Source organism: Pelecanus crispus, chromosome 2, assembly GCF_030463565.1.
Source record: "Pelecanus crispus isolate bPelCri1 chromosome 2, bPelCri1.pri, whole genome shotgun sequence".
NCBI classification, from domain to species: Eukaryota; Metazoa; Chordata; class Aves; order Pelecaniformes; family Pelecanidae; genus Pelecanus; species Pelecanus crispus.
In genome coordinates, this window is record NC_134644.1 from 33,772,445 (window position 1) to 34,060,802 (window position 288,358).

The following is a 288,358-nucleotide window of genomic DNA, read 5'->3' on the forward strand; positions in this document are numbered from 1 at the left end:
TGCTAACCAGCAAGAGATGGACATTGTATTCTTGTAGATGAGCTAACAGATTCTTCCTATTTCTCCATTACCTACAGATTGGGTTGTGAAACGTTTTTTTTCGGTCTTAACTCTTCCTTTAAGCATGCATACACACATACACGCACATACGTACACACACGTGCAAACACAAAGAGTATGTGTAGTACAGTACTCAGAGGAGCTATTGGAGCTACTTCAAAATGATGGCACATGGGTACTGGAAGAAGCATAGCACTAAGGAGTGCTACAGCCAGAGCATTCTGCATCTGGAAAACTGGGGTTTAGCACCTTGTTGCCCCCATGCACATCTTGTCTTTGTTTCAAGGTTACCTTCGTTGCATGGAGGACGGGGACCTGACCCTTCAAACACTGCCTGCAACGTGCACTTCTGTTGATGTCAGGAAGGCTACAAGGTATAATGAACTCTACATTCACTAATAGGTATAGCAGCAATTTTAAAATAATTTCATATAAAGAACAAGAGTTGTGCTCTAGGATTATTTTATCTTAAACCCAATTTCATTCATGCAGTCCTAGAGTATAATACACATGCACGGTTAACGACTGAATGCTTTGGTGTCCTCTGTGCGCCTTTTTAAATGATCAGTACCTCAACAACAACAGTTCAGTATCATTCCTCACAGTATGTACCCAGTGTATCTCAGAATTATTTGCATTTCATTTTACACTTTATACATAATATCAGACTTGCATTTTAGGTATCAAAAATATGTTGTTAAAAGATTTTAATAGTAAGTGTCATAAATCCAGAGTGTTCATCAAAGGGTAAAATGATTCAAGACCTCTGGTGAATGGACGATGAAAAAGAAACACTTCCAAAAGCTACACATGATTTATGGTCTTATGCTACCAACAGCTGCCCAATCAGCTCTGGGTTTCTGTCCTTTATAAATGCCATGATAAGAGCAGCAGCAGAATTTACTGTCTCCTGAAGCAGCAAATGGTCCTGAGGAAAAAAAAAAGGAGCAGGGGAAACAATATATTAACAAAAGTGGAAAAAATAAATATTTAAAATCAATTTTCAAGTATGCATAATTACCACATGATTGTTGGAAAAAATAAAAATATTTATTCACACTTACTAGAAGAACTTCTAAAACTTATATTTTAAGGAAACACAGTTTCATAATAATATCCATTTTCCAATTTCCATGATGATTTAAAAAGCAAAATTATTTTTTAAAAAGGAATATATTTTAACTGCTAGAATTAATGCCATCTATCCAGAGACCACCAAAACAGAAGCTTGATTCTGTCACTTGCTTCCTAAATGATTTTTAAAATTTAAAAGGTAGTCAAAATTTTGGGTTTGAAAACATTGGAACAAAATTGAGGATTTAATTGAGTAGTATAGTTAAAGACCTATAACTTAAGCACCTAGTGAATCCCATCTGTAGTCTACAAACTACTTTTAAACTCACAAAGGCACTGGGACTTCAGTGGTTTAGGCTGATCTTTGTAGCAAATAACTTTAAAAAGTAGTCTGGTTTTGACAGGCAAGTATGAGACCAACACAGGAAGAAGTAATAAAATAAGACTTTGATTCTGTGCTTCTAGCTGAGCATTCCAGCTCACAGTTGAAAGAGTCCTTTGTCTAATTTCCAAGTTTTCTTAATTGTATTGACTATAAAAGGTTGGCCTCTTGCTACCAGTAACATTTTCATTTGCGCACTGGGAAAATATCAACAGGTGTAACCAAGCATAGACACATCCCCGGAGAGAGAAATAGGAGGGAACAGTTTCTGTGAAGCAACAGATAAAAAGAAAGGTCTACAAAACTCTCGGGAGAGTCTAGAAGAGTTTCAAATACAGAAGGGGAGCTACAAAGAGAAAGCAAGAGCTGTTCTCCGTATCCACAATGGATAAAACTGGAAGGAATAGGCTTGAGGGAACTTAAGCTGGGATATAAGAAGTCAGGAAAGTGTTTTAACAGTAAGGATTGGTATACAATGGAACAGATTATTGGACGGATCAAGGAAACTCCATCATTAGGGTCATGTAACATGAGACCTGCATACATGTAAAATAAGATGCAGGTACAGCTTCCTGCCTGGGGCAGGCAGATGGAGCAGTTTGATTCTGTATCTTTTCACTACTACTTTTCTAAGATGCTCCATCAAGGAATAATTTGTAGATGACACATAATTTGTAAGACACTTGTATTAATGGAGAAAGAGGAAATGGTTTCAACAACTTACACAAAAACACAATGGTAATCACTGCTTTTTAAGGAATAAGGCTACTGCTGAGGGGACCTACCTGTTCAACTGGTACACAGTGGAACTGGAGACTAAGAAGTTGGGGTTGAAAGAAAAATTGATAGGGGAAAGGTATCCCTGGAACACTCTAAAATATGTAGCATTATGTTTTATAATGTTCTTATTAACTTTTTGCTTTATGTAAATGACAGGAAAAATGCTAGAGAGGTAAATGAATAGAATTAGAAATAGCTAGTTTATACCTGATTCTTTTATCATTCCTGGGAAAATGATATTTGCATGTGACTAGATTTTTGTCCTAAAAATGATCAAATAAGTAAGCTGTTACAATTTGTAAACCCCAAAAGATTACACTCCTCACAAATTCATGTTATATATTCCAATATGCAGTAAAATTATTTCCTAGTGGTCTAAAAAATTGTCTTAGAGTAAAAATGTTCACCACAGCTGTGTCTTACTGTTTACTGAGTGACACCTCCCATTCAGTTAAGCAAAGAGTGCAGACGTGTACTCAGGTCCTGCTCCTCCAGTACCTTTTTTCATGGACCAAGGGTGCAAAGAGGAACTCAGAATCCACTACTCCAATGTAGTAGGGGTTTCACTCCCTCATTTCCCATGGGTATAAATTGCTGTATAATGTACAAGGAGAGCGGAAGTCATGTGCATACACCCACTCAGATGGCAAACACTGCAGTCGCTTTCAAGATCTAGCAACACATTTCTTGATATTGAGCAGTGCCAATCTCTTTGCACCCCTCATCACTTTTTGTTCAGTTTGTCTCCAGAAGCACTTCACAATTACAGACACTGTTTTCCAGTTGGGCTTCCAGCCATATCTGAAGTTGGCTGGAGGTGTATTTTTTTTTTTTCCTATTTCACAAAACAAGAAAAAAATACACCTGGCCAGGAATGCTCTTAACATTTCTCCCAATAAATCTTTCCACATCCTCTGTTGGTTACTGGATTCAGTACACATTCCTTTGCAGTAATAAATTATTTCAGTTTTTGAACATAAAAGGAAGCAAGAGAAAGAAATTTAACTTTCACAGGAGAGATTGAAAGTGACACCGTAAGATTCCTTTAGACTGAAAAAAGCTTTTTCTAAAGCTAAACCTAAGGCTTTAATGCTAATTTCCACGTTCCGAACGGAAGACATGCAAAAAATTATGAGTAGAATTTGTAACGCAGGCAATGTGGCACAGTAATGTGTACAGAAACCTGCATGCAGAAGTGCTCTATAAACCACACTGAAATTGACTGATGAATTGCAATTTGTTCAAAAAGAGGAACACAAAAAGTAAGCAGCACAAGTTAAAATGCATTTGCAAGTTTTACAGTTACTTCACTTGCAATAATCTGATTATTAATACTATTATTACAACTATTCAGAAAACCTACTGGTTACTGTCTTTCTTTGAATCGATCAATACAACGGCAGGAACAATGAATTGTCAGACAGGATCGGCCCCTGTGCAGGACTGGTCCCTGTAAGTCTGTTTTTTGGAAATAACCAGAAGTGTATTCTTTAATGAATACACATTATCTTATTTAACATAACAAACGTAATAGAAAAGATATTCTTAACTTTATGCAGTTACAGTTGATGGTTAAATGACATCATGAAGCATGTACTGAAGCTTTCAACAACATGAAGCATGTACTGAAGCTTTCAACGAGGCAATCCTTTAAAGTACTTATCATTAGGGGTTACTGATTTTTAGATTTATGCTGTGCTCCTTCCCGGTAACTCTGTCCGAGTCTGATCTCAGGGTCACCCATTCACTGAACAGTGTCCAGCACCTTGGCCTACGAGCCAGCCTCTGAGTGCAGGAGAAATCAGTGCCATGAAGGTCAAGTATGTGCCAATTTTAACTTGCTTTATTCTCACAGCCACAGTCTTACTGGAAAGAGGTAGTAAATAATGCAAAAAAACTGGACTCTTCCGGGAATTTCAAAATCGTTGTATATCCTGTATCTTTCTGAGAATCAAAACTCGCTCTCATGCTAGGAATCATTATTGTAGCATCTGACGGTCATAGCCTCTGCATAATGTATAACTTTTGTTGACCATTTCTAGTCCTTATTATCAAGAAAAAGAGAACAGAAATTTTAGCAACTGAATGAGAACACCTTGTTCCAACTGTAGGCATAATGCTGACTGACGGAATAGTTAAGTTATATATTAAGTATTCTTTCCTCTTCTCTGAATCCTGTTGGGAATTTATTTCATTTTAGGCCATTACTGTGCATGTAAGCGGATATTTTCAATGTGCCACAATGATACTTCGCTTTTTCCTAAGTAGTTATAGGTAATTTGGATGCCAGCAGTGTTTATGAAGAATACTAGAAAGAATTTAAATAACAGAATTCAACAACAACCCCAGAAAGAAAAAGAATCTTGCGGGTCTTTATTAATTTAAAGTTAAACAAATAAGTGACCACATCAAGTCCCCTGGCGATACCCTTAAAACACCCATGTTTCTGACACTGCAATGTTATTTCTGGCAACAGTGCTGATTACAGCTGATAGTGCCTACAGGGAGTCTTCAATAAGGATGCCAGGACAAATTTAATCTACCACACCTAACTCCACTGCACATACAGGCCTCCGATCTTCTTTTATATTCAACAGCATAGCACTAAATCTTTCAAAAATCTCATTATTAGTTGCAGGAAGTCAAATAATCAAGCAGAACCAGGTCTTCACATGTCTAATTGCCTGATGTGTTTGCATATATTGTAACCATGATAAAAAACAGGATGTAAGAACAGAACGATCAATACAAATCCTCATGTAGCCCACAGGAGCTCCCGCACGTTATTGCCCACCCACTGCTCAGCGTTGCAGATTCCAAGCAGAGAACACACTTCAGCACGCTAGTCAGTGAGCGCACATCCGTGCACACGCTGGAGGGACCAAACACGAATAGCTCTTTCCCTCATCAACAAAATCCTTAAAAAAGACTGTGACCTTTAAATAAGACTCGGAGGCAGTAACGACTTTAATGGATTAATGACTGAAGTTCCACATGATCAACTGGTGTGCCATGATTCCCTCTAAACCATTGTGATATTCACTGTCTATTCATTTCATCCAGTTCACTTAAATGAGTCTCTTGTAAAAAATAAAACCCAAAACCCCCTAACATTTCTTGGCCATTAATAAATAGAATTTTTTATTGTTTGAACAGATGATTAACTACATTTATAAGCTAAAAACAAAACTTTTACCACTTTATATTTATGTACTTTGGAAAAGAAAGTACTCAGAAACACTGCCAACCTTATAAACCATAAATCCACATAACAGCACTTTGATTCCAAAATAAAATATCCACTTTGTCTGTTATTAAATAGTAAAAATATTCCAACATAACCATATTGTGTGATGGTTGTAACTCATACTCAGAATTTATTTGATGTAGAGTTACTGACTGTAGGGGTTTTCTGGTCTGCAGAATAAGACTGGGAATGGATACAGGGACAGAGTTAAAAGTTGTGTTTGGAATATGCAATCTGATATTTTACAAATGTGCATTTATTTAAGAAACTGTGAGGATATCTGAATATTTACTGAAATTCCCCTAACAATTCATTTCCTTGCTTCAATTGGTTTAGGATTTTTTTTTTCCCCCCCTCAGCTGGAACTTCACATACATACATTTCAATTTACATATGTACTACTTCAGTTTAAGTATAGCTTGAAAAACACATACTACCCTTTTTAGCTCAAAAAAAAAAAAAAAAAAAAAAAAAAAAGTGCCTCTGCAGGTATTACCTCTGCCTTTTACTGCATCCCTCCAAAAGAATAAAACAGCTGCGTTCCATTATTTGCACTCTGTTTTGCTGTAATATTATTTGACTTTCCATTTAATAGTTTTTAAAAATGAATAGAACTGTAATGTTAGCCCAGATTATACAGCTGATGAGAAACCTGAAAACATGATTTAAAGACACTGATAAACTTAAGGAACATCAATATGAATACGGTTACGTTTGCACCAGGAACGGAAAGAGGGTCAGGGCACGCGCTGGCATGCCCCCGTCCTTGCTGTTCCATTGTAAGCCCGCTCCCTGGCACAGTTTTGGCTCCTGCCAGCTAACATGTTCCCAGACAATGGCTGGGCATGGTTCAGGGGACAGCGCAGGCCAGAGACTGCTCCCAAGGGACAGTCTGAATGAGGCCACCCTCTTTTGGGAAAACAAGAACTTAGCCATATGGACAATGTGGCATGCTGTGCCTTTTAGCCCTAGGACAACAGAACATTCCCTGGCCTGTTTTACTTACCAGTATAGATGTAGCCTAAGTGTCCCTGGGAAGTGACAGTTGTGCCTTTCTCTCCCTACCCAAACACATCAAGAATACATAGAACAACAATCAAATAATGCCCCCAGCATGTGGCACAAATCCCATGGAGCTACCACATAAACGCAGTTAGTTAAAAAAAGATTAAGTGCTCTGCGGACACCTTTCCCATCAAAACAGAGGAGAGAGGGACGAACCACAGCGCGAGGCAGTACTTGTGCTGTACCGCGCGTTCCGGCCGCCTTACAGACAAAGGCTGGAGCCAGCAGAAGGCCCGCGTGATGCAGCGTGCCCACTGCTCCCTTTCGCAGGGTGGGCTTGGGCGCGCACCAGGCACACTGCAAGGCATGAGCGGAAGAGAAAAGGGCTGAAATAGTCTGTGTCCTGGCAAGCACCTTGCAAAAGACTACGCTGGCAGTGCAAGAGGAGCTGCTGTTAATTTAAAACTCCACGGGATGCTGCAGTTTATACTAAGGCTATACCAGGTGCCTCCAAAACTCACCTGATGTCCATACTGACAGTGTTTTATTTGCACTCAGAGAAACTGAGTAGAGAATCTAGCCTCAAAGACCTCAATACTTGACATTTTCTTCTTCAATTAATATTTTTCATTTACAAAGATGATCTGAAGAGGGGCTGAGGTTCTTCCACTACCAGAAAGCAATCGTATAACATGGTTTGGTGTTTAATCTCACCGGGAGGAATTCTCTGGTAGATTCACGAAGAAGCATTTTTTCCTACTCGAGATATGTAGCGGTATGCATCTACATATTAAAGCAACCTCCATTTCTGTAACAGTAGAAATTAATCTGAAGTCTCCTTTCTTCTTAAAATGCTTCCACATCACGTTTTTGAATCCATGTGCCAAAGAATCTATTGATAAGTGACATCTCATACATAATATCAATGCAGCAATTTACCTCAATAAGAAGATAGCTATGCAGATCATTCTAGAAGATAAGAAAACTATTTCTCTGAGTATTTTTAGGTTTCCCTTCAAGTAATTCAGAAATAATTAAGGTAGCATTTGAGTTCAGATAGGTAGCTGGGTTCAAAATTACTCCAGCAGGTTCACAATTAAACCTCTGTATACACAGCCTTGCTTCCTTTCTGAATTAAGAAAACACAATCAATTCTTCATTAGTGGATGCTCCTCAAAATAGAAATAATTTAGAAATGTAGATACTTAGGATGCAATGAGGATTGACAAAAGAGATGAGCGGCACTGGAAGAACCAAATTGTCACTGAGCTAACGGTGCCTCGCAGACCTCTTAGTTAATGAACTCTGATAGATCTGAGTTAATTCACTGCAGTTAAACAGTTGTGCATCCATGCTACATTCAACCCAAACTTGTATAAATTGTGCATAAATATGTGACACTACTGTATCTCTCTCTCCTGTACCATTGCTCAACAATGCCTCATAGTCTGTCATAAGAAAACGGAGAGCCATCAACATGTAAAATGACTGCGTGGATACACTCTGGACAGACAACTATTTTAAATCTCCTGGAGTCTGTAAGGATTATGTCCCTAATGCTACTGCATGTATCTTTTCACCTAAGATTTACAGATTTTAAACTGAAGGCAAAGATTGCTCTTTTGTTAAAAAAAACCTAAACAATAATACAGCACAAACAAACAAACAAAAACCCAAACAGGATTACTTCCTGTCTCTAGTATGAATGGAATAGACAGAACTCTCCTAAATCAGCAGTTTTAAAACAGCTCCATGATCTACGTGTTCTGCAACATGTAGGTGACCAGGGTTCAGTTCCCTTCTTTGTGTGAGGTGGTTAAGCCATTCCAGAGCTCACACTTTTTTTGGATTGCGGTTAAATTTCCTGTGAGGGAATACCCATTCTACATACAGTCACTGTATCACGACAGAAAGATGACATGACTCCAGACTAGACGCTAGTCCAGACACCTGGGGAGCAAGTAAAAGCTCCATTCTAACTTTTACTCCAAAAGTTTGTTCTTTTGATGTAAAATAGACAAACGGTGTTTGGAACAGACATGAGCTCGGTGCCAATGCCTCTGTCATCTACAGACCTAAGATTTATATTTCCTTGTTCTTGTCCTCTCCAAGTCTTTTTTTCTTTTCCCCTGCAAGAAAAATTGTTAGCATGATCATACTGAATAATCAATAAAAATTCCTGGACCAAAAAAATTGTCTGAAGAGTTTGTTATAAAGAGCATTTTCAGCGCATTCAGTCATTGCAGCTTAAGCAAGAGTTTCATTCAGCACTTACCACTATCTGATCTAAGCTCTTGGCAAGAATGAGTATGCCAGTAGTGATAGCACAACTGTCTGTCAACCATTTTCCCTTTAAGTTGTTCAAAAGCTACCTAATGCTTGAGCTAGCAGCCAATTCTGCCACCTGTATGGGACTAGTACAAAAATACTGGCAGAAATAAGCCATTTAACAGATGTGGTTGTCTGAAAAAAAAAAAAAAAATTATGTGTTTGAGGTTTCTTAGAGGTGGTCTCTTAATACAGTATGTTACCAAAGAAGACTATAATATGAAATGTATTCACGTTAATATATGTTACTGTACTACCTACAGGCCCTAAGAGGTATCACTCTGGTAACCTTGTAAAGCACACCATAAGGGTTTTTATGGGGAAGGGAAAAATGTTTCTCACTATCAATATAGGAAAAGTGAAATGCTCCTGAGGCATGGAAGACTTGCTTTCTCCTTTGACAACCAGCTCTGCAAGCTGCTGAAAGTCTAAGATTGGCCTGAAGACGAGTGAAGCTGTGGCAAGTCTTTCCTCTGGTTTCAGAAAGCTTTGGATCAATCTGATAGCACTGACAAATTCAGGCGGGAGTAGGATTTAAGCCTTCCACACAGCAGCAGCATATAATAGTGTTTCCCTCAGTGTGTATGTGTGGTGGATCCTCTGCTGCCTGTCCCACTGTGAGAGTCTATAAATACTTTGATGGGCTGCAGCGTTAAGTTTTGCAGGCAGCCAGGAATACATAGCAGACCCACCACACACACGCACAGAGAAAAAACAGGTTAAGTAGTGCTGGCCTCCTGCAAAACTTAACACCCCAATCACGCAAATCATTTACAGACTGTTGCAATACACCAGGCACCGAGCGAAGACGGAGCAGCTACAGATCACGTATCAATGCATTTGACACATGGGGCTAGTAGAAGAGCAAGAGCAGTTCAGCATAGTTTAGCTGTTTTTCTCCTATTATAAGCTGAGAAATACAGCGCTTTCAAGCTCACTTTCACTCGATGACTAACATTTTAGCCCTAGTCAGCAGTAAGTAGGAAGGCAAAAATGTGTATGTAGGGAAGAGGGAGAAAAGTGGTGGGGGAACAAGTTAGGAGAAAGGGGAAAAGAAGAAATGACAGAGGTAAAAGATTAAGTACACAACTATCACAATCCTCAAAATATAAAAAGACACGCCACTGCTAAAGATCAGGAGAGATTACTATCAATGCCAGAGGCTCTATCTGATAGGCAAACTGTGTCATATACTGCAGGCCAAAAAAAAAAAGTCTTCAAAGAACAGTGGAGGCTGTTTCTACCCAGTGAGATCTGAGGTCATCAGTGTGATTGTAAAATTGTAAGTAGGTAAGTATCACATATCCGAATGTTTCTCTCTACTTTTAGAGCACTGTGGCATTGTTACTCAGGATCTGACAAAACCTACCCAATGGGGACAGAGAAAACAATACAGCATTTCTTCATATAAACTTCCAGCAAAACCAAAAAAGTATATATTTTATGGTAAATTTAACACAGCATATTTCGATATTACAGCTTTTTCCTTTCTGTCCCATATTATATTGACAACATAGATCGGTTGTTGCACTTTTCAAGAGAAAAAATGAACATGGTAGTCTGCAAACATCTAAGTTGCTGATATGCAGAACAAGACATGAAATGCTTTAGCTATCACAGGTTACAGAATTTTGCATACAAATGTGCAGGAGCAGATTCATATAACCTGTGACGTACAATTTTTGTGTTATACAGAAAGACTGGGCAACTTTTAATCAGTGACTGTAACACAATGGGGAGGTCTTTGGAAAGAATGAGTGGTGCATTTAAATCTCCCGGGGGATGCTGAAAATCAGTGCAGAGGAAATGTGAGCATTTTTTCCATTCTCTCAGTCTAAAGCACGCTTTTCTCCCATCTTTTAGGTGATAACTTCGTATGGAATATTATGCATAATAGACATCTAGCCCTCCAAAAAAAGAAGAGGCATGCTTGCATCCATTTCAATGTAAGTGTTCTCTTCAGTCATTAAAACCTTCATTATACAACTCCTACAGACTGTGAATAATTTGAAATACAAGCACACGGCTGCAGTAACTAATTGATTGGAAACATTCCTCTTGATTACAGTAATTTATTTGAGACGGTTCAGAAGAAAAACTGTATAGCCTACTAAAAATCAAAATTAAAACTTCTCCTTTGGGGAAAGAAACAAACAAAACCCAAAAGATTCTGAGGGGCAAAGTATGTGTACACATGTGCTGGGCTATTGTTCACATCCCAGTCTTGTGGCTTCCAAACTTTTAGGATGATAGTATCAATTCAGTGGGGTAAAGGCCACATTCCAATCTTGGTTACAGAAATACAAACCAAAATAACTACAGTATTACGAGCCCAGTTACTTTGCAGTTGCAGAGACTGAAATTCCACTTTAAACTCTGTATTCTTCTACCGAAGACCTAGTACTTAACTGTTTTTAAACTGTTCTCTCAAAAGTTCAAAAGCAGCTTTAAAGTAACTCAAATGTCTGGTTTGAGCAGTGAGACACAGTGGGAGGGAGTGGCTGTTCAGAAGCTCATTGTTAAGCATTTGATATCACAGATTTCCCTAATTTGATACTCTTAATTGAATCTAGCTAGTTGCTTGCAAGTGGCTCTTGAGTTGCATCACCTCATCATTCTGTGAGGAGGGACTGATTGCAGAATAAATCATAAAAACTTCATTTTTAAGTTACACGTTGAAATTTGAAAACATCCTTCAATCACACCTTAATATTTAAAATTAAATATCCATCCTACATCTTTCATGTCATCACTCAAATTCTACTCCTCTGACCAATTTTGTGTGATTTTTAGGCATAGTTTACGTCTCATCTCTGGCTTTTCCCGTCTACAGCTGAGGGTCTACAGCCTACTGGAACGCAAAAAAATATACATTCCTTATAATTCAAGACTGTTATATAAGGCCAAGCTAGTCTATTTTCCCCCAAAAATAAAAATACCAGACTGATGAAGAAGTGTCCGAAATGAGAGAAAAAGTTACAAGAATAGAGGTGACATCTCCCCTTGGAGAGTAAGAGGAAAGGAGTCAGCAGGGGAAAAACAAGTTATAACACAAATTATTAATAAAGATTCATTCCCTTTGTCTCTCACACCAATATGACATTTTAATACATTAATTTTGCAGTAATTCTGATTGTTCTCAGCATCCCTTTGTGCAGAACACGGACTTGTTCCCTGCTCCAAAGCAGTCTTCATGCAGTGGATGTAATAAGCAGGAAAGGAAGTTGCATTTCTTGCAAGCATGAATAATTCTAAGAACAAAGGAGCTCTAAACACACTCAAGTACTCTCAAATATACTCAAATACACTCAAACCTGCTGTGAATGGAGAAAGTGTATTTGCCTCTATCTTTTGTTTTCTTTCAGGGGTGTTGCCTCCACAATGTTCCTACACACTTAAGACTGGACAGTTTATCTGAGCAGCACCCCTAGGCCATGAACTGAATGAATCCCTGCCCAGTATGCACGAGGAAATAATAATAACTTCTAAAAACATTGATCCAAACTCTCAATTTCTCTATTTCTTTGTCCTCCTTAGTTCATAGCCTAAAGCCAGTGCAAATAGAACCCTTGCCCATGTTGAAGTTTTCAGCTAAGCAATGGAGGGAGCATATAAATTTTGAAAAATTAATCGTAGAGGAAGGATGGTCCTTGAAGTCTGGTGTGAGCAGAGGCGCTGGGTTTGGCAAGCAGCAGCAAGCAGCCTGTGTCCAATCCAACAGACAGAGAAGAGAAGCATCATAAAAACACACTAGGAAACCACTGTGGCAAAGCGCTGTTTTCACCGAGTGGCTGAGAGGAACGGCGAGCCCCTGACACACCGTACCTTTCCGTGGCAGCGTGGATGGTAGTAACGGAGGGACAGGGCTCAGTGGTATAGCGCAATTTTTAAAGGTACAATCGAAGTATCCTCAAGCCAGCTAACTTGCTAGCAGTATGACTGGAGCAGTACAAAATGTCAACACAGACTAATCACACATGCACTTATCTTCTCAACTGGTTTTTGCCGCCCCTAGGTAGCTCATGCTGTGATGGCTGTTCCGAGTCTGGGCCCCCACCTGACCATCCCTCCGTAGCTTGAATCGCAAAGAGGAATCTCTCCTGCCACTACCTGCTGATTAAACCGTCACATAGCCAGAAGGCAAATACTTTCCAAAAAACCCCCTTGGAGTATAAGCCTAGTGATAGGAAGGCAGAAGAGGGCCCATAACTTGCCTTGTAGCTAAAACACAGCAAACAGATAAAGCAGTTGCTACCGTTCCTCAGGGTTCACCAGTAGATCCTTATCCGTAAAGTCAAAACGCATAATCCTTACAATTTTAAGGGGACAAATGTGCTTGCTTTTAGATTCTAATTCTCTTTTAGGCTATAAGAGTCCAGCTACACCACAAAGATAGAGCTCACAGATGTTCTCTTACATAAAAATCAGTGTTTGCCAAGACAGGCTTCTCTTTCTTTCTGCCAGCTAATATCAGCCCAAACCACGTAACACAATAGCCTGTCTATATACAAACAAAGGCACTCGAAAATATATCCAAGTGATAAAACTCTTTTAAAAAACCAAAAAATTAGTTTTGTGCTTTTAGAAAAATGGCTACTGTAAAACTTTAGAAAGAAATAGAATAAAAAGAAGCAGAAAGAAAAAGAATAAAGAAATAAAGGAACAAGTCTTGCTTTAGCAGATGGATTAATTGTACTCCACAATTAGGACACTTTATTAAAACTAAAACAGATGAAATATTTCATTAGCTATGAACACATCTCCTTTTATGAGATTAGCATTCAGTGTTAAGCTTATCCTTCAGGTATGTTGTATCTTGAGTTGCATAACAGAAGAGTCTATGTTTCACAGCCTTTAACACTTTCAATTAAATTGTTACCAAAGTTTCCTATCAAAACATCCTAAAACCATCTTGTGCCTACTTGCAACTTTAAATATGTCTGTGACTGTCGGCAAAGATAAGCTCAATTCTCCCTAGTATCTCCTTGTAATAGGCATTTGATTAAGAAACTATTTATGACCGTTTCCAAGGGCATGACTAAACATGATGTGTAAGACTTTACCACATCCCTTACTCCTCACTTTAAAATTTGGGTCGTCCAAAGCTAATTGAAACAACAGGCTGAGAACAAGTGACCAGTGCTATTTTCACAGTGATGGGCACTAGTCTTTTTCATAAGAAAGGGGACTGCCATTCTTCCAAGACAGTAAGATAAAAGAGGCATTATTAGTGTCTTGTAGACTGCCTGCATGTAAGGTGTTTTTGTTTTTCAGCTTCCTCTACAAAAGCTGAATATTCAGCTAAATATTACTACTGCCAATATTTAGAAGTGATGCAAGAATCATGATATTGGATATTAAGTAAATACCTACATAACTCACTTGCAGAATCTCTAAAGTATTTTAAAATGTCAATTGGTAATAATATTTAAAATAAACTCAAGAATAATTTAGAGGGTTTAACAAAATTGTTGGATTATTTTCTGAATATAACTGTCAAAAATTAAAGCAAGCAGAACACTAAGTAGTTTTCAATCTGATAGTAATTTTGACAGCAGTTAATCATTACAGATCCCGGACATGAAACTACAGAGGCATTTTAAATTGATTTTAAAAACTCATTACTTTTTTGTAAGAACTGTATTGCAATAACATTTATGTTTAGGGAAAACATAGTAGCTTCATTTTGTTGGGTTCTGGTCTTAATATCCACAACTACCGAGGTAATAAGTCCCATGTAATGGTACAGTTACTTAAGTGAGAACACTGGATGGCACAGATATGAATCTGAGCACCCACTGTGTGAGCCCAGCTATTACAGCCTGCAGAGCTCTTATGTCATAGATTTGTTTGGTTAAAAAGAAAAGGAATATAGCTCTGTTTAAGCCTACCCAAAATTAAAAACTAGTTTAGCTGCTCAAATAAGTTAGGTGTTGGTTCAGAACGAATCTCCTGGTGCTTCAACTAGAAAGCACAGCTTTTACTCTTTCTCTGACTTCTACTCACTTTTTTTCCCTCCCATCTTCAGTATTTGCTTCCAAGTTCTCAGCTGCATGTAGAACTGTATGTATCTTTTCACATGGGCAATGATTTCACATTGTTCATCTCCTCAGCCTGTATTGATTAGATGAATGTGTGGTTTGGCTATTCATGGCCATGTTTTAAAAGTTTCCTCTGGACAAAAGAAGTAATCTCAAACTCCATTTCCACTAATTTCTGTCTTGACTCAATATCTCTTTTGTCTTCAATAAACTGTATTCCCTTGTGCCTGCTCTTGGCCTCAGCTTTTACCCTGTATGCTCTACTTTCATAAATCTGCTGTCTGTTCAGTAAGCAGAACTATGTCTGCAGCACTATGCATGTGCCACAACCTCGTCTCTTAAGGAAGAGAAGTAAGGAAGTAGGAACTTAAGTAGGAACTTGTCCTCAGTCACAATGTCTCCTTCACATTAACTACCAAGATTAACTTTCTATTCGTTTCTTGACGCTCATGCATTAGGAACTTTTGCATTAACGTTTGCTGCTGAATACCCTTTTATATGCAGAGAGATTCCATTCTCCCAGTCAAACAAATCTACTAAGAAACAGAGCTATGTGTTCCCTTCAAGGTCCATTAACAAAGCACAGGCTGTCTTGTGCTTGAGACTGTCTATGGACCTGCTCCAGTCCAAAGATGGAACTTAAAAATCCTCATTCTCTCAGTCACTGATTTCTGATTATTTCCTACTGATTTCCACTGTCCTCTCCTTTAACCAGATCTGACACTAGCAGAAAGGGTTTCCTGACTTGTTTAGCATAACCTTCATCTGATGCAACATTGATGTTGCAGCACATATTTTTACATAAACTGCATATTATAATAGAAACATGTATTAGAAAACAAACTTCTCATCTTCCACTCCCCTTAAATTTTTGAAATATTTTTCAAATCTTTGCTCTCTTTACCAATACCCTGGACAATGTAAGCAAATAGTTCAGTTTTTCTCAAGAATCCAAACCCTACACTTTCAAGATGCAGACCTTGCTTTTATACAGAGACTCATTAGGTCCAAACCCACTAGTGAAATCTTTCATAGTGGTAATGCATACACACTATACCAAGTGTTATTCTGACTGGCACTAGAATATCTGACTTATTTTTCCTTTTTTTTTTTTTTAATATTTTCAATACAATTTATAGGCTTTTCTTAGTAGGATGGAAATTTGAAGTGTCAATTTTAATTTTTGTGTATTTGTTTATGACCAATCTCAAAGCTGTATGAATATATACTAGAATTAATTTGTTCAAACAAACTCAAAAGAAAAAAAATGTGATTGTATAAGATGGTAATAAGTATCAGTTAGGGGCATTATTAATAATTTTGCAATGACATTTAAAATTATTAAATCAGGAAGTTTTGTCTCTCTAAATTTCAACCCAAGTATCAGAAAGAACATATTTTAAAATGCAGAGCTATTTATAAAACAAAATGTAATTAGGCCAAAATCATCTTTCCCAAAACACTTCTAGATTCACTCCATGTCATTAGGATACATTTAGAGAAATAATGAATTTAAAGAGCTTTGTATAGGAATCCTTGTTTCTGCAGCTATCATCATATTGAGTAAATGTATGTGGCAATCAAATTCATATTCTGCAGTCAGTAAATACCAGGAGCTCTAAAGCCTAATCAGTCAATAGAAGCAATCCTTTAATGCGCTTAACTGATAATGTTTTGAGAAAGCTGCCATGAACCCTATAATTTTCTAAGTCCTAGAGTTGGTGACTGTGATGTTACTTTCTACTGTGACTTTAGTATGTGTTTAAAGGAACCAATATTGTGTTTACACAATAGATAATACATAAACTGTAATAAGTTATGACAGGCATTGTATTTCAAGACAATTATAATTTGCCTCTAGTAGCTTTATAAGGCATGAGACTAAATACCTATTGAGTTTTACCACCCAAGAAGTACTGGTTTGGACTGGAATGCCTGGATTATATTACTGATATAAAATAGAAAATAAACTTCAAAATAAGGAAGACAGGCTAGATATTTACTTGAGAATGATCTCATTGCACACCAGCTCCAGAACATTAATTTTATCAAGAACCCTGAAGCTATTTGTAATGGCAATTGCTATCAGTTCATTTTCAATTTCTTAACCTGTTAGGCAAAGAAAAACACAGTTCAGATTAAAAGAACTAGCAAACATTCTCATAAACAGCATTACAAAGCAGAAATACTACATGATTCTGCCAGCACCTACTGTTTTTAGATTATGCACTAATATGCTCTGACTTGTTAACTTAGAATCTGAAAATAACATTTTTAAAAGTTCAAATTTACAAAACAGTGCTAATTCATGACCAAAGGGTCAAAATTCAAGAAGCATATTCACATGAGTTCATTAAAAAAAACCAGTCCACCAATCCTTGTATCTAAGTAAGACTTTACAAGGTAATTCAAACTGCTATGTAATTTGCAATTGCAGTTAAGGTTTGTTACTTGTGAAATCTTCTAAAGTTTATTTTGGATTCAGTTCCTTCTCTTGCAAGAACCGTAAAAACATGAAAAGCATCACAAGTCACTGAAATAGATGATTTAGTTACTGCCCAGGTTTTCAGTCCAACCTTATGTAGAGACACACATCCAAGATTCAACATCAACAGAACATCAAAACTTTTGGATGAAACAAACTACCAGCAAAGACTTGGTAATAATGAACTCGGTCAACCTTACAGTAGGTAGATACATACTTTCTGAAGTCACACATAATGAAGGTTGCAGTCATGTACACTTCAGGTGCAGTAACTTAGGACGGCTTTTGCCAAGTGCATTGCAAGGCTCTGACGGCATCCCCTAAACATCAGCTTTCTTGGACAAGTATAAATATTTCTGATGTGAATTGCTCATTTGACACAAACATGTCCATACTGTACTTAAGCTAGGATTCTAAATCTCTTACTGGCTTTAAGACACAAAGCATTATTGATAAGTATCTGTATGTCAAAAGTATTTTAAATTAGTCTTGATAAAACTTGTAAAATGCGTATCTTTGTTTCTACTATAAACAATTTCTATTGCATCTTCAAATGCTAGATCGTCAAAAGGAGACATCAGAATGAACGATGTCGCGCTCACCCAAAGTACATTTTGTTCACCACTTGCACTAGTTGTCTGCTCTGTTCTCTCTCCTTTGCAAATTCTGCTTTGCAACTGTGGCTTGAGACATCATATGAAAAGTAAAGAATGAAAAACAGAAGGTAGAATAGTACTGTGCAGCTTAAACAGGTGAACTGCATAATCCAATTGCATAAATAAAAGCAGGACTCAGATTCCAAAGGCAACATAAAGTGAGAAATCTGGCTTGTATACCAGTCAGAGGTACTCTTTCATATTTATTTAACATGAAAGGAGTTGAAAGTAACAGTGAACTACAGCCTCCTGGAGTACATGTATAAACAGTGATTGAATGACAGCAGAATTTACTGATAAGGATAATATATCCATCCATGCATATATGCTTATATATAAAACAGGTTAATAGGTGAATTACAGTAAGAATAAAGTCAACTTTTGAATACAAGACTGCCATAATTTCATAAGGATTCCTTTGTTAATATTTATTTTATGTCCAAGATCCAAATTGTTTGTGATAGTATTTGAGGGAGAAGGTAAACAACTGGACAGTTACAGATAAAGGATTAACACTGAGTTGATACAACCTCACAGATAATCCCTGACAAACCCTGTGTAATAATTTGATCTGACATATATGGAAAAATGCTTTAAAATAAGGGTTTTTAAAATATCCTTCTGTATAACTTCAGGAGTTCTCAGTGTCTATTGTGATGAAAGAGATACGTGGCTTCAAAAGCTTTATTTAAAATCAGGCAAACAGATTGACACAAAAAGTCAGAATTACAAAACCAGGCAATGGGAAAACAGCTCTTAACATAGTTACTAAAATTCACTCCTACATCAGATGACAGGATCCAAAAACATATCAGATTTAGACACAGATTCACAGAAGGGCTTTATGACTCTCAGTAGATCTTGGACAGGAAAAGGGTGCTCAGGTCCAGAACTTTCAAAATCCAAGGATACCTGCAAGTCAAGTAGTTCACACTTTTTTGACACTATGCTCCCAAGACAGTCTGGTTTAGAAGCACCAAACTGCTAAAAAGCAGAATTGCTAAACCTAAAATCTGCTAAATCTCTATACCCTTTTTCTAAGTTGTTTGACTTACTCTACTCCAACATTACATGCAAAAAAATGGATAACTAAATCAGGAAGTCTGCTTCCCCTAGACCTCCTTTACTGGTATAAATGAACCTCTTCTTCCCTATGAAGTGATTCAGATCAGGAGCCTAATGCCTACAACTTGTTTAGATATCTTAGCTGGATGTCCTAATCAAGTGATTGTAATATGGAAAAGAATGATTTTTTTTTTCCACATTCCATACAGAATTTTGCATTTGTTACAAAATCTTATTTAGCTGAGAAAAGTTCCTGTGTGGGAGAAGGACATTTAAAAAAAAAAATCTATTCTAAAGGCAAACATAACCTGAGATAGTTATATATATGTAGATAGATAGATAGATATAAGCAGCAAAACACGAAACCACGTCCCACAGATTCTTATTTTTCATAAAAACTGCACTTAATCTGTCTGTTGTAATAAAAGATAACTTATGAAATTATTAGTTGAATTGTCACTGAAAATAAAAGCAATATATTACAAAAAATGTTGTTCCATTAGAAAACTATATGTAATTCTGTGCCTGCATTAGTCATCTCCCATGCACAGAAGATTACAATAGAACTTGAGAGATTTAAATTGCTATAAATAATACCTAAGGAGAGGGGTTTTTTTTAATTTTACTTCTGAGCAGTTGTAATAGCTCCTCACTAAAATAAGTTTGTATTTTCTGCCTGCCTTTCTTGCACATTTGTTTTCCGTTTCCCATTTACTTAGTGTCTGGGTAAAAGTGCTACAGGTTAAGTAACATATTTTCTTAAAGACCTGCAATGAATTATTTGTCTTCAATTTAATTTTTTGCTTAGAAGCTTTGTATACTATGCAAACATAAGGAAATCTGAATGCCAGGCTACCTGGTTCCGAACATATTTCAGCGTACCAAAGTTAGTTCTGCACTGCAAAGTGATAAATTCAAATATACAGTGGTTTAGTATATCAAAAAATGAGAATTCTTAGAGGCAATTTTATATTTTTACTATTATATTCTATTGTGTTATTTTTACAACTTCCATAGTCTATGAATATGTAGAAAAATTTTTAATTGAAAACACAGAACTGAGTATTTACATCTAGTAAGAATTAAACAGAATTTGAGATACTCCAGCAATAGGATGCAGATAAAACAAATTAAGAATCTTGAAACTGGAAGAAGTTTCCTTTCCATTCTTCTTTGTGGTCAGTAACAAGGGTGGCACTGCACATTAGAAGTCTCCATTTGCAATATTTACTACAACAATCCCCTGAGATAAACCAATTAAACATGAACGTTTAAGAGTCCTAACAACTAATTGAGCATAATTGAGATGAAAAGAGAAGTTCCATAAGCTTCAGCGATTGTCAACACAATATTAATCTGATTTGTATTTGTTAAATGCCCAGATTTAATAAATGGAGGACAGAGCATATCAGAAAAATGAAACATGCCTGCCAGATATTGTTGCTTAATTAATTGGAAGGTATACAGCAAAGCAACAGATGAATGACACATACTGTATGTGGTTCACAGATACTGCCAGTTCACTTAAAAGTTCATTTTAACAAATGAACAAAAGACCTCTAAAAATGTCAGCTGCATTATCTATAACTGCATGAGTTTATTGAGTCTATTGAGTCTATTCCCAAGCCGTACCTATCACACCCACTCACTTAGGCAAAGACGATAGTTAACCAAGAAATATTTTCTAGTTCAATCCCTGCTACAAATCCGTATTCAACAGAGAACTTTCAATTTGCCTGAAGTCAGGTTTTCAAACCGCATGCATACATGCTGGAGGAAAGAAACTCCACTCTTCCTGTGCCATACCGTGGTTCCCCATACTTCAAAGTCTGAATCATTTCTCAGTGAAGTTTTCTGAGTACCACCACCTTCCTATACTCCACTCTTAAATTGCTTTGGTTTAAAAAGTGATTTTTGTTTGACCACTCACACCAGGCAGCTGCTGTTATTATTTTTTTTTCTAGGAGGAGTATTTTCCCCAAAGGTCTAGAAAAATTTTTAAGCAAGCAAGTGCTACAAAGCCTACCGTTCCTTACAGTATAGTATTGCTGAAGAAATACCTTCTTGCTTAAAGTTGTGTATGTGTATCCATATGATTCCACTCACCCACAGATTACTGAGACTACTGAACAATATCAGTATATAAAATATACTGTACAAATATTTAATACAAAACATGTCTGTATACTGACCATAATGTGGAGTAAAGTCCAAGTATCAAATTCTTGATTTCTTGGATATAAAACCACACCCAATGTTAATAAACATATTGATCATAGTTTGTAAATGCACACATATTTATAAAAAGGGATGCTTTAAGCAAATTGCTTGAACTAATAAATTTTTTTCTCTTTCACTGAAGAAACCTGTTGAGCGTAAGACCTAAATGTGTATAAAATTCTCCTCTTTGTTTTGTAGCATCTCTGCTTTTGAGCAATTCAAATATGAGAATAGCAACAAATTAATTTTTAGATGCAAATAACTATGTGAGGAAGCCCATCACCCATCAGAGAACAGGCTTTCGCACCATCTCTTTCTTGGTAATAATTATGGAAAGAACACATCTACTGATTTTTCTGTGAATTCATACGCTGTTTCAAATTGTAAACCTGCATGCCCTAACATGTTCAGATGGTGGGACAAGAACAGACGCATCTCTCTTATCATACCCAAGAGTTTCTTGTGGGTTTTCACTCTCTAATTTTGATTGTGGAAATTATTTAAAAAGCACCTTTTAAAAATAACTCTCCTACTTTCTACTCTCTTCCTATGATTTATTTAGAACACAGTGGGACTTGGTTGTGCTGCCATTCAGAGGGACCTGGACAGGGTGGAGAACTGGCCCAAGAGGAAGCTCATGAAGTTCACAACAAGGGGAAATGCAAAGTCCTGCCCCCGGGGAGGAACAGCCCCATGCAGCAGTACAGGCTGGGGACTGACTGGCTGGAAAGCAGCTTTGCAGAGAAGGATACTGGGGTCCCTGTGGACAACAATTTGAACAAGAGGCAGCAACGTGCCCTCACAGCGAAGAAGGATAAACAGCCCCCCTCAGCTGAATTAGGCAGAGCATCACCAGCAGGTCGAGGGAGGTGATCACTCCCTGTGGTCGGCACTGGTGAGTCCCCATCTGGAGTGCTGTGTCCAGTTCTGGGCTCCCCAGTACAACAAAGATATGGACTTACTGGAATGAGCATACAGGGATACAAAGATGATTCAGAGAATGGAGCATCTTTCAGATGAGGAGAGGCTGAGCGAGCTGGGACTCTTCAACCTGAAGAAAAGAAAGCTCAGGGGGGTCTTAGCATAGAAATAACTGATGGATGAGAATGAAGAAGATGTAGGAGTCAGAATCCTCTCAGCAGTGACCACTGAAAGGACAAGAGGCAGTGGGCACAAATTTAAGAAAAAGCAGGAAACTCAGTTTGAACATAAGAAACCACTTTTTTTTTTTTTTTTTTTTTTTACTGTGAAGGTGGTCAAACACTGGAACGAACAGTCTGGCCAGGGAGCCTGTGAAGTCTCCATCCTTGGAGATATTAAAAACCTGACTGGACAGGATCCTGTACAAGCCCACTGTAGCTGATTTCACTTGTGCAGGGCAGTTAGACTTAAAGATCTCAAGAGGTCCCTTCCAACCTGAACAATTCTGTGATTCTGTGACTTGGAACTACAGGAGAATCATTCCTGACAGTGCCGTAACAGGCACCAACCTGCGGGTATGACTGTCAACATTTACCAGAATATGAAGCAGAACTGGGGGCAAAAAGCCAGCACAAAAACACAATGTACGTTATTATCATACCTTCTAAGCAGCATCACTCCCAGCTGCATAAGATGTCTCAGTGCACTAGTGAAATCACTGCACATACATCCTCACTGTTCTCTTAACAGACTTCTTGCGATTACCTACCTCTTTTTTAATCTTTAGAACACTATTTGCATACAGGTGTTAACTGTGACATTTCATACCAAACTCAGTCCTGCTTGTTTAAGTTGGAGTGTACGCGTGTTTCAAAAATGTGGTATTTGCAGTGCAAGTAAGGGTATCGGTGGAGGTACTGTATGTTGCTGAACAATCAGTCTTCAGAAATTTCATCCTATATTACCACACAAAGATGTTAAAGTTTTAGCTTTCCTGAAATAGAACCATAGAATGCTTTGGGTTGGAAGGGACCGTTAGAGGTCATCTAGCCCAACCCCCCTGCAGTGAGCAGGGACAGCTTTAACCAGATCAGGGTGCTCAGAGCCCCGTCCAACCTGACCTTGAATGTTGCCAGGGATGGGGCCTCCACCACCTCTCTGGGCAACCTGTTCCAGTGCTTCACCACACTCATTGTAAAAAATTTCTTTCTAATGTCTAGTCTAAGTCTATTCTTCTTTAGTTTAAATCCATTATTCCTTGTCCTGTCACAACAGGCCTTGCTAAAAAGATTCTCCCCATCCTTCCTGTAGGCCCCCTTTAAGTATTGGAAGACCGCAATAAGGTCTCCTCGCAGCCTTCTCTTCTCCAGGCTGAACAATCCCAACTCTCTCAGCCTGGCCTCATAGGAGAGGTGCTCCAGCCCTCGGATCATTTTGGTGGCCCTCCTCTGGACCCGCTCCAGCAGGTCCATGTCCTTCTTGTGCTGAGGGCTCCAGAGCTGGATGCAGTGCTCCAGGTGAGGTCTCAAATAGTTGGGCACAGTAGTATTTTGTAAGGTATACGCACATTGCAGCACTAACTTCACATTCCAAAAGTAAATATTGGTCTGCCCAGATTTAAAACCAGTATTGTAACACTGTAACACAGTTTTCAGTCGATCACATACTGCTGCAAGAATAGAATCAAGCCCAAAGCCTCAAGTTTAGTGCTACAACTTGATGTGTTTTAAAGCTCTGAGCAGCACTCTCAAAACAGCAGCGTATGTAATGTTCAATTTGAATGGTAAAGTTAATGTAGCTACTGACATGTAGCTTCTGTTACAGCCTCACCTGCGGAGTGCAGTCCCCACCATCACGAGGTTTCAGCAAAACCTTCAACATGATAGACAGAAACAAAGTTTAAAGTGCATTTATGGAGAAGTTGTTTAACAAAAGTCTGATAGAACACATTATTCACAGATGAGGCTTATAAATGTTCATCAAATTGCTTGCCTTGTTTACATTGTGAGATAGGTATTTAAACTTAAAAGAAAAGCACATTATGAAGTCTGAGCATTAGAATCAATAAACAGACCGTATAAAACTGTACAAAATTGCTGTTAATACCAGTTGGCTTTAACTTTCAATGCATACTGTGATAAAATGCTTTTCTGCTAAGTGCATTCCCATCACTTCCAATTTTAAAACATTATCTATTTAATAACCAAAATACTACTTAGTAATTACAATGCTTATTGTTTCCACATTCTTTTCATCTTCAGTTTATCAGAATAAATTGTCATAAAAAACTCAGATGACGAAGTCTGTTCCTACCAAGAGAAGATCCTTATCTACATAAAATTTTTTAATGATGAATTGAACTTTGTGAAGCATTTCGCATCACAGTTTGCTTTGCACTCAATTTTAGGTACACAGAACCTTTACTACCTGCAGTGTTGTCCTCCTTGGAACTACACTAGCAAGCACAACCCCAGATATCCGCTAGGTAACCTGGGTCTGTGTAGGCTGCTTGTCTCACTGTAAAAGTATGTGAACAGCGCTGAAACAGAGCCACAAGCTCCACTTTGGATCATACTGCTCTTGGGTATGCCACAGAATGGCTCAAATTACCACACGTACTCAGTGGAGAATGCTTACTGCACTTTGGGATATGTCAGGAAGTATTTCTAATTATCAACATTTGAGCAACAATATCTGTTCAGGCCAGCCTGCTCAGGATATTTTCTTTTGACGAGGGACATGAACAAAATAACATCTGGAGGTCTTTTACAGCCCTCACCTGCTTTTTAAAAACAAATAAACAAACAAACAAAATAATTGTCTGACTTGATAATTCACTGTTGGAATTTTTCTAGTAACTGGCAACTTTCTGTTGCCAATTATTTAAATATCAAAATAATATATTTGCCTGAAGCAATAAAAATAAGAGTTGGCAGTGATTACTTACATTATAAAAATCTTGATCCAAAGAGTTCATCCAATTAGCAAAATAATACATTAGCTAAAAGGTACACTATGCAAAGTACTTAATGCTGTTTTCATTTAGATTATATTTGTGTTCAAGTCAAATAACAAGCAGTGAGAGTGACAGGGATCCATTTTGCAGATCCTGCCATCTGGCACAGGATGCCTTGGAAGAGTTGCAGAACAACTGTTTAAGCACCAGATGCTGTCGTTAAGGGAGACGGACTACCTCTGTGAGGGCCACGGAGGGTAAAAGAACAGCCAGATGGGGGGCTCACTGGGCTGGAAGATGTCTTCTCCCAAGCACAGCCTCTAGACTAGCAGCATCCAGGCTTTTTAGGTTTTACTTGTCCAACCCACTCATTCCAGATCTCCTCTGTTCCATACCAGTAGCCAGAGGCACAACAGCGGAGTGGAAACTTCTGGGCAGGGGTAAGAAAGTAAGGGAAATTAAGGTAATTTAGAGTAAACAATAAAGGTAACAGGTAATTCCATTGCTGAATGGAGTAAGGGAAAGGGACTATTTGCTAATAAAAGGGATGCCGCTGCTGCAGGTGAAAGTAAGGAAAAGATAATTACATGTACTGGAAAGATGAAAGGAGAGAGGAAGGTTGCCTGGCAAAGAAGAAAGTCGGGCAGCTGTTACAGGGAGAGGGGACAGTTGCCTGCTGCTTTCCAGTGCAGGAGGGACAGACAGCTGAAGTGCAGGCATAGAAAGGCTTGGGTTAATATTTTATAACCCAAGGAACCCAGGAAAAGAATAGCTCCTGGTGTTTCCTAAATTCAGACTTCTTCACCAAGTAGGACAGCACAGTAAGAGCAGATCAATACAATGGTGCAGTAGCTGCTAAGGACCTTGTAATTACACATTTTGGGGATTTTACTTCAGACTAGTTCAAATCTGAGCCCCAAATCAAGTGTTCCCACTTCAGCAGTTCAAAGGAAAGCTACCCCATAAATCTTTGGTTTCCAAAGAGCAGATATTTCAGCTGGGTACTCTGGGAAGCACTTCATCATCCTTTTGTCTGTCACACATGATAATGCTAGCTGGCAGGGGCAGTGACATGCATCTCCCTTAGAAGCCTCATATATGGAGTCAAGCCTTATTTCTGTTACTCTCCCTGTTCCTGCTCTGTGTCTTTCTGTCCTCGCTTACACAAAAGTGCCACCATAAAGCCATCAGGAGTTTCCTATCCATGCTGACCTTGCACCACTACTTTGTCAGTAACCAATACAGAAGGAAAGGTGGCCCTATGACTCCATCCATGGTAGTTACTCCATGAGGATACCCCAGATGAACTGACTTCAGTCCTCATGGAGGCACTTTAGTCTGAAAAGGGAATAATATCTTCTAGGAGTCTCTAGTACCACTGCTGCTTTGCCTCCAAGTCTGACACCACCTGGAGCTGCCAGAACCTCTGGGTGGGACTGCATCATCCTGGGACATGGGAGGAAGCACACAGTACGTGCAGAACTTTTGGATGCAGAGACACAGTCAAAGCCTTCTGCCATGAGCTGGCATCATGATTTCACCATACTCGCAATAAATTTCTGGTGCTTATAATTGTGTTCAGTTACAGTGGGCTAGCCCAGTGTGGGCAACGTCATAATCAAGATCTCTGAGGGCATTTTGCAAACCATGGGTTTGCATGCATATACTTAACATACATGCTGTTTAAACAGCATATACATAACTCTATATGGAGAATATCCTTTTCTTACATGAAGCAAAATGATATGATCAAGCCCTGAAACTGGAAACTTTCACATTACACATGAAATCTCCAGTGAAATTTCTACTTGATGGACAGTGATCACTGGCATTGAAATCAATGGCAAAGACTACAAGGTTTTATTAGTCTATGATGGTACGAGCACAACATCTTGGCAGTATATTCTATATACAGCAATACAATATATTATGATTCCGCAGAGGTTCCCTTTGTTATACTAATGTTAAAACTTAACAACAGCCAAAAAAAAAAAGAGGCAAAATACTGTTAATATATTTAACATTTGTCAGCTATGCTAAGGCACTACAACACTAACGACCAGTTGATTATTTTGGAATGACCCACCTGGGGCTCCACCCTCTATTCCACTCAAATGTGGAAATGGCTGGAAAACATTTATATTTTGCCAGACTAAAGCAGCAATGAATAACTAAAAAGCTTGTCCAAGCCCTGTTCTCGTGTACCACAGTATAAAACTAGAATTTTGCAGGAAAGATGTTCAGGAAACGCCATAGCAGGGAGAAGCTTCTTATTGCAAGTTTTAGTAAACCTGCATATTTATTTTAATGGACTTAGGTTTTATAATATTACTTTGCAATTTTAAAGAAGTAAATAGCCCTGCCATTGCTTTATTTCACCTTTATAATCTTGCATTAAAATGCTGTTAGCATTAATAATGAAGTCTCTATTTTCTTCCAAATTAAGAATTTTACTTTGTTAATCTCAATTTTTACAGTATTATCAACCAGTCTGCAAGCACAGCAAGTATTCTCTTTTGAATAGGATATACCAGCATCATTGCAGAACCTGGTTAATTGACACCGAAATTATTTTTCCCTCAGCATCTCAGACACTAATTGGGTCTCCGCTGAACATCTTCATCAGTCATAGAGAAATGCTTTTTAACATGTATATGCAGTGAAATATGATGAGTAGTCTGGCACAATCATTTTCATAATCAAGTAGCTGTTAGGAATTCCATTTTCTTAAAGAGGAGCATAAAACTGGAGGAAATCTCCACAGTCCTCTAGCCCAAAGTCTTACTCCTAAGCTATCCACAAACAAGATTGCTGAAAAATTGAAGTACCATTACTATGGCAACATGGACCGTAACACTAACTAAACCCTGCTTCTGCTTCTCACAACCAGACATGCAGACAAACCCTCCATTCTCCTAGAAGGACTCCTAGGGTCCAGGCTCCTACCCAGCCTACTTTAAATTCAGCTTTTTTGAATATAACTAGCCAAACCCCACATTGTTTATATACACACACACATACTAGAATAAAGTACCAAAGTAAGTTCTGAAATACTGCAGAATTAATTTGCATGCCACAAAGAGAATATATTTTAAAATAACAGTTTTTTCTTTAAAGACTATGATTGTGGGATATCAAAAGGATGGAATAAATCAAAATAATACACGGTAAAAAAAACCCAAACCTATTCAGCCTAAAAGCTCAGCATGAGGTAGAACCTTTCCTGTTTCAAGCTTAAGATGAAGAATTCCTCACCACTTTTTCTTTCTTTCAAATCTGATCCTGTACATTCACTCCCCCCAGATCTTCTTACAAAAGATGACAGAGACTAAGATCTGTATCTCCAGATCTGACCAGACACAGCATTCCCTAGAATGTGTTCCCCCACACAGAGCACAGCATCAGTGGTCCTGTCATCAACCACAGATGCAGGGAAAGGAATACAAATATGCTTATTTCTAAACCTGGTAGCTTGTTGATACTTGAAAAGAGATAAATCACTCTACGAGTATCTCATAAATAGTGTTCACTTACAATGAAAGCATTAATGATTCCAACAGTATATAGAAAGAGCTATGCAGAAGGCTATTTACCTATCCCAGTGTATGGGAAGGAAAAACTAATAGAATGAACAGTTCAAAAACTCTGAGAGGCACAATAAACTTAAAAGCTATAAAAGACTGTTGGAGAAAAATGCAGAATCACACTAAAATCTTGTGAACTAAAGCTGTGAATCCATACACATTCCACTCCTCCACAGATACTTGCCCCAGGCTACTATATTTCTGAAAGAGAGTGTCTGTGCAGAGATTTACAAATTAACTTCACTTGATTTTCAAAAAACTGCTATTCATCATTGCATCATGTTTTCAATGAGGGCAGTCAAAGAAGCTAAAATGCTTCAGCTGAAGCCACTAAGTATTTGCTAACTTGATACTGATGTCGATTCCAGGGTGGAGAAAAGCCCAGAAATTAAGGATCATGGTAGGCCAATTTCACAAGAATTCTGAAGAGAACACTGTTTTCTTTCTGACTTTTAAAACGCCTTTCTGCTACTAGAATTTTTACTAGAGCTCTTTCTTCCTCTTTGCTTATATTAAAAAAATTGCATCCTAGTTTATTCTCTACTGAAAGATGCTGATAATTTCTAGCAAGTGGGAAACATGGAATAACTAGAACATAATCCACATTGCTGGTACTTTTATTTATATCTGACAGTTTGAGCAAAAAAGAACAGTTTTGCAGTTGCTCCCACTTTACCCTTCAATATGCCATGCTGAACAGATACTGTTAAGAATAATAAAATATTTTATCCATCTAGAAAATAACTACAGTTTAGAAAGTGAGACATTCAATCCATTTAAAAAATAATATGAACACACCATGTTTCTTCGAAATAGTGTACACTTGTAACTCCTGGTAGGCCTTAAGTGTTCCTGCACGCATGAGCATGCGTAGGAATGTCTTGTTTCAAAATAAACATTAGAAACTTGGGTAATAAATATGTAATTATAATCCGGATAAAATCAGATGCCTAAAATCCTATTGCCTCTGAGTATAATTATAGTAATAAAAGTATTGCTGACTGATGAAGAAATGTACTATTTATGGTGCCGGGATTGCAAATCAACACTTTTTTATACTCAGCCAGGTAAAAAATCCAGTCTGCATTATAAAACTTCATTGGTATATAAATAATCCACCTCTGGACTGCAGTATTAATCCTTCTGGCTTTCTCCTCCTGTTTTATCTCTTTCCTATGATTTATATTATTGTCATGATAATAAATTCATCAATTCAAGATAATCCTTGGTCTTTACTGGATAAAACATGTTTATATAAAATGCACGTTCACTGTCCTAAATCACTTAAGATATCTTTCATATATAGTAAAACATTGTCTCAGTAGATTAGAGCAAATATTTCCAAACATATCTACAAAGCACAACCCTCAGAAACCTCCTATCTTATTTTAAAATCATATCTTTAATCTTATTTTACTCACTATATCCCTGGAGTGAATATTAAAAAGAAGGCCTATTTTACAGTTGCCAAGTGGGGATACATCATCTGAACTGCAAATTTAAATTTAAATGCTTCAGATCTTCTAGAAAGATTAAAAAACCTGAGTACTGTTTTCATCTATATTTATGAAGTACTTATTGATAGAGTTTCCCGACTCTGTCAGTAGGGGTGGAAGAGCCTTCTCTCATTCAGAGACGATGCAGATATTGCATTGTCTTTCCTCTTCTCAGAAGAGAACAGTGGGCAGTGGTCTACATTCAATTGAGCCAGATGATAATTAATTTTACATTAGATCACTTTTTGAGAAAATAGAGAGGAAATATACTGTTCACTATATCCATTTTCTATTTTAAAATACAAAGATTCACTCAAATGTCAGAACTGCAATAATTAAGGTTTCTCTGTGCAGCCTATTTCAGGATACTTTTGCATAAAGTCTTAATACCATATGATTACTCACTTTTTTGCCCCACAAGACCAATGGGGAACAGCACTGACAAGTGCTGTGGACTGTGAGAACTGGTAAAATGATCACGGACCCCATGGTCTACTCCACCCGTGTCATAAAAAGCTAAGTTCATTGCTGCTGCCCTGCTCCCAGCCTTTTTTCTTTCTGTCTCCTGAAATGTTCACTCCTGTCTTGCCTTTTTTCACCCCCTCCAATTAAAATGTCTTGCCTTTTTTCACCCCCTCCAATTAAAATGTCTCTTCTTGACACCAGGTGCCCAAGCAGAGAGGGATTGTGAACACATGAAAATCATTCTACCCCATCTCAACTATTACACATTGTACAACAGCACCAAATGGGCACAGTGAGCTGCAACATGTTCCCAGGGAAAAAAATGGGGAAAAACCCCAAAACAAAGCCTGTATGGGGTCTATTCAAAGGCTTTGTAGAAGTGACAGCCATAGGGAAAGATGGAACCCAGGAACAATAAACCATGATGAGCGCAGAGGAATGTCTGCAAATTTCAGGGCTGTAGCTTTCACTAGCATCAACAGTGTATGTACAAGAAGAGAATGTTTATAGAGCTGCATCACTTGGCTAAATCTGGATTACAGGAAAAGAGGAGAAGATATTCCTGATATTATGTTGACACTCCCTCCCAGGATGCAGCTTATCTTCCTCATTAAGGAAAAGTGGGAAAGAAGAACTTGAAATAAAATTTAATTAATTTACTGTATCTTCCAGTGCTGGGTGTTGGTATCTTCTCGCAAGTAGTTAGCAATAGGACAAGAGGAAATGGGCTCAAGCTGCGCCAGGGGAGGTTTAGACTGGATATTAGGAAAAATTTCTTCACCAAAAGGGTAGTCAAGCATTGGAACAGGCTGCCCAGAGAGGTGGTGGAGTCACCATCCCTGGAAGCATTCAAAAAATGGGTAGACGTGGCACTCTGGGACATGGTTTAGTCTAGTCTACCCTTGATTGGTTTAGTGTGGACTTGGTAGTGTAGGTTAATGGTTGGACTGGATGATCTTAAAGGTCTTTTCCAACCTAAATGATTCTATGAGTCTATGATTCCAATCCCAGCCTAGCTCATGGCTCAGACTGGAAGGAGTCTCCATCAGCACAGACTCTATCAAGGATCCCTATGAAGGGACAGAAGCTAGAAAGCTAGGACACTTCACAGTGGCTGCATAGGAGGTGGTGATAATTTGATACGTAAGAAAGTATGCCTAATGAATTTAAAAATAGGATTTTGCTCACTTTTCACAAAGTGCAATGTTAGGACAGGCTACAAATATTTGCTAAGGGAGTGAACAAACCACACAGCTCAAACCACACTGCACAGAGTAAATCTGCTTTCATCTGCTACAAGAACTATACAAATAAGAACATTCCTTTCTTAACTGGAGAACCATCTTTATGCATAGCCAAGAGTTTTTCCTAATCTTACCCAACAAAAGCATCCTATGTTTAAGTGAGAAAGCTTTTGGTCAGTTTTACATTCATCTTGTACTTATCTTAGTTACCAAATAAAGTCAAATGATAGAGATAACATAAACTTAGACTAAACACAATGTGTAAGGATATCAGCTTACTTATAGTGCTCACTAAAGCCTGTAGAAATAATAATCATGCTGCTACCAATGATAAAATCATAGTAACAAAATGAGCCTGTTGAACCAATACCATAGGAGTGTAGTAGCCAAGACTAACACCAAAGTACCCAATGATAAAGCTCATGCTATAAATTAGCACTCTCTGAGCTATTCTGCCCAATGTTCCCATCCCAAGTGGATCTGATCTTTCGCAACCCTAATTATCGTGGTAAGTACTATCTTAAACACAGATATACTGCTTCTAGGAAACACTTCTTATTTGCAGCTGTTGCATATTTATGGCATGCAGGTAACCACCTCCCACCCCCAGTTTGAGAAACACTTATACAAGCATTCTGGATAAGTCCTTGCACATTTTCTAGTATCTATATTAAATATGGAATATTGATAAAGAATCTCTGAAAAAACACTCTGAGGGTTTCATCAGTGCTACTACTTTTTTTAGGCAAAACTTCATTTTAAAATAAATTTCCTGTTCCATTTTTTCTGTGAAGAAAAAGCTATCTTAGGTCTGCCCTGTTGTAGCACTTTAGTCTGTGATGGACTTTGATCAGAGGCAAGAGTGAACATCATTTTCAAAAAGCAACATGAAGAAAGATCTTGACTTACGAAATAAGATGTAACTGAACATTAGTATGATTTGGGCAGACAATTGGAGCAGAAGAAAGGTTGCTTTTCCATAACAAGCCTGAACATTTCTATATGTCCATGTGTTTGAAAAGATATTGCTCATGTCCCACTTAACCAAGAATATGCAGGCAGTAATTAGGCACTGAGCCAGTGAGCCTCCAAGCAGTTTCTCTTAATGCTGTAATATTAATTAGTACAAAATATGCCCTTGCTGAATAGAAGGGGAGAATGGCCTAATTCGTACCAGAAAGAATTAGAAGTGGAAAAATATCCAGAGTTAATTACATAACATTTTTTTGCCAAGCAGTGAAGAGCTGAAATAGGTGGGTATACAAGACAAATACGCATTTCAGATGAGCTCTATCAAGTCACCTGTGCAAGATGGATAAAGGTACTAAAACCAACACAGAAGGAAGGCAAAGACAGTCATGTTCACTTAAAGGAATAATCTTGCATGTAGAGTGGAGGAGGCTGGATGATAATTTTTTCTGTCTCTAATTTCTAACTTTTTATGTATGGAGAAGAAATATTTTTAGCCACTGATTTTGTTCAGCACTGAACATTCAAATCTATCTCTTTTAGAAATAGACCAGTTCCAAGCTCTTACAGACAGCTACAAGGAACTGCTGGCACGTGAAATCATACCTGCTCTTCCACTAGATGTACAAGCCCTGTTAACAACAAAAGCATCACTACAGCTGACGGAGCTACCAACTTGCATGCCTTCACTATTGCCGTGTCTGACATACAACCTGACTATGAAAAGCTCTATTAGAATAATCAGAAACTTTCAGCAGCTACTTTCTTACACGACTGAATTTTATCCCCACTCTCATTCTTGGGATGAACTACTTTAGCAAAGAGATTATATTGTTTAGGAAAATGAATTTATCCAAGTGGTAGAAAGCCATGTTTTTCCAATACATGCCTGCAAAAGTGGGGTAGAAATGTACCTTGTAGCAAAACTTTGACCAGTCAGAGAGAGATGGAACTAAGGAAAATGAGAAAATCATCTTAGTTCACTAGGCCAATTGTTCATTAAGCTCTAGAAAACCCATAATTAACATTTGTTGGATGATTCTAGGTAGTAAAATGCACTTTTCTCAATCAGCAGGAGAAAATAACCAAACAAACATCAAGTCACCTAAGCTTTCAGTAGAATGTTAAAAAGCTAAGAGGCTGCACCTACAAAAAACTATAATTGCTATCTTTTCCAAATTTTGTATCTTTTGCAAAAGAAAAATTGAAAAATCTGAAAAATTTGCAAAACTACTGTGACATCTGCCTTCTCTTCCTGTGACATGCCAGTAAGAGTTACTAGTAAGTTAATCAGCAAACTCTTACATCAGCTGGATGTAATAAATGCATGGTTATCCGTTATTTAGTAACACAGGTAACTACTTAGAATTGGGTTTGGAGCAAACTTTAGTAAGTGGAATTTTGACATACAAACAAACATGTTTAATGGAACTTCAGAAGCTCCCAAAGAGTTTGAAGCTTTATAAACAAAGCAGACTCATCTCCTGTCCAAAAGATTTAGAAACAGGAAATGCAGAAGACATATTATTCCATAAAAAAATTAACTCTCCATGCTATTTCTTCTAGAGAAATCCTAGGTAAAATTATTTTCATAGGAAAAGTGTAGAGGGCATAGGAGCAGTACTGCCACTTCAATATAACTTTTAAACAAGGATTTGGTGTGGCTGTATGAGAATGGGCTTAAAATTTATTCTTGAGCTAAACTGTATCACAAGACACGTCAGGGCAAACTACCTTTAGAACACCTGAATCAGATATATAAGGCACTGACAAAATTCTCCTTTAAATCAGGCACATAACTAGTACCAAGCAGAGATTGCTGTTCAGAAGCAGGTTTTCACTCATAAACTCTTAGTAACAATTTAGCAGTTAAGATCTATTGCAGAAATGTTAGTTTTAAAGCTGTTTTAAAGCTGCTGAAGGTTTACTCTCAGTTCAAAACTAAGCAGGTATCAGTTACAGACTGCAATTCTTTAAGCATATTCATTAGTCAAAAAACAATTACTCTCACTGAAATATCAACTTTGCTCACTAAAAATAAAGTGCTTCTAAACTGCGCATCTATCACGGTACCAGAGTAATCATAAACTGATCTACTTCTTTTATGCACACAGAAGATGGCATGGTTTCTGTCAGACCAAAAGTGTCTGGCCAGAGACAAAGTGTGGAATCTTAGAAGCAATCCACGGCCTTATGTGGGTCTCCCATGATGACAGACCTAAAACCATGCTCTGTTTAGAGTTTCATTTACTTCACCCTCTCCTCTGGGATCAAACGCCTGTATACAAATTTACTAGATTATAGGTATAGCATTAATAATCTGCCTTACCTAACTTTGTGTTCGTGAAAATGTGCATGTGATAAAGTATTTGGCTGCTGCACTAAGCTTCTCCTTAGCAGGACAGTATAACAAAATGAACAAGTACTCTGGGAGAAAACACATCCCAAAATCCTTTCCTATCCTAAAGTATCTTCCCTCTTAGATCCCCATTCCCTAATGGGATTCTAATAACATCACGAATTTTTTCTTTCCTGATGGATAACATAATGTTTAAATAATGTTTTCAGCATAAAACATTTTATCTAGAACAAACATAGTATGCTCTGCTTACATAATTTGAAAATACTCTGAATTCAAACTTTTCACTGGAAACCATTTCCATTCAAATTTTCAGATAACTGGATCCTTCATACCAACCACTGTTCAACAGATTCTGAAAAATCAAACTCAGCAAGGTTTATCTGTAGTAGTACGCATTTATTTGAACCTCAATATTTCAATCTCTTTACAGGAATGTAATAATTTTAGGCTGTAACCATTTCAGTGAGTTAAGTATTCGTCAGGAAGCAAAATAACAGTTACATTCCTGTCTAACGCAAGCATCTGGAGCATTTTATGGATGGTTCTAAAAATCCAAGAAATAAATGCAAACTCTGAAACATCAATACATTTGCTTCAGTTTTTCTTCTGCCCAAATGCGAAGTACCAAGGGCAGAGTCCTTCTCAGATACTGCCACTACTTTTAGAAACAGAATTCAGGACATTTCATCTCTACTCTGGGTAACTGCACCAAGTTTTGCCCAGTTCTCCCGTACCTTACATAACAAGGACTTAAACCTCCAAAGGTTATGTCACTACGGAGCATATACATCTACTAGAGGAAGAGGGAAAATGTTTTAATTAAAATTTCTTAGTTATAGAATGAGGAAAAGGTGCACATGACCAGGAGCCAGCACAAGAATCGGAGTTGCACCCTGACCCAGACACGGTGGTCCTTGAAAGAAGTAATTTACCTTTTAGAGAAGGAACTAACACCCCCTCTCCCTGTAACAGCAGAATCAAAAGAGGGATGAAGGTTACTCTCAACTTCAGAGGAAAAGGCACATGCTGTCCCTTTTGACAATACCAACAATTTTGGTTCATAAACTCTATGAGCTCATAATGATAGTTATATCATAATGCCACAGACTGATCTTTGTGCCTTGAACACTGCAAGCACGGAGCACGCTTTGAGGACAAAAATCAAAAGCTGAACTGGTATCTGATCTAGTCAAAGGAAAGCTCTGAAGCCATTTTACCTCATTTTGGATAATGAAGGATCTCACAGGACAGGGAGAAGCTTCTAAAATTGCGGAGCTCAGGAAGTGAGTGGATGTAAAAATTTGTGTGTAGTCAGGCTTACAGAGCGTACTTCATTTTACTGCTCTTGTTTAAGTAGAGATTGTACATTATATCCCTGTCTCTCAGATGTTTTGCTAAAAATTTTGCCTACAAAATTCAACACCCGGTCTGATAAATTTAAGCACAGAACACTGGAATTAAATACACACGTGAGAGATACTTGAGCACGTATCTGCGTAAGAATGGAAAAACTGAGTCAGGGAAAAAGTTGAAGGCAGAGGCTCTGCCAAAAATGAGCATTCATGCTGCTGCCAGTACCACACAGGTTGAATCAAACTCAAATGTAAACAATCCCATTTTTTAAAAGATTCTGCTTGGTGGAAACTTCAGAGATCAAAACAGTTATAAATCAGGCAGATTTATTTAAGCATATTGTGAAGTAATGGGCTCTGCCTCTCCATAGAAAGTACGACTTTTCTGAGCTTACACTGTAAGACTTGGAATATAGTTAAAATATTATTTAGGAGGATGAATAAAAATTGGCTTAGGAAAACAACAGCTCAAAGAATGTTTTAAAATCAAATATAATTAGTTCAGACTGTGAATGCTGGAAATTCTATAATGGTGACATTTTCCACCTTTTTTTAATCCAAGCATATGAGAGGAAAATAACTTTCAGAAATTACTTCACAACAAAATTCAGATGAAAATCACTACCCATGGAGGTTTCCTATGATCTACATTTCTCTGAATGACAGTATTTTTTTAATAAAATATAAAAATATCTCATTCTACCTCTGTTAATCCTAAATTCATGCATTTCCATGTCTTAAGAGAATTTTCACAGTAGAGTTTAATCTAACTTCAAATGCTATGCATCTCACACTGTCTTGAGATATGAACATATCTTCATACCCAGATGTTCCAAAACATATTTAGATGAAAGCCAGCAGAAATGTTTAGAGACTTAACATTAGCGGGATGAAGTTGCCACAAGATTTGCTCCTGTTATCTTTAAATGTTAAAAAGTAAACAGCTCTTAGCAACCAGAAGCAAGCAGCAGAATGCACTCAGAGATTGTTCTAGCCTTATCCTTGGTGAAGAGAAACAACATGTACTTCTTGGCTGTAAGCGAATTTGTTTGCTTGTCTCTTGCTCGGTGGTTGCTTGGATTAGATGCTGCTTGCAGCAAAGTTTATGAGCTGCATGGTGCGAATACGGGTAAGTGATGCTGAAGGAGCAAGGGCATATTTGCACCTTTGCACGCAGTACCCAAACAGATAACATGAGGCAAATGGCTAGATGAGAAACCTAGATGACAAGGGCACGAGAGCATGCTAGGAGCTGTTCATGGACATCAGGGGAGCTTGCATGAGAATGTTCCTTTGTCATCTCTCTATACAGACAAAGATATGCATGAGATGAAAACAATACTCACATAGCAAAAAGAAACACACATTGAAGCTGAAACATAGTCAGTATGCATGAAATACATTGTGCTAGAAATCTCAGAAGGGAAGATTCAGCTAGCACGAGGTTGTGGCTAAAGAAAGAAGAAAAAAGCCTGTCTAGACAGGACAAAATTTGCTAACATCTGCTGAATAACAAACCCATGGTGACGGGCCACAATAGGAACAGGGAGATCTACAGAAGCATAGGACAACAAAGACAAAGCAGACAAAGAAAAAAAGATAATAGGAGAGAAACAGAACTGAAGGATAGATTTCATGTCCCAGTAAACAGAGAAGGAACAGGTCAAAATATAAGAAATCTTGCAATAAGAACCACGTAGTGCAGCTAGACCTACAAGAAGAATGAAGATCCTGGCTTCTGAAAGAGCCAGGATCAAAAGCCAAGAGGAGGGCAGCACTGCAGACAGAGGGAGAAAACAGACAGAACAAATTGCAGATGAGGGAGTGGGGAACAGAGAGTAAGGAAATCAAACCAACACAAGAAGAAACAATGTTTTGCATTATATTTTGAATTCAGAATACAGATCTGTCATTGAGTGGATCAAAGCTAAGGAAGACAGCCTGGATTACATATACTGAATATACAATGCCAAAGGGACAGAAATGGAAACTGCAAAATGAAAAATTGAGGAAACTTGTTAAAAAGAAGGTAAATGAGCAGCTAAGAGAATTAAATCCTCACAGGAAATATGGAAGCTACTAAGGGTGACCATATTGAAAACACAAAGCCAATGGATGCTGCCTGGGGGGGCCTGGGGGAAAGGCTCGAGTAAAGGCAGAAAGAGGGTGGTATAGTTAAACAGCAGGATAAGAGAGCTTGTAAGAAGGAGGCATCCTTCAAAAAGATGCAGACATGCCCAAATAGGAAAAATAGAGAGAATCGTAAATTTTTGCACAGTAAATATAAAAACACAGTAAGGCAAACAAACAAAAAACATTTTGAAGAGAACTGGCAAAAAGAATCAAAACCAATAATAAATCTTTCCTCATACACATCAGAAGCAGAAAGTCTGCCAGAGTCTGTTCGGCCAACTGATGATCAACGTGTACAGTGAGTGTTCAGGAAAGACTGCAGGGAAACTAAATTAATTCTCTGAACTGGTGTAGGGAAATTCACATGCTGGATCTCCTCTTTGTTAACAGCCAAATAACCTGTAAAATTGCAGTTAACTGTAGAAGAGGTACAGAAGAAATTAAAGATAGGCATGTAACAAATCCTCAGGACTATATGGCATTCAGCCAACAGTTCTTTAGCTCAGCTCCTAATGGTGGTGCATAATCTCTAATTTAAAAATTACCTTAGTAGGCACGACTGGGTGGTAGTAATTGCCAATTTAAAACAAGAAAAATATGGAAAGATAGAGAGAACTACAGAATAGAAAGCCTTAAGCCTGTGTCAGGCAGTTTAACAAAAAATGAAATACTGGATAGTAATAGCAGACAGCAAGTTAAAGATGATAGTAGAGTTAATGTGTCCTTCTTTTGAAGTTTTACTTTGCAATCTTACTGGATTTCTTCAAAGGAGTGGGTGACAGTTGATTAAATTTATTGCAATTTCCAAGACTTTCAACAAAATTCCTTGCCAAAGGTTTTTAAGAAAACTAAGGTGCCATGACGTAAGACAGAAGTCCTGACATGGATAAATACTTGCTCAAAAGACAGAGTGGAGAGGGTAGGAGTAAACTGTCAGTTCTCAGAACAGAACCTGCATAGTTCAGGTGGGATCTGTTATAGTATCTATGTTGTTCAACACATTCATAAACAAACTGGAAAAATGAGTAAGCAATAATAAGAGCTTCTTATGATACAAAGTTCATTAGGGTAGGGCTGACTGAAATGAAATGCAGAAAGACCATTATAAACTGAGTAACTAGACAATAAAATGATAAATGAAATTTAATATAGATGAATGTAAAATAATGCATGTGTATTTCACTTTTTAAATGACGGGATCTCAGCAGACCATTATTACTCAGAAGCAAGACCTTGTGATTAGGACGCTATTTTGTGAAGAAGCATCTGTACAGAAACCTCAGACACTGCTTCCAACCCTTGTAAAGAAATCCCCCAAAGTCAGCCTGTGGCTGGATTACTTGATTCCTGTTTGTAAATAGCAGGAGAGGGTGAAAGTGGAAATTAATACCCCCAATATAGTTTTGATGGTCGCTGTCTCTGCTGCAAAAATTTTAGGAGCTACCATGCCATGAGGACTGCAGCAAAAGCCGCAGAATGTTTCAGTTACTAACAATGTACAGCTTGATGGGGATTTCTTCTGGTGTTTAAATGGCTGAAGAACTTCCTAAGTTTTCCTGGTCAAATACAGTGATGAAAATGTTCTACAAACTGAGGAAGTTATGTGGTTGAAGGGGCAAGTTACATGGCACAGTCAAAAAAAAAAAAAGACAAAGCACAACTGATATCTTTATCATTGGAAACAAGTGCATGGAACAGAAATTACTGATCTTTGCCTTTAGAAACCCTAAATTCCACAGAAATGTTATATATCTTTGCTATATGATTAAATACAAAACCTATAAGGCAACAGAGAACACATCTTTCGGAGATGATGACTCTACAGTAAAATACTGATCAACATCTGTATTACCAGCCAAGCTAGCACTAACTCTATAAACTCCTATATTCAGAGTTGTTTAATACTTCAGCTATAAAACTAAACTTTGCATTGAAACTGGAAAAAGTTCTCTGAAAAATTTCAGCCATATTTTTTGCTAAAAAAAGTGCATCCAATATACAAAAGATCATTAGGAAACTAACACAACAGCCAGCTGGTAACATTTTCAAAATGCCTCTTAAGCACACATAACCATTTTAGTAAGCTTCTTTTTTATTGTTGTTTTATGTATTCAGACCGAAGCCAGAAAAAACAGGTGTACTCTGTACTACCTGTTAAATGATGCCTCTGGGGGATATAGCATGGAAGCAAGGCCAGAAGACTAGTTTTTGATGCCCAGCTTAGACAGGAAAAGAGTACAAGCATTGCTTTAATTTGAAAATTACAGCACTAACAATTTGAAAGTGCAACTGTCCGTAAACAGATACAATGGACTTCACAGGTTTCTGCTAGGCAAGCTAGCAATAGAAAAAAAAGTTAAAAGCAGTTTGTTCGCAAAGAAAATTTTGTGTCAAAATACTTTCATCTTAAATGTTTATATGTTTCCACTAAGAGATAGCAGGTCAACCTCAAAGCTTTCATAAGATGGAAGAAAAGTCAGAATAACTCATACTAACAGATTTGAAGATGAAACTTGCTTTGATGCTCATAGTATTTGTTTTTGCAAATGGTTCCAATTCAATGTTTATTTCCTATCACATTAAAGTATCTAGCATAATTAATACATACACACTTTTCTAAGTTGCTATATTGTATATTACATCTTTTCCTTTCCTCTAGAGAGCTCAGCATTTCACTTTTTGAATCCACTTGTTCCCCAAAATTCCACTCCATACTATTAAGCTATTTTAGAGTAATATATTTTATACAATTAAAATATCCACAAAAGAAACAGCTGGCAACCTTTATTGACTAACATTGCCAGAATGGCTGAACTGGGCTATAAAAGCAAGGAAGTTTAAAGACCGTTTTATGAAGACATGACTTTTAAGATAAGTCTACATGCCTTAATCATTTTGGCTGACAAGGTGATGGGAGAACTCTGATTTCTCCAATTATAAGTTCAACAGCTGAAATAAGTTTAAAAAGGTCATGTGTAAAAGGCATAAAACATTAATCTCATCATTTTCTGTGCAGCTTGTTAGACTCCTAGAAGCTGTAATAGCAGAGAAATTGAGCAACTTTCCAACCTTTCTCTGATAAAAACCTATACAGTTATTTAATGAAAACCCAAAAGTTTACCAATTATTTTTCTAAAAAGCTCATCTTCCTCAGACTGGGAATTTAGTACTGCACTGCGAAGTTAGTTTGTGGAATGCTTCATTGGAGTGTCTTTAGTAAAGTTGCAGTTGTAATAAATCTACTAATTTATTACCTGTTTTGGCTAGGAGAAGAGGAAGACTAGAGGGGAAACAAGGAAAGGCAAGGGAGAAAGAACAACAGAGAGAGAAAGATGGTGAGAGAAAATGAGCAAGCAAATATAAAAGCACATATGCATGCCTTCAAGGTAGACACACTAAAACCCTGGAAAAAAGAATAATAATCACAATTTATTGATCAATACGATTCAGTCTCAGGCTTCAGGATATCTACTAAAATCAGCAGCAGTACAGGCAAGCAGCTGTGCTTCCCGCACCAGTATGCGCCAGAGCGTTTCAAGCAAAAGTGAGATTTCCAGGTTTTGTGTTAAATAATTTAACACTCAAATATTTATGACCTTTCCTGACTCAGAGCCCAAAGTTTAACCAACATTTTGGTATGCTTGGAATTAATATATTTCTTAACTGACTAATGTTCCAGAGACATGACCTTTTTTAATTTCTTGGCATGCTTTGAATGGTACAAAACAGATGCAGAAGGCTGGTTTGGTCAAACAGATTTCAGTTCAAAAAAAATAAAAAGCCACCTAGCTGGTTTATTATTTCTGTATATATTACATAGTGGAAAAAAATATTCACACACAGAAGTATTTCTTTGGAACTACTCAGCTTTCTGTCTTTCAAACATTAAATTTAGAACTAATTTTCTGTAGTTAAGTAATATTTATATTTCCCTCAAAAATCTTGAGAACTCTCCAACAATTTTGATACTAACACATAAAAGTTATAGAAATATGTTGTGCTGAGGCTGTTGTTACAAACAGTATGATTAAATTTGTATTTAAAAACTGCTGTTTTCAGAAGTTCCTGTAAATGTACTCTCATGTGAGCAAGTCTGACAGACAAAAAATTCTGATGATCAAATCAACCAGATGGACCAATGTTTTTGATCATACGCTTATTGAACAAAGACTGTTAAGATTTCCACACATTCACACAGTAAAATATATGAATGAACGATGAGCTGTTGGAGACTTCAAAACAAAATCAGAGACAAAACTATCAAGGTGGGTCAGAAAGTTATCTGTAATTGTTTGTGTGTGTGAAAATACTGATGGAGCACAATGATTCTTCTCCGTGAAAGTATAATCTTTTTCACCAAAGCAAATGAATCTGCTTCAAATAATCTCCACCCAACTGCAAAATTCAAATATGAAGATAAGCTAAATATTACTGAAATTACTGAAGAGCTGAAAATTGATATATGCAAAATATCACCTATAAACATTTTATTCCATAAATTCTACTACCATCTTTTGGGGGCATTAAAAGAAGATATGGCCCATTCAGAATATTGTCCTTTATGAGTGATCTTACTGTTTTTGTGTGAGCCATTCCCAAGGGAAAAGGATAGTTTTACATTTGATTTCTTGAGTATCAAATTAATAGGGCCCCCAGTTCTGTGTCTTTTATTCACTGAAAATTCCATCAAGAGTTACTTGTAGTTTTATTTTAGAAGTCAGTGTTTGTAAACCTTTTCATCATGTCAGTTCTACCTATTGCAAAATATGCAGTCATGACTGATCACAGACAGTAGTAATAACTAAGGATAAAATAGTGCTCAGCCTCCAAAAATATCAATCTCTGTTTTTATTGGCGAATGACTTGCTAGGCCTTTGTATTAGTAAGCTGACAGATGCTGATTTCTATGAGGTTACTCATGTAGAAAGTTTCAAACTGGATTTGGTTTCCCTCTGTCCCACACTCTGTGCAAGCGAGATCACTCTGGCTCATCACTCATTTGCCCAATTTTCCTTGATGAAAGAGTGAAAAGTCCATCGGATCATGCTACTTAAAAGTTCAGTTTCTGGCTCTTGAAAATACTAAACAGTAATTACTTGACCTTAAGGACTTCTATGAATAGATGCAGGTTTCCAGATTCATTACAATCTATTATGTCATTGCAGCTGAAAAAAAAAAGTGTCCTCTTGAGAAGAGAGAGGTCTCCAGGCAGCATCCCAATCATTCTAATCAGATTGTAATCATCTGACCAATTCTATGCTGATTATTAAATGAACTAAGCAGCATGCAGGGGCCATGTAGGGCATGGCTCATTTGTTTTCAACAAATCAAGTTATCAAAGTTTTAGTTTGTGATTTTACTTCATTTGTCCTTCAGGCTCATTATCTCACTACTGGTTGCCAAACCACCTTCTGCTTTGCCACTTGCATGATCCCACTTGGGGCTGTGATCACTGTTTTGAGAACCACTGCCTTAATGTCTGCATATAACACTATTTTTAAGGGATCTTTGATGAAAAAGAAACCATAAATGTTTACCTTTTTAGTTTACCAAGTCAGACAGAAAACACATTTAGCACTCTAAGTATTTCGTGAGCCATCAAGCACACTGTAGATGGGCCTCTTGTCTTCAGAAAGTCTTAAAGACTACAATAAATGTCCAGTATGTTCGTATAAGAAATCACACACAGTTCAGTTGGCTTTTAGTTTCAAGCAGCTTCATAACAATTATTCTATTGCATCATTCGTCTCTTTTTAGTGTATGGACTGAGATGTTTCTGGCTGTCACTGAATAGTTCCTTTATCTTAATCAAACAGCAGTTTCAGAGGCAAAAGTATTTGGGGCCACCTTGCCCCAGGCAAGCCTTAGCACATATTTGCTCTTCTGACCTGATGTTCAGTCAGTGCCTCTCTGAAGTAAGATTATTTGAAATTAATGTAGTTCTATAACCAAGTTATATTAGTATTACTTTCATATTTTAAAGCTTTCTGTGGCTTCCTATGTCCATCCATGCATGCTTTATTTTGGATGATATCTGTTCCTTTTCATTCTCTGTGAAAAGTAACAAAGTTATTACTGAAACTTCTAGACCAAGATTTCATTACTGCAACCTTTACAAGCTTCTGAATTTGCACTCCCACATTAGGAAATTGTGCTTATATTTTCTTTTTATGTGTGTCAACTATTTTTTGTAATTCAGTTATAAGACATTATTATTTTAAAAGGGAGAATGGCAGTAAATAGAAAAAATAGTATTTTTTAAAAAAACATTGCTGTCATATTTAGGTATAAAACCATTAACTACCTGGGATTTGTTTAAAGATAATACTGCATGTGTTTGTGAGATCAAGGCCCAAGTTCAGTATTATTCCATTGCTCAGAAAACAGATCAACAAATAACTAACACATGCAGCTGAGGTTCCCTCCCAAATCCTGTAGTTTGAATGACATAAACCAATGCTTTTAGGATTAATGTATTTCCAGCCCTGCATGGATGCAATATCTTGACATTACCTTTTGTATTCTTTGGTTTCTTAGCAATTCTTACTATTCCTTTAAAGTAAAACTTTGTTTATTTAAGACTAAGTTGGCTTCTTTTTATAGCTTTTCCTCCTAACATTCATAATTGGCTGTTCTGCATTACACCCTACTAGACTAACTAATACTGAAAAAAAAATCTCATTCTGATATATAATACCACCACACCAGTCATTGCTATTTTCAAGGTAAAGTACTCATTAAATCAAAACAGTTGGAATTTTACTAACACTGTCATCAACATATGCCAGTTATATCTTCCATAAAAATGGGATTTTTGTCCCTGTTTTTAATTCACCTTGCTTATCAGCTATTTCCTTCAACTCATCTGAGAAACCATGAAAAGCTAATGCCACAAGCTCAGCCTCTGGAATTTATTGAATACTCTTTTCCCTTCTGTGTTTTGAATATGTAAACCATTTCTAACATTGTGGAACTGTTTTAGAAAAGAAGTGTCTTTAAAAATATTTTTGTAAGTGAAATTTAAATCAACAATATTTTCAGGATGCAAACTAGAGCTGTTATGTAATGGATCCAATCTTTGTATCAATATCGGTAATTTGGTATTCCATGCATCATGTTTATGAGAGAAATAACTATTTGTGTACAAGCCATGAATGGGCACTCATTTTGAGCAAATGGAAGGTACAAAGCAGGTCATTTATAAAGCACATTAAAGCCTTTTCCTTGAATTTTCTCGATTAGCTTCTTGGAGTATCAAATATTCATAGAAGTACTCAATATCTTTTTCTAAATACCAAATAAACACTGCATTTAAGAAATTAAAATTAAGACTTATACTTTTTCTTAGGGCTTCACATTTCCTCCAATACTGTCAAAAATGTACTCCTAGGTTCCAAAAGCATTTCACTTCCATTTCCAAAACATAAGAACTAATTATATATCTCAAAAAAATATTTATTTCAACAAATGTAGGTTTCTAATGCAGAATCGTAAAGAGTGCCCCCATATTCTTTTATATCTACATATCATCACACCCACTTAATCACATAACCCTTCTAAATATAAAATAATTTCACCTCAATATTACCATGGTCATGTGTCTCAATTAATTCCTTGTCCCTCACATTTTACCCCTGTTTTTGAATTAGTAAACGTGTGTATATCGACCATGTCAGGTATGTCAGGTAGTGATGACATAAACCTGTCAGCTAGAGGGAAGCTCCGTGACGTAATCCGTCATCACTCTTTTCCTGAAATAAACTATAGCTTTCAGGGACTTCTGGAAAGCAGATACTGACAGAAGTTATTGTGACAATAGGCTGAGTATCCTGCATTACAGCAGCAGGGGCTTTTTGTGTCTCCACTTCCTCTGGACACCCCATCATGCCTGTATGAAATTCACCTTTCCATCCTCAAGCATGGAATTCACCTATGGATTCATCTCTTGTCTAATGGGTTGTACTAAAAGTAAAATACCTTGGTGAGTCAAATCATGCGATGGAATTTAAAAAAAAAAAAAAAGTTTGGGTTACGTCATGTCTAGATTCATATGTCAGTCTTTCCATAGGTCTTCACCTAGAAATAATTATGTTTTTTGTAGAACTGCAGCCAAAAGAAAACTTGATACATATAACACATATATACACATGATCTGTAAAACCTATTTGTTAGTCATCTATCAAAACACTGAGAAGCAGGAACTCAGGACTATATCCCCATCTTTGTGAGCAGCTCATGTTTTAAAGCCATCTGAAAACAAGATAGCTAGAAGTAGTTTACTTTGCAAAATGTTTTACTCTATATAATACTTTTTCCATGCTAATAAATGATGACTCTGCCTGCAGTGATCCTACATAATCATTCTAGCTTTTTATTTTCAAAAAATGGAGGCAGCATTCTGCTGCAATTCTCTTACCACCAAGGATCAAGAATTTCCATTCAGATCTCATATTGTTGTTATATTGTTGTTATACATGCCTGTTACTGATAAAATGTTTTGGTGCCATGGTCACAAAAATCCACTGAAGATTATAGAAGTTTTTCCTTTTTTCCAGTCAGCTTTACTCACCGTTGTTATCCACATATGTATATTTGATCCACTTGCATATAAAATTATATATACACACAATGAAGTTTAAAAGTAAAAAAAAAAATGCACTTACACTAAAGCAATATTTGCAATGTTACCTTTTTACCATGATAAGGTGCCTCTTATAGCTATGATTCAACAGTTATTAAAATAATTTTTACAAAAGGAAGCCAGAATTCACCGTAGAAAAAATGGGGTTTGATAGTACCAGAAAGAAAATTGAAAATAGTTGCATGCCCTTGTATATTGTACGAGTAAGAGACAAACTAATGTCATATAATACCATTATTCATATTCTGTTGGCATCAGAAGTCTGTGAAAGCATAAACTGATAGGTATTGATACTCATAGCTCTTAATAAAGCCATAGAATTTGGAGGGAAAATCAAGTCTTTGATATACCAGAAAAAGATACATAACTATAGCCATGTTTAATGAATTTATATATAAACCTAAACACCTAACTCAACCTAAAAAAAATCAGTTGAGATTACATTTATTATTCTTTATTAAAATTTCCACTGGATATCTAACTAAATTCTTCCTTCACTGTTGACTAAGTTAAGAAGCTGCAAAGACTGTATCTGCACTGGAGGCAAGGCAGCCCACTTTTCTGGTTGGCAGAACAATTTTCCCAGGCAAAATGGTTTATTTTAAATAGCTTTTGTGAGTACAAAGGATGCTGGAGTGCTAACCCTTTCTGCCTCCAGCTGAGGCAATTTGCTGCTATTGCAGACATGGACACTGTGTGTTTCAACACCTATATGCCATACCCTTTCTGTCACCTGAATACCAAACACTGTTTTGATGAGGACTGTAAAATTCTGCAGAACCACTGATCAAATGTACTTTTACTATTTTTTACTTTTTTAATGCTGCAAAATGGAAGTTTCAAAACAGAAAAGCAAAAAGAAAAAGGGCCCTGACATTTTTGTGTGCTTCTATAAAATGTTTACCATTTATTCCTCTCTAATCAAAATACTTACATTTTTGCCTGTAACTACAGGCTCTTCTGAATTTTGAACAAGAACAGGCAAGAATCTTCCCAAAAAATCTCTTTCATGTCATATTTATTTCCCTTTGATTTTGTTTTAAATGAAGATTGTCTCATTAATCATATAAATCACAAAATAAGATAATTTGCCCGTAGAAAAAGAATTACATACCTTATATTGGATAAGGAGACCATAAACCAAAATATTTTTCTTTTTCACTTCCTTTGCAAATTTCTTGATCCTAGCTAGTTCTTCCATCCCAATACCAAAAGAAGTATTTTCTGAAATATCCAAGTGCACCTGCAAAGGAACGAATAACAAAAACCAAAACGATTCCACTTTTTCCATGGTCTGTCTGAAACAGACTGCCAGTTTTGAGTCTCTCATTTTTGTGTGCTAAGCACACATAAAAATACAGGCTAACAAAGGTTTTTCTTAGTTAGCTTCTATTACTATTGAATTGCACTACTTATCTATTTAGTGACATGAAAATTATTTCTTTTCAAAGCACAGCGAAAGCAATACGCCAGAACGCATCAGAACACAATGTTCTAAATGCATATCAAAAATATTTAATTAAATCAGAAAACAAACAACATTTTTTTCTAAGCTCTAACTTTCACAGTTTTTTTTTTTTTTACTATCAGAATACTAGAGAAATACAGGTGTTTTTTCTTAAGCATCTTAAAGGTTTTCAAAATGGAACTGCATTCTTTAAAGATTTCTTTTGAATTTACTACCTTTTCAGTATCGCATATTAGTTGCCTAAATTGGATTAATCTCAGGATAACACTTCAAGGTTAGAAAGCAGAAATTACTTCGAAAGAAGGTAGGGATATGACTATCCTGAGCTCTTGGGCAGGGAAAGGCAGGTCTCATATCCAGCGGGGATGCTGCACAAACGTGGAGGGTCTTACAGGACCTGAACTGATATCTCCAGGGAGGTATCAACTAGCTCAACCCTTTCCCAAGGCCTACATGTTCCACAGTTTAATCAGTTTACTTACAAAGTTTCTATTACCTGTAGAAATCAAAATTAAGGATGATGATTAGTACATATAAAGTTTCAGCATCTATTAGTAGCAGAAATACTTTTCCCCTTAAATAAAGAGAAAATATTTTCCTGGCTGAATGATTCCATTGACATAAAACTTACCTGTAAGTACCACAGAGAGGTAGGAATATAGAGGTAGCCCCAGAGATCTGTGCTTGGGAAAATTATTTCAAGTTCCCTTTGTACCTTATGTGCAATTTATCCTGACAGACAATAGGTTTTTACTCATTTTACCTTGCAACACTTTTTAAAAAGCTGTTTACTGTCTAAGTGCATATCCACCAGGAGCAAAGCTATTGTCTTCTATTACACAGGCAGAAGTTAATTTTCAAACACTCATTATTTTGTTATTTTTTACCCAAAACTAGCCTAAGTACTGTTCATTTACAGCTATTTACAAGAAATTTTAAAACCTATTATTTTGAGAGAACATGACCTACCACCTATTTACCATTATCCTGTTTTACAGCTTTAAAAAGAGATTTTTCTCAAACTTTTGTACTGAAATGCAAATACTGGCAACTACAGAGCTGAAGTACTAGCATTCCTTTCTTTCTATCCCTAAGTAATAACAACAAAATAAAAATCATATCCATTCATAGCATCTACAAACGTGATCATGTATTACTCAGAAGAGTAAAGTCAGTTTAAGAATATGATTCTTCTGGTTATAGCAGAGTTGGACAGGATACTGGTTTGATGTAGACAAATAATTGCATGAAGTTTACCTCTGTGCTTCCTATTTCTCCTGTAACATTAATCTTCCCTTTTCTGCTATGTCCACGTACAGTAGTCCAACTGCTGCTTCAGCTTACAGATGCTACAAAAATCTCCAGTCAGGCACCAGGATAAAGGACAGACTTTGCAATCTGTGGCAATTTATAGGAGGGAATACGGACAGAAGGTATCGTGTCCAGTGCAAGCTCATCCCTTTACTGGGATAATTCTCCCCAGACTGGTTACACAGACAATCTGGCACAATAATAACACCTGTCATTTTTACAACCAAAGCTGAACATTGGAAGGAAAACCAAAACCGATTCTCTTAATTATCAGATTGTTATGAAAAGTTACACGTGTCCTGAAATCAAAGAATAGACAAAAACTTTCCAATTATACAAAAGTCTACATTAGACTGGTCCTGATTATGAGGTTAGAATGGAAGCAGTTAGCTGCTTTCATCATTTATCCTTTCAATTCTTCACTACCAGAAACAGTTTTACTTTTGAGAGTAGAAAAGAATAATGTTTCCCATACAGCTAGTACCTAAAACCTATGCATTTAAATGTCATCATATTGCTTAAAATTCTAAGTCACATTTGCTTGAGAAATATTGATGTGCCCTTTTACATCAAAAGAAAGTGTCTTACGGGACTTTTCACTAACAACGCATTCAGGTTTTATGTTAAATGAAGTATATAGCAAAGAATAAAGCTGAAGAGAATCCCGCTCATAAGCCTTAGTGAAGAGGACACCCAACACTCAATTTAATTAAAGACTGCTGAAGGAAGATTCTATCCCCCAGCCATACCATCTGTAATGAGTTTTAGGGATCGGAAGTTTAAAGGACTTAAATAGTTCCCAGTGATGAATATGAGACAATGATTTGTTTAGCTAATTCTTTAGTCATTTAAAACATACTTTCCAGTCCTCCTATTTTTATCTTCCTGTATTTCTAAAAGATAGTGTGGTAACTCCATAAAAAATGCCTTTTTATAGTTAGGATACTTCATTTTTTAAAGATACTTTTAACAAATATACGTGTTTTTAAATGTTAGCAACTGCTTCCACCCAGTTATAAGACTTTTCTCCCACTGTCTAGTTTGGGGAAATTTCAAGTATTTGCCAGGAACAACTGATGGATCTGGAGTACAGTAAAAGGATTAAATGTATCATTTTCTCCTGAGGCTATTTTAAAAGGTGTCCACCTAAATAATTTGTGTATGCTGCAGACTGCTCAAGCAAGTACACTTTCATTAAAAATGATATTGGATTCTACAATGACTTCAAGATCTAGTATCTTAGGGGAAAACCTGAGCTTCATGGTGATCATGTGTAAACATTATTTGCATTTATACCTATTTCTCAGGAAATATTAAGTCCATAAATAATATTTACAGCTACAATTATTAAAACAAAGCTCTCACATGCCGTGTGTCACACTAAAAAAAGGACTTAATTCAAAGTCCAGAGTAGAGATTAGCTACGAATTGGGCACAAAATAAGCCTGCTTTTAACCCTGTAGTATTAGCTCGTTGATTAACAATTCCAAGTTTAACTGCACACCCCCAAAATCTAACACAGAAACAGGTTTTTGTATTCTTGATAAAGGACTAATGAAAACATTCTCAGTCCAGAAAAGAACATTCTACACATCCTGTAGCCTTGTAAATGGGCAACAGAATTGGAGGCATGTCATTGCTCTGATTATCAAAGGCCGAAATAATTTATCTTTGAAAATTCAGTAAAATTAAAGCTCTACCCTGAACTTCCTCAGAAATAAGGTCAAGAAAAAAAGATGGTCTAGAAAAAGTGCTAAATATTGATGTTCATAGAATCACAGTAGCTCACTCCAAGACAACAGCATACAAAGGTAAGGATATAACGTTTTTCATTTGTAAAAGTAATTGATCTTCATGATAACTCATTTATTTGTGAGATCAATAATGAAATGCCAACACTTAAATTTCAGATTAAGCCTAAAATTGAGAAGTAAATCCTCAAGTTTTACCTCCAGATCACTAGACTATGCACTTCAGAAACTATTCAGGCCCTGTGTAAAATAACTATATATTCCTTTTTCAAGAGCTTCATATATAGAATTATATTTTAAAATCACAACATATTATCTTGTGTTCTTGCTGGAGAGTATAATAAATGTAGTCCAGTGTGACACATGGCATTAATGACACTCATTCCACCCAATACTTCTCATCCCTACCTATTAAGCCAGAAAACATAATGACAGAATTAATTGGATCCGGTTACACTGCACGGAGACTTTCAAATCTACTCATATTTTCTCCTTTTTAACAGTCTGAGTAAAATAAAAGTCATGTACACCTTCAGCTGTCGTCCGCATGAACTGTTATTCTGGCAGCAATATTCAAATAATGAGAATTTCAGACAAAAATACACTTTAAAACTTTTGCCACATACCAGAATAGATTTTTCAGTCTTACAGCATCTCAGTAGGTAAAGTATGTATTAAAGTTATATTGCAAAGTACTTCAAAGTTAATTTTTAATAGTTGGACCAGAAAAGCAACAATAATTTTAGAACGTTGAATAAACCACACAGCACAGAAAAAAATAAAGCCACGTAATTCTCTTTCAACTGAGCATTCAAGCCAAGTACATCATTTGCAGCATCCCCAGCAGAGATGAAGCACAACAGCAAAGCAGGAGTTAACAGTACAATATGACTACCCACAATGAGTCTTTCACAGAAATACATAACTAATAAACCGTCATTTTCTGGTGATGGTTTATTTCCTGACAGCATGCAGTACATTTGCTGAAATGCAAATGATGCTCTTTACAGTCTAATTTATAGTTCAAATTTAAATTTTATTCAGAGCTAGCAGCGGTTTAAACCTAGTCTAACATTGAAAAATATTTCATTAGATACTTTCCACAGTAACTTACAGGAGTTACCTACCGAAATAAGGACAACTGGATATAAGAGAGGAATATTTGATTTTTCCAACATATCCACTAGTTGCTGGGTTTCTTGAATGGCATATTTTTTATCCTAAATGAAAATAAATTTTTAGAATTACTGAAAACATCAAACAATGATTTCATAAAAATGGAATTCAAAGATCTGTTATTTATCAAAAAAAGATACATCACTTTTTTTTTGTTGTTTTGGGTGGTTTTGGTTGGTTGGTTGGTTTTAATATATTTGTAATGCTTTTGTCTGGTAAAATTATAGCTGTTTTAAAAAAAATTGAGATTAATCATATTACCCTTAAGAAAGATATATATACACACACACATATAAAAAGCTTAAGGGTCTTGACTGGTCTCAGATATGATCATCTAAAACCCTCCTGTTCCCATACAGGGACCCAAATACAGATTGCATGGCATGCTTGTATCTAAAATGGTAAACACTAATTTAGACCATGGTAGCAATGCACAGTTAGATGACTACACATATGACATACCACTTCTTGAGACAATTCACTTCAATACAATATTTATGAAAGGAAATTTTAAACTACTTTCAGTTGCATCCCTCTTGTTCAAGAAGTCATAGCTGGTTTAACAAGATACTGAGGGTAGTGCAGAACCAGGAGAGAAAGAACAGACCGATATCTCAAAGGTCTAGTTTGGCGCACATCAGAAACACCAAACATCAGAATGCATACACCACGAGGATAGAAATAACAAACAACTTATTATTCAAATATGTAATTATGTAATTATTATTTACCATTACTTTTTTTTCAGTAATGGTAAATTACTAAAAACTATTTACCATTACTAAGTTTAAGTGCAAAACAAAAAGCATGCATCCTTACCACTTACATTTACGCAAACAAAATTGTAGCACTGTCCTGAAAAGACGTTTTGTAGATGGCTATCATTTTTGCTTAGAGATAGAGCTTCAACCTGATTAGAAAAAAAAAAAAATATTCCTATATCACCAATTTGACTTCAGCCTTAACAATCTGATAAAGCTTCCACCATTATGGCAGTTTGTTCATTCAAATGATTTTAAACTGGCAATTATTTCCACTACAAGAATCAAAAATTGCTCAGATTTTTAGGTGACTCAACAGTGAAGCATGGAGACCAACACCCTGCAGAGTTTTCTGCAAGTTTTTGCTGAAACATACTGCTAGGGGGAGCCATTCTGGAAACAGCCCTCGAAGTATCGGACACTAGCGCTGATGCCTGGAACATCAACTGTTCCCAGAGATGAAAACACTGTTCATAGGATCAAGACGATCTAATGATTGTAGACCTCTAATTTTGAGAAAATCTCTATAATATTCAAATACATACATATTTTGTCTCTGTGCAACTAAAAATAAAATAAATGAAGACATACGTATGAAAGACCAGGTGCAAAGGTATTCTAGGATTCTGCATACAACAAGACTCATTTATAATTTCTCCTGAAAAATAATTTCCTCAATGCATACTTTAAAATACTGCCTTAATCACAGACATACTTATTTTGCAACCTTTAAATATAACACCAGTTAAGAAATTATCTTATCCTAACTAAAATAAAAAGTAGATTCTACTACATTATCAACTTCAGGATTGCCTTAAGTAAAACAGCAAACCAGGCAGTAGAACGGGAATTTGTTCCCTAAGCGAAGATAACACTTTAAAGCCAATAAAAAAACCCGTTGAAAATAAGGCAAAAAAAAATCTTCATATTTCTTCTATGTCCTGGTTTCGGCTTAAACCAACAAACCTCACTGTTCCACTGCTCAAATGAGCTTTATTTCTGCCCAGAAGACATATTATATATAGCAGCAAACAACCGAAGAAATACACTGCTGTGTTCCCTTGAAATGTCACTTAATCCACAATCCAACAGAAGTACCAAATACAACATTTAAGAAGGCTTTGCGCTGTTATCTGAAGCTGTATTTATTTTTTTAATACTTGGGCAGCTAACTTGTTTGCAAAGGAAGGTGGTTTGAAACCCGAAAGTTGATATTTATGCACTAAAGAATTGAGAAACAATTTGGGCTGAAAACTTGATAACGCAGCCCCAAACAGTTGACATGTTAATATTTTAAAGAGATTTTAAAAAAAAAAAAAAATATCACAGAAGGCAAGAATTACTTAAAATACTTGAAAAATGTAATACTCCAGGGCTCTCCTGGCTTGAACTTCTGCAGAAGTAAAATCAGAAATCCCCAGTACCTTTACAACTTTGCACATACTTAGATGAACAGGAGCATACTGCATGCCAGAATCTTTTCAAAAGGTAAATGGAACATGACTCAAGGGAGAAGGCCTACTTTTTTTTTTTTTCTTGAGATATTACAATACATGATGCTTAAGTATTCCTGAACATTTAAAAATTAATTTAGTGTATCAGAGTTTTGATTTAACTTGAACAATTTGATAAAGCAGTACACTGAGCCTTTGTTTTGCAGCCATATTATCCAGCAAAAATTAAATCAGATTTCTCTCTTGGAAAAGTAAGTACAGTTGCCCAACTAGAAGCTTCAATATCTCATCAATTAACTAAAATTAATTCTTACTCTATTTGGCATGTTAGTATCCTACGCAAAATTTTTTTTTAATTAAAATTATTATTAATCAAAGTTATCAGCTACTTGAGAAAGCAAAAATTACATGAAAATACCACCTCAGTAAAAAGTGTTTGCCACATAATGTTTCAATGTTTAAATAGAAAAAAGTACACGGATTTGCTTAATCACTTCTGGTCATTGTAGCAATCGATATTCAGCTAGTGTAAAGAAGCAGGGATCTAAGTTTTTATGAACATGAAGATAGGAATAATAAATATGCTTTCTTTAATGTTTTTCTACTTATCAGATACCCTGTGCTGAAGTTTCAACTTTATTCAACATCTACTTTTGTAAAATCAAAAAATACCAGGACACTGGGAATCTGTAAAAGTTAGTTAAATTACATCAGAATTTAAAATCACAATGAATTCCAGTCCAGCAGATGGACAATACAATGATTAAGAAATTAGTGAATTTCTACTAGAGAAACACTAGTTCTCTTCCAAATTGAAAACAACCAGATATTTTGCTATACTGCTTGTGGATATTTATCCAGTCACAAAAATAACACACAACTTCATCCAGCTGATTACACTGCATGTGACAGGAGCACCTTGTCACTGAATAAGCAGGAGTATGTAATTTCCAGCCACAGAAGAAAACACCTTCAGCCCCCATTTAGGTTTGCCTGCTTCAAAAGAAAGGGCTAAATAACAAACTTAAGGAAAGACTCAACTAATGTTGTTCACAGTAAGAGAGCTGCAAAACATTCATTCATTAGTTATACAGTTTACAGTAACACTGATGAAAATACTTACTCTTAAACTACTTTGCAAGCAATAACTGTTGCCTTAATTTTTTTAGAAAAGCTTTTATTTTCATTTTCTTTATCTCATCAGTTCAATTTTTAGGTCTTTTCCCCCGTTATTGGCATTATCAAGTTATTGGAGTCTCTCTCAGAAATCCCTCTAACAAAATTTCTTTTGAATTGTTCTTTAAGGATTCTTTAAGGATGCATCTGGAAGTTAGCAAATATCTTAAAAGTAAATATGGCTGCTCCTAAGAACTAGAGTGTCAAAACTATCTGAAATGTTAAAATACTAGTTTAAATTTCAGATAACATGTACCCTACTGAATGATTCCCAATTCGTGTCTTATTTAGAACAATTATCCTCCAATTAGCCCTTTGAAAAGGCCCAACTTTCAGTGCGGTTCGTTTAACTTGCTTAAAATAATTATCACATTGTATATAGCCAAATCTCTCTCTCACAAGGTTACCGTGCTTCACTTGAGAAATCATAGGCCAATGGATATATTCTTTCCAAGGTGCTTCAAATATAGAAGATCTGTATATTGGTAAGCTTAAAAATTAACTCTTAGAGATTTTACTGTTTAAAAACAAGACATTCAATATATAAATATTAGTTTTTATAGATTTTCAATCTAAGGGTTCATCAAATGAATGACTAAGGATGTTTCAAGGAATAATACAAGAGAGGGATCTTGATGGAGTTCTTTGGTACATGTCAATTTGCAGGAACATTTTGAAAGTGTTGAAGAGAAATTTCTATCAACTTCATTATGAGGAAAGTCAACATGGAATCAAAAAGAGAACAGTGCTAGAAATCAACTAGATCAGTCCCATATCAGTAGAAATCCCTTCATTTTATGCCCTCATTACCTTGTTTGTGGTCATTTTACATGTGTTTTATTCAAATGCACCATAGGTTCAGGTGCCTGACCAACCCAACAATTAAATGGTTCTGCAATGACAATTTGGAAACATGTTGTAAATTTTAACTAGTTTTGCTGCCAGTCTGATTTGAGGTTGCTAAGTTTGGAGTCACAGTGTTGGCTCATCAAACATAACGCATTCTTTAACTTTTCTTACTGGCTTGGAAGTGTTTCTTATGGTATGATTAAAGTGGTTACATGCAATCATTATATATATATATATAGGTAAGTCAACACTTAAAGAAGTACTTTTTTTCTAATATGGGTAAGTGATGTCTTCCTAGTAACTGGAGAATAGTTTAAATGGAGAGGAAAAAGGAAAAATAGCAATGGATCTGGTATCAGTGAAATGGAAACATACTTATGCTCCATTATACAGCTATTCAGACAAGACAAGATCTTATTCAACTCTGCTAATGTTTTGCACTTTTAAATGTAGACATTTAATAGATATAAAGCATGATTTTCCATACTAAATACAATTCTTTCCAAACAAAAACTGTTAAGTACAATATCAAATGACATTTCTAGATATAACATAGCAATACAGTTTGCTACAGAAAAACATCCTACTATTAATTAAGCACACAATGCAAAAGATCAACAGACATGAATAAAACCATTACAGAAGTAACATTATGCAAACTGGGAAACCTGTATTTTTAAACAGCTATTCCCTGCCTGTTTCTCTGGGTAATAGAAAGATCTGATATCTTCACATACAATATAATTAAGAATCACCCCAAGATCAGTCCAGATTTAAGCAATTACCAAATGCTAATCACCTTTGGGAGAATGAAAATATGTGATAGTTCTATTAGTAGGAATAATGAAAAAGGAAAAGATAGTTAAATGCCAGGAGAAAATTCCATCAATATCCTACAGCAAAGGCTTCGATGAGCATTCGCTATGAGTGAAATGTACCCCTCTCTCTCTGCAAAAAGGCTGATTAATTTGACTTTGCATTCGTAGCTCTGCAGGAATACAACTTAATCTTTAATTGGTTCAGACTTTAATTCAGACTTCAAAGTAACAAAAGCATTTCCTCTGTAACATATTTGTAACAATTTGGGCTTACTGAATTCATAAAATCTAAAGAAAATGGCCTCTCTGTTGTCTGGATCCAATTTCTCCTCTAATCTAATATATATATTTTAAGAGGATCTGTAAGATCCCCCTCTACAGCGTAATTGGGCAGAAGATGCTTCTTTCTTGGTAACTTCTACACCTGGTGTTAATCCCTTGTAATAAATACTACAGTGACACAGGAGGTCTCCATTTCTGTATTCACATTATTTAGACCGTTTCTTACGAGTTGCGACAACCAGAAACATTAAATTAATCATACAGTTTACAGCCATAGAGTTGTACTTACTTTTATTTGGCTTTCCAGAGATTCATGAAGGAGAAAACCTACTTGTGCAACAGCTTCCTTCACATTCGTAATAACACAAACTTGTTGTGATAGGTTGTCTGTGATCAAGAAAAAAACCTTAGTATTTCATGCAAAGATAAATCAATCAAAATTGCTAATCTGCTAAACATCACCTTCAATCCATATACTGCTGTCTCTTGACAGAACCTTTTCAACAGCTGTAAATTTAACTTTAAGATTACTTATTTCAAGGCACAGTTAATATAACTGCATAATTTACGTAACATACATCTTAAATATAAAATCTGTATTATATTTTATAAGATTTTGTACAAGATGAAAACATCACATAAGGCCTGTCCCCAAAGCCCATTTAAATAAGGGACTTCTATGAAAAGGTATTTGCATGGGCCCATATTACTGACACTAGATGACAACCAAGAAAATAACATTTTTAAAACTTCACACCACTTATCCCTTCAACAGATCACTAAAGGCAGTGTCAGCAATATTGAGAAAAGCAAATAACCCCAGGAGATAGCACAAATTCTCTTCCCAACAATATATACCACATAATAGCCAAAAAAAAAGAAAAAATGTACTGAAGATACTGCTCAGGGAGACAGCAGATATAACTGTTCATCTCAATATCAACAAAGTTGCAGAGTCAGTGACAAGGATCTTGGTATGGTGAACTTCTCAGATCTTTTACTGGTGCAGGAAAAAATACAATATTTTGTTGATACCAAGAACAACAGTTTCAAGTTATTGCCTGATCTGCTCCATAAAGCAAGTATTTCAGAAAATTAGTATTTTCTCTTGATACTGACTATGGTTTCAAGATTCAGTGAGTGTTTTCCTTTCTTCAAGCAAACAAATCAAAATAAATCAAGTCTGGAACTCTCACTTCTAATTCAGGATTTTATTCTTTAGATGTTGAATTAATATGCAGACCAAAACGTAAGATTTCCAATGTCTTTGGGGTAGCTATTCCATAAGCAGCTAGAAATTTCATAAATGTAAAGTCTAATTATGTTTAAAGCAGACTTCAATGAAACTTCAGGGACAGAAATATACCAAACACCACCACAAAATCAATTAGTAGTGAAAGACATAAAAGAAATTGTAAAAATATGGCCTAACTGCTCTTCAAACAAGTCTGAATATACATATTTGTTGCATGTGGAAAGTTTTTTTTATAACTACATACCACACAATAAGTTCAATCAGATGCATTACTTAAGTAAACATCTCCCTTTCTATTGTAAACTCAAAGACTTCTTTACAAAAATAGACATACAGACCTGAAAGTTAATTTTAAAGCTGCTGCAGAGTTAACATTATTGGAAAGTGACTTGTGATTTTTAAACAGTTTTTTGTGAGCAGGAAAAGTGAATTAACCACTGAGGATCCCATAAGGTAATTACAATGACTTTATGAATCATGGGCATTTATTATGTCCAATATTTATAACGTGACAACAAAAATAGTGGTAGCAACTGGCTTTGTATTAAGTTAGCAAGAATGGGGAGGGGGGAAGAAAGAGAGAGAACAATAAACATCTGCTTATAAACCATCACAACCAGATGAAAGCGAGAATTAAAAAAATGCATGGCCAGTTCTCACAGGACTGGAAATCACAGGATACCACAACTCTGGGAGAAATTATCTTCCCATAGATTCACTGGGCAAAAAAATATACTGAACATGCATCAAAGTTGGCTTCTACTTAATACAGAATAACTTTACAGTCTAAAAAATGGGTCAATGGGAAACCATATTGAATTAATTTCTTATCAGCAGAAAGAAACCAGTGGGTAGATTGAAATCAGAGCAAGAGCCACTTGAATTTAGTACTGTACATGGAATGCAGATACACTGCAGATACAAGATAGATGTACATAATAAACCAGACTGGCATATCAGATTTCAAGAACTAACATTCTACTGAACTAAGTAATTTAATGAAGAAGGTCAGATTGGAGCTATTACAAAAATCCACATGTGGAAGAAGGCTGTGGAATCCAAAAAGGCACCATAACTTATGCTCAGACAGTTCTTTTTGAAAAGAAGGCAGTTATCAACAGCAAGTGTCAAAAGTAACCTCACAAGAGGCTGCTCAAAGACTGCAACTGTAAAAGCCAACCTCACTCCTCTCCCCAGCCCCCTTAAACCTATAACTTCCTGTAATGTAAATGAGACAGAAGAGACAACTACCAAAAAAGTGACTAAGATTCACAGGTTGAATTTAATAAAGAAGAAAGCAAAATTAAATGAAGTGTGAAAAAATGTATTTTTAATCTGGAGGAGGAATGTAATGTTATAGGGGGAAAGTGTATTAATAAAGTATGAAAAAATTAAAGTAATGATAATACACACATTGAAAAGATGTTGCAGGCTTTAAAATGATCAAGAAAAATTAATAAAGGAAGTCTAGGAAATCATCGTTTATAAAATCATCAAAGCAACATTTCTGTTCTAGTTGAGGTTTAAAACTCAATTTCCATTTAAATCCCAACTGTTTCAAGTGGCCAAAAAGATCTGTATGTTAATGTAGACAGTTTGCACCTTTGCTGTATTGTGGGAAGGAAGGCTGAGTGGAGCCTTCCTTTCCAGGGCTGCCTGTGTCCCACCTCTGGTAAGCCGATGGAGCTCGCCCTCACTCGGTGCAATCACACTGAACCCAGTGAGCACAGCTGGAGCGCTGGCTCGTAACTCCACGGGCTGCAGGAGTTCTGCTACCAGTAAAGCTAACTGCGTTCCGCATTTCATTCCTGGTTTTCAGAAGTTTGGGTGAACGAAACAAGTAATTCTGGAAAGCTACGTCATGGCCATGTCACAAAGAATTTTAATGCTCAGCTAACAAAATTTTGTTTTTCATAATTCAGGCTGGAAGGGACCGCAGGACGTCTCTAGTCTAAACTCCCACTCAAAGCAGGATCACCCATGAGGTCAGGCCTGGTCGCTCAGCCCCTCGTCCCCCTGGCACTTGAAAACCTTTGAGGATGGAGACTGTACAACCTCTCCAGGCAACCTGTTCACTGCTTGACTGTCCTCATGGTGAAAGCGTTTTTCCTTTTATTGAGTTGGAACTTCCCCCGGTTCAGTTTTTGCCTGTTTTCTCTTGTCCTCCCACCATGCACCACTGTTCTACTTTTCTTCCCTACTTTCACATCACACCTTCCTTTTCATCTGCCCAACCTCTTTTTTTTTTTCCTCTCGCTATTACATTGCCTATCAAAATCTCTCTCTTGCTTTGGCTTCCTCTTCCTCTACTTACTTTAAACTTATTATTTCCCTGGAAACCTCCTCTTCCCAATACATGTCTCCCATTTACTCTCGGCTTCTTTCCAGCTGTATCTGATTATGAAGTAGCCCTCCCCATACTGCATCACATTTCACATCCACTCAGAGCATATTTTTTGCATAAAATTAAAAATAGTTAAAACTTTACACTGCCTAATTCTCTTAGGTTAAACATTACATTTCTCTATCAGAAAAGGGGTAGGAATTTTCTTTATTAAAGATAAATTTGATACAGGATTTCAGAATTTGTTCCATTAAACCTCCTTCTCTCTCCAGCAGAAAGCTTAATTTTAAATTTTTTAAATCCTGAAAGCTTTAGATCACATTATTATTCAGTAACACCTGTTACAGTCTTTATCCTAGGTTTCACCCAAAATTATAAATTAAAATGTGTGCATGTTTATGGAACTACCTTAGTTATATAATGTATTAAGTGTACTCTAATGAATGACTTGAAAGTTTACCCTGAAAAGCATGCCACAGACAAGTAGCAATTAAAATAATACTTTGTTTGAATAAAGTTCATAAATATCATATCCTAGGGAATTAATACCATAAGAATAAAAATGCATCTGAATGGCAAATGGGTTTTAGCCTACAGACATACATTTTTTCTCTTAATTGCACATAGATGTGTATACATACACTTGTTTTTGTAAACATATGTTCACACCATGCCATTCCTAGTCTGTCATTACAGTTCCTACTATTTTGGAAGCACATCCTATTCATCAAAATACTTTTGAAGTTTGCAGTGAATTCAGAATAGTAAATTAATTTATCAGAATTCCATTTTCACTTTCTACACAGCAATGGCTTGACTGGTCTGGAAATTCAGTATGGCTCTCCCTGGCATTTTTAGTGTCTCAGAGATGTTTCTACCACTTACAAAACAGAAATGAAATAAGTGCTGCCAAGCATCTACTTCATTCATGCTCAACAGAATGAGTTGAAATTGTTATTCATATAACACAGGTAACAAAAACACCTAACAATTTTTTGTTTACCCATTCCACATTTCTCTGTAGCCACAAAAACTAAAGCCAAATTTGACACCACCCCTACCAATATTAGTATACAAGAAAGAGAGGAAGATTTTGTGGTAGAAGACAAGGAAGAGGGTTATTTTCACCTGACAATAACTATTCTGAGGACTACCTCCCCACCTGCCAGTCTATTTCTTTGCCTCGCAGCAGAGAACAGCCCCTGGTTAATGAGTGTGCCCATGAAAATGCAGCCTCCCTCGAGTAAGATATCTGTCCTTTGATAAACAAGGCTTATGTCTTTTTTTTTTTTTAATAAAAAGTCACATGGGTTCTTCATATAACACAAAACTTAGTATGTAGCTCCCAACAGTCATGAACAGTTTGAAGGCATTACAATATTTGTCTTGGCAATTGCAAAACATAATTGCATTTATATCAGCAGGTATTTATTTAGCCAAATGTGAGGGCAAAATATCCAGTCTGCAAGTGCACGCTCTTGTGAAAAAGTCATTGCAGAAGAAGGGCCCTTAAGAAAAGAAAAAGGAGGAAAGTCAGTCAAACTTTAGTTACAAACTTCTACTGAGAAGCACCATTTAAAGTTTACATGTTGGAACAAGAGTTCAAAGATACCTACCCTGAGGGCAGTAGTCCTAATGGAAATTTTTTAGGATGTTTTGTATTAGCCTGATCTTAACTACATTTCTAGATGAGTCACCCTTATTGTAAGACGATGTTTTCTTACTTCAAGACTATTAAAAATAGGCGTGTGCCACTTTGTCTGCATACTCTACAAGTTCATACCTGCTTAACTAAAGAAAAGCATTAAATTTACTGTTTATAAAACAAGTGATGTTGGGACTCAGACTTTCATAATACGGTTGTAAAAGAGACTTGAGGAAGTAAGCAAATTAATAAGACATGTTTTAAGAAAACAGTCTCAAAAGATAAATAACTCATTAGTCTGTTTACATTAGTGAAGTGTTTCTTTGCATTGCCTTGAATATGAATGATATACACACATATAAATATCTAAAGCACAAAAATGTATGTATGCATGTATGTTTTTCTTACTTCCACCTGAGTCAAGGTTAGCAACCTGAAATTTGTCAGTTATTATGTCTCATTAGGCCAGCAGCTAAAAATCTAGCTGCGCTTCTATGAAACATTTGGGACTTGTTACTTAGGTAGAATTACATTTGTATTATAACTGACTAAAGAAGCAGTCTCATAATTATAATCACATGATTAACTGTACTTTTTTCAGACATCATTTAATTGCCAAACACATATTACCATAACCATTTTTCTTGTATTTAATTTGATTAAAGAATTATAATTTAATATATAGACAATAGACAGAAATGCAAGAGTACCTCAAAAATAAACAGGATAGCAAAATAACACATCAAACTGAACCACAAGGAACCTGTTTCCTCAGCAAAACTGTCTAGAGGCACAAGTGTAACCTTAATATTCTAGCATAAAAATTCAAGTATTTAAAGATCTGTTGAAGTTCATACTTCAAGGCAAAAAAATTACTATTTGAAACCAGAAAGGGAACAGTTGGATGCATAATTCTCATCAAAACAAGTATTGTTAATACAGCTTAAATGGATTTTCTAAATAAAACTAACAGGCTAACAGAAAAGATAACTGTCATTTCTGAAGTTGAAGGAAACCAAGTTTCAGTCACTAATAAATATAACTGTAGACGACATGAAATTTGGAACTGTAGTCACAAAATTAAATGTGTACACTCAGTTGTTCTTCATCACTGCTGAATTCATCCAGTGATAAAATGTGCATCCAGCAAAGTAAATTGGATCACTTAATAATAAAGAAATCAGCTGGGAAGACTGGAACAGTAGTGGGCAGACAGCATGAGGCCAGTGCCCTTAGTACCCTACACCCTCCCAGCCCCATACGTTTAGCTTCTGAGACATCTCCAGAGGACCTTGACAGCATGCAAGGTGGCATGCTAAGAACTAGTGCCTTGCAACCCAGCCTTACAGTGTCATGCAGGACTTCACCCTCAGGCACTCAGTGTGGCCTGAACCTGGAGTCTGAATCCACCAAGCATGTGATACAGGACTCTACTATCCAGCACGCAATGCTGCATTTCAGTCCTGTGTCCTCTTCAACAACTTGACACAAAGAAGAACCATCATGTAGACCACCATCCCATGGGTAACACCATTTATACCCATAGCAATATATAGTGTCAGGAAGAGGCATCCTCTTCTCCATATAGGTAGGAAAGATTGCTGCCAGCTATGCTTAGCAAGGTTACAGACACACTAGCAGCCAGTGTCAAGCAAAAGAAAGGGGTTTTAACAAGGCAAAAGATAGTAAATTCCACATGGGAAGGCAGGTATTCCTACCATAAATGTGCCTTTCTGGAGTTTCTAGCATCTCATCATCATCCCAAAGAAGGAAAAGGGAAGGAAAGAAAAAAGAGGAGGTAGATATCCAGAAAAACCCGTCCCTGAGGATGCCTTTAAGGGGAAACAGTATCTGAAAATCCACCACCACGAGGGTCTTGTGCAAGCCATGAGTAACACATTAGTACACTGGGGACTTCTACTAGCCAAGTCTGTATCTCTGAACCGATCAGAATCAGCAGAAGGTCCTTTCTCTCCCCAGAGACTGTTACTGAAACCATCAGAAGAAACACTGCATGCCACTTTCTTGCAGTGGTTGTTTCTCTGTCAATCTCTGTCAATAACACACTTCCGTGACACTAGCACATCCGTAACACAGAAGCTCACAAACAGCAATGAGTAGCTACCGTACAGCGGACAGCTACCTAAAGTTGTGGGAGAAAGCACAAAAGGGTAATAACAAATAGGAGCACTTCATATAGCACTGTGCAGTGGGTTCTGAACTCTCAAGAAAAGCAGACGCTGTGATACAGTCAATTATTCAGATAGTAGGAAAGGCCTAACTGAGCATGTCTTGGCTTGTAGGATGGTTGCCATTCTGGAAGGTGACCTATCCTTAAAGGTTTCCCACAGGCACAGCACAACACAGAAGAACACAGCTATTAAGATTTCTTCTGTAAAACTAACAACCATAAGGCTGAATGATGCAACTTGGGGGTACAACAGGATGATGCTCAATAGGACAAAAATATATTCTCCCCTTAAATATGCTTTCCTTTAAGTGTGGTATGAACTGTGAATAAAATGCTTGCCTAATTCATTTACATGACTCAACTGCCCACTACAAAAATAAGTCATGTTATATCAACCTGAAGATCTGGTATTTGAAACCTTTTGAAGGGCACAGAATAGATAAGGCATAACTCTCAAACTGCAGACTTGGAGAGCTAACTGTCTGTTCAGAACTCCATTAAAGATAATTAATTACGTAAGATAAATCTGTTATGGGGTGTCCTAATTAGTTATGGAGGACTCATTATACTGCTTGCATAAGGAGAAAAGAACACGTACAGCTTCCCCTTCCTGAACTCATGCAATGCAGCAAAAAGCAAATCTAAACTTCAATGAGCTTCAAGTAGTTTTTCATACAGACCAGGCATAATAAAGTCTACTGTGGTTACTGAAGCAGATATATTGCATGCTGCCACAGTAACAGAACATTAGATAAGTAAAGATCAAGTAAGGGATTAGCTTGATTTACCACCATGAAGCTCTTCATTTTTACTTTAAGCTACATAAACTTTTTATCATAACCAACAGCTGGAAAAGATTGTATTGGCTTTAGCGAAAACAAAAAATATGATAACGTGATGAAATACACGTGTAAAATATGTACCTATGAAGAGAACTACTGGTCACTTACAGCATTTTTGCTCCAGTTATAAACAGAAATAGTTAAACTTAGTAAATGCTCCTTTCATTTGAATAAGCTGCATCCTCATTTTCTACTCAAGCAGTTGTAGAGAAAGCTATCATTTTCTAAATAAATTATAACTAATCTTCTTTAATGACTTACAAGATTATTGAAGCCCTTATGTACACAGGAACATGGAAATTCATTTGCATGAAGGCTGCAGTATTGTTTCAGGTTTATAATTTTTTTGTATGAAACAGCTGTATGTGTTACATAAAATTAGCATAAAATACTATAAAAACATTTTTTAAGCAAAATGTTTCAAAATATTACCAGTCTACTTGTTTTTCTTTTAAATAATCTATAAAGAAGAAAGGATAGCACTGAAAAGAACACAAGGAGTTGCCTTTATAAGGATGAGAGGGCAGCAGAGGGAGAGCACAGAAACCATTTTTTCACATTGTATTTATTTCTAGTTTCCCCACAAGAAGCGTGATGACTCAGTTCCCACTGTCGCAAAAGCTGCTCTGTAATGATGGGGATATGTGGGGAAGGAGGCATAAGCAAACTGGACAGCTGAATGACAGGAGCAGGGTGCTGACTCCTTCTCTAGCTACATAAAGCAACATATCTTACATAAGGTGTCCATCTGGCTTTCTCCTTGACCACTACAGAAGAACACATCTAGCAAGGGATCAAATACACTGCAAGAAGATGGACAAGAACTTTTTAAAAATATAAATCAGCACTGGTTTTGATTTTTCTTTTCCTTTAAACTTTACACACCCTCAGTATATCCTGAAGGACATCTGAACTTAATAACTCTTAAATATTTGAGTAATACTGAATGATACAGTTCAATAAATTGGCCTTTATATTACAAAAGAAGTACGGTCTACAGTTAAGTTCAAGGAAAATGGAAATGAAAATGGATCTACTTAATCCAGTAATGACTGATAAATCGCCATTAAATATTGCAAACATACGTGGTAAATAAATATGAAAAATACACAGGAAAAAGGAAAATAAGATAAAAGTTAACATAGAACTTTGAGTTTGCGGAGATTTTTTCCAAATTGAATACTGAACCTTTTGTTAAGATATGATCAACACAATACATTCACTGAGCTGATTCATGGTATTTACATAATTTTATGCTGGTATTACTGACTCAGCAAGCTTGACTAACAGAAGTACAATTCTTTTTACAGCAAATATTTACAAATAGTGTAACAAAACAGCACATCCGAGCAGCCGAATCAGCTCTCTACATTTCCTTATTAACGTAACCATCAGAGGGAATTTTTCTTTGACAGTCTCTGCTATGCCGCTAATACTTAAAATTACAGATAATACTTAAAATGAAAAGAAGTCTGTACTGTAAAAGCATGCACTCTATTAGAATTAGGAATTCAGTGAGAATGGTGTAATGGGACCTATATTTAGACTGGAAAAAAAGAACTTCATTTTTTTATATAATCACTTTTGCACTTCGCAAAGATAGGAAGCTTCCCTTTTTTCCATTGATCTATCATTCAAGGTGAAGTATTAGTTCCAATTCCTATTCATCAAGGAGATAAAAATCATTGCTTAATTTTACATCATACTGTACCATGAAATCCCTCTTTTGCATACTGATTCATTCTATTAACTATTTTTTTGCCTTACGAGTAATTTTGCTCATATGACAAACACAATAACAATATTTGAGTGTCCTGGTTTCAGCTGGGCGAGAGTTAATTTTCTCCCTAGTAGCTGGTATAGTGCAGTGTTTTGGATTTAGTATGAGAATAACATTGAGAACACACTGATGTTTTAGTTGTTGCTAAGTACTGCTTACACTGGTCAAGGACTTTTTCAGCTTTCCGTGCTCTGCCAGGTACACAAGAAGCTGGGAGGGGGCACAGCCAGGATAGTTGATCCAAACTGACCCAAGGGCTATTCCATACCATATGACGTCATGCTCAGTATATAAACTGCGGGGAGTTGTCTGGGGGGCAGCGATCGCTGCTCGGGAACCGGCTGGGCATCAGTCGGTGGGTGGTGAGCGGTTGCATCGCTTGTTTCCCCACCGTCCCCCACCCCAGGTTTTGTTTCTCTCTCTCTCTCATTGTTCACCTTTTCATTACAATTTTTAGTACAATTGTTATTACTTTATTTCAATTATTAACTGTTCTTATCTCAACCCATGAGTTTTCTTACTTTTGCCCTTCCAATTCTCTCCCCCATCCCACCAGGAGGGAGGGTGAGTGAGCAGCTGTGTGGTGCTTGGTTGCCAACATGAGCTAAACCACAACACTGAGCTTTTAAAATTTGTATTCAAACTGAATTGTTGTATCCAAGGAAAGATCACTTAAAATTAAATGAAAACTACTATGTAGTTTTCCAAGAGCACAAGAGTTTCAGAAAATTAAAAAAAAAAAAACAACCCTTTGATAATCACCGGGACAACTCAAGAACTTCTTATCTAGATTTTATTTGTGAAAAACTCTTAATGGCAGAATGAATTCTGCTTGCATAAAGCTTGTAAATATCCAAAAGCTATCAAAAAATAAGTGGACAAAATGAAGAAAGTGCATATTTTGAAAATATTTTTCCAGTTTAAGTCAGATCACACCCCCATTTTCAGAACTTCCGATAAGCTTGAATAAGTTAAAAATACTGTTCTGACAATATCAATCCAAGTAATTTCTGACATGCAATATTCTTTTCAGTAATCAATAAAAGCTGATGAAAAATGGCATTTATAAGCCAAGAGATGCTGATATTGGCAATCTCAGCTGAACGAACGATTCCTAGGAAATCAAGGACAGATAGCGTCCCTTCCAACCTCTCAGCTTTGTAATAAAAAAACCTGAGAATCCTAAGAATTTCTGGACTTTCCAGATGCATAAATGGCATTTTCCATATTTCAGTTTGTGTCCATCGCCTGTTCTCTTTTTGCTGAACACCACTGAGGAAGAGTTTGGCTCCACCTTCTTCACTCTGCCCCATCTGGCATTTATACACATTGCTGAGTCCCTGAACCTTCTTGGCTCCATACATAACAGTCCAAGCTCTCACAGCATCTCCTCATACGACAGATGCTCCACTACTTTAATCATTGTCATGGCCCTTTGCTTGACTCTCTCCAGTATGACCATGTCTCTCCTGCACAGGGGAGCCCAGAATTGGACCCAATGCTCCAGATACGACCTCACCAGTGCTGAGCAGAGTGGAAGGATCACATCCCTGGATCTACTGGCAATGCTCTGCCTACCATAGCCCAGGGGGCTGTTGACCTTCTTTGCCATAAGGGCACATTGCCAGTTCCTGTTCCATTTGTTGTCCACCAGGACGCCCCCAGGGCCTTTTCTGCAGAACTGCTTTCCAGCTGGTCAGCCCCCAGCCTGTAATGGTGCTTCCCAAGTGCACGAGTTTGCACTTCCCCTTGCTGAATTTCATAAGACTCCTGTTCTCCCATTTCCCCAGCCTATCAAGGTCCTTCTGAAAGGCAGCACAACCACCTGGTCTATCAACTAGTCCTCCCAATTTTACACCATCTGCAGACTTGCTGAGGGTGTGCTCTGCCCTATCATTCAGATCATTAGTGAAGATTTTACACAGCATTGACCCCTAGGGTAGACCACTACTAACTGGGCTCCAGATGGACTTTACTATTTCAGCCTGACAGTTCAGCCAGTTTTCAATCCATCTCACTGTCCACTTTTCTAGTCTGTACTTCATCAGTTTGTCAATGAGAATATCATGGGAGATAGTGTCAGAAGCCTTCCTGAAATAAAGACAAACCATATCCACTACTCTCCTCTCATTCACCAAGCTAGTCATTTCATTGTAGAAGGCTATCAGGTTGGAGAGACATAATTTCCCTTTTGTAAATTCATGCTGACTACTCCCAGCCACCTTCTTGTCTTTAGTATGTTTGGAAATCCTAAGACTGAAAGCTAGAGGAGTGTGGGACCTCTAAGAATCCTACTCAAAACAAGATTTTCAAAAATTCCAGGCCTCCAGCTATGCAGATGAGAGCCCATTCCCTGTCAAAACCAGAACTTCCAAGGTTTCCCTAGCCCTATCTCCTTGATACATGCCTGAAAAATGCAGTCAGGTAGTCTGGAGAAGCAGCATGCATAATACCACAGCAATATCTGAGGTCTGTTTAAGCTTTCTAGCTTGTCTACAGTGACAGAGCTGATCTCGGCATGGTCTAATTTACCCAAACCAGAAGCTAAGGCAACACTGGATCCTGTAACAACACATGAGCCACCAAAGTGAACCACTAGCCAGCCACTCACCATGCCCTAATAGGACATGGGTTTTGCTCTGTTTTTCTTAAATAGGAACGACACTCTTTTCTCTGGAAAGATGTTTTTAATCCAAAGGGAAGTCTCTTTCTCTTCATCAGTTTCTGGGCTTTTATCCCTCAGTTCTCAACAAGGAGTCAAGCAAGAGTCCCCTGAATTGGTGCCTATCAGTTTACAATAACCATCAGTGTGTTCATTATACAGTACTTAAGAGTTCTTCCTTTCTACATTGTTTTTAGATTGAGTCAATCTAGATAAAGACTAGACTTAGTCTTTATGTTAAACTGCTATGAAACCCCTGTTACCAGTACAGGAAAAGGTTAAAAAACAGTTCAAAGTATTTATAAATTAATGGACTACCTCAATGTCATATAATTGCTATATCAATTCATGTAACAAGTTGCTATATGTAAAAGAGTAAAGAGCCCTAAAGAGTTAATATTTAATTTTCAGTCTACTACTTAGATTAGAAAGATGGAACATATTCAGAATTGAACTGCAAATGAAAGAAAAAAAAATGTTTATTCCTTATAAGACATTCAAAATTAATCTCTGTTTGACTCTGTAATATACCCAGCTTTTTATAAGGTTCTCTTAGAATAGAGAAGTAAATAAAGGTAAATAATGCGTAATGTAAGCATTCCAGCGAACAAGCTAAAACAACTTGCCTAAGCACATTTTATTCATCATAAAACTTTTCTTAAAGACATTTAAAACTACAGCACACAAGATTCTTAATTAGACTCAGGACTATGCAAACTGACAGCCACAAGGACAAACACATACCCTTAATAATCGATTCAGCTGCATACAGATCCCGCTTGTAGGTCACCTAAAGGACAGACAAACCTCATTAGATTTAACACAGCAGGAAGGAATGTAAAACCAATAAAATAATGCCCTGAAGGCAATTCTTTACATCTGAAATACCATAAACAAATGATATTGTCAATTTCTTAATTCTGGTAAAATATCACTGGCAAGTCATGAGAACAGAAATTGCAGAAATTACCGGAGAGTTGAGAGAAACTTTTTTTAAATACTTAGATCTGCTCAGAAGTAATTTGAAATCTAAAACTATTTTTAACCCTTTGAAGAATCATAAAAACATGATATTACACCTATTTTCACACATCCATTCTACTCTATAATTTTGTTGTGAAATAGATTCATTTTTCATAGGACTTGTGATCATAAAAATGACAGCCAGGGAGAAGCCTCGTTATTTCTTTTACTCATATAGGGGTAATTTTTCAGTAGTGCAAGACTATTACTGTTAACCAGAGTCCAATTAATCAGTGGGAATCAGTGAGACTATAGTAGGCTTTGTATGAGCTTTCAGAGGATTAAAAACCATCAAGATCTACTTGAAGACATTAGTCAGATCAAGTTAGATGCACAGTAAGATGCTGACTATTTACCTGGTACTTGCAGAAAACACCCATCATATCTGCCTTTGAACCCTCATGGTGGTTGACAGTTCCAGTATTAAGCTTTGCAAATAAAATAACAGAAAACTAAAGACGGCATCTACCCAAGGCATTAACAGCAATGTCTTTGCAATAACATGCAGTGACATAAACTGATATAAGAATAACTCCTACGTATTTGTCTTTCTTTTTACTGTAACTTCCTTTTATGTTAAATACAATATTACTGGATTTTCTGCATTTGTTTCTCTAGAGTCTGAATAACTTTTCTCTTTCTTTTTGAGATGGACCAAATAGGATTCTAAAAGCTTTAGTGCTGCAAAGTAAATCTTACATCAGAAACACAGCATTGTAGGTATTAGCATTTTAGTCTCCAAGTAAATTATTATTTGATTTTAATGTAAGGATTCTTGTAACCACTTTCCTTTCCATCTCATAAATTAAGCTGTGTATTGTAGTCAGAGAGAGATGAATAATGTTACCTTTCTCATTACTCATCATTTCTCCAAGTAATTATAATCTTCTAAAATTAAAAATTAACTTACTTCCCTACAGCTTGTCTTGCAGGAGAAGCAGCCAGAGAATGAATCTAGCCTAAGAAATCCTAGGTGTCTGAGTTTACATACTGTTGGGAAGAATCAATGATCAATGTCTTGAGTTTAAATTTAAGGATAAAGAATTATTGAGTGACCAATTTTGTTGCAAGGTTTCTTTCTAATTACCTGTTTCTAGAAGGCTTTTATACTGAACTTTTAGTAAACCTGTAACAGATTGCCACCTAAAAACCTTTCAAGAAACAAGACTATCTAAGCTCTGTCAAAAGTGGTTTCATGTACTCCAAGGTTCACAATCTGAGAGGCAGAAGTATTTTTAAATAGTCTGATTTTAAAAAGAAGTTACTTCATAAAGTAGGCCCAGTCTTCAGGAAAACAGCACAGAATAATAAAAAATTAAGAATGAACCTTTAAAATCACTTCTGAAATTCTGAGCCAGACACCAGCAAATATTTTTTAGGGTGGTTTCCTAGAGGAATAAATCATCTGAGACCATATCACACTATCCATATATATTTCTTTCATAATCTTTGATCCTATAAGCTTTATGAAAACAGTAAAGTTGACAGAGAGAAAAACCCTGCCAACTACCACAGGTGACCACCCCTTACCAGTCAGGAAAGGAGGGATTCTCTAAACCTCTTTCAATATTGAATAAGATGCTAAATCCAACCAAAGTTTCTCTTAAGGTATGGATATTCATAATGTGTCTGGATTTTGTGTTGATTAAGAGCTGTTCTTGCAATTTAGATGAGACTTATTCAAAAGGTAGGCAACCATGACAGAGAACCTTTGGTTTAATTCTAACCATTGATTGTTATAGTATGAATTTGTTTTAAACAACTTTTTGTTTAACTAGTCAACACAACAGTTTATTGTTCTGCGCAGCTATACTGCTTTATCTCTAGTTTCACTGAAGTGGATTTGCATTCTGGGCTCACCCCAGCCGGAAGCAATTCAGATCTAGCCAAATCAACTGGGAAGAATACTTTAACTGCCACTCTATACCAGAAAGTAAGATGGCACTCTCTACTCTCGCAGCCCAGGTGAGGTGCAGAAATCACAGTGGAAAAAGAACAAGCAAGAAAAATGACACAAAGGAGTTCTCTCACTTTGCAGAAGAGAGATCTTCTACGTCATCCATTTCACTCTTTTTTAAATATCACGTTACTAAGCTACATCCCTACAGACTTATCAAATTACCATTTAGTCGTCTTTTGCATGCTCTTCCCTGAACCTTCTCTATTTGTCAACAGTTGTACAGAGCTTGAGTCCAGATTTGACCATAGTATTCTAGATGCACTTGTATCACTAGAACATCTCTTCTCTAATTTCATATTCTTGTTTCTACATCCTTGGCTGACATAAGGTATTTTGCCCACAGTAGAAACTTGCTATCCTCTGTGATTCCTACACCACTTTCAAAGTCACTGCCTTCCTAGACCAATTGTCTAAATATGTCCTATGCTTTTTTGTTTCTAACAACACTTCTTTATATTTGGCTGCAATGAAAAGCATATCTTTTGTTTAAATTGTTTGCCAAGCAATCCTTATCTATAGGTTACTTCTGATCAATTATATTTTTATTTACAAATCCTTAAATCTTTGTGTTGTCTGTAAAGGTTATCAGACAAATGTTAAATAGCTTAGAGACAATAACAGCTTCTACAGAACTGTATATGGTGAGAATTATCAGTTATACAATTTTTAATCTATTTAATGAGGACTAGTGCAATTACAGTCATCCTATTTTTAATTAGGATGCCATGCAGTAACAAGTCAAACTTCTGCCACCCATATATTGTATCAGCACTACCATCTTTATCAGCCAAGACTATAATCTTGTAAAAAAGGATTGGAAGTAAATTTCACAAAATAAGTACATTCCATGTTGGTTGACATCAATTACTTTAGTCCCTTAACTCTTTATTAATCAAGTTCTGCCTGTAGCAGTGCACCCTTTTGTTGATCAGTATCAAACTCACAGGCTCCTAACTACTCAGATTCTCTCTCTTCATGTGACAACGTTAATTTTCATTTTGTCCTCTTGAGCATCTATTGTTCCAAGATTTTCTGAACGTTATTGCTGCAATCCAGAATACCGCTAGCCCAAATACTAAAACTCAACACAAATACCTCATTATCATGGAATATGAAACCATCATCTGCTTATTTGGCAAAGGCATAATAGTCTCACTTATTAAACATTTCTCTACTTTTCTGTATAATAAAGAATCTATTATATCTATTTAGTAAAGCTGCAAAATCATCACACAAGCATTTGTTTGTTTGTTTTCCTGTGTGCCCTCCTCTCTCAATTATCAGACTGCAACTTTTCACTACCTAGGAAGATGGTCTTTTAAAAGTTCCCCAAAGTTATTCCCATTCAATGTTCAAACGTTTTCTTCAAACTGATTTAGCTTGCTGAACATTTCAGATTTACAAAACTGTACGTTAAATGCAAAACATAACTCTTTACCAAGCAAATACAATAGTTATGATCGCACATACACAAAAAGCAGTGCGTTATAGGTTAATGAAGTATTTCGCTCTGTTATACTAAGGTATCACACAGATCTCCTTTGTATGGGATATTTTTGTAGGATTAGAAAATAACCTGTTGTTTCTAGAAATGGTGAGGATGTTTTGCACTATCAGCATGAAGTCTTTAAATGCATATCAATCTTCTAAAAATGTTCTTACAATGCAGTTTTCATCTGCATTATACACACACATCTATATTAAACTCAAACAATTATATTGTTACATGATTTTATACTTTATTTAATAGGATATTGCCCCAGAACGTTTGAGGTTTTTCTGTTTCAAAGGTGCCAAGCACAGAGAAACTGAAAATGTGGTGTTGATAGTGTCATTCTGTTTCCTTTTTTGCCACCCTGATCCTAAATGTCTTATAAATAGTTATAGAGTAACTACATTTATAATAGAACTTATAAATATTTATAACACTGAGTAATTTGAATGTTCCTGCCTGGTTGTTGTCACTACAAAGAATGATTTCAATTTTGTAATTTGCTACCAGAAAGTAAACAAACTATCTCTTGCTTCAGCTCCACTGGTAAGTGACTTTGAAATGTTACTTTTTCTAATGCACTGTAAGTAGACAGTGCTCAGACAGAATAACTAAGAGTTAATTCAAGAAAACAACATATATGCACACATAAGTAACTTCTTCACACAGCTTTGAGTCATTTAATGTTATGCAGGTTGTGCACCTAATAAATAAACTGAATTCTTACAAATATCAGATCTGTTCTTTAAAAAGTCAAGGTCCACATAGGATGAAACTGGTTTGTAATATTTGGACTTTAGAAACTGTTCTCCACCTATTAATTGACTGCAGTTTTTCTGTTACACATCCTCTAAAACCTCAACTGAACAATGATTATTTATCCCAGTTCTCATTCATCTGAATGGAATATCTTTTTGCCTCATGTTGAAAAAATAAGACTGGGAGCACATCGTTCTTGGCATATGAAATATAGTTTATCTCAGCATCGAAAAGCCTTACAGAAAAAAAATAACAACATATTATAAATGACATTATTATGTCAGCTAAGGAAAGACAATTCTGCTTCTGAAAAGTGATTGGTAACAAAGAGCAATAGCTCCTAACCATTTTGTAGGCAAGCATCACTTGAGAGAATTGGCAGTCTTCTGCACTTCATCAAACTGCACATACTGAGCACGAGTGTTCTCTTCTTTAATGGTACTCCTCCAAGTCACCTGCCAACACATCGGTACAGAGTGACCAATACCAGGGTGCTATTCAAGCAGGAAGGAGCTATCTTCCTCTGTAGCCTCTAATTTGATATGAGTGTTTGCTGCAGAAACAATTTACTATTTTACAGACCTTGTCATTTTTATGCCTTTGAATGTCTTCACAAACCACAGAAGACACAAATGACTTGTAGCTACAAAATAAGACAAGGAATAGGATGTGAGAAGGTATAGGTACTTTAATGATATGGCACCAGCATCTCTGTGTATACTATATATAGCATATTCGCTCAGCTTCATTCCTGATTTCTCTACCTCCATCCCCCAGGTGGCACAGGGGGGCAGGGAATGGGGCTGCGGTCAGTTCATCACATGTTGCCTCTGCCACTGCTTCCTCCTCACTCTCTTCCCCTGCTCCAGCGTGGGGTCCCTCCCACAGGAGAGTCCTCCACGAACTTCTCCAACATGAGTCCTTCCCACAGGCTGCAGTTCTTCATGAACTGCTCCAGTGTGGGTCCCTTCCATGACGTGCAGTCCTTCAGGAGCAGACTGCTCCAGCGTGGGTCTCCCACAGGGTCACAAGTCCTGCCGGCAAACCTGCTCCAACGTGGGCTCCTCTCCACAGGGTCACAGGTCCTGCCAGGAGCCTGCTCCAGAGCAGGCTCTCCACGGGGTCACAGCCTCTTTCGGGCGCATGCACCTGCCCCGGCATGGGGTCCTCCACGGGCTGCAGGTGGATATCTGCTGCACCGCTAACCTCCATGGGCGGCCTGTCTCACCATGGTCTTCACCACGGGATGTAGGGGAATCTCTGCTCCGGCGCCTGAGGCACCTCCTCCCTGTCCTTCTTCACTGTCCTTGGTGTCTGCAGAATTCTCTCTCTCACATACTCTCACCCCTCTGTCTGTTGTAGTTGCACAGGTTTTGGGTTCCCCCACCCCGCCTCCCCTTCTTAAATGTGTTATCACAGCATTACCACCATCGCTGATGGGCTCGGCCTTGGCCAGTGGTGGGTCCATGTTGGAGCTGGCTGGCATTGGCTCTATCGGACACAGGGGAAGCTTCTAGCACCTTCTCAAAGAAGCCACCCCTGTAGCCCCCCCAACTACCAAAACCTTGCCACGCAAACCCAATACAGTCTCTTCCATCTGGTCCACAGTACTTTCAGCTTTCCTGCCTGAATCTCCTCCTCCATTATATTCTGCAGTATGCCACCAGCTAAAAAAGTTCTCTGTCCAATATCCAAGCACCTACGAGGAATTTACTCTTCACATGTTATCATCTTCCATGTGTTTACAGGCCTCTTTAAAGTCCAGTGCTACTGCAATGGATCCCACATGAAAAAGTTAACAGCATCAGGATTTCACTTCACCAACAATGTTGGAGTGGCACCAACACTTCAACAATTCTCTTTTAAAACAGAGGTGTGCACAAGCTCAAGTCTGAAGCATAATTAGGGGCTGGTTACTAGTGCTGTTCCTCAGGGGCTGATACTGGGGACAATACTGTCTAATATCTTTATTAATGACCTGGGAAATACCCTCAGCGAATTAGTATGACAGACAGACAGATGACAACAAATGGGGAAGTATTCAATATGCTCAAGGGTACAATACTCATTTGTGATCCTGAGGGATCCTGAACGGCTGGAGAAAGGGGCTGACAAAAACCTTGTGAAATGTAACAACCACAAATACAGCATCCTGCGTCTGGGACAGAATAACCCTGTGCAGCAGTCCATACTGATGCCAAAACATAGAAAACAGCTTTGCAGAAAAGGACCTCCTGGACAAGCTGAGCATAAGTCAGCAGTGTGTAGCAGCGCAGAAAAGGAGTCCAACTGACTGGGCTGTAAGGAAGTAGACTTCATTACAGGGAATACAAGGATTATTCCCCTGTGTTCAGCACTTTTGAGAACACACTGGAGAACTGTTCCTAGTTTTGGGCTGACCAGTATAACACAATGAGAAACAGGAGGAAGCCCAGCAGAGGGCTGCTAAGATGGTGTGAGAGAACTTGGCTTGTTCAGCCTGAAGAACAGAAGATGAAGGGTGGCGAAGGGTCATAATTAATGGCCATACAGAAGAATAAGCTACACTTTTCTTGCAGATCTTTCTGTTGCCCTTTCATCCTTTCCCAGTGCAAAAGACAGCAAGGGAAATGCTGACCAAATATTACGAAAAGGTCTCCTCCATACAGGGGGATATGCATTGGAATTGTTTTCCCAGGAGAGTCTGTGAAATCTCCATTCTTGGAGATACTCAAAACTCAACTGGACAAGGCCCTGCACAGCCTAATCTAACTAACCTGGCCCCACTTTCAGCAAGCTGTTGGACCAGATGACATCTAGATACTTCCTTCAGTCTTAATTATTCTCTCATTCTAGGTCAAAAAACTACATTTCATGTGCTGGGCATCAGTCGTGTCTACAGAGAGTAAAGAACTAAATAAACATTAGAGAGAACTAAACGAACATTATGGATGTATTTTGTTACACTTCAAGTACCACACTTTGCAATGAGAACAATGAAACCATCCAAAAAGTGATGTAATGCAAATATGCATGACATAATCTGTCCCTTAGAAGGCTGAATAGGAAAACAGACAATATACTGTTTCAGAAAGACTATGTCCCCAGAAAGATATTGAAAGAAGTTGCTGTATGCAACCAACGCGTAAGTAAATTTTGCTGCTAAATTGCACAGGAAATTTGCACTGCAGATTCAGGAAATTACCTTTTGGTGTAAGATTTACTGTCATATTATTAGAAATCATGTCCCATTGGAGGAAATTTACTGTCAAAGACAGATGGAGTGATTTGAGCTGCTTCCAGATCCTTCAATGTGGTAATGAATAAAATAAAATAAAATAAACATGACAAGAGCTACTGAGAAAGAATAATGTCCCACCACCCAAAACAATGAAATGGGATACTTTTAAGCAGCAGGGACATACCCTTTGGCACCTTTATACACACATTATCAGTCGTCAGGAACCTACAGGTTATCAGACAAGGTGAATGATGTTTAAAAAAAATTTTAAAAGATTGTTTGAAGAGGTCTTAAACATTACAGTGTTAGTGAATGTAATGAACTGCTCTAAAAATCAAACTGTTGTTAGCCAACTATTTGGAACCAGAGACAAAGTGACAACCTCATAGGAGAAGTGGAGGAAAATCAACAAAAGATATAAAAATAGCAGGAGAAAGCTCATCTCACAAAAGAATATTCTTACTTTTAGAGATTATGGATTTATAGTTTTACAGATTCTCAGGTTATTCAAGTACCTAGTTGGTTTTCCTACTTCCAGATAAATACTGTCTTCATTGATTAGCTCAGGTAACATCTGCCCAAGTCTGTCTACAACAATGAGCTCTAAAAAAACCTCATGATAATCCAAAAACAGTTCTGAAATTTGGAAAAGCCTAACTATTATAACTGAAAACACATCTGAATTTTTATGGTAATATGTGAATTTTACTAATTTTAAAAGACACATTAAAAAAATAGAGATCATTATTGCCTTTACCTTCCAGAGGTCAGCTGTTCCTTCAACAAGTTTGGCATTTGTTTTACAGTATTTCAGAGCCAGATGCAAACATTCAGTTCCATAATCCAGGTCATAGTCTGTACACTGTAGTAATTAAAAAAGAATAAATGTTCTTAATTAGTCTTAAAGAAATCATACTTTTAAGCAATAACAGATTTTCTTTCATTAATTAAACCTTACATCTCAACAGTCCTGTCCAGAATAATACATGCTGTATTAGCTAGGTAGGTTCAGGATGGATCAGAAATAAAACCCTTCCAAGCAGCTTATGCCAAACTCTAGCTATCCAGCAAAATGTTACAGAAATAAACAAATGCTTTATAACCACAAATTAATTCAGTTAGGTGCTGCAAGTATCTTGCTACACCTTTATGTTGTTAATTAAATCAATGAGAAGTTACACGTATAAAAAGAAGTTTTGATGGAGTTGAGGCCTCACCAAAAGAAATCATCAACCTTCTAGCAACAACGTATGGGAAGAAGTTAATAAATTGTAGAAGCATGACTCTTTAAATGTCCTGCCTGTTTTGGTTTTTGCAGCATCAAAAAAGGATGGCAGTAACTAAGAGCCTCCGTATTCCTTACATGTTTTCCTCTATATTTTTTCTCCAGTCATCTGCACACAAAATAGCAGAATTTCATGCTGCTCCATGAGCCTTCCAGATTTAATTAAAAAAAAAAAATTAACAAAACCCAAGAAGTTTGTCCACTTTTTAGTCATCTAGAACAGGCATTGTTCTCTCAACACACACTTCCCAAGCACTTTGGTTTCCTACAGTTAGTGACTATAAGAATCCTATTAATGGAAAACTAAGCAGCGAGCAGAATCTCTCGAGCCAAAACATAAGTAGGTACAAAAGTGGGAACTGGGAGCTTATCAGACAGGAGTACCTCAAGATGAATTGGCCTGATTAAGATAAGAAAGTTCTAGTCTATTTTCATATTGCTAAATTACCAATTCATCCAGAAACATGAATTACATGTAACAAGGAAGGATAATTTAAGATAGGGTCTTTCATAAAAATGGATGTATTTGATAAGACCACAGGCTGACTAGCGCAGTATCCAGCCTAGTAGAGGCTGACAGCAGATAGTCAAGGATAAATACTCCCTTGGGCTCATATAAAGCTATTATCTCGGCTTAGGAAATCTCTAAGTTAAGAAGTCCCTGAGGGACACATTGAACCAGAAGTGACTGCCTTAACAGTCCTCAGTGTATTACAGGAATCCTGAATTCACCCTATTACTTTTTGAATAGCAGTACTTTTTTAGCACCTGCATCAGGGACCATCTGTTTCATCACTCTTTTCATCATGTGCTCTGTTGTTCTGACAGAAAAGGGAGTGCAAAACCACCTTCTCAGCCCTTCAAAATGCTCCATCACATCTCTTCTCACATCTTTCCACAGGTAAAGAGATCAAAATCTATTCAGTAATTTCATGTGTGGAAGCTACTTCAAAATTTTGATCAACCCTTTTGCCCTCCTTTACATTTATATACACTTAACCTATCAATTTTATCATAACATCCTTCCAAAAATCTTCTTAGTTAGCCCTCATCTCTACTACCTAGAAGAAAAAAAAAAAAAAAAAAAAAAAAAAAAGGGTATCTCCACTTCCTGTTCCAAATTATTTATGAACAAAATGAACTGCACAGGTCCCAGCACAGATCTTCACAAAACTCCACTGGTGATTTACAGCTATGAAAACTGGCCATGCACTTTACCTTGTTTCTTATCTTCTAACAACCTTATCTTCTAAATAATCTATTCTGGTAAATCCTTACTCTTATCCCAAATCTGTTCAGTTTCCTTAAAGAGCCTTTGGTAAAAGCTTCGCTGAAACATCTTATTATGCAAGTAGGCTGTTATCAGCTTCAGCAACCTCAAACAAGATGCTGGTTAACTCTTTGAAGAATGACAATTAGCTCTGCACCACATAGGCTTTCCTTTACAAAAGCTGAAATAACCCTTCCACTGTGTCAAATTTAACCATGTGTCTACAAATTTGTGTTTCAAATAAAACGTGACAGTCCAGATACTGTGCTCAGTCATTCACAGTCTCCTCCAGGATTCAAGAATTCAAAATTGTCAAGAATGCAAAAGTTTAAGTGGGTTAAAGAAGATCCAAATGAGAGTGCTGCAATATAACTTGCCTTTTTTTTTTATTTCCTCAAGAAGTTTAATAAAAAAGAAAATTTTTAGTTTCTATTCTTGTTTTATAATGCATCAGTGAAATTCAAGGAACTCATCAGCATTATACATCAGAGTTGTATTACTAACACACAGAGACATCTTAGAAAAATCATAGTTATCACTTTTATATTATTTAAATTAGTAATTTTTGTCATTTTAGTTTGTCATGACTGCAATCAAAAAGAAGATCCTTTTACACAGCCCACTTAAAGAAAAGTAATTCAAGTGTTATACTTCAGAAGTTTCAAAGCGCTTTGAGTAACTAAACAAAACACACAAGAAGACAGAGTAACTTAAGAAGACTTCTTCCAGAATACTAAAGAAAATAGAGGTTTCAAAAAGGCACTTTGGAATATTTTTAAATTAAGCAGAAAATATTTATATTCTTTAAATAATCAAGATACAAAAAAGGTCAACAGAAAATACAAAGGAATAGGGAACTCTACCTCCAAAATGTGTAAAATGAAATGGAGTAATCCCTCAAGTAAAGAGGTCCAGAGACAAATTGCCAATGAAACCAGAAATGGCCTAGTAACTTTCAATTCCAAATATCTATTACCAAAATGTTTCCTTTTTTTTGTTTTGTTTTTAAGGAAAATTTTCTGGTAGAATGCAAACCATTTTCTACTAATGTGAATAACATACGGATTAAAAAAAAAAAAACATATTTTTCTTTTGCCTCAGAATACAAGAGAAAATTTCAGAAAAAATTATCTGTGAAAGAATTTACTTTGAATTAAAATTAAATTACATTTTTAAATACATGGGTAACAAATGATACTAGGACAAGACTAAGCAATTCCAACTTTTTAGCAAGGTATTAATTACAGATAATTAGTAGAGAGTGGAGAAGTTCCATAAATGGGCTAAAGCATCTTGAGGGTATTGCTGGCTTCAAGGGATGAAATATGACACAAAGCAAAGTAATAATTAAAAACATATTTCACTAACACTTGTACATCATGACATTTACCACTCTAATTATCCGTAATTGTTTAAATCTAAACATATTGTCACAGTGTACTACTCTGCAAGTCTGATACACTGATGTCAGAGGAGAACAATGAAATGGAAGTATCAGCTCAAGACCAGATTAGTTTATGTATTAAGCATATGTTAAACAGCTCCACAAATGAAATTTAAAATCTGTATTTAAGGTGCAGAATTTGAAAGCTTCTATATTGCTCTAAGAAATTTAGTTAACAAATTAAGCATTATCAGGGAGTGCCTATAATAAAAAGTTGTAGAATATCTATGAGGAAAATTCTTACTGACCCAGGCATGCAAACATTCTCATCGTAAGTCTTCTGTATGTATTTCATTGTACATCTAGAGCCAATTTACATTACAACATTCTGTTTAAAACTCTCACTATTTCTGAAGTCTCTTTTTGACTGAAAGGTTTTTTAACATAAAGTTTGCCAGAGTAAGTTAACTAAACTTGACGTGCACACATAGCTTTGTGAAACAATAGACATAGTTTAAGTTTCAGACCACAGATTTGAAATGGTGGAAAGAGCTGGAAATATTGGCACAAAACATATCCACAAAAGAAAGAAAACAGATTAGTTTAGCTCTTTAAATGACACAGAGGGAAATATGTTATTTAAAAATGCTTTTGAACTGTTGAATATTCAAAGGCATTCTAATAGGTAGTTTTGGGGACTGACTTTTTTGTGGGTGGTTTTTCGTTTGTTTTCCAAGAGTGGATGTTTGAATAAAGTGTTATGGGTGGAGTGAGATCCAGATTTTAGCTTTACACCAATTCTTCTTCCCCTGGTCCCTACATTAGTTTGAAAATATTTTGATAAATAATATTACTTCCTAAAATGCAAGCTAAACTGTTGTTGCTTAGCCATAAACATGGAACTAGGGGTTAGAGAAAAGAGCAGCTACGCAGACTGTATCTCCCTGGTACTTACTAATAGTCCATAAGCTAACTTGTTTCCAATATAGTATTTTGAAAAAGTAAAATTATAAAGAAGCAGTATATAACATTAGCAATTGCTTTTACTGTTAACATGCACTATTTTACTGTATCTTTATACTGATAAAAGATTTTGAATGGATATACGGGAACTGGTCACCATAAAACAGAACAAACACAGACGCAAGAAAAATTTTAATTACCACACTGTCATTTTATTTTTTCATCATTCCTTAGTTTTATAATAAGGAAACAAAATCAATATTTTTTTATGTATAAACTGAAAGAAAATCTGCATATTTGCTCCTTTACACAGGTAACTTTAAAGCCTGTATAGAGCCAGTCTTTTACACTTCTGTAACCATTGGCTGTGTCATCTTTAGTACTTTTTCCATTGTCAGCAGCAAGTGTCTCCATTTTACTCTCCCATGTAAATCCATTCTATAACAACAGGGCAACCCCCGATATCAATACATGCTGGGGGATGAAGGGATTGAGAGCAGCCCTGTGGAGAAGGACTTGGGGGTACTGGTGGATGAAAAGCTGGACATGAGCCGGCAATGTGCGCTTGCAGCCCAGAAAGCCAACCGTATCCTGGGCTGCATCCAACGAAGCGTGGCCAGCAGGTCGAGGGAGGTGATTCTGCCCCTCTGCTCTGCTCTGGTGAGACCTCACCTGGAGCACTGCGTCCAGCTCTGGGGCCCTCAGCACCAGAAGGACATGGACCTGTTGGAGCGGGTCCAGAAGAGGGCCACCAAAATGATCCGAGGGCTGGAACACCTCTCCTATGAGGCCAGGCTGAGAGAGTTGGGCTTGTTCAGCCTAGAGAGGAGAAGGCTGTGAGGAGACCTTATTGCGGCCTTCCAATACTTAAAGGGGGCCTACAGGAAGGATGGGGACAATCTTTTTAACAAGGCCTGTTGTGACAGGACAAGGAATAATGGATTTAAACTAAAGAAGAATAGACTTAGACTAGACATAAGAAAGAAATTTTTTACAATGAGGGTGGTGAAGCACTGGAACAGGTTGCCCAGAGAGGTGGTGGAGGCCCCATCCCTGGCAACCTTCAAGGTGAGGTTGGACGGGGCTCTGAGCAACCTGATCTGGTTAAAGCTGTCCCTGCTCACTGCAGGGGGGTTGGGCTAGATGACCTCTAAAGGTCCCTTCCAACCCAAAGCATTCTATGATTCAATATCAAACACTTGCAATTAAAATGCATAACCAATTAACAATAGCAGAGCTTTATGATTTTTCCAGATCCTTGCAAATCAAGTTTCCACTGCTTAAGTGCCAGAGTACATCATGAACATTCATCATCAGGAACATTTCACTAAGTTAAAAAAGAAGCAGACACAAGCTCTTGCTGAACATGAATTGGCCTATTTTTGTTGTATTTTATAAAGAATTATTTTGCCATGTTCATTACCATGGAAACCAAAAAATGCTGAATCCAACAGTGGATTTGCAGCAACCACTCAGCCTACAGCAATACACCACAGCTAAATGAGAAATAACAGAAGCAGAAAACAGGAGGAAACATGTGAATGAGGAAACAGTGAGACTAATGTGAGTTCAAATAAGCTCATCTCTGAAGCAATTTCTACTGTAGTTAATTATTAAAACTGCTGTGACATACATCCAGATGCAGTAGAGCTTCACAGTGAAGAGAATAAAGATACAGCAATTTACTCTGTAAAAGAATTAAGCAAGCCTGTTTTTCTACAGATGTGTATCTGTATCCCAGTGCCTTTCACTGCAGTGACTGCAAGTGCCCCCTCCGTACATGCCATGATTTCCCTGCACTCTACCATCGGATCCCCTGAATACTTCCTGACTGCCCACTGAAATATTTTGGTACTATAGTTGCTTCTAAGTCCGCTAAATACCCTTTAAAGAACATATGCATTGGTTGGTTCCAGGATCCCATACACTAAAAGGTCTATGACCAAGAAAAACAGAAGATAACAGCTGAACACATTTCAGCCACAAAGCTGAAGGTCTAAGAGCCTGAAGGCTCGGAGGCTCCAGCCTCCTCTCAAGTGAAGGCATTCATTTGGGTTTCCCTCCTCCTCACACTCACTGATTTTTTCAAAAACTATATAGGGACTTAACATCATTGACATCTCTACGCCTCCATCAATTCTAATTGAAATCATGATCTTAAGGGGCTTTTCCAACCTAAATGATTCTATGAAATTGAACAAAATGTGCAATAGAAGGTTTAAAATATTATTGAGACAAGGGTTAAAAACAAGTAATGCTTTCAAGTATCTTTTTAATAGTAAAAGTTACAAATGAAAGAGTAATTTTGCTTCTTCCCTTTCTGGAATAAATGTCCTGGGTCAATGAACAGAGTCCATGCTGCCATCACCAGCAACCATGTTCTGTACTCCTGCTGTAGGCATATGAGCTCTTAAGTCATCAGCCATGCATTTTCTTATTAGTCGTCTTTGAAAGCAGTTTACAATCTCTCTTTATGTTGAGGCTGACAATTGCTGTTCACTGTATACAACTTGCTGCTAGGCAGTAGGAGTCCCATAGGCAAGAATGCAGAACATGAACACACAGTGTGGGCAACATGAAATTTGCTTTCCCTATCACTGTTTAAAGTTTGAGCTAGTACCCAAGATTGGGGATAACTCCGCTCTTTTTTTTTTTTTTTCTTTAAACACTAATTTGCTTGAAAAACTCAGTCACAATATGTAAAAGCAGAAACTCAGTGAGATTCTGAAATGCATATGGATGCAGAGAACAAATATTTATATCAAATTTTGCACTTAGCATAAATTAAACAAAAACATTGTGTAAGATCTAGGAACAAAATTTTTATGTCAGTATCTCTCTCCATTTTGGACAGGTTCCTTCAACTTTCTTCTAAGCAACAAATCACACATGATTCTGTAACCAAAGGATAAGATGTAGGACTAATGAGCTAGATTGAAAACCCCTTGTTTTCAGTGTCCTATTCTATCAAAACCGCTAAGAAAAAATCTCATTTACTTTGATTTAAATTCATCAAGGAATCGCTACAACAAAAACACTGAAATAAGGTAACTAGACAATTAGAAAAGTTATCAATTTTATTGACTGTCATTTTCTAGCTCTGACCTCAAAATGAAACAGAAGCTGAAGTACAATCATAAGACTCAGTCCTAGCCCCAGCATCCTAAGTGTGACTCTAGATAAAAGAAAGTTTTAAAATTCTTTTGAGAAAGTGTAAGAGCTATCTTTTCTGTTCTTAAATCTATGCCTTAAGATACTTGCAGATACCCTACAGGTTTATTATGATAGTGTTTGAATCATTGCCTCAAGTTGTGCCAGGGGAAGTTTAGACTGGATATGAGGAAAAATTTCTTCACCAAAAGGGTTGTCAAGTATTGGAACAGGCTGCCCAGGGAAGTGGTTGAGTCACGATCCCTGGAGGTATTTAAAAGGCACGTAGATATGGTGCTTAGCGACATGGCTTAGTGGTGGACTTGGTAGTGTTAGATTAATGGTTGGACTTGATGATCTTAAAGGTCTTTTCCAACCTAAACGATTCTATGATTAAAGCCTACTCTTCAACTGGCTTCTGTCTCTGCAAAAGGAGAGGTCCAAACAAACCAATTATCCTGTAAAAGAAGTATATGTGCTCAACTTTATACCAAAATCATAAAACCACTAATACTATCATTCTGAAAGACCCTAGTTCTGTTTGAAAATTAGACAGAGCGCCCTAACCCCTATGTACCCAGAGTAATCCATAATTCAGTCCTTCCAGAAAAAGAGGTCTGCTATGTTGTCTTAGACAAACCATGATCAACCTGTAGAGAGAATGGAAAAAAGTGCAGCTTTGCTATTAAGGAATAATAACTTAATCAAGAATAACTGGAGGTGCTTTGCTGAGGAAAGGGTACCAGTAGGCACAAACAAGAAATGTCAAGGGTTGTGTCTACAGTACTGATTTAGTGTGCAGGAGAGGTTCTTTTTGGTGCAAGTCTTTCCTTCATCCCTACTCAGAATCATACAAAATGCACTTGACTATGCTGCTGGAGAGCTCAAAGGCATTTCCCTTTTGGTGCAGTCAAGGTCAAAGTCATATGCAAGGGCACCTGCTAAAGCACATCATTTGCAGTGTGGACACAAGGCACCCTAGCAGCCAGGACTGTGCATGCATTGTGTCCATGTGACCGGCAACTGGGATGCGTATCACTGTTGGTAAAGTCCCACTTTACACATACAATCCTGAAACAGTAACAGATCACCAAAAATCAAACCTCAGTCTTTCCCTCTGTGCCACACCAGTAGATATATTGTTAACGTTACTCCAAAGTCCACACAAACTAGCATAATGAAAATGAGCATACAAACTAGGTGAGAATAAACAATGGTGCTGCTATGAAGATGAAATACCTGATGCAACTAAGAGCTAGTTATTAATTAGACTGACTTCACAAAACGGGTCCTGAGTCACCATGAGACAGTATTGATTCTTCTGATACCAGAAAAGGACACAGGAGTCATTTTGAGCATGTAGCTGAACATGAAATTTCAGACCTCATATATAATTTTGGCTTTTTAAACAGTCATATTTTAGTTACAATGTCAAGAAGAAATAAGGAAATGTCAATATCCTATGTGACAACAGTAGTAGTCAAAGTAGTGTGTTAGGACACACAATTGTTTACACTTTAAAAAATTACCTTGTAAATTGGAAAAACACTTGGAAAAGAGTTATATGGACAAGACAAAGAATCTTGTCCAAATGTAGAAAACTACAGATTATTTAGGCTACTCTAAGAAAATGTAAAGAAGTGATTGTTCACATTCTTCCAGTAAAGAGATTTCTAAATATATCAAGTTCTAAAATTAAGCAACCAACAAATAATTTAATCAGGCTTAGAAGCAGAGGTGAGCCAAATCCAGGCCAAGTTAAAATGCATGTTTTATTTTTAATGTTTTTTTTAACAGATAAGACTATTCACTCTTGGAACAATTTACTTAAGAGAATCACCTCTTGAAATTATGCAAGATCATAAATGGTCCTTGTCCTTGCCTTTCAATACACTAAACTGTCAGTAGCTAAGAGATTGAAGGGTCTAGCATCACTACCTTGTTTTCCTCTTTGTTCTCTCAAAACAAGCAGCAGATGACAATTTAGATGGGTGGTCTCCCATATGCTGGATACAGTGATTCTTGCTCAGTATTCAGCATTTTTTGAGCCTGTGCCAGACGGGTCATTCTTGTGGATACAGTACACTTATCGGGGTAAATCCAGTAACACTTACAACAATACTCTTGTAATCCAGTCTAATTTCCAACTTGAATAATTGCATGTGTCTCCCTAACATACACCCTCCAAATTACATCTGAAAACAAAATGCCTTTTCACTGCTACAGAGATGCCAGATTTCACCCGGGGTGTGGCAGCTTTGCACCACCGCACCAAACAGTTCCAAGAGCCAACATATGAGCTCGCAAAGTGCTTTGAGATCCTCCAGGATGAGGAGTGCCATAAAATGGAAGTAATTATCCCATTAGCAAAAAAACTTTTTATTTTTTTCTTATGCAAGGCATTAGAATTTCTCCAAACATTTTTGTGGCAGAAATTAATTAGGGCAAGGTGGGGATTCATACAATATCCTGGCTCTACCATTGCGCCAAAGAACTAATCAAGTACAGAGCTATCTAAACTAGCATAGTTTTCTCAATAGACCACCAATCTAGCTTCAGGTTTTGAATAAATGAAAGCATTACTGACAAAATTCATTTTGTATATTTAACCTGAAAAGAATTTTGTAGAATTGGGTAGGTTTTAAGGATAGGGAAACAGAAGAAAATATTTATTCCTCTAAATCTCAGGACAAAGTTGCTAGGATAAAATGATGCCAAATGAACTAACTGTAAAATCTCTCTGGAAAACATCTCAGAACTACAACCTGAAGACTGTACAAATTTGGATATTCATTTAGGTAGGGTTGACACCCCTGTAATTAAGCAACAGTCTGTGTGCATCAGCCTGAAGATGAATGGAGAAAGGCAGATCAAAATCTTGCCAAACTGCATTATTAAAAAATTAGCTCCATTACAATTTTGCATCAAAACCAGGAAATTACCAATTTTCATCCAGAATGAAATGGAACAGAACTCAGGTTCTACTGAAGTTCCAAATAAATAATTTTTTAAATGGGACTAAAACCAGAGAAGCCAAAATGGACCACAACAATGAAAAGGTGCTGTTAATAAAGTAAAAACTCTCATGGAAGGAGAAATGAGATACTATGTTTTCTTTCAACATTTAGGAGATACACAGATTTCCTTGTCAAACAATCAGATCTAAAATCCTACTGACCCATGGACAAATCAGCAGAAAGGCTTCCTTTGTTAGGTTATTTCATATGCCTAGATTGCATGTTGAAAAATTCACCAATATTCCCCATCTTGATACTAGTATACAGCTAATTAAAATCTGTATTATTATACCATCAAAGGAACTACAGTAGGAATTTCAACAAACTGAAATAATCCATGCTACTTTACTATTCAGCCAAGTAGATTGACTTGGACCAGTCAAGGAGGTAGTTACAATAAAACTGTAATTACCTCTTACATTTCATAGGCAGATGGAAGTACATTGCCTTTAGGACTCCATACAAAGAACAACATTGGCTTGCAGTACTGTCCTCATACAAATCATACAAGTAGTAGATTACTATTATGTTAGCTAGCTCTTGTCTAATTCACAAATCACTTCTTGATTCAGTATTTCAGAATACAGTTGATGAGAAGGAAGAAAACCTATAGACACAAACTAGAGTGCAGAACTAGGAAAAACACAACAATGATGTTACATGGCATATATTTATAAGACCTGAACGTGTAACTACAAAATACAAAAGCAAAGTGGGTGACCAAAGCTGGGGATGGTGGAAAAAGAAGTGGATCTCCATACACACACACACAGAGCATACAGAAACTGCAAAATACATTTGAAGAAGAACAAGGTAAAATGATCATCCCTACAACATCATGCACTTAATAAAAGATGTTTGATGCTTTTTTAAAGATAAAGGCCAAGAAACAACCCATTACAGCTTATAATAAAATCTATCTATCTTACCTACGTTTTGTCATGTTAAAAACAATGGTGATCCCTTTTTCAGTGTTTTTATGCTACAAACAGTTTTGACCCATATTACCAATTCATGACTGAATAGCATGAGGCAATTTTTTTTTTCTCCGAGTGAATGTTTACAGGAGGTAAATATTACACTGTTCAGCCTTGCGACAACTTAGATGCCTTGGCATACACAAAGTTTCATATTTGGTGAATGCTAAAAAATAAAAGTTGAGGTGCCTTGGAAGATTCAGATATCTTTAGTCTTAGGAGGGAGGTGAGCAATGTTTTTTTTTCAGGAGTCCATCATTAAACTTAAAATGCCCAAATTCTGCCTCACTTACATTCTGACCCTTCAGTCCTTTTTCTGAATCTGACCCTTGCTCCCAAAGTTGCCAAGGTTTTAGTCAACAGTTTGTCCGCTACTGTTCATTTGCCTGTTGCTCCTGGAAATGTTAATTTGACAGACATTGATTTCTTTAACAAAGAATGAACCCACAGGAAAATCCCCAAATCAGTCTAGACATTTTGCCTCGAAGGACTTGCCTGACCTATGCCAAAATATTACTAAATTGCTACAGCTGACTCCACTTCCCCGCTACAGAGGATGCTAAAATGCTTCACACATGTTTGAAGAAGAATCCCAGTAATACTGTGCCCTTTCAAAAAGCACTTCAGAAGTTTACAAAATCCACATGGAATACACTCCCTACTATTTACATACAGAAAAGACAATACTTTGAGCAAATACTTCTACAATGGGCCTAACAATAGCCAACTTCCTTTCTCACTCTGGCAAAATCTTCCCTGAACATTCTCAGGGGTTTGTTAGACAAGAACAATTTTGGGATATCCTTTTCTTCTACTGAGGACCAGGTTGGACAGTTTGCAGAATCTTTTCTCCCCATGTCAACCCCATCAGGGGACATCTTGTAATGATTTTTTGGGGAAGTAGAAGAACATCTGCCTCCCAGAATTTAGCATCAAAGTATTTGCATGATTCTCCCTGACACACTATTATTTTGTATCTTGTCATTACTATGCTTATATATAGCAGCTCTCTCCTATAGAGACAGATGCTGTAACATCCCATAAGTAAATGTGATTGCTTATTATCCAGAAAGTGGGTAATGTTGGCTATGAACAGATGTATTAATTCACTGTAGTCCCAAAAAGTACTAATCTCTACATAGTTTCTACACAGATTTGATAGAACCCCTAAGGTCAGTCTGTTCCTAGTGGGTATCTGTAAGGAGGTTATAGACGTGCATCAGAGATACATCTCTAAACATGTTGAAGCTCATCCTCCTTCAATGAATATTCCTGCTTCCTGTTCCTATTTTTTTTTTATTTTTTTATTTCAGCTTCCTTGTTCTGATTAGCTAAATATAAACTTCCATAATCTACAAAAGGTCTACTATCAACAGATGATTAAGCTAACTACATATGCAATACAAACCCCCCAAAAAAATGGTGTAGCTTTTGTGGTAAATTTTCCCAGGTACAGAATATCTTGAGGCTAAGTGTAAAATAACGTATAAAAGATTACCAGAAAAAAAACCCCTGTGTATCAAAATTATTTTTTAAAATTAAGATTTTTATAAACCCATCACTCTATCTTTTAATAGTGATCACTTTTCCATGCCATCCACATGTGAAGGATTCCTGCAGAACAGCCACCTAACATGTCCCACCCTTTCTCCAGCTGTGTGTACCTCTTCCCTCTTACAAGGTCCTCAGCTTCATGAGACCAGTCACAGTGGTGAGCAATTCCATTGTATCCCCAGCATTCATGCTGACTACTCTCTAACCATCATACCATCTTCCCTAGGCTTTTTGTTTACATCTCTGACATGGAAGCTAGTCAGGATCTTCTACATACTGCTCCTCTTTTGCTTCCATTTTCAGTTGTTTCTCTTGCCAGATCAGGAAAGGCAAAGCTTTTTAATTGTTCCTGCTACCTTCCTTACTTTGGCAGATACATTTCAAACACACAGTGCTTTGTTAAGTTTGGGTATTTCAGCCTTTGTATACTGTAGTTGTGTTACTCTGTACAGTAACGTGACATGACACAAGAAGATGCTTTGTGTTAAAGACAAAAGGTCCCTGAGATCTCTGTGCATTTCACAATATGTCAGAAACAGGTATTACAGAAATAAGTCTCAGCCTACTCTGATTAAAGGAAAAAGGCAGTCTACCTGGCTTCCTGATACTCTAATTCCTTAAAAGATACTGCTCCAGGGGAACGCTTGACTTCTAGTAAGTGAAGTCTTCCCCCCACCCTCCTCCTCCCAGGCTTACAGGATCATACTTCGCATTTGCTCCTATTTAATTTAAAGCTGAACAGAAACATGAAACTACCTTAAACAAAAATGAACAAGTCTGGTCTAAGGAATTTATCCTTTATTTGCTATCTTTGGAAAGGGTGGATTTTCAATTAACACTTAAACTTTTCTGATTTCCCTTAGGGCTGATAGGAATAGAAAAGAAACATGCATTTCCAAAGATCAGGAATTTAATTCTTATTAACCTAAAAAAAAAATCCAACTGGCTGTTTTTGTCCCAGGTAGGTTAGAATCAAAGTAACTCATGGGTTCTGCAGTTTTACAACTTTTCCACAGGTTTCACTAGTTATTAGAGATTTGCATTTTTTATTTTAAAAAGTTGAACTTGTCCACTACTAATATTTACTGAAAGTTAGTGGTATGGTTGATTACATTGTGCAGGAAACAAAAACTCACTAATTAGGACATACCAGAACTAAGAGCACTGATGCAACATTATGTTTATCCCCTTAACACATTTAAATGGCCTTTTACTCAACATCCCAAGCAAAACCCCTGGCTAAGGTAAAGCCTCCTGCCTGCGAGATACCACACACATTATCAATACAGTTCCTTCGCCCCTTGCAGTTTTTCGCATCTGTCACTTGTTCACCTTGCATCAAACATGCATCATACAAATAAAAGCTATAACTTTTATGAATTTTATAAATTTATAAATTTTATAAATTTAGGAAATTGAAGAGCATGAAAGCAGTGCTGTACTTCATAAGAATATGAGTTGAGGAGGCATATATATGATGAGTGACACGGTAACACTCACAGGCTTGTATAAGGAGGCCTGTATAATTCATCCTTTTTTCACCTCAGGACCATCCCAATGCCAAATTCCAAAGTCCTACTACAAAGTGGAGGCATCAGAATACTTCTCTGAAATAGAAGTAAACAGCTGTTTTCCCATGCTTCATATAACCAACTGAACACAGAGACTTGCAACAGAAAGCATTAAGCAGCGTCACATACGGGGTAGGCACCTGTATCTGCCAAAATCCCATTATGCCTATTCATTTATTATAGCTAAATGCTCTATCTAATGATACACAAGTCAGCGTAGTGAGGCCTTTTAAGATCAAGACCTCATTTTAGCTCCACTGGCTGTTGTGGGCTTTGAACAGTTGCTTAATTTCAATATTGACTTTAAATGTTTTTAGTCTGGCTTATGTGATGTCCAATACAGGGGCCAAGAGGTATCCTGAGTTAAAAGTAAAGTGTATACCAATGTAACAGAAACTTTATAAAATGTTAAAATCAGTATCACTATTCTGGAGTGGAAGGAGTAGCTATTCCCTGAACAGTGGTCTTCTGATCCTGCTGCATTGGAGCAATTATCATTTAAGGTAGAAGACGACTGAAAAGCTTTCCCTTTCCTGTTGCACCTCCACTTACCTGCTGCATCACAAAAAGGCACAATGGTTCTCAAACTGCTTGCATTCCCCAATAAAAAAGTAAAAATATGGGACCTCTGAATGTCTATTTTTTTCCCCTCTCAGGCATATACACAGACATATCAAAAAAAGCTGCTTCCACCATTAATTGATGTTAAAATTGATGCTAACTGAAAAAGTCTGAGATTATTTTTAAGGAAATATTTTCATAAATCTATACTATTGTTTCAGTATGGTTAAAAAATTATTCAGAATTAACCATCAGAAGACCTAGCAGTATCCAGTACCTCACTAACATTTTCTGGATTGCTCTTTCCATTTCAGATTTATTTACTTCTCTGGGGATTAAAACCAATAAACCAACCCGATTTTGCAGGCAGAAGTCCTTGGCTACCTTACAATAGCAGAGTAAAAAGATGAAGTAATTTCCCCCACCAGGATCAAGAAACATTATGGAATTGTGAGAGGAGGACTGTCCCAAAGAACAGAAGATTTCAAGTTAATACACCTAGCAAAAGGAGACGTGACTAGTGGTAACAAGAAACCCTTTTGAAAACAATATATTGCATACCTTCTTGCAGAACCTAATTCTCTCACACAACATGAACAAAAATTAGAAACCCAACGGAAATTATTTCATAGCATACTTCAGAGGTAATGGATGGAATACTTAACCCCGTTTCTCAGTAACTGACCAAACAGACTCTAATTTGATGTCACTTCCAATCCAACGTTTTTTCTTATTTTTGGCAAAGTGGTTGTAATAAGGAAAACCCAAAGCCAGAAAAGTCGCATTAAAAAAATAAAAGTACTGGTTTTTAACCTTTGAAAAGCCCTGTTAAAGGGGGCTTAAATATCAGATATGCAAGTGATAAAGAATGTTTTAATGAGCTCTCAAAGTCATTACAATGACAACGAAGTGCCTGCAATTTTTGAGCAACAAAATTTAAAAGGTTTCAACAGCACTACTATAAAGGTGAGAAGTTAACAGTTACAATGTCAGAAGTCTTGACATTGTCACAGTTAAATCAGAAAGCAAGATATATCTGAACAAAGAAGATCTGTTTGGAATATGTATGTTCTAGGCAACAAAGAAGAGGTAAGAGTGAAAACTAAATTGAGATCCAGCACACAAATGAGATGCATCACAATGAAATGTATGCAAACAACCTGGCTGAACGTCCTCAAAATCTGTGCTGGATTTTTGGCACTAAGTGTAAAGGGAATTCACTGTACTACACATATATTTTAAGATAATATCGTAAACCAGTCTTTGGCATTTGTTGTATCTGCTTCAATTAATTTTATGTACAAGGCATGTATTTTTCCCCAAATCGTTACTATCATTTTTTAATCAAGCAAGAAATGAACAAAGTTCTCTAAGGAAATTACTTTTAATTTTATAAAGATCATACAAAAGTATTTTTACATATTTTAATACTATTAATAACTTATTCCTTTCTAGTTCTAAATACACTCAAAATAACAATAAAAGGAGAAGGAGCACTAGTCTGCTCTGCACAGATTGGTACCAAACAAGAAGAGCAAGAGAGACTACAGATGGCAAACTTGTAAGGATCAGAGAACTGACCTTTAATTGAATGTTGCAACTTAGTAGTCAAGATACTCAGAGATCTTACATTCATGAAAAAGAACACATCTGGAAGTAAACTTTCTAAATCTATCTACTCGTATCATCATACAGATATGTATTTAAATAGAGACGGAGTTCAAAAGCAGTATTCCACATTACCCACAATGTAACTGAAAAGCCTATGTTATTTGAAGCAATAATTTAAAAGGACAGTTTCTTTCTAAGGAATGCATGTTTGACTTGTTTTTCCCCACACTGTTGTTGCATAAAGGTCACAACTGTATAAAACACACAGGAGTGGGATCACGATCCCATGCTGAGTCAGCCAAAATGAATTCCATTCCCAGCTTTGTGAATGACTTGCAACATGAGTAATGGAATTATTTTATCTTTTTTTGTTCATCTGTACAATGATACTTACCTACTTCACCAGGTTGTTGTGGGAATTAATGATGGATATGTTAATATTTAGGAAGCATCATAAGCTGCATCCATTCCTACAAAAATCTGTCCTACGGTAGCTTGACTAAGTTTTTCAGGACGATTATCTATCTTTTTTTATTTGTTTGTACAGTTCCCAGAACAATAGGGTCTTAATCCTTGACTTGGACAGCTAGGCACCATTGAAACATAAATAATTAGCAAACAATATGAGTTGAGAGGTTTAGCAAAGTGTTATCCTTCCCAGAGCTCCAAGGCACAGAGCACGCAAATGACCAGAACTTAGCCAATGTAAAGGGAACTGGGGACAAGGAACCATAGCCCTGGTTGCTTGCTAACAACTTTGGTGGCTTGTTCTTGAAAGAGCAGGGATACAAAAAAGACGACTGATGGAATGCATATGTGAGAAGAGAACACTATTCAGAGGAGCACAGGGACTGCAAATACAGTTGTCTTTTGAGCAAGGCAAAAAGCTTTTTATGTATTTGCCAGCTCTACTGTATCTGCAAACTAAGAGCAAACACAGTAGGAAAAAATAGGGGGTTGGGTTGGGTTTTTTTTTTGGGGGGGGGGGAGGAGTTGGGGGAGTGGGGAGAAACAACACATAAACATGCAATTTGCCAAAAGAGATACACATCAACAAGAAACAGTTGCATAACCAACAGTAGCTGTTGTCTCTTGAGATGTGTTCTATGCACATATATGCTGCCTTTATCACAAGCATGCCCGCTACATTCAAGATAGAGTCTCACTTAGAAGTATCAGCTGTATGTTATCATATACACCAAGAACATCCCCCTGCTTCCCATCAGAAGTAAAAAGGTTGGAGCCAGTCCAATCACTTGAGTAGCTCTTTCTTCATCTTGGACAGCCCTTCATCTTCAGCATCTAAGAACAGCTTCAAGTATCAAGCATAAAGGGTATGACATAGACTTTGTGCTAACATTTCTAAGTAAAACAATTACTAAACAAATAAACAGCTGTTTATTCTTCATGGCTTGTCCACGCATTTGTTCTGTTGTTGGTGACTTCTAAGCTATGTACTCTCTGTAGGTGTGTATCAGTAATTTGGTTGTTTAGAAATGAAAGACTGATGGGAAGCATTACTGGCAGCATTACTGGAGTGAAAAATAATTCCTTCCAAGTGACAAAAGAAGAAATGGTCTGCTTCCAGTCAGTCTGGAAGATACCTGGAGGACAGGCAATTTCCACAAGGTGATGACTGAAAAGGAAGTAGAATGCTGAGACGAAAGCCTGGAGTGTTTCCAGTAAACTGTGAATGCAGGGTGGGGCAAACGAAAGCAGTCTTCAAGAGGGATAAAGGCAGAAGAGTCAGGGTTTAATACACTACTCACAATTTTTATTTTCTTAAATATAGATGATGTTAAAGCAATATATTAGGAAAAAAAATGGAGAATTACAACAGAGACTAAGTAAACATTATTTTCAGCCACTAATTGATACAATTTCCAGCCACTAACAATACACACACAACACAAAACAAATTAAACACTTATTTACCTAGACGTGTCAAGTTAATATTTTATCCCAATACTTTAGAACAGCTTGTATCCCATCATATTATTATATAATGCCATTATTACACTGGGCATTCAAAACTCTTTGATACTCTCAGTCAACAATACATGCTTAATGCATACCTAACTTTAAACACATTAACCCACTCATTTAAGTAATCTATTTAATGTGCAATAAAAATTAAAATCTGTCTTTCCAATAGTTTAGTCCCCTCACCCCCTCTTGTATTTGGCAGTTCGATAACCAAAAAACTTGAATAGATTAGAACGATAAAGCATTTTCATCAAAAGGCTACACAGAAGTAATACACATAGTTTGATGTGATCTGAAACAGATGCTGAAACTATTTTTGAAAGAAGAGAAAAATAGAGTTGTTGGGGCTTTTTTTTTGTTTTGCAGGGGGTTGGTGGGGTTTTTGGGGTTTTTTTGCGGGGGGAGGGTTGTGGGTTTTTTGTTTTGTTTTGTGGTTTTTTTTTTTAACTAAAGTAACTGGAAAAAAGTCTTAGAAAGTCTCAAAGTCTTACCTGTTGGTATGCTTCATAGATTATATCAAACAAGAAAGCCTGAGGCATTTCACTCGCTCTGTACCTGGCACGTTCCAATGAGTGGTCTAAACAGCCATCTGCAGCAGAGGCAATAACAGTAGAAACTAGAGGACGAATTGCTCCTGCTGCCTGTGGAAAAAAACACAAAGAAAGTCCTAAATGTTATTAATATTAATGTATATCAGATAGATGCAGTCAAAAGAGTAAGAGCTTTAAAATAGATTTTCTAGTTATTTATCTTTTATATATCTCATAATGTGTAAGTCATGCTACTTAGTCTCTATGAGACTTTTAACATGAATATAGCAATGGAAAACTGTATAAGTACACAGAGGCCAATTTAAAAAAAAAAAAAAATCTTAAGTCCTTCATAAACATCTACTGCAAATACACGTACAGGTCTGAGATGTTTGTTTTTCAGACTTTCTTCTACATACATATTAGGTGGTTTCTGTGAGGACAGTTCTAGGCCTATTCAGATATCAAACAGCACAAGACACACGTGAGAGGTCTTGAGAATCCACAACACCTATTGCTTTCACAGATTTCAATTTGGCTGAATAGCTCAGAAATAAGCAACAAGAAAAGTATCAGAAAATTGAGCTTGCTCCTCTGTGTTGAATTCACCCTGTGAAATACTGAGCAACCACACTTACCAGTGAGGTCACTGGGAACACAGTATATACATCAGAACGCATTCGATATCCAGCAGCACTGTGTCCCAGAACAGATATTCAAATGCTTATATTTCAGTTTTGGTTTTGCTTAGATTTGAAACCAATTAAACGTATATCTTTGATCTTTTCATCAATATATAGTATTAAAGATCTACGGTGCCTCTGAAACAGAACTCTCCCAGCTGGTTTTAGTCATTTTGATACCAGAAAGCTACCCACACTTCATCAGTCACTTATCAAATGTTCACATGAACCATATATGAAGCTAAGGGCAATTGGGACAGGACTTGTCCATACAATAATGAAGAAAAGGATGCAATGGCAGAACATTGCTTATCAAGTCACTCGGCAAAAAGCACACTCCCTAACAATGCTAACCACTGAGAATGGCATCCTTACCCTATAATGTTCATTATCTATTTTTAAGAATAATAAAAAAGAATAGTTGATGCTGTTCCAAAGCATCTGGAATTATGCAACATCTTAAATCAGTATACCTAGAAAACCATTCCCGATGGTGAATTCTGACACTTTTCACTGCAGCCATAGAAGATCTTCCGAGATCTAGTGAGCTTTGACACAGTAAAAAAAAAAAAAAAAAAACCCAAACAGATCTTAACACATAAGAGCACTGTTATTGTTGATTTGTTTTATCTTCTGTTGGCAAATCCTGCCCTCATACGTACAAGTCCTGTCCGTTCTTACAAGACTTCTGACCTCAGGTAAGCATACAGTGGCAGAATGAGACACCGAAAGTGAGGCCCAGTTTTTTTTCCCCCTCTCAGAAGAGGAAGAACTAGTTCTCTTCCCTCCCCCTTTCACGCTACTGAACAATAAAACAAAGAAGAATGCAGTCAGCATGTTGAGCATTTTATGAGCTCTAAAATACAGCTTCTTAGTTCATTCTTTTACAGAATGAGGACAGAGATGTAAACCAATTTCTCGTGCCCAGAGTTCTGATATCCATGAGCTACCAAGAAAGGAGAGAGAAGATTCAAAACATTCATATGACAAGAGATATCTGAACCACTTTCTCAAAATCTGAAAAACACTTTTTCTTTCTAATACATGGGAAGATATATCTATATAAAACACTACATGGAGCAAAACACTATCATCCAAAGGCAAAACATGGTACAGAAAGATCAGCAAGAACTATGAAACCACAGAAGAACTGTCTGTGAAGGATCTAGAGAGGTAACCTAGTCCATCCTTCTGTCCCAGGCAGGATCAATTTTACTTCTGTAATAGAAAAGACAAACTGACAAAACTAAACGCCACTGTAATTTTAGTAATACGTCAATGTATTAAATGAGGAGTAAATTTAGCAGATGTACTTTGAGGAAAAGCTGTGCATAAGCAGAAGTAGAAAGACTAAATTAAATCTGCAACTTGTCCCCTCTTTATTTCCTATGATTCCAAGACATGGATTATTACCTCTAGACTCCAGCTGCTGGGCATTTGGACTATGTTATTTTGCTCTGCTGTCATATTTTAATTGGTCACACACACACACACACAAAATTATAAAATTAGAAGGTCATGGGAAAAGAGACAGAGCAGCATGCTAGCCACAGCTTTTCTGTAATTAGTTAAGTCTGTTTGATTTTTTTTTTTCTGAAAGTTACCATTCCAGAAAAACAATTAGCAAAATAGGATTTCTTCGGCTGATCCAATATTTTATTACAGTTTTTAACAATCATGTCATGTTATGTTTTAAGCATAAAACAGGACAAGAGAATACAATGTGACTTGCGTAACCAAATCTCACAAGTGAAACACACACTCTGAGGAACAAAAAACCAAACTGCAATTCTAAATAAAATTGAAATACTCAAAATTATGTTCTTAAAAGAGCTCTGAAACACATTGTTTTCTTGACATCTGGTTTATTGCACAATAAAAATTCATGAATGTCTGTATCTGTATCTTTGTGACAATACTGAACCACATCTCCTGCTCTGCTGAGGCCTAGCTCTTCCAGAAGGTTCAGGAAGATCTAATTTCTAATAAACCCAAACACGTCATTTTTTAAAACCCCCAATTAACTTCTCAAGTAATTAAAAGCTTCATGGCACCTAAAACTTAACAAACTGCATTTTTCAAACTACAGTTTTGCTTTACATTACCCCAGAACTGAGTCCAGTGTGGCAGGCTGAAAGTTTCTCACCTGTCTTCCCTCCATTTCAATGAGAAATCACAAGTTGGGCACAGTAAGATGTCTTCTGCAGCAAGTCCACTCAAACTATACCCGACACTGACCGAAAACATGAAGTTTAATACAAAGAATACGATTTATGGCTGACTTCTGATCATGCGAGGGAGAGAAATTCTAACTATGTATGTAGTAACAGTATAACCAGCAGTCATTTGATTTAAAAAAAAAAAAAAAAAAAATCAGCTTTTATTCCAAAAAAAGGACAACTCAGTCCATGACTGCTCTATGCTCTAAAAGCAGAATGCAGAGCTCTAGTACTTACCAAAGGCAGGAAGTTTCTACTGCACAGAAAACCTTCATATGATGAGCAGCTAGGGTCCAAAAGCCATGAGTCCATGAGCTAGAGCATACTTGCTAAGGTGCAGCACTGAGTTGAAACCTCAAAATCCTGAGACAAGATACAGAAACTGGTTGGTTGTTTTGCTCAGTACTGGCTCACCTTTCTGCAGGACCCTTCTGTCTCAGCACACACACACATGGGCTCCCTCAACCAGATGATGCGACCCAACACAGGGCAGAGTTTACCACCTCAGTGACACAAGAACTACAACAGTTCCTAAGGCCACTTTCAGACTGCATGAAACTGGGATCAAGCGAAGGAAAATATCAGCCTGTATATGCCCTGCATTGTTGTCATATGGGACAAGACAGCTGAGTCCCTAACACAGGAAACCTTGCATCTGCAGTGCTTCTGGCGACATTCTCTAGCTGGCATACGCCAACGCAGCTGCCAAACCCAAGCTGGCTTACACAGACCTCACAGCACGTGCTTCTGCTTCCAAAATTGGCTCATGGGTATCTTCATTCATTGCGTAAACATAATATTTGGCATGTAAAAACAGGAGAATTGAGCTGTGCATTTTGTTCTCATATACAGGCCAAAGAGGGGCACAGTTTGAGATGTTCTGCTCGTTCTGGGGTGTATCCCTCTGGTTAGTGTAAGTGTCCTCCCTACTCAGCACAAAGCCTTTTCTGAACTCCACTCCTAGCAGTCTTGCAATGAACTGGACGGGGAATTTACGTACTGAAGACAGGGCTACAGACTACATTTTTTACTTCAGAAACTTAAACATTAGGGCACGGTAGAGCCAATAATACAATAAGGTACTACTGCATCTAAAGGGGCTTTTGCCCCTGACGACTATGGGGTGTAAGTGAAGAACACAATCACCCGGTTAGTCTGTGTCTATTCAGTTACAACATCAAATACTTTATTCTTTGCAAGGAATTTCCATGTTGGTTATAAACCAGTAACAAAAAACTATTTCCATATTAGTAAAGAGAGTATATACTGAGTCTCAGGTATTTGAATTTTATTTGTTCTAATTTGAGAAGCTTTGACTTGCTATTTATGTCAGGAATGTACAGGTATTTGGCCCTCAGGCAAGAGGTTCAGACATGAATTTAAAAAAAAAAAAAAGAATAAAACAAAGAAAATGTCTCCTCATTTAAAATTATAAGTACTTGTTAATGTCACTATAGTTTTACAGATTTTTTTTTTTTTTTTTTACACTTTGAATTAGCCTACCACAGAATACAAACCCTGTGAGTCTAAAGCAAGTGCCTGGGTCTTATACCGACATTTCCCTACCCAGAGTACTCATCTTCCAATTTCTAATCATTTTGACCCAGATCTCAAGTAGATTTGCTTTCAAAATCATACACCAAATGCATCATACACCCTTCCTGAATGTGAAGTGGTTAGTTAATGGATAGTTAAACTGAATTTCTTTAAATGTCCACTTTACGGCCTTCAAGCCGCTCCACTTCAAAGACAGTCAAGCACTAGTTTTGGTGAACCTGGCATGTCCAGGAAATGCATACACTTCTTTCCCCCATTTTTGCATATTTTGTTAAATAAATTAGTTAAAGTATCAAAATATCTATGGGCAAGCGCTTAAAATACTCTTCCATAGCATAACAGACATTGAAACAAATACTGCTAACTGCTTAATTTTATATGCAGACAAAATTTGGAACAAAACCCATCCTTTTAATCTATCATTTCCCTAAAACAATCCTAAAATGTCCTGACAATGCTGAATTCCATCAACTTCAGTGGAAGTGACAGACTGGTATCTCTCAGAAGCAAGCTCATCCACCATCTGCTGAAAACTGAACAAGCCTCTAGAAGTCTTTAGAAACAACATGTGTCTTTTATAATCCATTTTAAACAGCATGAATCAAACCCATTTACAAACAGGTTCTCAGTTTTGTATTCAGTTTTTGGCATACCTGCCTAGAGCATAACATACAATCAAGATTTTAAGATTCGATGGTGACCAAAAAAAAAAGGTAGAGAATGAAGTGCATCATGCAGGTCAGTATAATAGGGTATCATAAGTATTTTCCATAGATTCAAGGCGTACTAATCCACCTTTCTACTAAACAGTAACACTGTATCATTCTCATTTTATCATACTTCTATTCTGACAAGAAATTGTTTAGATGCATCTATTCAGTGAATACATAACCAGGGTGTGTTTTAAGATCAGATAACACAGACAGTTCAAGGAGAGTAAAATCCAAGCAATATTGATGACACCTTTTATTACAAAATGAAGTATGAATGTTTAGGCCACAGAAGCTTACACACAACATAGCAACCTGGCTAACACAATGCAGTACAGCTTATTTTTACTGGATATTCATAAGAACTGAAAATCCTCATTTTATTTACAAAAAAACCCAGAACGCATTAAAATTTCCAAAAGGATAAGGGAGGGGAGATGGAGTTTATATCACAAGCAAGAAATTATCCAGGTTACAAATACCCCCACCACACAGTGCATTATTCAGCAGAGACCAACACTCTACACTAGAATGCAACCTACCACGAACAAGTTATCAAAGAGCCAGAAGCTCCAAAAGAGCATGAAAACCAACACACCCACATCACCGATCTGGTCCTTTTTGGTAGCCAGAGTTGAAACAGAACAATGCTAAATAGCTGCAAAGCTCAACAACTTGAATGATACGGACTAGGAAGAGAAAAAAAATTTCAGTGGCACAAAATCCTTACAAAAAATACCACAACTACAATTCCTTTTGTTTTACAACAGTGTGGTAACAAGCTCAGACAACCACAGATCCTGCAGGCTGGCATACTGGGGGGAAAAAAAAAAAAAGAAGTGTGCTATGTCTTTGGCACGCCCCTGTCCCCAGTACACCCCAAGTACTCATGCAGACCCACAAAGTTCACTTACACAGCCAATTTGCAACCCTGAACCTCAAGTGAGTGGGAATCGCAGCCTAAAACTTTACAGAGTCTAGTCCTAAATGAGCAGACTCTCCCATCCCTCTAGCGTGACTCCCTTCTACTTTTTAATTACCCCAGCAATACTTTTCTTCTCTGTTCATAGTCTCTATCTCCCCTGAAATTCATTCCCCCTGTGCTTTCTGTCTTCTCAGCTGTCTGGTAGTATTAAGTAAATGTACATTTTATATTTCAATCACCTTAACTGCATTAGATTCAATGTTTTAAAATTAGTTAGGAGTAGGCCTGATGTCAAACATACAAGCATAGCTTATGAGTGCTATCTTTAAAAGAATGTTCCTATTCTCATGTTTTTGCATGATTTCTCAATATTCATATTTATTAATTTTAATTCTTTAATCAGAGTTGTTTTCAACACTGACAAGCAAAATAGTATTGAACGAAGACTCCCAAATAATTTAGTCACCCTGCCTTAGAAAAAATAAACTTGTCTTGCATATATACACCGGAAGTAGAAGTATATTAGAAATATATTTTCATCACTTCAAAGCAGCTGACTTCTTTGAAACGGTATGCTGGATATTGTGGGGCTATTCACACTTAGTAGAACAAATACATCCATCTTGGAACTCCATTAAAGTCAATTTTGTAGAGGTGAATTTGGTAAATAGACAAACAATTTTATCTTGCTTTTCCGTGAAGACAAGGATTGCATTAGGACACTGTTCAACTACATAACAATGACAATCGATGTTAATTTAGGAAAGCTAGGTATCTAACAGTTTACAAATATGTGCTGGAATGTTCTTTATTAGGTGAAAGATTATTTATATGTTACCAACCACTACCATCTCCTAAGAATTTCGGTCTGAATTAGGTCTGGCTATGAACCAGTGAAAGAAGCTCAGAATAACTATGATTAATTTCTTCTCATTTTATTCCATCAAACTGTTTCCACATGTTACTACAGGGAAAGTATTCATTTACACAGATCAAACTACTTGCCATGAAGGGCAGTCACAGCCATCTACAATATGAAAAAATACAGAAATAAACACAGTATCTGTGATGCATGAAACAGGTAGAAACATGCATTTCTATTCAGACATCTGCACTCAAATTAATTGTATCTGTAGTAATCAACATGCTTCAGCCACACTCAGTAATTACCATTTGTTAGAAGAATTGTCTCTACTGAAAGATTTCTTATTTCAAATTTATCAAACAATCTTCAAAGCAAAATTCAAAAACTCAATTATAAGATTAAAATATTTCACATATTTAAGAAGATGTTCTTTTCAAATCTTTTATATTGTAAATCTGAAGGGGAGATTATCTAATAAAACAAAGTCATATAGCTATCTTTGTAAAATAAAGCAATTAGAGAATTTCTTCCAATGCACATTCAAGGTATCACATTGAAATATCGCATCTTTTTTTCTTATGTTTCTTTGTTTTCCTTTCCTTTTCTGCATTTTATATACAGCTGTTGTCTAGGGCTACATTTTATCTTCTCTATAACCAAAAGTTGTAACCTATGAGAAGTTCTGTGATTCTGCTGCAGAAGGGAAGACAGAGTGTTTCCTCCTCCAACCTACAGAAATCCTGGCAAAACAATTCTATTTGGATGCAAAAGATTGGGGCATAGACAAAGTAATAACACAAACCATAAGCTACCACTCCTATACAGAAATACAGTTGATAACTACAATTTGGCTATATGTGCAGAGTTTGCTAAACTTAGGTGTGAACACATATTCAAGCCCAAACTAGCCAAACTTCCAAACTGAACTGATTCAAGCCTGCACATAGTTCACAGAGTTCATAACCTCATCCTGCACCCAGAGCCCACCTACTTGCTGTACAGCAAGGCAAGGCAGCAGTCTGGCTGCATGGGTTCGACTTAAACCTGTCACCATCTGCCCCCATAACTCCTTCTGTTAATGTCATGTCCAAAAGAACCCCCCCAAACCAGTACCCTCAGCTGCACACTTCTCTTGGAGGACCAGATATGGCACGCGGTCAGGACTACAGGACAACCAGGATGACTCAGTAAAGAACACAGACCACAATAAAGGTAGAGATACTCTCATTATCATGCAGAAATACAAATTTGAGTCCAGGGCATATCATACTTTCACCCACACTCACACCCAGACTCTACCATGTAGCATAGACATAATTTGTGTGGCAGTGCTGTGGTGGGGACAGGATTCCTTCTACTGACAAACAAGTACAATCTGCAACCTGGGCTGTGTATCCATTAGAGATTATGGCTGAAGAAAAAAAAAGAAAAAAGGTTACCTTCTTTCTGCCAGCTAGCTTCCTTTTTTTAAATAAGAATAATTCTTAAATTAACTTGTTTTGAATTCTGCTGGGGGAAAAAAAAAATCAAAATTCAGTCATTATCATGGGCACACCATCTTTGATTCTCATTAGTGAGATACCCACTAAAATTTCTTCTATGTAGGCAGTATCACCAACCAGTCCAATTCCAGCTATTTTGACATATTTGTACTGGCAGCTTTTAATTGCCCAAGGACAACACTGGTTGAAATGTTAAACAAGCCTGCTGTAACAGATATTAAACCTAATCATCAGCCAGACAAAAAGAAGGTTAATTAGAACAGATGTAAGGAGTTTTGAACACTATGAAAAAAGACTTGTATGCTAAACTTCACCTAATTTCCTTAAAGTCTGTTTACCCAGCTGGCTAGGAGCAACAGTCAAACTCACTAAAACTGGGCACATGTTAATCTTAAACCAACACCAGGAAGGAAGAAGTTATAATTGTGTTTATTCCTAGCTGCAAAAGAGGGGATGTTTAATCAGAAATTTAATATACACTTTGATCCAATGTTAATGAGCTGACACGATGTTGTACATTGAACTGACTTCAAAGACACTGGATGCCTTAAACAAATGTAATGTGTATTTATGACACTGTTTAAGAAAAAGAAAACATTTCTTCTAATGAGGTCACCTTTATCAGAACATACTATCTGAGTAAATGGGGATAGTACATGTACATCAAGACATGTCAGAGCCCCAATTAGCTATAGCAAACTGAAGAAGATTACCAATAACAGAAACTGTTGCTCAAAAATTAAGACTGCACGTGTTCTTTTTTACTTTACATAATTTCTGTTCTTTTGTATTTAAAGCATTTACCTCTAAGCATCAGTAAATATTAATTTGATCTAATCAACAACATGCTAAATTCCAAATGTTATTCTGTGGAAAAAGTAATACTTCTCAAAGAATATCAAAAAGATTCCCCTCAAAAAGACAGGACATCATGCAAGGATATGACAATAGGAATACAGAGCTGAAAATATACGTATGAGGTGGAGGAAGAAAGTAGAACTAGGCATATCACAGGCTGCAATTTTTCCACACAGAGCACTGAAAGCAAGCTCAAGAACATACTGAAAGTGGAAAAGAAGCAAACCCAAGAATATACATATGCACTAAGGAAAAGCAGAGTGGTACTGCAAACAGTGATACAACTAATTTATATGAACATTTGATTTCGTATTAAAATTGGATTTTTTTTTAAAAAAGCAGATTGAAAATAAGTCTTAAGAATGTCATTTATGTCGCTCTTGTATCATGAATTACTGCCATAAATCAGAACTACTATTTTTAATACAATAAAGAATAAAATTACAAACGTTAACAGGTTTAAAACAATATATACATTTTTAATGGTGTCATACCAATTATATAGCATTTCTTCTAGTGCATTCTTTATCTGTGCATTCCTTGTGAGAAATTCATGAATGGTCAAGGAAGTTCGTGTTTTCCATAAATACAATAGTACTGCATATTCAATAAAATACATTTTATCATATTATTAGCCAAATAATGTCTTATTACCTTAGTCAACATATTCAGCTAATTTTTGTCACAGTGCAATAGCTGGTAATGTTTGACAACATGTTCTCATTTATTAAGGTTTTGTTTTCTTCTTGATAGATTTTTTTAAGTACTTCAAAGTTTGTATAAAGTCTACATAATGCTACCAAAGATCCATATTGAGTATATGATCCAGACCACACATTAGCATCCCCCGCTTAAAGAGCGGCACATGCCGGTATAGCACTTCAAGGCTTTCTTATGATGCATTTAATCTTTTCAGTTGTCAGCAATAGTTGTATATTATACACAATTATGGTGGATTCTATAACATGTAAAATTCAGTCTAAGCAATTTAAACGTTCCAAAGTAAATCATGCGGCCAGTATGCTACCAATGGTTTCCAATATTTTTAGAAATATTTTAAAGTATACTCACAACTTCAAATTTTGGCATTCATTCAACATAATATGACAATAAGATGAGCTACCAGCACTTTCTTGTTCTACTAGTGCTTGTTTCTAACTAGAGCTATACTGTAAATCTAGGTGGCAAAAAATTAAGAAGAGTATTTCCTATAAAAATTAATCACAAAACCAATCATTTTTGCCTCTAAAATGAACAAGACTTTATTTTACTTTGACTGCATAGTATTATCTTGAGTTAACAAGTAATGAAACACATCTTACAGTCAGAAAGCCATCTTTCATACCCTAATTACTGATTTACATTGCAAAAAGCTAACAGTGAGAACGCATTGTGCCACAAAGTATTTTGCATATTAGAGCAAGTCAATATAAAAAGGAGTTAACATTTGTATTCAGTGGAGTAGAAATCTTGAAGCTACTGCCACAAGAGTTACAATTACAGTTAAGAAGTTGTATTTTTACCTCCAGAAAGTCTACATCATTACAAAATCAACAATATAATGATATGAACGCTACTGACCCACTGCAAATCATTAAACACATGATTTACATCATATTATGAAGAAAAAAGAAAAAAATCTTGAGGTGTTGCAGGAGGACTTGCACAATTTAATCAACCAAATGCAAAACTGCAACATTTAATTAATAACTCTTTTCCACACACACAGTCCTGAGCAACCAAAACCACAGGCACTGTAGTTTGTGGTCATGCAGTTCCCTAAGCAACTCTGCACCTGCGTATCAAATGCATTTGCCTTCTGAATTCGCTGCTTCTCTCGGAACTCCTTGTGTCCTCTCCTTGCAGGAAACCTTGCACCCGAGCTTCTTTCTCTGACAGCCCATTAGACTCAAAATTTCAAGTCACCTCTTTATACAAGCTTCATCTAAGACGACCTTCTCTGTTTTCAAGGACCTTGTAATGGATCATTATACCTTACCACACGAGTTTGGCTCAAATAGTGACTCTAATACATGTATGTATGAATTTGATACCTCATGAATTCTCTCTACATGCTCCAATGCTCCTCAAGGCAGTTTTAGTTCTATCTGTACCACAACCTTGGAAACAGGAAGATAAGCACAAAACCAGTCCAGCAAACTATTACCGCATATGAAACAGGCCAAGTTGGCTTTCAGAAGCTTCACCTAACTTGCAGGGCTGGTGGTGTCCTTGCCACAACCACTCAGATCACAAGCTCAGCCAAAATGCAGCTGTGGGCATTTCTGAACGAAAACTCAAGATTTCTTTTCAGTGCAATGTTTGGTGAAAAAGGGAAAAACTTGGGGAGGTACGCATGCCTAATCCTTAGCCAGAGAGATATGGCTAAGAATCTCTTCCAGATCTTGCCATACAGATGTGGCTAGAATGATCCAAGACCTTTATTCAGCGTCTCGCACATGCTGGACAGGCTGGGATTTCCCTTTTTTTAAGGAACTACTCTTCAATCCTTTGATCTGCTGCAGGAAGGGGAAATCTGAGTGACTATACAGACACATCTTTGTTAAAAGCTGCTTCATTTTCCAAAGTCAAACTGTGTTCTCAGATGAAGCATACAGATTTTAATTAGCCTCAAATCAACAGCAGCATCATATATGCAGTTTCTGTAAATTTAAAGGAGGTACATTTTACAGACATTACATAAAAATTACCTCAGCAACCACTTAAGTACAGGAAGCTATGCTCAAAATTTATTTCCAGGATAACCTAATCCTACCTAAAAAAAAGTAAGGTAAAAACTACTGTATGTGTAGACTTCCAGAAGCTAAAATGTGGGATCAAGTCACCTTTTTAAAAAGGATTAGAAACTAGTTGTATTAGGCACAGCTGGCTCTGTTAGTATAACACAAATGCTGCAAAGAAGGGAGATTATAATTCAAGTCTCTGTTGGTGATTTATCTATTTCAGTTGGTTGGGTTGCATCCTTCCTTATAAAAGCAATGACTCATCTAAATAACTTAAATTGAGACTGGGAAATGACAAGAGTTGTTTCTCCCCTTACCAGTGCTTTCCCAGCACCAAAAACTACATCTTGTTAGGACAATGACTTCAAGTATTTGCTAACAATACATTAGAATCATAGAATGCTTTGGGTTGGAAAGGACCTTTAGAGGTCACCCAGCCCACCCCCCTGCAGTGAGCAGGGACAGCTTTAACCAGATCAGGTTGCTCAGAGCCCCGTCCAACCTCACCTTGAAGGTTGCCAGGGATGGGGCCTCCACTGCCTCTCTGGGCAACCTGTGCCAGTGCTTCACCACCCTCATTGTAAAAAATGCCTTCCTTATATCCAGTCTAAATCTATTCTTCTCTAGTTTAAATCTGTTATTCCTTGTCCTGTCACAACAGGCTTTGCTAAAAAGATTGTCCCCATCCTTCCTGTAGGCCCCCTTTAAGTATTGGAAGACCGCAATAAGGTCTCCTCACAGCCTTCTCTTCTCCAGGCTGAACAAGCCCAGGTCTCTCAGCCTGGCCTCATAGGAGAGGTGCGCCAGCCCTCGGATCATTTTGGTGGCCCTCTTCTGGACCCGCTCCAACAGGTCCATGTCCTTCTTGTGCTGAGGGCCCCAGAGCTGGACGCAGTGCTCCAGGTGAGGTCTCACCAGAGCAGAGCAGAGGGGCAGAATCACCTCCCTCGACCTGCTGGCCACGCTTCGTTGGATGCAGCCCAGGATGCGGTTGGCGTTCTGGGCTGCAAGCGCACATTGCCGGCTCATGTCCAGCTTTTCACCCACCAGTACCCCCAAGTCCTTCTCCGCAGGGCTGCTCTCAATCCCTTCATCCCCCAGCCTGTATTGATATCGGGGGTTGCCTCATCCCAGGTGCAGGACCTTGCACTTGGCCTTGTTGAACCTCATGAGGTTCACACAGGCCCACCTCTCCAGCTTGTCCAGGTCCCTGTGGATCACATCTCGTCCTTCCGGTGTGTCAACCGCACCACTTGGCTTGGTGTCATCTGCAAACTTGCTGAGGGTGCACTCAATCCCACTATGTCATTGATGAAGATATTAAACAGCACTGGTCCCGGTATGGACCCCTGAGGGGCTCCACTTGTCACTGGTCTCCATGTGGACATCGAGCCGTTGACCACTACCCTCTGGATGCGACCATCCAGCCAATTCCTTATCCACCAAACACTCCACCCATCAAATCCATATCTCCACAATTTAGAGAGAAGGATGTTGTGGGGATGTTAGTTCTCCATTTAACACAGAAAACACTTAACGACGTGGCTGAGAAGGTTATAACTTTCTGTGGGACCAATAATGCCATAAGCTATGGAAACATCAGTATGTTTCTGATAGTTATCCATTACTATTTCTGATAGTTATCCATTACTACAGAGTTGAAAAAGGAATAATGCTTTTTGTATAACTATTTTCTGTACAGCAGCAAAACCACACTTGATTTTTTCACACATTCAGAAAAGTTTCAGGGCTACTGAACAGATTTGATTTTCACAGTAATGTAGCTCTTCAAATGTTGTTTTCTTCTGAAATTGCTATATAAACACCCTTACAATTCATTCATATGTATTTTTACACTGACGTAAGTCAGAGCCTCCTAAACTACAGAACTCATTCCATCAGTGGAATAAAAATCATGTCAAGATGGTGGTATGTCATCAGTTCCTGATTCTGCTTTTGCACAGATGTCTGACAGGACAGCAGTAGCCCCCCAAAGTATCAAGCACACAATGAAAGCAGAACCTCTGAGAACACAAGCAGAGGATGACTTCAGATGACCCAGTGTATAAATACAAATCAAAAATGGTCTGTTACTGATGCAGCCTTTACAGCTGGCTAAAATCAGTCTTGGAGTATAACAAAGACAACAAAGATCATGTGTAAAATATTACATATATGGCAAAACCAGAAGACATAATAAGAAAACATTTTTAAAAATTGCTTCTAAGAGAAAAAGAACAAAGAAAGGACAGTGAGCAGAACTGCTCCAGTACTGCCATCCCCATTCAAGTATACCACACCAGATGAGGCTATTTACCCACTCAAGTCCTCCTTCACTTTCAGTGGAGAAAAAGAGGTGTGTTTTGCTTTGCCACACCATATTTTGCTAATGCAATTCAACAATCATATGGAGAGCAAAATAAAATGCTTTATAACTGGGTGAAATAACAGCATGTGTATGGGTGCACGTTTTCTGCTCCAGCCTTCTAATACAGTAAGACTGATAACCACAGCACTGAGTCTGAGTAAACTCAGAGAACAGACTGAGCATAATATGTAGTGTTTTCTGTCTGGGGGTATTATTTTGACTGACTGTGTATGTGAATAAGAGTCTATGAGACTGAGTAGCACTGTACATCTGTATTGAGATGTATGCTTTGTTCAGATTCTTGCTAAAGCTGAGAATAAAGTAATGATGTTAGACAGCTTCCAGAAACCAGCTTTTAAGAATGCTGTTTTGATTCAGCCCTTTCAAAGAAATAAACTGTAATTTCAAATCTAGTTTATGTTAACTAGAGAAAGAGTCTTTGACTGTATGTGCCTTTTTTTAACTCTCAGTAGCAGAACTGACAAGTTCCCCACCGCCTTCCTGATATTTTTTCTTCTAAGTATTTTTCTTTTTTAGTTATGTTGTTTAAGATGCAATGTTGGCAATGAGATATTGCTAGAGGCTTTGGACTGATGCCTTTTGAAGCTTCCACTTTTCCCAACTTTTACTAGCAATAAAGAATTTGTTTCTAGAAACATGTAATTTTAATTACAAAATTACCCCAAAAACATAAATGGAATTTAATTGGTTACAAAGTAATATTTTCACATAATCAAGGGATTGTTTGGGGGATTTAAGGCATAATTTATTAGTTCTGGATAAGGCGCACATTTTGATTCCTACAGGCAAATAACAAACTGATTAGTAAGTGTAATAAAGCAGTTTATTTGTCTGACAATTGGCAGCTGGAAGTGCAATAACTTACTTGATCAATTGCCATTTTAAAGAACATTAAAGCTTTTCATAATTATGCTATCTATATGGTATGCAGATGAACAACAATACAGCATTACCCCTATTACACTACTGATTTAATATGATGTTTCTGCCAGGTTTTGTACCTTTCCACATAATGCAAAAGGAAGTAATTACTTTTTGTACTGAAAGATTGAAGAATTGACTCCCTTTTAGATATGCAAAGAATTTGACTATAGGAAGAACTAAAGATGACAGCTTCTCTTGATCAAATTTTTTCTGATATTCAAAACCATGCATGTCAGTTTTGAGAAAGAGTCTTAGCTTTCCAGTCACTTAGTTCTTCAGAATTCTGTAGTTGTCAAGTGAAGATAGCCACCTTTCTCTGTCAGGAAGCTTTTACAATTTGTTACATAAAATGAAGTTCTTATGTTCCTTAATTCAATTACTTTGTCAGGTAACATCAATAGCTAACAGGTTTTGGAGTCCAGTTCTTTGATGGTCTAGCCTCACTGAATTCAGTGGATCTAAGCCAACACAGGAAGCCACCACAGAGCCAATAAATACCATCTGCATTTCAGACAGACATTATAGAATGGAAAAGACTATAACAAATGTGTAAGATCACCTTTTTGAGATCAAATGATACTTCAGTGATCTAGGTAAGGAAATATTTACCAGTTGGAAGTTCAGATGAACTAGAGTACACTGCCTTAAGGTCAATGGAGATTGCCTTGGTTCCCTACTGTTTTACTGAAAATGTCTTGCATCCAATTAAAAAGAAAACCAGGAAAAAAATATTACATTAAAATCACATAAGTTTAAAGAAAAAGTGAACAAGTTAAAAAACTTGAACACAGGGACAAATGAGATATGATATACCATAACATGCAAAGACACCTAAACACAAACACATTCAGAAAACAGGTATTCTCTTTTCAACTCAACATCAGTACAGTTAACCCCATTCTTCTATTACTCTCAAAGAATCACGTTTAAAACAGATTTACAAAGGGGATCTATTTTAAAGTCTTTGGTAGAGAATCAATTCTGGAATGCTATTCTGTGCTATATGAGAAAGGTCAAAAACCCTGTTAAAATTCTAATGGAATTTAAGTTTTAATGACTAGAAACATAGGCTCTGTATCACTGAAAACTACAGAGCGGAGTTTCTATTTTATTGCCATTTCTCATTAAGCCAATCTACAGAAGTACAGGCCTACTAGTAAGAAGCTCAATATATTTATATTTCTAACATAATGTTCCATGAGACCTTACATAATTTAATTTTAGTAATAAACATTTTAACAAATTGTACATTCCCCTTCTACACTATGAGCCTTCAAAAAAAGGTGAAGGAGCGCTAAGGAAATACCACAATTCATTCTTTGGACTCTTTATTCCACTGTCGAAGTTGTGAATCATCTGTCAATTAGCTTATCTTTTACCTCATTTCCTGAAAAAGACAAGCAGTGGTAGATTTTCCTAGCTTTCTAATACCCAAAGAATCTGCTGTCACTAATGACTTCTACCTCAAATCATCTCCTTGAAGTAGGGAAGCATTCTTCCATCTTTATTAATAGAGAACTGAAGTACAAGGTAAAGATAGCAAATTGTACAAACAAGCCTGTGGCTAAGTTGTGATTTCTAACATCTCAGCCAGTTTATCCACCAGTTCCTCTTGTTGCTAGTGAATGCCTTTAATAACTCTACCATTCTACTTGCATAAAGCAACTTCTACCAACTCTTCCCCTTCACATATCACTTACTTTCCCAGAAATCCTTCCGGTTCCCGTGAATATTCCCAGTCCTCACATGCACTGATGACCAGGAGGATCTCCAACCTACGGTTGGAGGCTTCCCACTTCCCCTTTTTCCTAGCAGTTTGCAATGCTTACAGATTCTAGATGAATTTAGCATTAATACAGAGATAGCTCTCTTGCCACTTATTCAGGATTTGCATATAAGTTTGAGATGAAAACACATACAGTTTGTGTTTCAACCAATGTGGTACTCTCTTTGGCTATTACTATTGATCACTAACTGAACTACTCTAGCATTAGGTGAGAATTCTGCATGGAAAAAAGGTAAACTATCATTAAGTAATCTACCTTTCAACTAACAAATTGCTGATTAATTAAATCTCTTACTGATACTCTCTATGGCAATAATTACTCCCTGTAGCAAGTAACGCCTGCAGCATTTAAGAATGTCTCCCTCCCCCATCTGACCTCTCTGCATAATAGGGATTCTGCATCTGTTCTACTTAAAAATCAACATAATATATTAATACAATTGCTACACAAATCCTTATTTATCAGTCATGACTTTACATCATACAGTGTAAAGAACGTTGCAGAGTTGCACTGCTGTATAGTACATACCCCATGTTCTTTAGCAGCCATAACCACTTTTGAAAGAATATCTTCTTCAACAAATGGCCTCACAGCATCATGAATAATCACTACTTCTGGTTTCTGGAGAAGACGGTTGGAAAATTCATTCTCTGCAAACACTTTCAATCCATTGAAAATTGAACGGTGACGAGTTATTCCACCTTTTACTACCATAACTCTTTTGTGGCCATATTTTTCAATTATAGACTTCATTGTTTCAATATTTTCAGGAGAGACCACCACAATAATGTCAGATATCCAATTTATCCTAGAAAAAACAGTACAAAGACAGAGAAAGTAGACATGAATGACTAAATAAAAGTACAGATATTGCCATGAAACAAAGAATCATAGAATCATAGAATCTTTTAGGTTGGAAAAGACCTTTAAGATCATCCAGTCCAACCATTAACCTAACATTATCAAGTCCACCACTAAACCAAGTAAGGGTAGAGTAGCAACCCCACGCCTCCCGGCTTGGTGGATGGATCATTTATATCATATAAAAAGAAATTCAAGATGGCTAAATGAAGCATCTCTCAATATACTCAAGTCCATGTTTTTGTGTGTGTATTAGTACTTCACCCCTAAAGGCAGAAAGAGCTACATGAGAGGATCTCTACCAATACATGGTTGTCAACCAAAGTAACTGGAACTCTGGGAAGGTACTTGCTTCCCACAGCCAGTTCGCGGGGTGGGGAGCACCTTCTGATAACCACTTGAAAAGCCTTCAAAATATTTCTTAACTCCAGACTTGTTCCTAGCTTCAAACGTTAGCTTCTACATCAATCAGCTACAGTCTGTTATTTTAGCTTTCTCTAAATTCAGTCTCCAGTAAACTGGTAAAACCTGGGACCTGGAATACTCCATGTTCTACTGTGCAGTACATTGTCTACAAGTGAATAAGAGGATCAAGAAAAACTCTGAAACAAAGATCACTATCAAGACAGGCATGAGCAGTATTTGTCATATTGCTAATGAATCAAAACTGTGACACTTGAATATTGACAGGAAACATTGTACTGGTAGTTTGCAAATAATATATATATACACACACACACACACACGAAGGTTTCTGCTCTAGGAAGCTAGCAAAATGTAAGAACATGGCTATGCTAGGTAAAATTACCATAATATGAAAAGCATATTTTTAGAGAACTTCAAGCTTCTACTGTTGGTATGAGCCTAGCTGATACCATTCTCCATGACCCACAACCCACAAGATTAAAACCAGTCATAACTGAAGTTAGGCTGAAGTCATACTTCTGTCAAAGGACCTAGGAACACAAATTAGTCAAATGTGGCATACTGTAATTCAAAATAATAGAAATACCATAACAAATCCAGCTATTTCAGTGTCTTATTTCCTAAATGGTATGTAGAGAGCATAAAAAAGGATTTTAAATTGTTTTATTTCCTTTCTGTGTCTCCACAGATGACAGGAAGGTATTTTAGCATGACAGACAAGAAACTCATCAGACGAGCAATGATTACAAAAACAATTTACTGTAGTAAAATTACTCATGTGTAGCCTACACATCTACCTAGGAAGGGAGAGAGACAATTATGGTGTATTCTTTCAACTAAAACTAGTAAAGCTATTGAAACTGATTTTGCAGACACAAGATGGACTAAGGTGCTAAATACTTCCAGTTAGAAAAATAAGAGTAAGAAATTTACAGTTCAGAAATACACAAGCTCAAGGTATTGGTTTCTGCAATAACACATGAGAGAGCATTGCCTAGGAACAATCCTCACTCCAAAAGCAAAGTCATCTGTGATACAAACCACTCCCCTAGAACTATGTGAAACAACAAAGCATCTTCCACCTTCTGTATGGTAGTTTTGTAATTAATAGAACTCCATGGAAAGTTATTTCAATGAATTTTAAAATAACTATTAAAAAGAAATGGAAGTGCTATTAGCATTCTTCAAAAGAAAAATATTTGTCCTTATGTTCATTTTACTCTTAACAAAGGCAGAAAATACAGCCAAACCAACATATTTTTTAAGTACTGAAGTTGTTCAAATGCAAAATCTGAAGTCATATGGTTTCAAGTTTCATTTCAACTTGTCACTCACCACAGGTTCATCAAAAGGTTTTCAAACCTCTCAAATGAGTCCTGGCATAGTCTTACATTTAGCCACAAAACTTAGCACCTCTGCATGACTTCCACTCAGAACTAGGGCAAACTAATTGGATTCATCTCGTTCTTTTGAATATTGAGACTCAGCCATTTAAATAAAGCAAAATTCAAGAAGAGTTATTTCACACTAAATAAGAGCTCTGCACATATATTTGCAGAAAGACTGTAGCCTTACACAGTTCCCAGAAACAGTGGACAGTCTGCACATTCACTAGTGACTGTGTAAGAGCACTGACATTTCCCATTCTGGAGTCAAATGAAACAGATTATGAGGCACCGGGGTAGTACACAACATCTTCCAAGAAGGGAAGAGAATAGAAGTACCGGCCAGCCTGTGATAAACCTCTTCACGGGGCAGGGGACTGGAATGGCTCGAGGCCTCCAGTGGTACAATACACCAAAAAGTGACAGGATGCGGTCACAGCTCCACCCTGTGTCTGGATAAACACATTTATAAAGTTGAGTATGTCCTCCTTAATCTCATTCTGGACTAATGTCCTATGATTAGAGCTGTGATTTAGAGATGCAACCTATTCATATAAGAGTATAAATGTATCCTCTAGATTGATTAGGTACAACAACAGCTTAAGCTTTGAAGCCTAACATGTCCCACCAAAACTCATGAAAAGTACTAATTCAGTAAAGTATGCTACAAATTCTCACAAAAGAGAACTGCGCACCACACACGTACTTATTCTTTCAAAGATCTGCTTATGGAAATGTTGCAAAGTGTTTTAATGAAGTAGAAAGATATTAGTATACGCTCAATCTGGCACTAAATGGATCTTTTTTTTTTGCCCTCCCTCAAGTTGTCACACCCTTTTCTTCAGAAAGATTTCATACTATAATAAGAAGAAACTCAGGACCTGCTCAAAACCAATTTAAAAATAGCAAACACCCTGTCCATTTTATAACTGTAATATTAGATCAAGACAATGCAAGTTTCAGAAAGAATCAGCACAAGGCATGAAAAAGATCAGAGTACTATACCCCAATGTGCTTTAACAAGCACTGAATACAGAACTCCAGTGCTTCCATACAACACAGGCTGTAGTTCTAGAGTGGAAAATCAGGTCTGATCAAACAAAACAAAAGTAACAACCCCAGTTCCCAGTTATAATCACTTTACAACTGCCTTGGGAGGACCTCAATATTAGTAGAAGGAAAACAATGAGGCAGAAAAGGACTGTATGTTTTGTTTCCTGCAACTGTCCTTGTCATCACCTACAGACAGACCAGCTGCCTGGTAGAAAATAGTATCATTTCATTGAATTTCAAACAAAAGTACATACATTTATATCAGCTGAGCTAGAACTCAAAGTAAAGGAGCTCATTAACTGAGCAACAGATTAAGCTATTACATGACTTCACATCACAGACTGCAGAGAAAATGAAATAACTGATGAGTTATGCTCTGAGACTATCACCTCAATGGCATGCTCAAGTACAAATGTGACTGAGGTTTAATCCTCTGTCAGTTCATTCACGTACAAACAAATTCTGAGCCTGAAACCTGACATAATGCTTAAATGCTCAAACTCCGTTTCTTACAACTCTTACTCAGACCAGTAACAACCTATTTAACACACAACCTACTGAAATTGGCAGTTGTATCAGCAAAACAAGGCCAGAACCAGGCAGTCACTGCTGAGATGGCTTTAGCAGTGCACGAGACGATCTTTCACCACCACAGAAACTCTTCAGAGGTACAAGATAAATCATTGTTACTTTTCCTGATCTTATTGTTCAAGCACCAAATGAGACAAAGAACTGTCAAGAACAAAATGCATTTGCAGAATGCAAGCACAACTTCCTTTTGCTCTGTAACAGCTTTGTTATGACTTTATTGATACATGAAAAAAATATATGAATACATATGTACCTTTTACAATACAAAAATGGAAGCAGGGAGCTTTTAAGTCTGAAAAGGTACATTCACAGGCACATTAAGGAAGTTTTGAGCATCTCATGTACAGCAGCCATCCATTTTTTCCTGAAGGAAAATGTTCCTTATTAGTCAGACAAAATAACAAAGATACCTTCATAAAGTTAGAACAATTGGATTGTTTGCTATGATTCTTTTTAGCTCACAAGCAATTTCAAGAATAAGCTAATGATAACTGGACAAAAAGAACTATCCCAATAGATACATTTAACAAAACTGTAATTGTGTGACCTGTAGAGCCAGTGAACATGTATCAGCCAACAGGGGAAAATACTTCGCAAATAAATTACACAATACATTTCTGAAGAGGCAATTCTTTGGAAGCTTCTCCAAGGTGATGTTTTTTTGATATCAGGCCACCTATTTTAAGAGACTACATTACAGTAAAGAAAGTAAACATAGCTGTCTGAAACCTTTATGGAAAATTTTTATTCTGCCAGTAAAGACATTAATTCTGCTTTCTTCTTTCATAACTCCTCACTATACTTTCAACAGCTGGTGACATATGAGCACCGCAAGAATAGCAGCAGCTTATTTGACCCACAATGATTTTAAAATCAACCTTTACCTTAGTCTGTTTTCCTCTCTACAGTTTTAGTAAAATATGTGTGCGCATGCGCACAAAGAGCTGAGATTCCTCCCTGTCTCAGAAAATGAACTGGGAATGTTCTGTTCTAAACAAACACACACACACACACACAAAATTAAAATCAAGGAACAACCCTACTGGTTTGTACAGAAGCAAAAAGGAGGAACGTCATTCTAGTTCTGTTGAACTTGATGCAAAAGCCTTGCACAGTTCAACAAAAGCAGAAACAAACCCAATGGGAAAAACAGACTTCTAAGTTCTCTGACACACTTTAATTTTACCCCCAAGGTAGGACCTGACCTTCCTATCAGCACCACTATACTGGCAATAAAACCCAATAATTTCTCCTCACCCTGTTTTTTCTCACCTTCCCTTCCTAAGGGCATCATCTTTGATTATTATTGGCAGGCCAACATTCTACATGCTGTCATCCTATGCAACAGGATGCACTGCTTATTTGTTCATGTCTGCTCTTGTCTTGTCTGCCGGTTTTTCCACATCAGTATTGCAGATTCTCACTACCTTCACCTGAACAGTGTAAAAATCTTTTTCTCCTGATTTTCAAAAAGCACATGCAAAGCACCTGCAAATTCTCGATTTGTTCATGTATTTCTGTCTATATACTGCTACATTTTTTCCAGGTTAAAAAAAAAGCTCAAAAATAGCTGCAGTAGCTGAGATAACCAGTTCAACAGAAGTTATTACAGGCCAATGAGTCAATGATTCATTCAATTACAGCAGGTAAACAATAAGCATCAGAAGATAGTATCAAGCTAAACACAGAAAATCTGCCACTTACGGGTGATAGATTATGTGACAAACTGCAGTTCCTCAATATTACATTTTTGTGTGTACATTTGCACAAAGGACAAGGTACCTGCTTTGGAGTTTCAAAGTCAGAAATAAAAGTGTTGAGACGAAAATGAAAGCCATTCTGAGCTTTAGAGTACATCTGTTCCCAACTCCCCATACGCATACTTACCAGCCAACACTTCAATTCAGTGCAGAGATGGCAGAAAGCTCTGCCTGTGAGAGCACTGGCACCAGTTATTTCACACCTGAAGTTAAGCAAAAGCACTAGGTTGTTACCCTCACAAACAACTTGGGATCACACGCCAGGTTGGACTATACAATTAGAATTCAATCTTCTGATTTTTTGCAGCTTTAGGACATAAATATAATACTGTTGCTCAAAGAACTGTTATTTTGCCAGAGCTTACTGGCAGCAAAAATGAAAGGTTTTGGGGTTTTTTTTCAATGAATAATGTTTTATTTTCCTATGAATATAATTTCCTCCCCAAACCTCACTCTGTTTTCTCTTCCAGGTCTCCTACATACTGAGTTAGGATATTATTCTTCTCTGTAGATTCCCATGACATTTTGGCAGAAGTTACAGCTGTGACAGGCTTTGGATTGGAGGTTTTGCTTACTGATGTGTTTAGCTTTGTGACTGGCTGCTGTTGAAAATTAAATAAAGAAAACAAGCAATATTTCTTTCATAAAGTAGCAAGTGACCTGAGGGAAGCCTCTCTGGGTGGGAATGGAAAAAGAGTCCCAATTTTGATGTTGTACAAGTTTCCATGAGTTAAGAACTTTGGGAGATGTTGGCAATTCCATTTCTTTTCACCACCCTCCACTCCTCCCCTACTCTCTAAAATCTCCAGGTTTGTTTTCTACAAGTTCCTGCAAAACATCCAGAATACATCTGACACTCCACTCCTACCTGCAGTGTTTCAAGTGACACTAGATACAAGACTTACATTATGTTAACATTTGACAATAATATATTAACTGTCAGTCACATACCTCAAACTCAACAGTCTCATGAAAAGGAAAAACCTGACTGCTGAGATCCCATTACTTATACACTTTGCTCCAACACAAAGTTACACATGCAGCCTCACGCTATGTGAGCTATCATCTTCTAGCCTATCTATCTAACTAACTATCTATCTATCTAACTGTATCTTAAGCAAAGCCAAGGGGGCATCTAAGCTTCCTGCTGAGGCAGGGCGTTCCACCACGGACTTCACCATGGTGAAGCATAACGCAGCGCTGTAGAGCACTGAGTTCATCCTAGTATGAATAGTGAATCTTTTTTCGAGGCCTCTGGCCAGTATCAAGACCATCTCCAATGGCTATGGGAGAAGAGATCTTTTTTCAAGGCCTCTGGATAGTATTATGACTGTCTCCAATGGCTATAGCAGGCTTTCGGCTCACCGAACCAGCCACTGCAGCTACTGAAACACTCGAGCTTCGAGGCTGAGGGCCTCGAACAGATCTCCAGCAGCAATGGAAAGCAACACAGCTTCAAGGCGTCTGCAGTGCCGGGGAGAGAGGAGATCCACCCGGGATGGCGGTGGCAGAGCGCCCGGCTCCCGCCCGGTACCTCTCCCCAGGTGAGCCCGCCCAGTCGCCGCTCAGAGCACCCCCGGTCTGCGCCAGGCCTACGTGTTCCCAGCCACCCTGTCACTTACTACAGGCTTTGACCGGGCGGGGAGGGAAGGAGATCCCCCCCGAAACGCAAAACCAAACCCCCCGAGGGGCGGGCGGCCAGGGCCTGAGGCGAGGGCGGCTGCCAGCGGCTCTCTGTGGGCTGGGGGCACGGCGAGGGCCGGCGGCCGGGCCTCAAGCGGCGGGGGGCCGGGGGCGGAGGGGAAGGCCCGCAGGGCGCGGAAGGGGAGCCGAGCGGCGCCTGCCTCGTTACCTCTCCATCGCCCGCACCGTGTAGCTGACGAGCGGCCTCCCTTGCAGGGCGCAGAACTGCTTGGGGGTGGCACCACCCAGGCGCTCCCCGCTCCCGCCCGCCGGCAGCACCGCCGCCACCGGCGTGACGGCGGGCCTGGCGTCGCGGTTCCCGCGGCCGGGCTCCATCTGCGCGGGGCGCGGCGGCGGCGGCTCCGCTCCTCGCCCTCCCCGCCCCCCAGCAGTAGGAACTTTATTTGCCCGCGACGTCCGCAATCCAAAGAATACAGCGCCCGCCCGCCCCCAGGGGGGACCGGGCCCTACTCCTCGCCCACCCCGCGCTACGCCAGGCCCCGCAGAGGCCCAGGCAGCCCCGCGGCATACGCCTACACCCCGGAGGGGCCGGCCGGCCGCCCACCCGCCTGGGTCACGCCGGATGGGGGACGGCAAGCAGACCGCAGCACAAGCGCGATACGGCAGCCATTGGCCCTTTAAATGCCCGGCGCGCGGGTGATTCCCCAGCGCGCATGCGCGGCCGCGCCGGGGTGGGTGGTGCCGGCCGCGGGGAGAGCGCGCGCGCGGCCGAGGGGCCGTTAGGCGCCGCGTGCGCGCGGGGCGGGGCGGGGCGGGGCGGGGCGCCCTGCGGTGGGGGCAGGGGCGGGCGGAGGCCCGGGGCCCCCCGGCTCTGGTGCCCACCCCCCCCCCGCCTCGCGCTCTGCTGGGGGGGGCGGGATGCCCCGTCTCAGTGAGGAAATAAACACCTCGTGTTTGCAGCCGAGGGGGAGGCGGGCGGAGCCGCGGCCGTGAGGGGAGTGCTGCTCCACAGGCTGGCTGGGGGCGCCTGCCCAGGTCGGGTGTGTGTTGCCCTTAATCCTAGGAGGGAGAGGTTGAAATAGCGGCAGCCAGTTCACTGGGAGAAGGCGGGGTGTTGCAGCTCTTCTTACGGTGTTGCTGTAAGCAGTAGCCGAGACGGGTTGATCGTAAACTTCCCAGGACTGGTACCCATTAGGTGGCAGAGGAGGCACAGTGCGGGGAGGAGGGGGCTTGCTAGGCCTGACATCAGGTCACGCATCTGAAATCACCAAAACGGCTCTCAGGTTGATATGTCTGGCTTCACTGTACATCACAGGCTGTAACTTGAGCATATTTAAATACTACTCCTACACTCTGCCCTCATCTGAAAGTTTTGGACATCTTGCTGTAAAGATAGCCTTGCAAATCTGAAAAAAACCCTCTTGTGAGCTTGTTGCTGCGTATCAGGGAGCAGTGAGAGCCAGACTATTCGAAAAGGGAAGGAGAGCCTGGAGCGGAGCGTGATACCAAGGCAGGTGAGAACAGTAGCCTCACCAACACGGAGCCAGCATGCTAAGCATGAGTCAGGGTCCGGATCGGGCCCTCGGGGTCAGGTATAGTCTGGTGATCACCTGGCAAGGTCTCAGTGAGGCAGCAGGTCCTGAGGTAAGCCAGGAAGCTGAGCCAGTGGGTGCAAGTCAAGGTAAGGGAGGCACCAGACCGGGTGCAGATGTAGGGGGCCAACAATAAAGACTCTCCTTAAAAGTAACTCCCCGAGGGAAAAGGAGGAAAGGAGGGTCGGGGCCTTGCTTCTGGCTTTCTTCATAACAGCTCTTACTAGTAGAAGACAAGCCTTTGGACTTCGCAAGCTGAACATAACTCTGCCAACTAAACTTGAAGGTTGGTGCACTCGGGGTCCTAACGCTGTCCTCTTTGACATTATTTTTAGGAAAAAATCAGTGTCTTATGTGCAGGGTGTCCTAAAATGACCAGAGGCTTTAGAGTCTGCAGGATTTTTTGATCTATTCTGTATATCTTTGAGAAGCTACCTTATCTACAGCTTTTCAGGTTTCTCTTAGTTGTGTTAAGAGGAACCTAAGTAGAACACGTACGGAGACTGTTCTGAGGAGTAGGTCTGATTGAAAAAGTAGCATGGAAGGAAGTTTTTTATGTCCCAGCTGGGCTGCTTTGCCAGTGCCAGCTGTGGGCTGGGGTAAAATGATCATATGGGATTGCAGAGGCATGGAATCATTTAGGTTGGAAAAGATCTTTAAGAATCATATGTAGGAGTCGCACAATAGGAGTGAAGTGATCCGTGCTAGCAAAGGCAGAGTTCAGAGATATCCTTGATACCTGCAATAGCAGGAAAGTCCTGGAAAACTGGACAGTACAGTGGAGAACATAGGCATTTTACATGCAGAGGGGTCTTGACAGTTAAGACAATGAACAGAAATCACATCAGCTCGTACCATGCAGTGAAACGTGAGAGGGACTGATGGCAAACAAAGCAAAACATTTTCAATGAAAACATACAGATGTACCTTCTAGATACTGATGTCTCCAAAAGCTTCTGTAAGGAACAAACGTTGTTATCACGGGCATTGAAGGAAATGGGCATGTAAAAAAGAAAGAATATGAGTTATACAGATTGCTGAAAAACTTCTGGAATGGAGTCCCCTTTCACCAGTGAAAGCATTAGCTAGAAGTTGAACTGCCTTCTTCCTGATAAGTGTTGGTTTCATTGCCTTCAGGACAGTTTATCATGTGGGATTTTTTTTAGAAAATCCATTGTCTCAGCAACTGTGTTTATGTGTTTCTTTTCCTTTTCAGTGGGTCTTATATTTTCTGTTCTTGGAAAATATTTCTCTACACCTAATTCCTGACTGATGACATACATTTGTCTGTTGTCTCTTTTCAGGACTTCCAAGTTTGCCCTGACTCTGCCCCTCTGTGCAGATTGCCGTCCATTCAGCATCACTTCTTTGTTATCAGATGACCAAAATGAATTTTTCTTCTTAAGGTAGGCACCTTTAGCATCCAGAATCATCTTGGATCACAAAAGTTACATTATTCTGACTTTTTCTTGCAGCAGTTCTATACAAACACGTTTATGGCAGGTTGTTCTGCAACGTTTCCAGATTTTTCCACACTTTTTCCTTGTTTGCATTATTATAAGGAGCAAAATAAGGTCTTTTTAGTTCCCATGGCTCCTCCCACTGTACATTGGTTCTGAGGGGTAGGTAAGTAGGACATTAGCAAACACAAACACAACCTTCAGAACTATTTTCCCCTTCCTTCGTGACATGGTTTTGCACTTCTTCCCTGACTCCAGCAGTCTGTTGTGCCTAGTACCTTCTCTCTTGCCCAGCCAGTGTTTCCCCACTTTGTTTCTTTCATGCATATTAATTTATTTTGTGAAGGGTAAAAAGGCAAGAGAGATTGAGGAAAGAGGATCACATGCCAAAATTGGTTCTGTTCTTGTTCTGAAGCCCATTTTCCTTATTATGGTAGGTGGATGAGGATTGATCTGTCCAGAAGAAATTATATTTGATAATAGCTTTGATGGATGCAGACTTCAGTGTCATCAAATATGTTGTATATTTTTGGTGAGATTTGATGATCCAGCCAAACAGCACTTTGAAGCTGCTTTTGGCTGCACTTGAACATAAGATGCTTCAGAAGTTTTCATGCTTTTCACAGTCCCTGTGGAGTCAAAAGATTCTTGTCTTGTGTTGATAAAACCTGTTAGTTCTTCAAGAAGCCCTTCAGTATAGATTCTTGGGGTCTTGGTTAGACTGAGCTTGTTACCTCTATTTCTCCTTTTATTTTCTGTTTTCTTAGACAATGATGTGGAAGGAAGAGCATATTTAACATCATTATCAATTTATCCTGTGTTAAGCATGAGTTAAGAAAATTGGGATTTTCGGTTTTACAGCTTTTTAGTATTCATTTCATAGTAACATGTAATGAAACACAGTGGCACTTTGTGAATATATAATTTGCTTCAGTTCCATTCCATTTTGCATTTTTTATTGAATCAATCTAGTAATTTGGTTACTGTGCATATATGTGCATGCTTATATATAAATATTTGAAGTGGGGTAAAAAGTAAATTCACGCATATTGGGAGAACAATTTTACATGGTTTTTAATTGGATAAAGAGGGACAGAGGCAACATTTTTGCCTCAAAGCAAGTAAAGAGCAGGCTAATCCATCATTTCTGTGCAGGGGTATAACATCTGAAACCACAGCAGTAGTTTGCAATTATGCAGTAAATATGCCAATCATATGTTTGAAAAGAAAAGTGGTTTTTTTTCTTTTTTATTGAAGAAAGAAGATATGTACAAATTGGAATCAAGTTACAGAAGTGAAATTCACCTGAAGATTTAACTGCTGGGAAAAAAAAAATTCAGCTGTTTTTATGACTGAAACTCATAATAGTGTTTCCAGAGAACATTAAGTTGTTGGAGTGGTAGTAATCATGCTGAAAGGTTTTTTGTCAAAAATGAGTAAGAGAGTAACATCTCTTAATTTAAAATTGCAATTGAGTCTTCTGTAGATGTGGTATAAATGAACTGAGAAATTGTCTGTCCCTTTTTCAAAGTTATTTCTAGACTCTTGAAGAATTTTGTTTTTAATGCACGCAAAATAAGATGAATTTACCTTTTCTTGACCAGCGCTAAGGTTCGCTGTTGTGTGTTTTAAAGGGAAATCCATGCAATCAAGGAACATTTTGCAAATTAAAGTGAATTGTAAAAGCAAAATTACAAAAGAATACAATACTGCCTAGTATGGAAGTGCAAGATCTATAAAAGACAACATGAAGCTAAAAATATTTAAAATCTGAGGGCCGTTCTTGCAGCTAACATGATATCTGCAGCATTTTGAGCAGTGATGCAGGCTTTTAGCCAGAACCTTGTGTTTGCAGGATTGTATTTCACTAATTTTATCCAGATATATAAGTTACTACTTCAGTGGTGGCAAGCCATAAAAAGAACATCCAGAGCTGTAAGTGAGCAAGTGGAATGTCAGTTCTCTTTAGAGAGTTTTTCTGTTCAAGTAGGATAGCAGTCTTGGCTTTCTTTAAGTCACCAATAACTGTCTTTAATTGTTGAAGTCACTGTTTACAGAAACAGACAGGTTCTTTGCATATCTAGAGATTAGAAAGTCCCCCAAAAGACAGTATTTCAGGTTTTATCTTGCATGTCTGTTGCTATTTGTAGCAGTTTACACGAGATCTCAAAGTCTTAGGCTTCATAATAATTTCTGCATCTATATATGGAAAAAAAAAAAAAAGAGAAAGCATAGTCCAGGTAGACGTTTTGTTTCCAGGTATTTTATTTCAGTTCTGATTGATCAATAGAAAAAATAATCGTGTGACAGTTTTCTTTTATGCTCTTCACAATCTTTTCCTTGTTGCCTGTGACTGAGACCTAATCAACCTTCCACATAGTCCTTTTGGACTGTCTTACATCTTTGCTGTTTCAGTGTTTGTTGCATAGCAGCTGCCGCAAAGTATTTGATCTGTGGTGACAGTGGTTCCCAAGTCAATATCATGTCATAGGGAACATATAGCTTGAGGCAGTATAATAGATAGTGGAATGTTGAAAAAGGCAAAACTATTTTCCTTCCAAATCATAGTTAACACCTTTGGGGAAATGTTATTTCATATTAGCATATTTTTATGTTTCTATTTTTACAAATATGATTGCAAAGGGTTATTTCTTGCTCTGTGATTCTTTGATGAAAGATGCTATAGATGTGTGGAATACATAAGGTGTTGTGCTATTGATTTGCTCCTATTGCTGTGTGGAACTGAGATCAAAACAGCATGTATTCAGCAAGGGAGTTATGCACATGCATAGCTTAAATGATGTAAATAGTTGACTATCAAATATCAAAGAGTGCTTACATGCCTAATATACAGTGTGCATAGAATCACCTATAGATCAGATCCCTAAGGGGAATTCTAAGTGCTATTGCTTTCATACGCAGTTCTGCAAAATATTTCTGGTGTATGGTTTTGATTTTTGACAAAATGGTGTAACGAGCTGTAAATTTTAGTTAATGAGGTAGAAGCGTTCCATGATTTTTAGTTGAAGTGTAAATAGAGAATATGAATGCTACAGATGTAAAGAAAATGTGGTCTCTGAACACAATGGAGTGTTTTCATGCTTGCATGTCATTGTAGGTGAGTGCTGGAAAACAGATGTTGAGTTTCACCTGTTGTATCATGTGTGTTTTGTGTCACACGTTTGGCATTGTTTTACATGGCTCTGGTAGATAAATTTATTCTAGAATCTATGAATACTTGATACACAGAGGAAGCATCTTGCTTATGTTCTGTGTAAGTGGTAGAGAAAAAATTGACAGAGATTTCATTTGATGTTTGGCACACATTTTACAGCTTCACCCTAAAATGTTATATTCACCCTGGAGTGTTTATCCGTTGTCTATTCCATAACCCTTTAGGCTATTTCTCTAGGGTATGGAAGGTTAGTTCAAGAGCTAATGAGTATTTTGTGTACACAAAGTAAAAGAATTTAAAGATAAGAGAATTACCCCATGGTATCTAATCCAATAATTCATGAGAGTGAGAGTCCCTGACTGCAGGAGTTTTTGTGAAATTCAGAAAGGTTAAAAACCTGAAGAAAGTCTTCTACTGCTTTGGGGAGTGCTTTGGCAAGTAGGTGATGAGGTGGAGGCCTCATGTAATTTTTCGTTAGAAATGGTTGACTAGTCTTAAACGCTTGGCTCCAGGAGGGTCTTCATAGGTTCTAGGTACATTGGTCAGATGTTAAGTAATGCTAAGGTTAGGTAGGCCTATCTGCTCAGCTTTAACATCACCATTTATTGTGCTGGTTTATAGGAATCGTGTTTTAGGGTGTTTGACTGTCAGTGCATTGTATGGTGACCCTAACAAAGATTAAGACATGGAAGTTGAGGGACGGAAATCCCAGAGGCGGTTTTCCACTGTCACTGTGACCTAACAGCAGACACCAACCATTAGGATAGTGTCCCATCATCTCAGTAAAAAAAGAAATGTTTCATTTATTCTTTTTTGACAGGCATCCAATCGTGACTGGAGAAACACTTACCTCTGAGGAAAGACTAATGGTAGTTTCCTTTTCCCAAAACGATTCAAAGCAGAGATAGCCTATGAACTGGTTAAATATGTGGTATTAAGCCACAGATGCCAGTGATACAGAATGATGTAGTGAAACATTAGTGTCGTGGTTTAGCCCCAGCCAGCAACTAAGCACCACGCAGCTGCTCTCTCACTCCTCCTACCTCAATGGGATGGGGGAGAGAATCAGAGGAATAAGAGTGAGAAAAACTCCTGGGTTGAGATAAGAACGGTTTAATAATTGAAATAGAGTAAAATGGTAATGATAATAATAACAATATAATAATGATGATGATGATAATAATAATAATATGCGAAGCAAGTGATGTACAATGCAATTGCTCACCACCCACCAACTGATACCCAGACAGTTCCTGAGCAGCAATCGCAGCCTCCTGGCCACCTCCCCCCAGTTTATATACTGAGCATGATGTCACATGGTATGGAATAGCCCTTTGGTCAGTTTGGGTCAGCTGTCCTGGCTGTGCCCCCTCCCAGTTTCTTGTGCACCTGGCAGAGCATGGGAGGCTGAAAAGTCGTTGACTAGCATCAGCAGTACTTAGCAACAACTAAAACATCAGTGTGTTCTCAATGTTATTCTCCTACTAAATCCAAAACACAGCACTATGCCCGCTACTAGGAAGAAAATTAACTCTATCCCAGCCAAAACCAGGACAATTAGAGAATACTTAAGAGCTGAAATTAGATTTGGAATAGAGTTGGGATTTTCACTGCTCTAAATCTTTGGTTGTTTTAATTTTGGTGTGTGCATATTATCATGCTGTGTTTTATTGCCTTACCGTGTTCTGTGTTATCTCCATGGAATGTTTGTGAAGGAATGTGAAACAATTCACCAAACTTGAGGTGATGGAGAGAATCAAATAACAGCAATGAAAATTTGCAGATTTGGTATGAATAGGAGTACAAGCTTTACTATTTATTACTATACTGACAGTATTGCTTCTGTGTCTCTTGCCATGTTAATAATGGTCCTTACCCTTAGGATGCCAGGAATGTTATTCATTAGTCCCATGTCTGAAGAACACAGATGAACTCAGTTTGTCAGAATTCATATAGGAGGGATTCCATCCGTGTAAGTTTTTACTTAAGAAATGAAAGCTGGTCCTAGCTATACCATCAGGGACTGAAATTGCAGCAGGTAAGACAAGATACTATCCAACACAAAAATTGGATTTTGCCTTCATTGTGAATTTGTATACTACACATTAGACAAAACAATCACATGGAGCTGGTTCATTTTTCTCTTCTTTTGAATTTTTAGTGTTGTGTTCTAACCTTTTTGGCAGTTTTTGAGGGAATGGCCTTAAAATACAGCCTGCCTTGTGGAAATGTTTGTGAATCTTTTTTCTCTTTCTAAACAGTTGCTTTATAGTGAGCAAAACCTGCAGGATGATAGTCCCTGAAAACAGTAGTGCTGTCCTAATCCTTTGCCTCATCCTTTGCTGGCTTGTCCAGTTCTAGCATGAAAATGTCAGATTGGAAAGGGTCAGTCCTTTGATCCTGTTCAGTTTTTAGAAAGATCAAGGTTACAGATTTTTCCCAACTGCAGAAATGTGGCTACCTGTCATCCAGCAATTATATAGAGACTCAGCTTGTTTAACATACACCGCTGAGCAACCATCAAAGGTTAACCATTTTCCAACATACTAATCTAGCTGGATGCAAACCAACTACTTAATGAAAAATGCTCTGTATCCTGTTACTATTTTTCTGAGTAATGCAGTCCAACTCATCTTACTTTAAAAATTCTTCCTGACACTTACCTGTGCCAGTACACTTGTGTTTCCACATACATTGTTTTATTCAGTACTGAACACTTCAGAAAATGGATTAAATAATGCATCCTTTTTTTTTTTTTCTTTTTGTTGGAACAGAATTGTGGGACAACTAACCTAGCTACTGAAAAGAAAAGAGCTTGGTCATTGAGACACCATGGGAGAGAGGATTTAGATTTTGCCAGAGCCAGAGGTTTCAAAGTGGGGGGCAGAAGCAGGCGGATTTGCAAGGGGCTGCAGTATTTGAGTAGATAAAGAGTACCACAAAGTACTGCATTCTTAAGTTACGATTCAGACAGTGGCTTGAATGGTCTGTCTAATGAGGGCTTTTATGGAAGGAGTATGCAAAAAAGTATTTAATTAAGCAAATAAAAATGGAAATCCATCTTAATATTTACTTTATTCTTGGCAAAGGATGTTGCAAACATTTTCTTCTGGTAGAAGTGTCAAGATTTGTAACTGATTACAAGAAGTTCAAAAGAAAATATGGGGACAATAGTTCCAGAGCACCTAAAAGAGGTTTTATGGATAACTCACTACCTGTATTCTTAATGGTCTTGTTCACAAAATCACATTATTGTAATTTTATAAGGGTGTCCTGGTTTTGGTGGCGATGGAATTAATTTTCTTCCTAGTAGCTGGTATACTGTTTTGGATTTAGTATGAGAATAATGTTGATAACACACTGATGTTTTAGTTGTTGCTAAGTAGTGCTTATACTAGTCAAGGACTTTTCAGGTTCCCGTGCTCTGCCAGGTGCACAAGAAACTGGGAGGGGGAGCATATCTGGGACAGTTGATCCAAACTGACCAAAGGGCTATTCCATACCATATGACGTCATGCTCAGTATATAAACTGGGGGCAGTTGGCCGGGAGGCAGCGATCGCTGCTCAGGAACTGGCTGGGCATCGGTCGGCAGGTGGTGAGTGGTTCCATCACTTGTTTTTCCTGGGTTTTGTTTCTCTCTCTCCCTCTCTCTCTCTTGTTGTTTTCCTTTTCATACAATGTTTGGGTTTTGGTTTTGTTTTTTTCTAATTTCAATTATTAAACAGTTCTTATCTCAACCCATGAGTTGCCTACTTTCGCTCTTCAACTTCTCTCCCCCATCCCACCAGCGAGGAGCATGAGCGAGCAGCTGTGTGGTGCTTGGTTGCTGACTGGGGCTAAACCACGACAGGTGACACTGACAGGGAATGTACTGATAGATTTTGTGTAAGTTGTAAGCAGGATTTTGAGCCAAATTCTTCAACAAGGAAGTCCGGGTATGTGGTAGACTGATAGCTTTCTAAGAAACCTGTATGTGAACCTTTTCAGCTTAGGCAGTATTCTTTCTCCTCAGAAAGGGGAGGCTGTGGTAACCCACCAGAAGACATGGACAGTGCAGTGAAACAGGAATTTCTGTGAAGATGTCAGGTTCTGAAGTCTCCCTGACTTGCCCTGGTTCTGTATGGAATGTGTAGATGCTACAGAGACACTGTGCTGTGCATTCTTCCCTTTGCATGGGAAGAGGAGACACAGAGACAGTCAGAAACGGTTATCTACCATGTGAATTTAGACTTGGCAGTCTATTGAATCCCAAGGGGTAGCATGTGCGTTGGCTAATGTTTGGCTTGGCAGTCTGCAGACAGACCAAGTCTTTTGAAGTCTCATGAAAAGTTGTGATGATCAGAAGAAAATGAAGGACATGCAGCACATGCTGTCCTCCACATGTCATTTTGTGCCTTTTTTTTTTTAATCCATTTTCTCTTCTTTCTCCTCTTCTAGACACACCCAGATTCAGACATTTCAATATCTGAAAACAAAAGATGCAGTGCAGCAATACAACCTGTTTCCCGCTGCTATAAGCTGTTCTGGCTACCGTCCTAAAAATTGCAATAAAGATGTACAAAAGCAAAAGTCAGCAGGCTTTTTTCAGTGGGAAAAAAAAAAAAGCGAGTGATCCTTGCTAAAACCAAAACTTTTGCAGCTTTACATTTTAGAAACACTCAGACCTCTGTTCTGCATCCCAGCTTAATGGCCATAGGGAATCTAAAAGAGCTTTCTTCAACCCATCCCAAAAATAAATGAATAAATAAATAAGTAAATAAATAAAATAATAATCTAACAAGCAACAGATGTTTAAACTTGCTTCAGCTGCAATTAAAACAAAGTCTTTGTGCTACAGAGTCTGTTTTAAAGCTCTGCATAGTCCCTCCATTTCTCAGTGCTGTTCTTGTGGTAGGGCTAGACAAGTACTTTTCTCCTTAGGCCCTCTCCCTCAACTCTCCACTGTTTTGTATAAAAGAACTTTAATGAATGTGCCTGGTTAGCCCTTCTTTAGCCCACCAAAGCATTGGACTTTACAGACTGGGTTATGCTTTTACTAAGTTTCTTTGCAACTTCCTCAGTAAGTCACTTCTCACTGGGGCTAACAAAAATCAAATGTGGAACTCCTAGGTCAAGTCAGAGCATGACTTTTCCTCTCAGTAGTCAAAATTAAAAAACTATGCATCCAGTCATTCTAAAAAGAGATTTAAACTATTTCTGTATCAAAAAGCAAGTGTGCTGTAGTAAGTATAGTTCAAAACAGCTAAGGGTTTAAACAATGAGACAATAATACACTATTGTATAACTATGAGATAGGGGAGGGGACAAGAAATAGACAAAGTATTCAACAAAACATTTTTAGGTGATTTAATATTTTTTACTTAAGTACATGGTAACAATGGTCACTTTTTGACAGCAGTTGTCTTTGGGATTTAGTAAACAGAACTATATTATTGTTGCAGTGTATTCTGATTTAGGCCTCTTTTCCAGGGAGCTGACTTTTTTCATTTTCCTTTATGTTCATGAAGTACCATATTCCACAAACAGCCCTATTAAAGTCAGTGGTCATGATTTTCATTTATATTAAGACATCCTCTGTATTTCTTTGTGGTTGTATAGAGACATTAAGAAGGCCTGAACTCCAGCTAGGTAATGTAACACTACCTCATTCACTATAATATGTTGTCAAACCAAAGTAAGTTAAGAAAAAAAAACCTCCCCAAATGGAGTTACAGTCCAGTGTTTGTAGAGATTTTTCTTAGCAATTAGTGGAGACTAGTTATTTTCATGGCATGTAGTTTGATGAGCATTAATTAAGAATGAAGAGTATTTTCTAGTCATGGAAGTACTGAGGAAGGTAGATGTTTGAATATTAACTCGGTGGTAAGCAATATCACTAGTAAATCACACTTTTCTAGTGTGTCAGTCCACATAACTCATATGATGAGTGAGCTGAAAGGCTGGATATCTTTCAGAAAGATGCATGGGCAGGCTTTTTGTTGTGGGGGCGATGTTCAGGCAAAATTAACAAATCCAGTGACAGAATGTCTGCTTAACTCATAAATCTCTAGAGAATTTTCAGTTTCAGCCTGGAGCGATGTTTATATGCATGTCAATGAACTTAAAATCAAAGCCCCTTGCCTGGCCTACGGGAAAGGAAATGCATCATGAGAATAGGATACCTTCCAACACTAAGGATTCCTTATAATTTTCCACTGAACACCTCCAGGTTAATACTGTAGCAACAAGACTCTCACAGTGGAATGTGTTGAACAGTCCTTTCTTGATTAATGCTATACTTCTTCAGGAAGGATATAAAGGTCAAGGTTAGGAGGACTACAGTGATTTACTAGCAGAAATCTGTTAGGTATTTTGAAGGGTGTTATTCAAATGTCTGCTCTATTTCCAAACAAATGACTGAACTTGGATTGGGTGGTTTTGATTCCAAGGCTGCTGGAAAGGAAAGCGCAACAGATTTGTTACTATTACTAAAAAACTGAATAAATAAACTTTTCAGAGGGCCTTTCTAGTCTAGATTGCAAGTGTCAGGCCCTTCTGACTTCTGCAGTCGATAATGTCTTAGTGACACATACTATCTACCTTTGCGAAGTGTGCCTCTGAGTACTACCATGCTATCAAAACAATCAACATCTGGCTAGGTTTCTTTCTAGTGCTGTCTAAGGAAAATTGATTTCCATTCATTATAAACCAATTTACCCCCTAGCTGGGGGCAGTTTTCATCAGCTCAAAAGTAATGAAATACTGATGGCAGATTAACAGATTATTTCTAATTTGTTCACTTCTGGTTTCCTAAAGCAGCAAGTATGAGAACTTATAAAATTATTAGGTTCTTTTTAAGATGTTTGAAATGCTTTTTAAGAAGCCCCTGGACTTAGTGATCTGCCCATACAATAGGATATTACTGAGAAAGTCAATTTCTATATATTCACAGCATAATAAATCTAGACTATTCAGTGGTCTAATCTGTGTAAAAACTGTTCAGAACTGCCTCTACATTGTACTTTTTCAAAACATTGACATGCTTCTTGTATCTATTTGGCTTAATATTTCAGGTGAAAACTATGAAAATTCGAGCATGTTTGTCTTTCCTTTTTAACTCTGAAACAAACATAAGATGTAGCATATTTAAAATTATTTCAGTTTAAGCAGTACCATGGTTTTCGTTGAATCTTTGAGAAACTTTGGCAAGACTCTCCACTGTAGATACAAGAGCAATGGCCCATATCCTACCCACTGCAGCTTCACATGTTGGAGACTCTCCATTAGCTGGATGCACTTGTATAATGCCTTTTGTCTGGATCTTTGTGGGTTCACGTGTAACAGGATAAAATGGAAGGCAGATTGTATAGGCCAGCTTGAAGCATTCAGAGCTAGGAGATGAGTCACAAAGAATAACGTTATTCCTTAAGAAAATTCATGATTAACTTATTTCTAACACTGCTTTCCTGCAGATCTCCCCCACAAAAGGCCGAAGTCATGGCCAAAGAAGAGACCATAGCTAACTCAGGTGGCACTTCAAAGTCAGTGCTGATGGACAACGCTCCTACTGGCTTCCTTCATGTTCCCTCAAATATGCCAGACTCGGAGATGGGCCCCATGGTCTTTCTATAGCATGTCCAGCAAAATTTCATGAAGTCATCTTAATGGAAGTGTGTCAAATTATTCCCCTTCAGGTAGTTCTGTGTAAAAAGACAAAGTAGGAGTTATTATGTCTATTGCTAAATGCAAACTCTTATTAAATGTGCACGTTGTTCCTACAGTCAAACTTCACTGACTGTAGAAGAGTCATGAGTGAGGTGTGTGGGTTTTTTCACCGTTCTTATTTCTGGGATGCAAACACAGAATGGGCAGGGCAACTTTACTGATGTGTGGTGACTATTGGCTCTGAAAATAATTTTGGTTAAATTTTGGTCCATTATCTCAATCTTTTGTGCCTTATCATCTGGAAAAAGTAGCTGGAGAACAATTTAAAGATGTTTGGCATTTGGGAATAATCTTTCCTTCATAAAATGGATTGAATGAGACTATAATGTCTGTTAAAAACTAGAGTATCTGTAGGTCCACTGGACTGGTATGCCTAGGAGCAACATCATGTCACCTCTCTCCCTGCTAAGTCCTTTATTCATCATCTATCCTTTTAGGCTTAAAAGAAGCACCTTTAAGATCAGAGAGTTTAAGTATAAATGGTCTCTGATCTCATCGTTCTGATATTTTCATGATCACAGAACTAAACTTGAAATGACTATGTCATAAATGCAGTGTTTTTTAACTGTACCACCATGTAGATCACTTAAAATTGAGGAAAAACAAAGCATATCTCTCTCTTACATGTAGCAAATTTTAAAGAGAATTGTTGAAAGTAGCTTTGAGGAAAAATCATTAAATTTTGCTGATAAAATTTAGGATTCAGTAAGTCAAGCAGTAGCAGTGATTTTCAAACAGTTCTATATTAACAACCAAGGAGGATCTCTGCCAAGAACTTCATAATGAATCTTTTGGAATTAAAATGCAAAATGGAATGAGATGAAGAGAAGGTCAAAGAGAGCTTGTGTGAGACCTTGTCAGGCAAGACTTTGCATTACTCTCTTCTTGTTTTATCTTTTCTTTGGGTGTAAATGGGTTGTAAAAGTTAATCATTTAAGGACAGCAGAACCCTGTGATGAAATCTTGCCCATAGTTTTTCAGTATAGTTTGAAAGATTAAGAACAGGTGATTCATGAAAGGTAGATTGCTTGCTATATATTTCCCGATACATTCTATAAGAATTTGTGGATAATGTGCAGGACTCTATTGGCTCTATGGGAAAGCTGAAACTGCATGTTGTTTTTACCATTAGCCTTTGACTTGATCATCACTAATGAAAAGAAAAAAAAAATGTGGTGTCTTACTAGCTTGTAAAACTTCCCAAATATACACTTCTTCTGCAATGTACAACTTGAGAATTGTTAAATAAGAACCTGGCTTGGACCATTAATAAGCACCATCTGTTAAACAGCCATATAAAATTTTTACATCCAAAAAAAATCCACGGAAAGATTGTTTTAATGTTAAATATCATGGATGGATTTTTTTAACCAAATAATGTACTCCCACCTTTTAAGATTAAATGTTGTGAGTGACTGAAATGTGTGCATTTCAATATATGAGCCAGACAATACAGTTTTTTAGCAGTGTTTATTTTTGTAAAAAAAAAAAGACACCAATGAATTTGAAAGGAAGTCATCATATCTGTCTTTTGATTGCACACTTTTAAACAAAAATTATACAGAGTGGAGAATGAAAAAAACAATTTTTATGTTGCTACTTCAAAATAACACCTAAGTCTATGAATGTTCGAAATGAAAATATATATACCAAGAATGCTAAAATGTCTATTTTACATTATATACAAAATGTATGTTCTAATCCAGCCACAAATCATAAGAAAATACTTTGATACATGAGAAAAGCTATAAACATAAGAACATTTTGGAGGGAAATAACACACATAAAAGCTCATTAAATAATTACAACAACAAATAAATAGTTTGTTCAGCTTTACTTTTTGATTGCTGCCATGCATATTTTAATTTTTGGTATACTGAGATAAGAGAAAGGTCAGCATGCAAGGCATTTTTTTTAGAATGAATCTGAAAGCAGATACTAGGTGTTGTATTTATAAGCTGTTGTTAGAAGTTCATAAAACATGATATAGAAGGCAATAGATGTGATAATTAACTGTTCTCATGAAAACACACAACAAAGCATCTTTTTACAAAATAGACTTCAGTGAATATTCATGGCAAATTTTCTTTGCCTCCATGGCTGGAGAAAATGTATAAAAGTTTATAGTGTGGGTTTGGAAGGCTTGTGTTTTTCCCCATCTTGAACATTTGGAAAATCACCCAAAAGGTCCATATGCTGAGAATGCCCCTTCTGATTTTGGTCAAAGCAATAAGCATGTAGTGTCAACTGAGAACACAGCAATGGCAGACTTGTCTTTAAGCAGTCAGAACGGTAAAGCAAATGGTTATAGGTGAGTTCAATTTTGGCAGGAGAAGAGGGAGACGAGAGAGGAGAGAATGTCTGACTTCTAACTTGTACTATGTTTGCTGGATTTACTGGCTCTTTTCCTCTCTTTGTGATGCTGGATAGGTTTTGCTTGAGAGGTTCCCTCAAAGTTGTGGCTGGACTCATTGTGCTGCCTGGTGTATCGCTTGCACTTGCAGGCCGTGACCACAGTTATTTTGTAGGTTCTTATACTTCCATCCTGGCACTGAAGTTGGATCCTCTGGGTGCGAGTTTTGTCATTGACACATCTCCACTCTTGCGAGCTCCGCCTGCTCCAGTACTTGGTTCCATAACCTCCTCCAATCCAGTTGGGGAGCAGTGGCAAAGGGAGGCATTCACCAGCACACACCAGCTCCTTCAGTGGGTTGATGCTGGTGCACTGGCCATCTGAAATGTACTTGGTGGACCTGAGTTCCCGACAGCCAACTTGAACGCGATCTGCAGAATGCACAGAATAATAAACACTGAGATTTGGAATGGAGAGATTTCCTTACCCAGTCATTTTCACATTAACAAGCTATGTTTTGCAGAAGTTAAGGTAGGCTGTAATCTTTACAGGACATCTCTTTACTGTTGTGTCCCCCAACACAAGGGCCTCAAGCGCTGATGGTATCTCTGGGTATTGCCACAGCATAAAGAAATCATAAAGATATGCACTTCAGCAGTTGTGGTAGAAGAGGCAATTTTATTCTCTATTCTTCTTCTCAGGGACATACCTTTTAGAAGAGAAAAAATGCCCCAAGGGAAGAAATGTTTCCTGCTTGTTCTCAGTCTAGGGAATCTGCTCTGTGATGTTTACAACAATTACTTTGGATCATTAGCAAGGGGGAAAATGGTGCTTTGGAAACTCTTTATATGCTTTTAAATAAATTTTAAATAGTGTGTTTCTTCTCGTTCCACATTTACAGTGGACTGAGTCTCCCATGAGCGCTGCTGCTCTGAACACGGATACTGCAGAAATGGTAACAGCTGAAGTTACCAAGGAATGGTGTTCTGCATGCAGAGTTTGAATGATTAGCAGTAGCGATTCCGGAGTGGTCGTTTTGCCCTCGGGGTAACACCATCTTTGTATCGGTAGTAGTCTTTATATTACATGTAACATAGAGGATCCTGCAAATTCTCTCAGGCAACTGTCATAGAATCAACATGCAGAGCTTCTCATACAGGCATGTTTGTACCCGTCTGTATGTGCAGCTCTGCACCCTGCAATAAACACAACTGTTTATTTCAGTAATTACACTTTGAAATAAACGCCCACAGTGCGCTTAATTTTAATAAGCAATCTTTACTGGCTATGCTCTCCCTCTTTCTGACGGACAATTACGGCACAGATTCTATACACAAAGCAATTAACTAACGCCTTTAAAATAGAAGTAATTACTAGAAACATTTTAGAGTGAATCATAAAAGGCTTTGAAGGTACATCTACATATCACAGCTACAGGCTGCTTCTGTTTCTACTTGGATTTTTGGAGGCAAGTTCTGAACAGAGACACTGAGTTAAGATGACTTCACCCTGTCCCCTGTGCCTCAGGATGGGCAGTCGGAGGGACTGTAAATCTGCAGGCTGATCTGAGGGACTGTTTTACAGGGCTGTTCTCCTGCCTGCCTTGCAGGAGAGATTCCAGCTTGCCTTCCTGCAGCTGCACTCAGGAATGTACCTGGAAGCAGCTGGTCACAGATTTGAGTTTGTCTCTCCTCCTGTTTTTATGTCTGTCTTGGCTCAGCCTCTCTCCAGTGACAGCTCATTGACAATGAATACCTACTGGGCTGCTCCAGTAATCTCATGATGATGAGATGTTTCCTGTGCGCTTAAACCCTTAGCATGCATAGAAGCTGACACACCTGGCTTAGCTGAAGGGTATCGATGTCACTTTTTGCCTTCACTTTCCAGGGATGACGCTATTTTTATCGAATCGTTGTGGGTGGGTTGTTGTGTGTATGTGTGTGCGTCTCTATTTGGATTTCTTTCATTTTAAGGAGGCGGGCAGGGGAGGGAACAGATAAAGTCAGCAGAAGGTTTCCAGATCCCCATGTATCTGACATATATACATAAAACTCAGCAGGAAAAGACTAGCTATAAAAAGGCAAGTTAGAGCAGAGATCATAGGTAAATTATGAGCTGATTTGTTTACTTTCGCTGGAGGTGTTAAGCAGGTAAGTGCTACAGCAGGAAGTAAAACTAAGCAGCGGGAGCAAAATTCAGAGGGTTTTTTATTGCATTTGAAAAGTAGCCCAGACACCTCCCCTGCCCACAGTGGGAGGGTGAGTTAAGAAAGCGAGCGCTTTGCAAATGCCTCTCGCCCCTTTCCCTGTATCTTGCTTCCCTGCCGGATAACCCATAAAACCCGGCGTTCCTGGATGAACCTCCCTCAGGAAGTAACCTGCCCGAGAGAGCCGGTCCTACAGGACTCGCACGGGGGAGGGAGGCTTGCCGGGGGGCCGCCCGGCCGGGCCGATCCGGGCCGGGAACCAGCAGCATCTTCCCTTGCCCCGGCTTCCCCCAGGCGCTGGCTCCCCACGGCGCCGCAGCGGGCGCCGCGGCGGCGGCCGGGGGCTCCGCTCCCGGGGCAGGGGCAGGGGCCGGGGCCGGGCCCGGGCCCGGGCCCGGAGGGGCCGCCGCCGCCGGGGGGCAAGGGCTGCGGGACGCGGTAGGATACTCACTGTTACGGTCGGATCCAGTGCTGGTGTAGTGCCTGCCTCCATTCCTGGCTTGATTCAACGTGCTGTTGCTGCTTGGGCTCGCTGCAGCAGGTTTAACAACGTGTGAATAAAGTATCTCTGTGGCATCGTTCTTGAAAGCCAAGTAGCTTTTCGTGAAGATGCAGGCTAGGAGAAAGCCATAGAAGTGAATGGCAGGGAGAAGCATGGTTGGTTCAGTCTCTGTCTGACAGAGCTGGATGAAATCTTTTTCTTCTGCTGCTTCTGGGTAACTCTGAAATTGCTCTTGAAGGTTTCCTTTATATATTCAGAGAGGCTTGGCATTCATTCAGGTGTAAAGTTGTGGAGTGCTTCAGAATGAAAACCCACAAAAGGGGTGGGTTCCCTACATGAGCCTGTGAAGACCTTTTACCAATAGGAGAGAAGACTGCAGTAAAGGAGGAGTTAGATGCGCTAATTGCAGGATTCCTATTTGGGGCTTTTGAGGGTATCAGAAAACTCTCAGGCACCGCACAGCAGCATTCGGGCTGAGACCCAGAGGCTGCCGGCTCTGCCCTGCCACTCCGTATGGCCCTGCATGCCTGGCATTTTTGTGTGATGTGACTAACACGGTGTCAGAATCGGTCTCTCTTGCTCCTGTTATGCAAAGTTATGTTCCCTCTTCTCGAATGTGACTTTCAGAAAACTTGCCAGCTCTGTAAGCATGCAAAAGTTTATAGAACTTACAGAAGACTGCTAGTTGCACCAATGCTGTCTGCTATATACCAAGATCACTTAAAAAAAATATTGTGAATAATTTAAAGCTGCCTCTAGATGCTTTAAATTATGCAGCTTTGATCAACAAGAAGCACTGCTAGAGAAACTACTTGTTTTAGGGGAATATTCTCTCCCTGGTGTGCAGGGTTACAAGTACGTATTTCTATATCACCACGCATAAAAAGCATCTCCTCTAGGCTCCTTAGTAACAAACATATCCATATTCATAGCGCCTCACTATGCTCATTCACCAAACTAATCTTTTTTAGTTTTGTACATTGCCTAGAGCATTCTTGGATTTTTAATGTATTATTTTGTGTGATAAAGAAAACAAAGAGGAAAGAACAGTCCTTATTTTGACATACTATTTTACTGGGTCACACACTTATTTGATTTTACATAAAATTACATGGCCCAAATCCAAACACTAGTGTAAACTGAGATGCTGTCAGTAGGCCAATGCTTGTCTGCATCATGGTGAATGCTCTATAGATTTTCATTACAAATAAAACAACAGTGATCAAGACTGAAAGCTGTAGTGTTCTAATTAAAAGGAAGTATTTTTCTTGGGGAAAAAGCACAATTATGCAGGAGGCCACATTATGTAAAGGTTAGACTCTAATCTCATTTACACTTTTTGTAACTAAGTTAATACCTAGAGAGTCGTCCTCGATTTTATTTGCTGTAATGAAAGCAGGAGTGGAACACAGGTCAGTTACCTCTACTGTCAGGGTCAAAATCTCAGTCATTCAGAGAAGACAACTTTGTTGCATCCTAGTCACAAGCAGACATTTGTCTGCATCAGTAACACTTCCCTCTTGCATCACTAAGAAAGTCACCCTGGATTTCGGCAGAAGTAAGGACAGATCCACAGTAAGTGCCAAATTGATAGCCTTTGCTTAAAAGACACAGGAAAAACAGGAGTGTTGCAAGGTGAAGTGAGTTTTACTGGCAGAGCTGTGTGTGGGGAAGTTGATTGCCTGCATCTATTATGACTAGCCCAACCCAGTTCTGGAATAACAAGAATGTTGCAAGGCAGAGTGAGATCTTTCAGCAGAGTAGCATATGGAGGAGTGGGATCACTGCTAACCCCTGACAAAGCTCTGAGTTCCACTCTCATGGATTGTCTTATTTAACTACAAAAGCAAAGATGTGCATTTTACCTTGCCTTTAAAAAAAAAGTAGAAAGTGAAAGTTTCCTTAAGCAAATTATCAAAGAAGGTATGTACATTACGGACCATTAATATTTGAGCATTATTTTTCTTCAACAGCAGCTAACCAAAGGTCTACTTTGTCTGTGTTCAAGTCCTACTTCATTTTTTTCTCATATTCCCAGATCATACAGATCTTCACACATCTCACCTTCCCTGCAGGACTCTATGCTGAACTGAGCCAATATAATTAAAAGCATGGAATCCATTTTCCAGTTATCCACAGTACCTGTGGATACCAGTCAGGGGACTCTTCCTAGTAGAAAGATTTTCCCACATTAGATGAGCCTTGGGAAAGTCAGAAGTTTCCCTGAGAGGTGTTTTCTTTGAAATAAGGCATACTTCTCACAGGAAAAATGTATGGGACTGGGTCTGCAAGGAGCTTGCTAAACCTCAACCTTTTCAGCTTTCAGTGAAAGCTAAAAGTCATCCTTTCAAATTCAGGCTCTATGAAACCATTAAGTTTGTCATATACTTCCCTTGGTCTTGTCACTTAGAGAAGGAAAACCTCAAGACAAGTCTCTTATTGCCTTTGTAACGGAAAAGTTTGGCCCTGAATTTACCACAGGAAAGATAATAGATATTACCTTATTTTTCTGTGCACTAGATGCAGAGTATACATTATTTTATTTCATTTGCATTTTCCACTTGTTACAAATATTGTAAGAAAATGTTATTTTTTTAGTTTATTATTTCAGTTCCTTGGTCAGTACTGTCAGCCTCCCTGCTTTGAAAGGTAAGCAGGCTTCTGAGGAGTTTCTCAGCTAATTAGATTTATACTTTCTTTTGTCAAACCTAAAGCTTGCAATCTTTCACTTTTTCTGAGTCTTCCTGGGAGAGATTAGAAGTTGCTTGAGGGGAAGGGATGCTGGTCAGTCAAATTTGGTTTTTCTTCCTGAGTGAACCTCACAATCAAAAAGTGTTTCTTAATGCCTAGCTCAGAACAGGTTCCTAGATTTAAAATATTTTTTGCTATCATTAGTTAGATGATTGTGGTAAGTTCTGAAAGGTAAACGCTGTAAGTTACCTTTGTAGGCTCCAAAATAGACTTACACAATGTATAGTCTGTCCTTATTCTAGTCAGATTCAATGGCTTGTGTAGAACATTGCTCCGTGCTTAATCTCTAATATTGGCCATAAGGAATATATTACACAAGGTCTTTGAAGTGTGTACTGGCTTCCTTTTTGCCTCTGGGCATAACTCAGGATGTTCTTATTGATCTATAAAACCCTATATGCTTTGAGTCCTAGGCAATAAATTCTCTCTTCTTTATCTTCCATTATGACGCTGAAGATCAGCCAGGGCATACTGACTATACCTGAGTTTCTGGGGAGGTTGAATGCTCAGCGTGAAGGGCCCAGGAGACTGGATTTCACTGCTCCTAAGGATCCGCAAGAGCTCCGTTCTGCTGCTTGGCATGGTAAAGGCCATTGTTTAGTCAGATCCTTGAAAGGTGACTGTGGGGAAGACGAAGGGAAGAAACCCGTTAACCAGATTAATTTAGATGTTTGTATATGTACCCAGGGATAAAGCGCTACATTTAACTACACATTTTTTCAACTTAACTGCTTCTTGTATCTTAACAGCCTTGCTTCACTCTTCAGAGAGAATAGTATCCAGAGTTATCCACACCTTAAGTCTTGCTTTCTCCATTTTCTGTGATGGAAAAACCCACACTTCTCTCAATGGATGCAGAATAATACAAGGCATATGTTCTGTAAAGATCCCAAAAGACAATTCCCTTCTTCGTGGTCATTTATAAGTCTGTCAGGATCCCATCCTCCATGTTTCTTAGACACTGTAATGATGTCCAAAGGGCAAAGTTTTGTGCAGAGTGCACACACCTGTCTAGGAGCACAAAACAGCCACAGGGAATAGAAGGGTATGCACTGACAAGTACAAATGACTGCCAGAGAGCCTTGTCTTTGCAACCCACATGATCACTGAACATGCACAAAATAAGAAGGAATTCCCAATTTTTCATAAAACCTGGGCCTGCCCAGTTTTAATAATGACAGGAAAAGGCCAGAATTAGAATGAAGGCTTCACAAAAAGCTTCAAAGTTCATTTTTGTATTTTTATTGTTAGTCCCAAAGAGAAGACCATTAGAGCATTGCACTTCTGACTTGTTTCCAAAGGCAGATACTTTAAGAATAACTACAGGCTCAGATAAATGACTGCAAAAAAGAAGCTGACATTTATTACTTTGCACCTTAGAACAGAAATGACTGTCAGGCTATTTTCTGTTAAGCAATAAGCATATTAGTAATGTACTTCAAAGCAGCATAAAATGTGATTTGGAGCATGATAAGAGAACTTGTCTGAAAGTGAGGTAAAATTGTAATAAATGCAACTGTTGAGAACTTGTAAGCTGTTGTGCAACAAGTTAGCATAGTTTTGAAGCTCATACAGAAAACATGTTAGAGAACCAAAATATCCCCCCCCTGCAAATTCTCAAACCAAAGATTTTTTGAATACTGAGGTTTTTCTACACTAAGAGGTACTTTTTAATTTTCTCAGTAAATTACATTTGAGAGATTCAATGGAAAACATAGCATATTCTCATTAATGAGAATGACTAATTAGTTCTGATTTATGTCTTCTTCATCTCCCTAAGATTTTGTATTACAATTTTAATTTTTCTACTTGCTTTAATATCTAATGTAGACAGAATAATTTAGGTCAGGCTGTGGCTTCAAAGGAGGCAATTTATTACTTTTATCAAAAAAGACATTAAATAGACTGAAAAGGGGAAAATATTTAAGTTTATTTTGAAATTCGAGGAAAATTTACAGTAGAGTGAAGAACTGTCTGCATTAATTATAATTTCCACCACCTCTCGAGCATTTGTAGTAAGATTTTAAGACCAGATTGAAGACAGTGTGGCTTATTATCATCCAAAACATGTTTTATGATTTTCTGCATACATTGAGGAAGAAAGGAAAACAAAACAGAGTTTTACAAATTAAACAGCTTGTTTGTTTTGGATAACATTTTCGGAAACTCTTAGGTGACATTGAAATGTAACACTTCTATTTTAAAGAGATTTAGGGCAGTAAAGTAGGATTTTTTAACATACATAGACACTGAAGTCAACTGGACTTCGGTATCTACATACTTTCTAAAATGTTGCCCTAAGGAGTGAAAGTCCTATTGATTTTCAGTGAGCCAGTCGCTTAAATGCTTTTGAAAATTTTACCCTCAGGTTAAAATTCTGAAACTCCTACTCAATGTTAAGCAGGCAAAGTCCCATCAACATGCCCCAGTTGCAAATAAAATAGAAACCGAGTAAAGGTTTTGAAGTCTGTCTTGTTTCTTTACATGTAATTAACTGAACTCTTAATATATCACTATGTTTCAGTAAACTGCTTTGTGTTTCTAATTACGTGGTCTGAAATGATTACAGTGTATTTAAAAAATGCACACTCTACAACAAACCAGCTAAGAAAATCTGGCATAGTGTCAGGATTTCCTAGGCAAACACTTGCCAAACCTGTTGTTAGATCCAAAGTCGTAATTTAAAAACAAGCCTACAAGGTATCTGGAAGAAGATCCCTCTTTCCTTCCTTCTGCTCCATCTCCCACTCCCTTACAAGGAAATCGCTTTACCTTATCAAAACAGAACAGTTACTGACATTTGTCTCCTGGTAAGAAACCTATCCCTGCTACATTCATATTTTAGATTTGGCTAGTGCATATTCTTGTTAAAGAAAAAAGTTACCTTCACCAAGAATGTTAGTGTCCAAATTCTTCAATCAGATAAACATGCACAACTCCCTACTGAAATTAAGGAAGTACCTGAGGGCAAAACCTGGCCCCAAATTAGAATTTTAATAATTGTAATACTGTGTAATCCTTTCCCTGCCAAGAGACAGAAATGGCCCATCCTGCACAACAAATTCACAGACTTACCACGCACTCGGTATCAGTGTTTCACTTATAACCCATGAACCAGAATATAATTGAACAAAGTGTATACAGCTTATTTTATTCAAATGAATCCATCCAATATTATGGCACATTTGTACAGTACTGAAAATCTCTTATTTGCACATGTAGGTTCTGCTATAATCCAGCAAATGTTTCCACATTATCACCCCAAACCGTTTTAAGCACTGGGGACCTTAATTAAAATGGAGATCTGTCTCTATCTCAAAGGATCTATCAGAATATAATTTCATGTGTTGGTTTTTACTCTCAGCTACTGATGTTTCCTTCCTACCTGAAGTTAGTTTCAGTCACCTAGTTCTCTTTTAAGTCCCAAACTGTTTCATGCAATCAATGAATGAGTCAGGCTGAATGAAATTAAGATACAGAACCAAGTATCACCTGCCTACGCAGACACTACAGCCCATTCCAGACTTCCTTTCCAGCAATTTTAATTACCTTGAATTCACATGTAAAAGAAACTGTGACAGAAAGAGCTGATAGATCCCTGCCAATTGAAGTTCTCCTCACTGGAATGCTGTAGGATGTCTTTTGAAACAATAAAATTACATTTTTACTAAACTAAAGCTTAGTAAAACTTACTATGACTACAGTACAGCCCTAACTAAGAAAGTGGCAAAATGCACACCGGGAGTCAAGTTTCCAAAATCCTAGGGCTAAGTGCTTAACAGTTTTTTAGGCATTTTTACATTTTGTTGTTGACTCATGTACACAAATATAATATATAGAGAAGAGATAGAGGATTGGGAGGCTATCTCTCTAGAGATCTTTTTTGCACAGCTGAAGCTTCAAGAGAGGAAAAGTATTTGAAATACTTACTAAGGCTGCATACTTGCACAACGTCATAAAGAGCTAGTAGATCAGGCAGGTCCAGGAGGCAATTTGGGGACAAACTTTGTACGATAGGTATTCTGAGGAGATTCTGTTAACTAGTAAGTGGCAATGCATTTTGCACCCATTTATGTAAAAAATGAGTGGAAAAGAATTTTAGTAGTTTCTATGACAGATGCAAGTACCTGTTGCTGTAGAGCTCCCTACAATAGTAAGGAACCATATCTGTGAGGGTTTTTTTCCTTTAAAGAAATTACTTAAGGAAAATTACTTAAAAATTACTTCTACTTCTATATGTGGAAGAAGTTATAGCATAATTTCTGGTTTATAATTGTAGACAATGTCAGTAAATGCTGTTATATCTCAAATGCCTACATAAACTTCTAGGTTGTGCCCCCTCTAGCCTATATCCAGGTTTACATCTGCTTCTTACATGAACCATACCGCATTTACATATGTAGCATGTTATGACTTGTGCATAGAATAGATATTTTGTGCTCCTTCTAAAAATAGTGTGGATAACGTAAAAGAAGGGTATCTTACTCAGAATAAAATATTTTTTTCTGGGCAGCCCAATACATAATTCTTGTCAACACTCAGTATCATTATAAGGTCTGTTAAAAAAGCACTAAAACTGAACTACTGGAACTAATTTACTCAATAAGACTTTAATGACTTTCTCTGTTCTTAAGTGAAGTGAGGAAAATGGTTATTTTATTACTATTCATTTAGTCAACAAGTATAAACAAAAATGAATGGATATGATCATTACTAAGGACAGAGGTATATATGGCCATGAAATACTTGATTTTATTTTACATTATAGAAAACACTTACTGTCAAGAATAAACCATTTAAGATAGGTAATTTGTTTTATAAATTGTCAGAAGGAAGAACTATGCATGCTTTTGCTGCAGCATTAACTTTCTTTAAGGGTCCAATTCAAACCTTGTTGAAGTCAATAGAAATCTTTAAATTGTCTTAAAGGGAGTTGGCTTTAGAGCCTCCATGCAGTAAAACAATCACCAAGAGAGTAGCTGGCAGTGTTCCGATAATCTGTGTTCATAGCGTGCACATTAAATTAACTTAAAACATCTGTCCAGTAGGTGGCATATGAGATCTCGTAGTCTAAAATGTAAAGAAAGCAATGGCATGTCACCACTAACGCAGGAAAACGATTTTTCACCAGTTAGGTCTGAAAGGCCAATATGACCTATAACTGTCTATATGCAGCAACCAATGTGGTCTTTTTATTAGCTTTTATTTAATTAGCATTATTAGATTCACGTTTCCATGTTAAAAAGAACTCATCATATTTACGAATAGCATGGTTATAAAATACATGATTTATCCAGGTCATTAAAAATAGTTTACATTTTTCACTTTTTCCATTACTTAATGTTTATTACTAACTTTAGCACACTTGGGCTTACAATGTGGTGGCAGTCCTTCCCAAGTCCTTGTTACAAACATCTGAGGGAGGACTTTTTCTCATTCTTCCTGACAGAATTTTAGTCTGCTTAGAGATCATTAGTGGATGCATCATTCCCTAGAAGTCCCCTTCCCCTCCTATATGCATTGCTTCCTATGGACATTCAGCACTGAGACTCCAATTTCAACCTCATGCCACGTGCAGTAATGCCACTGGAAGAAATCTGGGAGTGTCCTTGAAAGGGAGGCTTGGGAATCCTCCATTCCCATTTGAGTCCTTTTTGTATCACTAACTGTTGTTTATTTTGATACAATAGGTAATGTAGCAGTGACTTAATACCACATACATCACCACATAAGACTAAACACCCCTTTGTGAAACTACAATACCTGAAAGAACTTCAAAATATCTTAATTATCCCACACACAAAGATTAAAGGAAGGAAGACAGTCCCAGGAATACAGAGGCTGCTTAATGTAATCATACTTCAGGATTACTCTTGTTATTAAGGTCCTTTTTGGCTAGGGATGTTGCAGAGGATTGAAGTCGCTCATTGTTTGCCTTATTACTGTCAGCAAAACATCTGAGGAGCAGGAACACTGAGTTTGCACTCCAAATCTAGCCTTCAGCTTTGTGGCGCAGGTAATCTTTGCACGGTAAAAGTTCAGGCTGTATCCCGAACCCTAGCTGGTTTGGGCTCCAGCATCAAAAGTTGGCGGTGTACTTGAAAATATCTCATTAATCTAATCTTGTGATTTTGGGGGCATTACAATGTTTTTATGTCTAGGATTTGCATCTATACTGTCAAGCATGTGTGGATCTCAGAATATTCTCAAGACCTAACTGTCCCATAAGTCACATGACAAACCCTTAAAGTAATACCAAGGTGTTATTTTAGCATGAGTGCCAGGAGGTGGAAAAACTCTCGCTATACTCAGAAACACTGATTATACTCAGTGGCTTTGTGTGGGCCAAGCTTTTGTTCAGGCAGTCTGCCTGGCCTGCACACAGGCAAAATCAATCATAGTAAATGTTCATCAGCTAGTACTGGGAGGTTGTTTTTCTTTGTAACAGCGTAGATTATTTAAAACCAAGCTATGAGTGGGCTATGTACAAAAGTATAGATGGAAAATTTGTGGGACGTGTGGCTTAGTGTGCGCATGTGTGCAGTCAGACCCACTTTTCAGTTTGTAGTCTAGACATGGCCTTATGGCTTGGATTTGGAAATACTGAACCTCACAGAGATGAAAGTAGGGTTTAATACCCTAAGGCAGATGGGTTGGAATGTGGAGAAAACCTAATAATGCAGGTTACTTTAAAGTCTGCAGTATAACTGTGGTCAATCCCACTCTTTTAAATGGGGAAGGGGGAATTTCATCTCATCAAAATTTGGCAGGTACAATTCAAGATAAATAGTTTGAATCTCTAGTGACTGTGGTTTGGAAACAAAGTTAAGCTTCTAATAAATTTCTGTAAATTTTCTTTCCGAATGTTCTGCTAAACACAACTTCTCTCTTGGAGGCAGCTGTAATAATACAGTATTTTACGTTTATAAAGTGCTTTTCATCCTGGAAATTCCCAACAGACTTTGCAAACTGTATTCTTTCAAAATCACGTAAATGTGACTAAACTGCATGGGGAGCAACAACCAGACATGGAGGCACAACACATACCTTGGACTACAGAAGTTTTGGCCAAAAATACTAGACTAAAATACTGTCACTATTGAAAGAATAATACTTTTTTTATCTACATGAAACGGCCAGGAGCCTGGATTTTTCAAAATACTCAGTTGATTGTAAACTTTACCAGTCCACTAAGTACCTGGGAAGGTAGAAACAGTGAAATGATTTGGTTGGGACTGGGATAGTAATAGCCAGGGTGTCTTAAAACTAGTGCTTAGAGTGTTGGGCTTTCCTTGCCAGATATATATGGATATTAGTTCTAGCTCTCTCTGTTTTGCATGCAGGTGAGGCAGTTGTTGGGTACAAAGCTTTAATGAGGCTGCAGACAAGCAAAAGCACTTTCCTACAAGAGGGTGATGAACTGAATTTTACTAGCAATCGTTTGCCAGACTGGTATGCTCTGTTAAAAATAGAAAATACTAAACATAGCAGTGATTTAGAAAGAAGTACTGCATGCAAGAACTAGTGCAAGTAATAGTATTAGGTGAATGTATATGTTAAGATGATGAGCTTTTTCGTTACAGTAGAAGTAAAATGGAGGCTATAGTGAGTGCTCATTTTGTTAGCTTACAAAACTGTCATATAGCATTATATTTTGGCATCGGGCATGTTGAAAGATCCAAAAATGCTCGATACAAGTTAGAACTCAAATGTGTACTTCTTTAGAAGAAAGAACTCTCACGGAGTTGAACTGAAACTGTGCATAAGTGAGGCAGGATCTAGCTTGCTGAAGAGTAGCTGCACCATTTACTGATATGCAGTTAGTTAAGACTGGAAAAATAATGGACTTAGTACCTGGCATTAGAAATATTAAATCAAATTGAAACCGCATTTTTGTACATTGAGACAAACGTCTCAACGAAATAAAAATGTATTTCACCAGAAGAAACAGATTACACTGATTTTTGTTTTATGTACTCCATGCTACCTCGCCCCTGCCAAAGGGCCAGTCCTTATCCAAGCATTTTAAGTAAATTTTCAATAGAACACTTACGGACAAAGCACAACTCATATGGTACAGATAATAAACATGTATATGAAACATTTTTAAATGTACATTTTCTTTTTCCCTTTATAATTGTAAACTATAATCAACATACTTTCCATTTTTTTTGCATGAGTTTTTGGAAGAATTCTCTTAAAATTGGACCATTTTAATTTTAAAATAAAGTAATGATAACAATTGATGTTATTTCTTGGAACCTATTGTTCATTAAAATTGTTTTTTTTCTTTTCCACATGTGGTCTACTGGCCAAGTTGTATGTTGTTCTGTGCCACAGGCTGTAAAGTGTTTTATACAGTATTTCTTTGTTTCAAGGATAACTGTTTAGAAAAACAGAAGGAAAACACTCTATTTCTTTTTAATGTATGGAATGCAAATTTTCCTTGTTTCTGAGATTGTATTTGCAGGAGAAACGGGAAAAAAGGAAAACTGATTTTGGCTGAAGTCTTTAAAAGAGCCAAAGAAAATCAGCTGTCCACTTTAGTTGTTTCATGAGGATGGTTTAGTTTCTATCAGCTTTATGTTTGCCTGAAAAAGACAGACACTAAAGCAAGGCGCTATTTTTCATTAGAGCCCAAGGATCTGAGACTATGGAAGCCACAAAAAATTACGCAAATTATTCATTCTAAAGGCTACAGATATGGCAAAATATTTGATGTACACTTGAAAAGTATTTAAATGTTATTTGTTACTCTTTTTAAATGGAACAGTAAACAGAGCATGGATCAGATTTTACTGCATTTCCCAAAGCTTTTTTAATATTGCTAGATTGCTAGATGATTATATACAATGCATCCAGGTATTTCTGTACTGAACTTCATAACCTAATTGACTAAAGAATGTGTTTCAGAAAGGCACTGAAATGTGAAGGAAGACTTCAGCAGATGCAGAATTCATCTCTTCTGCTAATTTGGATGTTCACCCTTGCTATTAAGAATGTATATCTTATCCGTAGTCTGAAGGTTTGGGCTTTCATTTTTTGGCCGCAAAAAGATTTCTCATCTATAATACTACCCGCTACTTTCCCTTGTAAAGGTACAGGCACACTAGGTTTCAGTAATCTCTAAGTCTTCTTTTCTTTCTCTCTCATTTATCACTGTTCAGTCTCTCAGACAGCTCTCAAGATACTCAGCTGAACACAAAGGAGTTATTTTTGTCTCTAAGAATATGTTATGAGGCCTACTATACACAGGGTACAGAACATCAAGGCATTCATGACAAAAATCTAATTTAAGAACAGTGCTGTCAAATTCTCAGTGGTATCAAAGTGAAGAATACCTTAATAAAAAGTTATGTGTGTCCCGCCCTTTTACCAGCTTTGCTTCATCATGCAAATAGATACTGCTGGAAAACTAATTAGTTGAGGGAGACCCTCCTCCCGCCACCCCCTCTCCCGGCTCCTGTTTTTTTGACATACAAAGTTCGTATAACAAGAAGTGTGCCTGTTTCAGGCTGGTTGATGATTTTTCATTGGATGCTGGCCATTTGTACCTCTGCACATTCCAATTATGCATTCTCTCTAGAAACGTCTTACAGTAGAAATTCCAGGATCATTAGACTGATTTCACAGAAATGTACTGGTTTATGAATAAGTAATACAGATGTTGTCTTTGATTGTAAAGCTAGACACAAATCAGGAGGTTGGTGCTTTCATGGACATGAAACTGGTGTGTTCCTAGAACTTGTGGGATGAAGGCTGGTGTCATTTGATGTGAACTGGGGGCAAGGTTGCGTGTTCAGGCGAGTACTGTGGTTTCAGACCAAAATTTCCATCCCCTAGAGGTATATTTCTTCTGTATTTCATCAGGGCAAACTCTTGAATCCACAGAAGGCCTTAGCAATTATACTGATGCCCCACATACCAGCAGAGTGCTACAATCCAGGTGCATACCAAGGAATAAAGGCAGTGAATCCTGACATTTTAAACCACTTAAAGGGTACCTATAGTTCTTCCTCATGTTTCACAAGTGCTGTAGAAGTCACTGAGAAGTAAAAAAAAAAAAAAATTACTAACAAACAAGGATTAAATACAAAGATTGGAAACTAATTAGAAAATTGGAGACAGAATATAGTGAATAAAAAGATGGAGCATCCTATTAAATAGGGTTCCAAATAGCTGCACATCATTACTAATCTCTTTTATAGCAAGTTATGAGCTCTACCTCAACCATTTCATAGAAATCTATGACTTAAAGCCAAAAGAAGCCTGAGTTCTTGGGGATTTTTGCTGTTTGTGTAACTGTTACTTATTTGTCATTCTGGGCCAGTTCTCCACATAGGAGGTCACTCCCCATGAATCACACTGCTGGAGAAGTGGCTAAAAGATGGATGAGGCCAAGGCACAGAGCTGTGCTGAGGGAATGTCTGCTGGGAGAAGGACTGATATGCACAGGGCAGGAGCAGAGGGAGGCCATGGAGCAGTGAAGCCACGTCCTGAGCCATGATAGCTCCAGAACCTTCCTCCTCATCCAAAGCAGATGCTGGAAAGGACACCAGGAAAAGAAACATTGACACTCTTCAGAGTTAACTGAATCAGTCACAGCTGTGAGTGTGGGATCTCCATGGGATGGGGTCAACCTTTCTTTACCCATGATTATGTATCTACTTGTCCAACACACAAATTGCCTGTTGGCAACAGTTCTCATACTGCAGAGGAAAGAGGAAACAGCAGGGGAGAATATCTTGGTGAGAGCAGTAGCAAAGGTGAGGGGAAAAGTTTGCAAACCTATGTAAGTTATATTAAAATGTTGAGCACTGTAGTTCTTACTGACTTAGCAGATATGGTTGGGCACTTGGTACAACTAAGAATTGGACCATTGATTTAAGAACCAGCTTTAGACTTCTGATTTCAAAAAAGTATTGGAAGCTTTGGCTTAAATACCAAGAATTTATGAAGCATTTTGTACAGATGGTAATATAGCCTATTGCTATGAGCTCTTTCAGTTTAATCATCAGTTAGATAATGAACAACACACTACAAGAACGATGGATTCTATTTTTATTTTCTGTTTGGTTTTTCCTGTCTTACTGTTCCGCTAGTAGAGAATTTAAAGTGATTGTGTACTTTTGTAGACACAGAATGAAATTCCACTCAAATACACACCTGTAGCCCTATTCAGTAAAAACCTTAAATTCTCATCTTCTGGCTTGCTGTGAGATTTTTTTTTAGTCTGTCATGTTTCCTTTCCCTATTGTTACTACAGACTCCATGGGGTACCATAAGTGAAGATTCACCAGAATTCTCCATTGTAAGATCTTCCTTTTGTGCTGGCGTTTGTCCTGGCAGGAGATAAACCATCTCCTTCACTTTGTCTGGGACACAGATGGGTATGGGCAACATTCTTCCACTATTGAGTCATTAATCAAAAGGATCTATTTTTCCACTTTTTAGTGGTCTCCCTTTTTCAAACTTTTGTCATTGAGTAGACTGTTGACTATTTTCTATTTATATAAGCCTGACCTTTTCCTAAACCAGCTTGAATTGATTAGTGTCAATATTCTCTAAAACAGTCAGTTTTTCTACACTTTTAATAAAATACCGACACTTGAGGGCTTCCTGCCTCCATGGCTCATTGAAAGACAAAAATGGGCAAAATGTAATGCAGCAATAAAGATCACCATTCACCATTATTTTTTCTAGATATGACATTTTGATAAAATTTAAAATTTTCCCTTGAGAATTCAGGTATTGAAAAATATTTGTGAGTTTCAAAAATCTAGTATTGGTATCTGTGAATTAGATGTAGAATCATTCCTCATTCTTTCAGGCAGCTCCTAAAGGACATGTTGTGGGACACCATCTGGTGGATAAATGTAGTTAAAGCAAATATTTGTATTTGCAAACAAGTTCTTTTTTTTTGTTCTATGAAGTTCACATTTGCTCAGATATCTTAGAGTTTCCCTAGCCTTATCTAGTCTAAGCCTAAAGGAAAGTTAGAAGTACTATTCTGATGCAAACACTTCACAAGAGTGGCCTCTAAGTAACCCAGACCGTGAAAGACCTTTGTGCTTAAAGTACTCAAATGTAACTCATTTTGAGTATCAATGATACCCATGGCTGCATTTCACCATTAGCATTTTGGTGTGTGCTTCTGGAGTATTTATCATGCTTTTATTTGTATCACAAAGCAATCTCAAAGCATAGGAACTAGGTTCCTTTTGGGTGAGATTAAACTGGAAGATATGCTCCAAAAGCACACCTAATACTCTCCAGTCACAGGACCAGGCCAGAAATACCCCTAAGTAAACCTTCCTGAAATGTGTGGTGCGCATGTTAAGCTCTCAGTACTAAATCTTCCATGCCACAAATCCTTTCCTATTAGCCTGCACTACTTACTGATGTAGACATCATTCATGTGGCTCATGTGAACCTACCTGCAGAGCAGAGACTACCTAGATGGGCTCTGTGAATCTGACTGGAAACCTCAGTCCATCCAGCAATGTGAACTTCAAAATGGAAACACAGATGGGTCAGACTACTGTGTGTTTGAAGATTTGTTACATGGTTCTAACATATGTAATGTAGTAGCTAAGTAGAAAGCTCTGGATCAAACCTTTTCTCCTTAGAGTCCAGAACAATTTTCAGAACATGGTTGTTTTTTTTTTTTTCCTCAGTGTGATAGGATGAATGTTTTGAGATATTTCCTTAGAAGCAGGGTATTCTACTGAATTTCTTAGCATTGTGAAGATGGCATTACTGATACTTGTGTTACACATTTGCTTGAAAAATGCATTTTGTCTGCTACTTTTATATTTCTCATGAAGCAAGCAAATAGAGAGATAGGGTGTCTTTTATAAAATAAAAAAAAAAATGGAGACAGAGAAAGAATTGCATCTGTGTATAATTACAGCTGATGTGCTGAAAATTTACTGATCTTTTGTGAGCTCATCCTCAACAAAACTTCACACAATGATCCCCTTTTTATGCCAACAAAATGAGTTTTATAGCCTGGACTTTTCTACATCATAAATGTAAAAATAAAGCAGTGTGTTGGGAAATATTATCGGCACCACTATATTTCTAACAAGCTATAATACATTGCTGTATGCCAGTTTCTAGATCAAGCTTGGCTGTAAATTTGTAAGCATATACAACCATGTGGTACTTTCACCTTGTATGATACAATGTCAAATCTTAAAATATACAAGCTGTATATTTAAAACAAACTAACCATAAATTCTTACAATTCAGAAAGCAGCAGTATTCCTGTAAAGAGAGGACATCATTTACTGAAACTGTTTTTACTAGGCACACCCAATTTTGACTTTTATGAGGCCAAGATAAGTAATACTGCCGCCTTAAGTTATTTTAACAACAAACTTAACTATTCAAGCTTCACATTCACTTTCAGGATTAGTAATGCCTATCAGATTGATACTTGGATTTAAATACAGCTCTTAATTTTATTTTAAGAGTGTAAGAAAAGTTTTTCTGGGTCAGACCAATGGTATATCCACCCCAGTTTTCTGTCTCCAGCAGTGGCAATCAGAGAGGCTGTTCACAGAGAATAACAAGCCCAGCTGTCTTCCTCTTTCACTTCCCACGATACAACATTGTTGTCTTAGGGATGCCAGAGGTACATCCCTGCCCTATGGCACTATTGTCCATCTATTTGTCTAATCCCTTTTTGAACCTGTTGACACAGTTTGCCTCTACAATCTCATGTGATGGCGAGTGCCAGAAGACCACTACCTTGTGTTTAAAGAAATGCTTTGTTTTATCTGTTTTAAGCTGATGTTCTAGTGATTTTATTAAGTTCTTGTATTACAGGATAGAGTGAACAGAAGTTCTGCCTTCACCTTATCCACTGTTTTCAGGACTTTGTAACCCTTCATCTCTTTTCTTCCTAGCCTTCTCCTTTCACTGCTGAAGACTCCCAACCTTTTTAGTCTCTCTCCATAAAGTAGCTGCTCAATCCCTTATTCATTTAAGTTGCCCTTAGACCTACATGTTGTTACACAGAATGCCAAGACATTTTTACATTTTTTTGAGAGCTTCTCAGCAAATTCTGGAATCCAATTGCCATACTGGTAAAAAGAAAACTGAAGGCTTCCATATTATCAATCTGATAGTTGCTTTTCTACTAAGACAGGTTACTTTTCCTTATTGCTTATTCCTAAGGGTTCAAAAAAAAATTAATTCTGGAGAATATACTTTGATTTTCCTCCATACTTATGTCAACCTAGTATTTTATACGTAATGCTATTCATTAATTTCAAATATAAAATCTTGAGGAGTATCTTATTTTTGCTTTAGCAGGCTAATATATTTAGCTGTGCTTCAGTAATACTTACACTTTCCTCTAACGTGCTATTTCGTTATTCATTTAATGCATTTCTCTATCTACAGCTCTTTTAATTATGTTAGGCTCTTCTGGAATGTCTTTAAAGCTTTCCTCAAAGACTCTGAATCATATATATTCATTGCCTTCTCTGACACTCAGTATTTCTCCTGCTCTAGCAACTTGGGCTGAACACTAGTTTTGAAAACTTTCCTTTTCGCTTTCATTTGAGGGGTGTTTTTTCCACCTCATACGTTAGAGGTTTAATTTTGCATTAGTAACAAGTATTATGTACAAGTGCAGAAGCCTATGGCCACAGGTAGCTATCTTCTTTTCTCCCAGGAGAAAAATACAGGCATTGTACTGACTGTTAGTGATTTATAGAACACAAAGGCCTCATTCATTCTCATTTCAAGGTCATCACTATGTGATCTTCTTGACAAGTTTGAACAACTTGCAGATAAGCATCAAGAAGTCCTCATGAATAACAATGACTAAACTGTCAAGACAGTAATAGTATGATTGAAGAGAGCATCCTCTAAATGCAACATATACTAAGGAATCTGTAGAAAACTTCCATGACTTACAGTTGTGATAAAATGGGATGTGCCATTTTTAATGTAATGGTGAACTGGATTACTGATTGGAATCAAGTCTTAAATGAATGGCTTATTTAGCCAAGAAGAGAGGGGTTTTGATATTTTGAATAAAGCAGAGTGATGTGCATGAAGCTTAAAGAATATAATATCTTTCTCTGGCTCCTTTGTTCCTCTGTGGGAGGCCACTATATAGCATTCAAGGAAATTCCTTGATGCTGCTAAGTTTCATATGAGTAGATTGACAGGATGGACAGTTTGGCACAATTGCTTAATTCTGATCAGGATTAAAAATAGCAGGGGTGGCAAAGATCCAAACTGACCTATACTGGCAGTATAATTCGAGTAATTATTCAGGGAACCGTACTGCAAACCCATTTAGTCCTTTACTTTCATGTGGAGTTCAAAATGCTGCAAAAATCTCATGGTATGCCGCACAATTGTGAGTTCCATGCTGCACATGTTGATTAGTAACATGGTGAGGTACCACATGAGACTGAGACAAGAAGATACATATAACAAGGTTCTAAAGAGCCATAGCTGGGTTTATTTAATTCCTAGGTAAATTGCATAGAAGTAGGACACATATATAAAAATTGGATGGTAAAGATTCCTGTGCCCAGTACAACTAGGAATGTCGTGTATACTAATTAAGCAAACAGAAACAAGAAAATTGTATGTATTTTTGAGGTGCATACAGTTCACAGGAGAACAGGTTTCCAGTCTCAGTGCCAGATAAGCCCAGCCAAAAAGGATAATTGATTGGTTTTATGCACCATTGCACAGTGTCTAAAGGCATTCATAATCTATGGTTGATTGCATTTTGAATATTGCCAAAAAGAATACAATCCCCTCACTGTTGAACAAGATCATAATATTTATATTGACAATTGAGAACTTTGAATAATACATGGTCCCATCATGTCTTCTCTATAAAATTAAGACTCTTTCATGTCCAAAATAAAAACCAGATTGCACAGTCCAAATAGTTAGGATTTTGCCAGCATTTTTCAATTAAAATTGCTTATTTGTATAAGTTGTGTCTTTGTCATATAAATATGAAAATACATTCTCACAGTATGGACTTGGATTCAATTCAGATTCCAGTTTTTCTTGTATGTTCTTACAGTAAGCTATCTGCCCTCTCAAAATGAGATCTAAAGGAAGTTCTTAGTTTGTGAGGCTGAGAGAATAAAACAGTGTTCCCATTTAAAAATTGTTTGTCTCAAAAGTTAGTATTAAATACAGAGACATATTTCAAGAAGAGTGACCAGATTCACTTTGACAAAGCACAGGCTGAGGGAGAGTATGTTCTCTCTCTGAAGAACTTTCTCCTTTTCAGCCAAAATTTGGAATAAAATGTTACTTCAAAATTTCAGACGAAGCATGGAAACAGTCACTATATTCTCTGAATGTCCCGGTCAGGCAAGAATGTAGGATCACTTTTAACATACCAATTTTCAGGCATTTCAAAAAATTCTTCTCACACTCAGACTTCACTGCATGCATTTAAGTATTTTTAAAGTTTTTAAAACTATTTTGTTAAAATATCTTGAAATCCACTTTCCTTTGTTTTTTTCTAATTGCCCTACTATTTGGGCATAGAGTTGAGAGTCAGTACCTCTTAATTTTATTTCCATCACTGTCATTCTGTGCATTTAGAATTCTGTGCTTTGAATTCTTCATGAGTAAAACATGGATAAAAAATAATTTTCTTGGTATAAAGCTTCAGGTTTTATTGATGAAAGTATCTTTTCACACAAACCAATGAGATTAATTTTGGTTGCTGGGCTTACAAAAAAGCTGTAAGGTATCTAGATATCCTAGAACAGTTTTGAGATCTAAAATTATTGATCTTTCTTGAAGGGAACCATTTAACCAGCTTTCACCTGCATGGAAGGCAAACAGGCTGTCCCAGGCCAAGGCAAAGACAGCACCAGTCACACTCGTGTTTTTTTAAGGGAAGTTTTTGTTTTCAACAAAACCTAAGGGGAAAAAAAATAAAAAGGGTAAGAAGAATAGCCTCACCATTGCAGTATATCCAGTGCACCAGCAGTTACATTTTGCTCATGGAAGGCTTAGACTGAAATTCCTGCCACAGATCTGGCAGAGGAGTGATTTGGGGCAAGAAAGTGCACACAGAAGGACTGATGCAAATGGCATGTTGTGCTGATGCCGGACAGTCTCTGGGACATGGGGACTCCCTTTGAGTGCAGTGCCCCTGCCCAAAAATTACCTCCGAATGTTCTCTTCAGTCTTTCCAGGCAGAGGAAAAGGGCACTGGGGTGCTTTGAGCACCTAATTCCCACAGAAGTCACAGCTGCAAATTGTATTTTCTGTTGGCTAGCTTAGTTTACCATCTGCCCTGCAAATGGATTTCAATTAATCCCCTTCTAGACATCTAATTTTTCCGGGGCATTGAGCATGGCAAGTTCACTCAAAATTCTGAATTTCTGTAAGTGAGAGGGTTTCCAGGAGTCAAGCACAACAATACTAGTTTTTATAACTCATAAGTGTCCCTTTTAAATCTAGATAAAGGTCTTCTGCTTTTGAGTGTTAGATAAAAAGGAGACAATCTTTCCTGTCTGAAGAATGCCACCGAAGTGAGGCATTGCTTTCCCCTAATTTTCACACAGTTACATTTCCTAATGGGATTGTTAAGACAGAGGCACTTATTTCTGTTTTTTTGATCTTACCTTTATGTGTCTATGATTCCACAACTTGAATTTTTTCTTACTTCTTCTCTATTGTTCCTCCACTATCCTTGTGACACAAAATGGTATGGGCTATACAACGTAAGTGATACTGGATCACTGATGTAAATGCATCTGCTGAGAGTCATATAATGCGAAGATGCACAATTAAGAACTTTAAAGACCAACTGTGAAGTCCTGAAGGCAATCAGAGCATTGAGGACAGAGGAGTCGCGCTCTGTTGTTGTCAGGCGGGCTGCAGAGGCACTTGTCCGCACTGGCTGTTCTACGGGGACCATGAGGTCTGACTGCCTTGCCGAGGTGACTGAGGAGGCTTTGAGGTTACGGAGCACATTTTTGGAATTTTGCTGTGGGATGTCTCAGGTACCAGTTCCAAGTATTCATTTATGTCATTTTTGAAGTTCTGTGAGAATTCTGCAGAACTGCTTTCTACCTTTGTTGAAGCTATTTCTAAAACATTAATTGGGACTTCTTTGGTTCCTTTAGGCAGTATGGGAGAAGATCAGAAAAAATTGTTCAGGATGTGCTGTTTAATTTTAGCACACACATTGTATGCTAAAGCTGTTTATGTATGTGGTTAGCACAGTAAGAGAGAGGGGAAAATAAAAAACAAAAACCAAAACAGAAAGCCAGTTGTAATGAATGACAGTTTAGCTTGTTCTTATTTGTGGTGGGTTTTCTTGCTAGTGATTATTTGGGAAAAAACAGTATTTAACTACAATCCCATCTACCCAGGAGTTCAATATTCAGCACTGGTTACTAGGGACCTAGCATTAGCATTAAAAACCCTAAGATTTACTGGCAGTTATTAATGTTCTAATAGTGTGTGTTTTGGACCGTTCTGAGAGTTAAGATGGTACTGTATAAAAAGCTTGCAGATATATATATATATCAAACTCCAGCAAATTCCCAGCAATACACTGGCAGACACAGGAAATCTTGTGGAAAACTATCCTGGTGCAGACTAGGCAATATTTTATTCCTGGCCCTACAGAATATTTTAATCAAGGCATTTACATATATCAAGTGTAGTTTCAGAAAATGTGTACATTTTTTTTTGTCTTTCAAGCTGAAATCAGGGACTAAATTTAAAAGCTATTCAGACGTCTAGAGTTACAAGCAAGTGTCTAATGTCACCTTCCAAAATGCCTAGCATAAATCAGTTTTCTCAGTCAATCAGATTGCTAAACATTAATTTTTAGGATTTTTTAAAAACTTATTAGAATTGCAGTTTGTCCCAGAGCACCAAAGGGAAACTGCAATACTGGAGAATTTTTTGAGAGATTCCTAATTTTATACCAAGCTACTGTATCAGTTCCTGAGGTTGAAGCCTGAATACAATTTGTTGAATCTGGGTTCACACTTTCAGCTTAGAAATGTGACTCATTTTAATTCCCACTTGGGCATATTCACAGTTCAGATAGAGGAGTCTAGAACAGGGTGTAAAAACTAAATTCCTGGACATGAAGAATTAATTAGAAAGTAACAAGGACTAGAGGATTTTCAAAGGATGGATGTTTGTTACTTTCTGAAAACCTGAAAAATTAAAGTGCATCAAATTGGGAACGAAAACTGTGTAAATATAGTGATACTATCATAAACAATACTATTGTTTGGTGTGAATTTCATGGAATATATGTTCTTTGCTTAGATTTAAAAAAATTGAGGAAATCAAGGATTAAGGTTATCCATCTAGATACACTAATTTCTTCTTGATTATGTAGACTAGTTTAACCAGGGTGGTTTTTATATATCTTACACAGTTAAACTGAATCAATACTAAATATTACAGCATTCCACCTTAAATTTAATCTATGCTTTTTTGTTGTAACCAGGGAAAAAAATTTTAAGATAGAATAATTTGAAGACAAATAAGCCCCAGCTGTATTCTGAACTGTCTGACAAAATGATGATGGTCCTAGAAAACAGAATTAGAATAAGCAAGATCAAACTTATGTCACTACTAAAAGATAGTAAGGAAACAAAAAAATAGCTAGAAGGCATCGACTCCATTTTGCAAAAGTATTTCAACATTCTGAACTATGTTCTTGTTGAACAGAATATTTTAAACATTTAAGTGAAGCGCTTTGTTTCAAAGTAGTATTTTTTAAATCCAAAAGTTCAGCTCTTAAAATTTTCCTTTCCATTCTGAAGTTACATAAGTTTCCTGGGTCACTGGAACTTCCTAAAAAGGTTTGGCTTTAACAAAATGGTATACTATTTGAGTAATATTTTTTGGTGAAAATCTTATCACCTTGAATGAGCTAAAATAACAAAAGCCAATGCTATGTACATATGTGTGTGTGACTAGAATTTTTTTTATCACATCAGACATACACCTTTTAATGGAAAGTTATTCCTACTCACCAATAAGCAGACACACAAAACAGGGACCTTTCTTGTATCAATAACCTTTAACTAGCAGCAAATCTTCTGTTTCCTCAAGGCAAACAATCAGGTAGCTCTGACACCTGCAGCTACTGGAAACATTTGTCTAAGAAGGAATCAAACTAGTGGGAGCCTGGGGAAATATAAATACAGTAAATGGATTGAAAATATATCAGCTGGTGCTTAGAAATTGTACAATTAAGAAGTACTTACTCTTTGCTAATAAAAAAACCCTAGAACTCGCCAAAAGTTAGCTTACTGTCGTGTTGGAGCAATTACCAAATATATTCAGAAGAGGAGAAAACTGTATTATGGGTTAAAGCAGTGTTTATACACCAAACTATATGAAGGTAGAACAGGTCTCTAGGATGACAATTGCTTTTAAGGTTTGCTGATACCTTTTACAGAACACATCTATCACTATTTTAAAACCACAGATACTTCTGTAGAAGTGGAAGTGGCCTCTACCCTTATGTGATTTTATAACTGTACATATCTTTTTAAAAAGAAATCACAAACTCAGCCTGACAGGTACAAAAGCCAAATTCTCAAAGGTACCAGTGTACCAGTTATCTAAAAGGTCTTTATAATTCACATAGTTTGAGTAATTCCTCTGTGTTTAACAGTTCCAAAGAGTCCATACTGGATTCAAATTGTGCTCTGCTACAATGACTGTTATTTGTTCGAGTTCCCTACCACTTTTACAAGCATACTCTCAAGTACTTTTCTCCCCGATACAGTTTTGTGAACTGGAACACATACCTTTGTTAGTCATGGGCCTAAATAATGCCAATACATGTTGGTATACATACCATGCTTCTACATATCATTGCAAGCTAATAGTATGAAAAATTAGAGCATGGGCATAAGAAAACTTTAATCTGAATTTATTAAACTGTTCCTATATGACAGTGAAATCATCCTGCCTACCAGCTGTAGAAAAACCTCAAAAGTCGATCATGACCAGTTTGTGAGAATCCTGCAGTTCATGAAAGTGCTCTTCAAGCACCTTCTCCAGCCCTTCATCATTCAATGTTACCTGCTCCCTTTTTCTCAAGCACGAAGGAAACAAAGAAGAAACAGAATCAGAAGCAGTTGTGAAACATAATTATGCTATTTTCATTCTGCTGCTAATTGGCAATAACATAACAAATGTATGAATGTGATTATGTAAATGTAAGAGGAAAATAGTGGACTTGATCTAGAAGGTCTCTTCCAGGCCTAGATCCTATTTTCTGTGCAGGACAGTATTGTAATGGTGGCTTTTGCCATGTACACAGATTCAGGAGACAACTGAGAATTAATCCATTAATTGCCTTTGATACACTGCTACAGTGTCCAGGTGTCATGTGATCCTAACCCCTTTAGTAGCTTTAGCTATTTTTCAGTACCTTTAGCTTAGGTACAGTACTGAGTATATGGTAGTCATTAGAGAATAAGAACAGTAGTAGTAGTAACATAGTGTACAAGTAATTCATTTACACAGCTTAGGTCAGTAGAGCTTTGATAGACTAAACAGAAGTTACAGGATCCCAAAATACCAAATCAGTGAGACCGATGAGTCAAGGTTTTTTCCAGGGCAGAAGGCATGAAGAAACAATTTCAGCACCAGGTAGCCAATAAACATAATTTATCCCATATTTAGATTAAGATGCATGATCAGTATTATATAAATTAAGACTTTGTATGATTAAGATAATAATTTTAATGGTTCGGGTATTGTCATTGCACTCCTTTTCCCTTGAATCAATGTACATGCAAGTTCTTACATGTATAAACTCAAACTATTCTTCAGACTTTGGTTTTATTTTGTATTTGCATATAATCATTTGCATGTATTTCATATTACAGTATGAATTCACCACAGATGCCATGTTACATCTTCATGGCATTACCTGAACAATTAAGTTATTACACTTTTTTTGTTGTTGTTATTACTGGGAATGCCTATGCTCTCTGAACGTGTTCCCTGAACCCTCATAGTTCCACAGATAGTGTTTAGGGGCCAGCAATGGATACAGACCTTCCAGTACCCAAAGTAATTCATTTAGCACTGCTTTTGTGCATCTCTGCGTGGCACAGTCTTGCACCATGTAAACATAGCCTCATTGCCAACATATTAAAAAGACAGAATACCAGAAGTTTACATCCGAAAATTACTTTGGCAGCCATCACAATTAAGAAATTATTTGAAAATGAAAAACTAAGAGCTTTTTTCAATACCTGTAGGTTACAAAACCAGCCCAGTGACAAAGAATTCTCTGAAGTAATAGGCACACTGCCATCAGGCATCAGTAAGAACAGTATTGACTTCTACATGCAGAGAGCTCTGCAGACATTATCCTTTTAGAAACAGTTATTACTCAAAGGCTAAGGTGGTCAACATTGTTACGAAGGAGTATTAAAAGTTTTAAGCATGCATAATATGTTTTTATGAAAAATACCAACAATGTTAGTAACTTGATTTCAAGTACTGAATACAGAAATTTTACTTACATGACTAACAGCAACACTTACAATAACTTCTCTATTAAATTATCTTCCCATGAAGCCTCAGGCATTCCAAGCTTGCACATTACAGAGGACCAAAAATTCCAGTTATCATGCTCTGGAAAGCATATGTGATCATAGCAATGGAGGTTTTTTGGTGTGGGTTTTTTGTTTTTTTTTTTTAATACGTTAGGATAGATACAAACCATTGTGGAAGTGCACATACAACATTTTGAAACATTAGGATGTAAATTTCTGAGACTAGAGTAATAGGATCATTTGACATAATGTTGTTTACATACCCATAAAAGAGCTGCAGCAGACAAGAATTTCTTTTCTAACTGTCAATCAGACTTGGAAGCTGAACTGGAAGAACACTCCAGCACACAGAATGGCTAGAGAATGAAGTTGAGAGTTGGTTATGTTGAAATGAATCATAGATCCAAATTGTGCTGATAGAAAAACAAGACTGAGCATTTATATATCTGTTGGAACAATCCTCCATCAGGCCTGTCACATTTGTGGTAGTGGTGTTCTTTATTCTCCAGGGCAGTATTCAGATGCCAAGTCAGACTGATGCTGGATTTAAATGAGCCAGTTCATCCATATGATGCAGTCTGCTGGGACAATATTGCCATAGGCTGCACGTGGACTATTTTGCCTTCTTCCATTACACTTACCATTGTATAACATATATTAAGTTATATTACACATAATGCTAGAAAAACTAAAGAATTCAAATCTCTTGTTTCCCAGGCAATAGTCTAACAATTCAACTTAATCACTAGCTTCAAATTGAAAATAGTCTGAACTGCTTAAATATAGGGTCAAGCTTGTATTATTTATTGGAAAAAAAACATTCTCCCAAAATTCTACTCTTGAACTTGTTAGGGTCACTGTGATGTCATCAGTGCCATCAGCAAGATTAATAGTATGAGCGAGAGAAGTCATTCAAATGCCTGAATGCTTTAGACAGCGTGGAGTATTTGAAACATCTGCACAGGGCTTGCAGCTACTGGACCTATAGCAGACCTGCACTCTTGCGGAGCAATAGCTGGAATGCAGGTGGGATATCCTACTGATCTTTCCTCGGGCTTCTGGGTTTCACCTGATAAACACTGATAAAGTATTTCCTGTAACAAGAAGAAAAAAGGAAATACGCATTTACCTACAATACTTTTCATTTAGTTCACACCTTTCCAAGTGAAATTTACTTACAACCTCAAAAACAAGTTAATTGTACCAGTTTCTATGTAGCATTAGTATAACACAGGCAATTTTAAATTTGTCCCAGATAATTCTCTTATTTTTTGATGGATGTTCTGTAGGTATGCAGAACTGTACAAACATGTGAGATGGAAAATAATTCTGTAGTAGGATCTACTTTCTTTGGGCAGCTGGAGTAGATGACCTACAGAGATCCTTTCCAACATAAATTAGTTGATTGAATAAAATGAAGATGCAGTTTTTAGAAATACTTTTCATGAAAAAGCCATACAGCCCAGTACCTTTGACGATAAGTATTTAATTATAGAAGATAGGAAAGAACTGCACAATCACCACACTGTAATGGTGTATATTGTATCCATTTGTTCAAAAAAGTGGTGAGTGAAATCTTGCTATTTTATTTTTCATTGTTAAATACTTTTCTTTTTACACTAAATAAATGTGCTGTAAAAATGCAGGCCTTATCAGGGAGAAGCATTGAAACACACTCAACATTAAATCAGCGGTGAATAAGACTACAAATGTGAGACTAATATGCAAGTAGTTTAAATTATGTGTATGAAAATGAAAATAGATTTTACTTAAAATTTTTGGGATATTGCATGAAACAAAAATCTTACTAGTATAATATATAGAAAAATGGAGACCTTCAAAACTGTAATTTTTAGAAATCATACAGGACTTCAAAAACAGAAATCAAATATAAACCCTGAAAAATAAAGAACACAGTTCTAGTATTGTAGGCAAAGAACAACTGAATTTTGAAGATTATAAACTTTGGTGATTAAAAATGTCTTAGACACTGGTTTTAGCATGTTGCACCTTTCACAGCTATTACACAATAGGTTAAGTTAAAAGAGCCATTGTGCTATTAATGTTTCAGTAAAGCCCTATTGAAATCATTGGGAAGTCAAAAAACAAAATAAAAAATGGTGGAATGATTTAGCCCATCACCTAACTATTGTCCAAGTGTCACTTGCTAGACTGTGATAAAACTCTTCCCACCACATTTTCCCCAGCGAGAATGGAGAATGTGGGAGACTGGACTAGAGAGCATCCAAGCCCACTTAAAGGGGCTCAGCAATGTAGACAGAGACAGGTTACATTTAAACCAGGTTTAATCTGAACTTTATTATCCAAAGCAAACCTGTGTTTCTATAATGTGGTCTCTAAAGTCATACAGTGACAACTCCCCTCTACCCATGGTGTGGGGTTGAAGCATGGACATACTCAAATGCACTAAGAGGCCTCTGGATTACTTCAGGGAATAAAAGGTGTTACTCTGTGGGTCAGATGAACTCCTCTAGGCATCTGCAGTCCTGGTGGTTTACAAAATTAATAATCTCCTGTTCTGCCCTACCACCTTTGTCAGTAAAACCAGAAGATCTGTGCTTTCCCCTATTTTCATGTTCTGTTATCACATACTGTAGGATCACATCGTTTTGTTGCAACTGTGTATCCATGTATAAGCAAGTCAAGTATTTTTAGCACAGCAGTATAACGAGAACTTTTTGGAAAAACATGTATAGCAAGTTGTTATTCTGAATATCCCAAAGGACAAGTCATCATTTATTCATTTATGCACAGCAAGCCAGGAATAGGATTAAATAGGCGATAGGTTACGTATTTTGGAAAAGGACACCTCGTCAGTGTAAAATATAGTGATAGTTCAGCCTGAATACAAAAATATTAATTTTCTGCCCAAGTTCCTTTAAACTTAGTGCAGGTTTTAAGTGTCAACTTGCAGATGCAGAAAGAAAAAGAGACTAACTTTACTGAATTTTAAACAGTCTCTATTTAGGCATCCAGACTAAGTCTGTAGCTACCAGTTATTAATGAAGACAAGCACCTCAAAAACCCAAAACATATCAAAACAAACCTCAATCCATGCATGTCACACCTCTGTGTTGGAATGCAACAAAGTATCTTCCAGAGTTCCCTCTCTCTCCATGCTCTAGATTACTGAATTTGCTTGTCATATCATGTTAACTGGACTACTTGATAAGACCATTTCATTGTTAAAGTTGACTTTTTCTTTAATAACCATCTCACCTTTCACGATTGTAAAGTGGTAGCTTTATCTTGATTGAAAACACAGAACTCAACTGTAAAATGAAAAGAATACTGATCTGTGTACCAGTTTCTTCTTCTCCGGTACGGTTCCTCTTTTTATGTTTTTTAATACCCTAGAGATATTTTTAGAAGCTAAAATAAGTGATTAAAGACATTTCTGTTGTCAGCGTTGTACTTTTAAGATGTTTAGTCTTTCTTATTTGAGGTTTCTATTTGTTTAAAGCTACCTAGCTGAAATGGAAGCCACCCACACAATTTTTCCATGAAAATCAGATATTTGCAATATAATGCTTGAACTGTAGTTCCATTCCTCCGTCATACACACTACATCTCGTTTCAGTGGTCTGAACAAGCGAAGGCATGCACATAATTAATTCCATGAGGGACAGCTTATTCATATATTTGCCCGCACCACTCTTTGTATATCAGTTGCACATAATTTACAATTACTATTTCTGCTAACTTGACTGCTCTGTGTAAATTAAATTCTAAATAAAGCTCCAAGTTTTCAGACATATTTTTGTTGTAGCTGGATCAAACGTTTTCTATTGTCCTACATGCACATAAGCGTGCACACGCACACACTGGAAACGGCTTTTTCTATTTTGCAGCTTGTGCTATGCAGTAAAATGGTTATAAAAATAACAACATGGCAACAGTTGCTTGCACATGTGGATGTCATAAACATTGTGTTTCTTTACAATCAAACGCACTGTCGCAGCAGCGGGCCTGTTCCAGGAGCGAGGATGGAAAGCATTTTCTCAGGCACCAAGGTGATCTGCGAGTTGCAAATGAGTAATGCATACGGTGTAAATTAGTTGTAAATTAAAGTCACAAGTGTTTTCCTGATAGGTGACATATATACATATACGCACATAGGATTTATGCTTTAAAAAAAACCCCAACCAAACCCACACAGGAATGTAGCTTAAAGAAGCGGAAAGGAGCACGCTTTGTCAGGATCGTGAGCGAACGCGACCCAGGAGGCTTCCCCGCGGTAAAGCAGGGCTGCCCCACTTCCCTCGGCCGTCGCCGTCCCGGGGGCTCCCGCAGGGACCCCCGCGCCCCCTCCCCGAGCCCCGGCGCCCCCCGCTCCCCAGCCGCCTCCTTCGCCCGCCGCGAAGCCCTGTCCGCGCCGAGGCCCGGCTGCGGGCTGCCCGGCAGCGGCTCGGGCTCCCGCTCCGGCCTTACGGGCAGCGCCGGGCCCCTCACGCCCGCCCAGCCCCTGCCCCTGCCCCTGCCCCTGCCCCTGCCCCTGCCCCTGCCCCTGCCCCTGCCCCTGCCGCTGCCGCTGCTGCCGCCCCCCCCGCCCCCGCGCCTCCCGCTCCTTCCCCGCGGCCGCCTAGGAACGGCGCTCTAAAATGGCGGCGGCCGCCAGCGCCGGTGGGCAGGTGAGCGGAGCGGCGGCCTCCCCCCTCACCCCGCCCCGGCGCGCCGCCAGGGCCCGCACCGCTCCCCCGCCTCCCGCCCGGCGGCCGCCCCTGGCGCGGCCCCTCGCAGGCCGCCCGCCCCCGCAGCGCCCCCGGCCCGGCCCCACAGGCCGGCGGCGCCGGTCTCGCCCCCTCGCTCCGGCGGGCCGGGGGCGCGGGGGAGCGGGGAGAGCTCGCTGCCGCACTCCAAAGGCAAGCGGGCTCAGGTGCTCCCGCGGCGGCGGAAGGAGCTGAGCTCCCCCGCTCGCCCGGGCAGCGCGGCCCGGCCCCGCCAGCCCCCGTCCGCCCTGCGGCGGCAGCGGGCGGCTCCTCCGAGGCAGCCTGCCCCTCCTGGGAAGGATTTGGCCGGCAGAAGCCGCACACCTGAGCTCCGCGGGAGCGGCTGGGGGCCCTGCCGGGGCCTCGGGCCGCGGGGGGTGTGGTGGAGAGCCGGGGCTGACTGCGAAGGGGGCTCCCGGGGCGGGGAGGGAAGGAGGTCTCAGGTAATGGGGCCTGAGAAATACAAATCTTGGGGCGCAGCCTTCTTGAGCGTGCCTGTCGAGCGCAGTGTCTGGCGTTTGTGCCCCTGCAGCAGGTGTGCATTCCCCCGCGCTGTGCCTGGCGGCCCTGCGCTTCCTGCGGTCCCCGGGGACGGACATCAGCGCGCCTGGCGTTGTCGCACAGCTGCTTTTCTCCAAATAGCACCTCTGGTGCCAAGTGCAGATTTTGCCTGTACAGGAAGAAAAAGGCATCCGTTTGTCCTGGGTTTTTCCCCTACCTGACAGCTGTGGTCAGGCTCCGGCCCATAGCGAGTTCCTGGGCGAATGGCCGCTGTCCCAACATCAGTCACAACTGAAGACAAGTGACAGCTGGTGCCCACCGTGAGCCCCGAGCTCCTTGCTTCCGCTGTTCAGAAGGTGCCACAGGTCCAGCACGTTTGCAAGTGCACCCACAGTTATTTTACTACATTCAATACGCCCAGAACATGCCGGAGTCATTGTGCAGCCAATATAGGCCGCTGGAGGCATGCCCATCGGCGCTTCCGAGCCATTTTGTATTTGCAAAGTTATACCGATGTTGTTTTTTAAGCAATAGTGAGTGATCTTAATGATGTTGGGCATAATAACTCATGTAGTAAAACCATTTTTTTCTGATTGACGTTTTACTTTTTATGAACCACTAGCAATTGAGATCCATAATCCTTCTGTTACTAGGATTCATTGCTTTTACAAATTATAGCACATCAGTAATATACTCTGAAGATCAAAATTGTGTCTACATTTTCCAAAATTAAATGTACGAGCAGAGTTTTCTGGATGCATGATTTTAAAACGTTGTGTGCGTAAAGTTGCATAAAATAAGGTTGCAACTGTATTGCAAGGTGAGCAGCTTTCTTGTTGACTACTTGTACTGGGTTGGCTGACCTAAGTGAGAAGCCCATTCTCCAGTCAACAGACATTACGTTTTCGAGTAATGAAAAATTACTTCAAAAGCAAGTTAGTGTAAGTGTAACATAACTGTTGGAGTATTTTTATCAATTTAAAATAGAGGCTGCTAATTTAATATCCTTTGTCTCTCTTGGACTACATTATAGTTTGCAAGGTGCTGTGATGCATATATTAATTTTGGTGTGCATATTAATTTAGACACAATATGCATATGTTATAATGTAATGAATCTGTAATTATGCAATATATTATGCTAACAAATGTGTTGTGTACTGTCAGGCAGTAGAAAAACAGCTGAAGATCTGTGGCTTTAAGAGGAATGCGGATGTTTTAGTACTGTATCTGGCTGGACAGTAAGTAAAATATGTTTCTCTGCTTGGCTTTTACTAAAGGTGGAGCACACTGTAAATGGTAACCTTTCATAGTGCTGTCTGTATCAGATACTCTCTGAACATCATCTGTATGTGAAATATCAGTAAATCATATACCTAGTCCATACACGTTGTGTAGGAAGAAATGGTGAAGATACACTGACATACACAGCAGAGTTATACTCACAGTGAAGTAGTTAACTGCCTCAGCCCTAGATACACGATCCTTCTCCAGCAGCCCAGAATTGCTCGAGGGTCTGTGAGTTCACAGAGTCGTGCATGAACTTCTACCACAGGGAGCAGAGGAGCAAGGCTTAATGGGCTGATCTCTGCCTGTTCTAACTGGCTCGTAAGGCTGGGTGGAAAGAGTATCAAGAAGGCAAATGAAAAAACACAGGACCTGCCTAGTCTAAGAACTGCCAAATTTCTGACCTCCCTGAAGAAATCTGTTATTGCAACAGTAAAACTCATTGGTAGCACCTTTGAAATTACGTACATCTCTACTGTTAAGAACTGAAGGGAGGGCAGGGCAACATGAAGTGAGAACAAGTACAGGAACCCTTGTTTGGGGCTGACAGTACTGATCAGAGAACCGATCTCCTCAGAGCTTTATGAAACAGCTTGAGATGTAGGGCAGATGAGAAGAAATCATGCTAAGTGAAGGAAGGCAAAGCTTTCATGAACCTGTGGGTGATCTAGGTAGATAGAGGAGCATGTTGTAGGATGAACGTGCTAAGAGGCTACCATAGAAAGATGGATACGTGACAGGGCATACTTCAAAGTTTTTGGAAAGCATACTTTGAATTTCTGGCCAGGGCATAATTCCCAGTGTTGCATACCTGTCTGCAGCCTCACAACTGGATCTAGTGTCTGTACGGTTGATATCATATATAAAGAACTAATGTAGTTTAATAATTCAGGGACAAGATTTTCAAGGTTTCTAGGTCCTATGAATGCAAAAAGAAAAGGTGTTAAGGCATTTCAGTGTTGTCTAGCCTGTTTTTAGTGGAAATTAGGTGGTCTTGAAAATCTTAATGTGCCCACTAGTATCTTTAAATTCCTTAGCACATCTCCTGATTTATATTAAGAAAGTATTTGATACTTTGTGAAAAGAAAATGTAAAATATATAGTTACTGTCAAAATTATTAAAATATGTATTTAAGAAAGGAGAAAACATACATAAAATCTAAGGGAGAAGTTTAAATAATGAGAAAATTACAAGACATGTATATATTTTCTAAACAATACAAGAAAATTATTGTAATGCATATGTGTAAAAGATTTAAGACTGCATATACAGTCTTAATAGGCACATTTTCTGATGTTAAATACTTAAATGTGTGCCCTCACTGGCTTTGAAATATTTTTTGGTATGGAATAAAAAGAAATGTTCAGATGGCAGATACAGAAGTGATCTGTCTTCCCGTGAAACCATTTTGAGAAAGATGATGCAAGCTGTCTTCTTTGATGATTGGGGAGAAGTGAATTCCTTTTATTCTATACCAATTTATATAAACCTTGAACCTCAGCCAATCTCAGTATCAGATCATGCCTCCTTAACTGTTGGTTTGACATAATTCTCTGCTGGCTGAAATAAGAAAATGAAAAAATAATAATTAAAGTCAATCAAATAAGAGGGAATGAGTTTATACTTTTAAACCACTACTATTAAAGGGAAGTGAAAAAAATGCACATTTGGACACTGAAAGCTGTCATCCTAGGAAAACTGATTAACTTAGCAGTAGGTAGGAAAAGAGTGCTGCAGGCCAAAAAGGATCAGTTTGTAAGAGACATGCAAAGTCTGGAAGGCATACAGAAGGGGACAGGCTCTTTTAAAATGTTAGAGGAATTAAGATCTACCTGGGGCAAATTGAATGCCTTAATTCCAGGAAAAAAAAAAAAAAAACCAAACAAACAAACAAAAAAAAAAAAACCAAAACCAGATCGAGGCTTGGAGATAGCTAAGATGAGGCTGTTACTAGAGAGGGCGTAAAGCCAATTAAAATGTAAACCTGTAAACTAGATATAGAATGGCAGTGACAAAGCATATAAGGAAATTTTGGCTCTGCTGCCTGAAAAATAGTTCAGGGGTGTACAGGTAGAACTACACAGAAGAATTAGATAGTAGCTCTGTAAGAGCTTTGTATGTCCTGTCAACACTCATCTGCTTGTCTTTACTACTTGCAGTAACGTATTTTCTGGTTACTTGTGACAATAGACGCATAAATATGTATTTGCAGGGTTCGTTTTTATGGATTATTTGAGGAAGCCAAATACACAGTTTAACAAAGTAGCAGCATGGGATAATCTGATTTTCATAAAAACAGGAGAATACAAGTACAGCACCTCAACTTTGTAGGGTTTGCTCTTGACAGACTTTTTTTTTTCAAACGCAAGATCAGAAGAGGTGTCCACTCCTCCTTTGTCTGTATCAGGAGGGTTTGTTGGGGAAAAATAAAAAAAAACCTACCCAACATGGGAAGCTAGAGACTAGGCTCCACAGTTGGAAAAAAACCAGGCAGATCATTTTAAGCTGATAATGTGAGGTTAATTTTTATCAATCCTGTTAGTCCTTTCTGAAATACTGGCCCTAGTCTTGCAACATGTTAAAATCCATGAGGAAAGTTTTATTAAGTCAATTAAAATTTGTCTTGTAAAGGTCATCTGTAATTATTCTAGAGGAAATCAAGAGCATTTATTTAAAGCAATGAAAAATAAGGCGGAGCAATTAGTGAAAATTACTTGGCAGCTCACAAATATTCTCTGGTTAGTAGGTGATTTGTCATTTATAGTACACTAGCAAGCTCAAAGTGCTAGATACACAATTAAACAAAAAACCCTACCAGCACATAGGAGACAGTTCCAGCTGCAGTGGATGTGCAGTTTTATTTAAAACAAGACTGTTAATGAATATGAGTAAATACTAAGTTTATATGAGGACAAGAGAGAAGAGGGGTGAAAAAAGGGCAAAATATTTAAAAATATGCACTAATATGAAAAATAATAAGAAATGTACGTTGATGTGCTGGTGTCTGGCTTCTCTGGTATTGCAGCTGGACAATCCACACTGCACCTTCAAAGCAATTTTCCTTTTAGGTTTGTGTCCCCAGGATGCTGAACTTCTTTCTCTTGTGTTCTGAGCAGTTTCTGCAAACTGCAAAGTACATGAGGCTCATACTCCCTGGGAAAATAAGTGCTGTTATGGGAAAAAAAAAATTAATGCATCACTTAGTTTGCTCCCATTTCTTTACCACCTGCTACTTTGTTATGCTTTCCAGGTGTGTAGAATGCTTACACTGTCTCTGCCATCTTGTTCTCTGCATCTTTCTCCACTATGATTTCTACAGAAGAGTGGCTTTTTAGTGCTTGTATAATATTATTTATAAAAAATTCAACTGTTTATAAAGCGATTAAGCACCATTAATGTTAAGAAATTTGTTACTCTTTTTTTTTTTTTTTTTTCTTCCACCAGAGGACTAAGAAATATCCCAAGTCTGTCACGGTTTCATAGGTTAAGGTATTTGTGGATTAACAACAATAAGGTAATAACGTATTCCTCTAAAGAACAGAACAATGCATCTATACTCCCTGATTATTATTTCATAATTTTTCTGACATAAAGTATTATATAATTGTCAAGCTAATAAATTATTTTTAATTTCTAGGCAAGTTTAACTGATTTAAATATGACAGTTTTGAAGAAACAGTATTTTGGTTTACGTTATAGAGTGTAAGCTGATGTATTTCCCTTTAGATTCACATCACATTTATAAATTTTGTGTATGTAAGAAGCTGAGGTTTTGTGCTAGTACTTTAGCAATAAAAAAAAAAAAAAAAAAAAGAAAGATTGAGTATATTTAGAACTAAGTTACTGGCTAAATTGCCTGGTAGCCTACCGATACCTGAGGGCTGGGATACAGTTTCCAGTGTAGCTCATAGCAAGTACACCCTGCCCATCAGAGTGGGCAGCTCTTGGGACAGACCGAGGAGTGATATGGCTGTAAGGTATTATTATAACAACTTCTGGGCTTCCTAGTTTTTCAGTAGTTTTTCAGGAAAGGAGTGGACTACAGGAAATGCACAGCTCTTTTTTCAAGCCCTTGCAGACATGCATAGTTTATTTCCTGGCAGACTGGTGGCTGAGGTGAGGGTCGTTTTTGCCCTCATGCACACAAGGGTGACATATAACTCTTTCAAATGTGCTTCTCCCTGTGCATAGGAAGTAGCACTGCAGTGCTAGGGTTGATGAGGTATCTTCTGCCATTATTCAGGCCATTGTGTCACTTAAACATGTCCAATTTAAGAGAGATTTCCAGGCGAGTGATTAGAGTATGACATTGGGCCCCATTAATTTCTCTTGTTTCCAATGCACTGTGTGGTCCTAAATCTGTTACACAAACCACATGCCTTACTTTCTCCATCTGTGCAAATCTGGATTATAGTATTTGTTATATCCTATAGGGGTTTTAAGACAGCACTCTGTCAAAATCTTCAGAAGGTACAGTTTCCAGCCAAGTCTAAGCACATTCTATCTTACACAAAATCATCTACTTGACAGTAGAATTATCTGATTTAGAAATCTCCAGTTACATAGCCAACCATTATTAAATGGTTGAATTGAATCCAAACCTTCACCATTAGCCACTGGTAATTAAAAAGCAAGAAAAGTGATAAAACCCATGAATTTCTAACCTGTTTTTAAATATCTTACTGTACAGTAGTTTACATGACTTTCACAATGGTCTCAAGTTCTTCAAACACCAGAATTGCTTGCTCAGGTAAATAAGTAGCTCTGTCAGCAGCAGAAAAAATAAATTTACATTCCATGTCACTTAGGAGTGTACATGTATTTGCTGCCCCAGGCTAACATCAATTATATAGCATCTTATGTTGACTTCATTGAAAGACCTGTGGTTATCCAACTATTTTCAAAAAAAGCAAACATACAGATACATTAAAAGGTTGAACTAAAATCACAGGCTTTCCTCTGTATTTCTAAAGGACACAAGAATAAGAGGAAATGGCCTGATGACTAAGCAGAACTGATCTTGCTGAGCATAAAAGATAAATAAATCTGATTTTTGCACAGATCTCACTTTCCTACCTAAGCAGTAACAAAGAGCATTCTTCTGCTGTTCTGTATAACTTGTGTGGAAAAGTCATTTCTATATAACTTGTGTGGAGAAGCCACTGAGTGGCTTTTCTTAGAAGTCTCAGCTAAATGCTCTAATAGGGAGAGAATATTTTTCTGAACTCAGAAGATCCGGGATCTTTTTTTCTTTCCTTAAAAAGGCATCACAATAATTTTATCATGAAAAAGTAAATTTCAGATGATCCTAAAAAAACCAAACTTGTCCAAGATAGAGAAACACCACTACATACAATACGTATGTGTGGGCTTTACACTATACAAGATACAATAATCATTGTGAAGAACAGGATTTTTTTATTTGCAGAATATTGCTGGTTTCACTGAACCAGGTTTTGCTGAGGTGAAGCAAGGCTCAGAGAATGGTATTATTTTGAACTTTAAAGTAGCTTTTCTCAGAGGATTTCAGAGAACTTTAGGAACAGAAAAACCTCTGTCTTATTCTCCTCCTTCCAACTTTCAGATACTGTTAATACACAGAGCAAAGCACGTTTGTTTTAAAATCAGTGGCACAATTCAAGGACTGAAATCATTGACCCACTAGCAAATGACTTCACAAAAATCAAAGTAGTGTCAGGAATAAAATTCTTTTTGTTTTCTTGCATTTAAACTGTAAGATAAATACTTAGGCACCATTAGTACTCCCAGTTCTCAACTATTATAATGGTCAGCTTGATATCCAATTGCATATACTTTACCTTGCATTGAAGTCAAGACAGTATTAGAACTGAGTTTCTCTAAGCACGGGAATGAGATTTCATAGAGACTGAAGATAACTCTATGTTGGGAATATACCCATGCATACTTTTTTTTTCCCCTGTAATTGTAATTGATTCTGTAAATCTGATTAAATGTCATTTTTGGAAATTTAGAACAAATATGTGTTCTTTGGACCTGCTGCTGAAGAAATAATTTTAAAGCTAGATGCTGGGCTTATTCCAAGGGTATATTTCAGGAGTATTCTTAAATCAGCATAGAATTCTTACATCCTACAAGGGTGTTCTCTCAATAAAAAAGATTTCAAATGTGAATAGAAGTAAAAGAAAATGTGAAGACCAGTAATTCAATTAAATCTGTTTCCAAATACAAATATTAAATTTGTAGTTCAAAAAATTAGGTAGTGCTGTGCTACCTGTATTTGATGTATAATTAGTATTTCTAATGAAGGTTCAGCTGTCAAAGAGAATCCTTAAACCAAGAGTCTTTAACAGGAATATAAGAAACTACCTATAGTTAAACAGTTTTCAGGAAGCTGTGTTTATACTTCTCCAAAGATCCGTTTAGACTGACATGTAACAGTTTTCTTAACTCTAATTTCAGATCCAAGATTTAACCTTCTTGATCAAAAACTATTGCTTGACTGAACTCTATCTCAACAATAATGAACTGACAGATATATCAGGTACCAATATTCCCTTTTTAGATTGTTGGGCAGAGGCCTATACTTTCTTTCCTGTGTATTGGTATTCAAATTTATAAAAGTGGATGACAGCAGGTAACTTAATGATTGAAAGCTCTTATGTATGCATAACAATATATGTTAATTATTTTCCTAGAGAATTAATTGTTCCAGCATACTTGAGTGGCAATAAGGTGATATGTTTATCCTGGTCTAAGGGATGAAATGTCATTCACTTTAATGTCAGGCAATTGTAAAATATTTTTGATATTACATGACCATATTTCATACTGAAAGTGAACAGGCAAAGCTTTTTTTACATGATGATTTGTAGTCCTCTTGCTGACCAGGTACTCCATAAGCTGGTGGAAGTACCTTTTGGGAGCCATTTATGTTTATATGATGAAAAACTGATATCAGTGCTGACAGACTTAACATGAAAATAAAAGGGTAATAAATTACTAAGTTGTCCCACTTGTACGGTAGGCACTAAGGTTCTGCAGTTTCTTCATGATATAGTTACATTTGTAATCAGAAGTATTTTGCAAAGTTACTGCAAAATGGTTTTATTGTAAAATTGCATCTGTCTTACCCTTCTATTTCAGTTTTGCTTGCTCTTGTAGATCAAAGTAGCTGTACCGGACTAGTGAATTTGTGAATGAAGAGGCCAAAGCATAATAGATTTCTGTATATTCTAGACATTTTAAATGATAATATTTTACTTTTCTCTGGCCCTATAAAATGTTGTGATGAGAAATGATGTTGATAGTTTCTGTGAGATTTTGATAAAAATGAATGTTTGAAAGAAACAAACATATCGGCACAAGAGACAATACAGAATATAAAAACAGGGGTAAACAGAAGGGCAAGTATCATTGGTAGAGAAATGCAGATGATAGATACTGTATAGAATTTGGAAAATTAGATGTCTGTGCCTTATGTGGTGTGAGGATGTGAACACATCGTCTGGGTCAGCCACAACAATATTTTGTAATAACTTTTTAATACATTAATAATTATTTGAAATTGAACTATTTTCTAAGGAATTCACTATTTATTGCTTGTGAGGCAAAGGTAGTATTGGGGATATACTATTGTTTGTGAGGCAAAGGTAGTATTAAGGGTAAAAGGAAGTGAAGATGAATTAATCAAAGATTACTGGGATATGGGAGGAAGAAGAGAGGATGCAGCTGATGTTGATTTATTGAGGCAAGGGTGATAGGGACAAATGGAAGGAACTGGAATGAAAAACATTAGGCATATGTTCAAAGGATGTGACTAGAAAGATGAAAGGGATACTGAAATCTCTGATAATTTTTTTTTTTTTAACTAATCTCATGCAAGGTGTTACCAAAAGGCAGGCATAGATGGGTAACTAGGATAGGGAATTCAGTGTGCAGCATAACAAAGTAATTATCTAATAAAGGCAGTCAAGTATGGTGGGAATAATTGGTTTTCATTTTATTTCAGGTGCTCTGAAACACCTGTGTGCATTACAGATTCTGCTGCTTCACAACAACCAGTTAAAAAAACTTGGCAAAACAGTGAAGGAATTGAAAGGAATGATAAGCTTGCAGACCCTAAGTAATACCTTGTTTTTATTTTGCAGAACAGTGAAAAGTAGTTTTTTAGTATTTCTTGTCTGTTTCCGTATCATTTGCTAATAGCTTTTGAAGCTAATGACCAATTTCAACCAAATTTGACGAAGAAAGAGGTCTCTAAGACATGAAAATTCCACAGAGAGTACCTCAACTAAGAAAAAACTGCCAAATGAGTTCAGAAAGTTAACTCTCTTTGGCTGCTGGCTAGCCAGTCTCCTGGATGAGTAGCTTGGAGGCACTCAAAGCAGTTTACTGCTACCTTTTTGTAAGGGAACATGGGAGTACAGTGAGATTATCACAGAGGTGAAGGGAGCTGAGAAGCGGGTGTTACTGCTGTTGAGAGTGTGAGTGATAGGTTATAGAACCCAAGTTCCTGCCTCATTAATTCTGTTGCTTGTAGAACTTACTTTCTGCATCTTTTTGGCAGGCTCTATGGATTTCTAGAGTCTAAGCATAAATATACTTTAGATATTAAGTACTACTGTTAAGTAGCATACATTTTGATATACTGGCTGGAAATGAAAGTAGCATAGGCTCTGAAATTTCAAATTAAGTTACACAAGACAGTGTTGGCGCCACTAAGTTATGATGTAAGAATTAGCCTACAGGGAAAGTAGGATTATATGCTATTAACCTATTGAAAGTGAAAGTGTAAGCAGTATTTTTCCATGGTTCCTAAAAGAACGTCGTCATAGGGCATGCCAAATGCTCAGTACCTTGAGAAAACAGGAAACAAGTTTCGCATCTTAGTGACACAGTTAATGGAGGTGAATGTCATCGAGCCGTACCTCCTCATGCATTCAAAAACTTGAATGTCTCAAAGGAAAATATGGCTTGAAAAGTACGCTTTTAATTGAACTTGACACTGGGCGAAAATTAAAAAACAGCTTAAGTGTTTAGGAAGACAACATGCCAGCCAAATTATTGTAATTTTTTTTTCATTGAAAAAATAGTCCACTTAAGAATGCAGTTGTTGGAAGTGATTAGGCAAAGCCTGGACAGACATCCTGTGTATGAATGGTGCAGTCACTTGAATTTAATGTTAAAGCCCTACCAATTAATAAGGAGCTTTAACAATCACAGGGAGTTTGTTGTACTTGTTGCAACCATCTGTGGGAGATAAAGGCAAATAGCAGATAGTTAAAGTGCTGCCGAGTTATTATGATGGCAGTCACAAAGACATAGTGAAAATTGGGTGCATATTGGTCTAGCCACCACCATAGAAAAGCAATTGTTTAGGAGAACTATCAAACAATATGTAGAATATACCAATCTACCGTGATAAAAAATTGTTCTGTAGTTCAAAGATATGAGAGTAAATGCTAATCAGTGGAAGAAACTTAATAACCTTAACTTTACAGTCATTCCTTTTTGAACTTTGCAGTCATGAAAAATTTGTCAATGTGTTTGTTTCAAAGAAATTTCATAATAATGAGTTCTCAAATTAATGGGACTCTATTAGTTTAATAAAATGCAGTGTCATGTTTAAAGTAAATGACAGCAGTAAATGAAGAAAATGAATTTTCAAAGTCATATCCTATACACCATATCATATTACTATCTCATTATTTGCCTACTTGCGATATTCAGAAATGAGAAATGGGTGCAGAATTTGCACTGTGTTTCTTTGAAAAGGCTTGCGCTCATAATTCACCTTTATAAAATGAAAATTGTTTTGGGAATGGGAGAGTTCTCACTGTTATGAGGTAGATCTTTCTTATTGCTGGACAACCTGATTAAAAAAACCCACTTGCTAGCCTTCAACAGAACTTCTGGATGCGTAATAACATTTTATTATTTTGTAGCTCTTGGGGACATTAGAACTATTAAAATGGAGCAGTATAATACACTATTATTGTTCACTTCAGAAGTAGCATCCAGCTGCCAAAATGTTGCATTTCTCTTCCTTAAGGCTCTCTTGTGATTTTTAGCCACTACCCTGCACTGAATTTGTAGCGTAACACCATTCTTTATCAGGCGTTTAGGGAAGACACTCAGCTTCTACAGATTTACTGTAAGGGTTGCTCACAACTTCAGCCTTTTGGGAGATATGGAGGGTTTCTTTATGGGCTCATCTTGTGCTCACATCTCCCTTTTGGAATCCAAGATTTTTGTTATGTACTCTGTAAATTGCCTCAACTGATTTATTATCCACAGCTGATAACATCTTGCTGCTAGACCTCAGAAAACTCCTTTTGTTCTTCACTATGTTTCTACCACAGTAGTTCTTTTCTGCCCCATGTGGGTTAGGCGCACTGTTTTTCTACACTCCAAATAGAGAAAACAGACAAAACTGTGGAGGAAGAAAGCATTATCCCTAATTTGTAGAAGTAAAATTGCATGACCTTGACAAGAAAGTAGATAGCAGAGCCAAGAATTGATCCCAGATGTTTTGTAAAATAAGACCATCTTGATCCATGCAATGGTTGGATTTATTGTGAGAACGAGCAGTAGAAAAATTCACATATTCTAAAACAAACCTACAAATCAGTGTTGATGAGGAGGGACATGCTCCAAGTAGCATCCAGATCCAGAAGTACTTAGTATCAACCCTGGTTTGTGCCTTGGAAAAATCTCTTTTGAGTCTTCATTCCATTCCACTAGCAAACGTACCTGCTTTTAGAGACCTTTCTGAAACATTTTTCTCTCTGGAATGCTATCACATATTTTCTTGACTCAAGAACACACTTATCAGATATATACCTAATATTCTTTCTAATTAACACTTTCTAGAAAAAATAGCTATATACTACTTTGGTAAAAATGGAACTTTCTTTTGCTGCCACCTTGTGGGTCTCTTACTACTTCTAAGTACAGTAATTTTAAAAGTTGTTAAAGAATTAAAATATTTTAAGTTCTCTTCTGAATACATGAACAGGCATTTTCTGTGTAGGAGATAGCAAATGCCCATTCCAGCCTTACTGCACCCACAAAATAACTGCTAAAATTACATATAACAGGATTTTTTACCCTAGAGTGAATATTAGCCACAGCCTCACCTCAAAAAGAGAAAAACAGACCAGTGTAGACCTTGGTAGAAGTTGTTAAAATTATTAATTTAAAGGGTTTTTTTCTCTGCTCTGATCTCAAGGTGGTAGCCTCCTGATTATTTTTACTGTCTCAGAAGAACAACGTTTGTATAAGGAGAAAAACAGCATTATTATGTTTTTCATTTAGGAAAAAAAAAAAACCCACCCAACAACACTTCTTTGTTTATTTGTTTGTTAGCTGATCTGGGAATGAGCCAGTTTCTATTTTAAACAACCTCAGATATCACTCTCATGAAACAAACTGATCTGGCATGTCAGCTAGGCAAATGTTCCACATCTGGCAAAGCAGCAACACAGCATTGATACCTGTCTCTGTGTTGCAAAGGTTTGTTTTTTCAGGTAATGGGAACCTGAATGTAAGTATTTTAGTCAAGTTGCTAATGGGATTTTGGAGCTTAGTATCTCAAGTCTCAAGGAAAGTTAGTGGGACCCAGGTTCTCAGGAACTTAGGCCCTTTTAAACATTTTACTCTTTAAGTTTCATGTGTTTTCAAACTCATCATCTGTCAAAACATCAGAAAAGTGGGTATTTACATTTTATATTGTGTCTATGGGATAAAAACTTTATATCAGCTGTGGTAAAGCCTTAGGTGTCCTATAGTTTGTCTGGTTTTAATAATCCTCTCCCCCTACAAATTTTGTCTCTTAACCTTTAAGCTGTCACACCTAAAACACTACTATCATTTAAAATAGGCATCACCTAACAATACATGAGAAAATCAAAAAGGCAAACACGTGGTGTTTTTTTCTGTATATCATAGAAATAGAAAAAAAAACTTCAAAGGTTTGGAGTGCATGATGGCACCTTTACTCAGTTCTTGCCTGTGGTATTTTGCATACTCTGCAATAAGCCAATTGTTGCAGTCCATGTTTAGTTGAGTAATTTTGCATGTGTAAAGAGACTGTGCTTTGTTTACCCAGCATAAGAACAATTTGAATTTGATAATATTTTGTACGAAAGCTTTGGATACTAGTGACCTTTCATTTTCCTGCCTTGCTAAGTTAGTTGGTTTTCGTTTGCTGGGTTTCTTCTTTGTGATGTTGTTTGTTCTTTCTGTATACATTTTGCAGACTTATTCCATAACCCTCTGGCACAAGACCCAGACTACCGGCTTTATGTGATATACTGCCTTCCTTCAGTACAGCTCCTTGACAGGAAGTGTAAGGATTGCTTTCCTCTTCTCACAAAGCATTGACAGTTGCTTTTGATTTTAATCAGTTTGGAAAAATAGGTGACTTAATCTTGCCTGTTCTTTTACATGCACTCGCTGATATCGCAAAAGGTCTAATGAAGAGATACCCCTTTTTGCAAGCTTTGTCAAGCAAATAGACTTTGTATGGCATAAACAGTTTGCTTTGTTAAATGCTTTTGATTTCTGTCTTTTTCTGTTTAAATTGTGTATGTTTATCTTGTATTTTGGTTTGTATACTTTTGGGCAAGACAGATAAAAGCCTGTGCTTAGAGACATGTACTTACATTTGTGCATTCAAACTGGTATATTCACCTGGGTGAGCATGCTTACTTAGATATGGATAATATCCTGAGCTATCTACATGTTTCTGTACAGTTTAAATATGTATGTGCACGTTTCTTGATGAGGTACATGCTGACCAAGCTTTCAAATATAAATCTTTATAAGTCATCAAGAGATCTTTCACAACTTGTCTACCGTAAATTCTACAGAAAAAAGAAAATTGCCATAAGAATAGCCAAATGATAAATCAGTCAATCCATAAACATGCCACAGCAGACCCAGAAAATCGGCTTTGGTGATTTTTGTCTCCAGTGTTTGGAGAGCTATGTGATTGGCAGGAGGACTGAAAATTACTGGAGAGCACTGAGAAAGGTGTTGATTCCTACCCCAGCTCTACCTCATAAGAAAGTAGCAAGGAGAAACAATGTAATCTTGAAAATCTGCTCCCAGTCCCTAGGAGAATCAGGATGCAGGAGTTTAGGAAGGCAGCCACAGGCCATCTGCAGGTGCTGGCAGACTGCGTAGCTCTGTCATGAAGGAAAGCTGGTGGATGGGCCGCAGCGTGTGTCGGGGTTGCTGAGGAGCTGCTGGATCTGACCACGTGGCCATTTGCTTACACACTCATTTGCGCTGGTACCTCCAGTCTCTCCAATATTTGGTCTTGTGTTACATCTGCGCTTAGCACGTCTGTCAGGCTGTTTTACTGATGATCATTTTTGACTAGGGAGTGATGACTGAAGCTTAATGTGCTGGAAAATACATGTTGCATTTACAGCTCTAGAAACATTTCCGTAAAACTTCCTGGACTTAATCTCCTAAATACAGTTATACTGTACTCAGTCCTGGATTAAGACTTGAGGCATTAATTTGTACCAAGCTGTACCCTGGACTTTCTATTTAGTGAACTATTTCACTAACATTACAAAGCGTCTTCACCATCTGTGGAACATTATCACAGCATAGTCCTGTCTGTCTCCTTTACACAAGACATGTGCTCACATTTCTGTTACCTCCAGGCATGACTACTGCAGTTCCTTCCTAATTGGTCCCCTAGACACCATGACTTAAAAACTTCCCTGAATTTAAAACGCTCCTGCCAGAGTTAGTTACTTGTTCTAGACCTTTAGCTCACTTCTGTTCCACAGCTGAAGTACTAGGTTGGTATGCAGTTCATATCATTGAAGTTAAAATCCCCTATTTGACTTAACAGTCTCAAACTCTTTGTTTAAAACTTGAAGTTATTTTTGAATTAAACTGCAAAACAGGAAAATTTGAAGCTTTTCTTTTGATTGCACTCCTGCAGTTTTCTCTGTAATTGAGCAATGGTACTTGAACCGGCCTTGAACCAGGACGTGTTTTTGCTATTCATAAAGAAACTTCCAAATCTTTACTGACTTCTGCAGTAGATCTCATTTCAATGGTACGAAAGTCTTGCTTTCTAGTTTCTTGATTTAAAACTTCTGATCCTGCTGTACTCAAAAGAAAAAAACTATTTTATTGGACAGGGCTTCACCCTAAAACCTTGGGAAGTATTGCTCCGTGTTCCCATTTTGAACTGTTGTGAAATTATGCAGGTTTACACCACTATTATTAACAAAACTCCGCACAAAGAAAGTGAATTACCTTCTGCATGCAGATAGATAATACCAGCCTTTTAAGTTGGTAGGAAAAAAAAAATATTATATTCTTCTTTACAGCAGTTACACAAAGAGAAAGGGAGTCAGCGCTTCATCTTCATAACCGCGAAAGGTCTTGTGTCATGCAGTCAATAGCTTTTGGAAAGAGAGTAAATACACCCCTGGGGGCTACAGTGGGATCTAGCAGATGCACTCAACCAGCCAGAAGACTGATTATGCCCTCAGGTATTTATAATAATGTAAGGAAAAGCATACATTTTTAGGTGATTTGAATTAGAAAAAGTTCTTTTCATTCATCTGATAAAAAGTTACAGGTTTTAAAGTATAAATGCATCAGGAACTCAACCAAACTGCTTCATAAAGTAAGTAGTAATAGCAGCAACAGGCAACAAATGAATCCTTCTACTAAGAGTATTGTGGCAAATAAGTTCTAGTCAATTCCCGTAGTTCCAGAATTGTCTTTAAAGATAGCTGAACAAACAAAATTTCATTTTTTTCAATATGTGTCTTGTGAGTGTTTAGTTTTACTTTTATTTAGTTAAAAACATCTCCATACAATTCCAGGCTGGGTCTCAGACAGTGATCAGCATCATAGAGTTTTGATGCCCTCTAGTGCTTTTATAAAATAATCTCTTGAAGAAAGTATTTTCTAAATAGTGTTTTAAATTTTACATATCTTGCCTAGTTTTGTAAGCAGATTCCTTTTTATGCTTTCCAAGCTGAGAATATTTCAGTGATGTCTTGTAATAGCATACAGAGTAATTTTTAGAGTTCTTAAAACATTCAAATCTGGAAGACAGCATGATCCTGGCACAAGAAAGCAGGTGAATACCACCTGGAACCTTGTGACTTGTACCGTATGACAATCCAGAACAAACCTTGAAATCCTGCACAATCTCATCTGCTTTTTTGATGTTTTAAAGATAAGAAAAACAATATTGTGCATAGATGATTGAAATGGTAGCATTTTGAACAGTAGCGTAGATGAAGTTTGGAAAGGTAATAAAATACCTGCGATTTTTTTTAAAATGTATATAGCACAATAGTAAACCTGAAAGCAGTGTATTTAACAATAATTTTGAAAAGATTGGGAAAAAAAGGGTAGTTTAATCATATTTAATAATTTGTTTGTTTTGCTGATAATTATCAAAGTAGGCAGACAATTGTCTTTATCTCTACCATGCAATCATTCACATATATAGACAGTGGCATCATTTTTCTGTGAAAGAAAAAAAATGCATGGAAATGTATGTCTATGGGAAATAAAATACAAGAACTACATAAACTTAAAAAAAAAAAACCAACCAAAAAACCCCAGATATTTGTTTTCACAGTAATTTAATAAAAGGTGATTTCAAATCATCTGCTAGTTTTCAGTTCATTTGAACAAGTAATTTAGGATCAGGATGGTAATGCTCAGCTAATCAAAATGCTGTACAGCCATTAATGTCTTAACTTGAACTTTTTGTTATAGGTTATGAATTTGGAAATCACACAAATAAGTAAGTAATTTCATAATTTTTTAAATTTTTTTTCTTTTGCATCTCTGATGCCTTTACTTAATTTCCTCTTCTTGTGCCTAAAAAATACTCTAACCAGAGAAAACATCCAGTAAAAATGAGCTTTTGAAAAAATATCTGGTCTTTGTATTTAATGGAGTTGCAACTCCATTCTATTCTGATGAGACAACCTACCCACTGCTGTCTGAAATTTAATATTGAAAGGTATTCCACATTTGGAAATGGGTATACAAAAATGCTGTTTATTTATAAGATCAAATACTGATCCCTAGAAAAAGCATGCTTTAAGCATTAGAGCATCATAATAGCTGTTCTATATTATGGTCCAGAAAACTTTCTCCTGACTGGCTGTTCAAAAATACATACTCTCTGGAAAATATTATGACTTGTAGAACGAAACTTTTTTAGTCTGTACTAGATGTTGCTTTTATTCTGTTTGGTTTCAAAATCATAGAAATAAATGTAAAACTTATCTCTGTTGTCTCTGTGTCTGGACTGAGGTGGTATAAAGGTTGCATTTTAATGTGATGACGTTTTTAGATGCTGACTTTGTAACAGTAAATATACAAACTTCAGATATCAGGCTTGTTTTTACTTTCTAGCTTTACACATGAAAATATTTGGAACATTCATTAAGAAAATAATAAAAACCTACATATGATGATATCCTTTAACAATTTGATTTATTGCAGCCTTTCAGTACTTAAAGGGGGCCTGTAGCAACGATGGGGACAACCTTTTTAGCAAGGCCTGTTGTGACAGGACAAGGAGTAATGGATTTAAACTAAAGAAGAAAAGATTTAGACTGGATATAAGGAAGAAATTTTTTACAATGAGGGTGGTGAGGCACTGGAACGGGTTGCCCAGAGAGGCGGTGGAGGCCCCATCCCTGGCAACATTCAAGGTGAGGTTGGACGGGGCTCTGAGCAACCTGATCTGGTTAAAGCTGTCCCTGCTCACTGCAGGGGGGTGGGCTAGATGGCCTCTAAAGGTCCCTTCCAACCCAAAGCATTCTATGGTTCTATGATTGTATATAGCTACTCACTTTGAGTACAGCGCTTTACAATCAAGCTGATTTATGTTTAAAAATTAATTCTTACCTGCTTTCAGTGGAGTTAGCTGTCCTCATTGATAGAATGGATGTACAGCTTCCTCTCCATCTTACGTAGATGTTTAGGCTTTGCAAGGTACTTTTTCTCCATCTTACGTAGATGTTTAGGCTTTGCAAGGTACTTTTTCATGACGAAGTGTGTTATACTCAGTGAAAATAGTCACATGGTTTATATTAGGTGTGTTGCTACAAGTACATATTTATGAAGTAAGTTCTTATAAGATCAGAGTTTAATATTGTATCGGAGCTCAAAGGTTTGGGACTAACATGAAGTCCTTGTCAATTCTGCGTTGGTGGTGTGAGTCTGCCACTTTTCTCTCCCAGACGGCAGCTGTGGCAGGATACGGGAACAACAGAAGCTCACAGTGTTCTGGACTCAGAGCCTGGAGAAGGGATATTTGCATGGTGGCTAGTTAAAAGATCCATGTCGAAATAAATGTGCATTTGCATTAATGGGTATCATATCACTATGAAATCATAAAATTAGTTTTATGATTTCCATTGAATCAGAGCATCAAAGGATACAACAATTATAATTTTTGTGAAAAAAAAAAAGCAGTGAAAACAAAATAACATTTTAAAGTCTACTATAAATTTATTTAAAATAATTTATGGCATGGGGTTTTTTTGTTAGAATCCTGCAATTCTGACCTTTCCTCATTTTGTTTTGCTTTCTTAAATTTGTTAACAGAAGGAAGCCTTCCAAACATTTAAAATTTTCAAATCATCGCTGTCAGTGTCACCATGACTTCTAATTTCACTTTCTACAGAGTGAGTCTAGTAAATTAGCTCCAAGGTAGCTTGGAAATATTCAGATAATGCACATTTGCTTTGTTCTTTTTGCAGAGTACCATTTGAGAACCCTGAAGATGCCATTTTACTACGGGCAATGACAAGATCTCTAATGGAATTTTCCTCTGTTGACTGGAACAAAGTAGCCACCTGTCAAGAAAGACGGCTTGAAAACAAAGTGGAAGAACCCCATGAGAAGCTGACAATCCAATTTAGATGAGTGCTTTCTTCCTTAAGAAAAAAAATATTCCTCTCTCTAGTGTGAAGATAAGCCTCTTAAGTAAGTTAATATCCCTGTAAAAGAAGTACACTAAAACATGCATCTAATTAAATGAACTTCCAGCAAAAAAAGTATTAGTGCAACATTCCTTTTATCATCAGATACATAATATGGAGAGTGAAGAAATTAAGAAAAGATAAATAGTGACAATGTTACAATAAAAGTTGCTTGGAATGCCATTCTTACCATACTTTTGTTTTCAGAAATTAGCAAAGCTAAGCAGCAAGTTAATTTTTAAGGAACTAAGCGTAAATAATTTCATGCCTTATAGTTTCTACTGGAGAATTAGACTTACCATGTTCACTAGCAGTAATTTGTCTTCCTCCCTCAAAACAAAGATATGAGAAAGCAACTATTAAGCTTTTATAATTTCTGAGAGGGATTAAAGCTTCAATTTGCTAATTTCTGTGCTGCGTGACTGCGCTGAAAACTCTTAGTTTTATGAGGATACTCATTTGGTCTCAATACAGTGGAACCATGAGCTCTTAAGCATGCTGATGTCTGGCTCTTGTCTGTGGCTGCTACTCTTCTCCCAGGATGCAGGCCTCTGCTTACTGGCCCTCTTGGGGAGACAGGACTTGCCACGCATAATGCTGCCCCAAGACTGCTGGCTGGTTTTAACACACTCTCTTTTATAACCACGTGGGACATACGATGCTGTAGCACTACACCTGACACTTTCGGCTTCTAAAGCCTGTTAACACTAAGGAAGCTAGTGGGAGACGTGCGTGTAGATGGAAAATAATACATTTCCTCACATCTTTCTCTCTCCATTCTGCCAAAGGCTTAAAGTCAATGCTGTCTGTCATATCAAAGCCCTTCTTCAGCCTGTGGCTTGTCTTCCGAGTTCCTTCTTTCTCTCCTAAGTTAGCACAGAGTCACAGGACAGTCTCAGTCCAGGTTGGCAGGGATCTCTGGAGCTTATCTAGTCCAACCTTCCTGTTGAAAGCAGGTCTGACATTAGGTTGTCCAGTGCGCTGTCAAGGTGAGTCAGGTATTTCCAACGAGGGAGGTACCACCACTTCTTGGCAGTCTCTTTCAGTGTTTAATTGCACTCCAGAGCATTTTTCTAATATTCAGATGGAAATTCACCTGCAACAACTTGGGCCTGATGGCTGTTGTCCTGTCACTGTGCATCCCCCATCTTCTCTATAACTTCCTCTAGGTATTGTAAGAATGTGCTTAGCTCTCCCCAAGTCTTCTTTTCTCTGGGCTGAACAAACCAAATTCCTCCACCCTGCTGATTGATCATCATGGTGGCAGCCTCACTGGACCTCTCTTGTTTTTTAATGTCTCTCTTGAACTGAGTTGACCAAAATGGGACATGGTATTCCAGGTGTGGCCCAGCAACTGCCAAGTCAAGTGGAATAATTACGCTTTTGATCTGCCAGCTGTACTATACTTTGCATCGCATCATTTACCTTTGGTGGTGCCAGGGCATACTGCTGGCTCCAGGGGAGCTTGCTGCCCACCAGCACCCCCAGGTCCTTTTCAGCAGATCTCGTAATTCCTTCCTTTTTTATTTCAACTTCCTTATTTTTCTTGCTTGAAGTTCCATGCATTTTGTAAATGCCCTTAAATTAGCCACATCTTTGTGCTTTTAAAAGGTAGATCAACACATTGGTTTTGATTAGGTTTCAAGAATGTTTAATTTCTCAAATTGAATCAATCTACAGAGAAGCTAGACCAAACTAAGCTTTGACTAACATGTTTTTATTCTTAAAGAGGTCCTCTCTACGTAACTGTCCATTAGGATTTAGTAATCCCTAGTTTGTCTTGAGTCCTTTGAATTCTGACAGCTGACTATGCTCATGTGCGTAGTCTATGATGTAATAATTTCATAGCAGCAATTTCACAATCCCAGAATCTGTAGATATTACATGTCATAATAGACACAGAAAAGGCTGAATTTAAGAGATTTTCTCTGACAGCAGACTGCATCCCACTTGGAACTTGGAGATAGGCTAAGGTAGTAAGCAACGTCCTTTCAGAGTATATGTCATTGATTTCAAATTTTTGGATCAAATTAGAGGCACAGTATTTCTGGCCTGGAGTATTTTTCTGCCCCTGACTTCTTTTGATTAAAGAAAAATTAAAGTGAAATGAAGAATTGTTTCAGTTTGTCCTGGTTTCGGCTGGGATAGAGTTAATTTCTTCCTAGCAGCAGGCATAGTGCTGTGTTTTGGATTTAGTAGGAGAAGAATGTTGATAACACACTGATGTTTTAGTTGTTGCTAAGTACTGCTTATGCTAGTCAAGGACTTTTTCAGCTTCCCATGCTCTGCCAGGCGCACAAGAAACTGGGAGGGGGCACAGCCAGAAGAGTTGATCCAAACTGACCCAAGGGCTATTCCATACCATATGACGTCATGCTCAGTATAGAAACTGGGGGGGGGTTGGCCAGGGAGCAGCAATCGCTGCTCGGGAACTGTCTGGGTATCGGTCGGCAGGTGGTGAGCAATTGCATTGGGCATCACTTGCTTCGTGTATCATTATTATTATTATCATTATTATACTGTTACTATTAGCATTACTATTTTACTTTATTTCAATTATTAAACTGTTCTTATCTCAACCCAGGAGTGTTTCTCACTCTTACTCCTCCAATTCTCTCCCCCATCCCATCGGGGTAGGGGGAGTGAGTGAGCGGCTGCGTGGTGCTTAGTTGCTGGCTGGGGCTAAACCACGACACAGTTTTCTGCTCAGAGAATGCTGCAGTGCAGTGTTTCAACATAAAGAATTTTATTACAGAATATTTTTTAACAACTAATTTAACATTTTCCCCAAAGAATAGAGATTTTGAAAAGAAAATATACATTTCACAGTAGTAACTGTTAAAGAATTTTCACATGACTTCCTGTAATCTTTTTGAGCATAGAGATGGCCTCAGAGAAGACAATGAGTTCATGTATACATATACAATCTTTGATGGTGAAAAGTCCATCAAAACCTCTTAGATTTTTTTGGCCCTCCCACTGCTGCACACAAGTGTCCCAGGAATACATAGATTAAACAAAAAAACCCTACCACGGCATCCGGAAGCTCTTCACTGTAATGTTTGCTACCTGCTTGCATTTGTAGTTTGTAAATGTTGGATGCTGTCCAACAAGCCACAAGTCAGTAGAATCACCGACTGCCAACATGTCCACCTTACTTAAAAGGCAATGATTTCCACATACTCATCCATGTGAGCTTTGTCAAAAGGACTGAGTCTGTTTTAGAGCTGTTAGTGAAAAAAGAATAATGTTAGCTATTTATATACAAATAAATACTAAAATTACAAAGGTAATTTCCATTTTTTCTGAGAATTCCCGTTCGTTAGATGAAGAAAAACCTTGGAAATCTACCTGTATCAAAAATCTGAAGTGATTTGAACATGCAAGATTTAGTTCACTAGAAGATATGCTCAGATAGTTTTAGAAGCTTTTATATATTCTTAATTCAATCAGATTTCCCAGGGAGAAGAGAACAGTAGAAGAGACAGTAGATATGAAAAAACACTTAGCCTAAAAGTGAACTAGGGAGCAAGAACTGTGATGGAGCAGGCTAGATAGATTCACAGCTGCTATGTTCTCATGTCTAGCGAAACAGCTGAAGAAGTGAGAACTCCCTTTTTCCTAGTGGAGGGGAAAATCACACTCCCTTGAAGGTGCAAGACTGTGTCTGTTGGCTTTGCACTCCACAGCTGCCTTGCCACGTAAAACTTTGCTTAAGGAATCAGTAAATTGCAGATGAATTTTCATTGTACTTTAAGTTCCTTATAGGTAACATGTCACGAGATGTTTCCTCCAATTCTTGATCATGCAAGAGCTAGTCATGACCCCAGGTTTATGCAGGACCTATCAACCATGATCTTCCAACAGCAGAGCTGTCGCCAGCTCAAGCTGAGGAAGGCAGAGGTAGCTCTGGAGTGTCAGTGTGCACCAGGACCCTAACCTGGATTGCAATTGCTCTCCTCTGAGACTTGCTGCAGAGAGAGGGAATTGTGGCAGCCTCTGCTCATAATCACTTTGAAGCCTTTTCAAGTTAGAATGAGAACAAATGCAACTGCATAATCCGCATCAACAATCCCACACTTCACACCTATTTCCAGTGTTCATACTTTCTCCTATTGCTCGGGCTTTTCTTCTTTATCAAGAAAAAGTGCTGGCGGGTGGAATGAAAGCAGGATTTGTGCTGTGGGTTTTACCGTATTTCTAAAATCCTGAATCATTTGTCCTAAAGGGCTTTGTCGTGGTTTAGCCCCAGCCAGCAACTAAGCACCACGCAGCCGCTCGCTCACTCCCCCTACCCCGATGGGATGGGGGAGAGAATTGGAGGAGTAAGAGTGAGAAACACTCCTGGGTTGAGATAAGAACAGTTTAATAATTGAAATAAAGTAAAATAGTAATGCTAATAGTAACAGTATAATAATGATAATAATAATAATGATATACGAAGCAAGTGATGCCCAATGCAATTGCTCACCACCTGCCGACCGATACTCAGACAGTTCCCGAGCACCGATCGCTGCTCCCTGGCCAACCCCCCCCCAGTTTATATACTGAGCATGACGTCATATGGTATGGAATAGCCCTTGGGTCAGTTTGGATCAACTCTTCTGGCTGTGCCCCCTCCCAGTTTCTTGTGCACCTGGCAGAGCATGGGAAGCTGAAAAGTCCTTGACTAGCATAAGCAGTACTCAGCAACAACTAAAAACATCAGTGTGTTATCAGCATTCTTCTCCTACTAAATCCAAAACACAGCACTATGCCTGCTACTAGGAAGAAAATTAAGTCTATCCCAGCCGAAACCAGGACAGCTTGAATTTTCAGAGAAACAAAGAGCAGCACATCCCCATGAGCCCCAAATGCTATGTGTAGAATAGGGAACCAGCAGCACTTCTGCATTCCCAGATCCAAGAGTGGACGGTGACTACACCACGACTCCATATCTAAGTGCCAGGCATGCATCTCTTCCTTGCCAAAGGTCATGAAATTAAATTTGTACACCCAAGCTACAGGAGGCCTGTGCAAGTCAAATGAGAATGTCACCGTATGTCCCAACAGGCATTAATAGACACAGTAAACAGAATTGCCACACAGCTCCCTTCTTTTAAAAAACTTCCCTTTATTCTTCACGATTTACTAATCCTTGAAATTAAAACACAGGTACATTTCCTGCACAGGTGCATTTATGTATCCTCGCTCTTACAGTTTTCAGAATATGAAACAAAAACTTTCCATATATTAAATAGTAAAAAATTAATAGCATTTTTCCTCTGTCTTGAGGACGGTCCTTATTCATCTAAGTTGAAGGACATTGCCATGTTCAAAACACCAGTTATTCATCCAACAATTAGAGATTCTCAAATTTTGCCATCCTTATGCAGCAAGCGGTGTTTTCGGTTGTGGCATTCCCATTGATTTCATGAGACACAGTAATAAATCTGAGTGAAAACAGCATAGTTAAGGGAAGCTATTTTCTAGATACGGTATTTAGTTAAAAGCTTAAGTGAAATCCCAGTTGTATCAATTCCCACATGAATTTTCCCATCTAATTCAGCGGGACCAGGTTCAGCATGAACAATATTAAGCATCTTTTATGTTTATGAAATAATTCATAAGCAACATCCCAATGTGCTCTAAGGCACCTTTACCTGAAAGCTGAGATTTAGAAACCATTATTGTTGTCAGTCAAAATATTTTAAGTCATTCCGGTCTTCCCTTCATTAGACTTTGAGAAACTTGAAATATTTTTGACCAAACCAATAGTGAAATAATTCTGTCGAAACACGTATTTCACAGTCAGCTTGAGACATCTGAAACAGCAGTATCGTTTAATAAAACTGCCACAAAACAGACACTATTGTTGTGCACTCACTAGTCAAAAATATTTACAGTAATATCATGAAAAGTTGAGAATTCAGATGAGTATCTTCAGAAACTTAACTGCTACTGAATTCCTTCAGATCAAGCTTCATAAAGCAGTGTAAAAAAGCAATTTAAAAGTTGGCTTCCCAATGCTTTTAACTACAGGTCTGTGTACTTGCAGAAAAAAATAGTTAAATTACAATTAAAATAGACTTTAGATTCTGAAAACATGAATAATCCAAATAAATTTTTTTTTTTTTCCACTAAGTGGCTCATTAACCACAGATACTCATAGATTTTTAACTATGCTCACTGTTTGTATACATACAGATGGATCTAGGCCACTCTAGTTTTTATCAGATAATAAATACCTATTTTGACAATCTACAACAGAACCTGAAGTACGTATAGACAAATTAGCCAGTATTTCATCTCATGATGAACAGAGACATGCTGACTTTCACAGAGAGTCTTGCATAAGCCATGCTGTAAGAACTCAGACATGGTCAGCATAAAAAATTCTTTAGGACCCTTGAGGTCCAGGGACGTAGCCAGAACTCTTAGTCCCTTCCTACCCTTTTCTTACTCCTCAGAATCTTGAATTTTTTGAAGAGCAATGTCAGCTAAGCCAGTCTCACTTTCCAGTGGACTTTCAGGGTGCGGGGCTAGTGCCTCCGTCTCTTTGGTAAAGTCAGGTTCTTCCGTTCGGTCAGTAGCATGATTTGGATCCACTTCTTTGGTAGCATCTGGACCAGGATCTGACTGTTCTTCACTCGTAGAACTACCCTCTGCTAGTTGCACTTCAACTAAACAAAAGAGAAATCGCATCATCAGTAAACACTGAACTCGTCTGCAAGCAAACATTTTTATTATTGAAGAGTAATAAACGCTAGGAAACTTACCATCAATTACAGAAGTGATTAATTTAACCATGCTTCATCAAAAAAGACCTAAGACACTAGACTTCTGCTTAAGTTGGTGTAAGATTACTCTGAAACTAACTGTACGCAAAGTTCTCATTAATTTCTCTTAAATTTTGCCATACTTCTTTTTAATATATAGAGGAGACGAGTAGGACACTACAGTTATTTCAGCTTTCAATTCAGACATGCTTCATTGACACTATTCTTACAGTTAGCTTTTCAAAGAATGGCTGCAGGCCAGTTAATCAGGAGTACATGTGGGTTTTGTTTTTCTTTTTTTTTTTTTTAAAAAAAAAGAGGCATGTACGTGATTACATAGGAAGCATTTTTGCATATAACAGACTGAAGATATTATTTGCTAATGAACAGTTGACCACAATGAATTTTGGTTGAAGTGAGTCATCCTAAAATTTATAATCTAACTGCATGGAATGGAATCAGCTATTGCACCTTTACTTTTCAAGCAATGCAGGGGAAAAAAAATTGTTAAATAAGGTAAATCAGGTAAGGGTTGTGTGCTAGCAATTCTGAAAAGAAAGAGGGGAAAGCCTAGCTGGGGGCCCCAGCACCTTCAGAAGGAGCTAATCTCGGTTTCTTATTCTGTTATGATTGACAGCCAGCTAAAAACACTGTCACAGCTAGCCACACCACTGCCAAAGCCCTGCCAAGGCCTCCTTTGGCTATGGAGCTAACTGCCTTAAGCATAGACTTCCTTAACGCTTACCCTTGTACACTGGAAACTCTTAAACTCTTGGTTTTGCTTGTAGTTGCAGATGTGGGATTTTTCTTCTCTGCGCCACCACCCCGCACCCCCCCCGATGTATAGGATTTGTAGGGGGTATTATTAGCTTTTTGAAATAAAACTGCTGTTGGTAGGAAGAGCTTTGATACACCACCGTTCACAAGGTGACTTGAAGCTAGGATGAATTCACTGTCTTGATAACAATGCATAATCTGATAAGGTCTATAGTATGTTGGCCATGTAACTGAAGAAGTTAGTGCAGATTAACATGTAGATAGTGCAGTAGTAACACGTGAAAAAATGTTAGCTTCCCTTTTTAGGAAGGGAAGAAGAAGAGCCATCCACCAAGACCGTCTCTGCCTCTGAAGAGGACAGCACCTGGCCACTGACTTGTTCAGTTAATATGAACCTGCAAGTGTGTGTATTTGTCACCAGTGTGAGGCATCACACTGCTCACAGCTCACTATGTTTTGCTCTATTGGTATGCAATATATTCAGGGATTTCTAGTATCCTTGCCTCCAACTTCCACAGTCATCTTGATCCCATGCAACAGCAACTCTTGTAACAGGATCACCACAGGAACCTGTTGAAAACTTCAATAATTACTAATTTACTACTAATTTATATCCTGCTATAGTTTTTACAGTCCAGCTGAAGTGAATAATACTACCATTATAAGAAAAGTGTGGTTTGTCCAGTGCACTTCTACAATCCTTAAAACAAGGGAAGGGGAATCTACTAAGTTCTAGAAGAGAAAAAGTGATTTTCCTGTTATTTCACTACAGAAACATTGTATCAGAGTCAGTTGGGCATATTTGTGTGTGATACAGTGTTTCTTCTGTCATTATGTATTAATTATTTGCTTACTGAAGGGAGAAAAACACCATTAACGGTTTAAAGAGTAATGCTTTAATTCTTCACATTCAAAGTACACAACACAACTTGATACTGTGATTATGAAGAAGAAAGTATTACAGGAGAATTAACATCTACATTAACCTTTGCAACTGGAAGGAGTGGGCTGCTTTCTTATTATCCAACTTCTGCTAACACCTCCAATGAAAGGTAGAGTAGCATGAAACTTCTGCATGATTTTGATTAAAGATTTGGATTTTGAAACAGTGCAGTGTAATTCAGAATGCTTTAGTTGCAGAAACCTGTGTAACTCTAGCATTAAAAAACAGAGTTTAGAAAGTACATAGCATTTGAAAATTAAACGACTAGAATTCTACCAAATGCAGGCATGCTGTTACATTGCAACAAAGATTTTTCTTTCAACCTCAGCTGTTACAGATTTTAAGACCTGTTACTATTGTTCCTTGTGGTGCAGTTAATGCAGCATTAGTTTCAGCAAGCAAACGATAGATCCTAACCTTTCTTTTGATGTTTTTCTTGTTTCCTTTTTTCTTTGGCAGCTTCTAGTTCTTGTTTCTCATGAATTTCCTTCAGGGTCTTGCAGACTTTTTTGTGGGTAAACCAGTGTATTTTCTGGCAGTTCTGGTCGCAGTACATCACCTGAAAGTTACCAGAGCTATCAATTCCTCTTTATGTGCTAAAAAAATATACAATATTCTTGTATTTCTTAGTATACCAAGTTAAATCTCTCTATGTATATTACTTAATGGTATTTTTAAGCAATTTGTAGGGTCATATGGAGTGATTCTAACCTATATAAAACTCTATAAAGAATAGTTTGTTTTCTTAACTCTAAACATACAGAAATTTTACTCTTTCTTAATTCTTAAACATACAGACTTGGAAATCCAAGTAGTCCTACTTGTGAATTTCAGGCATCTCTTCTAGAAATAGAGAGCTTGCTCGTTTTCAGTGTAGGCATACATGCCATTCCTTGTCAGTCTACACAGTAAATAGTCAAGCATTCAAAATCCTCAGCACTTCAGTGGCACTATTTTTTGTGATTCATTATAACTATTTATGGATTCTTACCATTTTACATACTGAACATCTTTTGTCTGCTCCCTTTCCCCCACACGTTGTACAGAATTCAGCATCCACAAAACCCACTTGGCCAGTAATAGCTTGCGTCAGAACTGAAAAAGCTGTAGGATCAGAACCCTGAAAGGTAAGACAGGAGGTGGTAATGAGATTAAAACACACCACTATCATAAAGAGGGACACGCAAGAGAAAAACTAAACAAGCAATGCAAGCTTCCAAGCGGCCAGCTGCAGTCTCACTGAAGATGCCATAGCAGCAAGAACATAAAACTAAACCACAGAACTTCAACTAAAACGCACTACCTAATATTCATACAGTTAGCTAAACTTTTGTATATAAAGTTAACTCAGTCCCTAGCTTCTGTGGAAGGAAGGATAAAAATTATCATTTTTTGACTCTGGAAATTATTAGTAAGACTATTAGTGAACTCAGTGTTCTTTACACACTGTCATCTGCTTGTTGATCACATGCAGCAGGTTTTCACAGATTAGCCTCTGTGCTGGCACACACAAAGATATTCTGCTTGTCACTGAAATACTGTCGTGCTCAGTGTACTCAGATACTACAGACCAAATGGTCAGAACTTGGAATCTTCAAAACAATTATTTGCATATTATTATTTAGATATTATTTGCACTATATTTCCCATGCAATACAAGCAGTAAGATTTAGTGTATTTTACTGGTGACTATAAATTACAACTGTGCTTTTGGGCAATGATGCAAACATTAGAGGAAGAAAATGCCAAGTTGCTCCAGCTCCAAGTAAATCCTTTAACTGTTACACTACCATGGAATATGCATGATGATAACTACTACGACAATGCTGAGATGCCCAGACTGAATCCAAGTAATTGTGCATGCCAAAGGTCAAGGCCTTCCAGACAATCAAAAATTTATAGCATCTCCTCCTTCCCAGTTCTGCATAATGGACAGAAATCCAATGCAACAAACTCTATTTCTTTAAAGGGAGAAGGCAGAAAAGACTGCAAGCTCTCCTAAGAAAAAAGGGACAGGAAGGAAAAGGTTTACTCTAAACCAAGTCTTGATGCATCACGATGGCTTATGTTTTCACACTGTGTTTATTTTTCTGGCTTAGACAAACAGTAGGGATTGCATTAAGCCTCAGGAAATTTTAGTAGACTGGAGCCACTTAAGATGGAGGCTATTTTTAATGCACTCAGCATAATCCAAACACATCAGAAAATTGTTCTGCTTCCCCAGTGTTAGTGCATATAACATCTAGCTCTCAGAGACCAGAGAGAACTGTCATAAAAAAGAATAACAAGGCTTGTGTAAGACTTATTATGAACTAATTAATAGTACTATAACAAAGAGCATGGTAGGAAAGATGTATGAGGAAAAATTAAGTTAGATTTTTTACATGTAATTTTGATTTCCTAATTTAGATACACATTTTACTATATATTGCATCATCTTGCCTCTTCCTGTGATAAAAGGAGCTTCACATGTTTTCCCTTTTTCTACCATCATATATTACCAATTTTTCATGTACACTAGAAATGCATTAAATCTAGAAAATTATTTATCTTAAATTGAATTTAGACATTGTGAAAAAAGAGTGCAAAATGGGTTTCACCTGTGTCTGAATCTACAGTTTGTAAAAGCGAATTGGCAAAGAAAAACTGAATAGACATCCCAGAGTAGGAAACGAAAGCTCTGACACAGAAACAAACTGTTCCAATTTTCTTTAAAAGCTGAGGTATTTAAGCATTCATTATGGGCACAGGAAAAAACTACTAGTTGAAGTATTTTACAGCATTTTCCTGCAATATCTAAAATAAAATTCCAGTTTGCCAGAGAGTTCAGGGACATTCAGAAGCCTTTGCTTAATATAAGACATTGCAGAAGCTGAGAAATAGAAAGATGGCTTAGCTTAAACTGCATTTACTATGCAAGTTGCTTAGAAAGTATTTTCTTGGTAGGAAAAACTTACTATTTCAACAGGAGCAATACTTCTCACGAGCTGCTGGAGCAAAGTAGCTTCACAGTAAGGAAACTTTCGGATACTTTCTCGAATTAGCTTCTCTTGATATACAGGGAAACCATCTTTATCTCTCCCTTTCAAGAGACTAAATTTTTTAAAACCGAAGTCAAATAAGAAATCACATAGTAAATGTTCAAGAACAAACACACAGCATGCTGTACTCTGTCCTCCTGACTCTGTCCTCTTTCAAGTTATAGAGGACTATAATTCAAAATAATTCGACAGCTTCAAACATAAGTGTTTAAAATGCACATGAAATTATTTTTATTCTAACACACAATCATTATGAAATATAAAATAACGAAATGTATGCTCTGAAACCACTACTTACTAATTCAGCCACACAGAGAAAAACAATCATCTACAGACAGACTAGTATCTACATCAGACTGAAGTAGCAAAATGCTTTGTTGTGTTTAAAAATGAGCATTGTAAAAATAAACACTGAAGAATACATAATACTTTAAAATACAAATTCTGCTTTACTTATGTTTAATAACATGTTACAGTCCTGATTTATCTGGTTGGCTCCTACTTTTTTATATGGATCACTGATGAACTATTTGATTTCAGTATGTGAAAGCTGACTGCATAGTTTATCTTCAGTATCATGGAGAAATCCATGGAGGTCTACGGGGAATGCGATCCTTCTAAAAGCCAGACCATTTACTTTCACACTTAAGATCAGGCAGCTGGTTTTGTTACTCTGAGTAGGTTCTGAAGATTTGTCTAAGTGATTTAAGAGTCCAAGTCTCATCCGGAGCCAGTGGGATTTGCAGTTCTTGGTTGCTTAAGTGTTTTTGAAAAAAAATCTCACCCTGTATGACTGCTGGAGGGCAAAATGGCAAGAGAAATGTTGCCAGATGATCCATATCGGACACTGAGAAATTCTTTCTTCAAGCCTATCACTCCCCTTTTTTCTCCACCACATGTTGCGCTCTGCTGCTTCATAGCGTATGTGTGATTGCCAAGCTCTAACCAGTTCCAGCAGGGAGCTGAAACTCTAGGAATGTTTCCTTTGTACCCCAGGAAAGGGCAATGCCACTTCAGACAGAAAAAAGGGAGTCGGTGCCACCCTGAAGTGACTGCAGCTGGGATTATTTCAAAATTTACTTGGCATAGCCTTTATCCAAGACAATCCAATCTATTATTACAGTTGTCTTCTCCTGGTATCTGTAAAGCTGGTTCATGCATATGCCTTCAGACCTTTCTGTAGAAATACGTACCTTTTGATAAATCCATCTAATTTATCCTCTCGCTCTTTTAAGAACGTAATACATTTCTGGAAAATGCAACTGATGTAGTGCATTTTCATAGCAAGTACTTCATTCATATCTTTCTGTTTCATACATTTCTCACAAATTAGATCCAGAACCCGGTAACATTTCTGCAGTGCTTCTACTTCGGCCAATAGAGGGTTCTCTTTTACCAGCAACACAATCTATGAGAAAGATTGAAGAAAATGTAATCCAATCAGGAACTGATATTTTTAAACTCGTGCATTAGCATTAAAGGTTATATAGCTCATTGTAACTAAATTTCAGTGGAGTTTCTAATATTCCTCCACTTCCGCCTTATCCAGTCTTCCCCCTCTTTTTTCAGTCATTATTTAGTATTACTATTAGTATACTGTAATTCACAGTTCCCATAAGAGAAACATTCAAAATTAAGGCTGGTATTAAAAATAATAAGGATTTTTCCAGAATAAAAACCTGAAGAATCAAAACCATTTCAAAAGAAACAGTTACAGAAACTACCACACACTGTCCTAAAATCTCTTCCCTTTTGAACACCTAAAATAACCTGGACTTGTATGATTTAAGCAGTTTCACAGAACACATCACCCTCACATAATCTCGGAGTACTTCAGGCACACTAGTATGGCACTGAACTAACCAGTTTAAGAGGAAACTGTATTGGTTGCCCAGAGAGGTGGTGGAGGCCCCATCCCTGGCAACATTCAAGGTCAGGTTGGACGGGGCTCTGAGCAACCTGGTCTGGTTAAAGCTGTCCCTGCTCACTGCAGGGGGGTTGGGCTAGATGACCTCTAAAGGTCCCTTCCAACCCAAAGCATCCTATGATTCTATGTATATTCTACTCACTAAATTAGCTGTCACTGGTCCATTACTCTTTATATGTACTGCAGATACCTGGTTGGCAACTGTTGACAAATTCCTGACTTTGAATGGCCATGTCTAAGGAACTTGTCTTTGAATTTAGGTGTGTTAATTTCTCTGAACTACACTGGAAGAGCAAACCACAAAAGACATTATTTTCAGCAAATATACTGGGAAGTAAAAATAAACATCTCTTGTCCATACTTCCAGAAACAGCAGCAGCAGTAGATGTTACTATGGTGAACCAGTGATGAAGGTAGGAAGATACACACTGAGACAAGCATTGAGAGAACAATGAGGTTTTGTTAAGATAGGAAATTGTTTTGGGCCACTTCAAATGCGGCTAGGAAAAAAAGAAAGCCAAAGAAGGAAGCTATTTATGGTTATTGATGCAAAACATAAGCATCTCTCCACTTAAAGGTATTAGTTCAAGATTCTGGTGTATATAAACACTGAGATAAAGGTATTAGTTCAAGATTCTGGTGTATATAAACACTGAAATAGCGTCATTTTTGAGTCATGTCTAAATATTGAGACTGATTCTTTCTCATTTTCAGCAGCATCTGAATTAGTGGATAATGCTTTTGATCTCAGTTGGACTCTGAAGATTTGAATGCTTTCTGACATAAAGAAACAGCTCCCATGCCAACTAACATATACAATTTACATATTACTCCACCTTAACAGGATGCATGTTAGTAGTAGTAATTATTTTATGTAGAGGTCCAGCTAATTTTACTGGCAGTTTTGGTTCTTTATCTAAGCCTTGTGGTTTAGTATAGTAGTCCAGCCTTTCACGTGGAAAGAAGTTGTTGATGACAGTCACACAGTCATGTTGACCTAGAGGCACACAAGAAAAAAAAACACCAATAAAATGAAATAATAACAAAAAAAAAAAGACCTAAACCCAAATCTAATATAAGCAATACAGGTGTGAATTACCCACAGAAGAGCTTAGCATGATACGCTTTGCACTGGTAACAGGCAACTCCTGCCATTCTTCTACATTCAGTAAGTGTAACTTTTATATTCAGTAAGTGTAACTTAGTGACTCCCAGCAGGGAATGACTTCTTGAAATTACCTTTTGAGAACTCCACCCCCTTCCCGCATCCTCTTTGCCTGGTAAGCCAAAACTAAGAGAACAGGTATTTCTCCCCAAAGCTATACTATACTAGTAGAGTCATACTGGTCTTAAAATTTCTCAAGAAAAGTTCTCTCCACTTTGTACTTTCAAAAATTAATGACATTTGCATTGGGACTTGCAAGTTTTCAGACCTGAAACAGATAGTAGTGTATTAACCTAAAGCAGGAGAAATTATAAGAACAGAACATGCTTAAAATATACCAAAAAAATGACTGTGATGAAAGTAACAAGATGAGAGAAGTTACACCCCCTTCTTGTTTTCTACATCTGACAAAACGATGGATTACTTGGCTAAAGGGAAAGTGAAATTTAGCTTCTCTAGTTCAGGACCACATTCTTTAAATTGATTGATTTATCTTGGCACCAATCCTATTAATTAGTAGAAGACACAGCCAACCAAATTCCAGCACTTAAAACCCTCCACTGTTTTAGAAGAGACTGTTCTAAGCTAGTAGAGCACAGCGTAAGACAAATGACAGGGGAAGAAGTATCCTCACTTCCCACACACAGACAGATGAATTAATGTTGATTGGACAGAGAATAAAAAAAGAACAGGAATGGATTCCAATGTCCAGACTTTCACAGAGTAGCACATCTCAGTATGTCTGAAAAAATTTATTCTATCTTGGTGACGTGATGAGATTTTAAAGAAGAGTTCTCCAAAATTATGTTGGAGGTGACATTCCCTATTCGCTAACAACTCAGTTCAGCATCACATTGGAAAAGATTCTCCAAATCCAAAGTATAATTAATAGGAATGCACTTCTCTCACATATTAAGTGAATAGTTAAGGCTTTGCTGCTTGAATGAGCAATGTGAATCTTTTCCTCTTTAAAAGACCAGAATGATATATGATTGAAATTGAAACTGCACTAACTCACTATTCAAGAAGTAAATCTAAATGGCAAGGCAGGCTCTGGAATCCAGAACACCTAATGGACTTGCAAGAGAGTTCTCAGACACTTAAACAATACGAGAAGGTCGTGCTGAAGTGAAAATACAGGTCCTCATTTTTGGTTGTTGGGAAGGTCATCTGGACAGCAACAGCTGAGTCATTAAAATGACTCCACTTTTTCTGGTAATATTTTATCACACGTCCTTTCTAGAAATAGAGAAAAAGCGGTATATTTGGGAACATTCATCCAGGAATCTCCCAGCACTGTCAAGATGGGTAAAGAATTAAGAAGGGTTTAGGGAAAAAGAAACTAACAACAGAAAAAAGCCTGGTTCATGTTTTGCCCAGGATCACACAGCATACTGGAATGACAAATCTTTTACCTCGTTCTAGCCAAGTTCAGGTCAGGAAGAACTGACTACCTCAGAACAGGTTCTGAGAATTCTCCCTCTTCCACACGCAGAGGGAGAAGGGCAGGAGGGGACTCAGCGCTAGCACACAGCATGCTCGCAGCAAAGCTCAGATGAGAGCTCCTGTCTCGTAGCGCTACGTTTGTTCCTTCCTACAGAGGAAGCTCCAGTTATGCACTTCGTACTGCAGAAGCACTTGCCTGCACTTCAGACACCTCAGATGTTACCAGCTTCCTCTTACTATTGGAAAAGTGATGACATTGTAAAACCTTGCACACCTGGAGAACAGCAGCACCTATTCTTATAGAAAAGATCGTTTGTGCTTTTATGAAACAAAGCATGGGAACAGAACACAAATTGACTCTGTTATAGAATGAGATGTAGAAAAAAAGCTGAACCACCATTGTCAATTCAGAACAGGTCATAAGTAACGTTTCTCCAATGAAAAGCATCAGAATCTAACATTTTACTTCTTTAGGAATTTAGGAAATGATAATGTTTTCACCTTACCCACAAAAGCAGCCATCTGAGCTGCTGTCCTTCCCACAGAGTTGACAACATCAGTCTCTGCTCCAGCCTCTAACATCATCCAGGTGATTTCTTTGTTTCCTGAGTTTGGGGGGAAGATATGTGGAATGAGAGAGAACAAACCAGAACTTGTAATTCTTTACGTTGGAGAAAAACAAGGAGTGAATTTCTTAAAGACCAGGAATAACACTGAGGGAAATGAATGTTCTTAACGTCATTATTTTAAGAATGGATTAAGAGGAAGGCACAGTGCTGCCTCCTTATTTATGGTTCCAAGGGTCAAATCAAAGTAAAAACTAAATTCAGGCAGGGTATGACTCTGCTCTCTGTAATGCACATTCAGCTCCCCGTGGAGCTTATGGGAGTCATATGCATATAACTACACTAGAGCTTGGTCCCTCTGGATAGCAGTATAGAAGCAAATTCTACTAATCTAGTTTGACAGTTCAACTACAACATTTGCTATTCTAAGAAGAAAAACAAATCCAGTACTATTATGTAGCAGGAGCATAGAGAAGGGAACAGATTGTTCCTTTTTCCGCAGCGGGAACTGGGTGTTCAGACTGGGCTAAATACCAAGTAAAATGAAGCTAAAATTTGATGGGAAGATTAGATGACTTAATTGGTGCCCTTCAGAGACTAATAAGGACACTTGTCACCACTTGTGCTGGTTCCGCTTTTGAAGGTATTCTTACTTTATCAGTTTTTGTGCATATCCTAAGTACAGAAAAGTGAATATAAAAAAAGAAGGCGGTGGTGGATGGAAACGAATGTTTCTGATTTAAAAACAAAGGCACTGCGTCAGTAGTGCTCATGTACCTTTTGCACTCACAGATAACAGACCTTAAAGTCAACATTCAGAAGCATTCAAACCCAGAATGACAGGTTAAAAGCTCAGCTGTGAGAAAATGGTAAAAATCCTGCATTCTCCATAAAGCTGGAGTCACTTAACAGCCTCTAAGAGTTTGTTCCCATCTATCTGCTGTAGCTGATACTACTCAATGCCACAGAACGCTGAAATTATCCAAATCTTTTTACCAAACTTTTAGCAGAAAAGCAATCTGATGATCCAGTTAAGATTCATATACACACATATGCCTTTCTTTTTTTATACTTATAATGAAAGAAGGCAGAGTTTAAACTCTACCTGCTAAGAAATCTTACTTCCCTAGAATCTCCTTTTTGGGAAGACGTTAAGTGGCCTAGTAAAGAAGATATTTAAAATAACCTAATATTCCCAAATCCAATCTTTTCCCCAAAAGGAACAATGTTTTTTATGTAATGTCTTTTTCTCACTCAAGCAAAAAAGAACAATTGTTCTTTTCATCAGGAAAATTGCTATTTTTCATCAGGGAAAAAGAATAGCAAGAGGAAAGCTGCAAACCACCAATTGAGACAGGAGAAGTTATATACAGCTGTAAGCACTCTCATGAAAGAAAATAATGTAAGAGGAGAGGGAAGATTAATGTGAGAAACCATGTTTTTAAAACTTACTAAATACATTTTTAAAAGCCAACAAGATAATTGCAAAAATAATGTAGGAGAAAGGCAAAATTTGAAAAATATTAGATTAATTTGACAAGCCTCAAATATTAGTAAAAGTTACTGATTTTCAGTCCTAAAAAAAGGCAGTGTGGTGCAGCATCTTTTTTGGTGTAACACAGTATAATTAAATAGAATGTATCCCACTGCACAAGGAAACAGCCACAGGAGGCTGAATTTTGAGATCTGACAAACATGACAAAGTACAGATAGACTGCATGCCTAAAAATACTGAAGAAAGTAAATTTTTCTATGAAAAAAGATCCCAAGCCTGAACGGTAACTATCCTATTCCACTGTCCTGATGACTCTACTGGTCTTGGCATATTCGCATGGTTCACATAAGTAACAGTAAACCTGAATAACAGAAAGGTGTTAAAATTTTCCTTTAAATAATTAGTTTATGGCAAATTGTACCCATCAATGTCATAAAAATCAGTGAGCTAAGTTTAGTAAGAAGTTACCTGAAAGTCCAGCAAACATCAAGGCAGTATATCCATGCTCATGTTCATTGCAGTTAACATCAGCCCCATGTCGCAAGAGCAACCTGCACATGTCTATTTTCCCTTTGTACGCTGCATGCATTAGAGGGGTCATGCCATGCTAACAAAAGAAAGAGGAAGGAAGTAGCACACAAAAACGAATTAGTTACATCTCTTGATCTTCATACCATCGATAAGTTTTACTTGTACATACATACTCAGTGTAACTACCAAAGCCTCACATATTTAAGTTAGCAACAACAACAAACTCACACAATCTTCATGAAAAAATATGGTTACTAACATGCAGTAGATTTTCCATTTCCAAGTCACTTTTCTGATTATGCTGTGCTACGTATCTGAAAACAGACCAGTGCTGAATAAATGAAAACCATTTGCTGCCAATTTGTCATTGGCCTTTTGTATAAGACATTAAAAACAACTAATGCTTCTGCTAGCAGGAAAAGCTTCTTTTAGAAAATTTGTTCGGTTCCTAAGTTATTTCTTTTCTCCCCTGCATTATCTGATAAGCAACAAGAAAATTAGGAACAGGCTCTTGTTTGTGCCATTACAAAGATCTGCAGTTTGTGAAACCCATCTTGCTCATTTTTAGTCATGATTACTAGTAATTGTGCTATCCACCTCTCTCCCATTTATTCACCATTTTTGGTACTGCATCTGTGATCTTACATCAGCCAGAGCTCTGAAAGCCCTTGTAAAGATACACAGCTCTAACTAGACTTTAACAACCACACAGTCTCAAACCTTGCCTTTCGATAAACTGCGCCAGTACAAAAAGGATTAGCTTCAGCAAGGGAGGCACTGAGTTTTTATCAGAGTTGCACTAGTGTAATTATAAATACAAGCCTGGGCAAACCCTAGGGGAAATTTTCAGAACTAGGGTGAGTAGTTAGTGCAGGCTCTCTCCCTCTCAAAGGGCAGGGAGAAGCACATTTCTGTTCAAAAAAAATTGCATGACGTTCCTTTTTTAGAATTTGATATGCTTTTTCCAATATGCTCTTTATTTTCACTTAACATCAAGTCAGGATTCACATTATCAGCCAAGACATAGTAATTGCCCAAGAAAATTTTCCAACACTGAATACGAGGGAGTGTGCTTTAGTTTGTCCCTGAAGGAAATCAAAATGGCATTTTCTTCCTTTTTTTGCACGTTAAGGCTGTGTGCATGAATACTCATGTACACTATTACTGCAGCTCTGTAAATGCATGGTAATGTGATACTCTGAAATAACATAATTGCCTGTTTGAGCCTTAATATATTTCTTGTTTCAATTTATGATAGAATAAAACCCAGTTGAGTTAAATTTATCAGTGTAATTTTCAAAAAATTCCTAAAGGTGAGGGAAATTGGGGAAGTTAAAATTATAACAATTTTTAAGTATTATATTTTCATTATTCCCCATCCTAACTGAAAATAATAAAAAAAAGATTACTTGACGCATTATATTTTAGTAACCCAAACTATTTTGGTAAACTGCAATATAAACTGCCATTAAAGAAACAAAAGACATCACTTCACAAACATGAAACAAATTTGTGATTGTTTTTGCTAGGTTTCATTTGTGGTCCTATAAAAGTAAGTAAAGGCTTTCTATCCTAGTATATAAAATATGTTATGTTATATTGACAGCAATTTTTATGGACGAGTGACAGTATAGATTCACCTCCTTTAGCGGCGCAGAGAAGTACTGCTGTAAAGGGATATGAACACAGTACGGTTTTTGACCAGAGAAGGAACTTTAAGAAAATAATGATGTTAAGTTTGGTTATATCTTGAATGCCGGTTATTTCAATATAAAAAAAAAAAAAAAAAAAAAAAAAATCTATCTGAAGACTATAGGACAAAGGAAAGGGGTTGGTGGGGATTTTTTTTTGTCATCCCCTCCTCCTCCTGGGAAACCTTTTTAAAAAGCCTTTGATTAAATTTTGAAAGAGTCAGGCTGTGGTGTGGATCAAAAAAACATATCAAAGAGAAAACATGTGGACAGTTATTAGAAAATGTAACCTAAAGTCACACTAAGACCACCTTTTCACATTCACAGCAAAAAAAAAAAAAAAAAAGGGACAGGCTAGACACAAGCTTATCTGGAAAAGCTTGGTATCCTGTATTATATCCCTATACAGAAACTGAAATGACTGCAAATACTCTTCTCAGGCTGAATATCAAAGACACGTCCAGCAACAGTCTGTTTTCTGACAGATGACATTTAGATTGTCAACACAACATACTTAAAAGACTAAACTAGCAGACAGTTTATTAAACATACAGGGAAAACAAATTATTTATTGTTCTGGTATGGAACATAGGATGAAGAAACCATTTTCTAGCAGTTACTATGTAACATTCTTCTGACCAAAAATCCAGGTTTTTAACCTCATTCCCTGGGACAAAAATGAATCTTTCCCAGTTTTGTTTACTTTGCAGGGATGTTACATGGTTTACAGGGAACAAAATTAACATCTTCCATCTTCTGCAGGGCCCTAAGTATTCCCTGTATGTCTGACAGTACACGGGGAACAGAGTTTGCAGTGCCTGTAGAAATTGCTTGGCACCTCCCTTGACCAGGTTCATCAGCTCATCAACCAACGAGGACTCCCTGGCACAACAGGACTATGCCTCACAGCACAGCCACCCCCGCCATTACACACCACCCCTCCCAGTTCCTGATGTTGAAAATATACCAGAAACAGATTGAGGGATGGAATTCCAGAGCTAAGTTGACCTAATGTTGCCATAGTGGGGGAGCCAACTGAATTAAAAAAAAAAAAAACCCAAACCAAAAACCTACAGGGTCAGTGGGGTGAATCAGCTCACAAGGGAAGAAAAGGATGTGTAGGGAGGTAGGAGGGGCAGATGAGTACCAGAACCAGGGAGGGGTTGGACTCCACTGCCAGAAGCAGGGGAAGAAGAAAGCAGGTCAGCCTGTCTCTCTTCAGCACCTGGGAGAGGTGTGCTCCCACAGGATGAATAAAAACAAATTTATAAAGATAATAAACTGCAAAAGCAACCTTCTGCCTTCTAGGAACTACAGAGGAAGTTTTTAACAACACTTTTTCTCACCCTTTGTTGACCAGAGGAATTGGGGAGTGGGAGGTGGCCAGGGAACAAGAGTTGGGACAAACAAAAAAAAAAAATACATGGACCATCTTGCATCCCAGTGACCTGGGCATATTTGGCAGAAAAACTTACTATGTTGTGAGCATTTAAACACTCACGCTGACTGTGTAAGAACACAAGACATGATACATGTACATTTTTAAAAGCCATTGTTTTGCAGATAGCATGCTGATGATTCACTAACTGAAGTAGACTCATAGACTTGTGTTACTCCAGAGAAAAGAGGAATCCAAGCGGTCCCAACATTCCCAGTGTTTTACACTTCTTATGCTCACTTCACCCTTCTCAACTGTGGAAATGCAGCCAAGATGTGGCACACATGGGCTGGGATCACACTGGAGCAGCTCCCTCAGCAGGTATTGGGGTACACTACAATATTGCATCTGTGAATACTAGCTACCTAAGTAGAGTTTAAGTCAGAGGTGATTTGTGTGAAGAGGAAAGAGGAAAATAAGACCCTAAAAAAAAAAAAACCCTAGCTGAAAAACTGTTGTAGACACTTGCATGCTGACACTGTTAAAGCATCCACCTCTCCCTTTCCCAGCTCATTTTGCAATGAGGAACCCAGCCCCATATTAACATGGAAAAAGTGTCTTATTCTATTCTTTAGATTCAGGCAACTATACCAGTTCTATTCATTCAGGAAATTACAAACTAAACACATAGACTGAAGGTTTGTCTTTTATTTGAGACAATATTTGGGAAGTTACTAAAAAGGAAACAAATGATGCAAAAAGAGCAGGTGTCACAAGGAACACAGAAATACTAGTTGAGGAATGTCTTCAAAATCAACTCCCCTAAACAAAAAGGAAGAGCACTACTGAAATCAGACCAACTCGTTAATACTAGTTCAGGTAGGTATTTGGAATTGGATTGTAAAAATGTCTCCGACTTTTAAGAGAAATGGTACTGAATGCTGCTAGTCTAGAAATACATGACTTGAATTTTCATTGGATGAAAGCCTTTAGAAATTTCACCCTTAAAGCTTTTGAATAAGATTGCCCTTACCTATCTTTCTTACTGCAAGCTGGATTTGGAAGGTAGTCTATAGATACATGCACGAATAATTTTTGCTATAGCCAAGTATGAACTAATTAGAATATGAAATACTGTGCAGTGAGTGTAGATATGTCGAGCATAGCTATAGTTCCACTCCTTTATAGTCATCCTGCTGAGCTGTTGGTTTCACATGTGTAACACATTAGATTCCTCTGATGATCTTTCTGTTCATCTACAGCGATGAAAAGTTAAAGTCTACATCAGTCGGCGACCTGAATTGAAACCAGATAATTCTTAATAGCTGTTGAATTTTCTTTGGTTTGTGTATTTTGAAATACCATGTCAAAAACATCAAGAGACAGAACTCTTTCTCCTCAATAAAGGCCAAGGATCTGGGCATTTTCTGCTAGCATAGGAAGTTCATACTGGAATAGCAAGATAAATTAACTGAAGAACCCTCCACTGAACATAATCGGTATGAGTAAAGCTACCCATCTCTCATACCCTAATAAGCAGGCTGCTGCTATAATTCCCAGAAACTATTCAGTTCTGTAATTAGCATATAGAAGTTAACTGTTTCTAAAAGACGTATTTTATTATAGAAGTGAACAGCTGAATTAACAAACTAGAGGAAAAAAGTAATGCTGCTAATGCCAAATGATAGTTCTGTGTATGAGAAGATTATGAAAAAAAGATTATTTTAAATACAGAAAAACTGTGAAGCCTTTTCAGGTCAAGTCCCTCTGTTTGATCCGCAGAAAATACGGGATTATAGTACTACAGTGCTCCTTTGCAACCTTAACTACTAACATGACTGGAGGAAACTTCCACAGCTAGAAATCCCATGCACTTCCTCTAGACTGCTTTTCCATAATAATCTGAAAGATCTTAGCCACACCCTGCAAATGGATGGGGTTAAAGTCAGCAAACAGCCAACATGAAGTCACAACACTATTTACAAGCTCTGTACTCCCAGGGGAAAGAAAATTTCTGAACACTTTCTTCCATACTATGTTTCCAAATTAGCAACCACTCCATCGAAAATAGGACAAAAAAATTACTAAGCAGGGTGTGTTTAAATGAAACATATGTGTTTATTTTGCATCCATTTCCATTGCCCATCTATTTGTCCTAATATTTCCGGACACCTGAGCTTAAATGCCCCTGAAGTTTTAAAGTTGCCAGAGTCAAATTGTTAAAGACAAGTTTTTTAAGAGAGAGATGGATTTCTTTGTTTTCATAAAGGCAGTGATTAAGCCTAAATACCTTTCCTTTCTTTGACTACCTGAATCCACAAAGAAACAACAACAGAAAAAAATGGATTTGGTTAGGAAAGATCCTAGAAAAAAACAGGACTGTATCTGCTGGATATCTACCACCTTCTGGAAGATGGGTCTCTGTGAAACTAATTCGAATAAAGCGGCCTTACTCTGCTTTCAAATGACCTACTGCTCCCAGTACGAGCACTGCAGATAGGAAGAGGTAAAGGGTGAATGAGTCTTGGCACATGGGCAGGAAAAGTAAATAGACTTAGAGGAGCTATTTTTTTATTTTTTAAATACATGGAACAACAGCAGAAGTGATGCTGAAACACTGTGTCCAGCTCACACCTACATTTTTGAAGGAAGAAGCTGAAACAACTGGAAAGGATTCAGAAAAGAACCATGATTATAGCTCGATTACTGAAGAAACATAACTTTAGGCAAGATACTTGAAAAGTCAATGCATTTGGAAGATGTTAAAATAAGGCTTGGTCCTTGTCTAAAGGTACACAGAGAAAATATTGCTGATTGTCAGTAGTTTTTAATCTAGAAGAAAGCAGATCTAAGCAGTTAGAATATATGGTCAAACCAAAAATTAAAGGGACATCTTATGTGTCTATTATTTAAAATTAGGAAGTGCAATATGTAACAGCCTGCTTCTGGATGCTGTATTCTTCAGCCTGTGGAAATTTCATTGTGACTGCATATTTGCTGCACCACAAATAGAAGAGAGAATTACATTAAACCTGTGCTTGTTCCGTGGACTCTCTCACATAAAAAGGCCTTTAAGGAAGGAGATGAGTTCTTAGGTCCCAACTGAATTGTGGTCCCATTTCAATATCTAAGCATTCAATTTTCAGGGCTGTTTTCTCATTTCTTAACATTACTAAAATAAGTAACAGTAGTAATACAAATAATAACGTGAATTTCGGGATAAACAGCTAAGGCAGCAGCATAAGAAAATAAGACCTGATGCATTCAAAGCAGTCTCCAGCTGTGGCAATGTTGAATAACAGACGAAGCTAGCATTTAACTGGGGTTTCACACACTCTATTTATGTATAGATATTAGAATAACACATTAGAGGAAAATGGTTTCTAACAGAAATATTCTAAAAGTTGATGTGAGATGACTGATGGATTGAGAATCCTAAACAAATCTGAACCCTTTCCTGTTCAGTATGCATCATTACACACCACTCCTGGGGATAAAAAGGAGACTGCAGTAAGTCCATTGCATGAACTTTTTAAGCCTTATGTGCCTTGGGTGTATTTAGTCAGATGTGAGCATTAGGCAAGTATTGTTAATGCTACTTCTTCTTTAACAATAGCCTGAGGCATAACTCAGTTATGGCTTCTATTAATAAACCATATCCCCTCAACAGTAATCCTGCACGTTGCACTAATACTGCATCAAGGGCACAGTCGTTCAGCACTAGTTCAGCAATTACACTAAAAGAAAAGCTTTTAAAGCCCATACAATAAAGCACACTTGCAAATGTACTTACATTGCATCTTGTGTTCCTAAAGTTTACTGTAAAACTTAGTTTGAGTAGTTTGTCAGAACCTTGTTGAAATTCATACATTAGAAATTAAGTTTTAAATATTTAACTGGTTTTAAGAACAATCAGAAGATGGATCTGTTGGCAGCACAAAAAAGGCTAACAATATTCCAGGAAGATAACCAGTAGGTGAAGTGGCAATTTTCCTCCATTCAACAAGACCACATCTACAATACCCTGTCCAATTTTGGGCCTTCCAGTACAACAAAGACATGGATAAACTGCAGTGAGTTCAGTGGAGTACCACCAAGACATGGTGGGAATTTGAGCACTTGCGCAGTGAAGAGAGGCTGCAGGAACTGGGCTCATTCAGCCTGGAGACGAGATGGCTTTGATGGGACCCAACAGCAGCCTGCCAGTGTCCCTGTCTGCAGGAAGATCATTGAGAAGACAGAGCCAAACTCATCAGTTACGGTGGCAGGAGGGCAAGAGACAATGAGTCTAAGTTGAACTAGAGGTTCAGACATAAGAGGAAAAACATTTTCACTGTAAGCACAGCAAGGCAGTCGAACAAGTTGCCCAGAAATATTGTGCAGTCTCCATCCTTGACTGTTTATAAGGCCAGACAAGATAAAGCTCAGAGCATCTGACCTCGGAGCTGAAGCTGCTTTGAGTGGGAGGCTGAACTAGAGACTTTCTGAGGTCCCTTCTAGCCTGAATTTCCCAGTGATCCTATAAAATGATAAAGCTGGGAAAAAACACAAATTGACATTCAAATTGATAAATTACACATTGATCTAACATGCAAGCTGGCCAATTACAGTTTTGCTTCCATGTTACACTTCATATTAATGTTGCATGCTTTAGAAAAACATTATTGAAAAAAAAAAAAGATGAAACGGATGCGAACATCACACAAGGTTCCTTTCTCTGCGAATTTCCTCGTGTCTTCAGGTAGCACTTAAGGATTTTACCTTCTACATGTCTACCACATCTGCCTCTGCAAAAGTGCGTCTTCCACTTCTGACCTAGCTGCTCACTGAGTATGTTTATGGTTCTGCAAAGATAAGGCTTTGGGTGATGAGATGCTAGTGTGAGATGGGAACAGGTATTCTTTATCCACACTGTCTGCTGCTACCTAGGCAGAGGGACTACAGTTCGGTGGAGGTGACAAGAAGTCAGGGAGCACCCCTGTGTGCCTTGCTGCAGTGTTCATCTTACCTTACAGACACCAAAGTTCATGCTGGAACTTGAGAGAAAATACATACAGTGTAGTACTTTAAGTAACATTAATCTTTAAACTTTCTCAAAAAAAAGTAAGAGCTCTTCAAAGGTTCATTATTCAGCTGCAGGCTAGAAATATCTTCAGAATAATTCTGATTTCCAGGAGTCCGTAGAGCAATGTTAAATAACAAAAAGGCCTTCAGACCTAGTATATTCCTTGCTAAACCCAGCATAACTCTTGTACAGTTTCGTTGTACCTCATCCAAGCAATTGACACGGACATTCTTGCTGCCCAGTAGCCTTCCAGCCTCCTCGGTGTTTCCTTTAATTAAAGAGAAAAAAAAAAAAAAAAAAAAGACACAAAGAGAGAAAGGGGAGTGAGAAAGGGAATAAATTGAGAATCAAGAGGAAAAAGATCAGTTCATTCCCGATTAGAATCAAAATCTTTGTGGATTAACCACCTGGGATGTAGATTAACCACCAATAAATCAATTGCATTTAGTGAAGAGGCTTAGGAATGAACAATGTTCTGTTCTAGAAGCTAAAAGCCAAAAAGTCACAACATCAAAGAGCAGTCTGAGAGCATGCACGAGAAGGAGACATTCTTTTTTTGTGAAGTAATTGATGTACACACACATAAGAATAGGACACTAATATGTCTCTTCATAAACTGCATCAGAACAATTCTGAAAGAGTAAAATGATATTGGGCATTTTAACACATTCCGTACTTTGACCTCTTTTGGAGCATCTTATGGCTAAAAGAACTATCTATATTCTCATAAAAGGGAATTATCCCATTTCAAAGACTTTTCTGGTCTGAATGAAGCATGCTTTACAATTTACTCACATCTCCCTTCCTGTTTAAAGTTGAAATTTGCAACTTTCCATCTCCCAGGTCCACAAAAGTGGGAGGAATTTGCTTCTGGTAACACAGAATAGAGGTGGAAAGGACAAGGACCAAGGTAGCTTGATCACTGACATTTCTAAAAATTGCCAAATGAATAAGGAGACTGAAGTCTGGGAAAAAAAAAAAAAACAACTGTGCAAGGAAAAACAGGTCATAACTTCGTATTTTTCAATTTGCTACAAGAATCCTTTCAGTTAAGGCACAGATCTAAGAACCTGATTTAAAGCCCTTCAAAGGCCTATTCAGTAATGTCAATGCAACTTCAACAGACGTTCAAACAAATAGAAATAAAAGAACATTCGAAGAGTCTAAGTTTGGGGAATTAAATTTATTGCAAATTAACAGAAACTTCTGTTCACTGAGTCAGTCATAAGCAAAGCTCTTTCAGCAGTGATGTGCTTAATGAAAGTAAGCATTACATCCCTCATTTTAATGACAGGCTTCATGTTTTTCTTCACCATATCACAAGGAGGTGCTCTTCCAGCAAATTTTCAACAAAGCAGCTCTTGCAACTTCATTTTTGGCTCATTTTCTTTCAAAAAACATTACAAATACTAAAAACAATTTATTGTCATAAAGCTTTTGGTGTGTTTTAACTACTCTAACCAGGTTTCCTTACCCACTTTTTTAAAAATTCATTATTTCAGGGGAAAAAAGCCAGTCACCTGAGTCATCTCACACACTTGATAAAGACCCAGCAAAATACACTGACTGACAGTCAGGGCACTGTCAACTAGCCTACTACCCCAAATATAGAGATTTTTTTTTTTTTAAACATGTGAGAAGCTTCTTAGGACCTGCAGCAGTTTTCAGAAGAACATCCCAGCAAAAGAAACAGCAAGTCTTCAAGTGGTGATCTTCAAAGTAAATTTTAATGAAAGTAAAGCAAAGCAAAGTTTCCTTAACAAGTTCAGGTTCTGTATGACAAAACATTGGAGGATTTCCAAACAAGACACTAAACTGACAGAAGCCAGACTTCTAGAGCTGGCTAGAATTTAAAGTTGGAGCCAGGCTGTTCATAATGGTGTGAAGTAGGAGGCCAAGACACAACAGGTAGAAATTAGAAGAAAAAGAAGCTTCAGAGTGGATATAAGGAAAAACATTTTCACTATGAGCCCAGTAAGGCAGCAGAACAGGTTGCCCAGAGACATGTGCAGTCTCCATCCTTGGAGGTTTTGAAGGCCTGACAGGCTACAGCCCTGAGCAATCCCGTTTGACCTCACTGCTGATGTGTTTTGAGCAGGAGGTTGGCCTAGAGATCTCCTGAGGTCCCTCCCAACCTGAAATATCCCATAACCCTAATCATAAGTATCAGATAAGTTAGATAGACATGTCTGCAAGACAAAGGCCTGAAACTCTGATTGAAGTGAGTCAAACTGATTCTGATCCACAATAAATTCATTGCTGACTGTCCTATGCTTGTGTCTCTGACACAGAGGAATATTTTAATATAATTGAGTGTGAAGCCCCAAAATGATAAATAAAATTTCTTACGGGTTCAAACTGCCTCAAAACTACATATAGAAATGCATGGAGCACATCAGGTGTTTTGAGTTTACCTCCTACTAACAAACACCACTCACAATTTTCAAAGTACCATTTGGAATATAACTATTTAGACAGGCCTGTGAAATTCATGTTGCTGGACCATGAAACCCAACTGTCACAGCAAGCATGACAGAAAGCCCCCCAGCAACAAGCATATGCACTGCATAACGTGGTGAAACTGCAACACTTACATTAAATGCAAAATAAAACAGTCTAAGGGATAAGAGGTGCACAATACCCTGGACAAGCTCAAGTTCTGTTAATTTAAGAACATCCTCTCTGCATGGACATCCCGGTCTGGCAAAAGCATATAGGGAAACCTGTAACAGGCTAAAGAACTGGATTATCCCCAAGAAAATATTTTTTTTTGCAGAGCACATCAACACAAGTCATTAGATAAATGTCAACATACATGACTAATATGAATACACATAAGAAGGACATAAGCTTTCTCCTTGGCAGAGTTAGACCCTCGAAGCTGGGCTTCCCCAGCCCGAACTGCACAGCAACACGCACCCGCTCCACGCCTGGCAAGCGGCCCCCTTCGCACTCCCCGGGTGACACGGGCCTGCCCCACGTACGGCCGGTGCGAGAGAGAAGGGCGCTCTCGCCTCCAGGGGAACAGCCATTTTCCCCCTCGGGAGAAGGGGGCCGGGGCCCAAAGGCGGGGCCGAAGGCCGGCCGGCCGGCCCCTATCACGGGCCCCCGGGAGCGGCGACCCGAGGAGCCCTGCCGTGCCCGCGGCCCGCGCCAGGCGGCAGCGCGGCCAGTAACGGCTCCACCGGCCCCGCCGCGGGGCCGCGGCCCGCCCTTCGCCCGCCGCCGATAACGCCGCCGGCGGAAGCAAACCCTCCTCGGGTACAAGCGCCGGGGCCGCTGCGGCGGGCAGGGGGACCCGCCCGGGCTCTACGAGGCCCGCCGGAGCTGCGACACGGCCCGGCCCGCGGCGGCAGGGCCCGAGAGGGACGCCGGCGGCAACCTCACGGCGAGGAGGTGAGGGCGCCGGGGCCAGGCCCGCCGCGGCTGCGCTGCCGCCCACCGCCGCCGAGGGGCGAGGGCCGGGCCGCGCTCACCTGTGGCGATCACTCCCAGCAAGTCCTTCTCCTCCGGGCTCAGGTCACCTCTCCTGGGGGGAGCCATCGCGCCCCCCTGCCTCCCGCGGGCGGTGAGGCGGACTCACGGACGGTGCCGCCCGGCGAGGCGAGCTCAGCCCGGTCGCGGCGACCGCCCGGGCCCAGGCAGCGGCCCGCAACCAGCCCCCGCCCCCCGCGGCGAGCCCAGCGGCGCCCGCCCCCGCCCCGCTCCTCACGGCGACTTCCTCCCACAGCTCCGCCTCGCCAGGGGCCGGCCGCGGGGTAAACCATTCCCGCCGCGGCGTGGGGGGGGGGATTGCGTGCCGGCTGTCCCCCTCCGCCGACTTCCCAGCTCGGTGCTGCCGGAGAGAAGGGGGCTGTTCCTCTCTTGCCCCTCGTTTCAGAGTCGGGAAACGGTTCTGCCTTTCTTTGGCCCCCTCTTTCTGGCTTCCCTGCGGCTCCTCCTCCGTGCCCCCCCCCGGGGAGGTGCCGGGAGTGGCGCGGCCGGGCGGAGGGGGCGGCCGCGGAGGGGCCCGTGTGTCAATGTGTCCGTCCTTCACTCCTCCATTGTCTGCCGCCGCTGCCGCCGCGTCTGCCCTCCCCTCGCCGGACCGCGCAACCACCCGACAGGTGCGGCGGGCAGGGCGGGCGCCCCTCACGGCCGGGCCGCCCCGTCCCGCGGTAGAGCGCGGCCGCCGGCGGGCGGGAGCGGCGCCTCAGCCCCGCGGCGACGCTGCCCCGGCGGGCGGCATCCGCGGGCTGCGGCGGGGCAGCGCCGGGCGGGCGAGGCGCGGGGCCTGTGCACGGCGGCCATCGCGGGGGTCCGGCCGTGCGCCGCGGCGGGATGGAGCGGGTGGAAACGCCGCCCTGTGCGGGTTTGCGCGCCCCGGCCGCCCTCGCCTCCCCCGGCCGCTGCGAGGGGCGAAGCGGCCGGGCGGCTGCTGCGGGCGGGGGGAGCCCGCCGCAAGCCCCCAGGGCCGCGGGACGGGCGGCGCTGGCTCTGCCGGCGGGGGAGCGGCGGTGCGGGCTGGCCCCGCCAGCCCGGGTACCCGGCGGTCCGGCCTTCCGCGGGGGCTGCTTGCTTGCCTTTTTACGGCATCGGTCCGTGGGGTGGCTTTTTCTAGGCAGGAAAAGGTGTTTATTCGGCCAAAGCGGCCGGATAAAGGGCTGGTTGTGTCACGGCATCGTGTCTGCAAAAGGAAGCAGACTTCGGCGAATTGGGAAGGGAAATAACGCGTTTGGGGCGCTTAGAGCGGTGCCTTTTGTTAGCGCCTTTCTAAAATTAAACCGTCGGTGGAAAAATGATCTTTGTTACGGATCCAACTTTCCACTCCTCCAGCTGAAGCGTAGTAGGCGCAGGGATGATCCTGCAGATCCCCAGCAAGGGGCAGAGACTGAGGTTTAACATCCTTGATTTCTGCCTGTGTGTGTACGAGAGAGAAAAGCAGACCTTGTACTTGCAGTACTTGGTGGTACTTTTTACCTTCCTTTGTCCTACTCTTCAATGGAGGATATAATTTTTGTATCTTAAGGAACGTGTTTTTTCCTGTAACTCATTTTTGAAGGCATAGCCTTATCAGCAAGCTGATTATTTTATTTCCTTATTACTTGCAGGTCATCTCATGGCTACTTATTTATTCGAATTGCTCTCGTAAATACTAATCTTGTTCTCTGTTTTCACATTTATTAATTGCTTGACTGACTTTCAGACATGGCGAAGTTCCGTTGTTTGCTTCCTGGTTCATAGAAGAGCACGCTCTCTGAATCTAGTGTATCTTCATAACTATTTGGGTACAAAACCAAAATGTGATATGATTTTATTTTAACAAAACTGTCACATCCTGTATGTTTTCCTGATTTTAAAAATCACGGAAATACAGGGATGTGCCACCATCTAGTTTTACTTGAATCAACAAGTGTAAATAAGAGAGATTGCTTTGGACCTCAGATTATAACAGATTCCCTTGACTTTTTTTGTGGGAAACCAAAAATGCCTTGAAGGAAGTGTTCTCAAAACAAAAGAGCTTTTTTTATATTCTAGTCCAGAAAGGCATCCCTGTGTAGTGCTAGCAGAAGTCTATCACTGGCTCAACCTTGAAGGCTGAAATTAGGGTTTAAGTGGTCTTTTGTTGGTTCACTGCAGGGTGTGAATTTTACCCACTGAATAAATTTTGTGATATTACAGTACGCTGATAATCTCTATGGCACTATTAAATAACAAGAGCCTACAAGCTTCCGTTCATATTCTGAAAAAAAACTGTCAGGCATTCAATGTACAAAAGTATGCATATTACATTCCTTTTTTTTTTTAATGGAGAATGTCAGTACTGTCACTGCACCCTAGCTCACAGAGTAAACAGGCAAACACAATTTTTCCTTGGCAGCCTCACTGGAGCTCATTTGGTGACTTAAGGCTGCAGGAGTGCTCCATCTGTAAGGGTAATAAAATACTTTAACACTAGTTAAAAATGTTTTTTGCCCTTACCTATGGAAGGCTTCTGTATGACCTTCAATCCAGTAGTTTGCGGCCATTTCACAATCTTCTGTTTATCCATGTGAGATTGTGATGAGGTAATGAAGTGGTGTTGCCTCCATTTTATGTGTAGAATTTGAAGCACGGGGGCAGCAAGTGATTTTTCCAAGGCAGCATAGGGAGTCTGTGTCAGGGCAGGGAACTGGAACATGAAAATGTAGGTTCTGTACCTTTGTGTCTTGCCCCTTAATGCATTTTCTTTTATCTACTGTATCTGTTTCTTTCACGTATTTAAGTTGTGAGTCTTACTGTGTAGTAATTAATTTAAGTTTTGGGTAGTACAGAGGGAGAAGGAAATGTTATCCTCACTGCGACTCAATATATTGTTTAGATTTCACATGATAAGTATTACCTATAAAAAATTCCCTATTTCTTCGTCAGGTGATACATCTCATACTTTTGATTTGTGAAGCAGGTACCAGAGGGGACATTTTTCCCCTGTGGTTTGCTGGTTCTTGTGTGTGGGTCTGCTCATGGGACTGTATGATGGCTATTTTAATCAATGTATAGGTGTTCCTAAACACCTGATGTTTTCTTGAGTTGTTGAGAGCAACGTTCATGCAAGGAAATAACAAGGATTTCTTTAACTGAGTAACATTCACTTTCAGTGAATACACAAAACAATAAGCTTTTTCTTGGGTCAAGCTAGGGGAGAAGAGACTGCCTTATGCCTTGGAAAGTGGCACCATGAAACTCTCAGTCTTTTGACATGGAAGAGCGGAAAAGGAGATGCTGAACTGGTTTCACTGGTTTCAAGCTGTCTTCTCTCAAATGACTAACCTTCGCTGGTATCTTGGAGGCTTGCTTGAATTATGGCCGTGTACTCTACTGCTCTACTAGTGGTAGTGTGGGTCAAGGATCCTATAGCCTCTTTCTATGCCAGGGCTTAGCATGATGAGAAACTTGGTCTGACCCACTACATTTTAGCTAGGGAAAAATAAAAGAACAGGTCAAACAAGTACTGATATTCCTACGACTTATTCTCTTAGCTCCCATCCCACTGGTTCACAGCTAAGGACTTCATTTTGTATTGGATTGCCTGCAGTGGGTTTTTTGAATTTAGGTAAACTCTGTGTCTGCAGCATCCTGTGGTTATAACTTCAACAGCTGCTTGAAAAAGGACCTCTTTTTATTTGTTTTTGAGCCTGCTACTTCATGGCTTCATTTTGTCATGGTTTAACCCCAGTAGGCAACTAAGCACCACACAGCTGCTTGCTCACTCCCCCTTGGTGGGATGGGAGAGAGAATCAGAAGAGTAAACGTGAGAAAACTCACAGGTTCAGATAAAGACAGTTTAACAAGTAAAGCAAAAGCCGTGCACACAAGCAAAACAAGGAATTCATTCACTACTCATTGGCAGGCAGGTGTTCAGCCATCTCCAGGAAAGCAGTAATGGTTACTTGGGAAGACAAATGCCATCACTCTGAATGTCCCTTGCTTCCTTTTTCTTCCCCCAGCTTTACATGCTGAGCATGACGTCACGTGGTATGGGATATCCCTTTGGTCAGTTGGGGTCAGCTGTCCCAGCTGTGTCCCCTCCCAGCTTCTTGTGCACCCCCAGCCTGCTCGCTGGTGGGGTGGGGTGAGAGGCAGAAAAGGCCTTGACTCTGTGTAAGCACTGCTCAGCAGTAACGAAAACATCCCTGTATTCTCTACAATGTTTTCAGCACAAATCCAGGCCATAGCCCTATAGTAACTACTATGAAGAAAATTAACTGTACCCTAGCCAAAACCAGCATACATTTGATTCCCCACCCCTAACCCCCAGTTCCTCTTTTGGGAGGTGATGAAGAATTGTTCCCTGTTCTCCCTTGATGTGCAGTCATGGCTTGACAGTATGTGTCAGAGGGCTGGCTGAGCACCTTTGCAAGGCTAGTTCTTTCCCACTTAAGCTTTGCAAGTGCTGGCAATAACCCAATCATGCGTTATCACTGCTTCTGTAAGAGTTGATTTGCAATGGCTTTTCAGGCAGGTGTTGCTAAAATAAATTAAAAACTTTAGAAATGTAAAGTAAATGAAATTGCATAAAGCTGCCAGGGAAATACATCTCCATGTAGAAGGACACTGAAAAGCTTTACAGCACGTAGAGACCCTGCACCACCTTTTGGGAATCGTGAGTGCAATACTGGGAAAAACAAAGACCCTGTGAGTGTCAGCAGCAGGTAGTCAGTGACAATTAAACCTTTTCTCTGGTGAAAGCAGTTGGGTTAAACATATCTAATTAGATCCAATTTGTGAGTAATTTTTTAGCCTAAGACAAGTTTATTTAAACTCTGCTTCAGTCATCTACAGATATATGTACCTGTTTGCAGGCTTAAGGTAATTGTTTAGGACAGAGGAATAAGATTATGCATTGAATGGATATGTGCTATTAAGTTCAGATTGCTTTAAGAGATGTCATCTTTTATTCCTCAGCTTATCTTCTGTCCTCATTCCTCCTGTTCAAATTCAAGAATTCTCATGTCTGTGTTGCACCTAAGGCAGTAGGCTGTCACCTATATCTGTCTTGCTGCCTGAGCCTACAGGTAAAGTAATTCCATTCTGATATCTCATGTGCAATAAATTTCACCTGTGAACTGCTGTGGTTACCCATTAAACTGTGGATTTGATTTCTGATACTGTTTCTTTTTCCATGTGATCTGTGGTTGATTAAATATGAGTCTTCCCCTCAACTGCAGCAGTACTTACCTGTTAATTTAAAATAGTAATTATCTGTTCAAAGATAACTAAAATACTCAAGGATCACTGAGAGGTAACACTGGTGTGTGAGAGGAAAATTGACAAATGGAAAAAAATCTATTGCTTCTCCCTAGAGAGAAGTCTGTGGAGTGCAATAATATTCTGCCATGCCTGAAAACCCTTTTGAACTTCCCATACCATACTTCTTAAATCTAGCTGTAGATCTTGTAAGAGACTGCAAAAGTCAAAATAAGAGCTATTCCAAAATAAAAAGCAAAATACAGAGAGAGTCCAGTGACTAAAGGGAGGGTACACTGGTGTGGTGGCCATATTTACGGCACCGTAGTGCTCCTCAAGATTCTTACGTGCTGTAAAGCTGAGAGCAGAATGAAACACTTGAGTTTCAGTGTTTAACAGCTTTGCTCTTTGGTAAAGTGTGGCTGTATAGTGCAAGCACAATAAAGGGAAATCATATATTTGTAATATATTGCTGGTAAACCTTCTGACTTGGATCACAGTTTTGCGAGGGGCTTGGATACGTGCAAGTGGCAGCTCATGTAGTTCAGATTGCAAGACTAGGAGGTGCTTGGTGCATGCTTCCTAGGCAAAGGGAAGGTAGTTAAGAGGTAGGCTGGTCATGAGTCAGTATGGAAGCTGAAACCTGGGTAGTGCCTGATAGCTGTGGCAAGAGCTTCTTTTCCCTGTTGTTCATTAGTGTTACCACTCCATCATTAGATATGCTTTTATCACTAAGTACATTTTAATATAGTAAAAAACTTCCTCACATGTTCCACATAAAACAAATAATCTTTTGTTAAGTTATGTATTTTGGTTTTTAAATTCCCAGAAGTCAGGAAAATATTTCCAAGAAGTAAATCAGTAGTAATTCCTACCGTAATAGGGACTTTTTCTATAAAAGCTGTTAGTTGCTATGCATCTAAAAGCTTTTGAAATTAGAAATGTGTTTTTTCCTAGTACAGAAGCTATTGAGTTTTCTGTAGGAATTCTAAATTTCATTGAGTACTTCATACACAGGCATATTTTGGAGTCCTGTATAAGGATTTGCTCTGCAAAATCTGAGCTATTCCTAGGTCAGATGGAGAAGTTTTGTATAGAGATTGCTTGCACTTACTGCAGACTCATAGTAGTGGACAAAGATTATTGCTTTTAGTCAGCCTGCAAGAAGGGTGGATTACCTCTGGTGAGAATTAGAATTGAGGACAGACAGGTCAGGCGAGGACACAGTCTGGGGCAGAGAGGTCAGTCAGGGACAGAGGAAGGAAGCACCTCCTGTGATGTCTTGAATCCCAATGAGTTACACCCTTCTACAACTCCTTCAACTGCTGCAGGCAGAACAATTAAATATGGCTTTGGGGTTGCACTTCATTGCAATAACCACTCTTTCGTGTATTTTCCTTAAATGTGTTTTCTTTTCTTGCAGAAAAAGAAGTCTAAGCAGTTCAACAGTTTGTAATTTGCAAGCTTACGTGATCCTTTCATTTTAGGTTTTGTTTCCATAAATAAAATCCCCTGCTTCTCTAGAAAACCTTTTAAGAGGGAAAATTCATTCAGTGCATTCAAGTTATACGCTAGTCATTTTTCTTGTGATAAGGCAGGGGGGTAAAATCTTAGGAATGTGTTACTGAGTATTAGCAGATCCAGGGCTTGTCATCTATTTTCACTACCATTTCATGCCTCAAGCGATAGAAAATTAGAAAAGGAAAGTACGTTGTTTTAAATACTCTAGAAGTCAACCCTTTAGAAAGAAGAGGGGATGGTGAGTTTCTTTTCAATCTGCATCCTTCTCTGTATGAGCCCATATTGAGATGGGTTTGGTTAGAGTCTTGCTGCTGGTTTTGTCCCATGACTCTGCATGACTCTCTCTGAGGTTGCTCCTGAAGCCTGTGCTAAGTGTTTTTTCTGTCTTAGGTCTGCTTTGACTATGTTATCTTAATGCGTGAGTTCCTGTGACCGAGACCTAAGGATCGCCAAACCATCAGCTAGTGCTATGGAAGCCCAGTGTTGTGCTGTTGAATCCCATATTCTGTCTGAGATGTGGTTTGGTTTTTTTTTCCCTACATTTTGTGGCAAAAAGAGGCCCCAGTCAGCGCATCCCCAGGGCCGCCTGAATCCTTGGCTCTGCCCTTGAGATTCATCATTCTGTGTGTCAGTCTCAGCTTCCTTCGCAGCACAGGGAAGCTTCTCCTGTGCTCAAGTATGTGGATGAGGTCTTTTGCCAGGTTTTGAGTTTAACTATCTTGTTTTGTGGAACTTTTGCTTGAATTAGAGAAAGGAAAACATACTCCTAATTTACTTTTCCAAAGGAGCCAAGGGAAGGGCTTTATATTTTCAATTGTTTTATTCCTGTTAAAATGTTTATTGGCGTATGCTGAAAAGTCATGGTGCCTTCTTCCCAATGTGCTGTTCCATCAGTATGTCATTTATTTGCATTGCTGTTGTGCCTCTGGGATCCTTTGTTATGACAGTGGACTAGTTGTTTAGCGACCTACGCTGCTAAATCATCAAGGCCTCAGAATATCAGGTCTCTTCTGTGATGAAGTTCTGTGATTCTTGAACTCTCATCTCTAAGTGGTCCTGTGGTCCACAGCTCCCTGAAGCCAAACGTGTCAAGCCAAAGTATTTCATGGGTAGCTTCTTTGATGCTAGGATTAGTTCAGTAGCTTAATGCCCTCCTTGAGTTGTTTGTTTCCTGGGTGTAGGAAGACCTGATTCTTCCCCCATTTCCCTTTGCCTTGTTGTGGTGGGTTGGCTCTGGCTGGACACCAGCTGCCCACCAAAGCCACTCTATCACAAAACCCAGCTTTTGCTTTACCTATTAAACTGTTTTTATCTCAACCCATGAGTCTTCTCACTTTTATGATTCACTCTCCCATCCCACCTGGGGGGAGTGAGCAAGCAGCTGCGTGGTGCTTAGTTGCCCGCTGGGGTTAAACCATGACACTTGTCACTTTAAACAGTTGTTGACCTTTTCAGTCTGACCTGGTAGGTATCAGTGCTGCAAAAGCAGTGTTATTGTATGAGGAGACAATACAAAAAAAGGATCTTTTGAAGCTGAGGGAGGGCAAGGTGTCGGTGATGGGGAAAAGGGCACTGTCGTCTTAGTGTAGAGCAAGATGTTCCCCATTTATTCCTTTCAACATCCTTGCTACCTTTTTTTTGTTTTGTAATCCCAGTATAAATTACTGAGTTCCTGTTAGTAACTGGATTATTAGATTACTGAATAGCTGTCTTAATTAGTGTCCTCAACGATTGGTTAATAAAAGTTCATATCAACATATTCTTAATCTGAAATATCAACTCTAGTTTTACGGCATTGTCAAGAATAGAGGAAAATTACCACCTATTGCAAAGCCACTGATTGAGAGTCGTGTTGAATATCTGCTTTCTTTTATTTTAGATTTAAAAAAAAAAAATTTAGGTTGGCACTTCTGCTACCTTTACATTTTATCTTCCATTAGCAAAGAACATATGCCAGGTTTTCTAGTTTTTCAACTCTACAAAGCATATCAAACTAGGCAGAGCAACATTTGAGGTGGCATGCAAATGCATTGGGCTGCATGGGCTTTAACAGTCAGTTCACTGACTTTGAGAGTTTGGCTGTATCCATGACTGAACAGATCTACATTTGGGGATTTAGCATCAGTTCACTTCTTAAAATTGGAAATAATTTTTTCTTTGTTTTCCTCATTGTATGATAGATGCAGTAGCTGTTATAATTTTTTTTGGCTTTTGGAAAGCTTCTATTTCTTTCAAAAGTTCAGGAGGTGTAGCAGTGAAAGGTATGGGGTATGTACCCCTTTTTCACTGAAATTTAATGCATTTTGTAGAATCCTTTCCTAGATTCACATTCAAGAGCCATAGGTTAACTGGCATGTCTTTCTGAAGTCCTCAGAGAAACCAGCCAAGCCTTTCATTGTGTTTTCTCAGTCCAGGAAAAAAAATCCTTTAGCTGTCTCATTAATAAACCTTTTAAATTCTTCATATCTTGCATTCTTGTAAGCAGTGAGTTGTAGAAATCTAACGTAGCTTTTATTGGCATTCTTACTCTCTTACATGTATATATGTATGCATACACCTACAGACATACATCCTGTGGAACCTTTATTAGGTTATCTGCAAAAGTAGGTTGCTGATATTGGTCTTTCCAGTGCATAAACAATGACGTTGTAAACAAGAAAATAGATTTCCCTATTAATAGTGTCAAATATCATTGTGCCAAGTTGACATTGATGCAGCCTAAACAACCGTGAAGCAGATGTATGCTTTTTCTGCCAAAGGAAGCCAGGCTGGCTGGCATTGTGATGTTTTATGTCCATTTAAAAAGATATTAAACCTATTCTGGTTAGAAATCCATAACTCCTGCAGTAATGCTTGGCTTCAGAAACTGGGTTGGGTGTGGGTGGGTTGTTGTGGTCTGATGCTGAGCCTATTCGCTCGGCGTATTTGTGGTACACTGGATTTTGAAGCTTCCCAGCCAGCAATGGAAATTCTGTGAATCATTTCAGAAGATAAACAAGCAGGTCTACTGAATTAACTATAGAACTGAATAATATACCATTAGTAATTGTCCTATTGTTAATTTTGGCTGCATAATTAAACTCTTAACTCTGCTTGAGATGTTTTCAGGTGACACTGTGCTATAGACTTTCACACAAATTGCCAGTCTGCAGGTGTGAATTTCTGTTGTAGCATTGTAGAAACTGATGGAGAAAGTTTGATCTAGTTCAAATATCTAAAAAGTGCCTAAAGCTGAAGCTGTGTAGCTGTTCACAAGGGAATCCCTTAAGATGTCACCCTAAGATGGACAAGCAGAATATTTTAGATAAGCTATTTTCTGGAAATGTTTACTTTTCTCCATTGATTGTGAAGAGAGGCAAGGATTGGAGGGTCAGACTCAGGTGTCTGTCATCATTCATTTTTAGAATTAGGTCAAATGCACCCCATTTTTGGGTTCTGACAGGCAGTTGGCTGTTCGGTCAAGGAAAGTGGTTATCGGTTTTGGCTTAGGTGATTGCCTCCTAAAATGATTGACAGTGAAATTAGGTGGTGGTCCTCGCAACCAATAGCATCAATTAAATTGTCAGTTTTTGCACTGAACTGAGCTGACTGACAGCTGTCTGTGCTTCCATTTCCAGTTGCATGGGCACAGAATGCTTCAGGAATTGCTGCAGCGTAAACGGTACTGCCCGCAGGTGGAATTTGCTGCCTCTGTGATGGAGTGGGGTAAAATATTACATACCTCTTCTGGTCTGCATCTGGGTGAAGCAGATGTGTCTCACTTAATAACTTCTAGTAGCTTTTTATAATGTGATTGTGCTGTTAGTGCACGATGCTAATACTGGAAGATAGATACAAATTAGTGAAGCAACAGGCTCATTTTTTTTTTTTTTTCTAGCTTGGGTGATTTATATTGCTACTTTATTTGCCTGCCTTTAGTGGCAGTGTTTCTTAATTCTGAGATTCTGGCCACCTGTGTATATAAATGTATTTTTGAGAACTGAGTTTTCATCTGATTGCAATTATGATCAAAATAGCTTATAAATATATCTTTTTGAGGAGCAAAACTATCGAGATGCATTCATAATAGCCATTGCTTGTAATGCTGTATTTATAGATAGACTGAATTCTTTGGGTAAGTTTGATGGACTTCAAAGTCTCCCAAATCTGGATTACCAACAAAGACATATTCTTGGGTTTATGCATTTATGTTTTCAGGTTAAGTGTTACATTTAATGTCATTCGTGTCCAGATACAGCATGGAAGAAGATTAAGAAAAGGCAAGATGAACTGTTGAAATTGAGAGAAGATGTGGTGTTTTGAGCACTTCTGTGACTTTGTCTGTACATGGTATATCAAAATAGAGGAAACTTTGCCATACGTGATTGTTTAGCATTTGAGCTTTTTGGTTACCAAACCGAGACTGATCTCCCAGTTCTGATGTGTGAATAGTGTCGGAGTCCAATACTCTCTGACCAGCTTCTTTTAGATATTACACACATGGAGGGTGTGATGTTTAATATCTAATTTACTTATCTGAAGATAGTTGATGTTACATGGGATTTCTGATTTAGCAGAGTAATACAAAATATACTGGAAACACAACACAAATGTAAGTTACATGTAACAACGTAAAGCAATTGCAATACACAGTTCAATCACAATACCAATGTGATTCCTATTATCAGTCTCTACAATACACTCACCATCACGATGCTGGGCATCCTCAGTCACTGGGAAGAAATATGTGGGTTGAATCACAATATTCTGTACAGACTGGCTCAAAGCTTTTTGTTTTCGTCACTGAAGACAACTAGTTTGAGCGTTTTCCCTCATCTTAAAAGAGGCAACCTGAAGTCCTCCTACAAAATTAGTAATACAACAGGTCAGTCCTCTTGGAATTTTTGTTTACTTCTCCTCCTCGCCTGGCCTCACTGAATTGCCACCCAGCTCTTGGTGCTGTTCTTGTAGTACTCCCAAGTGGAGTATACTGTCATAGGTGAGTAATGCTTCTCTTGTGTATTCATGGATTTGAGAGACAGCCTTTCTTGAAGTACAGAGTGAGAAGGAGCTATGTGGGATACATGATGCCTATAAGTTACCTGACCTCACACCAAAGCTTGTCTTTGTGGGAGAAATTGGCTTTTGGTCCAGTCTGGCTCTGAAAGTGGTCTGTAGAGTTGGATAGGTGTAAAAAAAAAAAAGGGGGGGGGGGGGGGGAAGGATGTGGTGATGTAAAAATATGGATAGATGGGAGTGCTACATTTCTTTCTTTCATGCTCTTGTCATACTTACAGCAATTTTCAGCTTAGAAGGTTCTGTCATCCCTGTGTTTAATAGCCCTTGATAGACTCTTCTTCCATGAATTCATCTAAGAGCTTTCAGGCTTCTGCACAGAGGTGAAGAAATGCCTTTCTGACGTAAGGCTGTGAGCGCTGGTATGTGAGCTGTCAAGCAGTGGGTAGCATAGCAAGTGTGTGCCCCCTCTCTGCGTGTTCAGTCTGTAATTGCTATTTTTCTGACTCACCTAGGATAATACTTGATTGTGTAGGCACCCCACGCCATACACTGTAGGGTGGATTTTGGGTGGTGGTTTTTCTTTTCCAACACCCAACTTGTGGATATGAATCATTATCTATTGCCATAGAGTTATCTCGGCTTGGTCTGGGAGGAATTGTATCCATCAGTGCCTAGAAAAATAACTATTTGCAGGTTGAAGCAATCTGAGCGTTGACTACTTTTGTCCCCCACTCCAGGAATTTGTTCACCAAAACTAGTTGTGTTCTGTCAAAATGTTCAACCCGCTCTGAGGAGGAGGAAGCAGCCACAGGGAACATGGGACTGCTTTTGGGATGAAGAGTGATTCACGTCAGTTATGGACTCCTTTTCCATCCAAGTGAATGCCGCTAACAGCATAATCAGTGTTAGCTGGTATGTTTGGAATAGTTGACATGGTGCAAAGCACTGCGTTTCCACTGCTGGCTCTTTGTGCCATCTCTTTTTGGCCAGAAATATCAGAATTTAAGTATCTGGACACTGGTTCACTGTCCTGCAGGTAAAAAGCCATGTGTTAACTTGGTGAACTCCTTTCCTTTGCACAAGCTTTGAAGAAGGGAGTTCTAAGTTAAAACTTGCTTTACTGTTTACAGCAGTTGTCATTAAAGCCAAGGCCTTCACTGCTTGCAAATGTGTAAGAGGTGCTGGCTATTAATACATCCCTCCTCCGATTACTGTATTTAGTTCATGAAGTAATAAACTGTTAGCAACTGGGAGGCATTGCTTTCTGGAGAATGCACACTTCGGTGTTTTTTGGTTTGTTTTTTTTATTATTTTTAAGCTTAGCTCTTGTGATTTTGAAGACAATTTATTGGGTTTTCAAGTGCTGCAGCGCTGTATCCTGGAGACATTGGTGATCTGTGCTTTAGCTGCTGCTCAGAGCTTTGAGGTAGCAAGAAAAATGGAAGTGGCACATCTTATTTTATTGTTGTGATATTTGAATTGTATGAGTAGGGTCAACACTGTGAAAATATAACTTGCAGTGGGCTGATACATTAAAAAAAGAGAAGCAGGGTGGACTCAAGCAGAGGAGTGGTACGTTACATGGGAAAGCTGCTCTTCCTGCACTGGCCTTCATTACTGAGCTGTTCTTGTGTTTTGTGTCTGACAGACTTTGTTGCTAGGAATGAAGCCTCTCTGGTAATTTTTTTAACACTCTTTCTTCCAAATGCTTGTATTTATTGGTTTGTTGGAGACCTGGTTCAGGGGGACCCTGTAACATAACTCCATTAATGATTTCTTCCAAGTGTACTGTGAACAGTGGCTTGTACAACTCTCTCTGCCAAACATTAATGCAGAATTTCAGGTATGCTGTTTTTCCTTTAGCTACATCATCTCTTATGGCAATTGCTGAGATGGTTCTGTTTTTCAGGCTAAACAGCACATCTGATGTCCCTCTGAATTCAAGAGTACTGTTCTAACATCTACACAGTCTATTGCAAGTGGTGTCTTGCATAAGGAAAAAAACCTTACTAGCTTTGAAAGAGTACACTCTTTTGCTTGTTTTCTAAGTTCACCTGACCCTGATCTCTGCCAATCCTTTTTATCCCCTTCTTTTTCTAAGAGGTGTTCCTGCTGGCAAGGCATGCAAGCTTGGAGTTGGATAACTAGCCATCACCTTAAAATGAATGTTAATTGGGTATGAACTGATCTGTAGCAATACACCATCTCCATTATTTCAGGCTACTCCAGTTAGGAGCACAGCAGACTAAGAGAGCTCTCAACAGTCTGAGAAAAGCTCCTACTAATACCTGGTCCTTGAAGAATTATATTTAATTCCTCCTCTTAGTTGCTGAAAGAAACCTTGTTACCAAAAGAGAACTTATGGGTGTCAGCCCAAGTGTATGATTTAATTTTCTTTACTTGTATTTTCACCTGTCAATGATTAAGAATTTTTTTCTGTGGTTTTTTTTCCCCACTGGCTGTGCCATGACTCATACATATTTCATACAGTTGCTGATTATGAGACACAGAAGTCTGTTGCCTTGGTGGTTCAATTTACAGTTCTCTTGACCTTGTGAAGTGCATCTGGAGTGCTTCAGTCATGGGAGGTTTTTGTCTTGTTCTTACCTTTTTATTCAGCTGAGCTGCTTCTGTAGAAATTCTTGGTTAGTGACCTAAGCGATACCCACTCTCCTGACATACGTGCAGTGAGCTGGATCTCTAATGCAGTGTGTGATTGTACATTACTTGGTGACAGTGGGGTGTTTTGACAGTTTTTCAAGAAATGTCTGCCTATGCATCCCAGTTTAGCAGTTAAGTGATAAGATTTATGGTGCAAATTTTGGTGAGTTTGTCTTCTCATTTTTGTCTGGGCTTTCTTATTTCTCAGCTAGATAACTACTCATAGGTTGCATGCACAATTCTTGGCTGGAGAATCTTGCATGAGCACAATTTTTTATTTAAAGTGTGGCAAGTTTCCTTCTCTTTTGGTATTTGTTTGCACTTGCTGCAGCATGAAACCAATTCCACTTGTGTCATCTCTTTGTTTTCTCTCCCGCTAGGCGTACTAATAAAGGGCAAGTAGTTTTATTGGAGTGGACGCTTACTCTTTACTGTGGAAAAACACTGTCCTGTGATTTTAAAAAAAAAAAAAAAAAATTAAGTGCCTTAAAAGCTTCTGGAAAGCTCTTTTGGGAAAGACAGGGCATTCAGAGCATGTTGAAAACCTGCTATAACAGTATCTTCAGATACTACACATGATAGCCACTGGTGACTAAGGGCATGCTTCCAAGTCTGAAATCAAAGGTCAGTATCTAGTTGCTTCATGTACTGTAATGTCATAAGCAAAATTAATCCATAGCAGAAGATGTATTTTTCAGCAATAAACGTGGATTAGCAGTATCCTTTTTTTCATGTAAGTATTAAAACATGAGGTTGATTGTATTTACCCTGCACATCATTACGTGCCTGCTTAGTCCCTGCATGTTGCCATTGAAGTCATTTGTGCAATAAAATCAGTGAGGGGATCTTAATGTGGTGAGAGCCTGGCTCTGGCTTTACTATTTGTACTGAGCGGGACCTTTGGGATAAAGGTTTCATAAACATTGTAACTCTACTGGTGGCCTCTGTGGGCAAAATAGCAAGATAAACCTTCCGGCTGCCAGTGCTGCCCTTCCTGTGGATTTGTATACCATGGCTGAAGTTACAGACCTCCAGGTTATTAGTCACTTCTTGAAAAAAACTTATGTTTTAGGAATGGAAGGCAAGAGTCAGAAAAGGGTGGTAACAGCGCCAGTCAGCCTGCGTAAAGAAAACCTGGTGTGTCTTACTAAGTGTAGGGGCTTGGGTTTGCTGGCTTCTCAGATGTGCAATGAAGGAGAGAGGGGAGGTGGCTTCTTAGCGCTGCTCTGGTCCCGTCCTCAGCATGTGGGACCCTGGGAAGCAGCAAATAGAGCTTTTTATTTCCTTATTTTTCAACAGTGCCAAAATGAGCTGTAGCAGGAGGTAGGGAGTGTCACCACCGCTCTTCACATTGCAGGGTAGTCATCATACTGCCTTGGATGTGTAAATAAAAAGCTCTTCCTTCACACTGACCCGAACCTGGGAAATGTCAGCAGCCGAGGTGGATTTTGTAGCCTTACAAGGGTGCTAAAACTGTGTTGAAGCAGAAAACGCTTCACAGCTGTCGTGGTGGTGAACGCCACAGCAACCGTGCAGGCTGTGTGACCGATGTGCACTGCGGTTGCTCCTTTCTCGCCGCACCCGGGTGTTGGGAAGTGCCTGTGGAAAAGGAGGAGCTGTGAGAGTCCTTGCAGGGACTCAGTATCCGGGTGGAAAGTGGGAAGTCTGACGAGGATTTGGCGAGAACCGGCAGCTGCATTGCATCCGCTCTGTCCTGTCGTCCCCTTACATTGCTCTGTTCCTCTGTACTGGTAATGATTTATGAGTTTTCCACCTACAGATTTTGTTAACTCGTAATCTAGCTGCCTGCTGCCTTCCTGGGGAGCGGAGGCAGCTGCTGGCTGTGTGCTGACATGTTTCCTCTCTAGCAGAAGTGCAAGGGCAGCTCTTCCTCCATGCTGCTCAAGTTCAGTAATTTGCTTTTAATATAACTCCTTGGCTTGTTGCTGAAAGAAGAGGAAAACCCTCTTTAGGTTTTCATCCTAAGCCTGGAACTGTAGCAAGTGAGAGGATGAAAACGCCTAGTAACATTGCTGGATGACAAAGACCCAATAAAGCCTCTTAATGTCCTGGATATTCCACTTCTTGGAGGGGAAAAAGATTGACCTTGATATGTGGGTTGGGGATTTTCCTTCATAGAAACTCTCTCCCCATCTATGCTTTGATTTTATTTGACTTTTGTGATGAGTGCTCCTGTCTTGCATGATGTCTGAGCAAGGGAAAGGGGATGGAAATAATTCCTGCCAAGCATCTGTTCCTGTGAAAGCTGATGGTGCTGTGTTGGTGGTGCTCTGGCAGCTTTCTCCAGCACCCTGTCAATCAAACGCCATCGGCGCAAGTCCCCGCAGCAGCAGCAGCAGTAGCAGTGTCCAGTGGAGCAGTGCTGCTGGAGCCCGCCGGTGGGCTGCCCAAAAGGTCAGGCCTGCCCCCGGGGACTCCCTTGCCCTCACTGTTGGTACAGTGCCCTGCATACATAGAGTCATTATATCTTGGTAGGGAGTTTTATGAAAGGGTTGTTCTTTTTTTGATGTCTGGCATTGATTTCCCTCTCTCCATAAGTAGGGCAGTGAAGTTTCACTGCTGTGAAGCAACTGTTCTTGAATTCATCGTGAGCATGTTAATGTTTGAAGAATCTCGGATGATTCTGAGATTTCGGTTAGAAGAAATGTAAAACGATACTTAGAAAAATAGTATTGGTTTGGATAAAGGTTTTCAGTTTGATTTTTTGTTTGTTTTTTTTTTTTTTAATTTGAGCAATATGTTTCCAAGAACAAATGTTTCCAGTATTCTAGTTCAGTAGAAACTTCAGCTTTATCAAGGCTTTCAATAATTTAGGAGTTAATCGTCATAAGAATTTCCCTGTGGCATGGATAAAAGACTACATTTTTCTAACGTGTTAAGGAAGTTCAAGCTTGCTGAAGCTCTGAAGTAACTTTTACTTCATCCGTTGCTGGTTTTATAAATTAATTTTATTTATTCTGGTTTTATTAATTGTTACAATTTTTATTAGTTGTGTGAGAAGGGTTGGCTGATTATAGAAACTAGTATATCGTATATGTCTAGATATCTACAGCCATAGATGTCCCTTGGTTTTATTTAACTGTTTAGGGTCTTTAGCATGTAAATGAGAAGCAACTGTAGAGAAAGCTGAACTTGTGGACTTCAGGCAGTTTCAGGAGAATGTACCAACTCAACTTATATTTTTTTTAACTATGAATCTGTTTTGTAGAAGCCAGTTAACAAGAGTGGGAGTAGAATTTGGGAAACTGTTTTAAGTCATGAGGGTTTTTTTTTTTTTCTGAAGAATTTCGTAGCTTCGAGTTAGTTATCAGCAGGCTTAGACATTTTGAGGTTTTTATGGAAAATGAGCCCGTTCTGGAGCGTGGTGCCTGGTTCTGTACTGCTGTCTGACATCTCCCGCTTGAGTCAGCCCAGCTTCTGATTTACCTGCTTATAAAATAAGAAGTGTTTGGGTATGGAATTTGAACACATGAATTTTCTACAAGGGTTTTCTGGATCCTAAATGGAGAATCAAGAGTAAAGAATCTATTGCTGAGCCTCTCCCATCTTCTGTAGAAGAGTGGAGTCTGTGAAAGGACTGCGCTAAGGACCTAACATTTCCACATCTCTTGCTCTCTTTCCTGCTGGCAGTTTGTACAAAGATAGAGGTTTGACTGTTGGTTTGGGTTTTCTTTTTGAGGCTATTTCCTTCCTACCCATACCCAACCTTAAGATCTTTACTCCTCTGAAAACCATTATGACTTCTCTAGCTGGCATTTCAAAATTTGCCTTTGGCTTTGACCTGCCCAGATCCTGTACCTTTCAAAACGGAGAATATATGTAATAGTTCAAGGTCTTTTATGATTTCAAGGCTTTATAGCTACATGACACCCGAGAGGCAGGCTGCACTGCGATACAATCAAATGTACTGTGCAAGTTTATATGCTGCCACCCTGAATTTACAACCTTCAGCCATCACTTCTGTGTTGGTGGTCATTGTGTGTTCTTGATTATGAAAAAAAAAAAAGTTTTTGCATTGCATTCACTTTTGTAAATTTTAAACTATCATCAGGGCACCTGTTGTGGTGGCAACAGCACTTTAAAATCTTGTTTGCAGTACCTGGTATCATTTGTAGTATAGATAAATCCTGGGCTGTCGTACAGATCACTGGGTTGGTTTTGCTTAGGCTTGTGCTGCAGTTTCTTGATGCAAGTGCCTGTGCTTTCCCTGGGCCAGGGTTTGAGGAGTGCCTTATAAAGCCTGACCCTCACTTGAGCAGATTAGAGTGCAGTGTATTTAAAGCTAAATATAGAAGAAGGCAGATCCTGTGTTCCTAGTAATTAACTATTCAAGAGTCTCTTCTGTTGCACTGAACCTCTAGTCATTAAATCTGCTACAAGTGGTGAGTCTTACTTTAACCGTTTTTTTAAATCTTGTTCCCAGCTGTCTTAAAGGGCACATTTTATATTCACAGGGAACAGTTTTAAAATCCGATAGTCAAGCTTCAGGTGTGTGCAACTCTTCTCTCAATTTAAAAAGACACTGCATCAAAGGAAAGGAGAAGTCTAGTGCTAGAAATTTAGCATATGCATTTGTATCTTTTATAACAACTGGGAAACCCTACCAGTATGGCTGGGTTGAAGGTCAGGTGTCATTCATTACATTACCCCCAAGGAATTCATTAAGGAAGTGGGCAGTGTCGATCCCAGCCTGATGGTGTGTTTGTGCTCTGAAAGAGCTGCGACAAGAGGATTAATTCTTACCTGCTGCGTGGCTTGCTTGACACTTTCTTTCCAAACCTCATGGGCTTCTCCTGCAATCTATCGAAATGAACATTTTTAGACCCAGAACAAGGTGTGAGGTTTTGGCACCAAGCATAAAAACAATCAAAAATACCTGAGTGAATATTGCATTTTATAGATCAGTCTCTTACAAATAACTGAAGGGCGCAAAGACAAAGCAGGTAAATATGTCAAATCTAGCCGGTCACTGGCTAGAGGCTGGGCTGTTGCTTATCCCTGTTGACTGCCAGATTATCTGCCTAATTAACTTGTAAAGCACCTCTTGTTCTTCTGCCACTGAGCCAGCTCAGTGGGGAAAGAGAGTTTTGAGCTCTGTTGTGAAGGCAGGCTTGGATCATATGGAACTTCAAAAGATCCCATGAAGTCATGGTTTGCCATTTTTAACTCTCTTTGCAGATAGGCAAATCATTTTTCCAGAAGGCTATTTAGTGTTGCAGTTGTTTTGAAATGCTGCTTGGTCTGTTAAAACTGTAGCTTTAAATCTCGGTGATGAATCTGAACCTCTCATTTTAACTGCTTGCTGCATCTTTTTATTTTTTGTGACTTGCGGGAAGCAAAATCAGTCTTGACTCTGAACTTTACCAGCTATTTCCAGTGCATGCGGGCAGTTTTTGACTGCGGATAAATGGTAGACCTAGACTAGAACAGTGGTGTGTCAAGGTAAACATTTGAAATGCTGCAGAAGTGGCCAGCTAGTGATGCTGGAACTAGAAGAGGTAGTCTGGTGAATGGGAACATGTATAGAATCATAGAAGGCTTTGGGTTGGAAGGGACCTTGAGAGATCACCGAGCCCGACCCCCCTGCAGTAAGCAGGGATTGAACCTGTGAACTTGGCGTTATTAGCACCGTGTTCTAACCAACTGAGCTAATATAGCTGGAGCATTGTTAACAGAGTTGTTAAATGAACCTTCAGGGGTAGAGAACATTACTTGGGTAGGAACATGTGATTGATGACATCTTTCTAGCCATGGAGCTTGAGTTTCTCTTCACTCATGGTAGGAAGAAGTATTGGCAAACGTATGTACTTTCAAACTAGACCTGCAGTCCACAGGTCTGAAGAAGAAGAAATGCAAATAATACAAATTTTTGTAAAACTAAACTTATTAGAAGAACATGCCCAAAGTACAAAGCTTTTTGCATGGTAAGGCTTGATTCTGGATGAGCAAGTCCTATGTAACAGTGACCTAATGACCTGCAGGGTATGAAATATGTGGCCTGTAAGTCCCAGTGTTGGCACTTGCTGTTGGCAGGACAGGGGGATGACCCGTGACGGTTGCCACGTGTTGCAAAGCCTCCTTGTATTCACTGCTGTTTGCATTCAGCTGTCGGTTTAGCTGCTCGTTGCGCAAGCTGCATCTCGTGTGATTAATTATATCCAAAGCTCAAAAATAGTTTTGTTTTCTTTAGATAAAATGGCATTAATATATGATCGCTTCCAAGATTTTTTACCGTTGCATGTTGAGATTCACCGTTAAGGTCTGAAGTAATATAAACCCAATAATTTTTTTTGCCCTTGTTATTATATGATGTGCCGTGTACGTCCTTAGCTGTGTATTTATACAGAAAATTGATTGGGGGGGGAAGCTGGTTATCTTTTACTATTTTTACAACACATGGAGGTTTTTAGGAACTAAAAGTGCCTAAGATATAGTGATGCTTGGAAGAAACATTTGAGAGGGATTTGATTGTAAAAATATTACCTTTGTGGTTAGAGTGCAGCCATTTCTTCAGAAAGACAGCGAGTAGCCCTGGGAGTGTGATTGCCCAGTGAGCATGCCAGAGGGCAAGACCTGTGCGGCACAGACCCCGCCGAGATCATTCCAAGTCCTGTGTCCTAGTGGCTTCTGTGCCCCCGAGCATCCCCGTCAGCCGCGTGAGCAGCGCTGCTGTACCCCTGCTCCAGCAGTAAGGGCAGAGGCTCTATCGCCTTCCTGCTCGGGTTTGAACCTTTATGGTTTTTTATAGGGATGCTAAGAGCCAGGTTTTGAGAAGCACACCTCATCAAAGTTATTCTTGCGTCATAGTGCTCTTCGTCTTTAAGATAATGTGAATTACGCTTTGAGTGTACGTCAAGAACTTTCTTTCCCTTTCACGTGTTGGGATTTCACTACACTGAATGTTTATTTTGCCTTTAGGTTAAGTTGTTGTCTGTAAATGCCATAGTAAAAATATATTTTTCTCTTTTGTTTCTCCAGAAATTTTATGAATAAGAATCAGAAGCCGGTGCTAACAGGCCAGCGGTTCAAAACTAGGAAGAGGGGTAGGTTACATTACATTTTTAACTTTATTTTCCTCTTTGTTAAAATGACTAGAAACAGGGCAGGTGGAATAAGTGAAAGTTCAATAGGATTAAGGTTTTTCTCCCCTTCTCTTCAGCCATGTTAAGAGTGCAGATGTTATTTTTAACTAAGCTCTAGAAAATTTGATTATTGTCTCTATATATCTTAGGACGTTCTGTAAAATTTGGGTTTATTAGCTATTCAGTCTTGTAGAAGCCTCAGTTAAAAAATTAGATTCTAACTGAGTTTACAGTATATTTACATACAAGGAAGAAGACTTATTAGATGTGTGTTTCAGGTGTTTCTTAAAATGTCCCTGTGAACTAAGAAAGCAAAATATAAACTTTTATTTAAAGGTTGCTTAAAGAAAATCTGGCTTTTTTGGTTTTGATTTTTTTCATTTCTTTGACCCAAATCAATGCCATATCTATAAATGAATCTTTCACATCTAAAAAGGAATTCTTTCACTTTCCTTCTCCATGACATGGTCAGATCATCTTGTTGGCCCTGCTTTCTGTAATAATAGAGGTCAGAAAGCTCCTTTTTCACAAATATTTATTTCTGCTGTGTTAGCGTAGTTCGGGGTTTTTAAATTGTTAAAATAAAACAACTACCGTTGCCTAAGTCCTATTTTACTCCTTGTGATACTGATTTTCTGTAAACATGACCAACACTCTTTTTCCTTATGTACAATATTGCATCAATTTTTAAATAAAGTTAAGGGGTGCTAATTATACTGATCATCCAGGTATTCTGTACAGCGAGTGTTATCCTAATGTGCTTGCTCATACTGTACTCAGAGTTCACTTGTCATGGTTTAGGTATCCAAGATGAATGCCCAACACTTTGAGGCAGAGAGCAAAAATATATGTAATAAATTTTTTTTTTTTTTTTTTCAGAAAAAAAAAAAGTCTGGTTTGTGAAAAGAAGGCTTAGATTTTTTGCTGTTGCAATAGCAGATTATTATAGCACACACAGGTGGGGTTCCTGTCTGTCATGTAACAGACTTTTTCCATCTTGACTTTCCTGTTTCTGTTCAAAAGCTAATACCTGGCCTTAATGTCTTGTCACAGAAAATGTAAACAAGAGCATTTTCTCAGTGTGGATGAGAGAAACAAAGAGTTTGTAATCTTTCTCAGAAAATTACAAATTCTGTCACAAGTCTGAAGAACTGAGTGAGCATCGTAAGATCCAGGATGATCACGAAGCTTGGATGAGGATTATAAAATAGTTTGTGTTCAGTCGTGTTAAAAAACAGTGCCAGCTTTCTCTCGTCTTTCCTCCCTTGCACATATCACTTCCTCAGTTAGTTTGACTGGTGCTGTGTCTTAAATGGAAAATGTCCCTTCTGTGACGCACATACAACATTTGTAGGTATAACTAGTTAAAAGAAGAAACCTATATTGTTTGTAAATAAATGTCACGATGCTCCAGTAATTAGTGGGATTAACTTTTTATCAGCATGGTCCAGAACATTGTGCAGTAGCTGTACACTGCATTTAACTAGCAACAGCACAGATGTAGCTAGAGGAGTGGAATTAACGATCCCTATAGAAATACCCGCTAGATCAACCAGTAAAAGCAATCAGATAGGCATACTGCTGGATTGACCCAATGTATTATTCAGTCTAGGTCAGTCAGTTATGGTACACATGTTATTTGCTAGAATTGTCTTAGAAAACATTCTCTCATAAAGACTTTGTTTTCAGTCCATGTTTTGCAATCTAAGTGGCATAATGGGTCCTAATACAGATTTGGTCTTTGACTCCTATTTAATACAAGTAATAATTAGAATAAATAAAGAGCTTTTATTTGTAATTCTGTGCCTATCTCTTGAATTTCTGTTACAGTGATTGGAAATGACAATAGATACTTGTTGCCTACATGGAAGAAGGAAAAGACTTGGGGGGAGTTTCAAAGATTGGGGAGGGTGTGTTTTTGGGGTTTTTTTGAGAGATTACTTAAATGGGATTGGGGATATTAAATTGCTTTAATACAGAAATCTTAACATGGAAACACTTCTTTATGTGCTTAAAGCATAAAGTCTCTTCTTCAAATATGGTGGGATCCTGGTTGTCTTAATATTTGAGGATCCTGCTTAGAAAATTGTAGATGCCTGTTTTCTGGAGGCAGAGGGCTTGAGGAAGAGAAATGGCTTCCTAGCATGTTTATTCCCTTCTGCTTGTATATACTTTTTGTATCACAGTAGTGTCACAGACTGTTATGTCTTGGACTTAGACTAGAAGATACTGTTAGGCGGTTTTTTATCCTGACTTTCAGTATATCAAGGAGTCATGAAATTTCACCCAGGTAGGAGAGGGCGCAGTGGCTGTGGTTGAACATGGCATTTCAGTCATTGGAGACTATTCTGTGGTGTGTAACAGGCAGGTAGGGGGGTCTGAAATGCGTAAATGCTGAGGGGAGTGAGCTTGTTGAGAGATGACTGCTGGTTCTTACTGGTTGATTTGTGTCTCATGATACTCTCCTCTTCTGCAGCTCCCAGGAGCACTGCCATCTGAGGAGACAGTGAGGTGTAACACGGCAGTCAGGCATCTAATAAAAACAATTGTCCATATGAACACTATCACTGCCACCAATCTCTGCAAACAATTTTTGAGCTTTCGGAGAGCAAAAAAGGAAGATGATAATATTTTCTTTTTCTTTGAAGTTTGCAAATGTGCTTAGTGTCTAAAACATTTTTGAGAGATGGCTATGAAGGAGAAGCTTGTAGTTCCTACTCCTTCCAGTTCTATTAGTTGACCTAGTAAAAGGTATAAACCTTGCCTCCAGCATATATAATGGCAGGCATTAAAATCGCTTTAAAAAGATTTGAAGGAAGAAAAAGGATGTTGTAAAGGGAAAAACCTTCCAAGGGAAGAAGCCATCTCACAGTTCCGTATCAAGTTTTTAGCTATCTGGGCAAAGAAAGTAGTTTGGTTAGTTCTTAGTATAATCTCTGTACCTGTTGAATACTGCTTTTTTGGTGAGGGTCAGCAGTAGTTTGCATCTGGCTGGCATTTGTGCTTATGGTGCAGATACATGGGATGTGGATTGTATTGACTGCACTGTACTTGCACACATGCAAATTGATGTCTTTGTGTCTTCTGAAATGGAAGAGGAGGAAATAGGAGTGGCAAAAATGCCAGTAGGAAATAAAGAAAATTTATGTATCCAGACGTTGACAAATACCTATGGGACAAAAAGCTTCCTGAAGCATTAACAGGAACAAACAGTGCGTATTGTTTAAAGTAAGCTGACCCAAGTTTGTTGCCATGGTATCAGTAACATAGAGTTAATAACCTGCTAAAAAAAAGGTACAAAAAGGTAAACGGCAGCATAAAAAGAAGCCAAGCTAAACAACGCATATTACTTTAAGAATGAAAATTATGTAGTAAAAAGTCAATATTAACATCTTTATGTTAATGTGATGTCAGAAGGGGGGTCAAAGAGGGCATCTCATTTTTTCTTCCACAGAAATACAGTTGTGGGCCTTCTGTTTAAGAGTTAAGATTAATTCTTAAGGAGGGAGGTATAAGTGTACTTTGTGATTTCCTTAGAAGCAAAATAAAGGAAATAAGGATCTGGGAACACGATGAAAATGAAAAGCTGTGTATAGCACTGCTGCATTGGATATTGTATGCATCACATCTGCAAGCTACACCTGCCTCCGCTAGCCCGTGATTGAAACTGTGCTTGTTTAGTAATTATGCACTTGACAGCTCAACATACTGTCACCACTTCTTGATGATGGCTTCTTACTCACCCTGTTGTACTACATCAGCATATTCCTCTTCAGTACATTAGCTTGGTAGGAAGATGTTTCATAAAATTACAAATCATTTTTCATGCAATGAGTTTACCTCCTCTTCCTGTGTAAATTTTTAGATTGTGAAAGACAAGAAAATAGTAGGGCACTCCAGATGACAGGAGTACTTCTGGGACAGGAGAAGAATCTCTTTGAAATTATAAGAAATATTAATCATGGTGTTTGTGTTTGTAGTGAGCACTGTGTACCCATGATACCAAGCATATAACACCTTTCAGTTTAGACGTGAACATCTTAAATTTTTACATAAAATACAGTTGAAAAAGTAAAATAGGACTATTTTTTTAACTCATCTCTTAAGACAGAACTCTGTCATTTTACTGGTTAATGAGTCATCAAGCATTTTTTTTGCCCTGAAATAATACATACTTATTTGGTAACCCGAAAGAGAATAATTATACTCAGATACTTGTTTGCGGGTTGGTTGGTTTCGGGTTGTTTTAGTACTTGAAGTTGGAAGAGAGCTGCAAGTGAGTATTTGGTGACTGGTCTGATAGCTCAGATGGGATTCCAGTAGTAGTATGTTTCGCTGTAGGCACTTCCCCAGAGCAAAGGTACGGTTCTTCAGTTTCCCCACTCGACCCTCTCTGGTTTGTCCACCACACGTGTGCCCTGCAGATATCAGAGGTGGTTACTCAAATGGCAGACTCCAGATCTTCATCACAGCTGAAGGCTGAGGTAACACAACTGAGAGCCTGAATATCTCCAAGGTCTGGGGTGAAGTAAAAGCCTGGGAAGAAGTTGCTTGCAATTCAGAGAAGGAACATATTGAGTAGTTTATTGGATGATGGAAGTGTGGTAGGGGAGAAGCTAGGTTGGTGCTACTATTGTGTGCATCACTTCAGGATGAGCTGGGGTTGGGAACAGGTGGTTGCATGGGCAGTGCATGCAATCATAGTGCCATATGTGTATGGATATTCACGGAGCTAAGTAATCCTCAGCCTTGGTTTGAGGAGGTCAGCTTCTGGGGTGGGGCAGCACCCCACTTGGAGGTAGATAATAGAGTCAACGAGCCACTAAAAGCTAGGCTGGATTTCTGGAAAGCAGGGTATTTCTGGAAAACAAAGCAATGCCTCATTTTTCCAGTGCTCCTGAGCACTTGACAGACATCCCTGGAGCTGCTGTTGGCTGCATGCTGGCAGGCTTCTTGGAAAGATGGGTTGACTGAGCTTCCCAGTGGCCTGGGGCACTGAGTGCGACGGACTGCTTGTGCTTTCTGGGTACAGTTGTTATGGGGGAAGGGAATGCGTTGAAAGAGGGAGAATGTGCAAGTGATACACTGAAGATGGTAGAATGAGCGCACCCCAGGTACACATGGGGGAACAAGAAGAGAGAGAAACGTTTATGTATTAGAAATATTAAAGCTGATAATGCCTATGCATTGTGTGTAAAATAGTCATTTAATTGCCGTAAGGCTGATGTGGCTGGAGGAAAGAGATTAGGGGAAGAAAGGCTATTGGAAACCAAGGTCTTTTTGTTAATATTTGGGATAAAAAGCCGCACTATGAGTCACAGAGAAAGGAAACCTGCAGCCAGAGGACGTGTAATGTCCAGAACCTCTTCTCCCAAAAAGCCTGTGAAGGTTGCAGCTGGCGTGTTTCAGACTGCACACGTTTAGACAGGAATTTTAACAATCCTCATTCGTCTTAGTAACTAAAGTCCCTGGATTTATCTTCTGGATATAATGTGTGCAGGTTTTTTAAAGAACTTGCATCAACATTTGTGTCAGCAGGTGATAACAAACTAGTTTTGTTTTCCGAGTGCCACAGAACAGCTCGCAGTTGTGTTTCTGCAGTTTAGAGTTATTTTGACAGTAACAAGTATTTTCGTATGTGCCCTTATACAAAGTCAGGACTTGCTTTGCTAAGAAGCTTCAAGGGTCTGTGGTAAGCTGTTAACAGCCTGCAAGAAAAAGCAGCAGGAGGTATGGGTAGATCTACCTGGCTTTATCTGGAGGTTGCAGTTAACATCTGTTGTGGCCAATGGCCTTGACATAGGGATGTTGTCGGGGGGTCAGACTGTACCTTAATCAAGTTCAACCAGGGATGGCTATAGAAAATGCAATGTGAGCACTGCATTTCTGTGTTCCTAGTACTGCTTAGGTCTGTGAACGCGAAGGATAAATTCTTGGTTACGCTGTGTGGCAGGGTCCTAAATGTTTACGCAAAAAATATTTTTATGAATGCCTTGATATCCTCTTTTCCAGAAGACTTGTCTTTTTGAAAACATTTCAGATATGCAACCATAGTTATTTAAAGAAAAATATCAAGGAATGAAAAATTGAGTGTTCCTACAGTGAGATAATATACACATAACTGACATACCCTTTATTCTGCTATCAGATTTAGCAATGCATAGTGATATGCACATTCAATATCTTCAACAAGAGAAGCGAGAGTATGACATTTGAAAACAATTTCAATAGTTGCCTTTCCTCCCTTTTATTTATTTACTCCTGTATGTTTGTATGTGTTTTGATATTCTGGGGGGATGAGGAGGAGAAGGAAGCAAGGGTAAACACTGCAAAATTTCCAGAGGCAATAAAAAGCTAACCAACCAAACTTTTGGTGCATTGACCACAAGGGAAAGAATATGTTTAGGTGCCGTGGTCATTTCAATTGCTGACTGACAGGGAATTTTTAACAGGAAGTTTCAAACTGACTCACTCTCTCTCCCCTTCTCCTTTGTCTCTGTTCCAGATGAAAAGGAGAAATTTGAACCCACAGTCTTCAGGGATACGATTGTCCAAGGCCTCAATGAAGCTGGGAGTGACCTGGAGGCTATAGCCAAGTTTCTGGATGCAACTGGCTCACGGCTTGATTATCGCCGCTATGCTGACACACTCTTTGATATTTTGGTAGCTGGCAGCATGCTAGGTAAACTGCACTGTACCTGATACAGAATTTTGAGGATCAGCCTTGCTTCTTTTGAGATGCTGTCTTCCCTTACAAAGCGAAAACTATAAACTGTATTACGATTTCGCTTATGTAGATACTTTTTGGATCTCACATCATAGAATTGTTTATTGTTTGTAGTGTGGTAATACCTAGGGACTTGATTGCGTGAGGCATTCTGCAAATACCACAAAAAATGGATACTGCTCTGAGAAGCCTTTGGTGTGAGCTGAAAGAGCATATAAATGCAACAGCAAAGAAAATGAAAGAGACGATAACTAGGGGAAAGAGGAATTTATTAGCATGAAAAGGTGTAATACAGCACTCCAGGTTATTAGTTGTTGCAAAGCTTGCTTTGTAGACGTTGCAACAAAGATTAGCTAAGAGGAGAAGCAAAGGATAATGAGGAGTGCTTCATGGATGTTCATGGGGCATTTCTCCCAGGTATCACTGGCAGCATGGGCGAAAACACACCCTTCGCCTTATGTATTTTGACTAAGTTGTCTCTTTTTACTGGTCATGTTGGTTTGATTCCTGCTTCCTGCTCTTTGATATGTAAGAAGAAAAGATGTTTTTGTAAAACTTCAAGTAATGCAGGAAACAAAAGCCAGTGGAAATATCTAGGAAAAAAAGCTCTCAACAAAATAAGCCAGGAGAAAACTTTTGCAGCAGTGTTTTGAATGTTTACATGGGCCTGGTAAGCATTAGAGTCCTCAAATTAGTAACAGAGTGCTAACACTTTTCTCTTTGGAAAGGATTTACATTATTGTGGTGTTTAAAGTAGTAGTTAAAATATGCGCAAGGGTTATGCTCCAACCCATAGTTACTGGATCATACCCAGTGCTCTCAAAACCAGCTGAGATTCCTTAGTGTGATCTGAATCTCTCAGTCTTGTGAGGTCTGTGTCATCTAATGTGCAGCATATCAACCAGCTGTCCCTTCTGTCAGGTGCCACCACAGCCTCGCAAAGCTCTCTCTCTCTGTTCCCTCCTCTGCCCTGCTAGCTCTTACCCTTTTGCCTCAGTGATACTAACGTAAGACTTACTAGACTTATTAAATCTTACAATTATAGAACTTTCTCTAAAGTGAGATATTGTTTCATGCTTTTTATTTTTGGTTTCTTTTAGCTCCTGGAGGCACGCGCATAGATGACAATGACAAGACCAAGATGACCAGCCACTGTGTATTTTTTGCAGATGAAGATCATGATGCCATCCGAAATTACGCTCAGGTCAGTAAAGGCATAGTTGATTACTGTTTTCTGCTTATGTATCAAAAGGGATTACAGTGGAACATCTGCAGACTGTCTAGGCTGCAGTAGGCTAGTTACAGGGCAATTGAAAATCCAGTTAACCAGTAATCTGCCCTAACCTATAAATTTTAGTTAAGAAAATAGGATGTCTAAGATAATCTGATCACAGCTGGCAGTGCTTTCTTTTACAGAAAGCAGTCTTACTTATTTTGGTCTGCTGTTGGTTCTGTGTATTTTTAGACACCATCCTTATTATTTTTCTGGACCTTTTCTGTATGCAGCCTGAAAGATTTGTATGAACATATTTTTAGAAACACACGAAGTATGTGAATGACAAAAAATATAAAGCTCACGCCTCCAACCTTTAGTTGTATAACTAGTTAGGAATTGGGCATATATTCCAAGAGCTTTCATTTCTCCTACACATGCGATATATAATTTCTTTTTGCAGGAATAAAGCTTGCAGAAATAGGCCTATGTGAAATTAACACAAATAAGCAATAAAGCCTAAAACACTATTGAAGAGAAGCTAACATTGTGTAACTCCTTAATGGAAGATAATAATTACATGAGAAAATACAGTAAGAATTCTACTGAAAGTTCAGAGCCACCCTGCAATTTTGGATACAAGCAGGATTGCATAAAAATGCATTACTACTGAACCTCCCATACATCAAAAGTCTATTGTTAATTGAGTAACATATTTATCTTTTTAAATAACTAGTTATTATTGGGATGCTGGAGACAGTAATTGAAAGTGTAAAAGCCACTGTCCTTGCTAAGGTGTTGAGGGTGGTAAGTTGCTGAAAAGGTGCATGGTTGATTTAAAGAGTGCTGGGATCAGAATCTGCATTAGTAACCGATGTTTGCTAAGTAGCAGAAAGCTCCTTAAAAACACATCTTTGATAATGTGAAGACGACAAATATATTTATTTCTGGAAAGGGAGTCAATATATTTTGTCTATCAGCTTTATCATCTCTTAAAAACAGGGTATTCTACTTCAGGAAAATATCTGTTATTGGTAAAAGCATTGATTCTGTCTTCTTGAATGTTAATATTTTAACGGTTTGATAATAAAAATTGGCAGTACCAGTCCTCCAAGGAGAAATTTAACTTTAAAATAAAAGGCTGCATGTTGGAAAATAGAAAGGCAAGCTTCAGGATTTGAAGCAGTGGAATTTTCAATGTATTCTCTGCATTTCAAACCAAAAGCCACTAAAATAAGTCAACATTTTGTAGTTAATGCCTGAAGAGATGTATACTTTTATAGACCTTGCCAGATTTTTTCATGCCTAATGGGAAATAAAGCTCTTGTTGTCTTATGAAAAAGTGGAGCTAGGCTGAAATAGTGTGTGGAGCTTCCTTATCTTCTAGGTAGTTTCTTACTCTGACTCCCAAATGAACCAGTAGTGTGGCTATTTTTTGTGGTTTTAGTCACGGAAACAATTCAGAGAGTAAAAAGTCTTTAAGAAAAAAGCCTAAAGCTAGTGTGGATATTTTAGCAGATTACTTGCTTATGAAGTGTGCTTCTGTAATTTACAGGGACTTATAAAAAGACACAAAATTTTTTTTGGAAATATGAACAAGATGCTAGCTTACATTTTCATCTTACACCGTATTTTGTGCCTTATATTATTATAATTCTGTGTGTCTCTGCCTCTCAGCATGGCCACAACTTGATTTTCACTTGCTCTGAGCCAAAATACTACCATTTAGGATGTTTGGATGTATTTTATGTTCTCTGAAAAGTTAATTGAAACTTTCTAAACTTATTTCTCCTCCCGCCACCATCCAGCCTGACAGTAATGTCATTTGTTCCCCATATAAACCTTTTTACCTGTGACAGTGAGTCATATGTTTTGTGCCCTTTGTACAGTAGTGAGAGCAGTGATTTGTTTATTTAATCTCTTCTCTCTCCCTTCTTCCATCTGAATGCACCCTGCACCTGTGTTGCTTCTGCTTTCATAATCTGTGGTTTCATGATGGGAAACAACTGGTGAAAACTGGAGAACAAGTGTTTCCAAGAACGTACTTGTTGTAAAAGCTTTGTCAAATGTTCTTCCTCTTTCCCTGGCAGTAGTGTGTTTTGTTGTAAGCACTCATGTTAGTGGATTTGACAAAGATTCTGCATCTACTGAAGACGCCCAGCAGTGCTACCTGACTGCCTCACTCCATCGGTTTACACCCGACAGCTTCCCCAGAGAGCTGCATTACCAGGGATAGGGTGCAGAGTTAACCTCCTCTCCTCCTCCTTTCCCCCGCTTTTGATCTATGGATAGGGTGAAAAGTAGAGTACGAATAAAATTGAGAAATACAAAAAAGATGACTCTCAAACTGCAGTAAATTCTCTGATTCAAACATCGCTCTATGAAGCGAGAATAGCAAAACTTGTATTTTTCCACTTGTGAACAAACTGGTAGAGAAGGATGTTTCATGATCTGCTGTGAGACAGACAATGCGGCAGATGACTGCAGAAATACCATTCTGCTGGCTGCTTATTTCCTGGAAACAATGTCTAAAGGAAAACTGTGCAGTGGAATATTAGAGTGTAAAAAGCCAGCAGTGCTTCCTACCTTTTCTTTCCTGCTGTGGAGATAATAAAAGAAAAAATTGTGTTACCATGGATTAGTCAAAGATACTCTTTACAGATTCAGTAGTGGCAGTCGTTTCCTTGTCTTTTTTGTAAAGAAGCATGGCTGCAATCGTTACTTTTTTTTTTTTTAAGTAAAGTTGTGTTTATTTTTAGGTCTTCAATAAACTTATCAGGAGATACAAATATCTGGAGAAAGCATTTGAAGATGAAATCAAAAAGGTAATGTTGGTGGCAGCCTCCCCTTGAGCATTGAAACTTTTTACCCTGTGTCTAATATAAGTGTATATGTACAAATGCGGCACTGTTATGTATTTTATTTAGCTCTACTGGAAAAGAGGATGGAATCTACAGGTGGCAGCTTTGTCTGCAAATTTAGCTCTGTGGGAATACTGTTGGCAGCACTTGATGTAGAGTAATTCTGAATTAATGCTTCCTTTGGTTGCTTTGACCGAACTTACCTTCTTATCCCAGGCTTTTCTGTGCAGAACTTAGATATGCTTTGGGGTATAGTTCTTAATGAGAGGTGGTGTTACTATCCTGCTAATAGAACAGCTCTGGGTTTTTTTTCCCCATAGAATAAACGCAAGTCTGCTGTGCAGAATGTTACTTGATGTATGAGTATTAAACTACTCCCGCATTGTGGAATGAATCCTAACCACAAGTTTTTGTATTCGAGGCCATAGATGTGTGGAAGAGAAAGTAATCACCACTGTCAGAGTGCTCAGGATTTGCCTGTTAGACTGTAGTGGATATTTGTGGATACTGGTTTGGTTTGTGATACTGAATTCTAAGGAGGCAGGAGAAACCTGGGCAGAAATTTTTGGAAAACAAAATACAGATTTATTTTGTCTATTTTCAGTTCCTAGTAACAGATGTAAATATCTTTTTCTAATGGCCTGAATAAGTAATAAACACTGTGCTGTACTGTAAGTTAGCAGGCATGCTGATAATGGCAAAACCTGTCCTGTGACTAAAATACCATGTTTGTTAAAAGTAAAAGTGTGTTTCCATGTTGTTTAAACAGTAGAAAGATTGCTGCAAGGGTCAAGTGAGGGTAAGTCTGGAGCATGATGCCTCACCATCACCTCTTGTGGCTGAATAAATTTGGCTCTGATTTATACATTCTTGCTCATATAGGAAATTATTTTTGCGCTTGTGGCCAGCATGCCTACTAACTGATGCTGATTGCTCAATACATCATTCTAAAGACCTAAATTTACCTCTATCCCCACACAAATCTAGTGTTCTTGTTGTTAATTACTGTAATCATTGACATGAGAAGCGCTGACTCACAGCATTCAAGTTTCAGAGAGTGTTCAGCATATTAAGCAAATGCCGTGTCAATTCAAGCCGCCTCCTCTCTCTTCTGTAACTTGCTTGGGTTTGAATCCTTTAAGTTTCTAAGAATTCACTTTGCACGCTTAGTAACGAGATGAGACTATGGTTAATGTATAACAATTTGACTCTCCAGTTGAGGAACAAGTGGCTCTGATCTGAGGGTTAGCCATACGCTAGCTTGAGAGAAAGCAGTAATTTGAGGTGCAGTATGACTGGAGTCATGATACTCATTTAAAGCCATTGGAAGCATCCTAGCCATGGCAGCCCAGGGTCAGAGTGGGCTTGTTCACCTTGCAGACTGCAAATCTCCATTTTATGTATATGCTTTTTGTATAGTTTTCGGTGTCAGATCACATCATGTATAACAGACCACGAGATTAGGTTTGCATAGTGGTCCTAGGGTGGGGGGGTAGCTTTTCCATCTGCCCTACCATGGCCACCCTTAGCTCTGTGCTCTGGTGCGAATCTTGGCGTGGCTCCCGGCGAGCTGGCCTTTCGGTGTGGGTGCCGGGTGTGCTCTCTTCCTCCATTAATGCAGTTTATCTGAGAATTAGAAACTGGGAAGGTGGTTGTGAAGGTTTGGGCCTGTGTATCGCACCTGCGCTGTCATTGCCTTAAAAACCCTGAGGACTATTCGTAGATGCCTTTTGCTTACCTTCTCCCTCCCCCTGCTTGTGTGAACCCACCAAGTGACTGTCTTCTCACTGATGAGGCTGCTGGGTTTTTAACCATTTAGCGCTTTAATCACTCTGTGCAGTAACTTGTATGAGAGTAGCTGCTCATAGAGGGTCAGAAGATAGATACATTAGTATTTCTTGAAGGTGTTTCTGCAAGATTTAGTAGTTCAAAGACTACTGCAGTTAGTCGGTGGTTAGAAAAGCAAGAAAGCGACTCCTTGATGTTGTTTCATGGGTCACTGTCCCAGCAATGAAAGTGATTTTTCTGGCAGATTCGTTAGGCAGCTAGAGCACTTGGGGGAATATTAGCTCTTCTCACAGAAGTCATCATGCTAAAAAAAAAGAAGGCAATACCAGCAATTTCATTCTAAAGAAGCAGATGGTGTCAGCAGGGCTTCTCTTTCAAGAGAGATTCTCTTAAATGGCAGTATCTGTACAAGTATTTGCTTTATGTCTTCTAGTTCATAATTTTGTCTTTAGGACATTATTATTTCCCAGCACCTTTCCCTTTTTTGTCTGCTTCATTCAAATGTTTTATTTCTTAGCTCTCTCCCCCCAAAATTACCAGTTATTCTTTCTTTTACTGACATAAGCAAACCATATATCTAAATTATTTTGTGCAAGCAATTTCAATAAAAGACAAAGGTATTTAAGTCCCTTGCTCACCTGCTGGTTTTTTACATAGGCAGCTTAAGTTCATATGAGCACTTCCCAGTGTACTGGCATAGACCTATGACGACATTTTACAATAATTTCAGTAAAATTTTTGGTTCCAAATTTGTGTTCATCTTTCTTACATATGTATTTCTGTTCAGGTCAGTGGTTGAAGAATGCAGTATTAGCAGTCTGTATAGTGTGTTTGCATGCTTAAGTAGCATTCTATATAGGTATTTTATTATCAAAATTGGGATAAAGTACAGGTAAGGATATTTTTGGTCTTAACAGTGGTAAATATTACTGAGTCATGAGGTTATCTGGAGTACTGGGAGATGTTATGAGGTCCTTTGTTCACATTCCTATTTTCCTAATGAAAGAACGCTAAATCAAGCTGGGAGTTATGAAATAAGTAGAGACTAATATTTTGAGATCAAATGGGAAGTAAACAGAGATGCTTTAAGTCAGCTAAATGAAAGGCAAGAATCAGTCAGTGGGTATCTGTTGTTATGTTAGCTACCATCTCCATTGCTGACAGTTCAGTGCTGTCTACAGATGTGACAAACTGTCAGATGCTAAAGCAACAGACCACTTCAGATAATGAAGATATAAAAAGACACCACGCTCCCTGTGTGGATAAAATAACTAGTTTTCACTATTAAGGTTTCGAGATAGCACGAGAAGGGCAGAAGCACTCGCTTTTCTTGTATGGTTTTTAATGTTGCATGTGCGTCTTTACTTGTGTGTACCTTTTATGCCCAGAATTTGCGCCTAAAAGACTTTTTCTTTAAAGGCAAACATAGCATGGAACAGCATATTAGGTCTGGTCTTGTGCTTATTAGGCATTCTGAACTCCCACATAAATAGGTGGGAGTTCTTATAGCTCTGATAAAAATACAAAATTGTGAGCCAGAACTGTGCATTTTATGCCTGGAATCAGTCTGTATCTGTAACAAAAGCAGTAATGCCAGTGCTTGGCTAACAGCAGGGAAGCATCAGCTTGGAGAACTTTCTGTGGGTGGTTTGGTACTATTCTGAAGTGACTTGGACATTTTGTGACTTCCCTGCAGAGGTTTGTAATCGTGATGGTAAAAGAAGAGCTCTTAAAGTAATCAGCAATAAAAATCTGAAACAACAGCTTTGAACTGAACATTTTGTTCTTTTTGATGTTTTTTAAGTGGGCTTATTAAAGGTTTTGATTCTTCCCATTACCCAGTCTCCTGCTAAATTAGGCTATGTTTCGCAGTTGCTTGAAAGTATGGAATAATATCCTTGAATAGCAGAAAATGACATGTATAAGTTTATTTGTGCTGCTTTTCAAAAATATTAGTAAAACAAAAATTATGCTAGTAGCACCAACAGTACTTTAAGTAGTGAGAGATGTGTAGAAGACAAGGTTCATGCTCAGAACATACTGCAGTGGGGTACAGTTCAAGAATACCATAATTCAGATTCATGCTGAGACTTGCAAGAAGCATGTTTCAAAGGAAAGGGAAGAGGATGAGGCTCTGGACTTCATACATACATGATTTCAGACCTTCCAAAACATTTGAACAAATACGGATTTCTGAAAAATAGAGTTGATAAATGTTCAGATGTTCTTCTCTTAGAATTCTTCTCCATCTTGGACTGCATAACTCTGGCTTTGCAGCTGGATTTACTGCCGTTGTTGCTTGCGGGACTCAAATCTGACATGAATGGGTGTAACTCTTCATGGTCTACTCATTACTGATAAAACCCAATGCAGTTTATAGCTCAGAAATACGTCAAAACCTGGTCTGTCATGTTAAGGTAATCAGTGTGACCACTGTCTAATCAAAATCCTTATCTGTTGCTTATATGGGAGCAGAAGAAATAAGAGTTAAGTAGCCTACGCAAAAATCTGAAGCTGTTTCCTCTCTGTTAACAGTATCAGTACTTACAGTAAAGAGCAAAAGGTCTAATTCATCTTTTTCTTGTGCAGAACTCATTTCAGTACTGTATGGTTGATAAAGCTTGCATAAAGAAAACTTGAAATCCCCGGGCCTCTGTTTTACACTAGACTTATATTGAAATTCTGTTAAAATGTTTTCAGTCTTCCCATTAAATGTGGCCCTGGTGTTCCTTTACCTGCAGCATTATATACACCAGTTAATTGCTGCATTTGAAAATACAGCACACCACCTGTTTCTCATCCATATATTTAGAAATAATAATTCCATTCATCTGCATCCGAAACTTTATACATTTTTTGGTTGTGAGTCACAGTTTGTTGAAATAAAATTGCACCTTGAGATTTTACAGTTTCTTTTTTCTTTCAATTTTTCTTTTAAACTAAAACTGCATACTGCAATCACTTGGCTGCAGCCCACTAAAAAAAACCAAATTATTTGTCTGTGGCTGAATCATTCAGGCCTGTGTAAGCTATAATTTAAAGCTGCTGCTGTTATGTAAGTACTACCGTATGAATGAGGGTTTTTTTGGGGGTTTTGTTCACAGATACAGAGCAGAGCTATTCATAAAACACTGCATGAGTTTTAATAACTTACTTCATTAGTTGTCTGGATTTTTAAAATATCAATGCATTCAGAAAGCTTTACAGTTAATGATAAGCTGCTTAGATGTCTTGGAGAAGAGCTCTCACTGACCATGGTAACAAACAAGCACAGGACATGACTGCTATTCTGTCCCTTTGTATTCGTAGGTTTTGGTAATTAAGAAATACCCTTAAAGTGGAAACTGGGTGGGGATTTTCCATCAGAATGAGCTGTTTTGCTTTGATTGCATCTGTTGCTCATTTGGAGAAGGAAAAAGGGTATTGTGACAGCAGAAGGTAGCTGAATAAAGCACTGGTGGCTGAAGAAGGAAATAAGAATTCCTTTTTAACTCCAGAAATGGATGTCTGCAGTCTTTTTTTTCTTTTTCCCTTTTTTTTTGTTGTGGTGGTGGTAAGTTTGTAAGCTACGTTCTGATGGAGTCAGCAGCATTTTGCAGTGAATGAAGTTGCCCTTTGCTGTCTAGCCTCCTTTTTCCCATCACCCATACTGTGATTGCTAACATGTTGAGAAAACATTATTGTTAACAGTAATGCTATTGGCAAAATCTCATTTAGCACAACTTTTTCTCCTGATGTAAAGGAAAAGAGATGTAATGTACTTCATCAATACGCTTTCAAGTCATTCGTTTTAACATGAAATTAAGATACTTAAAGTAGACTTAATTGCCATTTTTAAACTTTAAGAAGTAAATATGTAGTTCAGATCTTCTAGTGCTTAAGATGGTGAGATCTGTAATTTTTTTCTCAAGCTATTTGTATCGTCTTGTAATTAGCAGTGAGAATGGTGAGGTCTTAAAGCAGCTTTTGTTCCTGTCTGTCCTTTGTCAGCTTTATCAAGAATGTCTGAACTTGAAATATATTTCTTATTTTAGCCAATAGAAAATTGTTGTAATTGTGCTGTGTTCCCTTTCCCAAAAGGAAAACAGGAAACTTTCTCATCCTTTTATTGTTCACATGAGTAATAGTTTTTGTAAGCTAGAAGAGGAACTGCAACCGTGTGAGGCTTAGTCCAAAGTCTGAAGATGTGAATGGGCAGGCTCCTGTCAGCCTGTTAAAATCTGCAAGTCTGTGATCCTGTAATTTCTGTGGGTCTCAAGCCTTTAACAAGCACTTTTATTTTTACACACATATATGTATATTGAGAGAAGACAGGCCTTGTCTCCCTGAGTAAAGCTGTATTCCACATACTTGCGTCCTTATGGAAAGTGAAATTAGAAGTGATCAGTGAAATGGCACTGACATGCTTTAGGACAGATTTTGACGTGACTGCTATTAATTATAGTGGGATGACTTGAGAAATAAGAAATTAAACTGTCTGCTAATACTCATTTCTACCTGTTATCATTGCCTATGGCTCAAATATATCTTTTTCCCTCCTTCTTGTCTGACCCACAGCTTCTGCTGTTTCTTAAAGCCTTTACTGAGACGGAACAGACAAAGCTGGCAATGCTTTCTGGCATCCTGTTAGCCAACGGGACTCTTCCTGCTACAATTTTAACAAGCCTCTTCACTGACAATATAGTCAAAGAAGGTAATTTTCTATATGATCTTTTTTCTTACAGTAACTTTAGTCTGAGATGTATTTTATTGCAACATATTTTATATGTTGGAAGCCTGTAACTGTACAAGAGAAATCAGTATTTTAAAGCAGAAGCGTATGCAGGCAGCATCAGCCAACATATTTTGTGAAATCTAACGAGAGGACAGCCAAACAGGAAAAAAAGCAAAAACAAACCCCAAAAGATGTATGGTTTTTAGAAGTTGTATATGTGTGGGCAAAATTGTAGACTATATGTATTACAGTGACACTATGAAAGTGTGAAATATAATATCTATTCCTGCAATATGCCTACTAGCATTTTTTCAAGCGTTGCCAATATCTTGTGCATGTGAGTGTGAGGTGGGACAGAGAGCATTTGCAGGCCAACTGGATATTGCAGAAGAAAAAAAAAAAATACTCAAACCCTAGTTTTGCCTTCATACCAGTAGTGATCAGTGTTTGATGCGCTTTCCCATGGACGTGTATTTACCATATGATGAGTAGCTGTTCTTTCAGTCTTAGGATATAATGCCTTTTTGAGATTCCTTTTTTTTTTTTTTTGGAAGGTTTTTATTTAGTTATTTATAGCCATCTACCTTGGAGTCTTGATTTTCCAAATGCTTGCTCAACAATGTCTTTCTCTGCCAGTTACTGACTACCTGGAATAACTGCAAATGCACTGTGTGTTGAACAGTTTTCAACAAATTTTTTTGGTTTTGTTAAAGAGCTATAGACTAGATAAAATATATTCTAACTTTCATTTGTTAAAAGAAAAAAAAAAAAGTGTTCTAACTTCATGTTCTCATTTGCAGCATGCTAACCATTACATTGTTTTCTAAATGCTGCCGAAAGAAAAGCCACAGCTGCAGCTTTGCTCTGTTATCACCCACAGCTTTTGGAATCAGAATTAAACTAGGAGAAAATTCAAATAAAAGCACTAATCCATGTCTTAGGGTGATGGCCTGCAGTGTTTTTAAATCAAAATGTGTTCCTAGTTATAGGAAGACAAGAGGCATCTGAAAAGTCAAATTTTTAAAACTCAAGTAATTTGTTATATTTTAAAACTACAATTGTTATGTACAAATCCTAGAACAAATTCCATTTGCATTATGAACTTATGTTTCTAGGAGCCCTAAACTTTTGTCAGCAGCTTAGATATACTTTTGGTTCTTGATCTATATGTACTAAAAATGTACCTGTGTCAGCATTTGAGGAAAAGATTGTTCAATCAGTGTTCTGGAATAGATCTTTTATGGAAGAATAATTAAAGATGTGAAGATAAATGAAAAACAGGAAAAAGATCAAGGCTTAAAACAGGTAGATCGTATAAAAATAAACTTCATACTTTCTTTGATTTATAAAAAACAATGCTGCAGGCAAGTGAGATTAAAATACATGAGGTAAAAATTATCTGAGGGAGTTGTTCAGCATGGCAATTGTAACATTGGCAAAGAATTGGTTGAAAGGGAGAGGATAGATTGTGCTAATAGGAGATTTATCAAATTTGAGGACAAATACCTAATTCATTTTAGGATTACCCTTTTTCAGTGTTGTCACTACATTTACTGTGATGTATAGATGGGAAAAAATGTCTTTTGGGGGTGGCTGACATATTTCTAGCAGAGACAGAAAGGTCTAGGCAGCAGTAAACCTCATCAGGGTTAAGTGTGCCCTTACTGTCACCCATGCTGAAAAAACAGTGCAAATGCAAAGAGCTGTTAACAGGGTTAATCAATAAAATGAATGGCTGAAGTTGCTCTCTGCAAATCGGGGAAAAAACAGAAAAAGAGAAGAGCTATTTAAAGGAAAAGACAGTGGCAGCACATGAACAGAATATAGGAACTGGCCAATGATAAATTTTAGACTGTAAATTAGAAGTAAGTTTGAAAATTTATGTGGGTGGTGAAGCCCTAGAACAACCTCCCTCTAATATCTGTACTGGCATAAAACTTGTTTTGTTTTAAGCTAAAACTTGAAAAAGGGTTTAGGACATGGGTATTGGGGACAGTGCTTGGTGACAGAGACCAGAGAGTTCCATTCGATGTTGGTATTGAACTCATAAGCACATCAGATATGCTGAACTGTGTTTTCAGGTTCAGAAAGTACAGGTGGACGTTACACCTAGGTCCCCTGTTGGTTGACCAGGCTTTGTCAGTCTTGACTAGTCAGCCCACAGGCCTTACGATCACTGCATCATGCTGGTTTTACTTGGAACCTGCTGTACGACACGTAAAACAAGCCCAAAGTAGTATTCGTAGGCCTCTCTTGGCGTAGCATTGTGTATCTGTGGTTCCATATAGTACTTCTCTAAGGATCGTGCCTTACGACTAAGCTCTTGAAATAAGGTTGCCAAAACTGTCATAACAGTCAAGATCTGTAATGAATGTTAATGAAGTTTACTCTGCTCTGGGAATAATCTCTACTGTTCTTGTTTGATGACTCATTTAGTCAATGTATCCTAGTAATAAAAAGAATCGATATCTATCTAGAATGTGGCTAAGAATGACGAAGCTACTTCCTACCAGTAGGTCCCATCTAGCTCGTAGAGCTTCAGGACTGTTTGGAGGTGAAACAGAAAATTATAGTGACCAGCTGTAGCATAGTATACAATTATTGTTACTACCACCCTCAGTAGCACTGTAAATGTCAATTTGAGTGTAGTACAGAGAAGCATAACTGGCCTACAGAGGACCTTACTCAAGGATGAGCTGGGTCTCCATCTCTGAGACCTTTCAGCTCCCTTCCGCTGCCTGCACTTGCAGCTCGCAGCTGAGAACCAGAGCAGAGCTGTGGTGGTGCTGCTCTAGGAAATAGGAGGTGTGGGGCTAATGTTTTTTTAGCTCCTCTGGGAAAGCTACAGCTAGCGGAGGTAGAGTTTGTTTGATTTAATGCACAAAATACCAAGTTGTGCCTTGAGGAAGGCTTTTTTCCACTTAAAATAGTATTTGCGCTTGGTCCTAACAGCTACTAAATGCCTCCTAGGAGGACGGGGTACAACTGGTTACCTTGAAGTTGCAAAGTTATTAACCCTATTCCAGGACTTGCTAAAAAGCCCTTTGAAGATTTTTTTTTTTCAGTTCTTATTCATGGCTATCCTTTATTTTGTGCCTTCATTTCCTAACTGATTTAACATGTAATTTTTCCTTTTTCATTGGACTTTGTCTGTAAATTGGGGAGGTACGAAAAATAATTGCAAAGAAAATCTTCGAACAATTGAATGGAGATGGGCAATACCGAATGAAAAGATTTTCAAACAATCTAGCGTACTTCAGAAAACTAATACTGTGTTAAAGAAAATAAATTAGCATTTCAGCTCCACATGTTTGGTCCCATTGTCGTGAATGTATTTTCATTCCATATTCTTGTAACCATTTTGTAACCTTGTAATTCTTACAGCCATCTCTAATTCATGTTGAAAATTGCTCAAGTACGTTCTGTGTTTTTTCTCAAACAGGGATTGCAGCCTCTTTCGCTGTAAAGCTTTTTAAAGCATGGATGGCAGAGAAAGATGCTAATTCTGTTACCTCTGCTTTAAGAAAAGCCAACCTCGATAAGAGATTGCTAGTAAGTACAATATATTTTCAATAATCCTTATCTGTCCTTGGGCAAGAGAAGGAAATAAAATGCAGATGGTAGTTTGCTGTAAGCATGTTAACTCCCCCTCAGACTCTCTTAGCATTTTTTAAATATTTTGAATCACAGCAATATTGTTATGGCTGTAGCATTGATACAGGTTCGGGAATATTAAATATCACATGTTTTTACATTCTGTCTCTATTTTTCCTGTAGTTAAATGCCTTCTGAAAGACTATATATGGGGCTTGGGAATTAATTTTTTTTTTTCTAACCACCACTAACAAAACACACACCACCAGCAACTGTGCGTGAGGACTTTTATGTTTTTTAAATATGTTTTACTTTTGTAAATAATAAATAAAGTATAAAGGGTGATGATTACAATACAAGTTTCCAAAGCAACAGTGTTTAAATAGTTTAGCGAAAGCACAGGAAGCTAATTTTCTGCAGCAATAGCCATCTGGGTAGCATAAGTGGTCCTGCAGTGATGACAGCAGACCTAGCAGGAGCAATGCAGGAAGGCTTTCAGCCTTTGGACTCAAAACCTGTGTTCTGGGTTTGTAGAAATGGCCTGAGGTATTTAGAGTATATATGAATATGCAGCACTGTCATGTGCCTTTCTCTCCCAGTGTATTTCTGAAGATCAATAGGGGTATTTTTAATCCTCAAAAAGATTGCTGCTCCGATAATCCAATCAAATGTGCTACATCCTGTGTAGCACTGCCTGGAGAATTTCAGCAGTATTTCCTGTTTCTACCTCAATAATTTATGATTAGGCAAGAATCTTTCAAAAGCGAAGCAACCTCCTACACCCCTTCATCTCTTCAATTTGTATTTGATTTTAAGAGTCCAAGTCATAAATAGTTTGCCATAGAGCTGCAAAATGGGCTAATTACTCTTTTTATTAGAGAGGGGGAAAAAACCAAACTGCATCTTATTTCTATTTCAAACTTGACTGACAAGCTTTCAGCTGTTGGCTCTCATTATGCTGCTATATTCAAGAACTATAAAGTATCAGATGATGTTGCCTAGCATAGATGCCTTCATGATAGTTTCTTCTTAATCTTGTTTTCAGTAAGTAAACAGCTTGAGGGTCTCTAGCTTCTTTGTAAAAAATGAAAGCATTATCCGTCCCACAAATCATGTTAGACACCAAGAACTGGAGAGTAAGCAAATGCTGTTGAATCCTTGCCAAGGTGGGGCATTTGCTGTAGCAATTTTTTAGGAATAATTTTAACTTTTCTAAGTAGCTGCACTTCGATAAATCATAGATTGGTGGTCTCTTTGAATTAGAAATGTGTGTGTGAGTTATTGTTAACAGTACAAAGTGGATTTTGTGATTTTTGTTAAATGATGCATTAGTGGTAATCATTGCTCAGCAGAGTCGTGACATCAGGCCAGGATGCCTGGGCCATATACGTATTGCTAAGTGTGTTTTTTCTTAAGAGGTAAATGTGTGGATGCACTGGGAGGGCACGGTAAATGCGTTTTGCATATAATGGCTTTACGATATATTCCTTTGTACTTTCCCTACAAGACTCTTGGAATCTGGAAAAAGTATAGTTTTTATGAGGACTGTTTTGAGCGACTTCTTAAGCTCACAGCTATTCATAAGTACATGCACTTCATGTGGAGAGGGTGTTAAGTTTTTTGCATAACTGACCATTATTTTTCCCTCACGAAACACAACATTATGAATGAAGTGTTGACTCTTCCAGTGTTAATGCAAGCATTGACTTTTTTTAAGGGCAGTACCAGGTGATTCCCACTGTTCATTCTTAAAAAAATGTTCCTTTCATTCTGTCAAGAGTCATAGTCATTTATTTATTTAACGGAGAGCATTCCTGTCTTTTTAGGAACTATTTCCAGCCAACCGGCAGAATGTGGACCATTTTGCCAAGTATTTCACTGAAGCAGGTCTAAAAGAGCTCTCAGATTTCCTTAGAGTTCAGCAGTCACTGGGGACTCGTAAAGAACTTCAAAAAGAGCTACAAGAACGTCTCTCTCAGGAATGCCCAATTAAAGAGGTAAAGGGTGTTTTCTTTACAACTTCTATTTATATAATAATAGTCAAAGACTTAAATCAACAGTAGGTACAGAGGAACAGATAGGAGCACCTCCTAGATTTCCTCTGTTTTTCTTTATTTTAATTTATTCATCAGTTTACTCTGTGCTTAAGACTAAAGCAACAAAACATCCTCTGGATTTGCAAGTGCAGCTGACTATGGGGTTTGGGTTTTTTTGGCCAGTTATACTTGATGAGAATGTATTTCATTTAACTGCATTAACTGTTAGGTTAGAAGGGAGGGACAAAACTTGTAGTCAAGTAATAGTAATGTTGCTAAATAAAAGTACACTAAATGTTTCCTTTATATTATTCTTGTTCTAATTTTGTTTCTTACTACTTCTATACTGTGGTGTTATTTGTAAATGACTGCAAGTATTTGGTAAGTCAGCATCGTTTCTGGATTGGAAATGTTGCTTAAGACAGCAGTTTATTTCCTGCTCCAGGTAGTGCTTTATGTAAAAGAGGAAATGAAAAGAAATGAGCTGCCAGAACCGGCAGTGATCGGTCTCCTGTGGACCTGTGTCATGAATGCTGTGGAATGGAACAAGAAAGAAGAACTGGTTGCAGAGCAAGCCCTCAAACATCTAAAGGTGTGTGCACGGGTGAAGAGGGGAAGGGCTGCTGTGAATTAACAGAATACATTCTACAGCTGTCAAGTTTTTACCTGTTTAAATCCAGAAGATTCAGAGTTTTGAGGGCTGACACTGAGCACACCAAGCATTGTGTATAGTCCCTTTTCCTTTACTCAAATGAATGCAAAATTGAGGTAGTTCAGATTATTGAATGCCCTGAGGCATACAGTGCAGAGAACCAGGGCAAACGGAGGTGGTCACAGCCTGAGTGCCTCTGCATTGTGCTTTCTCAGGGCACCAGATCCTGAGAGGCTCCTTGCCTTGGGGACAATGCTAAGCAAATGCTGAGACTCAGCTCTGCTCAGACCTGACTAGTAAGCCTACAGGAACTGCCTTTGCAATGTCTTTGCCAGAAGCAAGGAAGTTTTGTGAGCATGGCGAGGTGGTACCTGTGCTGGCTTTGCACACAGAGAGCTGGTTAGAACCAGGCAGGACTGCTGAGCTCAGAATCTGTGAAATGGTTGTTGCCGATGTTGACTGTGGGAGCTGGATACTCGGGGACTTGTCAACTAATAAGCTAGGACCTGGCTTGAGAACACGTGCACTGTGTAGTGTGGTTACTGTCTGATCCAGGTGCTGTCCTTGTGGATGAGAGAACTGAATGCATAGAAAAGAGGAGCTGTAGTTTGCTAAGTGATGACAGATTGCAGTATCACAGTTGCATGTTGGTACAAAAACTCTTATGACCTTGGGGTGGAAAAAAATGCAAAACCTAAAAACAATGCAGAGGTGTCGGAGTCACTGCTATGGTTGGTATTCCTCATCTATGTCTGAAGGAATTGTGTGGTGCAAGACCAGTTGAACTGAGAAAAGAGGCAGAGGGGCTTTTCAGCAGAATTAGTCCTTTTAAGCTGGTAAACCATGAGCAAGTGAATACTCCCTTATAGCCAGGGCTGCAAAGATTTGCCCTAGGACAGAACCAATCTGTACTTTATTCTTTATGGTAAAATGGATCTTAAGCTTGATCTGAATTCCTTCCTTCTTCATATTGGATGCCTCTCCATACTTGGGAGTTCCCATGTTGGTTTAGCTTCTACTACTGCTGTCCTTTCATATGAATTTGGTTTCCCAATCAGTCATCCTGGAAATGTAGTCGCTTGGGATCTTGTGTAGTCTTTGATGGTAAAATTGAACGCCTTGAAGTCTTCTCAAGTGACCCAAATAGCAGTAAAAAGACGAGATAGTTTCCAGAAGGAGGAGAGACATTGTTTTTCTTGTTCTTTTGATGTAAAAATTGATCATATCTCTTAGAGTTGTAACAGAGTATCCATTGAGATTTATTGTCTAATACTGCAGGGGACATTAACAAACACTTTTTGGAATATTTGAACATTGGGAAAAGAGAAGCATAGCTGGCTTTGTACAAATATTGTTGACTAGATGCTTAGTCCTATGCATCTCACTGGCCCAAGCCATCAGCTATGTATGTAACCCCACTAAATTAGGTAAGGCATCTTGCTTACATAAGAGAGGCGTCTTCCTAGCTACATCTGCTGTCTAAAAACAGAGTGCAAATTTGTATGGGGTATTTACTATTTGCACTTACAGGTAAGATTTTAACAGAAGCAGTAGAAATAGAAATTTAGACTTTGCTAGCTGCTTCTTTACATTTCAGTGTTCAAAAGTGAACAGCATTTGTTTCACATCCTTCCTCTATAGTTAGGTAGAGATAGATCTTGGATTCCTCTCTTTGGGCTCTCAGCTGACCCAATGTGTGAGCCAACTCCAGAAATCAGATTAATGCTGTTAGCGTGACACACAGCCTAGTTCCTGTGCCCTCCTGTGTGTTGACATGCCCTGAAACAATCATGGAGTTGTTTTGCCCTGGTGATGTGAGTCAGGATGCATATAAATACATACTTGACACGGGACATGCCAGGTGGTGGGATTTGTTCTCGTACGGCTGTACCTGACAGATAACTTTCCCAAAGCGCAGTTCCCAAAGCTTTGACATCTGGGTACCAGTCTCTTGAACTTACTAGTCTTCTTTTAGTAAGCTGTGTATGAGGGACCCCTGAAAAGACATGTCAAGGCACAGAATATTGACCTAGTTTACAGCTCTTAACAAGCTTTACTAGATGGGTGGCTTCCTAATGGAGCCATGGGCAGCCATGAACCAGTAAATGCCACATGTGCCATCCACATGGCAGAACTGGCAGGAGCTGAACTCAGGAGGAGACAGGGCAAGCTGTTAAATCCTGAATCTTACAGGGTAAGCTCTTCATTGTCCCAGTAACCTCATTATGACACTGGGGCTTGGCCCCTAGGCCACCTCCAGTGCGGAGACATTGTCTGTGGGTGGGAAGAATCCTCCAGACAATTCGTACTGCAGGCAAGGCTGTCCTATGAGCTTCATGATACTGCAGCTGCTGATCTGCTGCTATCTAACCTGAGGCAAATGGAAAACAATGCCACTGAGCTCAGCCAGCAATGAGAGGAAGCTAATTTTATGGTTCCTTAGTTAGACACTTGTGAAACTTATAAAAGTCTGTACCAGTTAAAGGAGTGAGAGAGGAATGCAAAGGGAGTCAGTCAGATGTGGCAAAATGAAGGTATCTTACTTCTAAACTGAAAAGATAGGATTTTTTTTTTATAAATTACTTAAGGCTTATAGACAGCAGCACTTAACAAACCTGTGGATGGGAGTGGGTTCTGCTGATGCTCTTAGATAAACAAACTTCAGTGTATATTGTTGCCCTGCCTCCCTGCAACTTGCCTAGATACCAGCTGGATGCTTCCAGGGCCAAAAGGGGAAAAAAGAGGGAGTCTTGTTACCCAAAGGCTGCACAAGTTTTGCACTGCTTCTACCAAAACAGTAATGTTTTTTTCTAAAGATGTGGCTATACCTGCCAGAAGTGGAAAAACTCAACCTCTGGTGTTAGCTATATGTAGTAATTTCTCATAGTTACTTTGTAAGGATGTTTCTTCCAAAAGTAATAATGCTGTCTGCCTGCCTAGCTGCTCTTGTTACAGCTGCTGTGCGATTTCTTGCTCTGTCTTTAAATTAATAGCTGGTAATTATTTTACAGAAGACATTCTGGACCAACTTTTCATATTTTAGTCAATTTTCATGTGTGTTAATATTTTTTCCCATGAATCGTGTTGAGTAAAACCCTCAGGATTTAGCCCCTTGTAAAGAAGTCTTGAAGTATATGTACTTTTGAACATGTCCATCGGTGCTGCTGCTGATGGGCGGTTTGTTACCCAACCGTGTCCGTCAGCAGCCCTCGTTGCACAGACCAGAACTCTGCAATATCAGGTCATTGCAAATCCAGATGAAAAATGCCAAACTGCCGGTGTTACTGAAAATGATGCAGAAAGGCTGAACTGAGCAGTGTGAGAACAATTTAAATAGTAACCTTAATGTATATTTGACTGGGGGCTCTGAAGATTAAGGGTAATTTGTCTTCCTTCAGCTCTGAAAAATGCTATTAATATTCCCTTAAATTTAAGATTGCAGTCTTAGCTGGACTCAACTACAAGAGGAAAGGAAATTGGAGAGAGATGGGTATAAACACTGCAGTTTTTAAGGAGAGAATGAACAGGATATGGTCCTTTGACGTAATTTTTTATTTTAAGGTCTGAAATTAGAGGGGGGAAAAAAATAATAACAGAAAAGTTTTTGCTCTATCTTTTATTATATTAATAAACTCTAGGAAAAGACAATGAAATGTACTGCTACTGCCTTGCCAGAATAAAGTTAGCAGTTAATGCTGTGCTTTGAAAACATTGCTGTTTACCAAAGCAAAGGTTGTCATGATACTCTGATGGTGATAATGAGAAAAAATAATGACACTTGATCACAGTTAACCTGGAATAATTTAATTTAATTCAACTTCCTGGAACTTGTGAAACCCGTGTGAAACTACAGATTTGTATTTTCGTGTGTTTCATCTTTGGATGTCTTACATTATGAACATCAATAAAGCATCACTCCTGAATCAGCAGCATGCTACCTTGTGAAATCTACAAATGGCAGTACTCCAAGATGTGGACTATAAATTGATTTTACAAAATCCAATATCTGTAAGTGGTACTGAATTTTAGCTCACACCATGCAGCACATCTTACAAAAGCTCATGGATATTTATGTACATGCATTGTATGTGTTTAAGTAAATGCAATTGGCAAGTAAATCTAAGGTTTCAGTGAAACAGATTTTTAGGGATGAAATTCATGGTGCATACATTAAAAATTTTATTTGTTTATTTTCAGTATACTGACATGCACTTTGTCTTTTACCCCCTCTTCCTTTCAGCAATATGCCCCCCTGCTTGCTGTGTTCAGCACTCAAGGGCAGTCAGAGTTGATTCTTCTCCAGAAGGTGCAGGAGTACTGTTACGACAACATCCACTTCATGAAAGCCTTTCAGAAGATAGTGGTACTCTTTTATAAAGGTAAAAGTCTATATGCTCTGTTGTATACTGTGCATGGATTCTTTATGCTAACGACTCACCTATGATGTAATAGGAAACAGATGTTCTCCGGGTGTCGCATATGAGAAGTTTGTGTTGGAGTTGAGCTCTGAAATACCCTATGCTTTGATAGTTCAAAGGAGCGTAGCAGCAGGAAAAGCCAAAACAAGCCTTTTTCTCACTGTCGCATTTATCCCGTAGTCAAGAAGCATGAGCAGGATCCAAGCACCGTCCACAGTCTGTTCAAGTGCAGTTTAGTTCTTGCATAAAACCAGTTCTAGGAAGACATTTCTATAAATTCCTGGCAGATTTAAAAAGTAGATTAGAGCTTAGATTTAAGAAACCTTGAAAGTGCAAACCCTCTTGGCAGGAAGATTTTTCAGGGTTGGGTGTTTTGTTTTTTTTTTTTTGTTTTTTTTTTTTTGTTACTCCCTCCCTGCCAGAAGCACCTTTCCTTATTCTTCGTTCCCTTTTCCTTTCCCTGCCAATTTCTTGCAGGTGCCATAGTTTGAGGGACTTAATTTTTATTGTGAAGTTGCCTTTTTTGCAAGTTTATTCTGATCGGGTTGTCATAGAGACTAATGGTCTTGCACTGCGTGTGATGGGTGGGTGCCAAACAGTTTGTTCTGACATTCTTGCTATAAATAGTTGAAGGAGAAAAATCAGCAGGAGTAGAAACCCAGTATTGATCTTTCTTCACCCTGTTGTGTCCAGGTACATGTTCAGGGCAAACAAGTTTAGACTGTTAAAATAATTTCATGGCTTCAGAAGGCAGAAGTAAGTGAATCATGTGGATTTATTTCCATCCTTGTGTCAATATAGCATGGCCTCAGTGATGAAATGAAAAAGCAATACACCTTGTCCCGCTACCCTCAAATTCTACAATTTGTAAATACTGTTAATGACTGAGGACAAACTTGAAACTGCAGCCTGCAGCAAGGACTTTATTCAGTTTTCTTTGGACAAGAAAATTCACTTTGGACATAGCGAATGAGTGCCGTAACTGCTGTGCACTCAGACCGTAAGTGCCTGATGTAAACCAGAAATAGTCTTGTGTAGGACTCCCTTCAAAATTTTTGTAAACGCATTAATGTGTTAGCCTGCAAAAGCAACCCTAACATTCCAACGTATTTTAAAAAAAAAGAAAATAAATCAGTAAATTGTATGTTAAACTTAACATGCTCCAAGAACCCAGTTCCCATCTACTCCGCTCACCCCACATGCTGCTGTTCTGACTCTGGGGATGTACTCGGGCAGGCTTGTTAGGAAGGGTGAGAAGACTTTAGCCTCAGCACTACGGGTGCCACAATATTGTTTAGGATTCGCATGATGTCCAGAAGAGTGTTTAGAGCTACCGTATGGCCTGGCGGTGGAAGTCATGAGTTCAGCGTGTCCGGCATGTGCAATACTCGCTGTGCCCATGTACCTGCCTGGAATATCTCGGGCAGGCGTGCCGGAGCACCTGCCTCTCTGCCATCTGATGTAGTCATGTGGTGGCACAGCTGCCAGCCCTTCCTGGCCCCGTTTAGGCTGAAGCTGGATCTGCCCTGTTTGGCAGACTTACTGCCGCCTACTAGCAACTGGTAGCCTGACTTTACAGCCACTAGCTGTAAGGCCCTTCTGAGGGCTGGACACAGTAAGGAAGTCATCACCCCCATCTGTTTTAAGGCAGCTTTGGAGTTAAACAGTGTCCGTTAGGTGAGGACATACTACTGCCTTAAGCGGGGAAGATTCTGGGAGCCCTAGTCCTCCAATTCCTGCTTCTCCCACATGGTATCAAGCTTTAATGGCTCATGGCTTTGGCTTGTCCAGAGCCATGCTACCTGCCTCTGCTTTGTTTCAGTGCTGGTAGAGCTCACTCTTTCCTTCTCCCCAGTTCATACCTATCCACTAGAAACAAGCCATCAAGTCTTTTCAGAGACATACACTTTATTGTAGATAAGTTGCTGATGACAGCATATCTTCAATTTCCTAACAGTCAAGGAAAACAGCCCCCAAAAGCTATTACTGGCTATGTCAGTGGTGAGGGAACAGCAGATGCCCATGTTCCCCTTTCTGTTGTGCTTCAAGTGTAACCTGCACAGGATCTGGAGAGGTTTCAGGGTACCTAATGAACTTTTTCTAATGACAAATCTGTAGTATCTGTAGATGGGCAGACCAAAATGCATCTATCTACCAGCATGAATGTGGACAGTTTATTGCTTATTACTCATTATGAGGGAGTGCTTCCTGGGCATGAAGATAGTCGTCAGTGATGATAGGCACCAAATGCCACTCATGCTTTGACAAATTTAGTTGTATGACTACTCTCATCAGCACATCCAACATCTTGCATTTAAATCCTTCACATATTTCCATCATAAAATAGCCTTGGATTACTTTCCTGGGAATTACCTGGAAATACCTAAACATATTAACAGGAACGTTGGGGCTCATTAGCACTTAGAAGGTCCTGAAAGCCTATGTTGCTGGGTTTGTTTTTTTTTTTATTCTGTCTCTAAACAAGGAGGAATATCCACTTGCTCCCCCAGTGAAAGCCCAAGCCCTATTTTCCCTTATGTGGTAGCAGCTTCTTGCCAGCTTGTAGGTATAATCTGCAAAAGCAGATCTGCAGTCAGTTAAAGCTTGTTGACATTATTATTGTTACTATTATTATTATATCTCTGTGTTCCTGGTACAGTATAGAGAAAAGTAAGCTGTTTAGTTCTGTACTGATCCTTGGCTATGATGTTGCTTCTCTGGTTATCACTTAAAGCCAGTGCAATTGTAAATCTGTCAGCTGCATTTTGACCAATAATCTAAAAGCCAGTTGAAGAATTAAGAATTACTGAATTCTCCTGAGTGACACCTAGTAAGTTTGCCAGCCTCCTTGCTAGTTATGCTTGCACTGTAAGTTGTATGTTGTTTTTTAGTCCCTTCCATGTTGCAGTGTGTCCCTTAACTGTGGGTAAAATAAGTGTGGTTGTTATTGGATTACATGCTATATATCACACTCACTTGCAGAATCTCCTTTCGTTTAGTTTGTGTCCAACCTGGAAGTTTCAAATGTGAAATCTTGATGCTGTTGAAATTAATAACCATTCCTTTCATAAGGATCAGAATTTCACCCTTAGCAGGCACAAAGCCTCTGTGTACTTTTGCATTAGAATTCAAGACAACATTTACAAAACACCAAAAAGATAAATCATAAGTACATGTGAAGTAGTACTCTGGTTTGCAGCAGCATAATTAGGCCTCAGCAATACTCTTAGAATAGAATCATAGAATCGTTTAGGTTGGAAAAGACCTTCAAGATCATCCAGTCCAACCATTAACCCACACTACCAAGTCTACTCTAAGCCAATCAAGGTAGACTAGACTAAACCATGTCCCGAAGTGCCACATCTACCTGTTTTTTAAACACTTCCAGGGATGGGGACTCCACCACCTCTCTGGGCAGCCTGTTCCAATTCTTGACCACCCTTTCCGTAAAGAAATTTTTCCTAATTTCCAACCTAAACCTCCCCTGGCGCAGCTTAAGCCCATTTCCTCTCGTCCTATCGCTAACTACGTGGGAGAAGAGACCAACACCCCCCTCGCTACACCCTCCTTTCAGGTAGTTGTAGAGAGCGATAAGGTCTCCCCCTCAGCCTCCTCTTCTCCAGGCTAAACAACCCCAGTTCCCTCAGCAATACTCTTCTGCAGTACGGAGAGGTTGTAAGAAAACGATGCAGACTGTCTTCTCAAACACTGCAGGAATCCTGCACTTACAGAACTGAATCTTCAAGTTTCACTCGATACACGGGTTTTTTTTGATGGAATGCAATTATCTTTTAATATCTTCAAGTACTTTCCTTTGGTACTGGATGCAAAATTTTCCTAGGAAAAAGAAGAATACCATAAAGACCATAACTGTACTGTGGGTGACATTCCTTGCATTGAAAGAGCCGTTGCCTTAAGGCTCTGTCCTCCCAACTGAGTTAGCTGCAATAGAGTTCAATTTTGCAGATTGATTGACTGTGGTGGCAGCTGACAGGGTGTGCTTTTCCCTTTACTGCCGATGGCTATGCAGTTTGAGTTGAAAGCAGAAATTCATTCGAACTGGGTGATTTAGTACAAAGCTGAGACCTGAACTTCAAGTAACTTTCCAGTTAACCCTGCAGTAAAGACACTGGGCTCTTCAGTCTCTCTGCTCTGCAGCTTCTCCCTTTCATGAGGGACGTCCCTGGAGGCTCTGGCCGTGGGTGGTTTGAGTGGCAGTTGGCTGCACCTGCAAGAAAACCAACTCTTGGGCTGACATCACCTGGGACTGCAGTGAAAATGATGTGCACACGCCCACAAACCACAGTGTTCAGCTTCAGCCGTTAAAATATATCTATAATCAACTTTAATGAGGAATAACTATATATATACAAAATGAATCATTCCCTTCCTCCTCCCGTCCCCCCCGGTGTTCCCATTGCTTCAAAGCAACCTAGAGGTATGATTAACTACACCCTGTCCTGCATGATTGTTTAATTGAGCATCTCTGTGCTGACAGGAGAATATCATCTCTTATGAGCACTGGAGGCATGAATGCATTACAAATAATATTGCTCAGAAATGAAAGGAGAGAGTTGCAGTTGTCCTTTTTGTAGTTGAATGCATTTTGTTCTTCTCTGTTAATGTAGGAGGCTTATTGCTATGGAGTTATATACAGGCAAATTTTTCATCCACCTGACTTGAGAATGTTTTAATCTTCGAGGCACGCAGTGAGATTGCATGCTGCTATTACCAGGTTTGGGGTTTCGGGGAGGGAGAGAGAAGTTCCCCCTTCCTCTTTGGCAACAAACCCATTGAGCTTACAGTCAAAAAACTAAATCAAAAAACTAAACTTATATTCTGTTACTCTTGGACTGAGATATGTGTCTACCTGGAGGTGCTGCCTTGTACAGTAATATGGACTGTAATGCAGCAGCAGACTTCTGCAGTTTCTTCTATACAGCAACTTCATGTTTTTAGATGTCCACAATGCCCAAGAGCTAGCTTGAACTGGGGAAGGGATTGCTCTACTCTTTTCTTTTTTTTTCTTTTTTTTTTTTTATTTTTATTCTTTCTGAAATCTCTCCTGATTTTCTTTGCCTGTCCCTAAGGATCATAATGCATGTCACACCCCAAGTCATTCTGCAGATGTAATTGTGTGAACTTCAGGACTCTGTGGTGACCATAAGCTTTTTACATGCAGGGATTAAACTCCAGTTTCGTGAGAGTCCATGGGAAATATTTTCAGGTTTGCTAAATGAAAATCCTGATTTGTTAAATGCTGTAATGCCTTTGAGCTGCTGCTAAAGATTACTGGCAAGTATTTAACGCAACAAGTTTGAAACATCTTTCTTAGCTCCAGTGTTTCTGTTACATTAGAGAAAAAGTTCATTGGGGTGGGTTGTGATTTCGGGAAGATACGGCTTTCTGTGCCACTTGCAGGGTTCACTAAGCGCAACTTTACATACAGTGAAAAAAACCCAGAGCCAGTGCAGTCCTGTTTTCCCTGCATTTTCACTCTACTGTCAGTTGCAGCAAACTGCAGAAGAGGTTTTATTTTGGAAAAACGTCTGAGAGACAAGGTAACTTCCAGTCACACACACTCACTAAATTCCAAATTTTCAGGGAGACTTCGTAGTCAGTTACTGTTGGATGTCTTGGGATAGTTTTGATTAAGTTCAAACATATCCCTGGTTGCTTCCATCTGTTTGTTATTCAACAGCATATGTGAAACGTGTCTACTCTGTCTCATTTGATCAGATGCTTTGGGGTTTTGGTGTCATTTATTTCAGTTCGCCTTCTTCCCTTCCCTGCCACATCTGCTGTAACCTTTAGGCTGAAGCAGAAGGTGATGGTCAGGGTCGGTGCTTTGGCACGCAAATACCCAGTGGGTGGGACGGCACCAAGGAGCTCGAGGAAGCAGTGAAGAACTCAACATAAATGTGTTGATTTTGCAGAGCAAGGGAGGGTAGTTTGTTCAAAGACAAAAAGAATGGAAATTTTAATGAGATGTAGAAAGCTGTCTTTAGTCTTTTTATAGAACAAATACAGTTGGATTTTTTGTTCTTGCCTCTTGCATTACGTAACTGCCAAAATGCCATTGTGGATCCCAGATTTTGCTTCCACAGCCATCAATTACTGAGATACTTGGCTTGGCTGGATCACAGGAGCTTTGTTCCTGGGGCTAGAGGTCTGTTGCTAGACCTAAATTTGCATCTGTTGGAAACAATAAGTGTCCTTGCTGTTCATTAGGATTTCTTTATTCTGAATCTCACTCAGCCTCTCATTCCCTCACTGACAGCTATTTTGTTCTTGATGCTTGACAGAAAAATGTCAGCTGTGCTGTCCATCTGAGCCGGTCCCTTAAAATGGGTGGTCTGCATAGTGGCCTTAAAACTTATGAGCTAAAAACAATACAAAACCTTCAGGGAAAAATGATTGCAAAAAATCCCTACTGGCTGTCTTTTAACTGTTCAATCAGGAGGTGTCTGTCACTTCAGATTTCTAGAACCATGCACAGTCCTGAGATCCAACAGCAAGAAAAAGCATGGTATTCCTTACTGTGGTAACTTCTAAGATGTGCAGACTGATTTTTTTTTTTTTTTTTTTTTAAGCCAACCATCTTACATGGTGTATTTAAAGCAGATGAATAGAGAACTATCCTTTACAGAAGCACAATATTTGGTACTTTATTTTAAGCCTAATAAGTTACACATTTTACTGCATCTGGAATCCCTTATATGCATTGGATATTCTGTAGTTGTAGCCTAATATAGTTCATGCAAAGCTTGTTCCACCATGATCATATTAACTTTTTTTATGCTGCCTTTACAAAAAAAATATTCTTTATTCCCTCATGTTCAAAGTCTTCTAACCTCTAAAAAATACATTGATTTTTTACAAACACTGATCTGTATTTCAGCTGATGTTCTGAGTGAAGAAGCTATCCTCAAGTGGTATAAAGAAGCACATGTTGCTAAAGGCAAAAGTGTTTTTCTTGACCAGATGAAGAAATTTGTGGAGTGGCTGCAAAACGCTGAAGAAGGTACAGATTCATTTAAAGAAATATGGTAGTCTCTTGGCAAATCAAATATATTTTCCAGATTTTAATTGTACCAGGCATATGAAGTATACAGACTTAGAATAAAAAACAGCAGGTGCAACTGCTCCAAATTGTTTCCAGTCATGCCCGAGCCTAACAACACTTGCTGCTTTTTAATGTTTGTGGTGTCCTTGTGAAGTCCTTAAGTCATCAGGCACCACTTGTCTGTAGATAAATTCTTTAAGCTTCTGCAGGGAGCAACGCTGCACCGATGACAGCGTGAAGTACCTTGGTGTTAGCATGCACAACCTAACAGTTTTCTGTATCAGTGCCTTTTCTGCTATCTGCTGTTATGAACATAACATAACCCTGCCTGTGCCACTGCAGGCAGTGACACTACTTTTAGCTGGATGATCGGGCTCAGATATGTGGTCTGTAGTTACTGCTTTTAAACACTTACTGGGGAAGGGAACCAGTTTCTTTAGTCCCAAACTTTGTTTTTCTCATGTTCTGTATAGGAAAATACTTTGGTTTGTACTGAATAAATAAGTTATCTTTTTTGCATGGAAAAGGCATTCCACCTCAGTTGGGAAGAGCAATCCATGTGTAATAGATTGGGATATTAGTGTTCATTTGCATCCATTTAATGTAATTGGTTTTAGAAACTTGGAGAGAATATGCAGTAATGCCAAGGAGCAGATAAAACTGCAGCAATTCACATGTGCAAGTAGCAGTATAAAAATGGTAGCTCCTTCACACCTGGGACTTTGGACTAGCAGTCTTGGTCTAATTAAGCAGTTTTTCCCCTTTTAATCTTCTGCTCGTATGCCTTCCTGTTGCTTTTTATTTTTATCTTTTCCTGCGTGTCCCCTCTGCCAGATGTCCTTAATTACAAAGTCCAGTACAAATGGAGACAAAATGTTACCGTAAGAACATGTAGACCATGTTTGCTCGGAGAAATCTGATGAAATGTGTAACATTTGTTGGCAGCAAGCCCTTTCCTGTCAGGTGAACACAGAAATGTAGTATGATGCAAAGTAGCTTTAGGTCACAAAAACACTGTGTATATTCCTACTTCTAAATTACTTTTTCTTACTTCTACTTCTTCTCCTATGTCTAAATTACTTTTATCTTATGCTATACAAATCGTAAAAAAATTTGCTTGTACAGATTTCATACCTGCTGTAGGGTAACGCCACATATGGCTTTCTAGATAGGCTGTATGATGATTGATATTTGCAGAGCAAATAGTTTAAAGGGTGCTTCCTGGATGATGGCAGTACAGCCTACTCCTAGAGATTGGAACAGCGAGCAAATAATGCTGATCCTCTGTTAAACGCAGCTCAGATATGCATTGCATGGCTCTGCAGACGAGGACCAGAATAATTCATGGTGATCTGGTTAAAATTCTAGTGACAGATCTGTAAATGAAGAGCTCCACAGCGGAGCGTGGCAGAGTAGATCTTTGTCTTCTGAAGCTGTGTGTTTCCTTCTGTCTTACTCTGTTTAATCTGCCAACCTTTCCTAGGAAGTACTAGGTGTGATAAAAACTTTCATTTGAATTTTGGAAGGATATCTCGTTATTTTTATAGAATTACTCACGTCACTGTCCTTGTGCAACCTACATGAAGTGTTTTACTTCTCTTCTAGAGTCGGAGTCTGAAGGGGAGGAGAACTGAGACGGTTCAACAAAGCACAGTCTCAATCTAGGTTAATGCCAAATGCGCTTGGGAATGCCGTACTGTTCAAGCAAAGAGGCTTTACTTCAGTGTCATACAGAAAACTATAGGCTAGGCTTTCCTTTTGTTTAGAAGAATAAAGGTTTTTAATGGAGCCCTGAGGCATTAGATGCTTTACTTGGGACTCTACCTCTGGCTCATTGTACACTAACTTAGGCAAAGACATTCAGCAAGGAGCCATATAGAAAAAGTGACATGAAATACTTATGGACTCCTTTTTATTAATGGTCTTTTTCAGGTACTATGGTATATGAACACTCCAATTTCTGTTTATAGAACTGTTTGGTGTGTGTTTGTAGCTCAATATTGGCTTGTGTATGTGATTTGACACCACCACATTTTTTTGAATAAATGGCTTTTATATCTTAGTTTCGTGGTGTTAGTGTGTATGTTTTCTAAATTTGGTTTGCCCAAGTTTTTATGATTCTTCAAGTGAAAATTGCACAAGAATGTCAGGAGACTGTTTTCATACTTCTTAATCACAAAATCAGCATCCTTAGTAAATTGGGATTGCTGTCTAATCTTTATTCCCATATTTCCATATAACTTTGAACAGATTAACCAGATTCCATAGCAAATGTTGATTCATTCAATTTATTAATTCAAAGATGATGTACAGGAACAAATCTACGGAGTCCCAGTTTTGCATGTACAAAATTGATGCAAATGATAAGTAGAATAATATGCTGTTCTCAGTTCAGACTACACAGTTATTGGTGATGGCTAAATTTGGCAAGAAAAACAATCTCATTTTAGAAGCATTAGCTTCAAAACATGCATGACTAGAAGTCATTACATGTGAAATCTGAAATTTATTTACATCAGCATGATGTTACAATTAGAGATTTGACTGAAATACATACATGAATATATAAACTTCTCAAGACCCATCCTACTTTCTTTCCCTTGTGCCTTGATGTGACGCCATTTACAATTCCAGTGTCTGGTACCTGGCTAGGATGTTGCATAAATAGAGCCAATGTGCAGGTCTGTACATGCATACAAGTCTCAAAACCCAAGCCCAGAGCAAGAGGTCTGATGTTGTGGGAATACTCAGCCAGCTCTCGGGATCAGCGTTCCTGGAATCCTGTGTTGTGCCCCGTGGATGTGAACTCAACAGCAAAGGTCCGGTGCAGCACCATCTCCCAACTTGCACTTTTTTTCACACAGCAGTTGATCAGGTAACAGATGCTGCTGTTTTATTTCTCACAGGTCCAGTTACTTTGGAAGTAGTCTTCTCCTGCTCCACTCCCTGCTCTGTTGTCCGTGCCTCTGACCATGCTGGTGGCCCAGAGTGACTAGGGCAGCGAGTCTGCTTGCTTGATAACATCACACCACTCCAGTTCATCTTCTCTTTAAGAATATGTTACTTAAAACACTCTGCATCTTTCCCTTTAAACATAGAGTTAAATCCACATGAAATATGAGTGATTGGATTAGTAAGGTTTAGAAAAGACAGGCTTGTATTCTTATGGGGGAGAAGCATGAAAGAGCATAATTAACTAATGAAGTGGTGTATTTTGTCACTAGAAACCAAGAAGCTAACAGACGGTACAGATTTTTCTACGGAAAAGTGAACACTTCATGCAAACTACAGATCATATGGCTGTAAATGTCTCAATATATATCTAGCTTTACTGGAAACAGCAAATAGCAAGTGGAAATCAAGTGCTGTTGAATGCCAGCTTTCCATCCAGAACAGCATTTATTTTTGTAACAGGTATTGATCTTTGGAAGAGGAAATCTGTCATGTAGATATTTCCAGTAATTTAGAGGAGACAGTGAGATAGTCATACTATCAAACAGAATTGATGCGTTAGCTGTACGCTTTCCATTTCAGTCTGTTGCTATAGAAAATAAATTTGCCAGGCACTACTGACCTGGGACCCTCTGTTCACAAACTCTGCAGCTGTGAAGTGGTAGTATTGAGTTCTCATTGATACGGAGCCACTATCGCTGGCAACATTTCAAATTCAAAATTGCAGTTTTCTAAGGTACTAATGAATATTCAGTTGGGTGTACATGAAACTATTTTTCTGTATGATCTAAAACTCAGCCTGATTTCAAAGGGGTGATCTAGAGTACCGTGCAGAGGACACCATGAAATGTACCCATGGTGAGACTGCCAGGGCTGGCTGTGGGCTGGCTGGGCCATCTGCTGGAGAGAAAAATCATCGGCGGCAGGCAGCACTTTGTGGCAAAAGGCAGCAAGTCTTGCGTACCCGCTGTGTCTGTGCCCTCAGCGTATGGCAGATATAAGCAAAGCTCGCTCTCGTGCTCGGTGGGATCCGCTTCATTGAAGCCAGGTACCTACAAGCCAGGCACCCATCAAGATGATCCTTATGGGTGCCTTCCAACTTGAGATATTCCATGATTGCTGACGCAGTTGTCCCAGGCTCCCTTTATAGTTGTGTTGGAGAGGAATGGGTGTTTCTAGGACAGAGCCGCTGGCCAGGCTGAGACTTACGATTTTGAGTGGGGTGAGGAGTTGCATTCTGGACTGACAGTAGTTTTCCAATTTTCAGTCACGCAACTCCCAAAACCCAACGTCTTCTGTGTTCCTATCGTGTCTCAAGTTTAGCTCCTGGGAGTCCCTCTCAGCTTGCCCTCCCCCAGCAAAATGATTTATTTTGCTGTGGCAGTAAGTGTTTCTGATTCTAGTTTTCAGGACTTTTCCCCACTTAATCTTTGGGCTCAGTTCAGATGGGGACTTTTCATGCACATGTGTATTTTCATCTGGCATTTTAAACATATGCCAGAAACTGACCTAGGAAGGGGTGCGAATAGAGATAGACCTACTGAAGACAGAACTTCAGTACAAACACGTAATGATTAGGCTTTGCAAAGCCTGTGGTTTAGAAGCTGGGTGGAGCTTTTGATGTGACTCACTTCAAGTACCCTTCCTGAAAGCCATCACAGAGGCTGCATTTCACTTAAAAATGTCCCCAACCCATTTCTTTAACACAACCTTTCAGTTAGTATTTCTCTGCTAGAGAAATAGTTACAGTCAATGCTAAATACATTCTTCAAAGCTGGAGTCAGTTTTCTTATAAAAAGATACTTCATAGAAAATGTGCTTCACATAATATATTGCATTTAGTTTCAAAACACTGGTGGAATCTAAATGTTCGAACTGTACGTATCTCTCTTACTCAACAATAACTTGCAATGGGATACACTTAAACATGGGGATTATTGAATTTGAAGGTGATTCCTCCCTCCTGGCCTCTCCCTTCTGAAATCACACTGAGGTTTTAACTGAGACCCATTTACATTGCTTTAAAACATTCTTCTGGCATGCGGGTGCTCTCCAGGAGAGGGACCGCATCTTCCAGGGGTTGCAACAGCAAGGTTTTACGGGCTCCTTGGTTAAAGCACTGGTTAGAAATCTGAAAGGTGTTGATACAGTTTCTTGCTGCTTCTACTGCAGAATTGCACTGCAGGTGTGTCAAACTGTGTCTGTCCCTACACGAAGGGGGCTCCAACCCCACAGCAGAAAATTAAGGATTTAGCTCTTCTCTTGCAGATTTAAGTCATTTTCTAACAAGCTAACCACATGTCCTCTAGTTACATATATCAAAATAATGGCCAGTTACTCTTTCAATAATTAAAAAGTTCAGAACGTAGGAGATACTGGTGGACTAATGCATAGCTTCATTCAACAAAAAACCCTAAGCTCTCATAATGACTTCTTTCTAATTAGGGCCCTGTCTATTGATGCTGTTGTCAAAACAGATTTTAAAATAAAAAATATTTTTAACATTATTTTTAATTATAAATATCTTTATTTTTAATTATAAATATTATATTACTATCGTATGTCCATTAGAAAGAATATATAATATTGCTAAATATTATACATATTTAGAATTTGTGACATGCATTATATTTAAATATTAAAATATCTTTATATAAATAAAATTTAATGACATGTAAAATTATTTTTGAAGAAAACTATTTAAAATGTACATGTGTGAGGAAGTCACTGCACTAGTAAAAGATATGTATGCAGTACTAAAGGGAAGATAATTAGACACCGAGTATTTCGACTACAACACAGTTTCAGTCCATGAGAATTCTTTCTAAGCAAATAAAGGAGTTTGTAACTTCAACACTCTTAGAATATATTTTAGATTTGTTGAGCGATTTAGTAGCTTTACTCAGAAAGGCTATTTTTAATAAAAATGTTTAAAAAATTCAGAACACTGGGATTCTGAAGCATTGTTCATACATAAAGTTTTTAGGCTGAACGCAATCACTCGCTGCTTGGAATTCACCCTGCTCTGTACTGGTAACTGAGGTGACAACCGGACAAACAAGTGATTCAGCCTTCTCCTTTCCTGTGCCCTAAGAAATGGCTGGACAACTACTTTAGGAAAACACAGAACTGATCATCTAGCTATTAAAATTGATTTTTAGATTCCTTTTAATACGTCTAAGCTATGCATTATTTTACCTCTGCAGCTTTTTGAATTAAGCTATTTGAAGTCTATTAAACATCTCTGAAAAGATAAATTCTTCTCTCAAGCATAATTCAAGACATGCTATTTCTTAACAACTTTGTAAGGCAGGAATGCCTTGGAAGCCTAGTGATGGCCATGGGCAAACTGTGCCATATGGATGCACATATGTGCAGGAGAAGCTTCTACTACCACTTCTTTTTGGTTGAGAAACACCTTCCAGAAGGGCTCCTGTTCTTCATTACGAGATATGAGGTAGTGGGTTCTTCTATGACCTACCTAGCCATGCTCCTGGGTAGGACTTTTAAATACCAACCACTTTGTGCCTGTTGTTTGGCATATAACCAAGAGCTGGGCACATAAACAGAACAAGCGAGCAACTTGCACCATTTTCCAACTCTCAACACCAGGCCAAAAGGGGTTAGCAAGCTTAAGTATAAATACAGGGAAGTGGTAAAACATGAAAAAGCATAAACTATGCTAAACACAGCTACAACATAACCTCTCCAAGCTCTCGGTACTACCCACACCATCATTCACAATAGCATATTTAAGCCAAACACACTTCTTGGCAATAGTAGAATTCAGCTTTTCCCACTCCCCCTGCGTTCATATTTGTGGTGGGCTGACCCTGGCTGGATGCCAAGTGCCCATCAAAGCCGCTCTGTCACTCCCCTTCTCAACTGGACAGGGGAGAGAACACATAACAAAAAGCTCATGGGTCAAGATAAGGACAGGGAGATCACTCAGCAATTGCCATCACGGGAAAACAGACTTGACTTGGGGAAATCAGTTGAATTTATTACCAATCAAAACTGAGTAGGAGAGAGGAGTGAGAACACATGTAGGGTAATGAGAAATAAAACCAACTCTTAAAACACCTTCCCCCCACCCCTCCCTTCTTCCCAGGCTCAACTTCACTCCCAGTTTTCTCTACCTCCTCCCCCCAAGCAGTGCAGGGGGACAGGGAATGGGGGTTGTGGTCAGTTCATCATGCGTTGTCTCTGCTGCTCCTTCCTGCTCAGGGGAGGACTCCTCACACTCTTCCCCTGCTCCAGCGTGGGGTCCCTCCCACAGGAGACAGTCCTCCATGAACTTCTCCAACATGGGTCCTCTCCACGGGCTACAGTTCTTCACGAACTGCTCCAGCGTGGGTCCCTTCTGCGGGGTGCAGTCCTTCAGGAGCAGACTGCTCCAGCATGGGTCCCCCACAGGGTCACAAGTCCTGCCAGCAAACCTGCTCCAGCGTGGGCTCCTCTCTCTCCATGGGTCCTGCCAGGAGCCTGCTCCAGCATGGCCTTCCCACAGGGTCACAGCCTCCTTCGGGCACATCCACCTGCTCCGGTGTGGGCTCCTCCACAGGCTGTAGGTGGATATCTGCTCCACCATGGACCTCCATGGGCTGCAGGGGCACAGCCTGCCTCACCATGGTCTTCACCACGGGCTGCAGGGGAATCTCTGCTCCAGTGCCTGGAGCACCTCCTCCCCATCCTGCTTCACTGACCTTGGTGTCTGCAGAGTCATTCCTCTCACATATTCTCACTCCAGCTGCAGTTTGTGTCCCAGGCCTTTTTTTTTTTGTTCCCCCTTCTTAAATACGTTATCACAGAGGCGCTACTACTGTGGCTGATGGGCTCGGCCTTGGCCAGCAGCAGGTCCATCTTGGAGCCGGCTGGCATTGGCTCTATCAGACATAGGAGAAGCTTCCGGCAGCTTCTCACAGAACCTACCCCTGTAGTGCCCCCGCTACCGAAACCTTGCCACACAAACCCAAAACAGTATCAGCTAGCTCCCTTGATTTTCATCATTTTCACAAAAGCTAGGTTTTGGGTTTTCTTAAGTGCCATGCAGTTATAAAAAATTTTTCCTGAAAAAAACAAAATCCTTCTGTTTCTGGAGTTGTTACTTGCCACCCAAATCAAGGGTTTAAGTGACAAGGGACCACTTTCTCTAGTTTTTAAAAGACCCTCCCAATCCATTTAAAGGTAAAAGGAAGTGTTCAACAAGGTCTCATAAATGGGGGGGAGGGGGAGAAGGGTCATTTTGTGTTTACTCACAATGCAGCCAAAATTCTCAGTTTAAGACACTGAACTTTGCTCAAACACCCATGCACCAACCTGA

At 38.5% G+C, this 288,358-nt stretch overlaps 5 protein-coding genes across 9 annotated transcripts; 2 read left to right on the top strand and 3 right to left on the bottom strand.

The window, feature by feature from the left end:
• Nucleotides 1-883: 883 nt before the first annotated feature.
• Nucleotides 884-124,802, bottom strand: CRPPA (CDP-L-ribitol pyrophosphorylase A). The gene is made up of 10 exons (XM_075706150.1): nt 124,636-124,802; nt 117,236-117,515; nt 99,506-99,655; nt 80,443-80,547; nt 71,976-72,021; nt 58,802-58,899; nt 53,999-54,082; nt 53,124-53,216; nt 48,581-48,709; nt 884-988 (listed from the first exon to the last, which is right to left on the bottom strand). Exons 1-10 carry the CDS (start codon nt 124,800-124,802, stop codon nt 884-886), a joined length of 1,257 nt encoding a protein of 418 aa, XP_075562265.1.
• Nucleotides 124,803-140,728: 15,926 nt separating this feature from the next.
• On the bottom strand, nt 140,729-143,691 carry SOSTDC1 (sclerostin domain containing 1). The gene is made up of 2 exons (XM_075706308.1): nt 143,371-143,691; nt 140,729-141,144 (listed from the first exon to the last, which is right to left on the bottom strand). Exons 1-2 carry the CDS (start codon nt 143,573-143,575, stop codon nt 140,729-140,731), a joined length of 621 nt encoding a protein of 206 aa, XP_075562423.1. The 5' UTR covers nt 143,576-143,691.
• A 29,674-nt stretch (nt 143,692-173,365) lies between these two features.
• On the top strand, nt 173,366-193,186 carry LRRC72 (leucine rich repeat containing 72). Its single transcript, XM_075706394.1, has 9 exons — nt 173,366-173,395; nt 175,141-175,214; nt 178,706-178,775; nt 181,703-181,784; nt 183,252-183,365; nt 187,503-187,592; nt 189,604-189,768; nt 191,018-191,045; nt 193,021-193,186. The coding sequence occupies exons 1-9, from the start codon at nt 173,366-173,368 to the stop codon at nt 193,184-193,186; spliced, it is 819 nt and encodes a 272-aa protein (XP_075562509.1).
• A 5,162-nt stretch (nt 193,187-198,348) lies between these two features.
• Nucleotides 198,349-223,584, bottom strand: ANKMY2 (ankyrin repeat and MYND domain containing 2). 3 transcript variants are annotated; one of them, XM_075705966.1, is made up of 10 exons: nt 223,502-223,584; nt 220,229-220,293; nt 211,829-211,967; nt 209,806-209,904; nt 207,525-207,685; nt 205,955-206,169; nt 204,678-204,813; nt 202,712-202,840; nt 202,138-202,279; nt 198,349-199,904 (listed from the first exon to the last, which is right to left on the bottom strand). In XM_075705966.1, exons 1-10 carry the CDS (start codon nt 223,566-223,568, stop codon nt 199,681-199,683), a joined length of 1,377 nt encoding a protein of 458 aa, XP_075562081.1. In that variant the 5' UTR covers nt 223,569-223,584; the 3' UTR covers nt 198,349-199,680. The 3 variants fall into 3 exon arrangements, with proteins under 3 accessions (XP_075562081.1, XP_075562082.1, XP_075562083.1); XM_075705968.1 differs by lacking the exon at nt 198,349-199,904 and adding an exon at nt 201,122-201,347; XM_075705967.1 differs by lacking the exon at nt 220,229-220,293 and having other exon boundaries at nt 223,502-223,524.
• Nucleotides 223,585-244,917: 21,333 nt separating this feature from the next.
• Nucleotides 244,918-281,845, top strand: BZW2 (basic leucine zipper and W2 domains 2). Of its 3 annotated transcripts, none has more exons than XM_009484442.2 (11): nt 244,918-244,975; nt 251,520-251,696; nt 252,842-252,945; nt 255,714-255,779; nt 262,161-262,296; nt 265,760-265,869; nt 267,738-267,908; nt 268,393-268,539; nt 272,840-272,978; nt 279,919-280,041; nt 281,689-281,845. In XM_009484442.2, exons 1-11 carry the CDS (start codon nt 244,918-244,920, stop codon nt 281,715-281,717), a joined length of 1,260 nt encoding a protein of 419 aa, XP_009482717.2. In that variant the 3' UTR covers nt 281,718-281,845. The 3 variants fall into 3 exon arrangements, with proteins under 3 accessions (XP_009482717.2, XP_075561460.1, XP_009482718.2); XM_075705345.1 differs by having other exon boundaries at nt 272,840-272,874; nt 279,917-280,041; XM_009484443.2 differs by having other exon boundaries at nt 268,393-268,426; nt 272,925-272,978.
• The last annotated feature ends 6,513 nt before the right edge of the window (nt 281,846-288,358 follow it).

Coding starts and splice junctions, on each gene's coding strand:
- CRPPA (XM_075706150.1), bottom strand. CDS start 124,802: ATGGAGCCCGGCCGCGGGAACCGCGACGCCAGGCCCGCCGTCACGCCG. Junction 54,083..58,801: donor CTCTGGAAAGCCAAATAAAA/GTAAGTACAACT, acceptor TTTTCTAATCAG/GTTGAAGCTCTATCTCTAAG. Junction 53,217..53,998: donor ACAATTTTGTTTGCGTAAAT/GTAAGTGGTAAG, acceptor ATTTTCATTTAG/GATAAAAAATATGCCATTCA.
- LRRC72 (XM_075706394.1), top strand. CDS start 173,366: ATGGCGGCGGCCGCCAGCGCCGGTGGGCAG. Junction 183,366..187,502: donor GATAAGCTTGCAGACCCTAA/GTAATACCTTGT, acceptor TACATTTTGCAG/ACTTATTCCATAACCCTCTG. Junction 191,046..193,020: donor TTTGGAAATCACACAAATAA/GTAAGTAATTTC, acceptor TTCTTTTTGCAG/AGTACCATTTGAGAACCCTG.
- ANKMY2 (XM_075705966.1), bottom strand. CDS start 223,568: ATGGCTCCCCCCAGGAGAGGTGACCTGAGCCCGGAGGAGAAGGACTTG. Junction 209,905..211,828: donor GATGTTTGCTGGACTTTCAG/GTAACTTCTTAC, acceptor CCCCAAACTCAG/GAAACAAAGAAATCACCTGG. Junction 202,841..204,677: donor GTATTGCTCCTGTTGAAATA/GTAAGTTTTTCC, acceptor CTTACCTTTCAG/GGTTCTGATCCTACAGCTTT.
- BZW2 (XM_009484442.2), top strand. CDS start 244,918: ATGAATAAGAATCAGAAGCCGGTGCTAACAGGCCAGCGGTTCAAAACT. Junction 268,540..272,839: donor AAGCCCTCAAACATCTAAAG/GTGTGTGCACGG, acceptor TCTTCCTTTCAG/CAATATGCCCCCCTGCTTGC. Junction 280,042..281,688: donor GCTGCAAAACGCTGAAGAAG/GTACAGATTCAT, acceptor CTTCTCTTCTAG/AGTCGGAGTCTGAAGGGGAG.
- SOSTDC1 (XM_075706308.1), bottom strand. CDS start 143,575: ATGCTTCTCCCTGCCATTCACTTCTATGGCTTTCTCCTAGCCTGCATC. Junction 141,145..143,370: donor CACTGGATCCGACCGTAACA/GTGAGTATCCTA, acceptor TGCATTCTGCAG/ATCGCGTTCAAGTTGGCTGT.